At 41.5% G+C, this 231568-nt stretch overlaps 5 protein-coding genes across 15 annotated transcripts; 2 read left to right on the forward strand and 3 right to left on the reverse strand.

Moving 5' to 3' along the window:
- Positions 1–16618: 16618 nt before the first annotated feature.
- Positions 16619–45620, reverse strand: CARF (calcium responsive transcription factor). Of its 7 annotated transcripts, none has more exons than XM_071561693.1 (16): positions 45557–45620; positions 41226–41347; positions 39431–39652; positions 38442–38562; positions 36164–36293; positions 34539–34623; positions 30617–30806; positions 27648–27768; positions 26586–26729; positions 25902–26135; positions 25350–25512; positions 24323–24398; positions 22161–22291; positions 20835–21198; positions 19123–19804; positions 16619–16743 (listed from the first exon to the last, which is right to left on the reverse strand). In XM_071561693.1, exons 2-15 carry the CDS (start codon positions 41334–41336, stop codon positions 19647–19649), a joined length of 2250 nt encoding a protein of 749 aa, XP_071417794.1. In that variant the 5' UTR covers positions 41337–41347; positions 45557–45620; the 3' UTR covers positions 16619–16743; positions 19123–19646. The 7 variants fall into 7 exon arrangements, with proteins under 7 accessions (XP_071417794.1, XP_071417793.1, XP_071417792.1 ...); XM_071561692.1 differs by having other exon boundaries at positions 19136–19804; positions 36164–36338; XM_071561691.1 differs by having other exon boundaries at positions 36164–36338.
- A 64-nt stretch (positions 45621–45684) lies between these two features.
- WDR12 (WD repeat domain 12) lies at positions 45685–53409 on the forward strand. Its single transcript, XM_071562505.1, has 13 exons — positions 45685–45817; positions 45900–45994; positions 46928–47022; positions 47662–47768; positions 48550–48665; positions 49060–49214; positions 49864–49909; positions 50099–50184; positions 50380–50520; positions 50630–50735; positions 51251–51383; positions 52207–52279; positions 52968–53409. The coding sequence occupies exons 1-13, from the start codon at positions 45777–45779 to the stop codon at positions 53043–53045; spliced, it is 1272 nt and encodes a 423-aa protein (XP_071418606.1). The 5' UTR covers positions 45685–45776; the 3' UTR covers positions 53046–53409.
- Positions 53410–74512: 21103 nt separating this feature from the next.
- FAM117B (family with sequence similarity 117 member B) lies at positions 74513–104121 on the reverse strand. Its single transcript, XM_071562007.1, has 8 exons — positions 103386–104121; positions 96143–96291; positions 91535–91627; positions 90995–91108; positions 84770–84913; positions 83531–83756; positions 82628–82748; positions 74513–80426 (listed from the first exon to the last, which is right to left on the reverse strand). The coding sequence occupies exons 1-8, from the start codon at positions 103909–103911 to the stop codon at positions 80108–80110; spliced, it is 1692 nt and encodes a 563-aa protein (XP_071418108.1). The 5' UTR covers positions 103912–104121; the 3' UTR covers positions 74513–80107.
- A 9136-nt stretch (positions 104122–113257) lies between these two features.
- Positions 113258–222770, reverse strand: BMPR2 (bone morphogenetic protein receptor type 2). Of its 5 annotated transcripts, none has more exons than XM_071562890.1 (14): positions 221807–222770; positions 168661–168834; positions 167226–167405; positions 140411–140521; positions 139818–139909; positions 137829–138059; positions 133820–133934; positions 132036–132196; positions 130177–130324; positions 129087–129223; positions 125228–125400; positions 122887–124160; positions 121625–121705; positions 121258–121344 (listed from the first exon to the last, which is right to left on the reverse strand). In XM_071562890.1, exons 1-13 carry the CDS (start codon positions 221880–221882, stop codon positions 121656–121658), a joined length of 2922 nt encoding a protein of 973 aa, XP_071418991.1. In that variant the 5' UTR covers positions 221883–222770; the 3' UTR covers positions 121258–121344; positions 121625–121655. The 5 variants fall into 5 exon arrangements, with proteins under 5 accessions (XP_071418988.1, XP_071418987.1, XP_071418991.1 ...); XM_071562889.1 differs by having other exon boundaries at positions 121261–121347; XM_071562887.1 differs by lacking the exon at positions 121625–121705 and having other exon boundaries at positions 113258–121344.
- Positions 222038–223060, forward strand: LOC139675365 (proline-rich protein HaeIII subfamily 1-like). The gene has a single exon (XM_071562980.1). It carries the CDS (start codon positions 222038–222040, stop codon positions 223058–223060), a length of 1023 nt encoding a protein of 340 aa, XP_071419081.1.
- The last annotated feature ends 8508 nt before the right edge of the window (positions 223061–231568 follow it).

The raw sequence follows: 231568 nt of genomic DNA on the forward strand, positions 1-231568 counted from the left end.
GTTTAATAAGGGCCACTAATGGGGCCGGGGGAGGGGCGCACTAATACTTCTAAACAAACCTCCTTCCCTTCCCCACCCCCGCGCTGTGAGGAGAGCTGCCTTTATGGGCAGTGACAGCCGAGCTGGGAGTTACCATATTGCAGAGTGACCTTCGGGAAAACTTAGTGTGAACCCAGCCGCTTCCAGCCTCATCCCCGCCGAGCCGCTGGGAGCATCGTTTGGGTAGCTGTTCTCTTTATAGCCTCTCCATATTTCCCGGTGCTGGCCAGACCCTTTTGTACATTCCCCCGCCCGACCTCTCTCATGTCATCTTGTGACCCTTCATGGCTGGAGACGACGGCACCGAGTGGCAGTAATAAGGGACGACAGTGCAGATTAAGTTCTCGCAGCAAAACCTGGAGCTGCTGTCCGTTATCCAGCAGCTGTGACTGGGAGATGCTGCTGGGAAGGCAGGACTGGAGCAGCCTCCCCTTCCCACGCTGCTGGAGAAGGCAGGCTGGGATCCAGCATGGGCCAGTGTCTCCCACCTGCTGGCTATGGGCACTTTTCTGGTGATGAAGAGATGGACAGAGGCAAAGGCAAGCATGAACTTCTATCCTGAGATTCTTCAGGGCCCCTTTTGGGAGCATGCAGCCAAAATTGTTCTGAGGGCTCCTAGACTGTTCCCATCTTCAACCACCAGCTGTAAGGGGCCAATTTTTGAGTTTGCAGTATTTACAGGGTCAGATGCATGCAGGTCAGTTAAACAGTGAAATGGGGACAAGAGGTCCTAGGAGGTCTCTGCAAAGGCAGCATTCAAACAATTAACTGTAATGGTACACACAGATATGGATAATGAACCATACAGCCTTTTCCAAGGTGTTGTGGATACAAGGTTGAGAACTGCTAGACTTTTTTAGCCAATGAGGAATCTAAAGAACAATAAAAGGAAATTATTCTCCCTGATTTGGGCTGGTCTTTTACTGAAGCCAAGCCCTGGATACTGTGCAATTCTACCTCACCTTCAAATGGTGTATGCCTAATAGGTGTTTGTCATACAACCAGTCGAACTGCAGAGCAAAGCGGTGCCCCTGTACTGGGTACCTGAACATGTGCAGGGTAGCAGCGTCAGGAATATCACTGCTGAGCCTCGTTTGTCAGGATAAATGATTTTATTCTGCTGATGTAAGGAATGATAAATATCTCTGTACAGGCACCCACCCAGTCCTCTCCACTTAGCCAAATGTCCTGGTGCTAAAGGGTTATCACAAACAGAGGAAGAAAGATATGTGGGAACTCCTCACTGCTTAAAACCACAAGACTGGTTTGAAGAAACAGACTCCATAGAGGATTTCACCCTTGTTTCCTCACAGCTTGGTAGTTTTGAAATTTTCATGATTTTGGCCTTTTCCTTTCAACATTTCACCAGTAACTGCACCTCTTGCAACAAAAGCAGCTTTTTCATAGGTGCTCCTTTGACTCATCTCTGTAGGATCAAAACATCTCAGAACTGTCTTGCAAGTCAAAGAAATACCAATCACCCTTTACACACTGAGAACTGTCATAGTGAAATTAAATAATAGCTGAGGTCATTCTTGCCATGGCAGATCTAGGAAGTGGATACAGTTCTTCCTCCAGAGTCTTACTGCAGTGTACCAAGATCAGCAGTGTTTCTCCTCCCTGTTTTGAAGTGTCTGGAGGATTACACTACTGAAACAGAAAATCTGTCTTATTTTCAGCATTTCACTCCTCATGTTAATCAGGTTTTTTCATATTCTCTTCTTAAAAGTAAAATCATTAAACATCCATAAAGGAATGGATTACTAGGAGCATACAGCCTGGGCTCTGATTGGCATGGGGTTTGCTTTGTAAATCTTTTTAAAAGTCCTCCTTCTTTGCCACCAGCAGATAATACCTTCAGCTTTGTTGAAAATGAAGACAATATTTGAACAAAAACAAAATAGCACCTCAGAAGGGAGAACTGATACCCAAATCAAGGGGAAATGATTGGAAAAGTGAAAACCCCAAAAAGTTGGCTTCTGACTTAGAGGATATTAGATGACAAAAAAGTCACTGCAGTACGTAAAGGACGGGTGGTCAAGACAGATAGAGATTTATCATGAGAAAGGGGAGTTTTGAGACTCTGGATGGAGGAAAGCTCAGTGAGCAGCTTGTGCATGGCAGGCTGAAATGAGATGCTCCTGTAGAATGGAGGAGAGCTTGCAACCTTCTATCTCCCAGTGACAGAGATGGGCTGGTGGGCCTATTTCTTGGACCTTAAGCCAAAATAGTACAGTTGAAGATGAGGCACCAAGTACAAAAGAGATGAAAAGAGAGCAAGTAAAATCTTGGAAGTAAAATTTCAGTCTAAGAGCCATCACCTTCCCTGCAAGTCTCTGTCCAATTTATTCTCCTTCAGGTATAGTTCCTGCAGTGATCAGGGAATGACTACATTGGACCTTACCAAGCCAGTGATATTTCAATGTGCTCTTTGACACCTATAGTTTAATACAGAGATGTTGTTTTTTCCATGGTTTTCCTTTTTTATTATTATTAATTCTGCTAGCACTTGAGGCTAACAGACAATGACTGTAAGTGGATTCCTTACAGGCTGCTCTGCTTCACTCTACTGCTGTTTATCCTGCCATACTTTAAATAAATTGTCTAACTGGGATCTGTTCCGAATCCCACTAAAACAATGAAAAAGCCTGCACTGGCTGTGCAGTTTTGGATTGTGTTTGAACTCATTCAATGTAGATTTCAGTCATTTATTCAATTTCACCTGTGCCTTGAAACCCAGGGAAATAGAACAGCAATAAGGAGGAGTAAAATCTGCATTTCCAGAAAATCTTGTGTGTGTTTGCAAGCAGAAGATATATTGAAATATGGGACAGGAAGCAGCTATTAATCTCTGCAAGTATATCCCAGTTTAGTTCAATGCAACTTCCCTGCTTTGTCTTTGTATTCTTTGGGCTCTTCTTTTTCTACAAAACAGGTCTTGCTCTGCCAGCTTAGCAAAAACCTGTCCCTATAATGCCCTCAGCTGGTGCTTCCTCACTGAGCATCACAGTGACAGATGAGCTACATCTGAAGGAATAAGGATTTGTTGAAATATAATTAAACAGGATACAGGTAGTGCTCACTAGGATTAGAAGTCCACACTTCAAGAACTCTGAATGATGAAATGGCTGTAATGTAAGTTAAAATTTTTTCTGATTATGCAAAGTTATCTTAACTATTATATTTAAACTCACCCATTTCAAGTGTGGCTGCAGTTCAGCCTCAAAAGACCACAGCTTCTCGTGGCTAATGTCCCTATAATGCCCTCAGCTGGTGCTTCCTGCTCCTGCCCTGTGCTTTTCAGTCCTGCAGGCCGTTGTCCTGGCCAACAGGAGCAGTACAGAGAAGTACTCACTCACATAGCAGCCAGGTAGACCAAGGTTCCACAACAACAGGCGGGATATAGGAATTATGAGACATTTTTGCCTGTCCAAGCAGTCCCATTTGGAAAGGTTCAAAGGCAGGAATGGCAGATTAGGATGATGACTTTCTGCCTTTAGTCCTCAGGTATGCCATGGGTTTCCTGAGTGAGGAAGTTAAAAGCAGAGCAGTTCAGATCGCGCAGGTGATGGCTGCTGGAAGCCGTGTTGGTTGCAGACACAGGTCCCCTCTCGCGAGTGCGTGGCTGAGCATCGCTGCCCTCTCCCGGGCAGAGCTGCCCCCGCACAAACACCGAGCTCCGCTTGCTAAAACTCTGCACAGCCAAGTTAGTTTGTTTCGCCTCAGGCATTGTAGGAGGAGGAGGATTGTCCACTTACTGTTGTCTTGACACTTAAAGCAACCTCACTGAGCATCACAGGAGCAGCTGAGCTACTTCTGAAGGAATAAGGATTTGTTGAAATATAATTAAACAGGATACAGGTATTGCTCACTAGGATTAGAAGTCCACACATCAAGAACTCTGAACGATGAAATGGCTGTAATGTAAGTTAAAATTTGCTCTGATTATGCAAAGTTATCTTAACTAATATATTTAAACTCACCCGTTTTAAGTGTGGCTGCAGTTCAGCCTCCAAAGACCGCAGCTTCTCGTGGCTAATGTGCTCTCAACTGCCCGGTTACAATGACAGATCCCTAGTGCAGAAAAACAGGGGGATGGCAGAAGAGTCGGCCAACACATTTCACAATGTTACCTTGTGATTTCAAGTCTCCTCCTGGCTACTTTGGAAATTTCCCTTGGAATACTACTTTGTACATACATATATATACAGACATATATATACACACATCCACAAAGGCTCCCTGTGTTGCAGTTCCTGTGTATTCACAGGGGTATGACAGACAGCTTATTCCCTCAGAGGAAGTTGAGAAATAAATCCAGCCATGACAGAATGGTACTCAAATATAGAAGAAATTGCAGCTACAGCATTTCATTATCTGAGTGTCTCTGAAAGCCATGTGCAATTTCCTAAGCAGATACATTCAGCCCTCCTAATTTTGCCAGTGATGGAAAAAGGTGTATTATAGTCATCAATGGCACTTGACTTCCCATCTGTGTTTCCTCAAGAATTGTACAAGATATGATTCACTTTGACTGCTCTGGCCAGGAGCTCCCTCTAGTATCAAAAAAGATTAACGCAGTTGGTACCTTTGTCATCCCAAAGGAACAGAGAGCAAATGTAAGGAAATACCATGAGGAGGGAAGTCTGACCCTTTTCTTAATTTTGACAAAAGAACCCGAAACAAAATTAAAAACCTCTTGAAGTTAGTTATGTGCACATAGCTAAAGGTGCACTGTCACCTTAAGGACACTGAGGCAAACACCCATGGGACAGGAAAAGGTTGGATTTTATATGTCCTTATCCATCAAACACGGGTATAGACTGTAGAAGTGCACTCTGGTCATTATTATAATTTTAGCCCTTGACAGAAAAGTGTTTGAAACCCAAAACAAGGCCCAATTTTTCATTTTTTTTCCTCTTTAATATTTCTTTTGGCAATTGTCTCTCAATGGACCCTGTAAAGGCAAATGAGTTGCTGGTTTGGGATGGGAAGTAAACTTGCAAATATTTCACAGTCTGAGGTCAAGCCAATTAACTTGGGAAGTTTACAACTTGATGTTAAACTCCTTGTATTGAGCAAAGGAAATTAACGTATGTTCCTGGTTTCTTGAATTTAGGATTATTAAATGCCAGATTCTTCTGTCCTTTCACAGCAAAGATAGTTTTGTGCTGCTGGGAATCACTTCCATCCAAAAATCATTCCCAGAAGGATCAACAGCTTCTGCCTTCTGACAGATGCTAAACATTGCCACCAGTTGCCCCAGCTGCTGCTCACAACAGGCCCCTGAGAGAGCACAGACAGCAGTGCATGTTGGCTTTGGCTGCCCTCTGGCAGAGAAGTGCCCCGGGAGCACAGGTGCTTGGGGCAGGAGATGGGCACCACCTTTGGCAGGACTCGGGGCGGTGGCAGGTCTCCTTGCATGAGGGCTTGCCAGAGCTGCTCATTTTGGTGCAGCTGTGGCCAGAGGGCTCAGAGCAGTTGTCTTAGTTTGAGGGAAACTGAAATGTTTACCAAGACCAGAGAAGAGGATTCCTCCTCAATAACCACATCACCCCTTATTAAATTAAACAAACAAACAAACAAACCCCCCCAAAACTTTAATTAGAAAATGTATATAAAAAGGATAACTGTTCTTAACTACTATATATGTAGATAGATACAACTATAAACAGACCAGAGCAGACTATTCCCCCAGCACCAAAAAAAGACTACCCCCAAAACCTGTAGGTTCCTCCTGGTGCAATTATATTTATGGACAGTGTCAGTGTCACAACTCGGCTGGCTGCGAGGTGAATTCTCAGTCTTTTCCCAGTGAGGCAGAGACAAAGGGGGGGTGTAGGACTCAACGTGGCAAAGGATGGAGCCTTTCCTGTGGGGGAAGAGCAGACTCTCTCTCTCCTTGTCCTTTGTTCAAAAGAAGAAAACGCTGGGAGTTGAGGAGCGGTAGTAATTCCCATAAATCTCCTTGCAGTCCAAGTTGGTCCCCAGGAAGAAAAGGTCTGCAGTGTGTCCTGAAGCAGCTGTGACCCTCTTCTGTCTCCCTCTGAAGCTCAGGGTGCCCAGAGAGGGAGGGGGGAAGGCAAAGAGCAGAGCCAGAAAGAGCTCTCACCAGCTTAGCAAACAGTGGCTTTCCCCAGCAGCTGCTAAAAACGAAGTGAAGACAGCACCTAGGAAAAGCCACTCCCCTTCCCAGGTGCTGCCTCACCTCTGCCCCACCGTTCAGTTGGAATCTAGAGTTGTTAACCACTCCTTTGTTCTCAGTCCTGGCACTTCAATTCCCAAAACATTTGTGTTGGTAGGGTGAGAAAAATTCCCTGAAGGACACCCCTCCCCACCTCCCCTTTCTTTGTTTGAACCTTTGGCAGGACAGTGGTATTTGTGCCCTTGCCCACACATCGCTTCTCTGTGTCGCAGCCCCGTGCCTATGATGGCCACCAGACAAGACTTCTCCCAAGGAGTCCATGCCACTTTTTGTGGAGGCCTCGTGCCCTTTCCGCCGCAGCTGTGTTGGCAGCTAAGGGGGCTCCCTCTGCTGCCATGGGCAGGCAGAGGAGGGTAGCGTTTGCTGAGTTTCTGAACTGTTCCTAAAGGTCATGTCCAGCTGTCATAGATAGGTGAAAGAACAGATTCCTTCTGACCTGGGTCAGGTTGGCCAGGCTGGGGGAGGCCCCAGGGCACATGGCAGTGTGTCACAGTGCCCTTTGTGACAGGATTGGCCACGCCAATGGGATGGAACAGGACAGGGTGTCCAAGGGCCCTTTGTGACACGTTGTGACATAGGTACTGGTGGTGACGTGGCCACACCACAGTGCGCGGAGCACACAACGGGACAGGACAGGATAGAGCGGTGTTGTGTGGAGCCCTCACGCAGCCAACTCCTGCCTTGCTGACCTGAAGCTTTTCCGAGGATTTCCTCTCTTGCAGGTGTCCTCGAGGCAAGGCTGCGGGACGTGGTGACCCGCAGCCTTCCCGAGGTTCCCCCCCCCCTTCAACAGGTGCCTTTGAGGCCACTCTGCATGAGTTGCTGACCCAGAGCCTTTACGAGAAGTGTTCCCTCCTTGTGGCAGGAGCCCTTGGGACCAGACTGCAGGACTTGCTGTCCTGTGGCTCTGCCAGGGCTTCTGCCCTGCTGGCGCCCTCAGCGCCAGACTGTGGGACTTGGCGATCCATAACTTTCTGAGATTTTTCTGTTCAATTTGCCCTTGAGACCAGACTGTGGAGTTGTGGGAAGACACCTCAGCCTGTTCAGGATGAAGAAGGCAAAGGAAGGCCCTGGGGCCGCCCCAGCTCTGCAGCCTGAAAGGGTGGAGCAGTTCCAGCTGTGGCAGGAGGGTGAGTGCTGGAACTGTGCCACAGGGCTGGGAGCTGCAGCCCGCTGGACCTCATTCCACCCCATCCCCTGTGGCCATGCCAAGGGAAAGGAACAGGGAAAGAGGGTCCAGAGCTGATTCCCTTGGTGGCCGTGCTCCATCCTCTGGGCATGGCAGGGAGGGCCCTGAATGTGGAGTGTAGAGATGGGCTGTGGTCTGTGGCCTCTCCCACAGCTCCTCAGCTTTGACCACGCTTGGTCTTTGCCACATCCAGGCCAGGACCGGACACAAGAGCAGGACCGCGCCCCTGGCCTCTTCCACAGAATGGCACAGGTACCTGCAGCCTTCCCCCCTGGGCTGGGCCTGCTGTCACTGCTCAGCCCAGCAGCGCAGTTGGAGCACTCCAGGGCACATTGCTCTCTTCCTTACCCTTCCTTCTCCTGCAGACGTTTAGGAACCTGCCAGGAACTCTGTGTAGAGAGATCATCACCATGCTGTCTAAAGCCATGGCAAAGTCTGACACCATGCCCACTCAGGGCCTGGCTTCTGTTCCCAGTCTGGATTGTTTCGGGGAGAGAGTTGTCTCCAGTCCAGATGAAGTAAGCAGCCTGTGGGCAGGGCTTGAGCACCCCAGGGATCATGTGGCACCTAAAGCTGGGTCTGCTGGGCCCTCTCAGCCTCTGAGGCCAGCACAGTGTGGTGGCAAGGGAAGCACTTCTCAGGGCAAGCCAGGCCAGTTGCTCCCTCTGGCTCCTCTCCAGCTGTCCCCCATGCCTCCTCCAGGTGCCAGCCTTTGTGAAGAACATGCACGAGAGTCTCTCCTCCGACAAGCCTTCAGATGACAGGCTGTTTATTGACATTCTGAGGCTGACTGATATATACCCAGCCGAAGTTGTGTTGACCCTTCTGGGCTGTGCCCCAACGTGTGACAGGTATGGGACCCACCTGCCTTCAGGGCTCACCAGCCATAGAAGAGCCCATCACCCTGGAGAGCCTGTACCGCACAGTCTGCCAGACAGACAGAAAATTCCGACACCATTTCCCAGCCCCGGCATGTCAGCCCCTGATCCTCCTGCCGTGCTCCGTCCCTGCTTCTCAAGGCACTTTGGCCCCTAACACAGAACTCTGGCCCCACAGAGCTGCTGCAGTCATGTGGAAGACCATAGCCTCGTCTGCAATGACACTGGACAGGGCAGTGCCAACACTGCTCTGTGTGATGGAAGACTGGCCACAGCATAACACGTCCACCTCTGATGGGGACAAAATGGATGTCTTTGCCCTGGCTGTGAGTTTCTGGAACTGACCTTTCCTCACCCCCAGGTCACCTCTCCAGCAACAATCCATCCTCCCCCAACAAAGCATCTCCCTGTCTCAGGCACTGGGCTGCAAATGTGGGTTAGAGGCAGGTTCAGGGCAACCAGGGCCAAGTGCTCCCCCTATGTCTCCCTTAGCCTCTCCCTGCCATGCTTGGTCCCGGCCACATGGACATTGGGACACTGAGAGCTGTCTCTGGTGGTTTATCTTTTGCAGGCAACCAGGGTGATTTGGGAGATTCTCCGGCTGCCTTGGTGCCCAGAGCCACTGAAGAAGCATTCTGCCCCCCTCCTTGTGCATCTGCTCTTCCAAGTTTTCATGAGCACAGAGCAGATGCCAGAGGAGGTGGCTACCTTCTGGAGGGCATGCCATGAGCAAGGTCGCCTTCCCAGGAACCCCAGCAGGTCCTCCATGCCAGTCCTTCTGTCCCTACCATGCCTTCACAGCTGGGGCCAGGGCTCAGTATGACTTGGGTTTGCTCTGCACGCAGGTTTGCAATGCAGACTGTGAGGGTGTTGCTCCGCCGTATGCAGTGTCTCAACTTGCTAATGGCAATGGAACGCAAGCGAGGCTGGGACACGCTCCTCAACACTCACACCCACCACTATGCAGTGGGTCTGCTGGCCAGGTGAGACTCTTCTCCCATTGCCCCTGTCATCTCTGCCTTGTGCATGGGGCACCTCACACAGTGCCCATGGGTGAGAGGGCCTTGTCACCAAGGGGTGGCCAAGCAGGCTGCCAAAAGCTGGGAGAGGTGGGTGGACAGGAAGAGCCACCTCCCAAAGCACCTGTGTCCCCTCCCTGGGTGGTGAAGGAAGCAAACTCTGGAGTCAGCCCCAGCAGAGGTTTGCCCATCCAGCACAACGTCTGTGTTGCCTGTTTCCCCCTGCCAGGGAGATGCGCTGTGCCTCAAGGCCCTTGTGTTCCGAGGTTGCACTCTACCTGCTTGGACTGCTCAGCTGGGAGAAACCCCGCTGGGAGCTCCCTGCCATGGCGTTCCTTGTGGAGGTGAGCCTGATGGCGAGCACTGCCTCGCCAAGCTGCCTTCACCTCTCTGCCCTCTCACAGCTGCAGCTGCCTGGGCCGGTGCCTGTGCCCTGTGCTGCTGCCTGGGCCCAGCCCTATGTGGGTCTGGGCTCCTGCTGGCCGGGCACCCATCACTGCTCTGTGCATTTCAGGCCCTGGACTGCCTGGACATGAGTAAATGTGGCAACAGTGTCCTGCAGATCCTTTCAAGGCACCTGCGAAGCGAGTGCCCAAAGAGGTGTCGCCTGGCACTCCGAGGCCTCGTGGTGCTCAGCAAGGATCCCTCAGTGGTGAGAGGGGGCAGCTGCTGAAGCTGTGCTGGCAGTGCGGGGCTGGGCAACACAGTCACTTGGGTGGGCTGGGCTTTGGGAGCTGTGGCAGCTGCTCCCAGCTTCCCTGCCTCCCCCTCCAGCTGCCCGAGTCCTTGGGCACACAGGCTGTTGGCCTCTGGGCCACCCGGCAACATGTGGGTCAGCCATTCCTGAAAACTTGGACACAGAACTCAAAAGGAATATTAAGTCAATTTGCTGATGACACTAAATTGGGAGGAGCTGTTGACTCCCTTGAGGGCAGAGAGGGCCTGCATAGAGACCTTGACAAATTTGAGAGCTGGACAGACACCAGCAGTCAGAGTTTTAACAAGGGCAAGTTCTGGATTCTGCATTTGGAACAGGACAATCCTGTCTGTGTGTATAGGCTGGGGAATGAGAGGCTGGAAAGCATCTGCAGGAAAGGACCTGGGGGTCCTGGTCAACAGCAGTTGAATAGGAGTCAGCAGTGCCCTGGTAGCCAGGAGGGACATCGATGTTCAGGGGAGCATCAGGCAAAACATCACCAGCCAGTCAAGGGAGGGGACTGTCACGTTGTACTCTGCACTGGGGTGGCCTCATGTCAAGTTCTGGGGGCAGCTTTGGGACAGAAACCAGATGTAAAACCCTTTGATATTCTCCAGTGGAGGGTACCAAGATCGTAAAGGAGGGGAAGACATGGGAGGAGTAGTTGAGGGCACTTGACTTGTTCAGCCTGGAGAAGACAAGATTGAGGACAGACCTCACCATGGTCTCCAGCTTCCTCATGAGGGGCAGAGGAGGGGCACCATCGATCTCTGTTTTCTGGAATCAGTGGTAGCCCCCAATGGAATGGCCAGAGCTGAGTCAGGGGAGGTGTAGCTTGGATATGAGGAAAAGGTCCTTCACTCAGAGGGTGCTCGGGACCAGGAACAGGCTCCACAGGGAAGTGCTTACAGCCCCAAGCCTGCCAGAGCTCAAGGAGCATTTGGAAAATGTTCTCAGGCATATGGTGGGATTGTTCCTGTGGGAATGGGGATACTCCTGTGCAGGGCCATCAGTTGTACTCTATGATCCTTTCGGGTCCTTGTGGGTCCCTCCCAGCGTGGGCTACTCTATGAGCCTACGGTTCATGGCTTCACAACAGAGCATTGCGTTCCACACAGGCTGAGGGCATGCGGAGCCTGACAAAAAGCCTCCTGGAGCTACTGAGGGATGCAGATGGAGAGCTGGTTGCCATGGCCCTGTCTGTGTTCATCAATGAAGTCCATGACAGAGACATCCGAATCACCATCTCCACTGCCCTGCAGATGGCTCCAGCACTGCAGCCACTCTTTGACCACGTAAGGCTCTGTGCCCCCCACCACAGGCACTGGGTGCTGCCAGAAAACTGTGCCCTCTGGATTTTCAGGCCTGTGCTCAGGTGGGCCTGGAGCAGCCAGTGCTGAGGTCTTTTCCTCTTTCTTTCCATCAGGACAACATCCAAGTGCAGCTGCTCTCCATTCGCCTATTCCAAAAGGTGATGGAGTTGATAGTGGATGAGGGCAAAAAAGCCCTGAAGACACACGTGATCCACAGTCTGCTCCCACTCTTCTTCCATGGGCATGACAAGAACCGGGCAGTGGCAGAGGTGAGGACTTGTGGGCTCCAGTGTCCCTGTGGGAGGGGGCTGGGCTGCCTCCTGCCCCGGCACCTCCCAGGCTCCAGCCTCCTCCTGGCCTTGCTCCAGGGACACAGGTCCTGTGCCCTGGTTTGGGCTGCATGTGCCACTCTCTGTCGCGCTGCAGGCCTCTTGGGAAGCGCTGCTTTGTGCAGCCACGTTCCTGAGAAGGACGGACCTGGTGAAGACACTGAAGACAAAGGAGCCACAGAGATTTGGCGAGTGCCTGGTAAGGACGGACTCAGAGCCCCAGCCTGGACAAGCCCCCAGTCCCTGATGCCCAGTGTGTGGGGCTGGCACTGTGCCCCTGCCCAGTGCTGCAGCTACCTGTGGGACAGCAGCCTGCACCCCACATGCTGCTGCCTTCCCTGAGGCATGTGGGCTCCTCTGGCCCCAGCCCAGGTGCTGCTGGAGTCCCAGCCCAGCCGGGCTGTGGTGCAGGGCAGCCCCGCGGCTACCTGACACTGTCCAGCCCTCTGCTCCCCGCACAGCCCCAGCAGCTGCTGCCCAGATGGGTGTCAGGGCTGTGCAGGCAGGGGAAGCCAGTGCTGGGTACGGGCAGGGGAGGACAGTGCCGAGCATGGGCAGAGCCTGAGCCAAGCCTTCCCTCTGTGCCCTGGTGCTCTCTCCAGCTGGCAAAGGACAGGAGCCGATCGGCTGAGTCCCTGCGCCAGGCCCTGCTGTACCTGCAGAGCCCACAGGAGCCTCTCCGAGAGGCGGCTCTTAGGTTCATAGGTGAGCCACAAGTGCGGGGTCCCTTCCCTCTCCGGCTGCTGCAGCTCGGCCCCCGTGGAGCCCCGAGTGCCCTGGCGGCTGCTGCCTCTGCCAGCCCAGCCCAGCCCAGCCCTTGAGTGTCCCAATGTGGGAAGGGCCCGGCTCGGCCCTGCGGGGGTAGGAGGGCATATGGCCGGGTTGCAACACCGCTGTGGGGTAGCTGTGCCACCAGGGCCCTGATGGGCTCTGTGTTCACAGCGATCGCAGGCTGGCACATGAAGGGGCTGGAGGAAGAGCCGCAGCTCATCTGCGAGGGTGAGTGAGGGCAGTGGGGTGTCAGCAGGGGCTGGCAGGAGAAGCACAGACCCGGCGGGGGACCTGCAATCCTGCCCCTCCTGCAGAGGGCTCTGCTCCCTGCATGAGTGAGGGCGGTGTGGGCACAGCTGAGGGAGATTTCAGGGGCACAGGGACTTTGTCAGCCGGGACCTTCCGGCTGATCCCACTGGGCCCTGCTCCCTCCTGCTCCCTCCTGCCCTGCAAGAGCTGGGTGGGATGGCCCTGGCAGGAGGGCCTCCTTGGGTCACCACCAATCCCACCTCTGACCTTGCCTCTGTTCCTCTCTGTTCCAGCCCTTCAAACAATGAGAAAAGATGACTGCCCCTCCTACACAAGCGTGGTGGTTCAAGCTATGTTTGACCGAAGAGCAGCACAATTAGGTTCTTCCTGTGGATCAAGACAACCAGCGTCCCCCGAAGAGCACCAGACATCACATGACAGGAGTCCACCTGGAGACCAGAAAAGACCATTTGCAGCTCCAGGAACTGATGCTGGACCCAGCTGAGCCTGCCAACTCAGCTCATCCCTCCACTTCCCCTTCCCTGTGAACCCCTCCCTGTCTCCAGACCACTCCCTCTCTCCCTTCATTCCTCCCTCCTTCCCTTACTCCCTCCAGCACTCGCACCCTGCCCCTTCCCTTTTCCTTCTCTTCCCTTCCCTAACTTCATCCCTCCCCTTCCCCTTCCCCTAATAAACCAATAAAAATATCTGCATCTCTGTGGAAGTGAATGGCACAAAACCTGAGCCCTGGAGCACAGAGGGCCTTTCTTTTGCCCCTTGTGCCGTGAGCAGAGACCGAGAGGGACAACGGCAGTTCAGGATGGAGAGGTGCCTGTCCTGAGGGTGCAGTTCCACAACATTGCGGAGTTAAAGATCTTGCTGGGCACACAGAAGAACAGTAGTAGGACAAAGAGCCTGAATATTGGAATAGCCAACTTCAGTGTGCTCTGAACCCAGCTGGGAAGGATTCCATGGCAAGCATCCACAGAGGGCAAAGAAGCTTGGGATGCTGGCATTTATTCAAATGAAGTGAAGCCAGCACACAGAAAAAGCTTCTCCCCCTCCCAGGTGCTGGGGTTCTGTTTCTCACTTTCACCCCACCATTAAGCTGGAATCTAGAGGCACCAACCAGCAGTCCTGCCTCCATGTGTACATGCTGGCACAGACTGGGCTGGCTGGCCACTGAGGCAGCTGCCTGTACGCTTGCAGGGGGAGCTCCGTGCCAAGCACAGTGGTGTTCCTTCTGGATATGCCAGCGCTGAGGTCTCCCCTAAGCTGACAGATGCCTCCCCCCTTTTGGTGCACAAGTTTCTTTCCTGTGGAATGTTCCACGTTACCCAAGAGTAGTGAGGGAGCTGGAGAAAAAGCTTGGCAAGCTGCTGCCAATCATTTACCAGCAGTCCTGCTTAACTGTAGAAGTGTCAGGTGGCTGGAAAAGAGCAAAGAGAAGGGGCTCCCAGAGAGATACGAGAACAGATTCCTTCTGACCTGGATCAGGTTGCCCAGGCTGGGGGAGGCCTCAGGGCACCTGGCAGTGTGTCTCAGTGCCCTTTGTGACACGATGGGCATCACCTCGTCTCTACTTCGCTGGAAAAAACCTGGGGAACTGAGCTTGCGGCCAGGCGAGCTGCGACACTGGCACCTGCTGTCCATAAATATAATTGCACTGGGAAGGGACTAAGTCCTGTTTTGAGGTTGTTCTCATATGGTGGGGGTAGTTTGTTGTAGTCTGTTTACAGTTATCTATCTATCTAGATAGTAGTTAAGCACAGTTATCTGTTTTCTATACATTTTCCAATTAAAGTTCTTTTAAATTTAAGAAGGGATGAAGTGGTTATTGAGGAGGAGTCCCCTCTTCTGGTCTTGATAGACACCTTGATGTCCTTTAAACTAGGACACCACCACCACCAAAGCAGATAAAGTAGAATCCATGCTGGAGCATCCTCTTCTCAGAATGATACTTTCATGCTCAAACCTGTAAAAATACGGCTGGTATCCTTTTCCAGATGCAAAGTAATGGATTAGACACGTTTCTGAGTTCATTCTCCATTTGAATTTTACTCTAGCAAAGAGGCAAATCAGCAGAACTTGACAGGCCTAACCAGAACACATTCAGAAATGCAACTTCTGATTCAAACACCGTACACTCCTTCCTACACACAGAATGAATTCTTAAAAATTAAAATTAGATGTATTTTGTGTCTTACTAAAAAAAATGAAAGGCAGTAGTCACTTGCAGTGATCAAAGAGAAATCAGTATTTTCCAATATGACTTGAGTCCAGAAGTAAATTTCAGTATTTGATTCAATGTGAGAAAAAATAATTTATTGCCAATTAAAATAGATTAAATCAGTGAGAAACAAATGCAAACTAAAACAGCACCTTCCCTTCATGCTTCCCTCTTCCCTTAGACTCAACTTCACATTTTCAACTCCCAACTTCTCTGCCTCCTCCACCAGCCAAAGCAGCACAGGGCAAAGTGGAACAGAGGGGTTGCAGTCAGTTTGTAACAGCTCCTTTCTGCAGCTCCATCCTCACACTCTTTGCTCCATCATGGGTCCTCTCCACAGGTCAGAGTCCTTCAGCATAAGCCTATTCTGGCATGGCTCCTCTCCATGAACTGCAGTTCCTCCAAAAAATTCTCCACCTGCTCTGGCATGTGATCCTCCATGGTCTGTGGCACCTGAAGCAATTCTTCCCTCTCCTTCTCTGACCTTGGTGTTCAGAGCACTGTTTTTCTCACCTTCTTCCTGACTCCTCTCGGCCATGCCACATTTTGCCCTTGCTTAACCACACTTGCACAGAGGTGCCAGCAGCTCCACCAATGTGCTCAGCTGTGTCCCGTGGTGGGTCCATTGCACAGCTCTCTGGAACCAGCTGTGTCCTGTACAGGGTCACCCACACCTGGGCACCTGCACCCAATACAGAAGCACAAACTACAAGTTGGAGATGAAGAACTTCCTGACCTCCTGTGCTGTCCTTCAAGCTGTGCTCCGCTCCCGGAGTCATTTGTGGTGGCACAGTGGGCCAGACCCAAAGACTAATTTGGATTCAAAACAATATCAGGGGGAGAAGGACAGTTCCTTGCACTGATAACTTGCTGGTACACACGGCTGCTCCCATCAGCACAGCTCTGCAGCTGTGCTGGCCTGTGTGCAGATGCAGAAGAAGAACCTGGGGCAGGTGCTTATGGAGTGATGGGGGCAGCAGAGCTCACTCCAGTATTTCCCTCTCCTTAAGCAAAACATAATGGCATCTTAAATTGCAGTCATGTAAGGAATCTACCTCCAGCACAGTAAGGCAGAGAGGAAATTTATCCCCAAACTGAGGACAGAGCAGTTTTTCTAAATGATAAATTTTTTTTCTATACTGCTTTGGATAGGAGAAACAGGCAACAGGAGAAAGGCAGAAAAATGGAAGAGAGAACATCTAGAACAATTCCCCCACTCCCAAAAAGTGCTAAGTGTGAGTACAGTGGTAGGAGACAAAACCCTCCAATATACGTAGGTCAGCAAGAGATAATTTTATGGCTTGTATTACGTACAAAGTCAGACATGCACTAGCACCTGACATGGAAAACCTGAACACCCACCAAAGTATTGTGAAGACATTGATTTAAAACTGGTAAAGCCCTCGTTCCACAGATCATCTGTTCTCAGGAGAAGCAAGAAGGTCAAGAAGGTTTCCATTTTCTCCATCTCCTTCCATGTACAAAACACTTCAGATGTGGCAACAGCTTTGTCAACAGTCAAGACATGGAGTTGTCAGACCAGTGCACTGGAGAAATAAGCAAACATACACGATTACTCTTCTAGCTTCTATGAGATGTGAGCTAAGAGAATGAACAGTAACAAAATCAAGGATCAAAAAAATGTATATTTAAAAAAAAAGTTTACCATTTACAGGGAGTCATTTCAGCCAGAAGAAATTGCAATCTTCAGCTGTAATTTTGAAAGCTTTCTATCTCCTGCAAGCAGCTTTTTGCAAACTTCCCTTCCTCTTCTGTTCTCTGCTCTCTTGACAGTTATCTGGAGGACCCTCAGAGCAAGAGAGCCTGAGAAAACATCAAAAAAACAGTAAACTAAGAGATAAAAGTGGAAGCCAAGGAGGAAACACCTGCACACTTCATAAAACTGTCATCTGAAATAAACATAAATAATTTCCAATTCTCTCTCCTGTTTAATTTTAGCTTTAAGAGAAATAGCTGTAAGAAAAAGTTAAATTTATGTAATTTAACAACAACTTGATAAAGCAAAACTGAAATTAGATCTAGAAGAGATTTTTAGGCCAATCTTGTGATCAATTTGCAGAAGTAGTGTTAAACTCTAAGTTGGGGGTGGGGAGAAATTGAAATTAGTTGTCCTCCCACTGCTGACCATGTTTCTCAAGATGTTTAAGAAAACATATTGCGTAAGGGTGGCACTTTATAAAGAGCACAAATGCCTGCTTTTATCATTATATTCTTCAGTTGCTTATCCCTCTATCAGCTGTCATTCCTAAATTACAACATGCTTGAGGGTGACTGTCCTAGGTGCTCTCAACTCTCTCTCTCTGTGCACATTGTCCATCAAGTTTTCATATATGGAGACCTTTAGCTTCCTTTAAGCTTGAAAGCAGAATTCCATGAGCCATCCTTCAAAAGATTAATATGAGGAGCTTTGCCTTAGGTAGAAACACAAGTGCAGCTGTTCTTGGGAGCTGGAAGGTTTGTCTCCTGCTCAACAAGTACTGCAGAACACAGGCACAGCCTCAGAATTTGTCCATAGCTCAGACAGAGCTCAGATTAAGACCAAATTCACAGCTGAAGGCTCTGTGTGAGATTTGCCCATTTTTGACACCATTGGTTTCACAAAACCAATGCAAGTTCCATGCACAAAGAAAATTTGCCACATCTGCAACTGATGTGACGTGGATGTTATTAATCAAGCCATGGTTTGCAAATATTGTTATTTACTGACATGCTGTAAAGTGACTAGATAGATTATGGAAATTAAAAAAGTGCCCTCGTCATGGGAGAGGTCCTAAGTATGGAGTCTGGTGTCATGCCTGTTTCCCACTCCACCTCTTCTGTTGTCCAAGTTTCATTCTGTAACCACTGATATTTTTTTTGTTGAAGACACTGAACACAGTGATTTACAGCACAGATGGAATATCACCTACACAGGAAGAAAAGTGCCAGATCTCTCAGGCTCTAAACATGATGGTTTTGAGGTGCAGTTTGGAATGCTTCCTGTTCTGGATATAAATTTTAAAAAAATTGAAAAGGCTCAGGTTATTTTAGGTTATTACAGGGCTTGAAATATACAACATTACTTAGTTTAAGTTAAAGCTTAGTCTGAAAAAACTATACTTCTGAAAGGACTTCGGACAGAAGCTCTCCACTGTTTCTTTATAAAACAAGCTTTCATTTACTTTCAGAAAATGTGCACAGACAATAAAAAGATCAAGAGTTGCCACTGGCCTACAGTTTCAGTATGACATGCAAAGATGGCAATGCATGGATGAGTATTCATTAACATTTTGAAACAGACTCATAAGAACATTGAGACCTGTCCAGATGTTGGGCATCTTGTCAAGCAGGTCAGAGACACAGTAGTATTAATACTTCTGAAAAGGAAGATTTCCTTTTTTCTCTATTGAAAAAGCCTCTTCTCCCCACCAAAGACTGTGGGTCACATAGGAGTCATGTCATCAAAGTGATCCTTCCTCTGTACTCTGTGTTGGTGAGGCCACACCTTGAGTGTTGTGTTCAGTTCTGGGCCCCTCAGTTCAGGAAAGAGATTGAGGGGCTGGAGCGGGTCCAGAGAAGAGCAACAAGGCTGGTGAAGGGACTGGAGCACAAGTGCTGTGGGGAGAGGCTGAGGGAGCTGGGGGTGTTTAGTCTGGAGAAGAGGAGGCTCAGAGGTGACTTCAGCACTGTCTATAACTGCCTGAAGGGAAGTTCTAGCCAGGTGGGGGTTGGTCTCTTCTCCCAGGCACTCAGCAATAGGACAAGGGGGCACGATGGGCTCAAGCTCTGCCAGGGGAAATTTAAGTTGGAGATCAGAAAAATTCTTTGCAGAGAGAGTAATCAGGCATTGGAATGGCCTGCCCAGAGACATGGTGGATTGCCTGGATTTATATTACTTGCTTTGTTTTCTTGGGTTTCTTTGTTAGGAATGTATCCACAAGCACTACAACACAAACAGCAGGAGGTTACATCACATTTATCTGAGCTGACAGCTCTAAGTGCATAAAGCAAAAGGTAGATAAGCTGAAATGGCAGCATGGATCACTTTCCATGAGACAAGACTCCTGCATTTAGTAGTTATGACCAACTGTTAAGACAGCACCACTGCAAAAAGGCTGCATGCAGCAGTGAACCTCATTACAAAAACAGAACATAAGTTCAAAGATGTCAATTCACACCCTTTTCTTCATCATTCAACCTTACCTGGCAACCTCACCTTTCTCCTCTCCTCGATCTTCACACCATTAACATTAGGATCAGGTCAAAGTTGCATTTTCTCAAACATCCTTGTTCTTTATCGCTTTGAAGTTTCGCATACTGGAACTTTGTTTTGTCACAAAACCTTTGCTGTACTGATCCATTTTGCTGTTGGATTCTGTGACCTTGGAGCTGAGACATTCCATGGTCTGTACTGCAGTAACAGTCTGAAGCAGAAAAGGCAAACCCAGCATTGTGATCCACATTCTAAAGCTGAGGAACTAAATTGCGGAAGACCTTCAGAAACACTGACCAGTATTTGCATCCAAATTACTCAAAACGTGACACAGAATTGAGGGTTGGTGTTCCACAGGGCAACTGAGTGACCTGGAACTGGCAGTGAGCCACATCAGTCAAATCAAAACAGCTTCTGTCAGAACTACTCTAATATGTGCTTAGTCTGAATCTCATAATACAATTGAAAAAGAATGGCAGTACTTTGGGAGCACTGGCCTTTACTTCTAAGACATTTAGAGTTCTCCAATTTGAAAAATCTTTCCAGGTTTTGCAGGTGAAGGTGAGGAGCTATGGCAGTCTCTGACTTTATCTGGCTCCACAGACAAGGCTTTTTCCCTTGGTTCTTGTTTCACTTGGCTCACACAGGCAACATCCTCTGTATTTTCTTCAGCTTAAAAACAAAACAAAACAAAAATCAAACCTTGAAGTTCAAACTCCACTAACAATGCTACAGCCACAATTTAAAAGAAAAATACTTCAGGAACTCAAGCTAACAGGTAAGGCATGTATGATTTAACTGCTGTTTAGCTTGACAGCCAGTTACATCACCCACTGTGCTCTAAGACATTGCAAGTGACACGAATTTACTGCAATAAAGCCCTCCTTGAGTAACAGTATTTAAAACATTCTATAATAAAATGTTTGGAGATAGAATATCACTTTCACGCAAAATGTCTTTCCTCTGTCCCACAGAAAAATAAAGCCACTATTTTAATTTTTAGTTTTGGTTGTGAGGTTCTTTTTCACAGAGGACTAGAGAAGTGGAGGTGCTATTGCTGAAAAAAATAACTCTAAAGCACATTGATTTGGAGAATGACTTGGCATGAAAAAAAAATCGCAAAATTCACACTGACTGAACTGCTAAGTTCAAGTATATGGCGTTTCCTCCAAATAAGTTCTGTAGCATTATTACCCCTTCAGTCTAGACTGGTTTTTGACCTGCTCTTCAAGGAATTTATCTCTGGGGTAAGAAAAAAAAAGGCATCTGTCATTTCATAGGCAACTCCTCCACTAACTTAGAAATGACACCAACATTCTTGCAATTTCCACATTTAGACTCACGAGGACAGACTGCAACCTTGAGCAGAAAAAAAGGGACCAAAGAAACAGTGAGTTTAGTCCTTGCAATTATATAATTTTATATTTGACTACATTTCTTTATGAGTAAAAACGTATTGAACAAATAAGTTGGTATTCGGTCAAAGAAACTGACAAGCATCTTTTTACAGCAAAAAAAATTTTTGGGGGGTTCTTTTTGTGATTTTTCTTTGGGTTTTAATACAGTAAAACCTAATCAGAATCAGCTGAAAGAAGTCTATGGTAGAGTTCCCCATTATCAACACAATCTCTCCTTTCAAGACACACCAACAGAATCCACTTATTTTCTATATTTACATTTTATTTAGAAAACTGCAACTTACTAAGTGCTGGATGGTTGTCCCCAGCCTGAACTGGAATAGCCTGTACATCTCCCAGGAAAATCTGATGGATTCCTTCTAGGCTTCTGGAGTCCTCTACGCCTCCAGCTGGTCCCAGCTGGCCCGTGGTGAGCAGACCCTGCTCAGAGCCTGGCGGAGTCCCCAGAGCAGAGGCAGCAGGACTGGGCTGTGTCAGGCCAGCACCTGCTTCCAGACTGTGCCCCTGCCCGAGTGCCAGGGAGTGGCTGGTTACTTCACTCCCTACGGAATCCAGGAGACTTGCAGGGCTGGGAGGGCAATGGTTATTTACAGCAATCAGGGCTGTGGATCCGTTTGTGTTGGTAAATGTTGACTGCAGCTGTAATCCCTGTGAAAGAGAAGGCAGATGTACTAACACACCAGTATTTATAGTAAAAGGAGTTTGCATTTAACAGCACATATTTTGGAAGCAATAGCTTCCAACTTCCTCCACACAATCTCTTCTGAACAGTCAATCCCAGCAACCTCAGGCTCAAGATGTACTTTAAAACAATTAGGACGATGGTCTCCAACAGCATCTAGGAGACTGTTTATGACCACAGAGCTCTAATTTTGGATTGAGGCTCAGTTTCAAATCATTTCCCAGTACTGCCCATTCCAACAGGAAGTGGGTAATCTAAGCTAATCAAACTTCTTTAAAAAACCCAGTGTGATGTGGACCCAGGCTGTCTTCAGGGAGAGAGGGAAACAGCAAGTAGAGCATCTTAGTGCAGACTGTATTTCTAGGGAAAAGATCACACCTTTCAGAGGGTCTCAGGAAGTATGAAGGCAGCTTTTGAAAGCAGTTACGGAGGAAAGTTGAGAGCGCCAGCTCTGAAGGGAAATGAGCTTTAGAAGAAGCTCTTTTAGCATGACATTCTTATCACCACTCTTTAGCCTTTCAGCCTGGATGTTTACAGATCTGGGCTAGGAGCAGTTTTAGGACTTCAACGCATTTTCTTAAGAGGTTGGAGAAGGATTTAAAAAGAATAAATAAGACTGACTTATCTTCCCTCAGTTTTGCAGCATTCTCATTATGAAATGACTGGACCATATAGAAAGTGAATAGGCACTTGTTTGAAGCAGAACCCCACTACCTTCACTTTCTTGGTTGTGCCTTCACAAAACACCCTAACTTCCAAGTGTCAGAAGCTGGCAGTGGGATTCCCTGCACCACAGCCACATGTGACATGCATGAGTTGAGAGGTCTGTGTTACCCAGAGCGTGTTTGGGATTAGCTGAGGGAACTCGCCGTTCCCAGCTCACCTTCAGCACTTCCAGGACAGCATTCTGTAAATGGCTTGACTGTACCTGAAATTGCGCAAATATCTTGGGCTGAAGTGAAGAGAGTGAAGACAACAGCTGAGCTGTTTCTGGTAGCAAGGACTCCCTGCTCTGGTTGGATTCTGCATTGCTGATGGTTGACTCCCCTCCCGAGCTCCCTACAGTGCCAAAGACAGAAAGCAGACAGGATAAATTTCTTCTGCCCATTTAATAAAAGCCTCTCCTGCAAACTGAACAAACCCCTTCAATCTCACTACAGATATACAGAAGACATATATATACATACACACACACACACACACACACAGGTGCTGTTCACTTTGCAGAACTTGGATGCTAAATAAAAAAGACTGGATATGAGAAAAAGACAATACTATAGGAAGATTGTGTGTATCCACACAGAGCTAACACCAGAACAAACAATAAATCTGTTCTTGAGAGCAAAGTAATTGCACCCTACACTGCTTTGAATTTGTAGTTGTAACCAAAGCTGAAACATTTCTACCAAAGCAGCAAACAAATAATTTGACAATATCTACACCCGAGTAAGGGCTCAAAAACAGATGGGGTTGTCTTCCAAAATAAAAATCTACTCAGGAAATTTTCTATGTCTCACTACTCCCTTCCAATCTTTGTGACATTAGCATAACTTCTACGCAATACCATCAAAAGTACATTTATCTGGAGGCCTTTCAGCCTACAGATTACATCAGATCCTCAAAACTCTTATTTAATGCAAGAATGATGGACTTCATTTCCTGATGGCTTGTAATAACTGAGATTCACTTGCATCAATTTCTGCTTGAAAACTTCTCATGGGATCATTTAATTTCCTGTTTGAGCCACCCAGAACATTTTGGTTAAGATTTATACAGACACAAGTATACACTGCTCAGCATTTTATTTTACAGTTTCACTGTTATAACTGTAAAAGAAGAGCTTGCCCTGGGAATGCAGATTAGTCTGGAGAATGAAAAAAAAAAGAGAATGGTCAACTGCAAAATGCTTTCTAATCAGAAAATCCAGAAAAAGTTTCCAGCAATCTGAGGACAGATACTTTTTTCAGCATATATACTGATCTGCAAACTCTTTATTCTTTATCATAACTGACCACAGGATACACTATATAAATCTTGAACATAACTACTTGAGATATTTAGACTCTTTTTAACAACCTATGCATATGTGAATGTTCACATGCAGGAAGAGATAGCAGTTCTTTCCTTAGGTTGTATTCTACAGCAACATGACCAGGAATAAAACTAATAGTTCAGCTCCTAATCTACCCACTACAGAAAGAGCTGTATCCCATGGAGATACAGAGTTCTGCACAAGAAGCTCTGGTATTGCTTGATTTCTTAAATGTAAACTTGTCCCCTCATTTGGGACGAGTTGAAATTAAAAAGAAAATGTATACGAAGAGTGGTCAGCGTTCTTTCCCTTGCTACCAGTTCACAAACATTAATAAGAGCTTATTTTTAGAATGTCAGGCTTCTTTTTTTGCTTAGACTTGTAATACAATTACAAACAAGTGTTTGAAATGTGTACAAACACATACATATAAGGGGAGACAAGATATGTTGCAATTAAGAGTATCTTCTTATATTCACTGAGTTGTTGCACATGTGCAGAAAACTAATCACATCCAATTCTCTGACTTACTGTATAATTCAATATGTCACTGCATGGGTGTTTACACATTTGTTAGGCTACTTTGCCTTAGAAAATTATCTGTGTAGAACAAAGAAACCAAGAATTGGTCTCTTCCCGAACCTTCTGCATCACTCAGTTCATACCAAAGTAGCCCCTGCTGAGCTCTGTCGCAGCTGCTGAGGGCACAACTGTTCTGTGTGTCTCCACAAAACATGGTAAAGGCAATAGTAACATAGGCACGCAAGCTTAAGCACAGTAAGTCTGCTCACAATGCACATTTCTTTTTTCCTAAAAATAAAGACTTCCTTAAAAAAGAGGGATACTGTTCAAGGTGAGTCTACTCCAATTCTCTCCAGACACACATGCAGTCAAATAGTTTAAAAAAGTTACAGTTAAAATAGTTATAGCAAAATAATCCTTCTTAAGTTCAGCTGAGTGACAGAACACGACAGCAACCTCTCTGGAATAAAACTGAACTCTGTGACATAGCTAATAGAACACATTTGAAGACTGCCAGGTTATCCATGCAGTCCTACCATGTGATGGTGGTGAGGCAAACGTAACAGTCACAGTTTCGGTGAGGACGTTCCCACTATCTGTGGTCCATTGCAGCTGAAAGGAAAAAGATCTCAGTTCTCAGAAAGGGTACAAGCTTGTCTACTGCAGGAACACAGGCTCAATGCAGGACTTGTAGGAAAACAGTGTCTAAAGCTACACTTTCCTATTTTCTTAAAACTATGCATTTGGGGAGCTCTTGGTTTACAAAAAACAATATTGTAAAAGATTTTTTAACACACATTGTATCAGGAAGGCTAAAGTCTGCTCATGACAGTTTAAAGACTTTAAAATAGAATATAGTCAAATCATTTGGCTAACTAATAAGAACAGTATTGGGAGAAGGAAAAGACTGATGACATAGCATGATTTAACAGCAGAGTTTGTCAAAGCTGATTTTAAATCAGTGATTTCTTAGCAGTCTCTCTCGTAACTGGGAAAACTGGGATCACTGTGTACCCTTTATTACTCAATTTGTGGAAGAAAACCAAGTAACAACATTTAAGAGTTACTGAGCATTCAGAACTGTTGACTTCAAGCTTACTTCACCTGCTGTGAAGTGCATTTATGAATATTTCCACATTCAAAATGTCATACAAACCCTCACTGAGACTGGACCTGAGACACAATTCCCCCCCATTTTTTCAGACATGGAAACGCAGTAGTAACTTCTTCAAAAAAACAGATGATGACAAAGCCATGAATAAAACTGGCCACATGCCAGTTTTTCTACACCACGTGACTTCCAGTTCATCATCATTATGAAGTGCTAGTATTGTATAATTTGTCAGTCAACTAACAGCAATCTAAAGCTGATGAGATAAATACTAAAGAAGGTCAGAAGGTTTTATTCACAGTTTATCCAATCTTGCTCAGCCAGAGATTCACTGGAAATATTGCTACTGGAAATAGAGAATTTTGGACAAAATACAGCTAAATGGTAAAAATTAAAACCAAGACTTCCAGTATAACTCCAAAAATCAAAAAGATGCACAATGGCTCACATACCGTTGCTGGGATACTTTCTGAATTGTTCATCATCTCTCCATTCCTTAGGGACTTCTGCACTTCATGAATATGGTTCTTGATGTCATTCACAGTGGGGAAGAAGGACAGATTATGTCTTTCTGGCACTTCATCAGGCGTGAATAATTCTCTTTCCACATACTTTCTGTCACATGTTAAAGGACATTCAAATATGCATATTTAAATATATGGTGCTACTTCCCTCTGTCAGAGACACTGCTACGTTCTCCTTCCCCTTGTTGTAATGACAAGACAAAAGCAATCTAGATAACCTTACGAGCCAGTTCTGTGAGCATCTGCTACAGAGTTTGGGATCTAAAATCCCCATTTATTTAAGTAACATTAAAGATTCCAGCAGCTCTTAGTGGCTACCAGCAATGATGTGGACAGAGAAGACAAAGCTGAGAAAAAACATCTCATGCTGTCTGGGAATTATATTTGGCAGAGCATTAGGACTGCCATTTAGTTGCAAACCCTACTAATCAAATACAAAAGTAGCACTACAGACTGAGAGCATTCCAGAGAGTTCTGTACCTCAGTTGCTTCCTCACTGCATAGACCTGCTCTATTCCCTGAGACACCAGTTCTCGGATCTTGTCTGCCACTTGAGGATGAAGCCGAGAAGGAAGAGCACAGTTCTCATCTGTAACAACTTCCTCCTCCTCCTCAGGAGGGGACACAGAAAAATGGGAGGGTGAAGGAGGGAGGCAGGACGTTTCCATTTCATGATACTGGTGGGCTTGCTGAGTTGGTAACTGTACATACCACCTGGCAAGAAGGAAAGAGTTTACACACACAATTCTCAGGCAAAGGCAAAAAATTCAGTGTCTTAGGGGAACCACAAACAAGTCTGACAACCACAACCTAGTTAGAGCGAGGTTAGTTTTTATGCCCCTGAGCTAGAGGATAATATCTTTCACAGCTCAGGGCCTTCTCGGACCTTTCAGTGCAAAATAAACTAGCTCAAACCCCCAAATAAAACACCTGTTTCTATCTGCATGAAAACACCTACTGAAGTTCCACCGCTTGGTGCTTAACACACTGAACAAATTAATATTCTGGAGCCACAGAAATCTTACTGACATTGTGGGATTTTTTTACTATTGATATGAATCAAAAGCCTTAATAGGTGACTCAGTAAAAAATAAAGCAAACCAAGTAAAATATTGCTCTTTTTTGTTTCATTTGTGAAAATACAGAAAAAAGTGGAAGTTTCACCTGAGGATACCACCAGCATCTATCAAGTTCTTCTTCAGAATGTTGAATGCTTTCTCCTGCTCCATTCTTATGATTTTTTTGTCAATTTTAGGGTCAGTAGGAACCCTGTATTCTGGAAACTTTTGAACCTTTTTAATATAGATCCTTCCAAGGGGGAAAGCAGGGGGAATAAAAAATAAAATTCTCCATCAGTACACTTTGTCCTTGGGAGGAGAAAGGTAACCCCCCCACACACACACACTTCATATCAGACATTGGTGTAGAAACAGTTCAAGCAGAGTGATGCAGCACATGAGGAGGCTCTGAAAGAACTGCAAAAATCTTAAGGGCACATCAATAGAGATGGATGTGGACAGACACACTTCTGTTCCGTTCTGGCAGCCATTCTGACAGAGTGATTTTGCTCCTCAGAGAAAACCCCTGTCCCTCAGTAAAGTAAAAGCACAACACCATTTGTGAACAGACTGTGGTTCCCCCAGCTGTGCAGAACTGAGCACATACAAACCCAATTGCAACTGTTCAGGTAAACACACTCTTAGCTCAGTAAAAACTGAACAAGCACCCAGCAGGATGCTCAAGGACAAGGAAAAAACATTTGTGTTGGATAAGGAGAAACTACTCAGTGAATAGAAAGAAGTGTAACTCCTTCAGCACACAGGACATGTGTTAAACTAGGATGATTGACTGATATTAGGGCAATTAAAAGCCTGAAGCAAAAACCAACAAATAATATGACAAAGTTTTAGGACCAGAAACGATCACTAAAGGACATCACAATAACTCATTCATGCTCAGGTAGATAATGATTCCCACTTCTATTTTATAGAGTGATGTACTGCTACTTTGCATCCAGGCAATCTATCCAATCTCAGCCTTATTCAAACAGGAGAGCATTTCCTTCTTCCCTCTAAATGAGTATCAACCTCAGGTTCCCAAGGAGATGAAGCTACGAGCTACAGTGAGAATCAGCAACACCCCAGGACAGAGCTCTGGCACAGCTCAGAGCAGGAACACTTTCTTAGGATGCTGAGTTACTCCTACAGCTTCATAGAAAATCCTTACCTTGCTGGACACGTGGCTTTGTACAGATGGCCAGAGGTGCTTTCCTGCTCACCAGCTTTTTTGGGCTGAAACCCTTTCCTTCTTGGCCCATATTGGCACTCCATTACAATGGCTCTACTTCCTGGAAACAGAAAGCAATATGCTCTATTTATTCAAGCAGTCACTGAATTTATTACAGTAAAATAGTAACTACAGAAGAGATGAGAGTTCTGAAACAGTTATTTCTGTTTGCCATCAGACTCTTCAGAAGGCAGAACATGTATGTGTAGCAAGCAAATACAGTGCAAGTGCTTCTCTTATAGCGTGTAAGAACACAGAGCATTTCCTAAGCATTTCTCAAACCTGTTACACCTCACAACACTCCTGTAATATGCGTGAAGGCAAAATACTACATTCTGCCCTGGTTAACACCAATAATTTACAAATGAGAAGTCCTGCAAATTACCAAAGGAGCATAATGCTGGTAATAAACACAAAAGAAGCAGAATCCCCAAAATACAGGAAAAACTCAAAGCTGGAATCAAAGGTGTGCTGGCTTTGGCTGGGACAGAATTAACTTTCTTCACAGTAGCCAGTATGAGCCCATGTTTTGGGTTTGCACTGAAAACAGTGCTGATACCACAGGGATGTTCAGTTACTGCTGAGTGGGGCTTACACAGAGTCAAGTCCTTTCTGCCTCTCACCCCACCCCACCTGCAAGGAGGCCAAGGGGCTGAGAAACCAGGAGGGGACACAGCCAGGACAGCTGTCTCAAACTGACCAAAGTCATGGGATATGGTGTGGAATATGCCATATGGCCTCATGTTCAGCCTACAGAGCTGGAGCAAGAAGGAGGAAGAGAGGAATGTTCAAAGTCACCATTACAGGTGATGCAGACCTGCTTTCCTGGGGATGGCTGGACACCTGCCTGACAATGGGAAGTTGTGAGTGAATTCCTTGCTTTGCTTGTGTGCACAGCTTTTCCTTAACCTTTAAACTGTCTATCTCAATCCATGAGTTTTCTGACTTCTACCCTCCCAATTCTCTCCCCCATCCCACTGGGGCTCTGTGGGGGTTTCCAGCTGGGGTTAAACCACCACAACAGCTCAGCAGCCATTTCCAGCCCTTTGGCTTAAATCAACACTCAGACCAGTCTGCCCCATAAATTCTTAGTTGCAAACCAGAGCTCTCTTGACTGCCAGATAACACAGTTTCAGTGCAGCAAAACCACACAAAACCAGTCTTAAACAAACACTGCTTTGACCTAAACTTGAAGTAAGTGACTTTTTCCAGTCAGACTTCTAACAAAATGGGTAACAAAGTACTAAAGTGGTCAAGAAAGGAACATCTTCCAAATTTCTTCCACATCATGTTTAGTTATCTTTTATTTATCAGGCAAGGAGCTGCCTATACCACAAGTGACATAACCAAAACCTTTTGAAGTATTACAACAGCAACATAACGTGTTTCCATAAGATACTAAATTATTTATTGCCTTAGGACATGACATTAAAAAAAATGTATACCAAGCATATCTTGTCTCTTTAACATTTTAACATACAAACTTAAAAATTAGATTTCAGGATTGAAAAGACTTCAACAGCTTTAAACTACTCTTTGCTCACATGAATCTCAAAACCAGTTTGATGAGGGCCTTGTTTCACAAAAGCTTCAACTATCCAAAATTCTCACTAAAAACAACAATCAAGATTTTGATGATTAGTGCATGTTTTATACCATGGGGAGCTACTCAGCTTCTCTGTATTTCTCCATAACTGAAGAAGCACAGCACGTAAGTTATCACAGATTTCTTCCACTCTTGCAGAAAGGATAAATTCCTCAATAACAACACTTTGTCCTGAACAGTTTAGAATTCAATATTCTGGCATTTGAACTGCAGTTCAGTAAATCATATTTAGAGCCTCTGTTCTACAGGTGAAAATAGTTTTAATGAATGTTTTTCATACAGGAGTTCTAAACTAAACCTAAATGTACTGGAAAGGCAACACATTAGAAGCAAAAATGTCTGTCTGGGGGTCTGCGCAAAGCAAAATATATTACAATTTAATGATCTTCATTAGCCTATATCTTTAAAGAAAAAAAACTATGTGTTTTTACTCTAAATATTTTACTGTGGAGCAACTTATTTACCAGGCAGATCTTAAAGGAAACTAAAGATGTCTCATACGCATGTTGGGGCAAAAAAGTGTAAGTTGCTTTGACTTTGTTTTCTTTTACTTCACAGTTTATGGCTGAAGCTTTAAAACAGGTGCTAATATTTCACTTTTTCAGTACCTTGCAGAAAAAAAAGACAAAACCCAAACACATAACCTACATTGCTGCCGATCATTTTCATTATGCAACAAACCCCATTTCATATCTGAATTAACTTTTTGTAATTTCACATATGCACTGCATGAGCTAAATATGTAATTACCAACCTGTGAAATCTTCATGTTCATTTAAAAAAAAAACAAAACAAAACAAAAATCTGTCTGCTGAGGTATGTCATTGATGTTTATCTTATTTGGTTGTTTTTAAAAATGCATTTATTTTTAAAAGGTTGCAATTTAAATAGTTTATTGACTTGTCTCCTGTGGAACAAACTCTTCAAAAGATCTTCAAGTTAGGCAAGAATAATTGACCAAGTTCTTACCCTTATGAGCACTTGACCTAATAGAGCAGATGAGACCTCCACCTAAAGACCTCATCACACAATCCCTAATGAAACAGTTCTTAACTAGTTTCTAAAGAACAAAGGGAAATAATAACATCAAAACAAAAAAAAACTCAAAAACTCAAAAACATGGTTCCTGTGGTTTCAGGAAACAAGCTCCTTCAGACTGTGTCACCAAGTGGCCAAGGTACTCCTCTTGTTTATGTGCCTTGACTTCATCAAACTAAGGAACAACATAAAGATTCTTCCTTATGGCCAGTTGGCAGCTAATGTTGAAATTTGGAAAGTAGTTATTAAAATAAAAGTTAGTTACCTGCATTGACAAAGGGGATCCCATCATATGGGACATACTGAGATTTCCACATCAACCGTGTGGCGGGTTTGGCCGGGCTTGGAGACTGGCGTGTCCCCCACACACTTTGTGTTTGCTGCTTGTGTAGCGTTAGAACACTCTCTAATTCTGCCTCGCTCACACAATAGCCGCGGTACGAGTCCCCAATTTTCTGCATGGAAAGGAGGTGAAATAATAGGATTACTCACCCAGCTGACTGCTGAACATTACACAAGAAAACAAAAGCAGTCAGGGACTCTGGCAGGTGAGAACACAGGCCCAGATTTCCAGCGTTTCATGTTTCTTGTCCCCACACCGGTATCCTCACAGGGATTTACTGTAGGATCTAACACCAGAGCAGTCCCCTGTGAGGTCAGGCATTTGTCAGCCATCCAAGACCCTAGGAACACCAAGAACCCCAACACGGTTACAGTTACTCTGCCAACTCTGATTTCCACAGGGCAACCTCGCTCCTGTGGTTTCCCCAGAATGCACAATTCAGTTGCAGTCACTGCCCACACAAACCTGTCTTAGATCAAGTTTTTCACTTGACTGCCACAGAGAATCTCTGAACCACTAACAACTGTCTATGCATTTACTGCAACACACACAGGCTGCACAGAGCTGGAGCAGAACACACCCACTTACACCACCAGTAACCGTCTCACTCAGTGCACTATCTGAATGGAATGTCTCACCTAATGTCCCTCCCAGCCTTCAAGGCACTCTTGGTTCTCAACATTACACAGAAACACATTACACCAGATTTGCCATGTGCAAATGGATGGTTTCAATTAACTCTGCTAAAGACTGGGCAACTCCACAAAAACTACATCTAACTTGACTCAAAGTACTTAACTGGCTACTCAGTGCCATCACAGCTGGTTCACTGCTGGTCTACCAGGGTCAGCCAGCAAGCAGCAAAACTACTGGGACAGAAAAGAACTTCCCATCCAAACTCAGAATGCCATGCTTGCCCCTGTTCACATGCAGCTCAGGGTCAGGCTGGCCGGCCATGTGGAAGTAATACCCAGAGCAGCTTGCCAGGTCAGTCTCACAGTGTATCTGTGGGACAAATACACTGTGAAGGAGTAGCAAAGTCTGATGGATCTCTTTGTCACCTTCAGTAACCGAACAGCCAGATGTTTAAGTAATACTGACAACAAAAGCAGCAACGTGTCTCTTCAAGATCATTATCGCACAGATACTTTAGTGACAACTGCCTCATAGTCATCTAAGAGAAACAGACACAGAGGGGTGTGTGTGCACCGAGTGTGAGTCCCTGAGCCACGAGCTGCCAACACCTGCTCTGCCAGCACTCTGCTCCAGCAACTGCCAAAGCCTGCACAGGCTGCACTCACACAGCTCAGCAGAGCAAGAGAGGTTGGAAATCTTTTATTTACAAGTTATAAATAACATTTCTGTCCAAAACTTGGCCTGAAAACTCCAGGAGAAGCAAAGCAGCCTGAGAAGTACCAGAACTACCTTCTTTACAGAAACCTGAGATGTTACCTTCCACAAAAGGGATTACAGCACCACTCCAAACAGTAAACACAGCTTTTTTATATACATTATCTTACACTTGTCACTATAAATAGGTCATTGACATTATTGTATGGAGATGAGAAGACTGATAAAGCTGTTGTGCCAGAAATGTAGCAATAGTTAGGGTCATGTCTCCTATTCTGGCTTTACTTTTGTAAAAGTTAGATCATTTTCCCTAAATTTCTGGGGGAGTGGAGGAGAAGAAGAAAATCATACAGCACATAAGATGATCCCTGCTCTCTACAGGCTTTGCAAGTAGGGAAAAAATGGACAAATGAGATTATCTGCTTCAGACCAATAAATTAACTTAGCTTTGGATAGTTAACTATTATTACACTTCTTTCAGTATGCTCATACATGCTGGAAATGCATTCTGAACATACCACTGAAAACTAAGTAGGTTATTGAAAAGAGCTGTTTTTAAATTCACTTTTTATTAACAAGGTGATTACCTTGAAATAATCAGATACTCTCCAACCTTTCACTCTGAGGTTCAAGCCAAAAAAAGGAGCAATTCCTTTTCACTCCCCTGGACTCATCTTAGCAAAGGTACATAAAAGCTGACACTACAGTACACATAGCAAAACTCCAGTTTTCTTTGAGGATACCAGAGGAATTCTGCTGTCTGGGTACAGCAAGTGTGAGCTGAACATTTCAAGGCAGTCAGGGAATCGGCACCAAACACAGAGCTCAGTATTAATTTGGGTAACTGTAGGTTTTTACTGCTCTGTGTTTACTTGCAGTACCAACTGCCAAAGGAGGCACTGCCTTTTGGGGTGCAGTGGCTTCACCTGCTGACATCTGTGACAGTCACAGAGACCTCAACACTGTTTGCTTCCATTCTGGGAAGCACCTGGAAAAGTGGAATTGTGAGTTGACATATTTACCAGCACCTCTCCAAATTGGATCTCCAAATTCCAGAAGGACTCTGCAATTCTGTTACCAGTAACAGAACATTTGGCAAGACAGTCACACCTGAATGACAAATGACACTCCAAAATCCCACTGTCTCTAGTCTGTGTCCATGAAAAGGTACACACATCCCTGCCATCTCCAGTGGGTCAGGGAGGATTCATGCACACAGGTAACAGTTCTGCTGGACAGCAGAGGGAAATGTTTTTTCTCAGAACACATTCCAACTGACAATATTTCTATTTCCTTTTCTTTAAAAAATAAGAACTTCTCTGTAAATGGTGCTGTGAATTTTAAACACAGCAGGTGAAATTTTTTGTAATAGACTCATATGGATCAAAGTAGATAATAATACAAGTCCTCCTATAAAATGAAACCAATAATAAATGATTCAGATAAGCCATATGAACGTTAAGACAGGAAAGTATGTGTGACATAATGCTAAAAACACAGTCTAGTGATCTAGTTCTGATCTCTTAACATTTAAGTAGATATAAGAGGGGAGAGTACCATTTGTACGAAAGAAATGGCATATAAAAAGAGGAAGAGATTAATATACTTTAAAATTATTTCTAAGTGGATACAGAAAGAAATGCAGAGACCCTGCAACTGCAATTTCCAGTTTTCAGTGGCCAAGCCACTAGGAAAAAATGCAAATGGTAGAGATATCTAAAGAGTTGAAGCATGCAGAGAACATAAGGTTTCTTTTTAAAAAGTAGTAAGAGAAAGTGAAGCATCTATCAGGAAGAGTCTGGTAGCAGGAGAAAGGGGTAGTTGATCACTCAAGAATCTTCCCTTCTCCCCTCCCTTCCTTTTAAGTCACATATGATACATTCGAGCTGTTGACAGCATCCAGTTATCAGGACAGTTTGCAGATTTTGAACAATATGCAAATAAAGGAAGAGTTCTGTTAGGTCAAAAGCCATCACAGGGAATAAAGACAGAACACTTTTTAACAAAAGAGAAAACAAGCACAGGCAACCTAACCTGCTGGGACAAAAAAAAAAAAGAATACCTAAAATAGAAATTCTAAGTAAAACACTGACATTAAGGTGCTTTAAATCTCAAACTTGACATTACCCAGTCACAAGAACTTTGATTTCTATATGGACACAAATGCACACAAACAGTTGCAGAAGACAGTAAAGTTTGCAGTGCAGTTCAAGAGCAAACTCTAACATAGCACACAATGACTCCTCCCAGCACTGTAAGGCAATGGGTTTTCAGCAGTACATTTTTATCTTCAGGAGCTGTTGATGATCACTTATCGTAACATTCTCAAAATACAAAGGGATTCCATAGCATTTTATGTGTTTAACTGTGTTAGCAGTACCAGTACAAGGAAGCCTGACAACTTGTACAACTATGAATCATTCCTTTCATGGAACAGGATCACTATCTTAGATCCAGATAATGAAACATCAAGTCAGAATTCCTTGTGGCCCACCTCACAGCTCCTGAGACAGCGCGCCCATGCAGGTGCATTTAGTGGCAATGGCTGATGAGGGATGGGAAAAGGATCTTCCACCACCCTGAAAAATAAAACACAATAGAAGTCTATACAGACATTCAGGAAACCAACAATTTCATCTAAACTACAGGTAACATCAAATCAGTGTATTATGTATAACCCAAGAGGATATGATCAAACTATGGATATTTAATCAATGTACCTCAAAAATCTGGGGTTCATCTTCTTCATATTCTATTTCATTGTTAAAGTAATTTACAGTAATTGTTAAGTATTTATTTATTCAAGACCTTCAAACATTCAGTATTGTTACTACTGTTGCTTGACAAGAATAGACAAACTGTGTGAAATAGACCAGCTGATTGTTGATTATCTTGATAATTTTCTTATGCAGACTGATGCTAAAGATTAAAACCAATATCAAACACCTGTTACATGCTGTACATTTTAAAATACTTTAAATTACTGAAAAACAGTTCCAATAACTATTTTAAGTACATACCTAGTTTCTTCATTCCTTAAAATTGTGTGCCAGAAACAATGCTTACTCAATGTTTATTACTTCAAAACAAGTGCATCACCTCCTGTCTATAAAAATATGTCTCCTTTCTAGGATTATTTTTCTGACATTTACAGACGGTGTTCACAACCTCCATTCACAAACTGCTTCTCTTCATTTTGTGTTTCTTGAATACATATAATTTCTGTTGGCGTGAGATTACTCTCATCTTTTCCACATCTTGAATCCTAAAGAGCATAAACCAATGCAAAGCCAGCCTGCAGAACAAACACCTTCCTTCAGAGTTTTTTTGTTGTCATTGGGTTTTGTTGCTCTGTTTGGTTGGTTTGAAGTTTTGTGAGGTTTTTAAAGCAAAAAAGAATTCCAAAGTGTTCAGAAACTAAAATAGTAGGCAACATTTAGCATGGTAAGAGAATCAGGTGGATATCAAGTTAAAAATACCTAAGAACTAATTAACTTTGGAAACTTTGCTAATCAATCTGCCTAAGTGTTTCACTAAAATACACTGTTAGCAGCCACTTTCTCACATTTTATCAAAGGGCACTGAAGAAGTTATCCAGTGAACAAAGACTGGGCTCTCACAGTTAATGCCAACTACTGAAACCTCTACCTAAAAAATACATCTCTACAATCAACTGCTCTTGTGGGAGGATGGTTTATGTAGGTTTTGGGAACACTGATACAAGAAACTTTGCTCCCTCAAACATCAGCTTTCCCTGCAGTTTCTTCACTGGATCACACTCAACTCTCAGTTGGCAGCAGCAGGAACTATTTAAAGTAATTGCAGTAATTTGCACAGTGTTACTTTAAATGCCCACCTATTTCTCCAGTCAGTTTATCTAACTCTTCCTGGAATACAGGGAATAGAATACAGGTACTTTAATTGCTTTTTCCGCTGCTCTGGCACATACAAAGGTGCCTGAAAACACAGTTAGCTGTGTCACTCGCTAACACTAAGGGCTCATAACCTCCATTCCATGCTAATTTTGTGATAACAATTGCAAATACAAAACTGAAAGAAAAAAATGCAGTACTAACAGTGAATCCAAGTGACTGTTCATTCTTTTAACTCCTGACCTACCTGTTGCTTGGGTTTTTTGACACAGTGAGAGATGCCTGTGAATGCAGAATGTAACTGTTTGCACTGTCTGCTATGGCAGCCACCACCACAGTCTGCAGGTTCCCATCACCACACTTCTCTTGCGAAGCGTCTTCACAAAAATAAAACAGTCTGCTGGTTAATAGCTGAACACAGACTGGGGAAACAACAAGTTATGACTAAGCTTTGTGTTGGGAAAAGGAAACCTTTAGACATGTGAAAAAAGTTTTATAGATGATAAAGTAGTTGAACAGTTGTGAGCACACATATGAAGATACATTTGATAAGGTTGCTTGTATTCAAAGACTTTGGTAATCACATTACTGCTAATTAATCCTTCCACAACAAAGCAAATAATCAGAAACAACTTGTAAATTACTCTGCTTTACATTTCCATGAATCCCTATAAGGTTGCACAACTTTTTTGTTCAGCTGCAAATCACACATGGGTTGCTTTTAAAATAAGAAAAAATGAGGTAATGATACTGCTTTGTACTTAGAAAAGGACACTTAAAGAAGAAATTGAATTGGCAATTGAATCTGGCATGCTGTTAGAACAAATGTTTTAGCCTCTCTTGGTAATGGGGAGGAATCCATAAGCCAAAAATTACTGTTAGATTGAAGCTTGTGTGTACAGTTAAACAAAAATATAATGGAAAACTGTGAAAGCAGACATTCTATATTTTGGTGTCAACATAAAAACACAAGGTCTCTTTATATGAGGGATTTTTGCCCTTCATTATGAAAGCTTCTTTCCCCCATCTCGTAACAGAGTGATAAGGTATTGACAGAGTACAGAAGTCACTTCACTAGAAAGCTCCATGAGAAGATTCGTAAGTGTGCACCCAGGTTAACACCACTCTGGCTCCAAGCACTGGTTTCTCTAACACAGACATGCCCTTAAGACACTACAGGCTACCCTAAAGCCTGTGCCATTTCATGCAATACCACCACTGGCAGACAAGAGAAGCTCAAGAGCTGACAGGCCATTCTCCTTCCCCTTTAATCTCCCCAGTAAACCACTGACAAGTCTTCCTAACTGTCTGCTGAAGATTAAATACCTACAAAGTCTTTTACATACTAAGTCTCTAGGAAAAAAACCAACCAAAACCCTACAGGACTGCCGTACAACATGTATGCACATACTATGACACTGAACACAGCGTAGGATGAATGGAAGTACAAAGTTACTGTTCAGCATTGCAACATAGCGCTTACAAAGAGTAACAGCAATTGTTTCACCACTAAAGGCGCACAGACAGCTTTAAAGTAATGTAACAGTGGTGTTACCCCTGCAGGGAGAGGAAGGGAAGGCTGAGCATTAGGGTAGGAACAAGCCTTTCGATGCAAGGGCATAAAACTATATTCCAGCTGTAAGTGAAAAGGGCTGGATCATGACTTGAATCCCAAATCTCCTATCCACCCAGCATCAGGACTCTAGTCTTACCTATGAGCTATCATTCCACAGGAGCACTTAACTAGGGCTCAGATTTTGATAATTTCATAGAGAATGAAAAAAGTTTAAAAAAACCTTTGAACGTTTAAAAAATGTGACTAACTAGTTCTCAGTCTTATTCTGTGAATGCAAACTAGTACACTGCGTTTTGCCATCCCTCAAGGCTTGCAGATAAATAACCAAAGCCTTCAGATTTTAGTATGTCCATTTTCTAGAGAAAATCTTAAAATCTGGACTTCTAGTTGTGCATCTCCCCACATACATGAAATGTGACAATTACCATACTGCAACAGTGAAAGTTGCATCTCATTTTCGTTCCCTGAGAACTGAATTTCTACCAGGCAATTCATTCCTGGCTTCACAGAAGATGCATCATCACCAGCGATCTCTGGAACAGAAGCATTAATGTTCTGGCCTTCCTGCACTACAGGAATTGGCTCCTTCACTCAAAATGAACAGATAGTGACAATTTGGATCTGATAGTACAGCAGTCTGATGGCATAAATATCCATATTAATGCTAAATAAGGCAAGAAACAACTCTGTGCTTGATATCTCAATCTACCCATCACATCTCCTTCAGAAAGGGGGCATAATAGCTCTTCTGCCCTAAGGCTTTTGCCTGACAGAAAATGTGGTTTGTGGGGTGCCAGATGCATAGTCAGAAAGCAGATTCAGTATGTGTTTTGTCTTATAACTGACAAAGGAAAGGAAACACCTGCAAACGAGGTGCTCAAAAGGAGGCCATGCAGAATGGGCTCGGTCACAGGAACTCACAGCCTCAAGGCCCACAGGTTAAACTCACCCTGTGTGCTGGTCGCATCCAGGAGCTGACCTTGAGGAATAATCACTTGGGTCACTCTTGGCTGTGCAGAAGGAATGACATGCAGCACCTGTCCATTTCCTGACTGGCTGGCCACAATCATCTGTAAGGCAATGACACAAAAGGATGAATGGCACTAGTTTATATGGTGACCATGCAGCATGACTGGGTTTGATTATCAGCAGTACAGGAAACATTTTCATTGGAATTAGGGCCAGTAAATTAAACTAATTTCACATGATAAGAAAACCACTTCTTTCTTGTCAGTTTCCTGAAACTGACCTCTATGGGCAGCGTTTCATGCAAAAGGAGATAGAAGCTCCAGGACTTAAAAAAATACAAACTAAATTACCTAGAATTGTGAAAAACTTAACTCCTCATGATGTTTTTTCCATTATTACAAAGGACTTCTTCCCAACAATGTTAGAAAACCTAGAGTAACATAAAATATCATCTTGTTTTTGATTTACTACACTTTAAATGGGTTAAGTCTCTTCAGTGACAGCACAATACATGCCAACCAAGCCCTCTGGGTAAGAGTGTTACCTTTTACAAAATAAGCGTTACAAATTACAAAGCAATGTTTTAATCAAATGACATTCTGGGAAGGTGAAACATAATAGGTGAGCTTATTATTGCTAATGTTCAGGTCCCTCAAGAAAAACCAGGGGGAGACTTATGCAGGGAATATAAATAAAGCAGAAGTGTGAGATCTCATCACACAACAGCATCCAGGCTTGCTAATGGCAAAAGACATAAGTTGTTTAATAAAATTAGTAATGGCTGGAGACAGAATTTGCCTACCTGAGGGAGTACAACTGGAGAATGAACTGAACCACTGCAAAGTTTCATCTGGTTGCTAAAGTCTGAATCAGCTGTTGCTACAACAAACAAGCACCATGTAAGAGAGTTCTCCAAAGAGCTCCTTTGTCTGTGAACACACCACCAGCCTGGTTTTCAGACACACTCACCATGGGTGCACTGGGCCCTCCTGGGGGCTGCAGCTCACAGAGAGGTTGCCTGGCTTGGTCTGCCAGGTGAAACTCCTGTGCAGGGTGAGCCCATGGCTGGGGCAGCAGTGCCGGGACAGCCGAGCTTGGAGACCTGCCCGAGAGGGGGACTGTGATGGGCAGGGCTGCAGGAGAGTGACTCTGGCCAAACTGTGGGTCCTTGGAATCCATGCAGGTTAGGTGCTTTCATAGAGGAAAAACAGTAAAATGCACTTTGAGTAGCAACTTCTATTAGGAAAAAAAAAGAAAGAGAGAGGAACATTTAAAACCAGCGTGCTGCATTGTATTCTCAGAGGGAGCTCTTGTCCTTCTGACCAAGAGGCTGACACGAGCAGTTCTACTGTTGTTTGCCATTTCCAAGCTGAAAAAGTATCCATATTTCTGCTTCCTACAACAACCCTGTCTATTAAAGGCAGGGAAAATCCCTGGCACTCGAAATCTGCTCCCAAAGACCACTCATCACTTTAAAATATCTCAAGTCTACTGAGAAACTGAGAGAACTTAAACCAAAAATGAAACTGCAGAACATTCACCAATTTGATTTGACTTGAAAAGAAATCCTAGATACTGTTCTACTTGGCCTTTAGATATATCCATTTAGTTATGAAGACAAAAATCTCTACACGTTTGTAGCTCTTTACTGCAGAAAAAACACAATCAACACAACCTGCAATTCAAGTCCAAGAATTGTACAGCATCAGGACAAGAATCAGATTTTCAAAATCTCAAAAAAAAAGAGCTTATTCTCATCAAATTTACAGAATCAAAGTCTTGCAGAATATCCCATTTTCATTGCATTTAAGTGCATAGGCACGACTATCTGTCTTGTTGAAACTCAGACAACACAAACATTAAGCATGTAAAAATAATGGAAAATAGGCAGTCCCTGTGTCCAACAACATGTCAGGTTGTCACTTGGCCAATGCAGGAAGGGCTGCAATTTGTTGTATCTCTTGCAGTGACTGCACAAACAACTCTGACATTTCTGATACAAATAGTTACACACTACAAATCAAATAATGGAGAAAAACATTTCTAAATTTTATATAAAAGTCAGATTTGTGCTAAATAACCTTGTAAAAAATTCTGCACATATAAATCTCCTATACTGAAACCGTCTACTGTAAAACACACCAGAAAAGCAGCAAGAAATAAATGACACTCATTGTGTTGCAGACATTGTGCAGAGACAATAAGCACACTACTAAATCACTACCTGAATGATATTTTATGTTTGAAGAACATTCTGCAGAGGAACATTCATGCACAGAAATCTCCCTGAATAGGAATATCTGGCAATATTTGATAATACAAAGCTAAATGAAAGGCTCCCCTTCCCCAATACCTACACACACATCCTGTGTCCCTGGACTCTTATTTGACACATTTGGTCTCTAAGCAATCTGACCTGATTTTCATGTGTTGCCAACCTCTCCTACTCCAAGGTATGTCATCAATTTTTCTTTTTTTGCAGGATTTTGTTAACACAATAAAGCACATATTTCTTCAGCACTATAACAAGATCTATTATTATAATTACTGAAGGTTGACATTACACGTAATATCTGGATAATCATCAGTTCAAAACTGAATGGCACAAGAATCCAAGGAAAGGAACTTCTGTACTTTTAAAAAAGACATAATATATTACTACAAAGGCAAGAAAGGCCCCTTGCATTGACGAAATAGCATACTTGAAATTCATCGGAGAGGATGTAAAGGAAGCATCTACAAGGACAAAGGATTTGCACCTCACCTGGAAAAGCCCATCATTTGTTTCTGATTCTTCTGTGCCATCACAGTTGCCTTTGAACAAATCATTACATCCTTCCACAGCAATGCCATGGTCAGCTCCATTTTCTTCCATTACAAGGTGACCTGGAAAAACACAAAAGTTTATTTCATCCTTCTGCCAAGACATTGCTGCAGGTGTTTTCTTTGCCACTGCAAGCTAACAGCAAAGTCCCCAAGAAATCCTTGCCACTTTATTACTCACTGCGGAACAATTGCAGTGTGTTGCTCCAGAGTGCAGCTGTGCCTTTTATATGAGACAATTTGCACACACAGACACAGAATACACACACCCCCTTCCATCATTTTCATCTAAATATGTCCACAAGCACTGAACTAACAGCCATACACATCTAGAGAACACTTGACATTCAAACACATGCCAGCACTGCACACAAGTACATTAGTCACCTACTTCCATAATCAAAAGACAGGATTAGCAGGATACAACTCTGCCATGCAGACAACTTGAAGTAAATTGCATTTGTTTTAAAGGGTTATAAAACAACATACAAACAAAATAAAATTCCTACTGTTAGTCTACAGCAGTATGCTTTGGGCAGGAAAACCACCAAAACTCAAACAAAATTTGGCATTAATCATGTGATGAAAGACAAAAAGACAGAGCTCCTGGCACTTCAGAGATCCACCTCCTATCACAAAGAAAGTTTCAGGGAGCTCGGCTGCCCACTACAAACCTTCAAACAGAGAATACTGGACAGTGAATTGCCACACCCACAGGATAGTGCTCTCACACACAGAATGCACTCCTTAAAGCAGTGATCAATCCCAACTATTCACAAGCAACAAGACAAAATGACAATTACCTTGGGGTACGTTACAACAGTACACATATATTAGTCTACACACATAATATGCCCAACTGAATAGAAGAAAACTTAATGCCTGCACTTTGGGATGAAGGAGGGGGAAAGGTGTTCAGGATTATTCCCTTCAGTAGTTATTTTAAAGACAGGCTGCATTATATTAGCACATGACGCCCACCAGCTGTATCTTCTTCACCACACTCCATCAGTAAGTACATTCCTCAAGATCATCCTTCTTGGCTGTTATTTCACCCATTTACAGCTTCAGTAAGGAGAATGTAAAAGGCCAGAGAGTAACTTGAACCTGTAACTCTGAAAGTACAAATTTATGCTGCCTTGCAAAAGTATAAAGGACACATGCAAAGTAAATCCACATCTCCCTGGCTTTTGAAGCTGAAAAAAGCATCCTGCTGATACAAACAACACTGAGAAGTTAAGCTGCTCATATGCCCAATATATTAATACTTTAATCTAAAGCAGATTTATTTTTCCATTCAATTTTCAAATGATGACACTCCAGACCAAGTTCCGAATGAAGTTACCTCACGTTTACCAAATATTTTGGAGCTTTGGATCGGAGAACAATTATGAGATGTTTCAGTTACAATGCCTGAAGCATGTTAGCAGGAATTGAAAAAAAAACCCCAGAAAACGAGATTTCACCATCACTCAACCATTTCCTCTCAGTTAGAAGATGTGAAGAAGACATGGCAGGTTTGCTAAAGTAGCACATTTAGTCCTTTGAGATAAACTGAACAAGTTTGTTGCAGAGATACTGATGGCACATACTCTGAGCGTGCTGGAACCCGACAACAGAACACAAGGACAGCTGTACTGGGACACACCAATGAGCTGAGGAGCCCAATATCCTGTATCTAAGAATGGTTAACAGCAAAGCTCAGGGAAAAAATACAGCAGTAGGCTAAATTACAGCAATATTTATCCAGCTTCTTTTTATAAGCAGCCCAGAAATACCTGAAGTTTTATACTTATGTTTATAAAAATTCCCATGGTAGTTTTGCCCTGTGACTTTATCTACTGTTCTAAGCCAGGCAAACCACTGACACACAGACTGTCTGGACAATGAACTTCATGGTTTAACCATCCAGGCTTCATTAACCCGAGTGCTGAGCAATCATAAACAAAGATTATTAATTTTTGTGCTACAGACATACACTTCTACAGGTATGTACAAATACATACATAGTGTCGGTACAGAAAAATCAAAGGTGAGCAATTCAGATCTACATAGACCCTGTGAGACTGAAAGCAGCTAAGGATAATCAAGGCCACAGCTGCTGCAGAGTGGTAAAGGAGAAATCACTCCCCTAGGAGTTCTTAGCAACTCCCCAGAAGTTTCTCATGAGAACTCCTCAGGTTTCCCACAAGACTCCGGGGGTGTACCTGAAAACAGGATGAGTTCACCAAAACACTGGACTTGTGAGATATGGACTATAACCAATTAGGATTTGCAGTTAGATGGTGTGAGGTTCAATTTAGCCAACAGAACATAGTTTTAACCCTGTATAAACTGTGTGCAGTGTGTAATAAATGCCATTTGCTTGATCACATTGGTGTGGTGCATGGTGTCCTTATTCCTCCACATATTTATTGTTTACTTTAACACAGTTCATAGATCTTACAGTCATATAAATATTGCTGATCAATTCTCCAAATTGGACAGTTGAATCATATATATATATAAAAATCATATATATACACACACACACATATGGATGTTTTGTAATTAATGAGTAAATAACATGCAAGTATATATTAATTAATACATGAGTGTGACAGAAATTTCCACTGTAACACCACTGTATCACACACACCAGCAGGCTGAAGGAAAAATGGGAGAGTTTAATGTTAGTGTAAAAAGGGAGCAAGAGCTGTCTCCTCAGAGCACACCCCACACAGACAGCTCTCCATGCCTCAGCTCCACCAGACCACTGCACAGGCTGCTCTCCGAGTCCAGCACTCCAAGTTTCCAACCCAGGGGTTAGTGCATTTTAACGCCACAGGACTAATTCCTTCACCCTGCCTCTGTTTGGGCATTGTTAACCTTGGTTCAACTCCACAAAGAGAGCAAGCAGCCACAGAAACTACCAGCACAGGCAAACACAATAACCATTGTCAGCACTTTATGCAGGATCTTGCTTATACTTTTCGACAGGAAATATATATATCAATCTTTTTTGGGTCTTCCATTAAATGTTTCAGAGATGTCATAAAAAGATTTAAGATAATTGCATAGCTTGCAACAGTTAAACAGGCTCTCTAAAAAAAGTTCCCTCTGAGGCCATTACTCTACAACCATTCACAGTGGCACAAATTCGCAGGGGCACAAATTTCAGTAAAACACACCAGGGAGGAAATCAGGGCACAGTGATACTCTTAAGTAAAGGAGTTACAATTAACTTTATAGTAACTTGCACCAGGTTTGAGATTTAGCTTATCTCTGTCATGGAAGAGCAGGCGGATTCTGTTAATACACAGAATACCTGGGGGCTCCCACTTAAAAGGTTTCTCAAACACTTTTTGTGTAGATAACACCAATAACTGGAAGACACACACCTGTCAATTATGCTGACAATGTTGGACCTTTGAAGTATAGTTAAGAAATGGAGATTTCAGAGTCGCACAAAACAAGAATCAACACCTGTCCACTCCAACAAGTGGAGTCATCACAACCTGAGTCACTATCCAGGGAAAGCCCAGCTATTCACGAAAAGCCAGGAATGACTATCAAAAAGATGGGGGTGGGAGGGGAATTTACGCGTAACCCAAGACCACAGCAGGCCCTCACACACGCAGCCTTCTCCCACAAACTCACTCACGGCTTCTTTTAAAGTCCACCGCGCGCTGGGTTCACTACTTGCAGTGGTCAGGTCACTGTGGGTGCGTCGCTCGACGCGCAGAGAAACACAACCCGAGCCGCTCCGAGCGGAGCCGCCGCTCCAGAGACCCCCGCGCCGCCCGGGGAGCTGCGCCCACCGCCCGCCGGGGACAGAGCGGGGAGAGCGGCGGGGGACAGCGCCGGGAACAGAGCGGGGACAGCGGCGGGGACAGCGCCGGGAACAGCGGCGGGGACAGCGGCGGGGACAGAGCGGGGGACAGCGGCGGAGACAGAGCGGGGGACAGCGGCGGAGACAGAGCGGGGGACAGCGGCGGAGACAGAGCGGGGGACAGCGGGGGAGGACAGCGGCGGCGGGGGACAGCGGCGGGGGACAGCGGCGGGGGACAGCGGCGGGGGACAGCGGCGGGGGACAGCGGCGGGGGACAGCGGCGGGCCGGCAGGGGGGCACAGGAGCCCCGCAGCCCTGCCAGTGCCCCCGGGGCGCGCCCCGGACCTGAGGGGTGCAGAGGAGCCCTGAGGGGCGCAGAGGAGCCCTGAGGGGAGCAGAGGAGCGCAGAGGCCGCCCCAGCCACCCCCCGGCCCGGCTGCCAAGGGGGCGCGTTACCGGACCTGGGCTCAGCTCCCGCCGCCATGCGCGCCGCCGCCCCGCGCACGCGCGCCCTCCCTCCCTCAGCGCGGGGCGGGACGGGGCGGGGCGCGGGCGCGCGCGGCGTGTCGGGAGCGCGCGGGCGCTGCGCGGTCCCGCGGCCGCGTGGGGCGGGGAGAGGGGGAGGCTCGTCACGACACGTGGTCGGCCCCGGCGACAGCGACAGCAGCGGCAGTAGCAGCGATGGCGCAGCTCACGGCGCGGTTCCGCACCGAGAACCGCAGGTGAGGGGCTGCCCCCCGCGGGCTGGGGACGCGCTCGGGGCGCGGGTGACGCGGAGGCGATAACAGCGCGCTGTGTCCGCAGGTTCGCCGTGGAGGATGTGCCCTTCTCCGTGCCCGCGGCCTCCGAGACCACCGACCTCAGCCAGCTCATCAACAAGCTGCTGGCGGCGGCGCACGGTGGGTCCGGGGGGAGGCCCTGCCCGGCCTGGCTGCCCCCACACCCCGCGGCCTTCGGGAGTCCCGCGGGGACCGGGCGGGAGGGCAGGCCCGTGGGATGCTCCAGGGCCGAGATAGTGCCCGCCCGGAGCCACAGGCGAGGCTGCCACATGGGAGCGGAAGCGCTGCCTAAGACTTGGCACAAGAACTAATGAAACCGAAGGGTTGGGTTAATGAAAGCCTTTGAGGAAAGCGCAGCCATTCTGTCAGTGCAGGCTGACATGGGCCTGACTGACTTCAAAGATTTTCTGTGAAAGACACAGAATTGTGTACACAATGTTGTTGAAAAATCCCGTTTTTCATAAGAAACTGGACCAATGGTATCTTACTTTACTTCTTGAGACTTCTGCAAGTTGCTTTTAACCCACGAAATTGCAAACAACCGTGATTAGACAACTAACGCACAGTGCTGCTGACAAAATGCAGGGCCTTTATCAACTATGCCATTACAAAGGGACAAATATGAACCAAAAATTGTTGGGGTTTTCCTGTTGCTGCCACAGATACAGGGCTCTAGCTGGTGTAACAGGGATGTGAACTGGCAGTCTGAGCTCCATACAGAACAGTAAGGAAGCACGACTGGGGGCTCATTACCCATAGGTAGCTACAGAGAAAATATATTAAGAGGCAAAGTTTAACTCCTTGAATGCCAACAGCAAATTTTCCTTCCTCTTAATTGAAATAATCCAATGGGATTCTTGGGCTGCCACTTGTAACTGGGAGAAGAAACCTACTGGTTTGGGGGGAGGTGTGTGTGTTTGATTGATTGATTTTGTTCTTTTTTTAACCTCTTCTTGGTTCCATTCTTCTGTACCAACCACAAAATGATGCTATTCTTGATGGTGTCAAATAAACAATGACAACTAAACATGGATTTTTCCTAATTTATTTTAGAGGATCACAAATATGTGGAATTTGACTTCCTTATCAATGGCCAGTTCTTGCGAATGCCGCTGGTCACACACATGGAAATGGAGAATATCTCCACAGTAAGTCATAATCAATTTCTCCCCTTCTTGGGCATCAGAAGAGACTTGGCCAGTTTACCTCAATCTGCTTTAATCTGTCATCCTGACTAGGTAGATCTCTTTGCTCAGTTTTATTTATTTTCTGACTTGCCCAGGAAAATTCCATATATTTTTAAAACCATTCTGAACTGCAAAATGATTAGAGACTGTGGGACTGAGCAGTGCAAGGAACTTAATTATCCAGTGTGTTGTCCGTAAACAGCCCAGAGGGAAAATTCTTGTCTTATTCAGTTCATCATTAGTATGTTTTTGTCTCTTACACTGGGGGATAATGGGGGAGGTTAATATTCTAGAAAATGTTGTGAAGTGTTTTAGACACCAGTTTTGTATGGGTAAATACAGAAGAAGAGGAATTTGAGAAGAGTGGTTACTTACTTTTGCTTCCAGCTTGCTATTAATAGTAATTTGATAAAAATATGGAAAGCAATATATAATTCACACTTTCTAAAGACTTCACTTCCACTAATTTGACAAAGGACTTGGATACCAAGGTCTTTATAGACTTGTGTATTTGTATATATGTATCACAGTACAGTTAAATTTTTTTTGTGATTGATTAAAAAAAACAAAACTAAGTAAGTGTTTTGTCTGTGAGCTCAGGAAGAAGTGGTGGAAATAGAGTATGTGGAGAAATACATGGCCCCTCAGCCAGAAGAATGCATCCTCCACGACGACTGGATCAGTTCTGTTCAAGCCACTGAAGAATGGTACCACACAGCCAATTTTAAGTTTTGTCTTGTTTATTCCTGTTCCTCCATGGTGTTAAATTGAGTGGTATTCACTCTTTAATAATCTGTTGGGTGGGAGGTTTGCCCCTTCTTGCTCTGTTTCTATTTTTTTTAACCTGGCAAGTCAATCAGCTCCTTGCTTTTGTGAACAGTTCACTTACAGTGATTATAATCTAAGGAGAAAACAGCTAGAGTCACTGAACATGAGATAGTTCTAATACAAACAAACAAAATAAATGCTGTTTACTGTCCTTTCTCTTGGAGGACAGTGAGATTTCCTCATCTCTGTTGCTTAAACCCTTGACTTCCAATGTGGCACTCATTAGCAACAAATAGAACAGTGTACCTTTATGCAGAGCTTTTGTTTAAAAAAAGCCAAACAGCCATAATTGTCTTTTTCTACTGTGTTTTCACATTAATTTTCCAATCAACCAGGTGATGTAATGTTTTGAAAATGCTTTGAGAACCTCTAGTAACATACTATAAACAAATAAAATTTTAAATTATGTAAATATATAAGTTATTTTAAGTTTTACCTGCCAGAACATGCAGTACTCTCACTGCTTTTCTTTTTGGCCTCCCACTTGTAGGCTTTAGCAAAGTTTTGCTCTGTAACAAAAAGATTTTTTTACTTTTTCAAGCTATTTCTTTTTAAACCAGTTATTATGCTAATATTTTTCTAAGTTTCTGGTTGAGGCTTTTTTCATAAAAACAATGTTGATCCTAAAGCCAGTGATGTTTCACATTCTGTGCCCTGCAGGATATTAACTGGCTGCTACGATCAGACTGCGCGAGTCTGGTCTGTGGAAGGAAAACCCATCGTGACAATAGCTGGGCACACAGAAGTAGTGAAGGATGTGGCGTGGGTGAAACAAGGTCAGTATGTGTATTAGGGGAGTAGTAATAGTTTGATTTATTGGGGCAGAAACGTCAGCGTTCTTCCACTGTGAAAGTTTAATTATCTAAATGAGATCATTATTTCAGTCTGTCGGTGATGTTAGAAATGAAGTTGTAGTGTGGGTAAAAGTCCTTTAACAGTAATGAATATAGTTACTTTAACAGGTACCTTTCTATTCACCTTGCAGTCTTCATTAGCAAATACTGCTGTATATATAATTATATTAATTGTACTTGTAGGGTAACATGGTGTAAACTGAAATGAGTATTAATTTCTATCCATCTGTTATTTCTTCTGTGATTAGAATAAGTATAGACTATAAAGACTTTGGAAGGCTGAGCTGGGTGTAAGCATAACTTTTTTCTTCCTTAGACAGTTTATTGTGCCTGTTACTCAGTGCTTCTATGGACCAAACTGTCCTGCTGTGGGAGTGGAATGTGGAGAAAAACAAAGTGAAAGCCCTTCACTGCTGCAGGGGACACGCTGGGAGTGTAGAATCCATAGCTGTGGATTGTACAAAAACCAAAGTGAGTGACTCCAGGAAAGAAACCTTTGGTTTTTGGCATGTTAGCAGCCTGTATCTCAAAAATCATCCTTTTGTCTTAGCATGTTTTTAGGACTCACACATTGATAAGTTCCCAGTCTTGTTATAAATGGAGGTTATTGAGAATTAGGAGTGTTACATCAATGCTAGGTCATAGAATCATTTTGCTTGGAAAACAAGTTGAATGTTTTATTTTAAAGTATATTTTACTTAAAATGCATGTGAATTTTTTTGTTATAATGAACTGTTTTCAAATTTCACCTTATTTTTCACAGTGGTTTTAGTGGGGAAAAAAATTCCAGAATGGTACTTGGAAAAAGCAGGTGGTAAAGAAGTTATTTCCCCTCATGCAGGAATTCAACAGTTTTGAGCAGTCACACCAAGGGTGGAGTAATTGCTCCCAGCTTGACTCAGTATCACATAGGTTAAAGTAAGACTTTTTGGTGTTCCTACAAAGGAAGGAAAAAGAATAGTTTTATTTATGCCAAATATTTTTATGGGGTTTTTTTTGGTGGTTTTTTTGGGAGCCCAGCACTGTTCTTCATGTGTTAACCCAGTGGTTAATTTTTCAAGCAGGTGTGTCTTACAAGGTTTGTCTGGATTAACTTTTAACAAACTTTCTGTTCATGCAGTTCTGCAGTGGATCCTGGGATAAGATGTTAAAGATCTGGTCTGCAGGTAAGATGTAAGCTTGGAAGGCTGTACATCACTAGATTAAGTTACTGGTTTGGTTAATTACACAGTTCCAGATACGGTTATCCACTTGCATGTTTGTAGGCACTGTTAAATATGGGGGTTTCCTTAATTACTGACATGGGGATGGAATTTAAAAACCTCTGGCTCATGTGTGCCTGTCTCATGTCACAGTACCTACAGATGAAGAGGATGAAATGGAAGAGGCAGCCAACAGACCACGGAAGAAGCAGAAAACTGAACAGCTGGGACTAACAAGGGTAAGATGAGCTCCAGGTTTGCCCAGGATTTTTCCTTAGAAGTGTGGCCACACAAAATTTCTCATTGTTACAAAGGACTGTACAGAAACTTCTGCTGATATGTGAGGCTGATCAGACACATGTTTATTTGTTGAAAGAACAGATTTTTTTTGATGATTTTTTTTGATGATCAAATCTGCCACCATTAAATTGCAGACTCCCCTGGCAACCCTCTCTGGTCACACAGAAGCTGTCTCCTCTGTGCTGTGGTCAGATGCTGAAGAAATTTGCAGTGCATCATGGGACCACACCATTAAAATCTGGGATGCTGAGACTGGAGATCTCAAATCTACTCTGGTGAGATCATTATTCTCTGTCTACAGGTTCAGCTGAAGTCCAGCTCAGAAAAAAAGAAGGTGTGCAAAACAGTAGCTCCTCTTAGAATTACGATTTTCTTTTCTGACAGACAGGAAACAAAGTGTTTAATTCTGTCTCCTTCTCACCACTATGTCGACGTCTGGCATCAGGGAGCACTGACAGACATATTAGACTATGGGATCCTCGCACTAAAGGTGAGGTAAAGACATGCATGGCCTCAAAGATGTTGTTCAAAATCAGCACCTTCCCAGTTGGGAGACATCTCACAAACTGTTTTCTGGTCCCTCTGCTTGAAACCAATCTTTAGGGCTTTTATTAAATACAAAGATCTGTTTTCTGTAATCTGATGCAAAACTTCTTTTGATTTCTTATATAGTAGTTTAGAAACCTAACTAAGCTTAGGATTTCCATTTTTTTCTCCTTTAAACTTAATAATGTTCAACTGTGCAGTCACAGGACTGAACAGTTTCAGTTTTTCTGTAAGGTTCACACCTTGTTGGTTGATTGCTGTTGGTTTTTTTTTTAATTCCCCAGAACTTGATTTATATTTTTGTTTGCTTTCTTTTAAGTTCACTTAGATTTTGTAAACTAGAATTACTGGTGGGACAAACACTTAACTTGAACACAAATAAGTTGCTGACTGCTTTTCTCACTGTTTCCAGTTGGCATCTGCTGATGTCTGGGGTTTTTTTCCTCTTTTTATGTCCAGATGGCTCCTTGGTTCTCCTGTCACTGACTTCCCACACAGGCTGGGTGACCTGTGTGAAGTGGTCACCTACCCATGAGCACCAACTGATCTCGGGTTCTCTGGACAACATTGTGAAGCTTTGGGACACAAGGAGGTAAAAGAAACTTGCATTTTGTTGCTGTTCAAAGGCATGTAAGATTACAGGGTGAGTTCCCCTCATGAAATAGCAAAATCAGTCAGAGACATTCATTAGAAACTCTTGTGGCATCTGTGAAAATCCTCTAGGCTCTGGGAGTCAAGCATGGAATGAAAGGGAGAAAAATACTTGCAGTCTGCTGGGGAGTTTATGGCTGAACATCTGAGAGGCTGCCTGGTGTTTCAGCATGGGACTTACCTGGCAGTAACAGCAGCATTTGGTGACATGGAAAAGGCAGCAACCATAACATTGCTATTGAGATGAGGAACAGCAGGGGGGCTGCTCACCACTATTCTGTTTTAAGGATCAAAATACATTCTCTTTCTAAGGGAAGAGCCTAACAGTGTGAAGTTTCACTTGATACGCTTTTCAGACCTTTTGTTCCAAATTTCCAAGCAGTGAAATGGTTTGCATTCAGAAGACAAATGGCTTTTCTGGAAAACACACACAGTTGAGCAGCATCCAGACGTGGAAGAAAGAAACTATATAATAAACTGTTCCTAAAAACTGATTAAATACCAGAATCAAGATAGTTTGCAAGTAGATGAAAAGTGTTGTTCTTTGGAAATGTAGGAGAGGATAATACTAATGTGATCAGCTCTGGAGAAAGCAGAGGAAACATCACAGATGGTAGATATCAGTACTCTCTCAAAGTATTTATAACTGCTTGACCACATCTGTTTAATAGCTTTGTGACAGTATTCTTCCAGGACCGATTCTGTTTTCTATGATTGCTCACTCAACTTCAAACATGTGACTGTAAATACCTGGTTTTTACTAGTTGCAAAGCTCCTCTGTATGACCTGGCTGCTCATGAAGACAAGGTTTTCTGTGTGGACTGGACAGAAGCAGGGGTAAGAATCTGCACAGAAAGTTTCTCAATTTTATATGCATAGGGGTTAGGAAGAGGGCCAAAAGCAGTCATGGACTGTTTTTTCCTTTATGCTTAAAGATAGAAGAGAACAGGAAGTTTGCGTTGTGCTGTGGTTGTAACTGGGTGTTACTGTCACAAGCACTGCAGTGTGTCCCTCCCTCCCGTGCCAAGGAACAGGGTGGGAGCTGAAGCTCTGAGGCATTAACTGAGTGTTATCCTGATACTCCAAACAAGGAGAGACACCAGAACAGCACTGCACCTCATGAAGTGGCAGCATGAAGTGGCAGCTGAGGCATGGCAGTACATGTAGAAGGGGGAAACAATATAATTTTCTATAGCAAACTTTGCTGCTGCTGTAGTAGCACACACATGTTTAAAATTACCAAAAAAACCCCACTTTGCTTATGTTCCAAGATTCTCAGTGTGGCTCCTGTTGTCAGTAAAAGCCAGGAAAAACAGCAGCTTTCCTACAAAAACTTCGCTTCCAATTTTAAGAGAAGGGCAAGAGAAAAAGTTGCTTTTGCACTTTGATTCTGGGTTTCAGTCATGCATTAGCAGTTCATTATTCATTACTTCTTTTTATGTCTTCAAAGAAAAATTGAGTCCTCAACTTTTGTGTACTTATTTGTTTAGTTCTGATATTAATCACAGTTTTCTTCTCTCTTCAGTTGTTACTAAGTGGAGGTGCAGACAACAAACTGTATTGCTACAGATACCCAGCTACAACCTCTGATGTTGGGGCATGAAGATCAACAGACAAGACTTTTTTTTTAAAAAAAGGAGTTTTGCAGCAGTTGCTCTCTGTTAACATCCCTACACAATCAACATCTGAAGAAAGGAGGAGTTTGTTGCTCAGAGAGCTGTTCCTGTTTTGTATTGGTAACCTATATCCATATCTGTCAGAGAAAAATAGCAAAAACCAAATAGGACTTGTGAAACAAAGCAAGGGGCATTTCCTCCCTTTTCGATGGCTTTGAATTAACATCTTTTAAATTACTATTTGTAATAGGAAGTAAACTGTTGCCGATACAGAAAAACTGCTCACTGACTAAATTATTTTTTGATTTACCTGTTTTCCCTTGGAAGAAAAAAATAAAGATTTTATCAATAGTTCCTTGGTTTTGTGCATCATTTCAGGTAAAAATCAGATTTCAGCCCTTCTCCCAACATGGCTGTTGGCAGTTCTTAAGATCAAGTCCTTAATTGATAAATCCAGGCTTTTTTCTAGGATGAAGATTTGCTGTGTTTGCAGTGCAAGTGGCTTGATATAAAGGAACTTGAGAGATGTACTGGCAGATGAAATCTTCCAATTTTTTGTAGCTCATAAATTAGGGCTGTAGATGATAAGAATGTGCCTGCCTTGTGCCACAGTACATGTTGTGTTGCAGTACAACTAATGTGGCAGCTAAAAAGCAACAGATGTATAGAAACAAGTGGAAGATCACATAGAAGGCAGAGGAATAAGTAATTTGTTCCTAGAAAGAAGGGATACAAGAAGTTGCAATAGCTTTTAGGTTGATAGAGGATAAGTACTTTCCAAACATGCCCAATTTCTCTGCTGGTTGTTTTGCTTTTGGTTCAGCATTAAAATGGAAAAGCTGTTGCTGCAGCTTGTTGGATGCCATATATGTGATGTTAAACCAGCACAGAGTTTAACAATGTGGAAACCAAAATCCTTACTAATGTCTTGGCTTTCAGTAAATGTAAGACCTGTACAGAACAACCAAGTCAAACACATAAATTGTAAGGTTAATTTTCTTAAAGAGTGAGAGCTGTGTCCTTCAGTTTTACAATACAGACAAGTAAGGAGTTTTAAGAAATACCAGAATAGTAAAACTGGTGAAATGGCAAGGGTGAAATACTGCAACTAACAGAGTATCAGCAAATGCTGCTTACAAATAATTAGGGCCTTGTCCTCATCTTATTATCCATGTGCATGTTCTTAGTATGTGTTTGTTCTTTCTAAAGCAATATATGCTATTCATACATTAATAGAGCAGCTAATTATATTTTTTAATTCTTTAAACTTCCTTTAAAATATTGCCTTTATTTACCCCACAAACTGGAACTTGGAAATAAGTGCTGTATAGCCATTTTGTTTTGTGACCTTAGCAAAAATTCAAAGCATCTGTTGAGCAGGAACAGGCAGCACTCTCTTGTCCTCACTGTTAGAGATTTATATAATTTCACATGCACACTTGTGGATATGCCAGTCCATTCTGGTATTCAGCCTACTGTTCATAAAAGTTTAAAAAAATCTCTAATCATTTTTTAGTACTAATCCAGAAAAGAGTAATATCCTCCCCAGGTAATCGTTAATACAGTACACCTCACTTTTGGAGGTCTTAACCAAGTAAAGTTTGGAGATGTTTTCAGTGGAAAGCCAGAAAGTGAGGGAAGTTTGGAAACTAGTTAGTTTCATTTCTCATCAAGATTCCCAGTGACAGTTTCATTGAAAGTCTTGAGCTATTTTGTGTATTATGTTTATTATACTCGTTCCAGTTTTTCTTTCAGATCACTTATACCTGTCATGGCTTCTGGAATTACTACGGCATTTTACATGGAGCTGTGGAACATCTCCAGCCAGTTAAGTAGTTGATACAAATCAATGGGCTCCTCTTACATGCATAGGTCTAAAAACTCATAAGTGCATGACAGGTGACCTTAATATGCTTTTCTTGCTTTCTCAGAAAGATTTACAAAATATCAGCTTAGCTTAGAAAGATTAATATTAATTTAGACCTCAGAAAGCCCAGCTGGCATTAGCTGTTTCAAACATTAAATCTATTAGATCTACTACAGTTGTCACCTGTATTAAATACACAAAATGTACCTAGAAAGGTGGTTTTGATGGACCACCGTTAGAAACAGAAGCATTTTACACCCTCTTGTTTGGAAAAGTACTATGGCAGACAAAGAGGCAACTAAATAAACCATATCAACATGAAGGGATACCAGCATAAGTAGGATGTATTTTTTAAATGCATCTGTATTACCACTGTCCATAAATTATCCCAAAACCTACTAAAATAATTTTTAGATTTAGCTCACTGGAAGTTCTAAGGATTATCTGTAATCTTAATTAAAAACTGTTTTAAGAAGACATTTCTCTTCCATGCGCTTCTTTCATTTAAAATAATAACATGAAATTACAATGTCCAGCATGAGTTGATTTTAAAACTGCAAAAGAACTGAGTCAAAAACAAACTTAGTATTTCAGAATCAATGTGCTGATCATGATTCTACTCACCAAAATAGCTTTTTCCTCCCCTAAAAGCCATTTCTGCCTATTCCTAGTGCCCTGCTAGCATAACATGAACAGTAAAGAACTTTTATGTAGTAACTCCTAGTTTTCCTTAAACATAGAAGTGATACCATAAATGAGGGGAATAAAGGCAATGGTCAATTACTGTAACTTGACTAATTTTTTTAATTGATGGGAGGTAGGGGGTAGGTTTGTTTATGAGAGGCTGTGCAATACACACATTTTCATTCTAACCTGAGCCCTGGCATGAACTGTTCACTTTACTAGCACATGTGAGCTGCCTCTAAATACAGTTTTTAAACCCCACTGTGGCTTAAGACAGCCATTAAAAGCATTACCTGCTTGGTCCCTGGTTTAATGTCACACTTGCATTTTCTGTTCACATGTTTGCTTTTTTCCAGCTGGTTCTTTTAACTTGATTCGAGACTTCCATCTCTGCTTCTGGACAGTTGCCACCCCTTTCCCACAGCCAGCCCTGGCAGGGCAGTGCTTTCTCTCTCTTGTTGGCATTTGGTTTACTTTTTAATCTTAGTCTTCTCTCAAGTAGGAGACTGAATTAAAAACAAGGGGAGGGGGAAGGAAACTGCACATGTTCCAGTGACCTAAACAAGTGTGTGGATAGTGCCCTGCACTGTGGAACCACCCACAAGATCAGCACCTTCTCCATGACACGGGAATCCCCACCAGGGAAGGGACATCAGCTCACCCACAGTGAGATCTCCAGCCAGCGCTGCTCTGCCTGCTCCTCTCAACACACAGCCCATAACCTGGGGGTGAGGATTTTCCTCAATGAAAATAAACTCACTGGGGTTCAATTACTTGTGTATAGGCTGAGAGATTTCCAGTATAAACTCAACATACTCCTCTAGCTTTTAGCACACATGCCTCAGGAAATAAATCTAACCACATAAGCTTGTAGTAACTTCTACAATTTAAATCAAAATATTTCACAGAGATTGGAAGGAAAAACTTATGTTTTAATGAGAAATCCTGAGATATGAGGTTTTCTCCTGCATTTTCTGATATTTCTGCAACAGAAAGCACTAAATGGGCACATGCACAGGTTCCCCAAAGGAATGATACATACTTTTGTTACTCTCAAGTGGATTTAAATCTTGTTAATTATCAACTTGTTACTTAAATGTGGATATAACTTGAAGAATTCCAGAATTTTTACAGTATTTCTCATCACTGAATTACTGGAGGGTTATTTCAAAGATTGTGTGATTCTAAACATGTTTCTTTAAAACAAACCAACCAACTCTCCCCCAAACAACAACAAACAAACAAAACCACTAAAGTGGTAGAGGAGATTTAAGCAGATCTGTTCCACAATCTCACTGAAATTTCAGCATGTGCTCTTTTCTCCTGCTGTGGGAAAGGCAAAAGGTTTCATCAGATTTAAACTTCATGTAAACTGGGTCAACACACTTGATTTCAGATTTCTGCTCTCTCAGAATGGGGCTGGTCCTCACACACCCTACGCCAGGGGTAAATGCAGCTTATGGATCACCACTCTGTCATTATTTGTTTTATTGTATCTATCTTCTTGTTTCCTTGTTGGGAAGAAGAAAAAAAAAAAGGTAGTCCCCTGTGGTAGGATTAGCTGTTGCTGAGATTTCCTGAATGTGCTTTAAGAAAGCCTGATGGTGGCAGGTTGTCCCCACTGTACCCATGTGACGGCTCCATGGCTGGGGGACACGGCTTTGGGGAGAGCAGGCCTGAAATCCTGCTCTGACAGAACTACAGCCTGCCCTTGATCCATACACACAGAGCGGCTGTTCCGCTGGTTTGCCCCAACACCAGCACCAGCTTCAACTGCCCTGCAGCTGCATCCTGCTCATCCAGTTCCAGTGAGGGAAGCAGGAGCCCACTGTGAGCTGCACACACTGTTATTGGCTAACAACAAGTTGTAGTACCTCATGTTGTAGTTTATACACCAAAAAAAGCCCAGTCGAGTTTGAATCACCAATTTTGTTTGATGTAAGCGCATTGGCAGAGGTCTGAAATTACAGGCAAAACTTGAGTTGAAATTAATTGTCCGGGAAAACCATCTAAATTGTGCTGTAAATTGCATGAGACAAGTGGCTTTTGAGCTGCCAGTGAGAAGCTGGCTGGGTCTGGGCTAGCAAAGACAGCTGCTCAGTCTGCATGAGTCTGTCAGGCCATCCAGATCAAGACATGGGCTGTATGGAATGCTGAAAATGTAACTCAAACCACAAAAATGTAAATTTCTGTATCAATTACAATATTCAAAACTTCAAAATGTCAATTTGCATGCATTTGCAATTTATTCCATTGGAAAACTAGTAGCCTGTGACCAACAGGGGATCTCAGTATGAGTTCAAAATACCATAAAACTAAATAAACACTGCAACTCTGTGATTGCTACTGAAACTTTCAGCCTATAATGTGTAATTTAAGCAAAGAAATTTCTTTATATGTTTGAAACCATCTCTGAAGCCAAATCAGAATTCATTAAAAAACTGTCTGGAGAAACCTGATATGCCAATTATAGCAAAACATCCCAATAATCTACATTGTTTATCCAAAAGATACAGTTCTTCTTGAATATAGTCTATAAAATTAGAATAGGCAAGTTCTGATCTTCAGTCAGACCACAGCTGCTCTACACTGCTTGTGAAAGACAGCTGAAATCACTTGGAGGAGCTTTCAGGAAATGCTCACTGGATTCATTCCTCTCCTTTAACTCTCCCTCTATCCCAGTTCTTGAAAAACACTCAAGTTTGTTGCACACACTTGCACACACAGAGCTGCCTCCTGGATTTCTGCACACAAGGCTGGTCAAAAAACAAGCAAAGGCAAAACACAGAATGACTTTCTGACAAAATACAGAATAAATATTGGAAATTGAAACAAATCCCCCAAGGAATGATGATGCATATGCAGCAACATCTGAGGCAGAGCTCAGTGCCAAGTTAAAGATAAACCTAAGGATTATAAGCAGGGTCAATATGAACTCATATGCAGAACATGAATATATGGAAACAGCATAATTTTCCCTGCCACTGACAAGCACTAGTTACTTTCAGCAGGGCAGTCTCAGTGACTTGCATCATTTGAGAAGCCCAAAATCTAGTGTTAGTATTACACTATTGTTTTCTGAAGCTGTTCAGCACCAGAGGGGAGGACTTCCTTAAATTATTCTCCACTCTGAGTGGTGTCGCCACACCTGTGCACACACTCCTGCCCAAACGCACCATTTGGTGAGTTTACTGCAGTAACCCAAGTGTTTCCCAGCCCCTGCCAGCCAGGATTCTTTGAGGAGTCTTTGTTATGTGGCACTTATTTGGGGATCAGGAGGATGACAACACCACCCTTTCCTTTTTTGAAGTACTTGCAGCATTGAAGGCTACTGGGTGACAAATCCCTCTAGGTGTGGTTCCAAGCCTGAAGGCACAGTGCTCATCACACAGTGGATGTGGACACACAGAGCCATCTGCTCAAAACCGGGACTGAAAGGTGTGGAGTGGGTGGGTATCAGAGGGAAGTGTCGTTCATGCTATAATGGTTGGTGTTCACAACAAGTATCTGTTTGCTAATGTCCCCTGTTAAAGACAGTAATTTCTTTTCTAATTTAAAGAGCACAAACTTCCATTTCTCTCCCATTCTTTCCCTCTCAGGTTTTGCATCAACTTTAGTCTGAATCTGGGAAGAGTCATGCAAATTTGAAAGGACTTTTTCATCTTAAAAACCAAACCAAAACAAAAACCCCCATAAACAAAAACCTGTCAAAATTTGACAGAATTTCCCGCAGTTCCATCAGGACCTAAATTTGTGTGTTTTTAAGATCACAAGGATCCTTGACTCTCGCATTCTTAATTTCAGATGAGAGATCTTATCTTTCAGCAGATCTTGGATTGGTAGTTTGTTATTTTGATGGACTCTGAGCATAGGATGAGGTGTTGGAATTTGATGGCAGTAGCTTTCTAATACTTGGACTAGGGATCAAGAACAATTCTTGGTGTTACACAAAAGATAGTTTCCATCTTCCACCCACATACAAATAGTCCTCTTGATATATTTAAAAGAATCATAGACTTAACAATTATGTTTTGCCTTTAGGTTTAAAAGTATACAGAGACCCTCAATGGGTAGTCTCTGTTGCTTCTCAGAAAACAGGACTTATCTCCTGAGATAACACTCCTAAAAAATATTTTCTACATCTACACAACCCAAATTCAAACAGGTCCTGGTTTCAGTTGCACTGTTGTAATTCTAGAGCCCTATCAGAATCACTTAACACAGATTCACAGAGGGGCTCACACACAGCCTATCTGACCATAATTCACAAAAATTAGTCCTTATATCTTGATGTAGCTGAAAATTGAGTCAGAACCAGCTTCCAAAAATCAAATAGTCCATATCAGCAAAGTCTTTTCTAAAAGGAAATAAATAAGATTTGTCTTCATAGTAACTAAGCTTTGGACAGAACAGTGAGGGGGAGGAGATGATGGTTTTTCTCCCCTTCTAATCCAATCTATTTAAACAGAGGAATCAAAACAACAGATGTTTAGTATGATACTGGCGCCACAGAATCCAGCATGAACTCACCAAAGATGAGAAGATGAAGGGACTGCAGTTTCCCTGTTTCAGTTTTACCAGTCTCTAGTCCTCTGCAATTTAAATGTGCAAGTCCAGACTGTCAAGTTAAAAAGAAGACATCACTTTTGCAGGAGAGCAGTTTCCAGCCTGTGCACCATCCCACCCTGCACTGTTCTGAATCTCTGCAATATCTATAGTATTGCTTGCTGGATGTGAACAGAGCATTGTGAGGTGGAAAATTTTATCTGAACAGATCAGTCTTGAGAATAATAATACTAGACTACATACCAGAGAATTCTGTTTTAATGAAAATCTCTGCTTTTAAGCTTTTCTCAGCCTGCTGTAGAGTAGTCCAGCAACTGAAAAATATTTTCACTTGGGTTGTCTGAGTTGTATCTTTCATATCTTATCAGACACATTTGAAGGCAATAGTTTTGCTTAGTGGGCTCAACTGCTGCTTTTGCCATTTTCTACCACTTTTCTCTCTTTTTTCTAGTTTATGATACAAGAGTTTGTAGGGCTGCTACTGCAAGAAGTTACAGAGAAACATGAGCTTTGTTCATTTCCCTCTGCAGCAGTATCTTGCCATTTACTCTCATTTTGCCACCCACTCCTTGTTTTATAAGGAAAGTATCTAGTTTCTTATTCCTCACAGGAGTATCAAGATCAAGAAGGAAAAAGTCTTCCTCCCTTCCAATATATCAGGTTTTGACCTTGAGGCTGGCAGACCAGCCAGTACGACCTTGAGGCACACCACGGGGTATGGCAGACACTCTGCGTGCCCAATGCATTGCCACTGTATTTCTCTACCCACACACCTCACTAACCACACTGTGACACCAGGGCCATTACAGCAGGGACTATTTGCCCTTGGCACACCCTTTGGCATTCACATTTACTCCACAAATGTCTCTATTATGTTTTCCCCACCTTCAGAAGAACCACTGCGCACCTGAAGAACAGGGGTAAGTGAGGAGAAAGCACAGCCCTGTTTGCTGAGGTGGCTCCTGCACTAAGAGCAGGCTCTGGGAAGAACATTCCCCACAGTCTCCAAGCACAGTCAGATGTCTGCACTCCTGTAGCTTGAGCCCCACCCGTCTCCAGGGGCTAATCCTGCCTCCATGTGGTCCTAATTACTCCTGACGAAAGGCACAAATAACTTGTACCACCACCACTCTTCTGTGAGTTTTGTCTTGATTGCATTTCATAAACTGAGAGCAGCACTCGGCACTTGCCAGTGGTTGGGTTTGACTCATTTCAAACAAATGTCATGTGCTCATGTGAGCTGAACTCCAGGTTAGTCTGACTGTGACTCTGCCTGCACTGCCTACCCTGCACTGCTGCCCAGTGAAATGCTGTACTGAAACACCTCAGCAGAAATGCCTTGATAACTTCTAAAAAAGAATTTTGTCCAACTTGACTTGCTGCCTCTGATCGTTCTCTTACTGGGAAACGATTCCTGTGAGATAAAAGAATGCTGTTATGTACTACATTTTTTATTTTTGTGTTCATATTGCTTATTTATATGTTATATAATGTACTGTTTTAACTGATTCTGCCCACAAAACAATGATTTCTTTCTAAAGAAGATCTGGTGATAATGTGAGCTCTACATCTCTCTTCCCATCATCCAGGACAGTTGGAGCTGTGTGCCTGCTCCGTGTCTCTCCCACGTCCTCCTCCTGTTCTGACTGAACCACACAACCACCTGAGACAAAGCCCATCCAGAGATACATCAAATCCAAAACTTCAGCCTGATAGACTAAGACTTGGCAAAGCCCTGTGCAGCTCTGAGGAGGAATCTCACTGCTCAAGTGCTCAGGCAACAACAGGCAACAGCACTCGGGCTGTTATTGGACATTCTCAGGCAACAGATTGAAGGTGAGCCCAGTGCAGCTGCTGGGCAGATGGACACACACCTTGCTATCAAAACCAGATCCTTCACCCACTTGTCTACAGTGAGCTGGCAAGAGCAGAGCAGTCATCATTACTGTATGACATTTTAATTCTATTTATATTCAGAATGCTGGGAATTCCAGTTCAAGAAAGTGGGCATCCCCTAAGTTGGGCATTTGCAGTGCTCCAATGCACTGTTGCCCATGGGCATGCCAACAGGTTGCTGTTACTGCTGTAAATCAGGGCTGTATTTATGAAACATGCATCTCTGGTACTGCACTGTGGAGAATAGAATGGCAGAAAAACCACTTTATGCACCATCCTTTAGCTCAGAGTCTGTTATTGTCCAAGAAGGCAATGAGGGGCAGCCTCTGTGTGAATGCTGAAAAACATGAAGGCTGAAGTCTTAATTCTAACTATGCTGTAGTTACAATCAGCCCACTTCTCCCCACTTCTGCTCACTTGGGCTCTTACATATTTTTACTTCTTTTACCTTCACACTGGCCTTTGTTTCACCTTTGGCAGGAACTACCAACATTCTGCCATAAAACTACAATATTTGATGCCCTCTGGAGCAAGTCTGCACAGAATAGAGAAGCAATGCTGTGTATGGAAGACAAATCCCACAAGATGTATCCTGACAACTGCAAACAAAATGGGGAATTCCAAAAAGTGAACATTCACTCACCCATACAAGTACTGTCTGATTAAGGGGAAGTTCTGGCTGCCAACAAGTTCACCAGAATTCAAGTGGATGCAAAGACATGTCATCAGTAGCTCAAGAATGTACTAAGGTATCCATTGTATGTCATGAGTGAGCTCAGAAAACAAAACAAAGCCAAAAGAATTCCTTCCACACCTGGAGAATGAACCCCTATTGTTCCCTGTATTTGTTATTAAATCAGAAGAATATGCTCAGCACCACGCACAAGTCACCATAAGAGGAACCTTGCAACAACTTTTCTACTCATGTAGACACTTGCCTTCCACAAGTCTCTCCTCCATCTTCTGTCTCTGCAGCAGTTGCTCTTTTAAGTGCTTTCTCTGAGCAAACAAAGGGTGAAGGAAAGCTCTGTTTTCTGCCTGGGACACCGTCCTCCAGGTGACAGTGCAAAGTGCACAGCTAAAATTTTGCAAAATAAAATGAATCGAAGTCAAAATTGCACATCTTCTGCTAGGTTACTGTACAAGACAACGTGCATTTCAGTTGGTTTCACTTTGAGGAACAGAAGAGGTTATACTTACTGTTCAGTATTTCTACACTTGCCCAATAGATGGTCAGTTTCTCTGGAACAGACATGATTTCTTTATCATATAAGCACAAAAAAACCTCAGAACAACGGAAATTTGTAGGACTGGGACAAATTCTAAGTTGTCTAAAATTCATAGATCCCCCAATTAGAAACTGCTGCAGGTAGTATATTGCACACTAAGAGTCAAAGACTGATCTCCTTTGCATCTTCCAGTTTTCATAGGTTTAGGTACAGATGAAAGTAAGGGTGGCCAAGTCTGAGTTTGAGAAGCTGAAGGGGCACCTGTAAGGAGGTGAACCTGCCTGAAAGGCAGTCCCTGTCCCTGCTGTCACACTCCCTGTCCCTGCTGTCAGGTATCTGCCAGTGTCCAGCCCCCTCCTGCTCCCCCGCCTTCCCCAGTTCCCACAGCTGTGTGTGCAGCCTGCCATGGCAGGGAAGCACCTGATGCCTCTGTCTGCCTGCTGGAATGACCACTCCCTGCACAGTTTACTCGCCTTTTTCAATGAGAGAGAGCAAATGTAACTTAAGTTTTAAAAAATTTCTTTTCAACTTAAAAAATAAAATCTGAAGAATTCTGCAAAGACATCTGGGAAGCAACATAAAGAAAGGCTGAGCCCTAATTCCTTGTCTTCCTCCAAGCAAGTAAGAGATTCTGTGCTCATTTGCTCTCAAATATTCCAATTATCCCTCTATCCAAAAATCACACGCACAGGTATCTGGACATGAGAAGTGCATGCTCCGTAGTGAGTTTTCCAGGTTTAGAATATGTGAAGCTTTATGAAGAAATTACTTATGTTTTCCAAGATTGAGACACCTCATATACTTTTTTTATTCAAGTTAATTGCATAGGAAGCCAATTGTTTGAGATCCACATACTGCAGAACCAGACAGTTAAACAACAATGCAAAAAGCAGCCAGACTTAAATTTGTTCATTGAATTCTTTGCCTCCCTTAATAACCTTTCTGTGATTCTGCTCATGTCCAACGTCCTTGGGTAGCCTGTGAACTTTCATCTGTGTCATTCTGTTGCAAGAAGGCAAATTTCTTTCAGGAAGACAATTGCTTTCTTACAGATACAAAGTTTCAGAAATTTCTCTCATAGTAAGATAATTGCTTTCTTACAAAGTTTGAGAGAAGTCAAACAGCCATTTAAACAGCTGAAATGCATTCAGCACATTCAAGGCCATTCCCCATGGCCATTTGCCAGTCTATACTGAAGTGCAAAACATTTATTCTCCTTCTCCCTCATTTTTTCCTCTTTTAAACCTTTTTGACCATATTGGATATTAAAATTCCATCTATAAAAGTATTTTTATAGAATTAAGAAAAGAAATCTGATGGAATTAGTACATGGCTGTAGAGCACTGGAACTTAGAAATGGAATCTTCTCGTTAAGTGTGACCAAAATTTTGGCATATCATCATCTTCCTGAGGAAATATAAACAGTCCCAATGTTACAAAGTATAACCAGAATTTCCATAACAGTTTCTAAACACACTATTGAAACTATTTTTACAAGCAGATACTTCAGAGAACATTACCATTACACATCTTGCACTGGAAGAATCAAATGGCAGATATGGAACAACAGATCAATGTGTTCTTTCTTTCTTGAGAAAGATTTTTTTTCCTGGACACTTCAGAAGTCTGCCTAAAGCAACCACACTGAAGAATGTGGAGAGAAGAAAGATGACAATTCCAGAAATATGAGTAAGCAACAAGCACAAGAAATAAACTGCAATCCAGAAGAATCATAAACATTCTATATATGTTCTATTGGAAAGGAAATAGCTGCTTCCCAGAAATTTTTTGGGAAAAAAAAAACAAAATTAAAAAAATACTAATTTCTAATCTTCTCTTTCAACTTGCAGTCTTTCATTTAATTTCTTGTTCACCTTAGTTATACTATCACATCTTATTTCACATTACAACAGATTTAAATTTCAATGTTCCTGCTAGGATTATGTCACATTTGTAAATGATGACATGTTCATTACTTTTATCTATTGAATTTAAAAAAAAAAGTTACACACGTTCACAGTAGTTATCTTTCCTTGATATCAGCATAGAGTTATTTCCACTGAAGCAGTTGGGGTTGGCCAAACACACAACCAGCAGGAGGGAGATACAGGTTCTTCTTCCCCACACAGGAGGCAGATCAAGATTTCAACCTAACCTGCATCACAATCACACTCCAGTGTATTTGCTCTGACCCTGTTCAGATTAACCTCATCAAATAAAATTCTGTCACAACAGAAACTGGAGCAGGTGCGACACAAATGCACAGCAGTTTTCTTTCAGGAAACTTGCAATAAAAGCTCAGCAATCAGCACACTCTCCTTAGCAGACAAAGCCACACCAGGAGCACACTGAGCAGCATCAGTTCATCCTCTCACACACATCACCAGCCACCTGAGCCTTTTCAGGTCCCCTGTGCCTGCACCCATCTCACCCACAGCAAGGGACTTGCTTTCAAGAGTGAATTTCATCCTCGTAAAGAGAAAGAAACATTACCACGTGTGATCAGATTCGTGTCCACACAGGTCAGCGTTTCAACGTTTTGATGCAGAGAGTTCCCTCCTGGGAGTTCCCTCCTCCCACTGAGGAGGCAGAGAAGAGAAGCAGCAGCATCAGGCGCTCTGTACTACCGGAGTCTTTCAGGCCACAGCAGGCCCAGCTGAAGCAGAAGAGGACAGAGCAGCTGCAGCCAAGTGAGAACTCCGCAGAAGGTGTGCCCAGACTGTTCTGTCTATTAAAATGCAGACCAAGCAGATGGAAATACCCATTCAGGGAAAGGAGAAGCAGCTTCATTCTCATGTACTTTCTTTAAATTTTTTTTAGAAAACACTTATTTTACAAGGTGCCTAATCTTTTACCTGGCTAACTGACCTACAAGGAACAGGAAAGTTAAGACCTAAGTTATTAAACACTTGAAAGGCACCTAAGGTACTTTCTCTATAGGCTTGAATGCTACAATTTAAGGTCCAGGACCACAGTGCTGTGTTAAAGAATGATTGCTGGGTATCTTGGGCCACCTCACCCAAAATGCCAAGCAGTTCCTCCCACACAGATGTGCAGGCCCATGGCTGACTGTCTGTCCTCTCTCCAAGGGCAGCTCCAGCTCTGCCTTTGCCTTTCAAGGGACAGTTGCCTATCAGTGCCCCCACACCAGCAATGGGGCAGTGGGGCACAGTTGGCACACAAGAGGAATTGGCTCTGGTCTGGATCCCCATTTGGGAGGAAGGCAAAGAAAACAGTTTTGTTTTTATTCAGATTTCAATAGCAGCTGTCGGAAAGCTGCTCAGCAGTTTGGAATGTCAGCAGCAGTCCCTTTGGAGCTGGATTAGAGGGAGATGGAGGCAGCCAAGAGAACTGAGCAGATAGCTGTGTAACCATGGGGGGAAACTTACTGCATATTCACAAAGAACCATAGTCTGTCACATACAGCTTACTCTCAAATCTTGCAAGCAAGGCCTATACTAAACCTTTCCTTTAGGCTTCTCTAATCTGCTTTCACTAAATACCTGTATAAGATATGTTTTGGTACAACAACTCTAAAAATACATCTGCCAGTCTTACTGGAGGGGAAGCTACAATGTCTGCAAGCCAACAAAAATAACAATTTTTCATTCTACTCAAAGTTCAGGAAAATTATTCATGTTTGCCAAGTAAAAAAACCGACAAAACTGATGGGAACGGAAAATATTTTCATGCTGAAAGAGGATATTACAAACAATGGAGACTCAAAGTCAAATATCTCATTATCCTTTTTAAAGGAACTTTCTGAAATACAACACCCAATTTTTGCAAGAGTGATGTAAACCTTTAAACAATACTACTCCAAAGACTTTGTCATCTAACTTTTATATCATTGTTTCTCTAGAAATACTGATGGAGCTGACCCACCCGATGCATACACATTTGTTTGGGAATTTATTTTGGCCTCCTGGCTTTAATTTTCAGTCCTTCTGGCAGTACTGAAAAAAAAGCTGAAAATCTCAGGCCTACTTTTATTTCAGGAGTTACTCCAGAAGTTCAGAAGACAGAAATTCAATGAAGAAATGACGCGAAGATAAGCAAGTCTGATGATTCTCAGATTTAAGCCCAGAAAATGAGTTAAGAAAAATAATCATGAAAAAAAAAATTGCCTGTAACACCTGTACTCAAAATTACTTTTTGACATTTCCATTATTCTTCAGAAGAGAGGGAAGGTAGAGCAGCTTTTCCATGACAACAACCTAAGGAGATTACCTTAGTGTTAAGGCAAACAGCAACCAGAAGTACCTGCAGAAGGATTGTTATTTTCAGGCCATTTGGCTTGTTCAGCCTGGAGAAGAGGAGCCTGAGGGGAGACCTAATCACAGTCTGCAATTTCCTCATCAGTGGAAAAGGAGAAGCATGCACTGAACTCTTCTCTGTGGGGACCAGTGACAGGACTCAACGAAGCAGCATGAAGTGAGACAGGCAGGTTTAGGTTGGGTATCAGGAAAAGGTTTGTTCCCCAGAGGGTGGTTGGGCACTGGAAGAGGCTCCCCCAGGACTGACAGAGTTCAAGGTGTATTTGGACAATGCTCTCAGGCACACGGTGCAACTCCTGGGGAGGGTCCTGTGCTGGGACAGCAGCTGGACTTCCATGATCCTTGTGTGTCCCTTCCAACTCAGGACATTCTGTGATTCTGTATAAACCATCACCCCCCCTCCTCTACCTGAGATAGTCTGAAAAACCCAACAGTTCTGTACTGAAATGTGGTAACATCGTTAACGTTTGCCACCAAAGGTTCTGCAAGAGGAAAGAAGGAGGGGTGTTCAACCTGCAAGACCACATGGCCCCATCTAAGATGCTACAAACATTTCCAAATGCTTCCCAGGCACAGGAATAACCTCCTGCAGAAGAGAGGGAAAGCCAGCTAATGAAGGCATCAGCCACACCCAGTGTCGGGATGACTCAAACCAACCATGGCTTCAAAAGTTTCAACACAGCTACAGAGAGGAAACACTTCACTCTGCTCTTGGTCCAGTGGCCAACAGGCTTGTTCTGCACCACCTGCAGAATCTGTTGCTCCAAAGCAAGAAAAGATCTCTGAAGTCTCTGGACTTTCAAATGAGAACATGCACTCATTTAAGAAATGCCAATTGAAATCTAGCAGAAACCAAATGAAAACTTCATACTTATAGAAATTAATTTTTCTTCTTGAAAGTAGGTTATGAAACAGTTATCTGAGTAAGTTTACACATAAAGACATTACATCCCACTGTTCTACTTTACACATTGCTAAGTTTGGCAGGAGAACAGGCAACTGGAAAACTGAAGGAACAGAAATAAAATCCTGTTAGGGTTTAGTCACTAGAAAATTGAAAGAAAACAAATAGTCAATTCTCAACATATCCTAATAAAATTCTGGGAATCTGATCCCTCATGAAGTCCTGATTCTTTCAGCATTGAAAAGACCAGTCAGCAAAGTGAAAATACTTTTTAAAGTGTTTGGTTAAGAATTTTATAATCTGAAGCCACACTCTTCAAACACATATTTTAAAATACTCATTTGAGTTGCTTTTTCTAGACTGAAAGAAAATGAGGGTCAGAAATAGGCTTGGATTGAGTAGATTAAACTGAATTTTCTTGTAAAATTTCCCATAAATCCTCTAAAAAAAGTTATTGTAAAATTTAGATGTGATTGTCTCACATGCAACAAATACAGAACTAGTGCTCCTTAAATCTGTATCACTGCTTCACACAAAAGCACAAATAGAAACACCATCTCTAAGTCTCACAATAACAGAAGGTCTTGTAGAGCATGTTTTAAAATGTGAAATATGTAGTGTTCAGCATTGCACTAAAATCAGAAAAGGATAATAGCTGACACAGTTAATAACATCTACTGGGGCATAATTTCCTTAAGCTGCTCAGGGGAAAGACAAAATCCAAACAACTGGAAAAGTGCTAATTCATAATAACTGAGTCACCACACTGTAGTCTGTGTCTTGTACTGAATCCAATAGCTCATATTTTACAGCATCTTTAGTTCATAGTCGACTTCCAATTCATTATTTCCCAAAGTCACCAGCAAAAGTGAGAACAACATCTGAGTTCCCAATGGAAAAATAAACCAACATGTGACCTCCAGCCCTACTGTCCTTTAAGGCTCCCACAAATTCATTTTTCTCTCTTCCAGAGGTCAACCACATTTTGCATTTCCAAGTGAATGCACTGCACTACAGCCTTAGACAGCAGCACTTCAGTCTTGGCACAGGGAGAGAATTTGTTCTGTACTTTGCATACTCTTAAGCCCCACTAGTGCCAGAAAATGTGCCAGGAAGAAAAGGGAAAAAAGTAACATAAACACTCTTATCACACAGTGTTTGACAATGGCTGTACTTGGTCTCACGAAAGGGAACTCATGCTGAGGGATGGAGAAGAGGTTTGAACAGATTGTGTTCTATACTGGATTATGAAATATTTTCTGTGAGAAACACCAACAGTTTCTACTTCATTAAGTCCCTAATTCTAACTCATCTGTAACATACTTTAAGTTGCATTCAACTTGTGAAGCAACTCACTCTCCCACTTCACTGCATGTCCCAATCAGTTCAAGTTAGGCCAGCACTTCAAGTTTTTTGAGACAAGAAAACACAGTTACTCTGTTTGCCTACAGAAATATCCTGAGGTCAATTTAAACATTTCATTCTTTGAAAACATCTTACTGGACTTAACAAAAAACATGAACTTTTTTCTAGCTGTTTAGAATGTGATCAAAACTTTATCAACATGGTTCAGTCATTTTGCAGATCTGCATCTCTTTTCAAATCCAGATGCCACAGGACATTCAGCAGATGAACTGTTTGATGTTTATTTAGCTCTCCTATGGGCAAATATTTACAGTATTTTATTGCAGTGGTCTTCAAAACAGACTAATTTCACTTTACTATTATAAAGTGTTTAAAATCCTGCTAAAACATACACCATCATCTGGCATGACAATGGACATGTAAGTTTCAAGGAGAACAGAATTAAAAGCTCCTACTATGAGTTTTAAGAGAAAATCCATCTCTAACACCTTGGGTTTGGGACATTTTGGAGCTGTTTGAAAGCCTATCACGCTGGTATGGTTCAATGCAGATGTGATTTCTGATGCATCACAGAGGGAAAAAAAGGGGTGGGAAACTAGATCTAGCTAATTATTTTTCATCCCGTGGTCTTCTAAAAATAAAATCCCTGGGGTTACCAGGCAAATACTAGTTCCAGGAAAATACTCCAGGGCATACAAAGAATTCTTTTTAATTGTTTCATCTTCAAGGAAATCACATGCTTACAACTGACACCTCTGAGACAGCAAAACTGTATTTGGGACATAAAAGTGGATATGAGGATGGTATCATTTCCAAACCCTGAGGAAGCCATGACTTCATTTTTCATATAGTCATACAATGGCTTGAGTTGGAAGGGCCCTTAAAGATCATCTGGTTCCAACCGCCCTGACGCCTTTCAATAGACCAGGTTGTGCAGAGCCACATCCAGCCTGGCCTGGAACACCTCGTGGGATGGGACATCGACAGCTTCTCTGGGCACTCTGAAAGCTTTGGAACTGCTCTGCTGGCTGGCTGCAATTTCACAGGACCTTTTCTGGCAACAAAGGTGAGACTGAGCGCAGGTTCTGCACCTTTTCTACTGCAGTTAGAAATACAGATCCAGTACACCAAAAAGGAGGGCACTTGGGAATCTCACAGTTGGAATCTTGATATTGCCAAAGAAACACACACAACACCCGCCCAGGTTAGGCCAGAATGCAGCCCTTTCCTGCATTTGCTGATGAGATTGGTCAATCTCTGCCTCAACTTGCAATTAACTTCTTGCAGCAAAACCAACACAAACCCTCTTTGGGTTCCAGTGAGCCCCAGGCCATGCAGAACTACACTGCAGGACACAGTTCAAACATTTATTTAATTTATGCAGACTTTAGCTGTTTTTGCATTGCTGATCCTGCCATTTCTGACAGCACAGCAGTGGAGTTTGGAAGTTATTTCACCGGGGTCATGGCTCTTAGAAGAGATCCATGGCACCATAGAAGGTGCTATGAAAGGAAAGGACAGACAGCAATGCAGCTGAAGACACATTTGTGAAACTGTGGGTTTTGAACAGCAGCATTTGATGCTGTCCAGAGATTGCAGCTTAAGACCAAAATTAACATGTACAGTGACTTCTGAAGTAAGGGGCCTGCCACTTTCTACTGTGTGGATGGATATTGGTGACTTGGGATGGCAACTGCTACACACCTCAGGAAAACACGGCCATTTATCCCACTCTTACAGCAAGGACAGCCCCTGGCAGTTTTATTTTAAGAAATTTATTGGAACTTAGCAAAGAGATCCCACAAACCTGAAGGTCAACTTTATGGGCTGAAGACATGGCTTACAACTTGAACCAAGTGTCACTACAAAAAGATCATTTTCTGTGCGAGGAAAAGGAATTGTTCCATAGAAGCTGCAGGAACATGCTGCTAAATAACCTCTTAATGGGGATTGAATATTTCCAATTCACAAAAGAGTGAGAATGTTTTTAAAAAAACCAACCCCCCGAAAACAACCCTAGACTGAACTGCTCTATTTAATGAGAAAATAGAAACAAAAACTTCATCTCAAGAGAGAAGTAACTCAATTATCTGACTGCTCAGCTTAGTCTGTGGCTTCCCAGATGATGTTAACTGTTTCCATTGCAGCAAATACAGGTAATTTTGTAAAACTGCAAATGTAAACCAAATTCTACTGTAGCCCTTCCTCTACTCCACACAGCACTTGAATGCCTCTTGCAGCTGAGCTGTGCTTCTATGAATTCTGGATACAGTGAATATTTTGAAGACATGATTTAAATCTTGCAAAAGGCACACAAAACGTTTGAGCCACACCAAAGGATGTTGCCTTTTTGTTAATTCGGCCAGTACAAGATGCTGTAGGTCAAGCTCTGCTGTAACTTGTGATTAACTTCAGATTTGGAAAGATGGAGGGCCAACAGAGCAGATTCTCATCCCCTGCCTGCCTGACACACACAGCCAGAGGAATTCCTGCTGTCACCTGCTGTCAGGAAACACAGAAACCTCCCTCAGAGCCACTTCCATCCCCAGTGAAATTAGTGTTTGCAGAGGAACAGGGTTTCAGTGGGCAGCTACACATCTGTAGCTGGAAAAGGCATCCACAACAAACTGTGTAGCTCCTGAATCAACAGCTTAATCACAGCAGTTACACACCCATGCTTGTAAGTGCAGGAATTAATGAACAGTGTTCTACTTTGCTTGCAGTAATTAGGTTTTAATCTACTACTGAATTTTTCCTTTACTACAAGCAATGTCACCACAATGTGAAATTGCTGTTCATCACAGACAAGTTCCTACATGAGTACAAGCACCAGTTACAGGGCCATGGCCTGGGTTATGCAAAATGGCTCTGCAAACAGACAGCGCAGGAGGAGGAAAATCAGGCTTGTTTGGCAGGAGTAAGGCTTGAAAAAAAGGGCGCATGCAGTGGTGATGAAGCCAGCCTTTTCAAGGGTGGGAGAACATCACCTGAATTTGCTCCTCTGGCATAATTCCAAGTTAAGTCTGCACTGCACAGCACTTAATCAATACATGTCTGGCAGCTGGAAAGTGCCTCTGTTAGTGCTTTATACAGAAAACATAGTATAAGACAGTAGCATTTGAAAAGTTTCAAAGTGTGGGTGGGACAAGCATCTTATACCATTTCCAAACCCTGAGTGAAGAGCCAAGAGGAGGCAAGAAGACAACAAGAGAATATGACAAGAAGCTTTGGCCCACAACTTCTGTACTAATTTGCTATGCAGTCAGACCCAACTATAAGAAAAAACAGAGACAGCTGAAAAATCCTTCTAGCCAGTCTCCTGTCTGGTTATCTCTCACAATTTGAAGAAACAAAACAAGAAGCTGTCTAAGAGCATTTTTATTCACCAGTTAATGAAAACAGTGAATCAAGAATCAGAAGACTGTCTTAGCTTACCCCAGTTACTCTTTCAGTTCTCTTTGTCTTCATAAGATTATCTTCATCAGCTTCTTACTGTGTCTGGCAGTTTACCTGTATGTAACATAAAGCGTGAAGATATTTTAATCACCAGATATATTTACAGTAAAACCATCCTTACATGCACAAACCCATGGAAACTAGCTTTGTATTCAGTGGTGAAGAAACAGTTTGATGGAGAATGTGGTCACAGCCTATTTCATAATCAGGTCCTGTTCACCTGGAGGGAGACAGGCAAACACCCGTAGACAACTGAACAGGTGAAAAGGAGTAAGCTGTGAGAAAGCATCAAATACAGGGAAGCCCCTTGTGCTCTGCTCCAGACTCCAACAGCTGCAGAGTCTGCTTTTACATTTCAGCCAAGCAATTTCTGAGTCAGGCACACATTGCCCCATGGACTCTGGCTGGAAATGACACTGCTGGGAACTCAAATCTGATGTCACATTATCAGCTCATGCTTTTCCACCAATGGAAAAGCACAAGACAGCTCTGCTTTGAGGGGTACACGCTAGTAATCCATCAATTCTTCAAGATTCCTCTTGAGGAATATCTTTTCCAAGGGAAATCACCTCTCCGTTCTGGAATAAAATATAGTTGACAATGATTTTCCAGAAGGGGAATTGCTCCAAGCCTTTTAGACAAATTAGATTTAAATTTAATATAAAGGCTTGCAAGAAACCTGAAGAAACTGTAATTTATCCAGTTCACCACTTCTGGTTTAAGGGAGTTCTGGCTCCAAATCCTGAGTGAAGAGAAACATGTAGAACTTGAGACTACAACAATCTAAGCCTAAGTGCCTTCCCAGTGCATTCCACTGAAAGCAGGATGAACCTACCAGCAAGAATCCAGGGCTTGTTCCTCACGCCTGTTCTCATACCTTCACTCCCAGGGGAACACCTGCTGAATCCTGCTGTTCCCCAAACTCAGGACTTGGGCATCTCCCCCCATAAGTGGAATTGTAGAGTGCTCAGAAACCGACCAAACCCACTGCAGATGAAGACAGGAAAAGGAGTTTTCAAGACTGTTCCGAGGATGCACCAGAGGAATAAGGGTATGGATTAAACAAAGATTTCCACCCTGAGGAATTTCCTCCAAAAGGTCAAAAGTGCATATTTTATTTGAAATAAATGCCTATTACCCTCAGGGTAAATGCTGTCAGAACACAAAAACCCCCTTAGTACTGAAAATAAATCCAAGATTAGCCCATAGCTCAAAGTGACAACTTTTTATTTTAGGCAAAAAACCAAAAAACCAACAAAAAAAGGCCAAAAACATTCCTCTATTGCAGTTTGTAAAGTTTTCACTGTTTTCAGTAGAAACAGTTCACAAGTCAGAACGCAATATCAAATAACATTGTGCAAAATTGTACTGGCATAACTACACATAGCAAAAAGACTAGTGTAAGTCAAGAATTCCATTGAAATTAGTTGAGCTGCTCCAGTTTTACAACAGTGTCTATCACCTTGGAATAGGCCCTTTTTGCAGAATATCCCTGGAATTCCTCTTGCTTAAAAAAATCGCTTTACATGCAACAAGTAACCCATCAATACAACATATGCAAGAACACCCCCACAAGTTATCACAGTGTAACAGAGGAAAACATATCAGCCAGTTTCATACAAAGGCAAATCTAATGGCAGTTTTAAACATCCCTTGACTGCTACCCTCAAAAATTGCACATTTCAATAAATGAAATTATTTAGAATGAAGCCAAGCTGTATTCTTAACTATCAGTACACTGACAATTAGGATGGACAATGTGTTCAGAAGGGGTGTGTTTTCTCTTGTTTTTTAGCTTATTAGATTTTCCAAAGAGTTGTTTCAAAAGAAGCTTGTGTAAGAAATGTTAACTTGCCATGTTATCAGGCCCCTTCTGCTATTCAGACAGACCTGCCAACACTACAGAAGTCCCTGTAGTCAAACACAAATCCCACTGTAGAACTATTAAACACAGACTATTCCTTCTGTATTTACCAATGACATGCAATGAAATCGAGCAAGCAGTAACAGGACTCCACTTACATTTGGAGCATTCAGAAAGAGACTGTTGTGGTTGAGTGGGGGTACAGGACCTGAATTTCACAACACAGTTAACATTCCCTCCCCACCTGACTTGACTTGCAAAGTAACACTTTCAAAACAATGCATCCAGGTCACTCTTTGTATCAACAAAACGCTAAGAGCAGAAATGATTTTCAGAGTTGCTGAACACTCACAAATAACATCAAGAAAATACACAGGTACATCTCGCAATGAGTGGTCATTTTGTTTTCCTGTATATCCATATTTAGAAAAATAATTCCAAAAGAACTCTGTGATTACAATAAAACCAATTGTTCCCCAGTGCTTTTCACCTCCCCAAAGGTTTTCACCTAAGGGAAGGGCATACCTTCTATTGCCTTTTCTAAGAGCAAGCATTTTTGTTTTAATACATATCAGCCTGGTTCAGGTCTAAGCCACAACAACATCTTTTAGCTATGACATCTGATGAAGGACATACACTTAAACTATGGAATTATAGGAGGACACAACAGTCCCGATATCCTCAAGTGTTTGGGTGCTTTGATGTCTTTTTTGCAGGCTGTATTAATCTCATGAGAACAAGTAAGAACAACGCAGGAGCTTTGCTTTGGAGATACGTGTAAGCATGCATCAGTTCTGGAGGAGAACAAGTCTGCAAGTCTGTACACAGGAAAGTAATAAAAGGTTCTCAAAAATACCAACCCTGCCTCAATCCATACAGACAAAAGCAGCAGAGCTGTGCAGACTGTATGTGTGCGTGCACACAATGAGTCAAATGAAAATCAAGACACCCAGGAAGCCACTCTGCAGAAATTATCTCTGTAACTGAAAGTTTCTGGTGACTTCCTATGCATCCTCTGTCACCCCGGCCCAGCTTCAGGGAGAAGCTGTCAGGAATTCAGCAAGAAAACATTCAGCAAGGAAATATGGACATCACTGACACAGTTACTGGGAAGACATCAGTTCGCATTTCCAAGACAGCAGGGAGAGAACAGATAAAACTTCAGCAAGGAATTATTGCTGAACCACTGATTCTATTAAACTCAATAAGCAACAAGGAGTTTGGCCTCAGGCAGAAGAAAGGTTAATGGACTTTGTTTTGCTTCTTCCCAAAAGGCTCAGCTTCAGTGTTTTCCAACAGTCTCAGACTCTGAATTCCAGGAAATTGTATTTTAGAACAAATCAAAAAATAGCCCTGAGACTAAACATACTTTTTAAGAGCTGCTATTGCTTTATGTAAGTCAAACACAGCAATCATTTTCTTCCACAGTATGCAATATTTAATTTTCACCGCCTTTTTATTTCACCTGGGATATCTACCTGACACCAACAATCTCTTCCCAAGACATATGTATTCAAGCATCATCTGCAACCTTTCCAAGAACTCAAATGCTACAGGACTATGGCATCAAGCAAGTAAAGAACAGCTGATGCAGGTCAAACTTCAACACAGTCCTTTTCCCTCATGCCTTGAGTTTTTGACAAAAGGATTACAATAATCACAGCTGTCACCATGGTCTTCATTACAATGAACTCCTTCCTTGTGACTTAAGTAAAATTTACAGCTGGACTAACATCATTTAGGATATCTCAAAATCAACTACCACTATTACTGAACCCTGCCACCAGCCTTAAATGCGGCTGGAAGTGTCAAATACCAAGAAAACAAGAATATTAAGTGTGTCAAGTTGTGCATAAAAATAGACCTTTACTTTTTCTTAAGCTGAGAAGTAGGCAATCAAGGAACTGATTAGGTCTATGCATAGTTTGGATTTTAAGTATGCCAAAACAATTTGAACTTTCAGTAGAACTGTGCTTGAGCCATGCAAGGTCAGCTCCCCAAAAAAGTGGATATCCCATTTTATACATAAAAGAATTTTTTAAAAGCTCCATGCACTCTCAAAGCTATGTGGAAATCGATTTAAATACTTGATCTAACAGCTATGCTATGGCACAAGGCAGCATATAAAAAGTTTAAGGCTCACTTTTGTCTGCACACATGTCAAAGCTGGTCCCAGAACAAGAGCTGTCACATTTTCTTCATACTGAGTCTTTAGTGTGGATTCATAATAAAGTCCAGTTGCCAAGCCATAGCAGAGTTGTCCTGAACATGTTGTCACGAATGCAGTTTATTTTGTTTTTGTGAGTTTTTTTACAAAAAGCAAAACTTCACACATGTCATTTGGTTTTTATCAGAGCAGCTCACTAATTTGTACAGTACATTGTCCAATAACATACAAGGTAAACTACCAAAGAGATACTTGAAGTACTACAACAACAGGTGCAAAGGAAAGTCCTACGGTACAAAAGCCACTGCTATTTGGGAGAGTCACACTGTGATGAAAACAAATATCAAAATGCAGTTTTGGTGAAGTTAGTTAAGTGTCAAGGCTGTAGTAAAGGCTATTTGTTAACTTTAGCCCTTTGGTTCTTAACCATTCAGTTAAGATCTCCTAACAAAGCACTAGGCAGTTTGGCAATGATGGAGAAGTTCGTTACATGCTACTCTTATAGAAATAGAAAACAGACTTAGAAGCACTTCCTGCACCTGAATATGATCTGGATCAGGTTTAAAAACTTACCTAAAGGAGTAAATTTTAGACTTCAAATTGCACTGTAGTGTTTTAGAAGAAACTAATTAATATCCAAAACACCCACAAAAGAAACATCAACTGGCAAAATTACACATATGTGATGCACAAAGCCACTTACTTTAAAACACTGTTCCCTCAAGAACTTCAGATAACTGACCATATCAGTGCAAATCAGAACTGTTACTTCAAAACAATCATTTTTCAAGGAGAAGATAAGGAGTAAGCAAAACTGTTTGTTTACTAATTTAACAGGTGTAATATTTTAATACTTCCTGGTACATTTTTCACTTACTGATTTTTTGCATCATGTTGTAAGAATGGGTTCATTATACTATAAACACAGGATTTTCACATTCTAGTATGTTTTACATTTACTTGCTGAGTAAAGTACATTGCTATCATAGGTACTTACAGAGGATTTAAAAGAACAGCAAATGTTCATTGAAACTGTGATTATTATCTGCACACACATGCAGGGGTGTTTTTTTCTCCCAAGCAAAATATTTCCAAGCAAATTTATCATATTAAGCACTGAATAAAACTGTTATATTTGCAGTGTCATCTTTAAATAGTTGCCATTATGAGGAGACCTGAGTGTGTATCTGATTAGTGGGAGATGTGTTTGTGGAAGCCAGTGAGAGCTGCTCATGTGTAACTGTCCAATATTCAGACCCAGAGACTGCCCACGGTGACAGTTTGAAATTACCAAACCTAACTCTGTAAAAATGGTACAAGGTCAACTTTGTAAGCTGGTCTGACACTGGTATTTAGGTCAATGCAGGTTTTTTGCATATCTATATTGTGTTTACTCAAACCCAAGTAATGAACTCCAGGAACACATGAGAAACCCCACTGAAGTTCCTGAACAGTTCCTGTTTGCAACTGTCTTTCCCCCATTTTCACCTTTTATTGCAATTTTGAAGGAACTGTTAACTGCTGCATTATCAGGACAGACCAAGTATCCAAAAAAAAAATCCTCTGTTTTACATGCCAACCTAAGTTGCTACTCAAAAATGGAGAATGTATCTGCTGCTGTAAACTTCTGCCTAACAGATATCATGCCTGACAAACCATACCTTCAACAGACACACAAACACCACTATGGCAAAAGGGAGGAAACCATGCACAGGTATTTCAGTACTATGTGGCCAGGGTCTATAATACAGTGGTGAGTCATGTCAGAGCAAATTTGTACCAAGAGTGATTAATGATTCAGGCTGACTAACTTCATAAGTAGCCAAGCAAGCCTGTAAGAGCCAAGTATTTTCTGAAAGAAAGAATGCCAAGTAAGAGGACAATATGTTTTCCCTACCTCTGCACAAAAACTCTATGAACAAACAGAACAATACTGGGACAAGTGCTTTAAAATGCAATTTTCCAGCCAATAAACCAACAGTAGTAGGAATTTTGTGAAGGAAGAAGTTTTAAGAATGTGACTTACCAGAAGCACAAATTTGCAATACCAAAAAAATGTACACTATATACTAACTTGTTTTTTTTGCATACTCTTCTGTTTTAAAAATTTCAAACATATTAACTTGTCTTGTTTTGTTTAGGGCTGAGGCTGTTCAGCAAGGTCACATAATTTGAGACTGCTAAAGTAATCCAGCAATCCTTTGGTCCCATCAGCTGTAAACCAGCCAAGTATAAAAGAACCTTCCCTACAAAAGAAAAAAGAAAGAGGGGGGAATCATCACCGGGAAACACCATCTGCTACGAACCAGAAAAGGCAAATCTTTGTTACAAAATACACATTTTCATACAAAAGACATCTTGCAAAACCATCTGATTGTCCCTCCCTCTGCAGATTACAATGGTAAATGGGATCAGCTGGTTGGTCTTGGGATTTTTGCTTTAACGGGAAAAAAGTCAAAGGACACACACCATCACAACAACTGGTCCTTTAAATGGCAAAGGATTATGACAGTCTTTGTTTTCACCAGTGTTTAAAAAAGCAGGAGAGAAGCAGAACCATAGTCTTCATAAGCAGAAAGTGCAACAGCAGATCAGCTGCAGCATCCTCCTGAACTTCCCAATGTGCTACCAAACTGTCAATTATACAAACAGTTTGATTATGGCAGTGCCATAACTTGTTAAAACAATGCAAATAGTGTGATCAGAAAGGTCCAGTCAACTGGTTCCACTTTTTCCCCAGTAGTTGTCCAGAAAAATGTCAAGACAATCCAAACCTATTCTTCAGCTTCCTCGATACACCCCGATGGCTGGAGCAGGGAGCTCTGTGGTATTACTGTACTTGTTCCACGAGAGATCCTGTCTTGATCTGTGTTTGTAGCCAAGGTGGCCATGGAAATGGGCTGTAACAAACCAGGCGTCATGCTGGAGGAGACAGTCAGGCTGTGTGCAGTGCCCTTAAGTGTGAGATCCTGTGTGGGCAGAAGTGGCTTGAGGATGCTGACAAGACAGAAAGCAGAGCCACTTTTCGGAATGAAATTCACTTTGTTCTTGTCAGGGCAATAGAAGGCTGGAATTTCATGCAATGGCTTTGGCCTAGAAATAAAATACACACAATAGTTTTATGGAACTATTCTGCCAATGGCAGAGATATACTGCTGAACACATCATCAGAAACAAACGGAGGTTTCAACTTAAGAGTATTTCAGCTACTCAATAATGCCTTAATGATATTCACACCGTACAGCACAGATAGTACATGTAAACAAGCAGCCTAAATTACAAGGGCAGCCTGTCTCCAAGCCTAAGGAAGGCACCAGCTCCATGTAGCAGATCACAAACCCTGTCCATGTATTAGCACATCCAATATATGATAAAGTTTTCCCAATCACCTTCTCCAGAAACTTTCACAACCCAACCAGTTCTGCCTCCCCATACAGACACTACTTACACAGCAAGCCTTGTGAAGGAAAGCTGGCATAGCAATGTCCCTAACATTGCACATCTCACAGTAGTTCAGATTGTAACGAGATCCTCTTTTCTAGACTTTTAACTGCTCTGTATATTCACATGGCTGTGGCCTGACTTTCTGTAAAATAACCCCATCTTACTTAAAAACAACATGTAGAGAGTAAAATACAGTATTCCTGAAGAGGCATTCATGACCAAGTACCTATAAACTGAGAAGAAAACATGGAACATGCATTTAGATCCTGACTTGCAGTTCTGCCATCTCAGCATAGAACTCAACCAAATCAAAGACATGCTTTATGGAAAGCAGAGCTGGAAGGGAAATTGTGGATAGCACAGGAATGCCTCCTGAGTTCATTTCTTACCCTGTAATGTAAATATGCTTAAACTGGCCAAATTCTACTTTAAGACAGAACTAGGGGAATCTGCTTTAAAGCCTCTCTTCACTGCTGGAATATAGCCTTCAGAAATTTATATTAATTTTTTCTTGTTGCAGCATTGTCCTGTAGCCTATAACCTCCCCCTCCCTTCCATGTGCTTGTAAGACAGCCTTATGCACTTCTGTGTCTGTTATACTAGGCCAAACCAATCTTCAGTACGCCCTTGTAGGAGAGAATTACTTTTCAGAGTAGAGTCTGTTGATGAAATAGGGTCCATTTCCATGTTAGTCAATTCTCCCAAGCGTCCAGAAAATTCAACCTCAACTTAGAAATTTTTTTCCCAAATGAAAATCCTGTATAAGATTTTCAAATAGAAATCATGTTAAATAAAAGGTTGATCTTTAAATAGTTACACTTATGTATTCCAGTTACACGTGGAATACAAGTAACAGATGCGAGACCTTTCTTGTGAGCCTGCAGTGTCTGAGAGTTGCCACAGGCAGGTAAAAACTGCTGCAGAAGTCACAGAAATCTGTTTCACTCTACAGCAGGACAGTCCTACAGCTACACAGCAAGGACTTTCAGAAAGAAATGCCAGTGCAAGTCAAACCACAGTGGGTTATGTTCCTGAAACAAGTGAATACTACCCAATCTGTTGGCAATGAAACTTAAGACACTCAAGAATAGAGACAGGTAACGTAACCCCTCCCACATTGCTATGGGAGAGGCTGTAGAGACCTCTCAAAATTCTTTGCAGAGATCAGGCAAGCTCAAGTATTTTTTAAATTAACACTTATACTAGATGGGGTTGTTGAAATAATATAGGTATAAAAGAACTATAGCCACTATGTACTCCTTGTGTGACAAAATTGAAATTTTTAACTACAGGTTAAGATGCTTGCATACAAGTGACATAAGGGTATAAAAACTCCTCTGAAAATAATAATAAAACATAACCTCCCAGAATATTCCCAAACAACTAAAGTTGGCTTTTTCAGAATAACCCAAAGCACCAAATACTCAGGGTAAAATTCACTGCTCTGTCACTAAATGTTTCACAACTACATTGATTTAGCTAAAAAGAATATGGACTTCAGAGTCTGGATTACTGGATGTGCCTGCCAAGCTGTGACAAATATTAGTTGGTGCACCGGTATTACAGCTAATTAGTACATCTCTCTCCAGCTGATTATCTGAGTTCCTCTCCCACTATCTGCCAGGTAAGAGACAGTCCTCTCAAGTTACCGTTTTTAGAAAAAGTCTCTCAAGATTTTAACACAAAATTCCAGCAGTAAAACACATACACATACGCCAGTAAACAGTCACACAAAACAGAGATCAGGTTGTTATCATGGTTTTAGCAACTAGATTAATAACTTTGATCTCACACAAAAATTAAAGCAATAATTAACTCTGTTATTTCTTATGTAGCAAAGATCAACTCACAAGTTTTCCTCAAAGACTTTCACCTTCTCACAGCCCTCAGGAGGTTCACGCTTGAACATGTAGCTGTTGTTGGGTTTTGGTGAGGTAGCGTATTTTGGCAAAGGAGAATTATTCCCATTCTCTGCAGGAACAGAATTTCTGATTACTTAAATGTGTCACACTATAAAAAAACCACAAGAGCTGTCTTTAAATGCTCCCCAAATTTAAAGCCACTTCATTACCAATGTTACAAAATTAAGAAAACTTCATTTGCCAATAAACTTTCTTATCTCAATCCCTTTCCTCCTTTCTATTTCTTTCATAACATTTTCAGGCTCCTCTGCAATCTCTGATCACTCCTGGACATTTTCAATCTGTAATTGCTAATCCAAGCCTATGGTTCTGTGCCATCACCATTACCTACAAAAACAGGCAAAAGCCATATCCCTTAAAAAACAAAAGAGGTTGTATTGAATTATAAAATTTTTCTAGTATATCTCACAAGATTTCAGATAAAAAGAATAATTAAAAAAGCCTAAACAGTTGAAATTTTATTGTGCATGAATGAAATGCTGGAAGGTTGCCCACTTTGTCCAAGATCACAAAAAAATTACCTGACAAGCAACAGCACTAGCCTACTGTGCTGTCCCACCTGTCACTGTACACTCTTGCTTCTTTACCTTGTTTAAAATACTTGACGAATCTATTCTTTAAAAAACAAAAACTTGTTTGGGAAGCATATTCCTCAGTCACATCTATTCAGCTCTAACTAATGTGTGTGCATGCAGTATTGGGAACAACTTGGAAAAAGCACATCCCTTACAAAATAAAACCCACTCTACCATTTCTCCAGGGAACAAATCCCCCTTTTACTGCGTGGCCACGCACATTCAGCGTTGTCAAACTCTTAAAGTAACACAGTACCTTTATCTCTGGAATCACCAAGAAGATCATCTGCAGAACATGGACTTTCCTCGCTGCTCTCATTGCAGATGGTCAGGAAGGAGGTTGGGGACACGGACTGGGAGCGGCTGCTGTTGTTACTGCCCTTCTCTGCTCCCCCGGGCGTTTGGGTGTCGATGCTCCTCGTGCTGCTGCTCCGCTGAGCCAGTGGGGGCGGCGCGCGGTGCCCGTCCGGAATATCCTGAGGCTGTTGGAAAGGACAGGGATCAGAGGGCCGCTCCTCTGGTTAGCAGTTCGTAAATTCAGCAACGGGGGAAGGGGGGAGGGGGGGGGCGGCGTTTCTCAAAACCATTTGAGGTAGAAAAATTCATTATACACAACTCCAATAAAATAAAACAGAAGTCAGGTTCAGAAACTGAGGACAACAGTTCCCAAGATTTCACATCATCATAGAACAGCTGTGGTTGGAAGGGACCTCTTGGGATTATCTAGTTCAACATTTCTGCTCAAGCAGAGTCAGCTGGAACAGTCTGTCCAGTACTCTGTTCAGTCAAGTTTTTACTATCTCCACAGACAGTAATTCCACAAGTTCTCTGGGCAACCTACTCCAGTTCTGCACATTCTCACTCATTAAAAAAATGTTCTTTAATTTATGCCCACTGCCCATTGCTCCATCACGGGGCACTACTGAGAAGAGAACACCTCCCTCCTCTTCATTCCTGCATGTCAGATATTTATACACATTGATAAGATCCCCCTGAGCTTTCTCCTCTCAAGGCTGACCTTCCAGCTTGCTCAGCCTCGCCTCACATGTGAAAGATGTTCCAGTCCCTTAATCATCTTCATGGTCTGGATTTATAATACTTTATTACTAAATTTACTTTAAAAATCATTAAAATAAAATTAACATAAAAAATGGGCAAGTTATGCTTTATTTGGGATGGGGACAGTTTAGAATGTGCAAAGAAGTTACCACAGAAACCCTCAAAACAGACTTTTTGTCTTTTTCTCTGTTTTACTGATATTTCTTATTAAAAGGTTCACATTCAAGCTTTAACTCATTTCTTCCTTTTGCTTTCCAAGAGACTTTTCAACCAAGCTTGTTAAAGAAAATAAGTATAAATAAATAAATAAGTATAAATAAAATTAATTCCAGAAGAATTTCTTTCAAAAAAATGTGCAAACCAAATCTTATGACTTAAAAATCTCAAAGCAAACCCAAAATAATTACACAGAGCAATCCTGGTGGCAGACACATACCACAAGCTGTTCCTCTTTGTCTCCCGTCTCCTTGATTATTATCTCGATCTCCTGATTCAGTCCTTCCACACTGTTTCGGAATCGTGATCCTGTTGATTTGGTGATAGGTATCACAGGAACAAGAGCACTCTTTGGAATGGGAGCCTGAAGAACCAGACACCATTAGAATGTTTTGTAAATAAATTTAGATTTATTTCCACTCAAAAGCAATCCCTGAAACAGAACATCTGCACCTCTGTACCAGATGCACCTGAAACCATAGCAACTGTTAAAATGGATACCTTAAATGAAGACAGACATCCTGAATTTTTTTTCATATCCAATTTCTAGCAGGAAGAATTATATAACCTAGTCTCAAAATTTCCCTCAACATGGTCTGACTCCAACCTGACATTGCTTTACAAGTGAAAATTTAGCAGTAAACATTTAAATGTAAGTAACTTTGAAGTCTCTTAAGTATTTCCACATTTCTCCTGAGGTGAGCTATACCAGAAAGGCACATCATTCACTGTTGGATTTGCCACTTGTAACTTCATTAAAATTGTATTTTAATAGAAGTCTGTGGTCACCTGCAATAACAGGACACATGTAGAAGACTATTACGCCAGAAATTAAGACCAACATATTAACTATATTAAGTCAAAATAAAAGGTTGACAAATCAACTTGGGAAGACCTGCACATAAAGAATAAAACCCCAAACCCGAACGCTGACACACACTTGCTCCAGAATGAAGATCAGCATTTTAAAAACCCAGTGATTCAAAGCATGTATGAAAACTTTATTCCCACAAAACACGTTACTGAAGTTTCCCAAAACTCCCTCTGGTACACCCCAACTTCTCAGAATTTTCCATCTCTCCATTAGCATTCTCACTCCTGTTAAAAAAACCCATGGTAACAGACCATTAGAGAATTCTGGCCTCCTTAAGCAGGGCTGTACTCCCGATAATGATAATGGAATGCTTCCTGCAAAGTCAGTTCAACTCAAAGAACAGCAGGGCACTTCAGTCACAGGAGAATTCCTGAGAACAGTTCTGGACTCTACAGCCTAGGGTGTTGTGATTGAGAGTATCTCCTCTACTGACAGAAGGACCAGCACTGCTTCATCTTCAAAGTGGTTTGTTTATGGTTTTTCATTTCATTTTTCCTTTAAGAAACAAGACTGCACAGACAGACCCTAAAGCTTTGTGATTTCACATGCACAATCTCAAAAACCACAAAGAGCGTCTGGCAGGAAACCTGCCACAGAAAAACTAATGCAAACAAGAGAATTTTAAGTGCAGATCATAATGCAGACATATTGTCACAATCACAAATCTTTAAGGGAGCAAAAGAAGAAGTACATGGGGTTTGCTTTCCTGAAACATTAGGTTAGCTATAAAAAAAATTTTAAAAAGACTTGCACAAGCAAGCACAAAATCTTCTGTTCAGGAAATGCTCGTCACTCTGTTTATGTCAAAAAAACATAAACATTCTCATATTAGCCAAACTTGAAAGACTTCCAAAAGTCTTGCGTGATGATGAAAAAGAGAAAACCAAAACCACTGGAGAAGAGCACAGAAACCCTGAGAATATAACCCTGCTAATTCTATTTCAAGTAAGACCTTGGATCACCAATCCTGTAATAGAGGTCAATATTCAGTCATAATAAAGGTATATCAGCACAAGTTCAGGCAATAAAGACTGCTTATACACCCAGTTACTCAATGTACACATTCTTAGGACAAACTGAATTGTCAAAAGGTAGAAGGCAAGTGTGCTTCAAGATTTCATCCAATATTAGCAAAACATATGAATTCTCAATCTTTTAAATATGATTGCCTACCACAAAATTTCTTAGACTCATGCTACTATTTGAAGAGCTCAAAGCAGAAAAGCAAAAGCTGCTTCCATGGAGTTCATTGTAGTTCATTACAGCATGTTTCACTTCCAAGAAAAATAACATTCTGTCCATGACTGAGGATGACTTGTTAGCCTGGAGTGCCAGAGGGTGGAATGGGAAGGAGGTATCATGACATGGGAAGAACACTCAGCCTCAAAACAAGAACCTTGTTACTGGAAATCCTGCGCTCAGTCTGCACGGAGCTAGAGCTTAGTTATACTCCCTCGTTATGTGGAAGAGAAAAAAACCCAAGCGTGGAATACCTGGGAAATGGGCCTTTTCCTAGTTACCACTGGTTAGTAGGGAAGGCCGGGATCAAAACTATCACAGCCCTGACACACAGACCAGGCCACCAACCCTCGGCTACTCAGCTGCGTATTTGTGAGCGCACAAACGAGGCAAGGTGCAAACACAGGGTGATGATCACAGAGCTCACATAACAACACCCTGCCAGGGAGCTCTGGTGGGGGACAGTTACAGTCCTGAAACTTACAGATACGGCACAAACTCGTAAGACAGGAAACATGGGTGATGGCAAATCCAAACTGTTCACAGGCATTTCAGCAAAAATGCTCTAAGCTCTTCCAACTTTACAACAAGCAACAAACCTTTAAACAGAATCCAAGGCTTTTTGATGCCTTTAGATGTTAACATCAGACCTTCTCAAAGTTGAATGGATCATGGTAACTCCACTCTAAAAATGAAATGTTCTACCTACGTAAGGTAAGAGTGACACCAAAGAAAGCAGCCCCCAAACACTGCCAGCTGCACACGTTGGTGTCTGTATCAGTGGCTGCAGCATCAGCCAGTTGGTAAGACATGCAGGACTCGTGTTTCCCAGGGAAGTGAAAGGAGATGGGGGGGCTTGATGATTCAGTGTCAAGTAGCAATGTAGTATCAGTCAAGAGCACTGAGAAAAAAAGATTATTTTAGAAAAACTAATCCATTTATTCTTCCATGTAGCTTCAGCTCTGGCCTCAATTCGAGTTTCTCCATTAGACCAACACCGAGAATAAAGAAAGATCCCTTTGCTTTGACTCCTGTTTACAGACTTAGTACCATGCAATTAATTCAAACTGTTCTCAGAAGCATCTTGAGATCACCTGAGGAGGCTCTGACCTTCCTGCAAACCCCTTTTCCTGTCAGGAGAGGCAGAATGGAACATTGAGGACATAATGTAAAAACCACACAAACAAAAAACATTAATTGCTCTGCAAAAGAATGTCGTCAGCAGATCAGCCTTGATCAAGGTCCTCACCAACTATTTCCTGATTCTGAGTAGATGGACAGGAAGAGCTCTCAAGCTTATTCTATAGAGATTATGTGGATTTTTTTCCTCACACAACAATTGCATTAGAAAGATGCACAAGCAACAACCACAGGCTTAGTTGGCAACACCCACTAAAAATTTTTGTAAGATTCATGAATTCTGGCAAAGTTTAAGTTTTTATTAGTAAGGAAGAAAACAGGAAATAAATTCACTGAAATTTCTTCTTTTAATTTTAACTAGAAGAATATGCCATTTTCCAAATGTTAAACAGCATTTACTCAGTCTCTGTGAAGGAACCACTGAAGCAATTTCCTAACACTTTTTTTCACCTTGTCAGGAATCCAACTCTTTGAGCTCAGAAATCTTTGTGACTCTCTAGAGTCAACAAACACAAGTTTCCTTCAAGATAGGAATGTAAAAAAAAATTCTAAATATTCTCATCATCAAAAGCTATTTTCCACATAGTCCTTCCCACAAATCCTGAAGAAACTCTAGTTTAGTGGTTCCCAAAAGAGGAATGGGAAAATCTGAGAACTTTGCCCTCGATGCCTACAGTTGCAGATTCTCACTCTGACTTAGAAAACAGCCACTAAATGCCATTAATCTAAACCCTTCACTTATCTTTTGGAATCCTCCTGTAACTTGCCCCTTCGCAAGTAACTCAACGCAGCAGGCACGAAATTTACAAATTAAAACAATGTTTTGTTTTGTAACACAATCCTGGCAAAGCTGCTTTGCCTCAGTTTATATTTTATAGTTTGTTTCACAAGCCTAAAAACGAATTATCCATTGTGCAATATTTTATCCACACACTTTAAAATTTGGCAGAATGCAAAGGCACCCACACAAGAAGCAAAATAATAAAATAATCATGATGTAAAAAAATAAAGTTATGTACACAATTGGGTGTGGGGTATTTTACAGAGTAACAGCATCACTTGTTCATTTTCAAAATTAAAACCCACTACGAATATCTATGCTCAAGTGACAATAGCATTCAGCATTCAGAAACCCACAGGTTTGTAGAATGCCGAGAAACCCCATCAGGCTGCATGAGATCCTGCAGGTACTAAAGGGCCTACACTGAAAGTCCCTCAGTACACCTTTTGGTTGAAAGGCCTCAAATGTCTTCAAGTTCTACAAATTTGGATAAAACACCTGCATCAAATATGTTGACCTGCCTTTTTTTTTCTGAAACCAACAGTTTGTGACATATTTTTAAGTTGATTTTCATAAACTTTCTCAAAAACCCCTAGAAAGGGATTGGGTCCTTTGTGTTTGTCCATCACTTTGGACTGTTCTGACCTGAGCTACAGCTACACTAAAGATCAGCAGCACACAACACAGCACCCACACTGCAGGAAAGCAGAGCAGGACACAGGGATCTGTGCTACACGGCCTGTTCCAAATTCAATCTGTTCTTCTACCATACAGAAGAGGAGGAAATAGTTTCTCTCTCAAGATTTAAGGAGTTTGAAGAAGTAATGCCTAAATTGTTACATCAAAAATGTAATTCTAAAACAAATGCTAAATACTTCTAATAGCACAGAATTCAAACTACCAACAAACTGAAATCAAGAGGCACTTAAATCCTGCAAATGCATGACTCCTAATTAAGTGACCCACAGCAGGGATAACAAATTAGGAACTAAGACAAAACAAGCTAATGATTTTTCATCCAAAGTAGGAGTTAAGAACAGGGCAGAAGAAATTCAAAACACTCTTCTGTTTTCTTATTTCCAGTCTTGAAGAATAACAGGTTCACTCACACCCCTGACTTTTACGCAGGGGAAGAACCTGGCTGCTAAGGACAGGATGCACGGCTCTCCCTTCTATTTTTGATTTCATTCTCTGTCAGAGTGGCTCAGTACCTGTGGAGCAGCATAAATGCTGATGCCGTAACAGCTTCTCTCTATGGCCTAAAGTATTTCCAGAAGGATGGAATGACAGAAATGAAACAGTTTTTATTAACTGGTGTCAAATGATGGTATTTATTAGAACAATGCTAATGGCATTTCATGAGTAATTGGGAGTATGATTAGATTTTCAGAGAAGCTTCACAAGTGAAGTAGTTTCTCAGTTCACAAGACTGACAGTTTCAGAGTTTCTTTCAACTACAGGGCCTTGCAAGGCCACTGTGAGGAATTCATTCTTTTTGTAACTGTTACAAAATTGTGTGCATCAAATACACATTCATGAGGTATCAGTAAGAAGAAGAAAAACGTTTTCTTCTGAAATAATGACCAAACTTTCCTATTGGTTTTCTTAAAGTTACATAAGCAAAACACACTTGAAAAAGGATCTGTAAAAGGATCTAAAAGCCTGGGTTTTTTTATGTCAGTTATCAACTGAGCTAAAAATATTACATCTCTGTCAAACTGACCTTATTAAAAGTCTTGAGATAAAACTGAAATTGCACACAGAACATGTGGTGGCCCAACCATCACAATTTTTGAAGTGATTACTACTTCCAAGTCTCTAAATGACAGAAAAAAGAAATAAAACTTTACAAAGGCTGAATGAAGTCATGAAGTGTATAAACACTTACATAAATAATCCTATTGAATGGCCTTTTGCCAGGTAACCTCTCTAAATCTCATCACAGTATTAGACAAGTGTTTGTCAAGGCACCAAATGTTCTCAAAAAAAAGCACATATTATAACAGTATATAGTTTTACCAGCAGTTTGCACCACACCATATTCTACATGCAAAGTCATAATTGTTACAGCAATGCATAATAAAAAGATGATCTATGGTTTTAGATTAAACTTGTCTGTCATCCTTTTGTGGAGCCTATAGAATGCATTTTAAAAATCTTGCTTTAAGGAAGGATTTAACTACCTGAAATTATTTGAAAGTGGGAGTTCAAAGCCAGCTCAATACAAAGATACAGAACTCCATTCACTCAGGGAAGTCAAAAGAAAGATCCATTTCATAGAATTCACCTATAGCTACAATATATTTATCAGTCTGTGGTATTTCTAAGTTCTCTTTAAGGCATATCACAACCTCGAAAGGAGTTCAAAACAGAATTAGCTGCCCAACATGCCACAGAGCCCCGGGCCTCACCTGGCTGTGGTTAATGGCTGCGTGGTTGCCGTGGAACGGGGACTGCCTCTCCTTGTCGCGGTGGTGGCGACTGCTGTGTTTGCTCCTCTGCAGCTGCTGCCGCAACTTGGCAATCTGACCAAGGAAAAGTGACATTTCAGCACAAGTACTCAGGTGCTCACGTAGCTTCATCGGTCTGGTCCCTCACTTAGGTAAAAATTCTTTACTACCACAACATTCATAAATACTGCCAGCACTGAATTAGTTCTTCTCACAGCTAATATGTCAGTTACAGTTCAGCTGAGGCCCAGAAGACACTTCTGGAGGTTTAATGAAAGACCTTGAAATGCACAAAGTTTGAAAGTAGCTTGGTCACTGCTTATTTCCTCTGATGAAGAATGTCACCTGCATTGAACACTTTCTTTACCACACATTCAGATTAAAAATTTTAATAGACCTGCATTATTATATTAAATCCTGCCTTCCTGAGAAATCTTGGTATCAGTGCATACCAGCACAAAATTTAATCCAAAGGGTATCTCAAGTAATGGCATTCCTGACCTCCTTGAGTTGTTCATTGCTGCCCCATGATGATGAACGTTTGTGTGAGCTTCTCTTCTTTTCCAAATATTCTTCAGCCCAGGCACTTTCTGTCTGCAGCAAGAAGATTACAGGATTAATTAAAAAAGATAATTATTACTTTCTGGTAGAATATTTTAAGACAAATTTAAAAAGAGAACATTTAAGATTTGCTAGATTCAGAGCTGAAAATGAACAGCAGTCACCAACTAGAAACATTTCTCACAGGTGAAGTCTGAAAAAGTGGAGTGAAACTACATAAATAAAAATCCCAACAACTTTCAGACCTACTCTAATATAGGAATGTGCTAGTTTCCTTTTCAAATTAGTGAGCATAAGGCCGTATTCACAGCCAGATGTACCACAAGTTGCTACAGAATTCTGAAAAACCAGTATGACAGTGCTGAACTAGGGGGGAAAATTACATATTTTATTTCCTGCACAGATGCTGACCTTGTTATTTCTGACACATTAGCAAGGGTAGCTCGGTGTAAACAGTGTGAAAGCCCACACCAGAACAGCTTCAAAACCATGTTCTTGCTCACAAGAACGAGAAAAAGAAAGGCAAGGCATAGAAGCACCACTAGAGCTATTGCAAAGCAGGGAATTCATTTATTAATGCCTCAGAGTGCTCTGAGTTCATAGTTGTCTCAGGCCAAGCAGAAAGCAACACAGATAACACTCAACTGATTTCACTAAACCAACAGAGCCACTAGCATTTAATAAAAAAAAATCTGCAAACATACTGTGGTGAAAGACTTGAGAAATTCAAAGTATCATTAAGATCAACTATATTTAAGGTAAGAAAACGCACAGGCATAATATGTGGTGTTATTATTACACTGCACGCTTTATGGACAGTTTGTATTTCCACCTCACCACACCCAGAAATGTCTTCAAAAGCAGCGAACTGTAAAGGCTCTATAAGGAGACAGACAGTAAAATCTCTCAGGAAGCTCCGTGCAGTCACAAGAAATATACCTAATGAAGCAAGGGGAAGGATATCTGGAAGCAGCTTATACACTCAGACAGCAAATTCCTTGAAATTCAGTTGCCACAAAGCAGTTCTTGGCATACACTGCTGATCTGACCTCATTTCTAGGAGTCACTGCTATCTCACTTACTCCTGTAGAGAGGAACTTGGGTTGCCTCAAAGTCCTCACATGTACAGTGAGCAGTAGTTGTTCTTGCATGTGAGACCAAAAGCTCACCTTACTTACCCCAAGTCCTTTGTGGTATCAATGCCTATTTTGCAGGGAATATGGAGCTGTACCCCACCAGCTCCAGTACAGATATAAGCTTCATATAAATGAAACCTGCACTATCAGTAGTTTTTAATCTTCATCATTCCAAATAAAAAAAATAACCAGGACAAATCTGAATAATGAAGTTAGTAGGCTTTCTTTGAAATTCCTGTTTCAGAGCAAAATCTGAATCAATTACGATCTGTTTTTTTCCAGAAAATCCCTCACTGACCTTCATCATAAAACAGAGTCATTGACAACACGCATTCCGAAGTACCAATCCTTGTCTAGTCAATGCTCAGATATCAATCAGGAGTCTCATCCTATCCTCCTGCTCCTGGAACAGGAAGCTGTAGCCACTGATTCTACCATTCCAACTTAGCACAACCATGGCACTTGCCTACAGGAGTCTAATTAACACTCTAATCAGTCTTTGCCTTTAATTTATATTCAAGACTTTGACTCAAGATTCAAGAGTTACTTAATAAATTATCTGGTTCATTTTACAGCATTAAAGGTTGCTCTGATGCTCATCCTCAAAACAAACAGAAGATATTAAATTATAGGAAACCTGTACATCAAGACAGAAATGTGGTATTATTTTAGCAAGGCTCATCCTACTTATTCTCCATATTTTGTCTATAATATTTACTATCAAGAAGCAGAGACAAAACAACCAGTGGGCAAAGTGGGATTTATATTTCTCTAGGTTCTTAACAAACTGCTACCTGCTTATTAGTTGGTACCATTCACAACATCCTCCCAATCATAGAATTACAAAGAAAAATTAAAGACTAATTACAGATAGTAAGTTATTTATTAAAGATAGCACAACACTTCAGAAAAAAAGCCTTAAGAAGTAAAAGCTTTGCAGTCGAAATGAATTGTTATTTAATAATTTAAAAATATGAAATAATTGTCTAATTTTAACCTGTAAGCCAAACAGGTTTAATTCAAAACAAAAAAGACACAAGATCACCATCACCTGTTTTAGGAGCACTTAAAACAATTTGTGCAGACCCTGGGATGACCAATAATATACTTAGTCATCATCCAACAAACAATTTTCATGTACATAATTCAGTCTGGTTTTACAGACAGGTTTCATCAAAAGAATCAGTTGCAGAGGAAGCCAGATACACAGAGTCCCTGCATGACCTGGGATCTCTCACACAGTTCTCACTATCACCCATGGGCACCTCCAGAAAGGCCTGCAAGCTCAAGTGTGCCACTAATTGCCATCTCTTCCCCGTCTGCTTCCTGGACAGCCCCATTCCCTAGGCCACAACTCCACAGGATCAAGATACTCTGCTTACTCAACTTCAAAATTTTTTATATCTTCATAGATCCAGTTCCTGTTCTCTGAAGTCTTGAAGTCTGAACACCTGCATTTCACGTCAGGTTTTGTGAAATCTGAAAATATACACTGGAACCAAACGAACCCACAAGTGAAACTTCACCCAAATAGGACAACTTCAGAAAAGCTGAACAATATAAATGGAGAGCCAGTATTACCTTGGGAAACTATTGTGAGTCACATTTTAAACTTATCCCTGGCTTGAGAGGCTGCTCCAAAGCACAACAGAAGATTAAAAGCAATAGTATCTCATTGTCACATCTGTATGTCCAAAGATTTTGTTGATCTATGTCTATATCCCTAAATTTTCTATTGGTTTGATGAATCATTTATTAGGAAGTACAAACAGATTATTCTACTTCTCTCAGAAATACACTACCATAAATCACCACTTTGTTTCTGCAGAAACATCCAATGCCCTTTACAATCTTCCCATTGATCTTTTCAAATATATTTCCCCTTGTACATGAAAGCCCCACTCCCTCGGCAGTTGGATGTGTCAGGATTGGATAAAAATGACAAAATAAAAAGCCAGAAAGGATGATATCTGTAAAACACAGAGATTGTATCGAAACCAAGATGAAAGAGATCAACTGAATATAGCAAATACTTTGGTGGGAGTACAGAAATACAATTATTTTAAACAAAGTATTATTGTAAGAAATCAAATACATAATAAATTGTTAAGACACCCATACAGGTTTTCTCTGTACATCACACACCCTCCTTCACCCTCCTCCTCTTCACTTTGCTTACCTTTTTCCGCCCATCTTCCAACCATTTTGCCAATTCAGTTTCATGCACAGAGCAGTTGTTCCTTGGCTGTCCTTTTTCATCAGTTCCTATTTCCACCCTATCCTCACAGGCATATTCCCCTACAAAACACCTGCCTTCTCTGCTGGTCTGTTCTTTGGATTGTGGGCATTTTCACCAAAGGCTGTGGATCTGAAGGAGGGCACACAATAACACCTTAGACCTGCTCTGCTCAGCACCCCCCACATGTCCTTGGAAAAACACTGAAACCTCCATGGCCACATTTTTGTTACTGTTATCAAAACTAACACAAGAATGTCCCACGTGCTGTCAGGGCCTCTTCCAACTGGATCTGGCTTATATTCTCTGGAATTAGTGCAGACACTTTGCTGAAACCATGTTGCAGGAACAGGGATCTCAAATCTGATATGTTTGCCTCTCCTTCACTCTACAAATCAGAGAAACCCACTGCCAGACTGCACCCACAGAGGGAGGAATGGAACAACCTATCCTGAATCCCTCCTGCACACAGGGGGACACCACGTGGCAACAGCTCCTCAAAGGAGGCTGAAACAGCTGCCATGGAACTCCAGTTTCATTCCATAGTTGGTTGGTTCTGTTTTCACAGGTAGCATAGGACTAAACCCTTTAACTTGTGAAATTTGGTTAAGCTGGTGACATTTATTGGAAAATCATGTACTTTTTCAACAACTTTAGAGCTGAGCTAATTTTCAACATCAGTCGTGGTTCATTGAGGCAGTTCTTCAATGCACATAATTCTATCCTTGGTGCACAGAACTCAGGTGAACATTAAGGGCCTTTTATAATCAGAGAATGAAGAGATTGTCATAAAAAAGGCTACAATAACTTTTGTACAGCCACTACAGAAACGTTTTTATTCAGTTTTAAGACAGACGTGTATAAGGAGTCACTAAGTTCCCTGTATAAGTTTAAACTAGATAGTACTTAATCCCAGCACAATCCAGTGCTCTGCACATCATAACAGCAATGAGAATACTGACGTGCAATGCACTGGTGTTGTTCTGAAGCAAGAAGAATATGGAACTATTAAATAATAAAATAACTAACATAGGCAATAGCAAAGGACTCCTGCAATTTGAAAATGAAAAGAAACTTGTAAGCAAGAAAGCAAAAGCGAATGTTTTCAAGGGAAAAGCTGCTTGCATTTAAATCCCATCTCCACATTTAAATACTCCAAAGACAAAAATGTCCTACCTGTGTGGCTTTGTCCCTCATACATGGAGCAGCCTGTCCATGGTTCTCACGAGGCCACTGCCCAGCAAGGTAGGGAGCAGCGAGCGTGTCCAGCGAGGACGTGCGGCGGACAATGCTGGAAGGGCTGGATGAAGGGGGCCTTGATTTGTCTGCGACAACAAGAACACGGGATTACAAAGGGAGTAAGAGAGAGGCTCATTTTAATAGTCTACAGGAAATGACATCAAATTGGAGCTACTACCTTAAGAATATAACAAGATACTTTTAATTTGGAAATTAAGTTTGCTTTTCCAGCCCCTATTCAGTTAAAATAAGCTACGATATCTGTTTTTATTGTTCCTTAAAAACATCCTCGTCACACATGTTGCATTAGTCCTCACATACAACCACTCTCTTAAAGATATAACAGTCATGGGATGCTTAAATGATGAAGGCATAAAGAAATAAGAATAGCTAAGTTTCCTTCATACATAAAGGTTAATGAAAAAACTGTGTTGAACATTCTCAATTTAGTGTTGAGTTTAGAGTTCATCCCACCAGCCCTTTACCCTTCACTTACTTTACTTCAAGGAACATTAGAAACTGGCATGTTTTATTAATCAGTCTACATGATATATGATACATGGTTCAACCCTTAGAGCCAGAAGCCAACTTTGGTAGGGTAATGATTTACATTTTACAAGCTAATCAAGTCATCTCCACCCTTTACATGTTTCTAGGTAACTACATTCCTATTTGCCTGATGCTGTATTTTCTGTAACACCTCATTTTTACTGTTTACACTGCTATCCCTTTTCAGAACAATTTAGATACTAAGAGGAATCCTTACTAAAAAGGCTTAAATATTTAAAAACAACAGGAAGAAACATGACAAGAAAGAATACAAATAAAAATTTGTATCTACCTCATCAGTCAATGATAAGTAAAGTGGCAGTAAAAGACTACACTGCAAGCTATTAAGAATAAAAGAAAGATTCCTCAAAACAGGAATTGAGGTTGTTAAATTTAAGAGACTGAAGCAGGAAAGACCCAGGGTTTAGACCTACATAAATGCTCACATATTTGAAAATGTAAAATGCAAATACTGAGACCACAATAACCTAAGCTTGCTATCAACTCATCCACTCCCCACAGAATTATACTTGAAAGAATTGTGCATTAATCTTACCTATAATGAATATAAAGGCCTAACATACATGGCTAGAACACAACAAACATGGTTCAGAGATCAGATGGAAGCTTTAAAAGGGCACTGGAAAAACTCAGTCATATGCCCTCCTTGACTGTGCCTTAGGATGAATTCTGCACTGAAAGTACCAATAACAGCAATTCCCATTATACATAAACTCATTTATGGGCAAAAGAAATTGTGCCTGATTACTGTCTGACTGTCAGAAAATAAAACCACTGACATCAGAAGTCCAGAACTCCAATTCTAAGCTGTTGCAATCTACTAAAAATACATATGATAAATATTATTAAAACCTGCTAGGTATAGATTTCAGTGGTGTGAGCAGCATCTACATCTAGTGACACTATACACTAAATATCCTTGTGTAATTTCACATTAAAAAGGTGAGAAATATTTCAATTCAATTATAAGGAAGCAATTATTAGCATTATAACCAGACACATTCACACAAAGCAGTCAGGAAACCTCATATGGTTTATTATTTCTACTAGTACCAACACTGACAAAACCTCACTACTGAGCTCACAGCAGATTTGCTCTCAGGGTACAGCAGCAAATCTGCTTTGGAGTTTGCTCTTAAGGCCTCTGTATCAAAGAATTTCTCCACTACCACCAGCACACTGAAGGGTCTGAATGCATCAGAAGATTTCAAAACAATTCCTTTTGTCTGCACTATGGGACAGTGTGGAATGCTAATGCAACGTGTCATTCCTTAAAAATTACACTTGCTTCCAAAGTTATACCAAACGTGTTATTTGTCTTAGAATTAGCTGCCATACTCTCCCTGTTTGTTTTTCTTCTAAGTTATTATTCTTCCTCTTCAAGAATCTTCTCTCTTTTTACCACAGGGAAACAGAAAGGATGTGAAAAAAATGATAAATCAGGAAGTGTACGTAGTCAGCCACATCATCTGCAAAGCAACTGCAGCACAGCCTCAGATCTGGAGAAGCAGGACCTACCATCCTCTCCACCACAAAAAAGTTAATTAAAAAAAGGTGGAAAGACTATTTTGTTGAAGAAATAGAGAGAATGAAAACTGAGGAGCCTGTTTACTATTTAAGTTCAAGGGAAGCTGCTTGTTTCAAGGGACAAAGCTTATAAGTACTCTCTTTTCCTCTGAATTAAAAGAATTCCTTCAAGGAATTCTGTTTTCAAATTACTTATATTTAGATGAGGAAGGACATGTGGATATGTTTCACTCACTCTTCCACCTTCACAGCCTATCTTAATACAAATTGCCAAAGTCTACTACACATCTCACAGTCTCAAACATCTCAATGGGAACGTATACAATGTTTTCATTGCACTTTCCCCTACAATACTCAAGCGAGTGCTCAGCTGCTGTTTTCCCTTGATGTGACCTACATAACAAGAGATCTGCCTCCACAGAGATAACAGTTACAACAGCTGCGGCTGATGAAAAACAATGGAGCTGTTTCATCAAATAGACGCTTCCTAAATACTAGATCTGTTTTAATTGGCCTTATTATCTCTTAAAACCAGTATTTGTGATAAATATCAACCCTCCTGTGCACCCATCACTGGTATAGATCTATTTAGAAAAGGAAGTCTTCCTGCAATCTGGCCTCAAACAAAGCATAGAACCAAACAAAAACAGAACACACACAATACGAAGCAACAGTGCAGGAAAATATCAAGCAAGTGACGTGTGTTCCCCAGCCCCTGCTGTGCCCCTGCCCAGCTGCAGGTGAATGGCACCACACACACCTCTGGAGGCAAAGGAGGTTGAGGCAGCCCAACAGTGAGGCTAAAGAGCAAAACTGAACAAATACAGATGCTTGCCAATAACTGAAACAGGTAGGAAAGAGTGCACTGACTTTGGCAGGGTCTTGGCATACAAGTCCTACAAGTACAATTACAATTGATAAGGGAAATTACAGTGTAAGAACATGGACCTTTAAACTGGACACTTCACAAAAGAAAATTGCTATATATAAAAGAAGGGGGAAAAGAGAATGGCCTTACACATAAGCAAGTCTTGAGATAAAACACTCTGAAAATTCATCTTCCAGTTTTGCCGAAAAAGTTCAGAACTGTTGTTAGAATGACAAAATAATGATTACTGATGAAATGTAACTTGAAGACTGATCTTACTATCCTGTTGACCTCTATTTTTGGGAAAGGAAAATAAAAGCTCCAAAGAAATACCATCTAACAGATACCATGAGAAAACAAGTAGCAGAAAAAGAACACTGGAAAAGTGTAAGACACCACTGAACTCCCCAACATAGTTCCACTTGAAGCTTTTATTATACAAGTGGGCTATCCAAAGAAGTGAGAAGCACTGAGACCCAACCAGCCCCTCTGGCATCAAGGCATTACAGCTGACCTTTCTGTTCTGTTTTGGTCAGGGTTTTCCCTGGAAAGAACATTCATAGGATCTCTCCCGGGCACAGCTGGCAGAGCTGTCACTTCCAAAAACACAGCTGATCTCTGGGACTTCACCTACTTTTCATGTTTCACCAGGAGAACTCAAGAGACTCAAAGCATTAAAACCAGACACACAGCCCAACTGCGTACACTCCCTTTGGAACACAATCCTGGCTATTATCCTCATATAAATGCAAGAGAACTATTCACCAGTAATTCAAAATTGTCCCACTGTAGAAGAATGGCTGAACTAATGCTGTTTTGCAAAACTATGTTCAAGACACTTAATTCTAGAGAATGAAATCATTTTTAATCCCAATAAACTCCCTTGAAGTGTTGGCTACAAGAAACATATAGCATGATGCTGTAAAAATGAATTCACTTTCTTTACACCTACCATTTAAAAACTGCTAAGTAAGCAGAGCAAGCATGTAAAGGTACACAGAACTTTCTGTACTCTTATCCTACACTAATATCTTTCAGAACTACTGCAAAACCTTGGTAATTAAGGTTGACAGGTCTGCAGCTATTACTGTGTCACTCACCAAATTATTAAAATAAAAAAATTCTATAGTGAAATTTAAGAGTGTGGTGGGGTTCCATTTATTCCCCTCTGCCCCAAGGAGTTCCCAGCTGACTTCATATACTGTTGTAATTATTTTCATAATTTCATTTCACACAAGTAGGCTTCAATATCACTTTTCTACAGACTACCCTAAACAATTAAAAGTCAATTCAGTTCCATGTAAAAGTAACCAATTTTTCTCCTTGACTTTAGAATGAGTTTAAATGTCCAATACAGTCAACTGGAATATACCAGAAAGTTGAGCATCCAGTGAAGAAATCTCTCACTACCTCAAGGCAGCTGAAAGTCAACAACTGCTATGGCTCTGGTCTGGAACTTCTTGTTTACACAGCCTAGAACACCACACCATGTTTGGAGTTGAGCAGTTGAACTCCTCTGAGCACATGTATTTTATATAAGAAAACAAGTAATAAGATCCCATTAGACCTTTACTCAGTAAATAAACCAAGACAAAGCCAACAATAAAGACAGGGCACACACATTGCTCTATCTCATTTTGCAACAGTGGGTCAAAACAATGTCCTCTCACTGCAGTGGTTTGCAGAGAGGTGAAGAGGCATGAGTGAAAACTGCACCAAAACTGGAGATGGCAGGACAGACATCACAGTGTAAAAATGAGGCCACACCAGTGATGGGAAGGACAGAGCACATTAATGTCCAATTAGAAGCTGAAGTCCTTGAAATTAGATACTGCAGAAAGGGAAAGTAAAAGATGGAATGTAGCAAGATGTAGGTTCCTGATATGTTTGTGAGGGAGGCAAGTGGCAAAAAAGCATGGAAAATTAGAAATAGTATAATAGAATCTTCTGTTTGCAATTATCCCATAATGAACAGAAAATTCAGTAAAGCATTTTCAACATTTATTTGCAATTCAGTTCAGAAAATAAAGACAAAACCCCTACAACAACAAAAACCACACTCCAAACCCACAAAAGAAGCAAAAGAAGTCACATTTGTAAATTCAAAAGCTGGGATTTCAAGTGTAAAACAGGTTCATGAAAACTACATTCAAAACTATTCAACTGCTTCCCAGAAAAGAAAATCTGAAAAACATGAAATTGAGTCAAAAGTACACAACTCTTATTTAGATACAGCCACTATCTAAGTTCAGAAGAAGCTATAATTTGTCTAACCTCAAGGTTCATTTTAATCTAAAAAACCACGGCTGCAGCTGTAGGAATCAACAAAAGCCACCATCAACTGAAAGCCAGAAACAGAAAACCCCAGGTTATTCTGCAGCAGATTCTGCCTGATCCCCTCAAGCGGCCTGTGTAGCTGCACAACCATTGCCTTGTGAGCAAAAAAAGTTCCACTTCCATGTTCTCAGTTACCACTAAGTTTTCTAATTTAGGTGAAGATGAAATTTAAGTTAACTCAGTCTCTATCACTGAGCACTGGACTATACATTACAAATGTTGAACAATATGAAACAGTTTTAATTTGCATTTGGGGCCAATACAAATACTGCTCAGAAATTTAAACACATGGAAGCAATTAAATGGACACCACTCTCCTGTTTTCAGGAATCTTGTAAAAAGCTAGTGGTGTTAACACAGCAGAGCAATCAAATGACTTGTTTCCTTCTACGTGCTAATTAATTGTAATAAAGAAGCCAACATGGTTTCAGAAGACTTCTACAAAACGACCAAAAGCGAAATTTTCCCACCATTAATAGTCTGACATGTGCTTTTACAAAGAGGTTTTGAACGTGGCTCTCAAGGACAGCCATCCTGTTCCTCATTCTCCAGGCCTGGAATTGCACCCAAGCCAAGAGTTCTGTGAAGTTCACAGGAAGAAGAGAGGATTTTGTGATGTGTATAAAGTCTTTCAGATTACTGACTAACAAGAATCTCAAATGAAGAATACACACATTTCTCAACCCAAAGCCTCAGAATATAACCTTAATAAAATCCTCATTACTCCTATCTGGGAAGTGGAAAATCTAATTCAGAACCTTATCAGTGCTCTCTTACACCGCGGACAGGCAGGCACACACAGTCATCCTGTACCAGCTGGGTATGACTGTCTGATTTGGCAGCACCACTGCCCGAGAGCCAGGATAAGAGGAAAGGAAAAACCCAATGCAGTAGTCTGGTTATAATGGGTATTTTAAGAAAGGGGAAGGAATATGAGGAGAAGTAAGAGTGTTAAGGAGACCATTGGTTCTAGATTTCTGCATATATTGTATATTAGTCAATTTTATTGTCTAGATTATCACAGGCAATTTCATGAAAAAAAAGGAGCTGTAAGCTTTGGTATCTCAAAGTAACAGGTTTTTTCCAGATTTGAAAACGTGAACACAAAGCCTCACTCATGCATTTTGAATAAACTTTTATCCCAAGAAGAAAACAGAATTACATATGTCAGCCTCTGTTATCCTCAACCAGATGCCACATATTGCTTGAATTCCAGCATTTCCAGTAAGAACTATTTAATCATTAAAAAACATTTTGCTACAAAATGTATACCATCCCCACGCTATTTTCTATCTTCGCTATAGCAGAAGCTTGTCATCACTCTGAAGCTCATACATCCTTCTGCAAGGTTCATGTTGAAACTAACTACTAAGAAAGGTACTGAGTACTTTTTTCCAACATTTATGTGTCGTGCCTGCAGCACTAGTTAGTTCTCTGATCTCAAGCTTGCGGCCACTGCTTGGATCAGAACCACACACACCATCTGGCACGAGGTGCCCAGAAACAAGAGATGCGAAAGCTTTAAAAGCCCCCAAACACTAAATGCATTTCGCGCTTGTGCCCAAGCACCGAAAGTACATCCACCCTGTTGAACTCCCCGATTTGCAAACCTGCGGCAGCACTCGCGGTACTCCAGGAGCGGCCACAACCCCCCGCATGGCACGCTTGGCTCTCTCTCCCTCTTCTGAGAGCCAGGACGGAACAGAGCAGCAACAAAAGCAGCGAGCCCTGCCATGCACAGGCGCCCCTCAAGCGCTGCTCCAGCCAGGGAAGGGGCAGGGCGGGCACCAGGTCGGGCACAGCCCCGGCCCTGCCTCTGCCCCGGGGGCACCGCCGGCCCCAGCCCCCCGCGGCTGCCCCGGACCCCCCGGCGCTCACCTTTGCAGACGGGCGAGCTGGGGCTCTTCCTCTCGGGGGAGCTCCTGCCTGGCTCCGGCGACTGCCGCCGGTGGTGGCGGACCCTGCCCTCGGGCAGCGGGGGCACGGGCGAGGAGCAGGGCGAGGGGGCGCAGCCCGGCGGCGGCGGGGGCAGGTGGTGGTGCCGCGGGGGGCTGCCCCGCGACCCGCCATGGCCCCGCGTGGGGCTGCCCCGCGACGAGGCGGCGGCGGCGGCGCTGCCCCCCGCTGTCCCCAGCGCGGCCGTGCCGGGGCCGCCGCGCCCGCCGCTGCCGGGGGGAGCCGCGCGTGGGAGCCCCGCGCCGGGGCCGCCGCCGCTCCTCGTGGGGCTGCCATGTTGCTGCTGCTGCTGCTGCTGCTTGAGCTGGAAGGGCACCGTGGCCCGCATGGGCTGCAGGCGGCTGCTCGCCCCCGCCGCTCCGCCGCCCGCCGCCGCCGGCGCGCCTGCCCCGGCCAGGGCCGTGCTGGGGGTCGGGGACCCGCCGCGCCTCACGCGCTGGTGGGACATTGTCCGTCGGCAGCCGCGGCTCGCGGAAGGCGGCCTGAGGCGCGGAGGGGAGGGACGGCTGCGCGGTGCGGGCCGCTCCTCGCGGGGGTGCAACGCCTCGGGCGGCGGCCGCAGCCCCGTCGCGGTGCCGGTGCCGGTTCCCGCTGCCGTGCCCGAGCCCCGTCCCGAGCCCGAGCCCCGCGCGCGGCTCCCGCAGCCTCCGAGCGCCTCATCAACAATAGTGCCCGGGCCGCGCGCCCCGCCCACCGCGCCCTCCCATTGGGCGCGGCGCCGCTCGGCTCGCGCAGCTACGGCGCTCCCATTGGCTGCGGGGCGCGCGCCCCAGTGGCCGGGCGCGCGCGCGCGCGCGCGGGGGGAGGGGCTGCCGCGGAGGGGCTGCGCGCTGCCCCCGGCACGTGCCGCGGGGGGACATCCCGGGGACACCCCCCAAGGGGACAACACCCCCCCGGGGACACTCACTCACCGGGGACACCCCCCCGGGAACACCCATCGAGACAACCCCCAGGGGACACCGCCCAGGGGACACCCCACGGAGGACACCCCCCACCAGGGTCAACCCCCCAGGGACACCCCCCAGGGGACAACACCCACCGGACCACCTCCGGCAGGGCCCAGCCCGCCCCCAGGCCAGGCTGGACCCCCGTCCCGACAGCCGCCCCCGGCGCAAGGACGTGCCCGGGGGTCCCCGGTAATGCCACCCGGCTCCCCGAGACACCGCGGCCACGTGGAATGCTGGAAGCCGGCAGGGGTGGCGGCTGCGCCTCACTCGTGTCTCGGTCCCGTTTCCAGGGGACCATTATTCCTATTCTGATCCATTATTCCCAGCCGTAGGTGCATTCCAGGAGAGGACGGGGCTCCGCAGTGTTTATCCAATCGCTTTGCCACCCGCTCGGCGTTACTGATGATGGCACCAGAGACGTGGGCAATATCCAGGCAGACTTGACCCCCTTTTCACTTAATTGCTGTGTTTACTCTTTTCCATTAGGTTAGATTAGTTGCATCTTCACCGCAATCTTTTAAAAATACCTGTTAAGCGCTGGCATCCTCTTAACCCGATTTACATCAGAGCAACGAATAGCCTTAGTTCCTGTGTTTGGGTTATTTAAATGCAAGGTAGACACACTTTAGCACCCTAAAGACAAGAAAGAATCAATAATCTTTTTTCTGTCTTTATTGCAAATGCACGTTCTGAGTTGCCAGAACTTACCCAAATTCTTGACCATATTGCTCTACAAGTTCCATGTTGCAATTGAATGCTATTGCTATGATATAAATGGTGGGACAATAAATTACATACTGCTCTCTGTTCTTCAGCTTGGTTGTGCTTGGGTTTGGTTTTTACCCTTTCCTTTCTCCTTTGCTGTTTCTGATTGAAGCCTATTTTGTTTGAAAAACCCCACTTCCTCTTTGAAGAGCTCCATCCTTGGGGCTGACAAGTTCAGCAAACCCGAAAGGTGTTTAAGCCTCCTGTGTGTGCCAGGCCCTTCCCGAGGATGCCTGGACACTGGCCTCTCTAAAGCCTTGAAGGTTAAAGCTCTTGTCAGAGTTCAGAGCTTTCTACAAGAAATCAGACCAGCAAAAGAGAACAGCACAGATGTGTTTCTAGTGATGAGATTGTTATGAAGTAAACTCTTAACACTCTGGATTAATTAAATTTATTTTGAAGATCATTTTGCTACCTCACAGGTGCTGTAAATACCAGTAATACAGCCAGAAGGAGAGCTGGATGGGTCAATCAGAACTGGCTACAAGAGGCTACAGGTGCCCAGTCTTAAGAACTCTTTTGGGCTACCCCTGAAAGTGGCTGCCAAGGGAAGGTAGCAGAAGCCTGGCAGATTACCATCAGTCCTGTTGTATGCCTTTCCTCAACTGTGCAATTTGCTCAAGTTACTTTATAAATTGCACACAGGGCCTCTTCCCAGTCCTTTTCTTGCAGCCATCACAAGCACAGCTGATACAGGTGGCAAAGCATCAAAATTCCAGCTAACCTAATTAATTAAATACCTGGGAGACAGTGCTCTTCTCACCAGAAATGGCTGAAAGGCAAAGAACAGTATAGGCTGTGTACTAATGTCATTGGAGGTGAGGGGATCTCACAATTCCCTCGGTGACTCCATGTATATATTGAAAAAGAGAACATGAGCTTCATAGCTCTCCAAAGGCAAATGCCCAGGAGGTAGAAACCCAGCACCCAGCATGTCTGAAGAAATAAATGGAACCTGTCTGCTGCTTTGTCCTTCAGCAGTTTCTGTGACTCATCTGTGGGGCAACACAGCAAAAGAAGTTTTTGAGAAGTGGAAGAAAATAGTCTGAATCCTTCTGAAAGCCAGTTTTGCCCTAACATAAAGTAAGGTCAAGGGAGCTGCACAGGAGAACAAGCTGTAGGAAATAAATGGCAAGATGAACATCATCAGATCCCAAGGGATGTGATCAGCAAAATAACAGCTATGTCTCCATCAGCTACCAAACTAAACACAGCTGGAGAGAACAGCCCTACCTGGAGCCTCTGGCAGAGCACCAGGGGAGGCTCGAGGTCACCTGTAGGATCTTGGAGTTGTGGACAGAGAGGATCCAGGGCCTGCTATACTCCAACTGAAAAAGCAATGTTGGCAGCACTTGTAGGGGTTGGAGCTGCCTCAGAAGTGACTGGTACTGAGCACAGCTCCTCCTGGCACTCTGACTGCTGGTGTGGGGCTGGATGTCCTCTCTACACTCCATGCAGCATCAGCTGCACGATGGTAAGTGAGTCACACTGATCAACAGGGTTGAATAGAAACCCCCAGTCACCAAGGAATTTTGGAAGTGATCATGAAGTGGCCAGGCAAAGATTTCAGAATATTGTCAGAGGAGAAGGTGACATGTGCTGAAGAAGCTCCACTATAATGAATGAGCAGGAAACAAGAAGCAATGTGAGCAGTTCACTGGTGGAAAGCTGCCATGGAGCCTCCCACAAGCCACAGAAATTGCTGAAGGACAAGGTGAATTGAGTCAGTTTGCAGAGGTGAAAGAATCCAGGTGGCTTTAGACATGACTGAATGAGAAACATCTCTACTGACTCCTGAATGGTGGCAAATGCTCTCCCGGCTGCAGGGGTGGAAGTAGAGCAACTGGCAGTGCAGGGGAAAAACCAGCTGGGCTGCTGAACTCTGGCAACATATTGCTGCTTGTAAAAGTATGTTGGGCCACTGAAAAACATCAAAGCAGGCTGCTAAGATTGAAGTGGCTCAGGTGGATCTGCACTGGCAACCCAAGATTCAGTTATTTAGTCAGGGACTGGCTGAGCACTGGCTGGAAGGTGATGAGCAATTGCATTGTGTATCACTTGTTTTGTATATTCTTCTATTATTATTATTAATCTGTCCTATTAAACTGTATCTCAAACCACAAATTTTACTTCCCCCCACACTGGGGGAGGGCAAGTGAGAGAGCAGCTGTGTAGTGTCACCCTGCCAGCTGCTCAACAGGTTAAACCACAACAGCCGCCCAGAACAGCACACAGTTACCCTAAAACAGGTTAATTTATGCAACATTTGTTTCACTTCTTTGCTGCAATTTTCAATCAAGAGCAGAAGATGCAGTTCTTCCTGCTGTGACAGCACCCACTGCCAGTGCCAGTACACTTGTGCAGCAGACTTTCATCCCTTGGACAATTTATTCTCCCCAGAAATACTAGGAAAAATTATTTCCCAGTACTTGGAAGCAGTGTGCCATAAAGATAATTCCAAGGCATAAAATATTCTGAATGCATTTGTATTCCTGTTACTGTTTCGAAGAGGCCAAAAATGACAGGTATCGATTCGTACTTATTTTCATGATGCATGTTATGGAGCCAAGTCACGACTTTGAACACAGCAGATACCTGTGACAATTATAGTACTTCCCACGTTATTGTCACACTGCAGAAATGACACTGCTCCACACAGTTGCTGCGAGAATAAACGCCAAAGCATTTATGTGCACTGCTCGTCAGCAGTTGTGTTGCTGTACACGCTGCAGACGTGAGAGTTCGACATGTAAAGTCATGTACTCAGACCTAGTCAAACATCGTGTACTCAGTACATTCATTTGTTTAAACTGTAACAAATGTGTTACAACAGGATTTTACTCCTACACCTTATGGAAATAATGGGAAGAGTTACAGCAGGATTGTGAACTTTAAAATAGTTTTGAAACTTCAATTACGAAAAGAAGTTCTCAAAACAAAACTCCAGACCCAAATAACTTGGATCCAGATCCTCCAGACTCTCCCTGTAATTCACACCCCTCAAGCTCTGGGATTTTTTTAGCTGTCACCTTCCTCTCTGCCTGCAGACTTTGCCAAATGATGTCCAGGCCAACTCTGAGCACCACATTTCATATGGTTTCACGTGGCACATTTGTGCTGGGGTTTCTTCAAAGCCATGCCCCCCTTTATTCTGCCTTGGAGGGTCTCAGCACCAACCACAGTCCTGCCAAAATGTGCTGCTTGGCAGTCAGTGCTGGGAGGTTAAACTGAGGTATGGCAGGTGTTCCCTTCCGTGCAAGGTGTGGGCTCTTTCTTGAAACACAGTGTGTGGTAAATGCTGCAGATACCAACAAATCAATCCAAAGGCTGGAGCACACTGAGTGCCCTCCAGGGCAGACTGATCAAACACACAGAGCTGCACAGATAAATCTTCAACCTGCTGCAGGCAGGGACCTAAACAAGTCAGGGAACTGGTCAACTGGTAACTCCAAATGAAAAGCCGGGAAACAAGGGCCAAAAGGGTTTAACTAAACTGACAGGCTCAAATCCCACTGTACAGTTAGTAAAACAACTAATACTTAGGGAGTTTCATTGTATTAGGACTGAAAATGTGTGATAGTACTGCTCACTGCTCATAATAATAGCTATGAAAAGTGTTCTGTTAAAATAATAGTAATAATAGTAAACCTTACAGAAAATGACTGTGCTTCAAACAGCACAAATATGTTATTGTCTTATTCCAAAATAAATAAATGCAAAGCAGCACATGTAGAGGAGTAATCTACTGACTGAAATTGTTTTTTTACCTACAGTTGTTGCAAGCAATATTGAAGGTTGAAAGACTAAAGATTCTGGGAGTATAATTCAAACATTAGATTATGCCCCAGGATATTTCACTGCATTTCTCATCTTTCCCCTGCAGAGTGAGTTTGTTTTGCTTGTTTCTGTGGGTGTTCAACATCAACTGGAGGAAAAAACATTTAAAAAAATAGGACAAATATAATAGAATTTGCTTTACACAAAACCTGTAAGAGCCCAGTTAATATTCCAGAATATCTGGGGGATTTGAGAAGGCAAACAGATTGAAATAAGGTATTAAGATTAAAAAAAAAAACAAAAAACAACAGATGGGACCTTGGACATAAATCAAACTCCATACAATAAGCAAAATGGACTCCTGACACATTTGATGAAGTACAATCTGTAAGAAAAGTTGTCAGAGAAATAAGATCCAGAGGCTTCAGTGCCTCTCTGGCATTAAGATATTACATTTCTGACAAAAAACTCAGCTCCTCAGTGCAACGTTTACCTGCAGCTGAAGAGACATTCCCCCTGCGTGGTCCTGGAACAGTAATTTCCTGTGAGACGTACAAGGTTAATTTCTTTGGAAGCCAGTGCTAAGTTCACCAAGATGTGACATGTTTTCCCACACATACAGACCAGTTTTCTGAGCACGTGTTAAATGTCAGCAGCAACACTAAGCAATAACCTTGTGGTGAGTGTCCAGCTGCTGGAGGAGAGGGGCAGCTGGAACCCCACTTGGTTCAGTGACAGACACTGTTTGCCAGCTGAGGGTGACTGGAACTGTTCCTGGGTTGGGATGAGGGAAGAGAATGAGCAGCAGAAAAGGCCTGTTGTCCACCACATTTCGGAATGATTTTTTTCAGCAACACTGAGAGAAGTGGCCTAGTTCATTTAAACAAGACACAGTATAACCTCTCCTAGGTACCCTACAAGATGCCAAATGATAATTTGCAGATGATTTCTTCTCTTCAACAATAAAACTTTGCTTCCTAAAAGGAACAGTCTCAGTTCATGCCTTATGTAGGCAAATGGGAGCTTCTGCTTGCCTGTGCCTTAAAAGCACATTTCTATCCCTCATGATCACAGGGTGAAGCTCAAACACATTATTTAATTGAATTCTGACTTTTCAGAAGCAAATAATAAATAAAGGTAGCTGGCTTAATAGTGATTTTAAGCCAGCTGTTTCTGAGGCTTGGTTGAGAATTGTTAATAGTCCTGCAAGATAATTCTTGGCTTGGCAACAGAAATACAGGTTCCCAATAAATTCTTTGCACCTCAGGAGAGATCCATCAAGGCCTGTCTCCTGCAGGAAATTCTCTGGTCACCTGTACACACCTTGGCTGCACCAGCACAACTGACATGCAGCAGCAACACCTTCCTCATGGGCTGGAGTCAGACCTACATCTTGCTACAAGGATTTGTGTCAGAGCTCATTTTTTAACTAATCCAGAGACCTGGAGGTGCTAGAAATTACTCTTTACAAGGTACCTGAAGGGCTTAATTATTACCTTTCCAATATGAGGAAAGGGGGAGGGGGAGAAAGAGATTGAGAAAACCAGTGTAATTTCAGTATTACAGCAGACTGGTGGAACACCAGGGACTGCAAAGCACACAGACCAACCGTCAGGAACTAAACCAGGAACAGAGCACAAGATAAGCTCACTTCCCTTGCACCATAAAAGTACATTGTGAAAACCGTATTCTGGTCATTCTGATTAAGAAATCTGGTATCTTGTGGCATGAATTTCTCCAAACAAAGGCTGCAATAAGTGAAAGAGGAAAGCAAAAGAGCCTGTACCAATCCTAGGAGCTGCCTACAGGCCTGTTCCAAGCAGTGGCACTGGTAAAACGAGCTGTACAACCTCTGTACCCTCTTTATCACAATGCCCTACACTATCCTTTCCTGTTAGCACTTGGCAGCAACAACAAAGACATTGGGCCAAAGAAAAATGCTGAGTTCTACTGTGTTGCTGATGCCTGAAAGAAATACCTCTGCCTCTCTCCATGTTTTCTCCTTCCTCAAATCCACCTCGTGCACTTGAGTTGCTGCCCACTGGCTTTTGCCCATTATCTGCCCAAGGCGTACCTGCTCTCTACTGACTGTATGTCCTCATTCTCAAAGGTGCTTGACTGTGATAGAGGCTGCTGGGAAGCTCCTTTCCTTCCCATCAGGAATTGAAATGCACCTGGATCAGGTGTTTCCAACCTTTCCCAGTATTTTTATCCTTAACATTTTTCCAGTGCCCATGTGAGAAATGCCATTTGCTCAGACACTGCATAGTAAATACAGACTTGCTTTCCTTAATCACCTCCCACAGAGCAGCTGTCCCCAGGCAGCCTTATTTGTTGCCTTTGTAAAAGAGGCAGGAGTGATCCCCAAAGCTTTGCTCAGATCACCATTTGTGGATTTCTCACAGACTTCCCCTGGGGTACTCAGAGCTGAAAGAAGATCCCCTGACACAAAAGCAGAATACCCAAGTGTACCATTTAAATTCCAGGAATGAAAACACTTCAGCTCCTCATTGGATGGAGAATGACAACCTTTCAGGCTAACATGAAAAGCTGAATTTATACTGATATAAACATTTTGGTATAGTTGAGTTTTCCTGCCTGTGGAAAATTAACCTTCTTATCCAATAGAATGTGCTTTGGGTCATGGCAGTGAGCAGATGTCTATAATCTCCTGCATGTGGAGAATTTCCATAACATCAGAATTAGCAAGAAGTAAATGGGGAAAAAAACCCTGAATGGAAACAAATGGAAGACTGACATGGCTGTGTTCCACAAAGTACGTTCTGCAGCTGCATCACTGCTCTGGAACAAAGGGGAATATAATTATTGTTGTTTTACTTTCATTTCCCATTAGCAAAGCAAAAGCTGAATAAAAGTGGTTCTTTTATTGCTACAGGAGAGAGCTGGCAGAAGTGAGTGTATGAGGTCACACAGGGAAACCTATGAGGAGACTTTTTCTTAAGCCTGAGTAGCTCATGCACCCACCAGAAAAACACATCAGTAAAATGCAGCAATAGCACTTTGTTACTGCAGGGCTGAGCCAAGGCTTCTCAGATGCCCTGAGGATAAGGCTCAGCCACACCTGCCAGGGTAGGGCAGGACTTGGCTGCTCTCAGTCAGCAAAGAATGGTAATTGCTTTTGAGGATATATCTACTTCTTTTGCTCTGCTGTCCCCTTCTCAGTGTGGCTCCTGCTCTAAGGGGGAACGAGGCTTGCCATGGTCCCTCCCTGTCCCAGCAGTTTCTCAGTTCACTGTGTTGCTGATGCCTGAAATACACATCCCCCCCACTGCACTCCTGGGGCTGAAGTGATTTGCCATACAGGCAGATACTCAACCATACACCACTTGCCTCAGTTTGTTGCTTCCTCCTTACTTACAACAGCAAGAAATGAAGCTCCTCATTCTGTCTCCCTTCTTTCCTCACATTTTGGAGTTAGTTCTCTGGCCACAGAGGTGTAAGACTTGTACCACTTTCTTATTTGCCTGCAAATCACTGTAGATAGAGATAGATAAATTAACAAGAATTAAGTAAGGAGGAGAGACAAAACCAACAAAGCAACTGAGCTGCAGATGGATCCCACCAATGTGGTATTGTAGAAAGTGCCAGTTGGTGGAAATCTGCTGCATCCTTCTACTATCTTAATCCATCTCTTTTAATTCTGTTGGGCAGGATGGCAGCTCTGGGCTGGGAAAGCTCCAGCTTGTAAGAATGCCAGGACATTGTCTCTTCATGGGGAGAAGAAAGTGCAATAGCTTGTGTGAGAAGGATAACGGGTTTCTCTTTTAATTCTTGTCCCACCTGAAGAGGTTGGTGCTTGCAGTGTTCCTCCACATGCCTGAGTGCCACCCAACCAAAACCAAAGGAGAAAAGTGTTGAGTTTAACTGCTCTTCCTCCAATTGTTTTTGTTTGTTTTGGTTTTGCTTTTTCCACATTTAAACGCTTAGCAAGCAGACGAAATGTGACAAGAGGTCATGCAAGGCCTGCCGCTTTGGAAGGCACACAAACTGTGTTCAGTTCCAGTGCAAGCCCCTGGCCTGGCTGAGCAGTGGGAAGGGGCAAAGGAGCGAGCAGAGGCACTGCTTTACTGCAGCAAACCCTCTCGAGGGCACAGGAGCTCCTGGGAATGTGGTACCTTGTGACCTGCCCCCTGCCGTGTCTGGAAGTCCTAGTCAGTCCTCACTAATGAAGCACTTCCTTATCCTCCAACCAACCAACTAAGGTACAAGAGGGTGTTCCTCTCATTCCTGGGAGCATCTTATTACTCCTGACCAACAGCATGAAAAACCCACAAAAGACAGTGCTTTTTGTCATTAATATGATCTTTAATAAATGGAATAATGCACCATTTTACAGCAAGCCTTTTCTTTTAGGCCTAAAGAATAGCCTTTTAAATGTTCTTATCCAATGTCTCTGTATCAATACAATCTCTTTATTTAGGTTTATATATAACAAAACAATTCTTACAAGTATTCATAGAAAACTCTGTAGTGGCTTTAACAATGTCAGCTTTCATAGTGGCATCCACAGATGATTAAAAAACAAAAATTAGCTTTTTATTTCATACTCACACTGTTCCATGAAACACAACTTATACAGCATAGCAAGGGTATTGGGCAGCTTATACAAAAGAAATAACTGAAAGCAATTATTTATAAATTCATACATGACATTTCCTCAGTCGTTTGAGAGGAAAACCAAAAATACCCGTTAACAAAAGGGTTCTGATGAGACTCCATAGTCTAGGATTTCTCCCCCTCTTCCCCCAGAAAAGCTCGCTCAGGAACTAATGCTCTCTTTACAGTCTTTTATAAGGAAAATGGCAGTTTCACATGTCCATATTTCAGCTTCTACAGAAGACCAAACCCTAGAAATCCATCCTTTCCATGTTTATTTTCCTCTTATACTGCATTTGGGGGGTGAAATAAACAACAGCAATGGTAAAATATGATTCCAGCTTATATAAATGTGAATAGAGCACGCATTCCTCTAGAAACAAAAAGCAGACAAGAAACATTACATACAAACTGTTTTAAATACATTTCAACAGAGTGAAAAGAGAGTACAGTCACCAAGCAGGAAATTCAGAAGTGACAAATAAGTCAGCTATACCTTGGACTTGCCTGTTTGTTTTTGTGACTTCTTACAAACTACAGAAACATCAACTATTTTCTGTCCCTCTGAAGAAACAAGACTGAAGTGTAATACTTCATGATACAGTTCTGAAGCACAAAAAAAAAAAAAGTGAATCAAGTGCTCTAGAAATAAACCTCACATATTTTTGCTGTCTTAAAAACAAGTGAGTGGGCTGTAAAAATTGACTTTTGGGAGACCTTGAAACTAGGAAATTATAAAGGCTAATTATTTCTGCTTTAAAATAGTTACCAGGCGAGATGCTGTGCCCCTGATGGGTGTACACTCCTGTGATACATCAGCAGGAGCCTGCAAGGACTGGGAAGAAATCCTTCCTTCCTATGACAGCTACTGCACTGTTGAAGCGTGGTGTGTGCACTGAGTGCAATCAACTGAATGACTTGCAAATTTAAACAGTAGCTGATCAATAGGCTTTTAAAAATATCTGACAATTGCATTGTAAAGTAACATGACTCCAACTACTTCCTGCTTATTATGCACACATGTATATTAAACCACAGTGAAATAAACAGAAATGGCCATAAAAAGTAATTTGTGTTAGCAATGCACCACTAAACCAGACCTGTGTGGAGCCCAGGTACACAGTAAAGGAATTGGTGTAAATCAGAATTTATCTTGAAACCTTCCACTGCCACTGCCCCGATGCAGTTCCACTTCTTGTCAGTGAGCACAGCTGTGCTGTTGACAGCCCAGCCCCACATCTGGAACAGAACCCCACAGGCCCAGCCCCACACCTGAACGGAACCCCACGGACCCAGCCCCACACCTGGCACCCCAAGGGCAGGGCAGCAGGTGCCAGGGCTCGCCCATGCCATCCCATGTCCCTCAGCAGCTCCCCCACGGCTCATCCCCCACAACCCCCAAGGAATATTTAACACCAGCCACAGAACACAGCTCTCCTTTACCCGTTATCAGTGGCAGACTTTGCTCTGACTCCAACGGCACTTGGCTCAGCTGTGAGCCTGTGAGGTGCTGATCCCCTTGGACAGACTTGTGCCCACTCAGACCGGCAGGAGCATCTACATCTGTTATCTGCAGAAATGGAAGTTCTGCCACCAATTTCACTCAGTACAGAAGAAACCTCGAAATGAGAACTATGATTTGTCACTATTTCACATCAAAACTGCACCTACTGGGGGGTGGGTGAGATTAAAAAGGGATGTATTTCTACAGCTGGGGCAGTCCCACGGTGTAATGGAGAGCACTCTGGACTCTGAATCCCAAGCACCTGAGTTTGAGTCTCAGTGGGACCGTCCCCTGGCAGTTCAAGCCTCCCTGCCATCCCATCCCGTCACATCTCGGATGCTCAGCAGGGTCAGCCCCGGTCAGTACCAGGTGCTGTGACAGACCCGAGGACTTCACTGTCACTGTCCAAGCTTGCTCGGCTGTGGCAAATGGACCTGAGGACTTAAACGGTGGGGCCAGTTCAGCACACGCTGTGCCTCACCTAAAACATCCACTGCGCAGGCTGGAAGGGCACGTGGGGAGAGCCCTGCCCAAATCTGTGTTCGCAAAGTCTGGCCATACAGATTTCTACAGCTACAGTTTTATATAACAATATAGAAGCCTTAAATGTAATTGAATTTAATGGGCTAAAACACTATGTGTAAATAGCAACCACACACATAACTACAGCTACTATATAAAAAAGCCTTGTAAAAATTACGTGTTAGGTGTTCTGGGCTATTTTTTGATCTCCAAGAGAGGTACCTTAAATTACTCAGCTTCAAATAAAGCTTGTCACCTGCATCCCCAGGTTGCTCTTTCTCTCATAAATCCATTCCACCTGAACAATCAGTGACAAGGGTGTCATGGGAGATCTTGAACTCCTGGGCTGTATGTCACAGTCTGATCCCAACTTCACTGTGATGCACTAAAGAAAAATTTTTAAATGGCATATGAAAAAAAATTGTATTTGCTACCAGTGCTACCATTTGATGCTGTAACTCATGCACAACATACATATGCATCTAAATACGTAAGGAGTTTACATAAAAATATATATCTGGCTTCACTGCAATATGTATAGTTTTCATTGATGAAAGGCTTAAAGTTGAACAAAAAATAATATGCACATTTTAAAACGTAGGTTAATGTATTTCCCTGTTAAAATAGCTAGTGGGAGACCAGACAGAAAAATTCAAATACTCCAAATTTATGCAACATACTGAACTCCCAGTCTATAATCCAACTTTCATAGACTAATCAATCCAATTTCAATTTACTTTGGTGAGCTGCTACAGATTTTCCAGTTAGACATCAAGTGATGTATATGGTACTGCACTTGGCAATTATTACTGAAACCAGCCTGTCCCAGCAATGGGAACTGCCATCATTTTTATACAAGTAAAAATCACAGCATAATTAATGTCTCCTGTACTGACTAAATATGTGAATTTTAAAATTCTCCCTAATTAGGCTAGAAATGTTCATAGTAACTTTCAATAGCAGAACAACTACGAACTTTTGAATATTTTTCATGAAAGAAAATTATAATCTGAACACAGATGTAGTAATGTTGATTTTTTTTAATATTTCATAAGGAGTATCAGAGAAAAATGTATTGAACCTATACCATATACAATGTACACATAAATATTTTTTAAATAATTTGTTGTTATTGGATTTGGGGCAATAAGCTAATCCATACAATTAAAGAACTTCCTTATTCTCCTGAGGCAGGTAGGATTATAGATTTCTTTTAGAGAAAGTTGACGGGTGGGAGGATATGGACTTTCTAAACACATTTATGGGGTGAGGTTTTTTTGTTGCCTGTTTCCTGAACCTTTCCAGCATCTATCTTGCATTGTTTTGTGCCCAGTGCACTGAACAAAAATCAAAATGTGTTGCCTTTGAAAATTAGGTGGTTTTTATATGAAAACAAGACACAAATGGGCAGCACTAAGAAAGCAAAACACAAATGGAAATGTTGTTTCTTGGAATATTCTAATTATGACAGTATCAGATGATTTTCCTTTAAATCAGGAGCCTCTTTGCTTTAGCTGGACAGTTTAAGTGCACCTTGGAGCTTCAGGGAAGGCCTCGTTAGTACCAACTGTTTAGCACATGAAGCTATGAAGCATTAACAGCAAATTCAGGGCAAGTGTTGCACATAATATGACTTGTAAATATCATTTTAGAAGGAAATACACCTGACCATGAGGCATGTCTGTTCAAATTTTTAGAACTCACATTCTAAAAAAACCCATATTACGTTGGTGACTATATCACAGGAAACAGAACAAGAGACAATGCATTAACCTAAGCAACTCTTTTGGCTTCTACTAGTAAGTCATTTACTACAACCAGTAAGACTTTGGATTTTGTCTTATATATACAAACATCACAAATGTTTGCTCTACAATTTTACTTGAATTATCTGTTATAAATTACTGTAACAAATACTCTACTGTTGCCTATTTAACACAATTCATAGGTATTTACACTATCATTCTATTTTTATTTTGCTATATTTACCTTGTCTGCAATATACATGAGAAACTGATAGAAAATTATCAACTGTTATCATTATCCTTTTTTTTTCATAAAAAACAACCAAATAAAAGCAAAATCAAAACCAACAAGGAAATAAATCAGATTTGTCTCCCTTGTTTATAGTACATTTATCAATCATCCCTGTCCTGGTCTGTAGAATTCTTTCTCTTACATGTATTTTGTTTTGTTAAGGATGATTCCCTGTGGTATGAGATACAATTCATTATCATTGAACTTACAGAGAAAGTATTGGATTATGTGCTGTGACCAAAAAAAAGGGCATTTCTAAATCAAGCATTAAAACCAAACTGCTAATCTGGTCTCATCTATCTGTGCAGAATGACAATATTTTGCTACCAGCTTAAGAGTTTGTTTTGACTGACCTTTAAAAATAAATAGTTTTACTCTACTTAATCTATAAGATATTTTATGATAAAGTACATTTTTCTATCATGTTACAAATTGTATTTATCCATGGTAGATTGCAAAACCAATACTTGCTGCTAATAATAATTCATCCCAGAGGTCCTGCAGCAAATGGTAGAAATACATGACAGGAAAAAAAAGCATTATTTGCTTTAAGAATGTTCAAGGAAAAGTGCAGAACACTTTCATCTGGTATTAAAATTGTTTTGATTGCTTTGATCACAAAAAAGTTGGATTTCTTACAAAGGCTTGGCCTGCAAAAAAAGGCTAGAGAAGACAGGGGCAAGAGGGCATGGGCTTAAGCTCTGCCAGGGGAGGTTTAGGTTGGATATCAGGAAGAAGTTCTTTACAGAGAGAGTGATCAGGCATTGGAATGGCCAGCCCAGGGAGGTGGTGGATTGTCTGACCCTGGAGGTTTTTAAGGTGAAACTGGACGTGGCACTGAGTGCCATGATCTGGTAATCAAAGTGGGGTTGGATTAAGGGTTGGACTTGATGACTTCAGAGGTCTCTTCCAACCCAACTGATTCTATGATTCTAAATCTGCCTTAGCAGAAAGAAGCAGCACTCAGAGAAATAACGTTTCTCTCCCCAGAGTGTTTTGAGTTAGACAAGAGAGTCCTAAATACTCTTTTCAGTCCATATTCTGAAATGCTGATGGATGACACATGCAAAGGAAAATCAAAGTCCCTGGGAAAGGAATGAAGAATCTTCAGCACAGAACAGCACAGCACACCTCAGATGGAGACTCAGAGGGGCCAGAAGAGAAGGAAAACACATTGAGCATCATGAAGAGAATGCCAAACATTCTGATTCAGGTCTTGAAACCCAGCTGAGCAACTGGCAGGTTTTCAACATCTGGGATGTGAGATGGCAGCAGATGGGAAGCTGGAGAGCGAATTAAAAGTCAAACCAGAGGAAGGCTGTATTTTTGAAGAGGGGAAATATAACTGCATTTATACAGGGGGATAACATAATTACGCCTCAGAGACGAGAGGTACCATTTGAAGTGGTGCTTAAAGAACATCAGGAGCCTGAAATGTGCCTCTTGGCTTGTATTTCCACAACTACACTTACTCAAAGTCTGGATTTATAGAGCTATCTCTTGGAGATATCTAGGAGAATCTAAGAAACGTTAAGAAGAAGCATTACAAGAGAAAATCACAGCAATTAAGCACAAACAAGGGATTTTGGGGAACAGCAAGAATCAGATGTAGCAAGGTATGTATTAGGCTGGTTGTATCATCAGATACAGAACAAGGTTGGCAAAGCTTACCTCAGGGGGAAAAAGTAATAAAACAGCAAGGAAACAAATGAGCTTAAAAGCTGTGAGCATCTGTTTCAGTCAGCTGAAAGGAGACAAGCTAAGGGAGGCAACTGTGTGCTGCCAGTATCCTGCCACAGGAGTCTAGCAGACTGACTGAATTGATTTTCTTTCTTTGAACATCATCAGCATTCAGATAAAATGATAAAACTTTACTTGGTACCAAAGACTGATGTGTTACATTTTTTTATCTAAATAGTTTTCACTGAAGTGTTTTCAATCAGAAAGAATATTTCTCAGGTTGAAGGAGGTCCTGACTAATAAACGAGGAAATTAATTTTCTTTCCATAGAGAGTAAAACCAATCATTTCGAAAAAAGGTCTTGACATGGTGAAAAAACAATTTATCTCAATAGATATTACATTCACATTCACTGACAGCTAAAATCAATGTGCATACAAAGTAAAAGAAGGGACTACACAGAGGGGACAAAATCCCCAACTCTCCCCCGCAAACACCCATGAATTTTAAAAGCATGCAATAAATTTTAACACGATGAATGAGGGGCTCTCTAAGAACTCTGAAGGGAGGATGAGTTTCAACTCAACTTGGCAACAGCAGTCAATCAGGATGCACCTACCTGCCTAAGACATTAGGTTGATTTTACCCCAGACTGTCTGTAAGGAGGTAAAACAGGAAAGATTCGTGACTCATCACAAAAGTGTTTTGTGCCAAGTAAGATTTGTGATTTTTTTCTTTGTGTGTAAACAAAACATGTTCACAACCTATTTTCACTGGAACTTTTAAGTATGACAGTTATTAATATTTCTGAATAAAATGTCTTTTTCAATGTACACCATTAGTGATCTAAATACGGTTTTACATAAATACAGGGGTGGAACTGCACACAGAATAAAATGGCAAAAATGGCTGACATTGTTTCCTTACATTTGTTCACCATTTTGTAATTCAGAACTTCACAGTCTGGCATCTACTACTACTACAAAGGAAACACATTTTGATTTGGAAGGATCAAAGGAAAGGTACTGAGTTCAGATTTTTTTTTTGTTCCTTTTTGAAAGCCCTTTCAAGCTGGGGGAAATTCATGCATTGTCACCTCTGAGCACAATGTGTTATAGGCAGCTGCTTCAAGCTGGCTACAATGTGCAAAGTTCACTGTCATGACCGGCTGACTGCTCAACTGTCAAGGAAAAATTAACAAATAAAAAATGGGAACATGTGGCAGTTTCAGAAACACACTTTTCAATAAAGCATACTGTGAACTATAGACTATTGCACATTTCAACATGACACAAGAAAAATAAGAGGTTCAAAAGAGAATACACTTTGTAACATAGAAATATACAGACTAGCTTGTGCACAGAAATCAAAACATGGTTACAAGACACCACTGCAGTCAAACCTGTCTTATAGTCTGCTTATGTTCTTAGTGACCTTAACAAACTGGTCCAAACTGATTATCAGCAATACTTTTTTTTGTTACTTTTTTTAAAAAAATATTTTGAGACCACATTTTTGATACACATATATATATTCCGTGGTCAAAACAGACAGACTTAACTTTAGCGATACTAAATAAAAGTGCAAAAACGTTCAAAAAATAAAACAAAATAAAAAAATATGGAAGCATAAGCTAAAAATTTTCTGCATAGCTGAAATCTATTTAAAGCGAGTCCTTGGTAGGGGTTGCTGACAGGAGGAGAAAGCAGTTTTTTTAAAATGTCTTCTGCATGTTTGTTTCAAATAATGCAAAAAAAAGGTCATTTGTCGGCATTTAAAGTACTTCACAGGCAGTTCACTCCCGCATCCTTGGATACCATGGTGGTGGCGGTGCCTCCCTCCGCCAGGTACACGGCAGTGCTGGATTTGGGCGGTGCTGCCGGGGCGCTGCCGTTGTTGTTGACCTCGCAGGGCAGCGGCTCCGTGGAGATGACCCACGTGGAGGGACGCCACCGCTTCAGCGAGTACGGAGTTTTCACACGTTTCTTGATCTTGTCTCCTGAGCCCGATTTGCCATCCTGTGAGGAGTCACCTACTGAAGGAAAAAAACAAAAAAAACCCCAAACCCCGAACCACCAAACAAAAACAAAACAAAACAAAAAAACAGAGTAGAAAATAGTATTATGAGGAAGGTAAGAGTAGACCAGAGTCCAAGGTTGTTACTTATGTGAAACGAAACAAAATCTTATCACACAGAAGCAACTGCGTGGCAGAGGCATGACAGAGAGATCAAATGCAACAGCCACCACTAAAACAAGGGGTTAGATTCTGTTCTCTGTCAGAAATTACTTCAGTGAAGTAATTTGTGTTACCTGGAACGCACATTGGCATCAAACAGGAGAATCAGCATTTGACATTTGAGGGGCTTTTGCAACCATAGTATCTTATATTACCTGTAATGGGAGGTATAAAAGAACGTTGCTACTACAGGACAGCAAAGGGTAGAATTTTAATAGCGTAATTAAATGTTAGGTCCACTAATTCTACTTCACCTGAAGACAAAATGGTCCGTTCTCTGATGCTAAGTCAGGATTTGAACGTTGGGTCGCAAACCCAACTTTAATCATGGTAAAACTTCAGCATTAAAATTCTGATTGTTAAAAAAACTTTATACAACCCTTTAAGTTAACCTTTGATTAGAGAAAGTGCTGCAATAATATTTTTCTTTACCTCAATGAGATTTCAAATCACATTCACATGTTAAGGCAAAAATTAAGGTTTCCTACTTAAAAGGAAGGCTTAAACATTGCACTGCTGAATATTCAACTACATATTTTGAAAGGTATGTTCTGGTTTGGTTTTAAACCTTTTATTTTCAAAGATGCCTGGCACCTCAGTTTATTTCACTAGTATCACAGCATCTGTCTAAACACAGTCAAGAGATTTGCAAGCACCTTTCAAAGACTACAGTGCCTTTTGGAAATACATATTCTCTTTAAAATGCACTCCAGAAGGCCCTTCCAATGGCTCATACAGGCTCAAAGTCAAACACAAAGGATGTACCTAATTTAACTATTTGATTACATTCTTACTTTAAAAAGGAGAGTTCCATTATAACCTCTTAGATCTTTGGCCATAAAACCCTTAAGGTAGTTATTCCTTCTTTAACTACTTAAGTATATAAGTAGTTATTATAATAAAATATTTTAATCAATGCATCTTAGAGACAGCTACTCTTAAGAAAATGAGGAAAACTAAGGGGAAAAATGCATAATGTGCCCCTGCAGAAAGGAATAGGAAGCTTTTCCATTAATATGATTTGCAGCTGCCAAGGTAGGGGCCTTGCAAGGAATGACAAAAGTTAATCTAGAGTCAGAGTAGGTGGATTAGAAAGGGACAGATTTATTCTGTGTGTGTGGAAGAAAGATAGTGATCTAATGTGTTGGAAATGATGGAGACAGCACTTTATCAAAAAGACTGAAATTGTGCTGACAGAGATTAAATTTATATAGGATTTAATAAGTATGCTTTGAGGAGAGAGAAGAAAAGGAAGTAATTTCTATTCAAGCAGATACACACAGTTATTAAGCAAAGAAGTGTCAAGAGAAACTGGTAAAGTCCTGCAGGCACTTACACTGCATACTACTGCTATCCAAACTATTTGTAGCTGACAGATCCAGCGAATTAGGCCTCTGTGCTCTTCTAGTCTGGGTCTGCCCAGGATTCCTCACTACATTCTGGACACTGACTGCTGCTGCGTCTGGACATGGATTACTGTTGTTGTTATTGGCGTTTGTTCGGCCGTTATCCAGTGGCCGCTCCCTCCTGTCTACAAGGCGGTCCAGGACACCTTCATCGTGGCCAACTTGCTGCTCCCGCCTCAGCAGGGGCTCGTGCTCATCAGGGCTGGAATTGATATTCAGGCGGCTGTCCTCCCCACTGAACTGGTTCTGAAGCATCTCCTGTGCCCTCTGTGCCACCGAGCTGGCTGTCTGGCCGGAGGGCACCGAGCCGTTGGCATACTGGGTTGTGCCAGCATGAGAGTTTATGCCGTGGCCTCTCCCAGCCACTCCGTTCATGGTAACGGTGACAACGTGAGGTTCTGCGGCATTGATAGTGTTCATCTTGGCAACGCCTGTTTCCACCTGCTTCAAGTTTGATTTGTGCTTGCCACCAAATTTTAAGCGTGGCTCCTTTGTAGAATTTTTGGTGTTTAGGGGGAGGCTAGTGGGCCTCTTCGGAAGGTTCTGTTGCTTGGGTAGAGGATAGACCTGAGCAGATGGGACATCTGGAATCAAACATGCTTGACCATTGCCAGCCTGTGTGAAGTCCTGTTGTCCTGTCACCTCTACCGCAAGTTTTATCAGCGGATAAAGCAAGCTGGAACTAGTGCTGCTAAGTGGATCTGGCCCACTAAACTGCTTAAGTGAATGTTCCATCAGATTCTCATCAGAGCTTTCTTTCAGGTTCTTATCCACTTCTTTTGGATCCAATTTATTTGTCTCCAGGTCCTCCTCTGTCAGCTGCAGACACACAGGGGTGGGCCCACCTGGCTGCATGACATTTGCAGTATGCAAGTTTGTCTCATCCGAATAGGGCATTTCAGATATGGTGGTCATGCCAGTGCTAGGAGTGAGGCCAGTTGTGTTGGTGGTGGCAGTATTGGTGGACAGGCTGGTGACACTTGTCTCGGGACTAGGGATGCGAGCTTGTGCTTGTTGCCGCTCGTAGTTAATGGAATTTCTATTCTTTTCGCCCGAAGTCAAGGGTGTAGTGGACATTGAATGTTCAGAAGAAATGTTCTTCACTATGCTGTCAGTGTGGTGGATTGAATCCTCAATGTAGGAAGAGGAGGAGTAATCTGGATATGGCCTTATCTTTGATACGCGTCTATGATGTGATAAATTCCTTTAAGAAAAAACAAGGGATATTAAGATCATACATGTAAAAATCACCTCATATTATAAAGCCTCTCATATAAGAAAGCTGGATGTCTTTCTGTTTCTTTTAATGCACAGACTAAGGAGAGCCACAATACAAATGGAGATATTTCAGTAACTTCCTTATAAAATCCTGGGTAACAGAAAATTGATTTTATTAGGGCAAAATTTTGTCATGGATGTTATCTACTAAGAGAACAGTGATTTTCTTCTATTTGTCCAATATGCTGTTTGTCCAGGTGACTGCTAAGGTACTGGTCTAGATGCAGAGAAGTGACACTGAACGAGGTCAACAAGAACTCAACAGACAAGATCAAGGAAGTGATACTGGGAAAAAGATCCTAAACCATGAAAACTGTACTATTTTAATGATTTAGGTATTCTGTGATTTGAACATAGTTATTTTTCATGACAATAAACACTGCCATATACAGCAACATAATTTTTCTCTCAAATCCAGATCTCTAGCATATACCATTAAGCACTAATGTCAGTTCTGCAGATTCTTGCTCCCTATGGATTATATGCAAGCAGAGAACATGCAGCACTTCTCTCCCTAGGGTCAGAATAACGATGCCTTAAACAACGGCTTGTGGTTCTTTCACTGAAAAACTACAAGTCTGAGACTCTGTAGTTGCCTGAACTCGTACTGACTGCAATTTCAGTTTTTAGCAGTACACTTTAAACAGAAGTTTTATGCATCACTTAGCAAGTGTCCTTAAAGACAATTCACTTTGTCACTCCATACTGTCTCAAGCCTGCTGAGCCAGTTTGCCTAAGCTCAGTTCAAAAGGCACAGTTGTTCATATAAAAAGTGCCTGAATTCCAGGGACACCTAAGGAGATCCTAAGGACACCAGCAACCAGGATCATGCCATAGACAATACCCATATGCACACTAGCTCATGTTACACACCCCCCTCTACAGGTGCAGGAACATTAATCCAGTAGCAAGATGTAGCCCCCCTTCTGAAGCAAGCTGAGCACGGCATTGGGCATCTGCTGCTGACTAAACCCAAACGTGCTCCCTTCTTACCGCTCATTTTGCATGGCAGTTGACATGGGGTTGACTGTTGGACTAACTGACTTATTTCTCTCCCAGATCATCATGAGTTCTGCCATTCTCTCCTCAGCGCACTGTGCTGTTAGTCGAGCTTCAGCATCTTGATCCCAGCAGTCTTCAATTGTTTCTTTAAGTGACCTCACAGCCTGCCAGGAAACAAAATCCCTTTAACTTAAATTATTTTCCCTTTATATTGTGTTTTTAATTTTTTGTTTTATGGCAGCACTTTGCATGCATGAAAACAGTTATAAGCCAGTGGGACAGAAAAACAAGATACACGATTTCATTCAAAGCTAGTTTAACCTAATAATTGCAATATGCATGACTGATATTACAGCACACCTCACACACACACATCAGTTGGAAGACAATTAGTTAGGAAAAGCTACATTCACTGATGTCCATTCAACCTTCATCCAGCCCTCTGATCTATGCATACTCAGCTACCTCTCCTTGCCTTATGAGAGCTGTGTGCTAAAGCATTGCTGATACTCTGCAAGTGCTGTCATTGTTACCCTCACAGTTCTGCTAATGGTCACTGCCTCACTCCCCTGCACTGTATGCAAATAACACGGCCACACTCTTCTCATCATGCTTTTTTTCCTTTGTGCACCTCTGTAACATTCAAAAAGTATCAGTGGGTTTGTGCGCACCATGGGAAGAGATTATTGCTGCACTTGTTTTACAGATGGAGACACAGAAACACACACACACATTCCTGGCATCACACTGTGGGATGAACTGTACAGTCAGGATTATTGCTGAAGACCTCCAAAACATGCTGCCATATGCTCAGAGAACTGGAGAGGAAACAACTGAAACTACAAGCACTGAGCACTTCTGTTTCCACTGCATCTGGAGTACAAAAGCCAGGCAGACACTCACAGGCCTCTGCTGCCAATCTATGGCCCATGGAGAGGATATGGTTTGCCAGAACATCTCACATCTACAGCCCAGCTTTAACCTCTCCAGTGCCAAGGACTGTGCATAATCCCAGCTGGGCACTAAGGCATTCAGTGGGTCCTGCTGACTGCCTGTGTGCCAGAACTGCCTTGTGCCCCTGTGGCAGTGAAAGCCAGGGCTGGCTCTGCACACAAGCCAAGAGCTCCTCACCCACGCAGCGGCTCCTGGCACCGCCTGCACCTGGCAAGTCACTGCTGCTTGGCCGTGCAGCCATGGCTGCACAGGTGGGGACCAGCTCTGCCACAACAAACCTTTCATCTCCCTCCCCACAGCAGATCACAGAGCGGTAAGCAAATACCCTCCCCTCAGCTGAGGGACACGAGTCTAAAAGCACTACAGGGACAAGGATGAGACAGTGTGCTGGATATGTTTACCCTCCCAAAATAAAATGCCTCCAATCCAGTTTTAGGACTGGATTTTGCCACAATTCAGACTAAATAACTAAGTCAGTGGACACTCTAATCTCCTGCCTTGCCTCTTTGCAAGACTTTCCCCTACAGGTTTCACCAGCAGTAAATTCAACCAGCATTAAATTTACTATTGTATCTCCTCTAGCACATAATTTCCTTTTTATGTTTTAAGAATCATGAAAAGAACACAATAATGACTGTATAGATGGCTAACAAAATTGAGCTTCTAAAGCTTCACATTTACCACAATGTGTTTTCTATTAATTTCAGGTTCAAAGGCCAGTGTGCGAAAATGCACTATTTAGAAGTACCAGTGCTCATCAGGGACGAGAAATCTGCATTATTCCATTATTCTCTTAATATCCTCCAGTGCTGACCTTTGAAGTCAAGTTCAGTTCCCACTTTGGCAAGTGAGACAAGAATGCTGTAACACCTCAATGCAGTTTACTCAACAGCCCTTGAGTTATTTTATGCACATCATCTGCTCAGATTGCTGATTTACACCGTGAAAAACAATACTGCTAATCAAGGTCTGTAACATAACACATGTAGTTCAAGAAGCAGACTGAGACTGCAAACGTAACCATAAATACAGCATTCCACATCTTTTGAGTGCCTTAACTACGTTCCTAAAAAATAAAACACTGCTCTTTATTTGTATTCCTCAAATGAAAAGGGCAAACATATTTCTTTAATATATGAATTTGCATGAAAATGTTATAACCCAACATGTCAGCATAGCCTTAAACAATGGAAAAAGTCTTTTTCTCCCATGCATTAGAAACAGGAAGTTAGGCCCTGGGTCCAGGGTGAGGTTATCTGGAGCTTAGTTTTCTACACTACCTTCCCTGGAGTGCTCATTCAGATATTAGCCTAGATTGACATAGAGTGGAAGAAGTGGTTTGATACTCATGGGAGAAGTATAAATTACTTATTCTTCTTTTCTCCTAAAGCAGTGGTGTAGATCAACCCTTAGAGCTGGAGTTAAAAACATCGTTTTGATTTTTTGCAAAAAAATTAGTAACATGAAGAATGTGTTAGGCAGTTTGAATACAGGGATCATAAAATAATGCTGGAGTCTATCAGCTTGTTAGAACATAATTAACATTTAAAACTGTAGTCTGCAAAACAGAACAAATCTTGAACTGTTTTAGTTTTAACTGTCTTCAAAAACAGTGGTCAGGCTTGGTTCTTCCAACACTGCATTTGCCAGTGTGGCTATAGTTAAAACAGTTGTTTGATTTCCCATACACTTTGGGTGTGGATTCCTTTGGTTTATCTCTGTGCCCCTGCCCCCGAGATTGGTTGGCCAAAACTGTGTAATAAAAGAACCTCTCTATGAAACTCTCAACTCAGTTCCAACATGTTTTACTGCAGTGTACCACTGGAGGCTGTGCTCCTTTCTGAAACAGTTTTGTACGTATTTACAAGTATCAGCACAGATGAGGCCTCAGGCTTCTCCTTGTCTGCACAGTAGCTACATACTTATCAACTAGCAAAATCTCTGAAGATTGAAGGGCATAACTTCACTAATGGAATAAACAGAAGTATCTGTTTGAGTCAAATATGTTATTTTCGTACTCTCATTAGCCTATATTAGCTTAAACAAGTTACCATGGATCAGGTGGAACCCTGCAACTGTTTGCCTTTCAATTTGCTTGTCATAAAAGACAAAGAGCCCCCTGGAAGCTAAAGGGATTAGCATTGCCTCACCTGTGCTGCAGATGAAAGCCAGCACAGACTCACCAGAGTTCAGCTGACTTGCTGCAACTTGTTGGCCTGCAGCAGCAAGCAAGACAATAAGCCATTGCTATGCTAATTCAAAACAACAAACATTACTACGTTTATAGTCCTGAAAACAAAAATTGCAGATCAAATGAAGCCATATAAAATTTTTAATGTAGTTTTAATGAAATGATTGCTGGAAGCTTTAGCCTCTCCAAATTCTGAGGACTAGACAAGTTCAGAAAAAGTTTATTGTAATGTTTACAGATTTTAGTTTTGGAAGAGTATATCGACATTTTTGCCAACTATTTTATGGTTTTATTAGTTTATAAGATGTCAAAAGGCAGAAAATGCCTTCATGTTTCTCAACCAGCATACAGAGAACATATGGGCACTTCACGCGTAATAATGCAGATAGTGTCTAACACCTAATATAAGAAGTTATCTTCTGGATATCACACTGCAGCATATAATAATAATAATAATAATAATAATAATAATTATTATTATTATTATTATTATTATTTTTTTTTTTTTTTTTTTCTGAAAAGAACTCTGTTTTTCATGTCAATGACTTTTTAAAAACTGAATTCAATATTTAAGAAGTCCAGACAGAAACAGCTCCCTGTTAAATACTAATAAACATGAACAAAGAAATCAAAAATTGATTTTAAGAAATGAGTACTATCTAAAGCTGGTTAAATCATTGTTTCTTTGAAAATATTCTGTCTCACCAGGCTGTTTTCCTTCCACGCTTCTGGGAATTTTGGTCTTTGCTTCTCTCTAGACACCAAGACTTGCATATCTTCAAAAGTGGGATGGTTTCCGACTTCAGTCTGGAAAGCCATCTGGTACTCTGGCACAGATTCCCCTGTTAGCAAAAGAAAGAAAGGGGAAAAAATCAATCACAGATTAACAGGCAGAGCAAAGACTTTCAGGTGATGAAAGGTACTATCAAAGTTGCTGCCTATCGAGATGTTCCCCACTTTCTCCAAACTCTCACTTCACAAAAAAAGCTGAATGAACTGCAAATGAATTACGTGCTGTTCAGCAACCTTTCAAAGGATAACATCCTCAAACTTTGCTGGTTAAGTGGCACATTCGGAATATCTTGGAGCCTGAGGATGACACCTACTTTCTGTGAAACACCACTGACTGATTATATTCATGTACTTACTTGTGAAGAAGCCCAGCAAGATTAGAAGCCTCTGCACATGAAGTACAGCTGTTTGACTATAGAGAGAATGCTGCATTTTAGATTCATTCTGTGTGCTGTAGCATGGGAAGAATGTGGTGGGTGTGGCACAATCTCACCTCTTAAATTTTCAGTCTACTTCCTTTTGTTTTATGTTACAGGTTTGGAAGATTTCCCTGCATTTTCCATGTCACTCTCATAAATAAAAGTATGACTGACTAAAAGCTACATTAAATCACAGTATTTTTCCATCCATTCTCTCATGAGGAAAGTCTGAAAGAACTGATGGAAGTGCCTGAAGTGTCTAACAACTGGAAGCACGGTCTTTCCCATTAGACTAACTATCCATGTATTTAAACTGGACAATAATAATGCTCAAATCGCACTTACCATGAGGCTTGCAAACTGCTTAACCAGGTAATGACAAGCCTGTGAGCAGGACCCGAGCCTGACCCTCGAACACAGTGCACTGACAACCACCCCCGCCAACACTAGATGGCACCGAATAAAAGCAGAAGCAATCGAGGAACCCAACTCCCTTCTTCCCTTTCAAAAGCTCAGGCTAAGGAGTAGCTTTGGTTGCTGGTAGCCCTACCCACTATTATGCATTTTCCAGTTCTTTTAGTTACCTGGGAAGAGGTCTGTACATCTCATAAAAATCTCCCAGTAGATAAGGCCTAGTGAGTACATGTCTACTTGTTTCAAAGCAGATTCACAGTCCCTCAAGTTCACTGCTCCTTCAAGCACTTCTGGGGCCATATAGCGGATCGTACCGACCTGAGAAAACAGAAAACCACAGCTTCACATCAGGAAGTAAATTTCCAAATTCAATGTATTGTGGAGGTTTATTTTTTAATACCCTATTTTGTTTGGTGCTTTCTACAGTTAAGGAAAATGCAGTCCTCTTCTCATCAATGTGCTCAGCTTCTACACTCGTACCAGCAGCCAAGTCATAGCAAAACCCTTCCCCTACACTGCCACTTTTTTGTGTGTATCAGAGTAAAATAACTTTGTCCCTTACTTAATGTTCTCAGAAATGGTTTTCTTCACCCTGGAATTACTCTGTTAAACACCAAGGTAAATATTCTGAAGAGAAAACTTGTTCTCTTTATTCTTGAACTGTCACCACAGCTCCACCCTACATCTTCCACAGTCAAAGGCTGTTAACAGCCTTAGAAGAGACCTATTCATTTTCACTAAGACATACCTTATACAGATTAGAGCCCTCACTCGCCAGTACCAGAGTGTTTTGTCACAGGACTAATCTATATGCCTACATTTCAAACAGCACTTTCCCTGTTTCTTTGTTCAGTAAGGGGAGATCTAGAAAGAGCACCTGTGCACTACATAGTATCAACTGAGCACTTGCTTTCTAAGTGAAGGTGATTAGCACTGCAAAACGTACTCTTTGAATGAAATGTAGTTGTTATGTCAAAGCACAGACAACAAATACACTGAACCATTAGGGACTTTCATTCTTTGTTTAAAATAGTCTCATTGTATTTCAGTAGCCTGTATTAGATGTCAAGTATATTTATGCTTAAACAAAAAGCAAACAAAGACAACAAAAAAAAACACCCACTCTTCTGAGTCATAACATCATAGAAAGGAAAGCTTAAGAAATCAGTTCCTTCTTGTTGCCTCGAATCCATTATAACCCACTCCTAGCAGATGTTTTCCCAATCTGTTCCTTAAATTTATAAAATGATGCACATTCTATACAGTCTTCCTCAGCGGTCCATTCCAGACCTTGGCTGCCTTCTACAGATTAAAAAGGGTTCTTCGTAACTAACCTGAATTTTCCTTCCTGCAATATCATCCCATTATCTCTCGGCCTACCCACACTGAATGCAAACAGTTTGTTTCTTTCCCTTTGTAGCAGCTGTTTACATGTTTGAAGACCTGTCACTATCTTCCCTTAACAACCCTCATTCTTTCATCTTTTCCCATACAAATTCTTTCAAGAATCCCCTTGACTTGTTCTTTCTCAACTGGTCCATGTCTTTCTACTTGCACTCATTCTAACAGATGCATTCATTTTAAAGTCCAGAAAACTGTAAATGACACCCAGAGAAATGGTTGTAGGATGTAGAATGTGGTACGTCACCATTCTGGAAAAATTAACACCAAAACCACCAAAGAATGTTTGGTCTTCAGTTAACCCTTGCAGCCTAAGACTGAAGGGACTGTACCACATCAACACAAAGAACATGGCAACCAAAGTTACCTTGTGTTCTCATATCTCACACAGCAACTTCAGTCTCCAGGTTTGCTAATCTATTGCCTTTCAAAATGCTGGGTCTGTTTGAGAGTTTTGAGAATAAAACCAGTCTCTTCTTATTGAGGTTTCAGTCACTTCTCACCTACACTACAGCAATTCCCCCTTACATAAATTGTACCACCTTTCAGCAACAGAAATAACTCTTGGTGTTACTTCCATACTAATTTGCTCTCTTTTATACACTGGTTTGTCTTCATTTGTACTTACCTCACTAATGGCTGCATTATCCTCATCACCTGGTCGTACCAGTCTGTTTCCAGTCAACTTCATGGAGAGTCCAAAGTCACTAATGACACACGTTCCATCATTCTTCACCAGTACGTTGCGGCTGTTCAAGTCACGATGGGATATTGCAGGTTTATAATGGTCTATTTGGACATACAGAGGTGCTTGTTACTATTTGAGCAATTCTACTGTTTGGCAAAATGAGAGAACCAGATTACACCTGCTCAGCTATTATAAACAGAGAATCAACCTATCTTTTAGAGAGCTAACATTTTTGCCTCTTTATAATGAGCTTCAGAGTTTGCTGTCTACAGAAAACTGACTGGCATACAGAGTTTCACCATATCTATATAACATATTAGGCTACTGCTATATACAGTTCTAGTGTTTGCCAGTAATCTTCTTTCCAAGGGATATTTCAGCCTTATTTTGGCAGTGGAGACACTGTGTACTTAAGCACAGACCTGCTGCCACAGCCCTCACAGTCATTCCAAATATTCTCTCTCATATCCACATTCCTGTGTCAAATAGGGCACCAATTATTTACGTTATGATTGGAATTAGCATTGGCACCTATTCAGAAGATATGTAGACAATATTATTACAGAGTCTGAACGTGCTTATCTTGTAATGGATCTGATCTTTTCCAAAGAATAATCTCAGTTGTTCCTAGTTTATATGCAATTAATTTTGTAAGTAAAGCACCCAGCACTATAGAATTCATTTTACTGTGAAATTTATTCTACTCCATGAGTTCTTTTCTAGCATTCACAGACTGTGGCTGTCTCTTCTTTATGATGGAAGGCTTACACATTTTCTGGCTGCTAATGGACACGCCTGTCTGCGCATTTTGAAATAATGAAGTTAAGATGATAGCTGCAGTTTCAATGGCACATAGGAATACTGATTTTGGTATTTTCAGCCTTGCACTTTTAGCAGCATCTTCAGTTGTCTCATTCTTTACTGGAGCTGATGCTTAACATTTGAGATATATAGCTTGGAATTTTAATCCAAACCTTAAGGTAGATTTAATGAAACCATCCTTTTATTTACTGCCAAAAAGCTAATGCTTCAGTGCCAGGCCATATTCTGCAGCCTGATACATCACAGATCTCAGAATATCTGATTCATAATCATGGTACTTCAGCTGCTGAAGTGCTGGCTGAGGAATGCAAGCAGATATAGAGACACAAATCAATATACTGCCACATCCAGTACTCTAATAAAACACCAGAAATCCAGAGTATCGTTTGTACACAGCAAAGGCTAGGTCCAAACCCTTAAGACAATAATCAATATTATGATAAATAAAACTTCAGTGGAGTTAGCAGATGTAATTATTTGTCCTTGTGTGTACAGTTCACATATAAACTAAAAATTGCTTTGGTGATTTGTGTCTGAACTGCAGAAACAAACACAACACCCCATCTGTTTGCCCTCTGCTAGACAGCCAGCCAATGCTTCAGGTCTTCAGTAATCTGTTGCCATGATACAGCAGCACTGCACAGCTCTGCCTCCTCCTCTTGCCTCTCTCCGGGGCTCTCCCAGCTCTCCCTCCGTGTTTTCAGAGGAGGATCGCAGACAGAGCCCACAACATGGGGTTGTTCAGAAGAAAAGAACATATCAGAAATTCTGAGCAATTTCTATTTGCATTCATCATTTCCTACTCACCATACTGTCACAGAGGAAAAATTGAAAAGGCAGGAATCTACTACCTGATATAAACAGAGTATCCTGAATCCCTTGGCATTTCCTCCTGGCCTTACCTCCTCGGGGCAGCTCCGTGTGCAGGTACGCCAGGCCCCTGGTTATGGAGTGTGCCAGACGACAGGAGCTCACCCAGTCACTCGTGTGCAGACTCAGGTATTTGCACAAAGAGCCCTGAAAAAACCCAACCAAAAACAAAACAGCAAACATGGATTAAAATAATTGTCCAGTTGAGTAACTCAAAATCCTTAGGAGAGTCAGATCCATTGCTGCTGAAAAGTATAAACCTGCAACTAATTCTGTGTCTACCCACATGTTCTAAACCCCATGACTGGACCAAAGTTGCATTAATTTCTAGTGCTGCCATCTGATTTAACTAAAGTGGAATAGAAACTTTATCTCAAAATAACAGGAATTGTCTTTAGACATAATTATATTAATTATAACAGTCTTGTTGCAGAATAGAAGAAGGGTAACTGCAGACAATAGCCTGGGTTTCTAAATAGTGGGTCTTAGACCATTAGCCCTTACAAAAGAATACTCAACATCTCTCACTAACCCTGCTATAATCTATTCATGTATCAAAATAAAAAAAACCCAAAGGCAATTCAGAATAGGACTGAGTCCACATGCACTAAAGAAACATGAAAAAAATGATGTTGTGTTCCCCTTTTCTTGAAAGAGAAGTTACATGTGTAAAATGGGGGATTTTGTAGTAATTTGTCGTGAAATCCCTGAGAAAACCAGAAGGGAAGTGTCAATGATAGTACTGAGACTGAGATTGCTATCCAAAACAAGAGCCAGACCCTGCCAACTATGACAACTCTGAGCAGTTTTGATGCAGAGTTCCCAGGGACAATATACTCAGTTTAAACAAACTAAATCCTTATTCATGAAGAACAAGTTGTCCAGTTATCTCTGCATGTTTATTATGGCATTTCTCTGACCACAAACTACCCTGGCTTTGCCTATTTAAATCTGTACTCTCAAAGATTCACCAACATGTCACATCTTATCACAGCTGCAATACATGATATTGCAAAATTAGTTCTGTAACATTTGGTTCATAAAAATTTGGTATGTGGTATTTCAATCCATTTGGAGTTGACATTCAGGTATGTGATGCATGCACAGTTCAGATGGAGGCACACAGATACCAGAATTTAAAGTGACCAAAGTATTAGACATTTTTTTAATCCAGTGCTAAAACTAAACCCAAGTTGTTGACACCTCTCAGTAGAATCACAAGAATCTTACACCTATTCAGAATTAGTCTGTGCAGAACAAGGAACCCACAAATAGATGTCCTCCTTGGTGAAAACACAGACCAAATGTCACTCCTACAGGTTTATGCAAGTATTTTCTTTTGTTTAAACTGCTGTTACATGAACTGCAAATAGTTCTGTAATACATAATAAAGCTGTGAATCCACCTAGAAATGAGTTAAAGGAATTTCACCCTCTTTTGCATTGTTTAAAGCTTTTTAATACTGATTAGCCTCCAACTGTCAGCAAATTGGGAGCAGTAACAGATTTTCTTGGCTTAGCAGATTGAGATTCCAGCCCATTCTAACAGAGGCCACAGGACTGTTGTCATGGTGTGAGTGGGAAATACTGTATAAAGATCTCAAACCAGCTTCAAGACCTTTCTGCTGCAGAGCCTGTTAGCCACCAGACCTTTCTGAAGGCAGCTGAGGGCTGTGAGTTTATGCTTTTAGTTAAGTTCAATGTAAATGACAACCAGGAAAAGTTTTAGTCAAGACTTAGAGAGAGAGATATTTGTAATTAAGATTATCATGTCAGAGTCATGAGTTACATCTTTAATTGTGGACATATATTCTGATTCTAACTTTTGATAAAATTCATCGTTTTAACACTCAAAAGATTCTATTCATGTTTTAGAACAATTTTTCTGTTGTCCTAAAAGGACATGAGTGTCTGACTCTTGGGGCAATAACTCTCTGCCTATTACGTATTTCCTACTATGTCATCCCTTGCAACTTCCTTATTCCCCAGCCACACCCCAGAGCACCACCAGAACACGCTGCTGACTGACAGACACACCTGCCTTTCCTTTTATTATAGCTCGCCTGCTTCCTTTGGTCTGAAGGCATGTTTGGATAATAACACAATCTGGCTCAAACCTGTCTGTCCTGCTTTCACCAAGGCAACATTAAGAACAATTTTCTGTGTGAAAATGTTGTGGTTTGTGTGTTCTTATTGCCAAGAAGGTAAGTATTTTGAGGGGGAATGATGTCTTGGATGGGGAATATTTCACCTGCGCATCTTGTAGTGGTTAGTCCTTTTTGAGATCAGATTTATGGCTCCAGTTTTAATGCTGCAACTCCCTTTTGGTAGGGTTGCCACAGCAGGCTTCCTTCTCTGCTGTTAACTCCACATGGAGCACAACATCTGCTCCCTGAATTAAGGATCACACTGTGCATTAATTACACCTGCTGTGCACTTTTTCCAATGACTTCCAAACAACCAGTGGATTGATTTTAGACTAATCTTGCTGTTCTTAATACCATATTGAGAAAGAATCTGATAATATGATGTCATAAGCCTCATCTGTGCATTTAATCAGATGGTTAACAGATCCTGTGTTTATAAGCAACAGGACATAATTTTCAATCAAAGTACATTTCAGCTGAAAATCCTGTCATTCAAGAAAACAGCAAACACAGATCACCTGTGGAAGACAGTTATGCCACGCTCTCCCAGGTGCACAACATTCTCTTGATTTCACCTAACTCAGTTACTGGAAAATGAGCCTGTTCTGCCAGAGCTGATGTGCTTTGGCACTGTCCATCTGGTGTGGGCACAACTGACCTTTCCTATGGTCATTTCTAGTCTCTGCAATCTCTTTCAATGCCTGTCTCTTACAAGCTGACATGACCAAGTGTGCTCTCACTTAGAAGCTTCAGTTAAGATACTCTTTATATATTAGTGCTGTGCTGCCTTAAATTTGTATATTATATATACATATATGTATATATAATAAATAAATACATACCTATATTTAAGTATGTACTTAAAACCATATGCATTTAACTTCCAACACAGACATATACATAGAGCCTACAAACCCCTAAGACAGACCACCATTACTGGCAATTTTCCCCGTTTTGCTCTTTTTTGCTACGCAAATATGCACCTTTTGTCCTACTGTCACCATAACAGATCAGGTGTCAGTCGACACCTTTACACCCCGGAGGAAACACAATAGGATTTTGCTTACTTGAGAGTAAAAATCTCATTAAAAATAATTTAGTGAACAACTACAGTTCTTTCCCATACAAAGGCAAAAAACCCCAAGATAAATTGTGAAACATCATTTTTTTCATTTTCATACATATAAGCCCCATACACATTACACTTCATGATTTACACTGTGTGTACACACACAGAACATTAGGAACTCAAATCAATGAATTTGAGGGTTGTAGGCATTGTTAGCTAAGGAGATTTGAAAATATGGTTCTGGAAAGTAAGGCTGCCTTCTTAAGACTTGTTCTACATCATCAGTATATCACACAGCACAACAAATATGGTATGCCACAGAAAGCTTTAAAGAAGATAGCAGAATAAAAAGGCAACATGATTTATAGTACTACAAACTACTTTGACAAAAATATTGGGTCTATTACATTTCATTGTATAAAACCCACTGTTTACAGCTACTGAGGTCATTAACTACCATAAGAGATATATAATTCTTAATACTACAAAGTTTTAAATTTATTAAATAATTTTTAAGTAAAAGCAACGCTTCAAATTCTGTCCTTGAGTAACAACAGAATTGACTAAAAACACCTGCACCATAACCAAGACCAAATACTACAGCTAAGAATTTGTAACACTATGTTTGGTAGCACTGAGAAATCTTAAACAGCATTCCAGTAAACCACAATAAGGTTCATTAAAATTGTAATTCTTATGGATTATTTTTACATTACTGTGCAAGAAACAGCAATGAAAAGCATTGACAAAAAGATAAGTACATCCTTTTTACGTGGCTATTCTTAGGATTCTAAGCCAAGCCAATTGATTCCTTCGAAGCACTTACATTGGGGTAATACTCCATCACCAATAAATATTCCATACGGCCGTCTGCAGTGAACCTTTCATCCCCCACAATGAAGCGGGCGATGTTCTCATGTTCCATCAGTGGAATCCTGTAGATGTTCCTCTCATTAACAAAGTTCTGACGATTGGCAAAAGAAAAGACTTTCACAGCCACTGGCCGCTCATCCAGGGAGCCTTTATACACTGCCCCGTATCGGCCCCGCCCAATCAGCTGCCAAAGAAGGGAAAGAGTCAGTGCACTAAACAACAGATGAAGAGAAAACCCAAGTATTAACTCCACAAAAATTGTATGCCAACTTTTATACTGACTTATGCTATAAAAATAGTGAAGATAGTCAATATTTTGTAGTGGAAACTATCATAAAAACTATTTTGGACCTGGAAAACTCAGCACAGGCTGACACAGGTCTTGCTAAATTGATCTATGGTCTGAATATCCAGTTAATATATCATAAATAACCTACTCAGTACTTTTACATACAGAATCAATAAAATACATGTGTTTTGTGATGCTAATTCTCTTATTAAACTTTTGCTTACTAAACATTTATAGCTTTCATGTGATCAATTTTATTTCACTCCAGAGACCACAGACAATAAACTACACATTTAGGTTTAGGACAGTTTATAAGATGTACCTTTTAGCTTAGTAATAACAAAATACACATTTGTGGTGCATAATAGATACCAAAAGAGGTAAACAGGTTTTAACAGAAAGGAACAATTAATTCCTGACTACCTGTGAATATTTATTGTAGCCCCCACTATGCTAGACAGTCTTCACAGAATGGCCTTTCCCATCTCCATGGCAACTGAAGAAGAAGGATCAGCAAAAGTAATGTTTCTTAAAATGATAAAAACTCTAACAGGAAAGTTTTCAACAATAAAGTATCATTTAAGGGAGAGACTGGGTTTCTCAGTCCTTCCATGTCAGTGGATTGCAAAGCAGCAGCAAGTCCCTTCCAGGGAATATATTCCACCCACAGAGATGTCAAAAGGCAAGCACAGACTAAGACATTTGTGCTGTAACACCCTGTGAGTGGCTCCTTCAGGGACAAGCAACAGGACAGAGGACCCCAAGCAGGTCTCTCTCCCAGTGAAGTCACTGCTCCCTCCAAGACTGCACATCAGTACAAGTAATTTCATGGGGGGGGGGGGGGTTTGCACACTTCTAGAACACACACTGTTAAACTCTTGTAAACTCTGCCTCAAATGCTTTTTTGTTGGCAGAAGGCACCCGAGGCCCTTTGCTGACTTGTCTGCTGTCACCATTAGCACATGTCTGCAGTCTGCATCTCTAGCTGTGCTTTCTGCTGGGAAAAAGAGGAAAAGTACCACTCTCTGCAGCTGAGTCATTCTACTCATTTATTTCTGGCTAAAAGTTTTTAAAAATTCCATATGTTCTATCAAGCATTCCAACTGGAAGCATAACATTTTGCAGTTTTGTGATGACACATCTAACACCAAGCTGAGTAGAAAGTTCTGGTTGGCCTCTAGTTGCCATGGAGACAGATAGTGCCCCACAGTGAGGAATGACTACAGAAATGCACAGTACTGAAATATACTGCCCCATCTGCAGTGCAGTCTACACTCCAACAATGTCACTAAAGAATTTCAGATGACTACAGTATGATACTGTACTGAGAGCAAGTGGTGTCAAGCAAAAAGATGGATCTCCTGATGCAATGCTGAAATACAGCACATTCTAATTTCCCCCACTACCTCCCAGTGTTTCTCTTTTGTTCTCAAGGTAGAGCATATTCCAGCTAATTCCAACAATATTACTAACAAAATCAGACAAAATGTAACTGCAGTAATCCCTTTTTTCTTTTTATTTCTTCTTTATGCTGTGAATAAAACATTACAGGGGCACTGCTACATTAATTTCTCTAACTATACCTGGAAAATTATATGACCACAAGTGTGATATTGAATAGAAATGAAGGTTAAAACTGAGCTGAACGTTTACCTCCAACAACTTCAGATTATCCAGATCCAGTGAGGGCTCTGATGTTGCTGCCTCCATCATGTTCATACTGTGCAAACCTTGTTTACGGTTTCCTGTGGAAGTGGGTGAGGAGGAAATTAGTTTCCTTTTTTGACATGCTCCAAGTGAAACCAATGCAACTTACCTGGCACTTGGCAAAAACATCTTGTAAGCAAGGATGTACCAAGTAAAAAGGAATCCTGAAAATTCTTCTCCAAGTCAGCAGAAAGAGCAGTGAAGGTGCTGGTAACTCACAAACCACAGATATCTGCTGTACAACTACTTTGATGATTCAAAGTCACTGGCAATAACTATAAAGCATGTCCACAATCTCACTTAAGCTGTTGAGCAGAGGATTTGTGGAAGAAAAATGGGTCCCCAAATGTCAGCTTGGACAAATCATAAATCTGTCTGAACTGTTATGAAAGGGATATCACCATAAGTGTCAGAGAGGAGAAAGGGGAGCATTATGTACAAGCATGTAATAGGACTGGGGAGAACAGAGGGCCTAAGTGTAACTTTGAGAAATAGCCAAAAGGAAAAAACACAAAACCCAAGAGATCCTCAATCCCTACCTGCAAGCATCCTGTACCCAAAGAACAGGGCAGCAACCAACACAGCCAGCACAGACACAGATGCCAGGGCAATAACAATAGTCTCATCTTGACGAAAAGAATGAGAAGAATCTGAAAGCAAACAAGACAAGGACTCTTTAATTGTAAATTTGAAAGATTCAACACTATAAAACATGTAATTGTTATTACAACAATGAGTGGAAAAAATGTACTCTGGGTTGTAAAGCATCGCACTGAACTGTTTTTCCTCTCAAAATCTGGGAATGGCAGAAGAGCTGACCAAACACAGCTGAGAACACATTCATCAACAGCTTTTCCCAGTTTTCCCTTGCCCTGTAAAAAGAGGCACTGACAGCAGAAAGTGAATCTTCTTTTGAGCTGGCAAAGTTCATCCCAGCCATATAAGGCCAGGCTGACGCAGTCCTGCTCTGCTATCTGTGCCTTAATCCAGTTTCCTCCTACGAATCAGGTTTGTAACCTTTACAAGGGCTTTTTGATTGTTTTCCCCAGGATGCAAACCTCAAGAGTTTGCTAATTGTGCTGCAAATCTGATAAATACTCCACGTTTTGCATTCATATACCTACAACATACAGAAATCCACTTATGCAAATATTTTGAAATACTTTGGGGTTTTATGTCAGCACTCAGCTCATTTTTGGCATAATTCTCACTCCTAAATTCACAAAAGGACAGAGGTATCTCCACTGACTGCAGGGGAGTATCAGGAAACCTGAAACAACAGTGAAACACTCAACAAAATTAAATAACTAGTTTTTACTGAGCTTTTTCAAAATACCATTTGATTTATTGTCAATATGTGAGTATCCAGCTTTTTTAGTTCTGGAGGTGTTTTCTTATCCCCTCAGTGGGGACAAAAGACATCATGGAAAGATTTGTTGGCACCTTTAACAGAGAGTTTAATGCTTTCCCCTGTCAGACCCCAGTCTCACTTTTTTCAGGCAATATAAAAATCCAGCCACTTTTATATAAAAATTCACTAGTACAGATACCCCTCTGATGTCAGAATTGCTGGAATGTGGCACTACAAGACCTCATTTACTTTGGCTTCAAAACCAAGTTTGGGAACTATGTTTAAACTTGTCTTATATACTGCAAAAAGTATTCCTTAAAAGACTGTAATGAGACCTAACTATGCTAAAACCACAAAATACAAAATGCACACAAGACTTAAACATTGGGTAACTTTTTAGGTCAGACTGAAATGCAATTTATCCCAGTCTACACTAGCTGAATAGACTGACAAATTCACTCTTCTTGAATTGCATTTAAAAGAAATTAAGCCTGAGGCACTTACTCAAATTCCCATTGTGGACAGACACTAGAGAATTAGATAAGAAGAGAAAGCAAATTTAAAAGACAACAACTTCCATTTTGGTATAACCATAATGGTAGGGGAAAATAATAAAAAGCTGGTAAAACAGAATACCAGAGAGAGCTTCAGCTGTGCGAGAAGTATGTGTAAAATCATCTATCAAAACCAACATGCAACTCGTATCTGCTACACCATTTAAATACAAGGAGTTTGTGATAATCACAACACCATCAAATTTAAATTTGTTCTGCCAAAAGAAATACCATCACTACTGGTTTTGCTTCACTAAGAAAGTAAGTTATTGCCACAGAACACAGTAATGTGGTATAAGAGCCATGACTTCTATTGCAAGGAGATTAAAAGATGCACATTCCAACTGTCATCTACATTATGAATTCAAAGCATACACTTACATATATATTAAACACAACATCATAAAGGAAACTGTTACATCACACAAAGCTTTATGAAACATTACACAAGAAACTGAATAACTGCTGGCAGGGAAATGGTAATTCTGACTTTCCTATTTTTATGAATGGAATTTACATTTTATTGGGTTATCTTTTAAAATATATATTAAATGTGGTGGGGTTTGCATCAGTTCAAGACAGTGCCTGGCACGTACTGAGAAGATGCAGGTTGTGAGAGACCAATCTCTTTGCTATAATCTCAGCTGTATTTTATTCAACCACATGACAAGAGTGCAGCCATTTGCAACCTTCCCATCCAAATAACCAATAACCATTTCCACCACTGTTTGCCAAATGGTAGCTGATGCCTAAGTTTGGTTGCTCTACTTCAGTGTTTTTGTACAATCAAAGGGTTAACAACAGGCTCCATCAGGAGGGCCCTCCTCTATCCTGGAATGGGATTTTGCTGTTCCTCCAATCCCAGCATGGCCCAGGGCAAGGGCATCCAGAGCAACAGGTTCTTTAGCAGCTCTGGCTGCCTCTGCAGCCACCGGGTGACCTCACAGAACCTCCCTGGCCTTCAAGAGGAAAGAATTTTTTTTGAGCAAAGCTGTTGCTTAATGAATCTTAGATTGGCTTATCTTGAACTAATTTTCAATTCTTATAAATATTTTAAAATAATACCGTCGACATTCCAACAGCCAAGTCAGTCCTACAGTGTGAGTTACTACTGTCAGACTGTTGAGCAACATTTATACATGTAAGAATAAATACAAATTTCTTAGTAAGTGTAACTGAACATCTCAATGGAGTGGTAAGATGCAGCTCAAAACAGTGTGAGCAAGTGAAACACCACATATGACAGCCAGTCATTTCCCAGCAAGGACAATTTTACTGTCTTTTGCTTGTAAATCCACATAAAAAGCACAAACCCCCCATAATGACAAAAAGCTCAGACGGCTCCAAAACCCCCACAAAAAGGGTATGACAATAAATTTTGTATGTTGTCAGATTATCAGTCTTTCTTAAATAGAACCAAAAGGCTATCTCACTTATCAACGCAGTTTCAAAACCTTTGAAAGCTTAACAAAACTCTTATTAACTCACTAATTTTATCAATCCATCTCTTTCTTTTCAGTCTTTTACACCATACTTACCTTCAAAAGCCCAGATAAGAAATGCCAGCAAAGCCAAAGGCAGACAGGACCTCTCAAGGCATTTGCAGGGGGTTCCATTTCCTCTCTTACCTACTTATAAGTAATTAATACATATTTTATATGCACAGATGCACAAAAGTCATATTTCTCCTGATATTATCTGAAGATGCATTTTAGCTAAGTCATCAAAAGACACATTGGTGTGGGTCAATAAAAGTAATTACTGCCTTTTAAGCAAGGCACTTTCAAAACAAGGATGTAAAATGTATAGAAGTTTCTTTTTCATGCTTTTTCCCATGAATTTATAGCCCTGGCTGAAACTACCACAAGTCTTTATGATCAGAACATTTGATATGGAAGTTTATTCAATATTACATTTCCTCTCAATAGCTCCAGATGCATCACAGTGCACAATTTTTTCTGAAGTAAGAATTTCTTGGTCTGAAACTGTTAACAACTCCTCCCTCAAATCCGTGGACTCTGCTTTTAAAGTTTCTTTACAGAGACAAAACACCTGCCCTACAACTTCTGTATTTTTTCACCATGTGACTGTATGAACTCACTTTAAATATTCATAAGAACCACTCAGTAATCTCATTTTAGTTTTTGGAATAATTACCAATATTTGCATATTTCTTTAGTGACAAATACAAACTGAATTAAAACAACTTGCCCAGCACTGGCTTCAGATCTCAGAGCAGGAATAGTGATATGTCAGAATTATTCCTAAATGAATGTCTAGCATCAAAATATCAATAGCACAATGAGCAGAATTAGCTGCAGACTCTAGAAAACCAAAAGACTAAGGAGCTGAGTGCTGAGACAAATTCTACCTACACTTTCACACAGAAGAGCCTGCAGAGCTTCCTCGGGTTTATGTCACTGTAACCGAAAGCAAGGTTAGTGCAGTTGCTCATTTCACTGCTCTTTGTAAGTCAGGTTTTTATTTCCAACTTCAACTTCAGCTCCCTGATCTACTCAGTCTGCCACAGGAAAAAATTAAAATCAACAGAAACTGTTGGAAGGGCCAAACTACCTTAAGAGCCAATTTCTTATTCCCACTGGATGGGAAAGCGGAGCAGCACTCCCAGGACTCCCAACTCCAAGGCAGCAGCACGAAGCTGCCATTTAGAAGACACCCAGCACTTCTCTCCTGAAACATTTTGCCAGTAATTCTGATAGTAGTTAGCATTTTACTGAAGTCCACCAATCCCATCACAAAGAAATACCACAGCAAACAGTGTAAGTTTTACTTTTTTTCTTTTTCTCTTTTTTTTTTTTCAAGTAAGAGAGAGAAACAAAGCGTGACTCATTAGCAGAGACAACCTCCTCCTGGCTGGCAAGCAGCTGGTAACCAACCACTCCCAGAAGTGTCCTGACCTCATCATCAATAAAGACCTTATTTTGAGGCTCCAAAACCCCAAATACAACAGCTGCTGTGTATGGAAAGAATTTTGCTAAAGGTACACACAAATAACTGAGAATGTCTTTCAGAGCACACTCTGAAGGGGAATGCTTCTACTTTAGAAGTGAGTCATCAGGCTGAACCCAGCCCTGCTCTGGGGATACTCCCTGCAGCCACTTTGACCACATTGGGCATTTCTCTCTCTTTTCTCAGGCATTACTGCCATAATAGTTTCCAAGCATTTATACAATAAATTTGAAAAATTATGTTTTTTAAGCTTCCATATTGCCACACTTGGAGGTTGTCTCACTGCTGCCCTCCTAACCTTCCCCAGGAACAATAGAGAATGAAGAACACTGACATTGCTAATGTCACCAGGAAGAACAATGTTTTTCCTTCAAATTAACTTTTCCACTACAAACACAAACTTGTAATATGAATTAATGCAAAAGTATTCCAATTTGCACCTATGCTTGAAAAAGCTTCTTTTATTTCTCTGTAATTTAACTTTCAAAAATTAAAGCCTCTTTCGTATGCTTCCTGTTTCCATACTTTAAAATTAGCATTTATCCTGTGATGAAAGAACATTCTGAGAAAATTGAGACAAACCCAGGTAACAAGAGCCAATGGCAAGAGTCTGTAAACATACAGAACTCCTTCCTGGAAGCCAGAGAGGGGATGTGTGATTCTTCCATCTTCCTTTCCCATCAGCAAACACTGTGAAACCTTCAGGCAGCCACCGCTCAGTTCTCTCCACCTTCCACATCCCTTCCCTCTGTGGCCACTCTGGATAAAGCATCGCGTGAGCCACCACCACACCAACACTAACGTGGCACTGGCATCTGTGCTGTGTAGGTAAAACATTCCAGCCTGGACGACCAGCTGTGAGGAATCCCTGCAGAGTTTTCACATTTCCTCCTTCACCATTGGGCACATTGTTGCCCTGATACTGTTACTGAAATTAGAAGGTGTGAGGAGAATGGAAAATGAGAGAGGGAAGGATGGTCTCCTCTTTATAACTGCTCAAAGCTGTCCTGAAAACATCTCTCTGCCACTGCAGCAAAGGTTTTACACTGCAGTGGCCAAAGAGCTCCCTGGGACACTGCAGAGGTCACTGTTGGGATGAGACATCCTAAGACAGCCATGAAAAAAGGCAGGAAGTGTTAACCTAGTTGAAAAACTAGGAATCCCACGGGGAAAAATTTGGTTGTGTAATTAAAGACTGTATCCCAACACAAACACACAAAAGGATATGGCCTTGCAACTGTGCAAGCAATGACATTGTTTCCTTTTAATATTTTAGTGTTTGCATATGAAACCTGAGGCTTCAGAATGTTGTTTCAAAGCTACATATTTACATGGTAGTGATCAAATAATAAAGAACATTTGCACATGAATTTCCACCAGATCTCTATATTGCTATTAAAGCTTTTTATTACATTTTCAGAAATCTGCCTACTCCTCATGTAAATGACTCACAGCTGTGTATCTGTCACAGTGTAGTAAATAATTGTAGAAAATATATGTGTGTATTTAAGTTTAGATAAGCATTGTATAAAAACATTCTAGAGAAGCATGCAATTATCCTACATAATGAAAATCAGTTTTAAAAATAATTACCTATGTTCCCACAGAATTTCTGGTAGCTATGTATCAGAAGGCAAGTAGTCTTATAGCTGATATGTACCAAAGTATTAATATTTATTTAATTTGCCATATCACAGGTAAGTAGCAATGTTAGTCTTGAACAACTAAGGGAAACACCATCCTTTAAACTTCACAGCACAACAGTTAACATCTGATTTTTCAAAACAACTGCAGCTGTATGGACTCTGATCAAAGTCAGTAAAATTACACAGGGACTCAAAGATCTGCCCATACAGATCTGCCCATACAGATCACTTTAAACAGAAGCAGAGTCTTCACGCCATCCTACAACTATTTCTTTGATGTGATAGATTCAATATGTTCATTGCCAATCTGTTACAGAAGTTGCTCTTCCATTAAGGAATCTTAATGATACTGAGGATGAGATCAGAAGGCAGAGGGAAAGCTTATGGTTCAGTCACCAACGCAGCGTGAGATGAAGGCTGCAGTGTGGGGGCAACGTGGCCTTCAGCTGCAGATACTGCAAATGTGCTCTGCAGATCAGACAACAGACCTTTCAAGTATATTTAATTCAACTTGCTTTTGAAGTCACGTTGCACTTCACAGTGGCCCTGCACAACTTTCATGACAGCGGGAAGACCTCCGTACTTTGAAAAAAGATAAAGTTAGCAGCCTCTTCCAAGGGCCCAGAGATCTCAATCACAATCTGTCTGTTTTGCCTACACAAAGCTTATATCAAACATGTCCTAGGAATCCTCCACAAAGTGTAGAATATGCATCCATTACTGCATTCCAGCAGCACATTCCAACCTAACCAAAACACCTTATCAGGTTTTTTTTCTCCTCTTTTCTGGACAGTAATCAACATTTCTTTCCAAACAACTGAGTACTGTCTCATTTCTGATTCACTGTCCTGCAGCAAGAGAGTTCAGTCTTCACCACATTAGAGCAAATGACAAGAAAGCCTCCAACAGAAACACTATACCAAAATTACTCAAACTGTTTTATGTAAATCCCAAATTCATTCAGAGCAGGGAAGAAAACGTGAAAGAAAAAAATAAGCAGATAATTTGTAACAAAAAACTATGTTAGTAGCCTAACATAGAGCATCTAAACAGATACTCAAAGATGACTAAAAAGTATCTACAAAGATACCATGGGCATATGGTATAATGCAAACAAGAATCCATCACACTGCCTTCCACACTCATTTAACTAAGTCCATTTAAACCTACATTTTAGCTAAGCTGGAACTACAAGATTAGAATACCTTAAAATTATTTTCTACAGACCTCTACAATGAAATCCAGCAGGAGCTATTGCCAGTTTTCCATTAAAACCATGCATTGCTAAGAATGATGAAAAGAAAAAAAGCAGCATTTCCTAAACATCTTTTGTCATTGCCGTAAGCTTTATAGGTGCCTGTTCTAAAACAACTGTTATCCTAACTCTGATTTATGAGCCTGTGCGTGAGAAGTAAGGCTGCATCCTTCTGTAAGCACCTGACAAATAATTAATGCAATTAAAATCCATGTGCAAATTTTGCAATAGGAGTATAAAATTGTAAGCATCTGATACGTATCAATGTGACCATCTTCGATATTTAACCAAAGGTAAGGTAAGGAACACTATTTCACATACGGTTTTTGAAGTGAGCAAGAGAACTCCTGTGGGAGAGAACTGACCAACTGGTGCTCATGTAGATGAGAAACACAATGGGAACTGTGTATTTTGTGGGAGATGGCAAAACATTATTTAACAGAATAATCCTGCCAACAAGCAACCCTTGGGCAATTTTTGTTGATAACTGAAAACGGATGTTTGCCCTGGACTTAAAAACAAATCTCTGGTTTTCAGTCTATTGGCTTGGACAAAACTGAAAATTTGCATTTGATTCCAATCATTCCAATATTTGAATAAAAGATTTAAACAGTCACCAATGTTTCCACTTTGCACTTAGCACCATCATATTTGAGTGGTTTTAACTTTTTATATAAAATCGTATATCCTTATTGTCATGAGGTGTCCTTTATGACACATCTTTTCATGATTTTTTCCACATCAGGAAAGCTAAAATTTTAATGCATTTTTCACATAATGGCATCTCTTTGTGGAACCTGGACTGTGGGAAAGCACCAGTCTCTCACGAGACTTGCAGTAACATCACAGCCTGGCAACCATGCACCCCAGATCCCATCTGCCTCCTCAGTGAATGCCTTAAAACACCAAACAGCTTGGGCTGTAAAATTTATTTCCCATAACATGCTCCTGCTCTAGCTGGAAGACAGTCATTTGTGATGGCAGAGTTTCAGTGGGCAGATCTTCCTTCAAAAATCTGCTGCTGGAAAATGCAGTTTGGATTTGAGCTTTGTCTCAAAGAAGAAGGTTCCCTTGCTGTCCCTGCAGCCAGGCAATCCGAAAGGGGGAATCCCTTCCAGCATCTCCATCCTCCTCTGGTGTCCTGGCTGTCCCCACACACCCAGGCTGGAGCCAGGCTGTGGGAATTACATTGGCCTTTTCTGTTATTTGGAATACTGAAGGCTGCACTGACATATGAAACTTCAAAACGAAGCATGAGTGGTGATTTCTTTGGCAGGGAAGTGGGTTATGCAATCCCTGGCTGCTCTTTCTTTGATGACTAGATATGAGAGGTGAATTAGCAGCTTGTCACATTCATACAGAAGGAATGAATGAGTTTATAAAAACTCAGCAGAACTTCTTGTTCTGCCTTTTCTTCCGTGAGTTCAGGCATCATTTCTAACACTGCTGAATAGACCCTTATAATCATGATGTATGTAAAATAAATAGTGATTCAAACACAAAACTAAATTTAGATTAAACTCTCTGAAATTCCATATATACCAATAAATACTTGATTACTAGAGAGATAAAAGAAACACCTGGCTTCTATAGGCAAACTACTTTTGAGTACACCTCAACCTTGCCTTCAAGCTTAATGAAAAGCTAATTTGGGCACTTAAACCACATACTGGGGACCTTTCCATACTGAAATAAAATAGTCAGGAAAAGGTTTTTTTAATAAAAAGGCTGAGAACAACATTTACATTATCCCCTTATATTAATCTTGGACTAATGGAACTCACTGCTTATCAAACCAAATGGTAACACCAGCTTTAACATAATGGCACACTTCCAGTCTCTGCAAAACACTGGATCAAAAAATACACGTGCTGCAATGGAAAAAAATGTGTACTTCGGAAAGCCTCTTTAAAGATATTCCAAGTTCTTTAAATTCAACGGGCTCAATAGCCACATATTTCATGTTTGTAATGTTCCCAGGCACTAAAAATAGAGCCCAAAAAACTACATCAAAACACCGAAACACCTATTTCTGTGTGGGTAAGCAACCAACCAACCCCCCAAACCTTACAGAAAGGGCAGCTCTGGTCCCATGTGTCCACATTTTTCAAGTCTTTGAGAGTGTTCAAGCACAGGAATGCTGTTTACTGCTCCCCTTGCCCCTAAAGAGCCACGTGCCACCTTGCCAGCGATCTCCTCACTGGGAGCCCAGCCCAAGCAGCGTGGGATGTCCAGGCCTGTCTGAGCAGGTTCTTGTTGGGTGCACCCTGGAGGAGAGGTGGGAGCTGCTGTTCCTGGGCACAGGGGCTGATGCTCTCCTGCCACCGCCAGCTCTGCACTCCCCTCCCGTGTGGGCAGCTACACCGAGCGCTGTGTCCTGTCAGTTCTGCTTACACCTCTGCCTGAGGTGCAGGAATGCTTCTTTCCTGTCAACCTTATCAGCAGGCATCAAAGAATGAACTGATCTAATGGCCAAGACTGTATGGAGTGTTTATTCCAAAGTCATTTCCCTAAGCATGCAGTGAAATCTGAATTACAGCACAATTTTAGGCAGCCAAGCTGTTTCAAGCATAAACCCAAGATCAATACAAACTGGGTGAGAATGAGTTCTGACAAAACCTTTCATTACACTTTTGGTTTATGTCCTAGTACTTCAGATCTCATGCCCTAAATCAGCTTAATATTGTAATCCTCAACTGTAATCCTCAAGTGTAGCAAGTATTTTAATACTAAAACTTAACTTTTCCTACTTTCTTTAATTCAAGAACACTTTTTGATACTTCCAATACAACTCAGTATAGTGTACATTCTTGTAGGTACAAGGGTTTGCAATTTTAAATTTGAAAGCCTGTGCTACAGAGCTGTGAGTTAAATGTGTCTGGTATTTCAGAAACATTCAGTCACTAAAAATTGTGTTTGCCTGGCTAATGCTAATTCAGACAATGCCCGTGGTATTTCAAAAGTTCCAGCTCTTCCTATAAAGGTTTAGAAGGAGACAGTCTAATATGAAAGTACATGTCCCATTTTCCCATTAATCCTCCCTCATACTCTCTTATTTTCCCCAATCATCTCTACATGGACATATAATTTCTAACTTCTAACAGATTCTTTTTCTAAGACTTCAGAAATATTTTAAAAGTCTTCTGTAACTTTAAGATAATAATAATCATTATCTTTCTCTACTGCTTAACATTTTACTCGTTGGTTTTACCAGGTATTTCCCAGATAAAATGATTATTAGAAGGAACTGAGTGATGAAGCAGAAAGTGGGAAGTTGGGGCCAGACAGAAATCCCACTCCTATCTCGCTGCAGGGTGCCTGAGGAATGCTGGGGACAGCATCTTCCCTTCTTTTCCTCAGGACCTCAGGCACTCTCATTCAGTCCACATCAGAGTCATTCAGTCTCTCCCTCCCGTTCCCATCACTGAGGACACTCCTGTCCCGTGTGTCCGTGCTGGTGAGCAGAGAAGGGCACCAGAGCAGCTGAACCTCTCCTGCCTCCTGCTGAAATCTGCCTCTCCTCCACAGCTAAAAGGCTTTAGCAAGGGCTGTCTCCCTCTGTCCTGCCCTTGCTTAACTGGAGATTCAGCAGCCCTCCAGGCAGGAAAACCCTCTTGCTCAAAGATACTTCACAGAGAGGAGATGCAGCTATTTGGAGACATCCTCAAGCAGAAGGAAATAAATAAAGGACAGAAAAGGCTGTGGAAACCTGACAGGGCCAACAGAGGGGTGAGGAGGAGGCAGTGGCAGGGCCAGCACTCAGCAGGGCAGAAGCTGAAACAGTGAGTGTGCAGGCCCAGAGAGGGGAAAGGCTTTAACCTCAGGAGGACCCAGACAAATCAATAGTCTCCACGGACACACAGCTTCTGTTTCCAAGGCACCAGCTGGAGTGACCTCCCTCAAGCAGAACACTGCACCTTGTATGAGCGTACACAAGTGCATGCTAGATATGTGTAAATGTAGGGGGTTCTTCCTAAAGGAAAGAAAAAAATTTCCAGAACTTGAAATATAAAACAAAAAGAAACTCAAGATTGTGTTTCTGGCTCTGATACAGAATACAGCCCAATCTTAGATAGGTTACTTTGCCTCTCTGTGCTTTATGTTAGCTAGTTATATAATGGGAAAAACAGTACCTTCCCTAACTTCAAAGGTTATTCTGATTACTTTAAAATAACATGAAGATGAAAAAGGCAATAATGATAAATAGTAATCCTTAGTTTGCACTTATGCAAAATCCTTCTACAGATCTAAGTGCTTGATTTCAGATGCAATACAGACACCGTTTGATGTTGGTTTCTCGCAGCACAAGTGCCAGCTCTGGCATCCCTTGCCTCCCACTCCCAGGTGCCTTTCCAGCCCAGCGCTGCCCTGGCAGCTGTGCCCACAGCCATGGCTCTGCCGAGCAGGGGCTGGGCACGGAGGCCAACGGGGACACCACGGGAAGGGAGGAAGGGCCATAGCTAAGGCAACATCCCTGCCAAAATAAATCTGCATCAATCAAGTACAAAGGCTGGTATGAAAGCTATCAATTCATGTTACAGCTGACTTCACTTGTATAACACGTTCTGTCTGCCCTACAGCAACAAACTTGTTTCAAACCAGGAATAAATATTTCAACACAAATCTGAATAGGTCAGAGGAGACATTTCATAATCCTATGAAACTGACTTGCTAATGATGTTGGAATCTGCATGATTGTTAGATTAATTTCACAGATTGAATAAAACTTTTACATAGTGAATGATATGACTTCGGTAACTCTTCTACTTCATACATACTTCCCACGTAATGAAAATCTTTCATAAATTGATCCCTGAACTTGCCACAGCCCTGAGTATCAGTTTCAGCTGTTTTAATGATGATGTACAATTAAACTGTAAGTCTGAGACTGGTATCTTCACAGGACACTGTATTTACACAGGTACTGTAGAAACTGGAATGCAAAAAGCAACCTTTTAAAACACTGAATACAAAGAAGTCTTCTGTCAATCTGATTTACTTAAATCCTGACTGCACCATGAAATCCTATTAAATGAAAGGCAAAAAACCTCAAGTCTCATTAAACAAGTAGAAAACTTTTTTTGCGAAATAAAAAGAAAATTAAACTTGAAACTGACTCCTTCCTGACAGGTATTTCTGCTTCAACCCATCACAAAATACATGCAGCAGTCATACCCAAGGTTCTCAAATTATTCTTCTGGTTCCCAACTGGACACCATCAAACTGTTTCTACACTTCAGTGAAGACTCTTTTAGTACATGCTTGTTTGGACTCTCAAAATTTAAGGCATCCTCAATCACTATAGGCTCCATCAAAGTGAAAATGCATAACCAGAACAAAACCAAGGATTTATGATTGACAACCAACTTTATGCTTTCAGCCTCAACTACGGTTTAGTGGTTGAGGGTTTTTTTTGCTTGTGTTTCTTGCTTATTCCTTCTAACAATTCACAGCTAATCACATCAGTTATGCCTTTGAGAAGGTACTGTCCTATTACTCTTTTAGGCAAGAGTTCTGTTTCCCAACCTACCCTTTCAAAAAGCAAATCCAAGTGTTCTGTGAGTTCCATGATCTTTACAAATTACGCTCTCCATTTTTCTTCCTAAACTTCCCTTTGCTTAAAGGTCTCAAATCCAGGAGAGATCTGTCAGGAGCCCAGTTCACAATAATATAGCAAGTTGTCAAGTACTTGAGCACATTTCTACCAAACAATCAAAACACAGCTGTATTGCAGCTGGAAACTGGTGGCATTTGCAAGAACCTATTGCTTCTCAGAAAGAGAAGAAACCTCCAGCAGAACAGCACCTGACTGGCAACTGTTTCATTTTATAACCACCTAGAATGAATGGCAAAGCCTGCCTTCCAATCTCATTTCAAGGGTTCTATCATCATGGCAACAGCACTTTGGGGAATAAGACACAGCTACTGACATAACCCATTACAATGATTACAAATACATTAAGGCACTGAAGAAATTCACGTGGTGCTTCTGCTTAGCAGAAACTGTAAATGCCTAAAAAGTGGTAATTTTAATTCTTATAGAGGCTGCTAGAAAAAACTCCCAACTTACCAGTTCACTTAGAATCATAGAATCATAGAACTGATTGGGTTGGAAAAGACCTCCGAGATCATCGAGTCCAACCCTTGGTCCAACTCTAGTCCATTTACTAGATCATGGCACTCAGTGCCACGTCCAATCTGTGTTTAAAAATCTCCAGGGATGGTGAATCCACCCCCTCTCTGGGCAGCCCATTCCAATGCCTGATTACTCACTTATAAATTCACATGTGAAATGTGCAGGCATAAAATGCACATCTTCAATGAACATTTAGATGACATATGATCTCAGTTAAATACTCAGTGCTGTGTTCCCTTTTATTACAGGAAACTCCTGTTCCACAGCAAACATGGCACAGTGACCACACAGCCAGACGACTCCTAAATGTAGGACTGTGCCCACCTCCACCCCCTGCTCCAAGGAGTCTTCTATAGATGATAATGTTACACACTAGCTCAGTGTAACATCAAGTTCAGCAGAGTAGGGAAAACCTGTTCAGACTGATACCTTCAGTGCCTTATTTCACTTGGTCTGCTCTGGAATACCTAGCGAAATTAAGGCTTCACAATTCATGAGCTTTCCCCCATTAGCGATATTTAATTATTATTGTCTTTGTAACAGGTATCTAACACCTCAAGAATATTAAGAAAATTTTCTCCCCACAACAGAGCTTGATGTTTTCAATTTTAATCAAAATAATAAAAATAAAACAAAAAACTGCTAAAAACATCCCCAAAAACATTTAACTGTATAAACCCAGGAAAACTAATGCTAGCACACCTGAGCTATGCAGTGAAATCTTAAATTAGTTTAAAACCTTTTTCTTGATGCACTCTGTCCTACTGCTGTTACTCGCGAAGTACTCTCTTGAGTGCCGGACAGAAGTTGCCCCCTGTTTAAGCCTCCAAAGCTGGGCAGGGAGAGTCCAGCTCTCCTTGGCTCTCCCGGTGTGCCGCAGGAGCGCTGCTGGCAGGAGCTGGGAGGCCTGGGCACAGCACAGGCAGGTGTGTGATGCTTCTGGTTCACAGCCTGTGTTTATTTCACCCCCATACATCTCTAGTTTGCTCGGAAGAGGCTGTGAATGGCTCTGCAGCTGAGCGAGTGTCCAACGGAGGGGTGTGCGCTGCTCTGCTCGCCCCAGCCACGTGTGCCGGGGGCACGTCCCACCTCCACCTGCACAGGAACAACTGCGTGATCCACCTGTTGGCAGTGCTGATAAAGGCAGAGATACTCAAAATGCTCTTCAGAGTCATTAAAAAAACTTTTCAAAAACAGTTTTAAAATATTTTTCTATATGTTCATCTATTACTGATTTCTGTGACTTTCCATGCTTTGTTTTGCAGTAAGTTTTCCCCAAGTTTTCTCTGCTTTCCCACAGCACTGAGGAGCAGCAGTGCCTGGACCTCTGAAGAGGGAAAAAGAACATGGTTCTGTGGCTCAGCCAGCATCATCCATTTTGCCTTACTCACTGTAATTATATTCTCAGAGAATAGAAACGCAGGAAAACAGAGTAGCAGTGAGAACATAACCAGTTTGTATTTGCTGCAGTTTGGATGTCTACCTGTCACGAGTTCACACTGGTGTGAATGTGGATACTTTCTCCATGCCTGTGGGTTATTTTCTCTGTTTTTTCCACTGGGAGGGTGGTTTTGGGTTTTGCTTTTTTTTTTTAAGTTTGTATGTGTGTTGTTTCAGGTTTAGTTTTTTAAACAGTAAAACTTTCTAGGTCAGGGAATACATGTATAAAAATTGTGCTTGTGTTTTATAACACTTGCATTAATTCATTAGGGTTTAAAGTTCTATTTCTGTATCACACATCACTGTGTTTAGAATGAATTAATGCTTTAATAGGAGAAACAGAACTATGACCAACAACAACGATCTCAGTGGCCCCACAGGGATGGTCCAGCTGTCTGGGGCTGGGTATTCCTTCAGACAGACACACCCAGTGTGTGAACAGATCGACAGACAAGGCTCTGAACCATCAGTCAAAGATAAATAGAAATACTTTTGTTTGACACAGGACAAAAATTACTTTCACTGCTACAGCTGCAACACTCCTATTTCCTGTCACAGCACTACAGAAGTGAGGACCCAAGGACACCTCACAGCCTTCCTCTAAGTACATACAGGTTTGCAGTCAATATGAATGTCTGAACAAGGAATTTTTTGCTAGTCTCAGAAAATAATTACAGGCCTGGAAACAGTTTCTAAATGAGCCTCATGCCACCAGTCTAAAGGAAGGCAAAAATCCAGGCCAAAGTCAAAAGCTGTCTAACATCATTCACAGATACTTTACAAACTTTTGGGAAATAATTGGGCTGATGCCACAAAACATACATGCAGTATTTTGTGGGCTCAATGTTTAAAATAAAGCATAAAACTGTAGTGCTTAAACACCAAATCCACCTCACTGGAACCTTCAAAGGAATTTAAAAAAACTGGATTACAAATTCCCCACAATGTGGTATCGATGTCTTAGAAAAAGAAGTCTTTCCTCAGACCTCTCAGAAAATGTCAAATCTATCTTTCTACTCTAAAATAAGAGAAAAAAGCTAAAGCTCAAGTTAAAGAAAAAAAAAGCAGCTAAGGCAATAGAAAGTCTTCACACTTCCCTCTTTCAGTATCTTTCCTTGCCCTTAGAGACTAAATTCCTAACTTCTCCCTTCTAGACATACCTATGTAGCCAATGTTTAGAAGTGTACTATAAAAATAAACTGAAATAAGGTAAAACTCAGTAAGTTAGATTTTAAAACTAATTAATACATTGATTTCTTTCAAATTAACAAATTATTAACATAATAAACATCTTAGTATCCCAAAAATAAAACACTGATAAACAAACCAGACTTTTGTGAAAGAAATGTATGGACTGCCTAAATAATCCTGGTGAAGTCTGGTTTTTAGAAAGATCAATACCTATTCTGACATTCAAAACAGAGAAGCTAAAAAACAAGCACAAAAAATGTGCAGATTTCTAACAGCTGACATGAAAAATCAGATTTCCTGTCACAAAATTCAGTCAGCCCTATGAGAATCAACAAGGGACAGTCTCTGTCACACATGAAAACAGACACAACACTCAGTGTCCCAACTCCTATGCTTATGTATTGGGGACCATGGCAACACCGCACAGTTAATGTTACTTATTAAATACAAAACAGGAAAAGTAATAATGGTGAACGGTACACATCAACAACAGCTATTTCAGTACTAAGAAAGGAACATTTGCAAACCTGTCATGGAGAGAAAACAAAACTGCAATGGGACTGGGAAGAATAACACCACAAAAAATCAAGATAAAATGAAAATACATAAAGAAATACTCAGTACAGGTACACATAAGAAGTTATAGTTCGAGGAACTCTACTCTTTATACTTCATATAAGTCTCCATATAACTTTTTCCTCAAACTCCCCTCTCTCTAATCTGCCATATTAGCAACATGGAGCTTTCTTGGTTATACAACCAACACAAATATGGATACACTTTTGGTATCAGTTTGAATCCCTGTTTGCTTGAAGCATGATTACATTCACAGGAATCTTTACCAAAATTTTAGTGAATATACTGTCATCATCTTCCATCTGGACAGCAACAACAGTTCTTCCACCTTGGAGTGACAGCCTTGGGAACACCTGCAGCTGGTGTATAATCAGGGTAACATGACCAGGAGCACACTGACGTGATGCTTTGCTCTCTGCATTGGTTGCCCTGGGTGCTCTACGAACTCTTTGTTTTTCCAGAACACAGGTTCTGTTAGCCAGAAGGCAAAAAGATCACCTCAGGTGACTTCAGAACAGCCCTGACAGCTCAATTCCTCAGAAACAATGGAGACATCTATAGCCAGGATGACACTTCAGGAGCTAGAGACACAGTTATGAAACTTCACATTCAGAATTCAAGAGTTAGTCTCAAATTTATCATCCAACTGAGGCACTTACCTGCATTTGCCATTCACTTTATTAATAAAAAGGGCATTAGCCCATTTTTGTAAGGGAAGCTCATTTAAAACCCTGAACCCCAGTACCCACCCACAAGCAGGTATTTTGCCTGACACGAAGCAGGGAAATAGACAAACTGTGGCTTCTATCAAGTACAGCTCAGCTCCTAAACCTTTTTATACTCCCAACATAACATGCTCCAACAGCACAGTTGTGAAAGAAATCAAATCACAGAAAGAACAGTCACTTAGTGCATATATACAAAGATAAGCACAGACAGCCCCGACTTTGGGCTGTGACTGCAGTTCCTACAAGCCAGATCTAACCTGGCCTGGTGCTGCCCTGCAGCTTTTGCTCCCTGGCTTGGGGGAATGTGGCTCTCTCAGCTCACAGCCTTCTCTGCACCAGCCTCTGTAGAAGCCACCTGACAGCTAACCTATATAATTCCAGCCTTTAAACGCTTTGTCTAAAAGTAATTCATCACATGTCCTTAGAAACATCTTATCACACTGTTAGAAAACAAATGTTTTATTCACCTACAGCTCCTAAGATTGTGCCAGATTGAAATATCATTAGCATTTTACCTCCAGACAGCATCCTCTCTGAAGATGCACCGTATGCTATTTCATAAAGAAAGCAGCCAGAAATCAATGCTAAGTAATGTATTGGATTTTCTGGATCACAGTATTTTTCAGATAAAGAAAAAAAGTATTAAGAAAGGTTCAATAAGGAACTGTGATTAATGACCAACTGCAAAGAGCCCAGTATATTTTAACTGTCTGTCTGGACTTTCAGTCTCCTCTGAGGAGCCTGGTTCCACTCTGCTGAGCTACAGATGCAGCTCAGGTACACTGCAAAGCAGCTGGGCAATGGGCAGTTCTAAGGGTATGTCAGCTGCCAAGAACCTAAAGCTTTCTTTGTAAATTGTATCTGTTCCAAAATCAAGGGGGTAAAATAAAACCATGATAGAGGATCAGATTTTTGAAAGCAAACTTAGCACACAGGACAGAAACAAGTGAGGCTCACAGGAAGAGTCAAATTGTATAGCCAAACTTTGCAAACCAAGATTTGGGCAGGGCTCTCCCCATGTGCCCTTCCAGCCTGCGCAGTGGATGTTTTAGGTGAGGCACAGCGTGCGCAGAACTGGCCCCATCATTTAAGTTCTGAGGTCCATCTGCCACAGCCGAGCGAGCTTGGACAGTGACAGTGAAGTCCTCAGGACTGTCACAGCACCCGGTACTGACCTGGGCTGACCCTGCTGAGCATCCAAGATCTGATGGGATGGGATGGCAGGGAGGCATTGAACTGCCAGGGGACGGTCCCACTGAGACTCGAACTCAGGACCTTGGGATTCAGAGTCCAGAGTGCTCTCCTTTACACCACGGTACCGCCCATAAGAGTCAAATTAAGGAGGAAGAAAAAGACATAAAAGGTTTTGCATGATCTAAACGCTATTCTGCACCCCTGAGCCGAATGGCACTGAACAGCAAATAACAGTCCCAATATTTCTAAGTGATCTTCTGTTTCACAATTACAAGGGCCAGTCCCACGTCTGCCTCTTACAATGCCAGGAGTCTGTGGACAGACTATTACTGTACTGGCCAGGGGCTGGGAATTTATTAGCAGTAGCTGGCAACACCTAGCAGTGCTTTATAACCAAATCTCACAGAGCTCTTGTTCCTTCTAATCCTAACTCCGTTCATTTCAAAATTGTTAAGGAAAACCAGAGTAGAGTCATGCTAAAACTCAAACATGAGAAATGCTTCTTGGGTAACACTGCAGGACAAAGGGGATTACGAGAAACAGTGCTCTCCACAAGTCCAGCAGCTCCAGCTGCCCAGGGAGCAGGGTACAATGCAGCATTTTGAAGCTAATGCCCTCTGTCAGGAGCTGCAGCCGTGGAGCAGCCTGTGCACAGCCACTCCTGCCATTCCCCCTCGCTGCAAGGAGCCTTTAGCATGACATGACAGGGAAAGCAGGAGATAAACAAAGCCATTGTGGAAATAAACGTTGTTTGGAAAAGCACAGGAAGATACACAAGTAGAACATCCCCAAACCTTAAACAGTGTTTTAATTTTGCATCTCAGCTACTTCAATGTACAGTGTCTTGGCTAATTTTGTCAGTACACTGTGCTGAGTAGAGTTACCTCAAAAAAGTCTTTCAATTGGTGTAGCTTCCACAGTGATGTAGTTTTAAGTCTCTCTTAAGTCTTAAAATCTACAGCACCCAGTCTTAAATTTTTTGGGGGAACAGTTATTAGAAGCCTATTACTATTACACCACCATTAGAAAGGCTGTCAATCCATAATGTCACCCAAAAATGCACAGATATGTCAATCTGCCTTCCAGAGAGCTCCTATCTATTTCTCAGATTATTCTCATTGTTAAATAGCAGTGTAGGGTTTGTTTAGAATCATGAAGTATAAACAGGTATTACATTGCCTATTGCAGCATCTGAATAAAGACATAAAAAGTACAGCACCCTTGTCTGTTCTCCATTTTGTCTTGAGATGGAGCAAAACAATTCCTTTCCACTACTTTTTTTATTTACAGTCCAGTTTTCCACCAATGCATTCAGGAAGAGTATCCTTGTTAGTAGTCTGACCTACTTTTACCTTCAGTCTATAAGGCATTCACAAAAAAGCCCCAACAGGCACTGTCACAAAAGATATCTGCTAATTATGACACTGAATTGATTATATCACAATATAAAAGTCTGACTACTCAACATTCCCAGCAAATGGAAAAACTGTATTTACTATATTTGTATTACCCAAAGATATTTGCAGTTCTTTCAACTCTTAAAAGTGCATAAAGCACAAGCAACTAATTTCCAGTCGAGATGCAAATTAGTGACTCAGGAAACACACATGATACAAGAACAGTGACCACCTATTTACAGATATTAATTAGCTAAAAATGTACATTTCCACTATTACTGAAATTGCCAAAAACAGTGACTGCATTTCAAAAAATTTCTTTCTCTTTTTCATTTTAGACCTTCAAAGTGAATGAAGTAGTTGCTGTGTAGTACTAGATATACACAGGATCCTGTGGAGGTGACAAAGATGGAGATCAGACAATTATACCAAATGAGTGAGGTAGAAATTACGCTCACATCTCCCTGAAAAATAGAGATCTCTAAGGACTCAAGAGGAGTATTTTTAGCGCTGTGGAACAAAGTGCAAATATAGCTCTAGCACTTCACAATCCCACTATATTGTAACATCAAGATAAAGGCAAAATCCCCCCTTGCACCCAAAAAGTGGGGGTTTTTTTAGATTCCAGCAGATTCTTTAAAAGAACTTTGCAATGTTCCTTGTTCTCAGAACTACAGGTCACAACACAGCGCTAATTCCTGCTGGCACAGCCCTGCAGTTACCTGGTACAGCTCTCCTATCAAGTGTGCTCCCAAGGGCAGTTTGACAAAGCAACAGGCAAAGTACTTGTTAAAGGAGGAGGAAAAAAAAGAGGGGTTTAGGGATACATTTATTTTCTAAAAATAGTATTAGAAATGTTTCTTCTTTTTCAAATAAATGTTTGCTCTTTTAACACATTTTCAGCATTTTGTGGGTTTGGTGCATAACAGCAATTTAAAAACATTTCCAAAATACTTCAATGTCAGTGTAAGTAAAACATTCCAATTTCATCTTCCTGATTAAACATTTCTGTAAGAGAAAAAATTTACTCGTACAGTTCTCTGTCTAAGGAGGCTTTGCCTTCACAGCTAATATTTCATATGCAGACTCCAATTTCACATCAAAGCTTTACTTTTAAATTCAGTGAAGATGCAAGTTTAATCTCAGGAGACTATGATGTCTCAGAAGTTAAAACAGTAACTGCTGCTACCAACAATCTTTAAGAGATTCTGCTTTTGATAGATTAATTTCTAAAGGGGAACTGAAGTTACTCGATGAGCATTCCCAGTTACCTTGGGGGACTTGCAGAACATTCCACTGATTCTACTGAAATTAAGGCTTTTGCTTGAATTTCTAAATAACCTTCTAAACCAATTGCTCTAATACTTTGCTTCCTGTAACAACTTTCACTTCTTCTTTTTCTCCCCAACACTAATCCACAATACTATCACCTTTCCCTCAGCTGCAACAACACAAGACAGAGCCCTAATTAGCACAGTTCCCAAAATGTTATCACTATGTATTTGTAGCAATGTGTGCCCCATGTCACAGCCCCCTCCACAGTTATTTCCTGTAACCAAATAAACAGCAAAAAATAAACACGAGGCACTACATTTCAGACAGAAAGGCAACTGAAGGTTCAAGAAAACACACATTTGTCAACAGCTGGCTAAAATCCAAATATTCCATAATTAATTCAGTATATTAAAAATTATTTTTAAAATCCCCTGGTTTTCATTTCCCCCCTCTGTTAGCTGCTCCATATACAAGCTCTTTTAACAGACTCATACATTTACATGTATCTCCTTCAGCAGTTCAGCACCTTCATTTTCTACAGTGCCCTAAAGTAACTTCCTTGAAGGCAGAGTATCATCCTCCTGCATCAAATACTTAGCTGTCACAAAGTAAATTTCTTTTTTTAAGAGATACCAAGACCCTTAGTTACTATTTTAATATTTCTTCTCTGCCTTATAACATAGTGAAGGTACATTTACAACATACAATGCCTTATCTCTTCACTGAGTCTGTAATTTCAAGGGTTCAAGTTTTAACCCTCGTGTGGATCAGTCCCACCTGCATCTTTTAATGCCCAAGATCTGCCACTCTGCAAAGGTTTTTAAATTCCCCTTTACTATGCATCCAAATCACCTGAAAAAAAATTTAGTGCATGTGAGGGAAAATGCTCATTTTACAGAGTGTTTTCTTAGATCAAGCAGATCAGAAATGAAAGACCAGCTTGAATACCAGCTACAAAATATGCTGACCAGGTGCTGCAACCCAGCTGAAGTAAATGGATTTCAACTATAAAGCAGCTGCTGCTGTCCGGAAAGAGCAGTTCAAGACAACAACTGAGAGTGAGCTGGGCTACAACTCTCCAAAATTAGCCTGACATGATCTAATTGAGCTTCAGTGGGAGTTAGATTGGGCCACGTGCCCACAGCAACATGAGTCGAACTGCTGCCTCAAAAACAAGAGTTAAATGAGAACTGTCTTATTACCACCACAATTAACCTGACCCAGCTACTTGTATTAGTAATTAGTTTGGGTTTTTTTAACGGTAGCTTCCGTCCAAGTTTCCACACAATTCCATGAGCACTGAAAGACAGACTTTTTTACGTAGTTATTTTATACATGTAGCAAGAAGGCTGGCAAGGAAAGGCAGGGATGTTGCACCGCAAAGATAAACCCACCTTTCAGTGTTTCAGAATAAAGAAATAACTCCCTTCGCTGTGTGAGGCAGTCTCTTTGTATCTAAATCTCAGTGCTCTAATTTGGTAGAAGTTTCCTAAATCCTCTAAAAGTTGCAGTCACCATTTGCTGTTGTGAGAAGAAAGCCCTATATAATTTTCAACAGTAAGTACCAGTAATGCTCAACTATTGCTGCCAGGGATTTTTACCATCTATCATGCAAATACATCACCTGCCATACAAAAATATATTCTTAACACTCAGTTGCTGTAACATTAATTTATTTGCAACACCAGGAATGCAGCCTTGAGGAATGAAAAATAATTAAAAATTGCTTTGTTGCTTTCATCTTGATGTTATTTTAACGTGACTGTTTCATTACAGCAATATGTCTATGACCAACACGGGAGATATTTAAGTCTTTAGCTACTTAAGTTGTATTTAACTGGCCATTATGAATGATTGAGGAACTAATGAATTTGTCTTCAAAACAGTCTCAGAATTCAGAAAGCATTTTGCAGACATAGGAGGCAGATATTTAGTAAGTCTCAAGCTACATATTTGACAAAGCCAAGGTAAACACACATCTCAAAACACTGACCCAGGAAGCCCTTTCCAGGCAGGGTTAAAAAATATATGAATGTACTGGCTGAAGCTAAGATGGAACATTTCTTTGTCAACTTTCTGTGAAAATGTAAGACGGAAGAATAATGAATCTGTCCATGAGTAATTTAGCAAGGAGGAAGAAAGTATATTTTTCCCCAAAATGCAAGCTTAGATTGAGGATGAGAGGTTGTTTTTGAACCTCTACATTTCAGGAGCTCCAAACTCCACAACCAAATCTTGAGGTTTGAAGTGAACACCCTTCTCCAACTACTGCTTCTCCTGGCATCAGGAAATAGCTGTCTCAGTCCTTGCATTTTTAGTACCTCTAGACTGTGTGTTCCAGACTAGAACCCATCCCACAGCATTTGCAAAATTCTAGCTGGAGGGATTAGCAACCAACAGCTACTCAGATCTGCCTGGATTATCTTTAAGATAGGAGAGAAGAATATTATGACTATTCAGATGTATGACTGTCTTAAATTACCAGCTGCACATTTAGAAGCAGTAAGGATTAAATTTAAGGCTTCCAGAACCTGTTTGTCCTTAATTTTAATTTCTGATAAAAGTTTTGTTACAAACCAGGACAGATTGCTTAAATATATTCCCTGATCAAATATGAACAAAAAAAAAAAAAGCAACCCCCCCCCCCCAAAATAAGTTATTCTTTTCTACCAGATGTGGTTGTGCAATAAATATGTTTTGACATGCTAACAACAACATTGACATTATCTTAAATTACACTTAATTTTTATAATGGCTATATTTTATTACAATGATAATTTGTTATATCTAACATGTATTAAGATCTTAACTTCTGTCTTCTTGCATCAGCTACAGTCCAGCTAGATCCTTCAACACACCATTGTCATACAAAAATTGCAACTAAAAGATTGTATGAAGTAATTGTTTTATTCCTCCATTATTTTTCTGGGTGGATTTAGTTCAATAACCTCACAGTATTCTGCTTTTCCACAGATCCTTCATACAGCTGCAAGGAAACATTTTTTAAAAGGACTCCTACAATTTTCCTTAATAATTAAGCTTTAAATTGACTAAGGTCATCAGCAGAGTTTTCAGGTTCCATTAAACTATAGCTGAATTTCCACTTGTTATTCCGGGAACTTTTTATTCTGGGTGATTTTAGTGAAAAATGGAAGAAAAACACTTACAAATACTAAGTTAACTGTTGGCTGAATTCATCAGGCTCCACATAATTAACTGTACCTCTGCTTTGAAATTTCCAGGATCAGAAGAACTGTTCCAGGAGGCCACATACCTTACTTTGTGCCATTCAAGAACTGCTCAATGTACAACATTTTTAATGCTTTATCAAAAATACAGATGAAATAGTGCTCTTACAGTTCACAGGCTATAGTGAAATAACCTTCTGCAGAAGATTTGCCATATGACTGTGACCTGTTCAATTTTATTATCTAAAAGGTGTGTAATGTAGATTGCCACAGCCTGTGCAGCTCAGCTTATAATGCCCTTAAAGCACTCTGGCAAACTCGAACAGAAAGGTTGCAAAAGTGCCCAAGTGATGTATCCAGTAGCTGATACAATGCTTCCCAAAAATTCCATAAAAACTGAACTTTGCCAAGGCAAGAATGCTGTCCTGAATGTTCAGATGGCAAAATTGAATATTACAGCACCAAAATGGGTTCTGGGAGGAGTTGAGAGGGCTGAGAAAGGGACCATGAAGACTGCAGCAGTTGGAATGGGGGTCAGCAATGTTGCAGGGGTCTGTGTGCCACAGACTCCCCATTTTTGCACCCTCCAGCTCCCCACACCACTCTGTGCCTCCACAGCACTGCCAGGGTGCTGGACACAAAAGGTCAGGAGTAGCCCCAGCCCTGCCAGATGCAGCAACAGCAGAGCTTTACCAATAAAACCCCAGAGTGGCAAATGAGGCCATCCTTGCTGCTCCATCCCTTAACGTAGCCAAAGCAGACAGACAACTGTGCTTGGCAGCAACCTACTTTGCTTATGCTTATGCCTAAAGCCAAATTTGAGTATTATGAAAATGGAAGGTGACACAATAACACAATACAGTTTTGAGTCAGTAGAAATGTGTGTTGGAGCACTCAATTACAGCTGGGTGAATTAAGGACTGTGTTATGAATTGAATTCCAACCCCCCCACACACAAACACTTTGCAGGTCAAGATAGGTCTTTCAGTATTAAAAACTCCATTTAAAAATTATTTTAAGATGTCATCACTCAATAACTGAATCAATTCAGCCTGTAATTTCTACCCTTGAAGAAGCACAAGCACAAGTCATTTTGTAGGAACCTGGTTTTCCTATTTTGGGGGGACAGAAATGGACAAGGAATTATCTTTACACTGTTTTCTCCCTCCTGTCTAATTTCCCTGCACAACACTAACTCCAGTCATATTTGGGGAGCACAATCTGATGACTGTTATGAGAGTCGAGTAAAGTCTGCTCTGCATTGTGCAGGGCTGCGTTGAGACACTGCTTTCAAAAGGTGATTGTCTACTGGTTCTACAAATAGTATTCTCAACCAAAAGGCACCATGTCTTATCAACTTTCTTTACCCATTTATATTGTTTGCACTTTCCCAGAAAAAGGTTTCTTTTTTTGTAGCATACCAAGCCCTCATTATGATCAAACATGCTTACAAATACTCCACCTACAGCCATTTTTGAAACCATCAGTAACTAAAGCACCAGTATCTTCACATTAATGTTAATTCAAATACTCTCATTCCTAAACACAAACCATTCTTTTTGCATTCTACAGCTGTAAATACTATTCAATTAAAGACATCTTCATTTCACAAAACAGTTTCCAATGATAAAGAACTCTCAGCATACAGAATAGTTGTGCCTTCTTTTACACACCTAACTTTATTTAATTTCTCTTTCACAATTCTTATTTAGAAAAGACTATCCAAATGTTTAGGTTAGGTCACTAACAACTTCTTTACCAATTCTTAACTCGTGGAATAACAGTGTATCTGCCAGTTAGGATCTTGCTTCTGTCACAACAGGTTAAGGGGTTGATCCTTTGATTTGAATCCATATGTTATGTTGATTTTATAATAAACTTAACATAAACTTACACTGCTCCAACTAGTATTCTTTGAATATTATATCAAAGTTAATGCCTACCAGAGATATGCAAAAGAAGAAGTCAGATTTCAAAGCACTGTAAGACTGTTGGAGAGGATCTCAACAGTCTGATACAGGACCGGTTCTACCACTCCAAGCTGCCTGTGAACCAGAACTGAACAGACAGGCCAGACTGTCCAGGGGTCCCACAGTGCTGATGAACCCACAGGCCTGTTTTAACAGAACTCACAAATCCTTCCGAACATCCCCACAGGCTTATGAAGTTGGGCACCCAAGTATCAAAACAACCAAGATTACAGAACATTTTGGGAAATGGAACCTGCATTCAGCAGTTGTCTATAGAAAGAATCATGCTGTAAGCATTTAGCCCATTCTTTGTGCAATACATGTGTGATAAACTGTGTAAGTAAAACCTCTGTTCTGTTTGCCATCTCTGTGGCATATAAATACAAAGGTCACAGGCTTCCTGTTCAGCATTATCATGAAAGAAACATCTTTCTCTAAAATATTTAAACCATGAAATGGCATAGAGGGAAACATTTGACTTACTGTAAGGAGTTGTATCAGTTGGGTCAGGAGGTGGAAAATTTTCTGTGAAGTTGACATTACACAAGTCTGCACTGCAGCAGCAGAAGCGGTATGTTCCATTCTGAATCAAGGAAGGGGTGGTTGTCACTATACACTCCTCAAAGTGACACTCCTGTGGGTCTCCTATATGAGACCAGCAACCTGTAGAAAGGGGCAAATTAAAGAATTTTTTTCAAGGAAGCACAAAATTAGTTCTATTAAATGGATAAGCACATCTACAGAAATCCATATGTTAGTTAATTAAACATAAAAAATTGGGGTGAAAACAGTTATAATTTGCATGTCTGACTTCACTACTACTTTTTAAATCAAAACCTGAAGAACTTCTTTTAGAACTTCACAGAGTCAAGAAGAAGAAACATGGGCAGCATGAGAGATGTCCAGCTGTCACCTTAATATGATAAAACTTGAATTCCTGAGCCTTCTAAGCAGAAGCCATTTCCCATTTCTCTGATACCACAGGCCACGTCACCACCCTCTGGTCCACAGTCTACATGAATTGTGACCCAGTCCCCTCCTTAGGCCACCAGACCACATCTATGTAATTTGGTGCTTCTTGCATAATTTTCAAAATTCTGTCCTTCCTCACTGTCAACATCACTGGACTTTTCTACACTTATTTCTTGGTTAATATCAGGCCCTTTCTCCCTGCAGCAACTGTTCCTTCCCAAGTTTGGTCAATGGCAGCTAAATGTCATTTATGTGCAAACATCTGGAAGGGAAAGAGGCAGCAGGGGGGCAGAGGTCAGACTGCCTCCTTCTCAGCAGAGAGCCAGACCAAACATGGAACAACATGGAGTACAACTGTACAGGCTGCTTGTAAATACCAGTTTTCATTCAGCTTTATACTACATTAAATTGCATCCAAGTAACAAAAAGTAGAGTCCCTAAGAATGGAAATCCAAACATGTCCCCAGCAACTGCAGGGCCCTTCACCCCTCCTACCACCACTCCTCCCACAGAACCACAGTGAGTTGCATTACTGATGTGTGACAGTCTGTGCCACAGCTGCAATTTCCTTTGTAAACAAACATCCAATCAATATGAATATACATTCTTTACTTAATGAGACATTTACTGTTAAATTTATCATTACATCAATACACTTAGACAAATTCAAGAAAGCCACCTTGACATCCTAAGCCTCTGGACATCCTAAGTAACAAGAAATTTGAGTGCTTTTTCCTTCAACTGTGCATTGATGTCTTTGGTTTCTTTTAGAAGTCATTTATTTCAAGGAAACTTTCTGTTCACATTTAAACTTGCTAAATGGGAAGTTTACAGTTATGTATTTGTACAAGGTAGTTTTGCAGCTGTGCATCTTTGTATCTGCTGGTCAGACCACAAGAAGTCAAACACAACAAAACTACTGCACTTAAACTGAACCCCAACATACCTTGTTTTACAAGATGTATGTCTCCTTCTCGTGTTTTCTCCCAAAGTCCATAGCAGGTATTGCCTTTCATGCACAGAATTGTGCCATTCTCCTGGGAGATTCGGCTCTCACTGATCCCATGGTCCTGCTGATACGGATCCTTAAATGCACACAGCCGCTCCTCACTCTGGGTGGCTTTAGACAAAGGAAGAAAAATCATTTCTGTCAGTGATTCTATGCATAAAGTATTAAGGATTATTAACGACTTCTGGCAAGACACATTCAAAATCATCCTGAATTATATGTATCCATTCTTTAAACTCCACTCCCACAGAAAGAAATAAAAATGAGGTCTACCCTGAGATTACTATCATACAGAGGACAAAAAATCTCGGCAGATGTCACAAAATGAATGAGCAAATGCTTCAAGTTCATAGGTGCAGAATAAAAATGTCATTGCATGGTTTGCTATCATCTGCATCACTTGTCCCCAAGCATAAATTACAGGGCTGTTTGCTGGTTACTTCAACAACTGCACATGGTACTTAATTGTTTACAGATCCTAAACCCAGATGATCTTTTTCAGACTGCCATCCCACCCAGTGCCTCCTGAATTCAGAGGTATTTCTTCACTCTCTGGCTATTGATTTAACTCTTTTTTTACCCAGCCATTGCACTGACATTTACTGCTTTTTGCTCAGCAGCAGATCAGTTTGGGTTCTTTCACACAACTTCACTAACAGCCAGCAACCAAAATACTAATAGCAGAGTAAAGCCCCTACAATTGATCAACATCTCTGCGAAACTCTGCCTGTAATCAGGAGCAACGCAATGTGTGAAGTCTCCCCGTGAATGTCCAGCAGGAACATCATAAAACATACAAAGACAGTACAAAAATGTGCCCCCCTACCACCTGAAATTTCTTTTTATTAAAACAAAACCAAAACACCCACAAAAAGTATACCGATTTTTATTTCATCAATAAACTTCAAAAAATGTAATGACAACTCATATGTTTTAACTGCCTCTGTCATCTTTCCTTTAGGAAGAGGAAACACATTCAAACAATGAATTCTTCAGAAAGGCATCAAGTTCAAGGTCAGTAAATCCTACATTTGTAGTGAATTGGTTTAGGATATTTTCATTCTTCCCTTACTGATTTTTTTAAATGCATGGAAAGCTAGGGGTGTAACTACAAGGCACTTAAGTATTATTCCAAAGTACAGCCCCGCAAACATCCAATCACAGTAAGAATTTGTGCTATGTATTTCAACAACTAGATTTCATCCACTTCTTCAACTCCCATGAAAGTACTGGTAGCAAAAAGATGCAAGGTGAAGTAGATTGGTCTTTTGGGAAAACAGATTTGAAAGTTATTAAAGGTACTGTAAAAAATATTTCCTCACAGAGGATTAATTTATTTGATCATTCCACAGCACTGGCCCCAAAGAAGCCACTTTCCAGCAAGGCAGACTTAGTGCAGGAGCAGTTTCCCTGTGCAACCAGCGTGGGGGATTGGGCAACAAAAGGAAAAACCACAAGACTCGGACATGTGTGTCTCACTTCTAAGGCTTTTACTATCCATTAAGGAGTCAAAATTCATAATTCTGTTATGCCAAGACAACTGTAAATTGCTGCACCACCCAGAACAGCATTCTGTCAGCGTCTTCCAGTTTATTCTGTGGCTGCAGTAACTAAAATAGCACAACTTAGCTTATTTTTCTAGTGGTGTGGTAGGGCGTGTATGATCAGTTGAGCTGCATGTCGGCTCAGTGGCTGTAAAACGCTCAGCTGAAGGAACAAGACCTTCTTAAGCCACTGTAATTCAATCACCTGTAGCTCCACGTACTCTGGAACCTGGCTCGCAGTCCATGCTGCTCACCCACCTCTCCCTACACAGGTCAGTGTACCCTTAGCAGAGTTTTGCAGTGAATGCATTTATTATGAAGCAGTGACTTGATATTCAGAAACTCAGTTGACTAAATTTTTTATCCCACTTTTTTTATAAAATCTAAATGAGTAGAGCTAGTCAAGTTACTGAGTACAAAAAGGTCACACATTAACAGGCAGCATATGCTGCCTCCAGCAGAACTTGCCAGTTGCACGTAGTGGTTTTATTCTCAGGAACAGCTGAGTATGCCAGGCGTGAAGCATCTGTCCTGCATTCCCTGCTCCGTGACATGGGACTGGCCAGGAAACCAAGTAGGAAAGGACAGCACTCCATGGCCATAAGGGAACTGGAGCTGACTAACTTTTGGAAAATCAAAAGGAGGAAACACCATCAGAGAATTAAAATTTTCAAGACAAAATGGGGCAGAATTATACAGCCTTGTGAAATAGGGCCTATCTGCTCCAAGAGACACTATGAAGGCTTTAAATGCATTGTGTGTGATGGCTGAGTGGGGCTAAGGCCATCCAAGACACTGGGTGTTTACAAAACGCTCAAATTGCTGCCAGATAAGCCCTTTCATAATTTGACTTTACTGTGAAAAACAAACTTAACGGAATTTATGAAACAGACACACAGATCTGGTGTCCTTATGAGAAAAAAAAAGTAATTCCAGGAAAGTTCACTTTCATAATACCTCAGTAGGTTTAAAAGTAAAATAAAAAAATAAAGAAAACCTTTTAACCTCTGGATTAATGGAAATAAAACCCCCCACAAACTAAAACATTTTGGTACTCAGAAATACAGTTACATATATCATGTCTGTGTTCCAGAGACTGAGACAGGTTTAAGTGCTTATTTCTCTGGTCTTTTCATCTTTCTATAAATCTCATAGGATCAAGGTTGAGAGGCAAAAGTATGCAGAAGACACTTGAAAAAAGAAAGATTGTTAATCATCATGCTAGATGCTGTCCAGCCATACACTGCAAAAAATAGGAGTTGCTACCACAAGCTTTTCTGATTTAAAAGATTTGTATTGCCCTACAGGAACACCTGTAGAGGGGAGGAAGGGAAAAGCATGAGAAAATACAACACACAGAGCTAGAAACCTGACTGTCTATCTGTATCAGTTTTGCAGCAAAGTAATAAAAATACAAGTTAACTTGACACATTTTACTGCCAGATGATCTCAGTGGGAAATTTTTCCAACAAAAAATAAAGGTTACTCATCCAACAACTAGAGTTTTCATGCTGATCACTGCACATTCCTGCTTCGATTATAACTTAAGAGTAGCACAGCCCCTGTGGGAGCAGTACCCACTGCAATACTCTGCTGACCTCTGCCCCTTCCCTGATGGCATGGAACATCTGGAGAACAGGGGACATGGAACAAAAGCTACTTTATTTTTCTCTACGGCCTCTGTAGGTTCATTGTTGAAGTTCTAATGCCGAAGAAAATTGGGTAGGGCATTCAGATGTACAGAAACCATCTTGCAGAACAACAGAATAGATGAGCTGCTTTGGTTTCTTTGCATGATTTTGGTACATTCCTGCTCTGGGAATTTGGCAGTAAGGTTTTCTTCTTCCAGGCAGTGGAAACTAGTCAGGTCTAAGAACTTCTAGTGTTGGAATACTTCTAGGTTGGATATTGAAAGCAACCTCTAGCCTAGAGGAATATGCCTTAAACCTTGCCCAAAAGAAGTACTACAAAATACTGCTACAAAAATGACACAAAAGTGCTGGAGTGCCTGCTCTAAAGTTTGCCCCTTCCAACAGAAATCTTACTCTTTGAGGTAAAATACTGTTGTTCATTTGGATTTACACATGTCCCCCATGGGTGACCTTGTATGGCAGTTTTCAATCATCATGGGAGCCAACAGGTACCTGTGCTGCACTCAGGGCTGAAACTCCTCTACCTGTCCCTTGGGAGCTGTGCACCTGCAGTGTCTGAGGGCAGCCACCAACACTCTCTGCAGCAGCTTAGCTGGAAACAATTTCAAAGCTGCTTCCTCCAAAACTTGATGCTTGGAGTTATTGAAAAGCCAGCTGGATACGGCTCTGGACAGATGGCTCTGGGTGATCCGTCCCGAGCAAGGGATTGGACAAGATGACCTCCAGAGATCCCGCTCAACCTCAACCATTCTGCAATTCTTGCAGGTCTGCAGGTACTCAATTTGCAGCAACCAGACAGAAATTATTCCTCAGCTGGGCCACCTACCATTTTTTGCCTCCAAGGCAGGCAAAATGGTAGGGTAAGACTAGAACTACTGGATTCTCTTCTTTGTCTTCAGCTCAAATAGATTCAAACCCAAGGAAATACCTTAATGTTAAGATCTTCATTAAACAAGAACAATTAAAATAAACAGCTGATCCTATGAACACTGAGGCTCCCAAACTGCTCCATTTGATGTATCCAGTCCACTTGCTGCCTGTCAGGAAAAGGAGGGGCAAAGCCCCAGCAGACAAGAGTGCTCACCAGGCATGAGGGACCATGAGCACCTCACTGTGCAGGGCTCCTTTCCTTACAGATTCCACAGACCCAAGATGCACCAGCAGGATATCCTCAAATCAGCAAAATGCAGAAGGCCTTCACAGATCAAGCTATGCAGTGTATCTGCCCAGACATGAAATGCCCCAGCAAACAAACCAGACCAAGACCCAGCACCAAAACGAGTGGCAGCACAGGTCTCACAGGACATCCACTGCATGGCTGCAGGCATCTTTCATAGTCCTGAACTTACTTTTATAAGGGAGATTTCATAGTAAACTCCAATTGTTCAGCACACAGAACTCATTATACATTCAGGTCTTTCCTAATTCACCTTTAACAACAGACCATGAGAGACATGTTCAAACAAACAAATGGCAACCGAACCCCTGCATGACATACACCCCTGGAAAATTTGTACTACAGCAGCTGTAGGAGCAACAGAAAGGCTGACATTGAAAAAGACATAAGTAAAACCCAAACAACAAATCATGAAGGATTTATAATGAAACGCCAATTTTCCATTCGTCTTGAACTCATGTACCAGACAAACTATGTCAAAATAATTCATTAAAAATAATAAAATAAACTCAAGCTTCTGTTCTCTCATTCAGCAGAGGCTTCCAACAAAGACAAGAAGGGAAGGCACCATTCCCAGAAGTTCTACCAAGGGAAAAAACAGTGACAGCACAGCAAGCTCTTCAATTCCCTATCATAAACTAGAAAGAAAAAACCCAAAATGAGTTCCGTTGCTCTCTAGCTCATTTTACACCATCTATACGAAAATGCACTTTTCTATCCAGTTTCAAAACCATTCTAAAAACATAAGTGCATTAGAGTTGAGGATGGGTGCATCTCCTAGCTTTTTCTTTCATCTAAGGAACAGTAAATGTTCTCGGCTTTCCTTCCTCCTGCCATTACTGGCGAGTCTGTCCACCACACACACTGCAACTGACTCAACTTGTGAAAATTTATTGTCATATTCCAAAAGGAGAATGGGAAAACAGATTAGGTTAAATTACTTTCCTGAAATCATAAAGGAACTGGAAATTGTCCGTAGTTTCTCGAGTCCATCCTGTTGTGGCTCACTCCCACTGCACGGCGCTCTGGAGGTGTGGAGTTCATCCCCACGCCACTACACGGCCTCAAGAAGGAAGACCAGGGCTTCAGGGGTTTCCTTCATGGGATATGGCTCATGTTTTCATATGATTTACAATCTTAGCATGAATGAGTTCTACCATAAAAAAAAAATCTGAACATTATCACCAGAGAAATACTATGTAGATGTTTCCAGTATTTTCTCCCCATAACCACGCTGCTGTTTCCAGCTGCTCAGAATCAGAGAACTGATTCACACTGATATGTGAATTCTGAATGTCTGTTCACTAGAAAAACTATAGTAAACACTAGTATGTTTGCTATTTGAATATTTGCCTTTTTCCCCACTAAAGGTATTTCTGAACAGCAAAGATCAAAAGAAAGTTACAAGTGCAAGTACTGTCTGTGCCAGGAATCTTGTGTGAGATTAATATACACTTCATCCAGACTAGGATGAGTTTAAACAAACAAAGATGCTCTTCTTGTTTCTAATATATTAATTCTTTCGCTATCACTTTGTGTTCTAGGAAAACATAATTACTGAAAACAATGAAACAGAAATACCAAAAGTTACAGGAATCCAACTGCAAATCCTTAGAACATGAGTCATGTTTGCATTAATAGCATCGGAAGTCAGTTCCATTAGTACTTAATTGACGCTTCCTGACCCTGCATCTATTCAATGCAGGACACAAAATTTGCATCAAGTGCAAAGGGAGGGCAAAAGGAAGGAAAAAAGACTCAAATGGTACTCGAATGCTAGTCTATGGTCTACTTGTTTGGATTAAAGACAAGTGAGTAAATAAAGCATTTGCCACTTCATGATTAATGCAAAACATTTCGTGACGCAACAGCCACAAGTAGAAGAATCTGAGATAACAGTCAGAAGACAAACTTGCACGCAAGCTGCAAGAACAGGCTTGTGAGCAGCACAAACCACTCACACGGGAACCATGGTGGGAATCACATCCAACTGCCTCCATGGCCATATAGGTAAAGATTTGGAGGGAAAAGGAAAAAGGTTTTCAAGCATTTGTTTGCCTATAGTGGGATTCTTTAAATACAGGTCACCATATGTTCAACTGGGAACCTCAGTAGGCTGCAACAGACTTTTTTTAAAGACAGATTTTTTTCTGTAACTTGTCCTTCCAATTAGTGAGATTTTCATCAGAACAGCCATAGACACAAAACCTGTTTTATTTTGGCCTTGTCAGCTTTCTATGGAGTTCTTTTATTTACACAATATGAGGAAACATCATTGTCCTCGAGGCAGGGTTATGAGATAGCAAGTCTTCATAATGCAACCTATTAAAGGGAAGGTGATGAAAGTATTGTACATCAGGAGGCTCCTTTGAGTATTTCTTTTCAAATACTGAGAGCTAAATTCTGGTGTGATGTACAGAGAAGCAGAATCTTGAAGAAATCATCACTTAGCAAGCACTCTACTGCTGCCTTTTTTTTCATACATTTCTCCTCAGAGGTTTTAATAACAAATATTTCTAAATGTGTACCCACTTACATTAAAATGTATCACAAGTGGATGTCTTTGAAGGCAGCCATGCTACATCGGACAGACCACGCTTAATACCAACTTAGAATGGGAGGAAAAACCCTAAACTACTGGTAATCTTCCATGTATTTACACTTCCCCTACTCTGCTTTGCAGCATGTTTGACCAACTGCACAGCAAGGATATGCATTGATTGGTCAGGAAAAGAAATAAATTGTCTGCCTAAGGATTAGGCATAAGGGCATGAAGGTCTAACCCAACTCAAAATGGCCTGCAGGCTTTCTGAGCAAGGGGTCAGGAGCAGCACAGGGAACGTTTGGTCGGGCAGGCTCCACAGCCTGTTGCTTTACAGCAAACTGCTATGCCAGGAGTCCTCCAGGTGGGCTGCAAAAAGCAACCACTAGATTAATATTTGAAAGACGTGCAGATGAAATAATGGACATTTGCACAAAAGAATACTGTAGAACTTCCAGGAGGGAGGCAGGAAAGTAAAGAAAAATGATTCAGAAATTTGCATCTGTGGTCATACTTTCCCCTTCTCCTAAGAAAAGGAGAGGAAATAAACATCACAACCATTATTTTACAAGACATACTATGTACTTCAAGACACACTGCAAAATATATTTTGACAATAAGGCCTTTACAGTTTACACTCAGTGTTAAAAACTGGAATAATCTGTTCACAGTACTGCATGTCCTTAGCCTTCACTGATGAAAATTATTTTAGTTTTGTCTGCTTTAGCTGTGTAACATCACAGTTTCAAATGCTGGCAATTACACAGAGCCAAGGCTTTGATTGAGAACTGGTGCCAAAACTAAAATGAATGCCAGTGCTGATACCCATTTTGAAGTGATTGACTGCACATGCAGATGACAAAATCACTTATGTTCACTACAAGGTCCTTTGCCCTTAAACACCACGAGACTAGAAAATTCAAGTAGCTTTTTTCTGTGCATAGATATACTTTTATCTTTCCTTCTCCTCAATCTACTGTTCAAGCAAGCAAGCCAGTCTGAAATCTGTTTTCTTTCCTTGCTCCCTTTCTGCACTGTGTTGGCTGCTGATAAATGCTGTGAGCAGCGACGGAGACGCCAGCCTTTTCCTGTTGCATATTCCTCACCAGGACTTGGGGATGGTGGTGTTTCAGCTTTCTCCTGAAGAGCCAGTGCTCTATTAGCACTAAATTAATACTGCAGAACTGGCTGGTGTGGCAGCTGTGTTGTGTCTCGCGGGTGGTGCACGAGGCTCACGCTTTGCTTCCCACCCAGGCACTGCTGTCCTGCCCCACTGTGGCACACGGCCGTGGCCTCCTCTCAGCCCCACCTGGGACCAGCTGACCCTCCTGGCACAGCCCCACTGCCCCCCTGGCCACCAGCACGTGACCCCCTGGCAGCCCATCAGTATTATTTGCCTTTGCCCAGATGCATCCACCAAACCAGGAAATTCATTCATTCGAATTAATGTAAATAGAGAGGTGTGGAGAGGCCAAAAGGTAAATCATCACCCCCAGTTCTTTACTGAAGGACTTGTTCTCCTTTTCCTCAAATTTACTCTCAAAGGAAGTGTTACCTTAGAAGAACTTAGTTTAAGCAAGAGGAGTCACACAGGAGAGAGCCAGGATGGCAGAGATTTATTGCTGGCAGCTGAGAAATTACATAGTTCCCAAACGCTGCCAGATTTCATGAAAAAAATACCTGAGCTTACTGCCCATAAACTGTGTCTCTGCCTTATTCCTACAACTTTCTAAATGTTTCTGAGGACCACCCAAGCACCTCACTGGGCAAACCTCACCCGAACCAAACATCACCACAGATTCAACACTGTATCCATCTAGCAAGAGCACAAGACATGGTGGCAAGAAAGACAGCAGCATCTGTGTTTTGGGTAAAAAGTCAAGGATTTTGAGCAAATTTGAGCAAAGAGAGTTAATACTGTTACTGTATCAGTATCAAGAGGGTGAGGCACTCTTCAGCTGACATGGGAAGAGATTTGAGCTGAATCTGTAATGAGGATATCCCTCATTGACTCAACCAGGGTCAGAGCAGGACAAACTGCAGAATTAAAACCAAATGTCCTGAAGCCTCAATTACAGCCTTAACAAGCTGACCTTTGACTACCTTTTTTTAGGCCACTAATCAGAGCTTCCCCCACCTTACAAGATCACCTCCACAATGTATACATCTCAACATGAAAAAGAATGCACCTCTCTCCATGATTCAGCATTCTCCTTGACACTGTTTTACAGCTCTGCTCAACTGGTACACAGTTAGGACATTTCTTTGTATTGTATAAGACTGTCTAGTTCAGCAGGCTTCTTCTTCCTTCCATCTTTTTCCACTCTACTAAATTTCCATTGATTTTTAACTAGACAGAATTAAAACAAAATGCATGTAAACAAAGAGGCAGAGGAAAATGGTTACCAATCTGCCCAATATGAAATTCCTAAATACATCACCTGCCAGCTCTGGAAAAAAATCCTTCTGGTATTTAAAAAAACCAGCAACAGCATCTTAGTTCAGTGATCATGCAGTACTGACAGCATTTTACCACACAACTTTCCTGTTAAGAAACAGCCAAAGGCTTTATAGCAAAAGACTACAGCAGGATTTTTATTGTAAAAATAGTAAAATGTCATGGCAGTTTAGCATTCTCTTTGTTAAGCTCTAAAATATTCATCTGTGTCATCAGACTTCAACTTAAAGCCAATTAGAAAAACTTCACATTTCACATTATAGCAAAATGCAGTCAGTGTGTCCTATGTGGAAACACAATGGCCCAAGCACATTACAAATTATTCTGAAAAATCTGTCAAGCTCAAATACTGGAAAGCAGAACCAAATTGCCGTCAAACGTAATTTAACCATTAAATATCATGCAAGTGCCAAATAATGGAATATGTTTAACCCTCACTTAAGGGAGATTCTAATCCAAACACATTAGTGGAGTACAAAGTATAAAAACATTTACTCTCAACTCCAAATGCTTTTTTTAAAGTCATCTTAGAGCTTTCACAAAATTAATAAAGTTGAATATGATTTCTGTGAGGAGTCACATGACAGAAAACATCTCTGTGGCTTCAAATTACACTGCCTGGTTTGCACTGTTTTCTTGTCTCAGGATGAGACGATTGCTTATTTTACCCCGTGAGCAAACAGGAATTCCAGTCTTCGCACACAGTTGAGTCAGCTCAGAGAGAATCTACTCACAGACTCACAGTGTAGAGCAAAACAAAATGTTTCAACAACAAGTATTTTGTAAGCCAGCTTTAATGTATACCTTCTACTTTATTTAAGTGTTAGTCCAACTCACACTAAACGTTATTAAGGCCCAGAATTCTGGAAAAGCACAGGGAAGGAAGTAGCTGGCTTTCACTGGCTCGGTGTGATTTTGGACATCCAACTTCTCCAGGTCTCCTGGAAAAATCCCAGACTACATTTCATCTGAAAGCATGAATACAGGATTTAAACAAGCCTAGCATTTTTCAAATTATTTTTTTATATATCTTTCACTTCCTAAATGACTCCATTCAGAGAAAAAGTAAGTTCATGTTACTGTTTAGTAATTATGTCAGAATAGAAATCACCACAGCCTTACTCACACATAATCTTTTCCAGTGGCCAGTGTCTATTCACAGAACTGGAAAAGCCTCAATTCTTTATCTTTGCCCTACACTGGAGTTCAGGGATTTTTTTTCTCTGGGTATGAGTGTCTGGCTTTTGTTTATCTGGGCTGTCAAAGTGAAGTATCTGCATGGAATGACACAGGAAACTCTGCAGGAAAAGCAACAGTAAAGCAGACTAATGATGTCCCCCCAAACTCAGATGTAACAAACTTCCCACAGCAAAATCGCTTATTTCAGGGTCTGCTTTAGATTTAGACCTTTAAAAAAGGTCTGTTGCTGGATAATCCCCCAACACATGTAATGTACTCACCCTTCCAGCTAGCAGGGAGGTCATTTCTACTGAGGATATTACTGAAAACATTTTCTGGAGAACTTTTCAGTAGATTACATTTGGGGAAAGATAGCACCCATAACCCCTGTCTCTCACAGTATATCACAAAAATTCTGACTATAAACATTTTTAGGAAGCTTACACTACTGGCAATATACTGAAAAATTTGAACCCTGGCAAACATTCTTTGACCTGAAGCTACAAGGAAATTAAGCTCCAAAATCATAATCATGGTTTGCCCTCAGAAATATACATTGTTATCTTCTGACTGACTACAGAAGTATAGTCTATTTGGCTTTGAAATCTTGAACTCTGAGGAAAATGACAACAGGAGTAAAAGGCAGAAACTATCTTCCATCCTGACACACTTTATGAGGATATCAAGCCTCTCACCTTCTCGGAATTCCTCAAAGAACATAAATTTAGGTTAAAAAGCATCTCAAGTATTTATCTTCAAGGTATTTAGTCCTATGGCACAGAATATCCCACAAACTGCTGTTATCCTGAACCAGGAGCACGGTGACCATGACAGCTCCTCAGCCCCTTGGGCAGCCAGAGCAAGGTGAGAGCCAACCCATGCACAGCACGGACTGTTATCAAGGACCACAAGAGATTGTGGGCTGCTACAGGAAACTGGAACCTGCCTCAAACACTCCTGCTTTGCATTCCTTAACTTAGGAAAGGTATGGGAAGAATTGTCAGCTAAAGGTATTTATGTAGTTTGTTGAACTGGGCAAAACCAGAAAATATTGACTTTTGCTTCTGTTAGACTTCAAGGTTATCAGCCCATTGAACAGAGGGCACCGTTCATATATTTCGTGATGTTACAGTGCTTTAATTGTTAGAAATTTATGGGCACAGCACTGAAATACTTAAAATCAACTCATACATTTCCTTCATGCATTTATTCTTTTCCATTTAAATCTTGCTTGTACCAACAGATTCATTGGCTAAGAAGTCATATAAGAAAACTGCAAACTTCGCATACTCAGAAAAATCAGTGTCTAGTCAAGACAAGCTCTTCATTAACTTCTGGTTTCTAAACGTGGACAGTAACAAAGGGTATGGTTGGCACATGCAGGCAGGCCCAGATTATTGAACACACTTCTGTTCCAAGGCTTGGTTTCATGTACTGAAGTACAGCACGTCACACCAAGGAAGCAAACTTCTGGGGACAAGGAAACAAAAAAAAATATTTTAAACAGCAGAAGATTGTTTTTAATTATCTTTGTTGATGCTGATGACAGGAAACACGGAAAAGGGCACTCCCAAAACACAGACACTCAAAGAAAAGACTGTAATCAATTTCCTTAACATTGTACATTGCACACCTGAGGATGATGGCCACAGTTACGCTCAAAAGACCATCTGAACTCCTTGCTCTTTCTATGTATACACATATCTCAAGCCCTGGTTGCACAGGTTAAAACACCCCACAAGACACAGCAACAGTGTAAGCAGAAAACATCAGGTTCTCCAGGTCACTGGTGAGCCTCACCCACCAAGCAGCAGCTCCAGGGTGGGCACAGAGCCAGGCTGTGCTGGGGCCTTCCCACACACTGCAGCTCCTGCCACAGATGGGCACGAGATAAGCAGTTCAGGCCACGACGTTTAGAGTTCACACTTTTTCTGCATCAGACCTGCTTTAAGGGCAGGAAACAACCACAAACGGCATCTTGGCATTTGGGACTCCTAAGGAAGGAACAATGCCAAATCTCAAATAAAAATAACAAAAATAACAATGCAGAGGCTTCACAATGGCAGAATTTACCAGTAAAGAGGGTGTTTCCTCTACATTTTCGCATTTTTTGCTCTATACATTTATTACAGGGACACCAAACAAGTATTAATTAGTTCTTGTAGGTGTCTTTAGAAGCAAAACTATGACCAAACACTGTCAGCCACTACTGAGAATGTTGTCATTGATGAGTGGGGACGTGGTTCAGTGGGGAACACACTGGTGCAGGGTTAATGGTTAGACTCGATAACCTTCCAGGTCTTTTCTAACCTCAACAATCCTATGACTCTATGAACTGATAAATTTTTCTCTTTAATTTGAATTAGAAATGATAAAAGGCAATTTAACTTGCAGAAAACATTTAAATAGCAGCTTTAAATAAATTCAGATCAGGTTTATTAACCCATGAATTTATTTCCTAGTAAACTGGCTCTAATTTATGAAAATTAAAGTATAACATCAAAAACCACTCATGTTTGCACATGCATTATTTAGGTTACATTTCTTTATAAAAATACAGTGTTGTACAGAATACTGCATATTTTAAACTAGCCATACACACTTATGAAGTAGGTTTACCATTCTTTTTGACAGATCTACTTGCAGTCTCTCTGTAAATAAGAGATCCTGATCCGAGTCTGAATTACTTGACATGGTGATAAGCCAGATAAGGACAATTTCTGGTAATTAAAATATGACCCTGAGATTAGCTCAGTTGGTTAAAACTTGGTTGTAATAATGCCAAGGTCATGGGTTCAATCCCCTATGTGGGCCATTGACTTAAGAGTTGGACTCAATGATCCTTGTGGGTCCCTTCCAACTCAGAATAGTCTGTGATTCTGTGAATTCCTTCCAATGTTTAAGTTCGAATTTTTTGCTAAACAGTTTTAAGACAGACATGACTTTTTGTTTTCTTTCAACATAAACATAGCTATCAGAAAAGGGAAAAACCCAACAAACACACAACTCATAACCTGAGTATGTGTTTTAGTCTTAAGGCAAGATATAATTTATTCTACAATATTCACTAAACACATTTACAGGATCAGACAGGTTTTCAGGATCTCTGAGACAAACTAATACTGCAATCAAAGGATTAGCAAACCAGCTGCCCATGTGCCATTACAGCTGATTATCATAGACTGCAGACAGCCAGCTCACTTGGAAAGGGCTTTCAGGAATACTGCATTGTTGCCAGAGAGAAGGGTACAGCAGGATGCGGTGATAATAACTCATTATTTTATTTATTATACACCAGCACAGGAACTTGTGCAATATAAATTGTAAGAGGTTTTAGAAAACCCTGCTACAAACTACGTTTACAATAAAACCTGACAAAATGGAGAAGAGGCTCAGAAGACATTGCCATTCAGAGCCAGGGATGCCATGCAGTGAAGGTTTGACTTTTCAACCTCCTCCCCAAATCTTACTAAAAACTAAATGGATTCAAAAATTCATCTTATGATGAATGCTTATACGTGCTAGGATAAAATCATGGAAAGAGAACTGAACAACTTGGAAGTTACAGGTTTTATCTTCAAAATGTTTTCAAATAGCTTTTGAGTTCACACACAGAAAAAATTGCAAAACAAACTTCCAATGGCCTTCAATAAAAAAAAGGTCTTTGTTATTAAATAGTCTTTAAATAGTTTGTTACATCCAAATAATTTTCCCTCCTTAAGGCTATGAGAAAGAATTATTGTTCTTACTGGAGACTGAGCTATTACCAAACAGGAAAGCAGCAGAACTCAGCATATTTAACAAGATACTGAAGTGTTTACAGCATTGCTAACAAAAAAGGGGAAACATCTTTAGTTTTTTACTAACACTTCAGCACCATGTTCTTTCAACATCTTTATGAGTTGCACTACCAGTAATGAGAATTTTTGCATCACTCCAATGTGATACAGCCATAAAGGAAATTCAGAATTTATTATCCATGAAGAAAATTCAGATGTGGATGGAAATTACAGCAGCGATTTGCTCATCTGGTAAAACCACTCCTTTCAGATGACACTGATGCAAACCCAGGACTACTAACCAACTGAGTTTGTCCCTCAGGTAGCTGGTAAAAGAAATGATGTTTGCAGAGTATCTCTCTATCAGAGGTATGGACATTGCACTTTTTTGCTGCATATGGTTTAATTTGACTACCACTCTCTTTATCTTGTTTGGAATCATATATTGAATCCTAAGATTCCTGTACCGGGAGAAAAACAGGATCATCTTGATCACAGTTTCTAGCTATTGATATGGCCTCTGTAGCTCAGGAGAGGAAGCCAAAGTCAGAATTTCACAGCCAGTCAAGAGAGGACAGACTGCCTGGGGTAACTACAGGAGTATAAATATGCACCAGTTATTCAAAGCATGGCTTTCCAGAAAGCTTTTAGACTAAATAGATCATTCCTCCCCTACTTGCTTCTTCTCTAGTTTGTCTTCTTTCCCTCACCTTCTGGGGATTTAAAGGTCTTTGAACATCCTGTGTAGGAGATGAAACAACAGCCATTCAGTTTTTAAATGCTGTCTGAATGAGGCAGAGTAGTTTAAAGAAAAGAAGCTTAGCATAGTTTTATCCTCAGCTTCTGTGTTTACAATATGGTTACTCTTCAAATCTCACTTGCTGTCTCTATCCCGTAGTATTGAAAGGGCAACCTCTCAGGTTTGCAAGCTTCTCTCACTCCTATATAAAGTCTCTTGAAATCCACCTACCTATCCATCCACCTCAGTAAAGACTCCTAAGAGAGTCTACACCTGAGTTCATCCACACCACCTTTGTCTTCTTTAGTTTTAAAAGCTGCATTTTCCATTACACTTTGTTTTTTTCTAAATCACAGTTGCACATCACTGAGGACAATGAGGATGAGAAAACAGGAAATACTTTCATTGATGTGGGGTTTAACATTATCAAGTCACTGTACTACTCAGGAACCAGAAAACACTAACAGAAATTACAGTGCAGTAGATCCTAACAATAGAATCAGCTGGATTTCACAGAGATAGAAAAAAGGAGCTCATGCTCAGCTTCATTAATCCTTTCCCCCTTGTCCCATCCTCTAATTAGTATGCCTAAGTGCTCTCTGAGAACATCAGACCATAAGGATGCACAACACAGGTACCAATCCAAAACTGGAAGAAAACAATGAAAATATTGGCAGATACACAAATATTCTTTCTGTAAAGAGAACAGAACACAAAACAAGAAAACAAAAGTCCAGGCCAGGTTATCTTTTTAGGGTAATAGCAAAGGAAAATGAATAAAGTTCAGCAATGGAAATGTGCAACTGTTACCATCTGACAATAATCCTGTGACCACCAGTGCCAAAGGAAAAGGAGATAGGAGAGTTCGCAGGCTTCAGAAAAACACAGACAAGTACAATGAACTTCAACAATCTCTGGATACACTGTGTATGTATGGCCAGGCTTCGAGAAGAAAGATTTGGGCAGGGCTCTCCCCACGTGCCCTTCCAGCCTGCAGTGGATTTTTTTTTTTGGTGAGGCACAGCGTGTGCAGAACTGGCCCCACCCTTTAAGTCCTGAGGTCCATTTGCCACGGCCGAGCGAGCTTGGACAGTGACAGTGAAGTCCTCAGGACTAGAACCTACAGCCCCCGGTATTCCCAGGAGGTCTCCCATCCAAGTGCTAACCTGGGCTGACCCTGCTGAGCTTCCAAGATCTGATAAGATCGGATGTCAGGGAGGCATTTAACTGTCTTATATACTGAGTAGTTGACTCGTAAAATACCATCATTATAATAGTAGTATTTGGAATTTAAAAGCTACTGAAATGGTGAGTGCAGAATCTGTCCCACAACATTCAAAGTTCCAGGCAGGTTGACCCCAGTGCAGAGTTCATTCTTAGGTTCCCTCTTGTGTCCCCACTGCACCCCTTAAGGGTTTCTGTCTTGTCCTTAATGCTTGACCTCACTGAACTTCCACTTCACCTTTCAAAGTCCTACTGCATTGAGTACCCCACGGATTTTTGCTCAATCTGCTCACCATTTCCTTGCCTGCTCCTCCCCTGATGCATTTGACAGCAGATGCACATTTCTCCCATAAGCACCACTACACCTTTTTTAGGTCACTCTGTATGTACAGCACAGTTCCTGTGAGCAGTGCCAAGTCACAGTCCTCTCTTCATTTCATCCAAGCTTGCGCTGAATTGATTTCTACCGCAATGCAAGTCCATGATGAAGAAATTTGCTCCCCTTTTATAAACCACTAAAAAGTCTCAACAAAACCCCCATAACTAACAGATGCATTAAGCTGACACAATGCATGGCTCCACTGCACCTGTGGCATTCTTCGGCCTCTGACCTGGCCTCAACACTTGGGCATTTTTTCCCTGAGTCATTGTACGGTGTCTTTATTCTGATTATAAATAAACTGAGACAGGATCCAGTTCATGCTTTCCTCCAAGTACATATCAAAAACAATAAAATAAGAAAGATCAAATCTGTCCAGGTTATGGTTGACTGTTATTACAACGTGCTTATCAATGTCCCTCGTCAGGAGAAGCAATTCATTCTCTCATTTCCTGGGATAACATGTAACTCCAGAACCTGACAGGAGGAAGGCAAGCACATCCTAGAGACCTCCCAAGGCTACAGTAAGGCCACAGGCATGAGAATCCACCACTGTGGAAGCCCCTGCTGGTGACCCCAGGTGGGCCTGCTGGCCAAAGCCACAAACTGCACAGTAAGAGCTCAGGCTGATCCACATTCACCCATGGACAGCCACAGCACTGTGGCCAGAGCGATGGCAGCACAGACTTCTCCCAAAGTGGTTTGTTTTACCCACACCAAGTGTTGGCAGTCCCCTCCTTAACCCCATGTGTGCTCTATAACCGAGAGACACCGCATGCTGAGAGCAGAAGTTTTTTTTCTTGGCTCTGTCCTTCTCTCCTGTACATCATAAAACACTGTTCACTTACTATTTTCCATCACATTTGACAGAAAAGTAAAGATCCTCATGGATACTCATTTCTCAAGAGTTCAATGAAAGCATGCTGGGTAGAGGCAAGTGCCACCAGAACCACTCCACTGGAAAGAAAAGGTGCTTGTAAGGCATGAGGGATTTTACAGCTTAAGAAAAGATTACTCAAAAGTGCCTCCTACTTAATCCCAGCACAGCAGCTTTCAGAGGACCTCTGGCAAACACAATGCTCCCAATCTAGACAGAGATTGTTCCATCGCCAGATCTAATCCACATTTCTCACTTCTGTAGCTTTTTAGCATACACATGTAACCATTTACACTTTCCTTAAGCTGTACTGAAGTTGCTAAATTCCAGTCAAGTGCCAAATGGCAGCATGAGGAGTCAGACACTGCGTCAGGGCGGAAGCTGAGCACACTGTTGAGGTGTCTCTGCTCCTCCTCAGCACAGCTGAGCGGCCTCCCCACCAAGACCAGTTGCAACAGAACAGAAGAGGAAATGGAAGAAGTGTCACATACAATGTCTTGCTGTGTTTTCATCTATGCTCAGCCATACGCTGCTCCCAGCAGTGTCTGTTTATAAAGCATGACAAACAATGGAATCCTCTGGGACCGACCCACGCACACTCCCATCACCTTCTGCTGGAGCACACACTGACACTGGTCTTACGCTGCCAGAAGCAGCAGCAAGGACTCTGTCTATTAAAAAACAAAACTTACACATTTCATTTTATACAGTTTTCTTGATATGCATAAATTGATTTAAAAGATTCCACTCCAGACACCATTTAAAGCTAAATGAATCTGAGGCTGACAATTCTTATTTTCTTAAGCTTTACTTTTTATATGTGTTCAAAGAAAATAAGTACTGAAAAACATCACTGCAAGCATCACTATAGCAACTGCAGCTCTTGAAACTTCCTTCATGCAACACACTCAGATTCCAGATGGAGCAAAATGCCATGTCTATCTTGCTTTTCTAAGGAGCCTCTCTCTCCTACAAAGCCTCCAAAGACTAGCAGGGACATCTGTCACAGAAGTTGCACTTGCAAAGACCACACAGACTTGGATAAATTCACCTATTTTTGCAGTTCTGAAAACAAATAAAACAATCAATATCATGACGTCTGCACCCAAATGCCCACGTGAAACGTCACTAGAACAAGAAAAGAGTTATGCAAGGCATTTATTTGAGTCCCTTTACAACCCAAGAGTTGACCTCATTAAAGTTAGAGGCAGTTTTGCCACATATTTCAGCAGAGCCAGAATTCCATCCTTCATGGGAGGTTTCTCTGGTGGCCCAGCTCTCTGACTCACCACACTGCATCCAGAGTATTTAGTGACATTTCCCTACACCTGCTGCCAATCAATTCTGCCTCACTACCCGGATGCAGTGTGTAGAAAAGGCTGTGCATCCTTGAATCAACATCTTGGAAAATAATAACAGCAATATTAATAATAATTTTTTAAAAAGTATTATGGAGATTGCAAACAAATCCAGGGTTGTTTTATCTCTAGGAAGAGACAGAAGTCTGGAGCAAAGGCATCATTGCCTTATATTTTTTATGCAGCCATCCAGGGAGGAGTAACAGGTAAATGTGTATTTTGTTTGCTGGTTCCAGTGTTCTGCATGTAATTCAGTGTTAAGGAAGGAAGAACAACCAAAAGATTGTTCCAGGTGCCACTACAAACTGTAACTGCCATGCTAATAATCAAGTAAAAATTGAAACACCATCAAAATCCATCAGTTCTCTATTGTATTCTCATTGCCAAAAACACATGGGAAAAAAACAACAATGAAAATCCCTTACAGATTCTCTGGTTTGCCCCATATTCTGAAAAATAATTAACAACACATTCATCTGGCTCTTCTCTAATCCTTTTTGAGTTTGTAGAAGACATCTCGCAGTTCCAAGGTAAATACAGTTCTGGTATTTATTGCACCTTCTGGGCCAGACTGAAGCAGCAGGACTGTGGTGCAGATCAGCAGCCCACCCTGCTAACGGCAGGCACAGATGCAGCACTCACAGCAGCACCCACAGCCTTCCTGCAGAGCCAGATCAGCAGCCCACCCTGGTAACGCAGGCACAGACGCAGCACCCACAGCAGCACCCACAGCAGCACCCACAGCAGCACCCACAGCCTTCCTGCAGGCCATGGCTTTCAGACAGCAATATGGTCATGTACCAGTAACATCGTTATGCCCTGGAGACTCAGCTCTTTGTCCTCCAGTTCACATAAATGAAAACAAGAGTCAATACATCAAAGAAAACTGTCTGTAGTTCTTATTGCAAGTTTCTGATATAGCTGACAGATGGCTCTGTTCTTAGGAGTGGAAGAAAAAACATTTCCTAGCAGACCCCAAATATTTGTGCTTCCTTGGCATATCTCTCAAAGAATTCAAGAACAGGAAAATGGGGTCAGTATGAATTCTCTTTCTGAAAGGAAAATAAATAACAGAGGGGAATAGACAGGTCATGAAACTAACTAATATTGTGCAGGCCATATTTGAAAAATACTAGATAGAAAACACATTGGTATTTCCCTTATAGAGCCCAGGGCCATAACACTTAAAATAATCTCAGCTGTCAATTATCTGGAGTCCCTACAAAGTCCTTCTTCTGCAGTGAGGAATTTGGCAGTCACTAGTGGGGAAACTGCAAAGAAAAGATTTAAGTTACCATCACCATTTGACAAATGTGTAAGTAGTAACTGAAATTCTTTTTCTTGAATAATACATTTCATGTTTAAAATCCTAAGTGAGGGAGTGTCTGCAATTTCTCATGGATGTCCTATGTATGATATGAAGTCCCAGGTCTGAGAAAAAGTTCAAGCAGTATCGATATCTAATCTGCAAGCAATGATCATCAACAGCATTAACAACTGGAAATATTTGTTAAATGGTTGTCTAAATTCTGAAATATCTAAAAAAAAAATTTATGTTCTAAGTTATATACATGGAGCTTTAGGTACCAAATGGACACCCAGCCATGTAAATGTGACTTCACATTTCTGGCATGTTATCAAGGCTCAGAAAAATGCCACATGTACTTGTCTGCTTAATGTTAACTAGAGATGATTCTGTTCATAATTATTCAGAAAGCAAAACTTCCATGGAATTACTTCTTTCTAACCGTCTCAGCTGCTTGTAGGTACACAGATGGCATGCAGGACCTATGGCTGTGGAGTTCCTGTGGCACAAAACATGGCTCTAAGAACCTGCAGCATGATGTAGATTGTGTCAAAGAAATCTGCAATCTCCTACACTATCAAACAGATATTTTGAGACAAAGGTGAAAGATAGATGTCATTGTCAAGCTTAGGGCAGGAAAAAAGTCAACAACAAATGCTTCTGTGACAATTTTTAGGTTTGCACTTCACCCATTCTAGCATCACTGAACAAAGAAGCTGCAGTGGTCAGCTATACTTTTCCTTTATACTGTTATCAACAGCTGTCAAACATCTGTACTATTAACATTCTAAGTACTCAAATAAACTTATATTTTTCAAATGAGGTAAAGAATTCAGTTTTTCAGCTTGGTCAGCATTTTTTCCTTTTTTTTTTTTTAACTTTTGATGGTGGTGTTCTAAATACTTGCTGGACTACCATTTCATAGAATCATAGAATCAGTTGGGTTGGAAGAGACCTCTGAGATCATCAAGTCCAACCCTTAATCCAACCTCACTTTGATTACCAGATCATGGCACTGAGTGCCATGTCCAGTCTCACCTTAAAAACCTCCAGGGTCGGAGAATCCACCACCTCCCTGGGCAGGCCATTCCAATGCCTGACCACTCTCTATTTCTTGAAAAGAAAACTTACAGAAAGTAATAGCCAGTATGTGCTGCTCTCTCTGAGGACAGCAGCCCCTAAAATTAAGCCAATATGCCACAAGAAACTGTAATCAACTCGCTCTGTGCTCAGGTATCAACTATTTGTCGATATTTATCAGCTCAGTGTTCATCCTCTCTGGTCTTCTCCACACTCCTCAAATTTAGTAGCAAAAGACGGTACCACTACCCTGACTCACCATCATTTTGTGCAATCCTTACAGTAATTCTAAATCCCTTTGCAAAAGCAAACAGGAATGCTTATCTGCACTGTAAAACAAACGTTGGTTTAAGAGCTCCCTGTAACCACTCAGCATTGCTGCCTCTGCACTGCCCTGCTGCCATGGCACGGCCAGGCTGCTTCCCTCCTCCATCATCAGCCCTGCTAACTAAGGTTTCAGACAATATAGGACTATTCAGATCTCTCTCCCGGCCTGCTGCTTTGTGTCTCTATTAACTGATCTGCAGCTGTACAAACAGCAGTGTTTCACCAGCATTCAGACTCCTTTACTACAATTTATCTTATTCTACAGCACTTCCATAAGCTTAAATAGGCTCAGCATTTGAAAAACAGTAACAAATACCCTCAAGACATACTCCTTGATCTACAAAAAGATACCTACAGGTCTCAAACAGTAAACTGCATGACAGTCTGTCTACTGCTTCTCCACAAAGGGGTTTTGCTGAAATCACAAGTCCTGGGGAGTCTGAGGGGCCATGTGTTAGTTTTATGAATATTCTGACTCATTATCAGGTTCCGTTCTCAAAACAGAAAACAGCACTGTACAAGCTTTGCCAGTACAACCATCAACAAAAGCCACCATTTATTTCTTCAGGTAGAAGAGTTTTCCCCAGCTGTGCTAAGAATGCCATCATCTTCCTAAATAAACTATTAAATTGATGAGGAGACTGTAATTTCTAAAGAAAAGTCTGGAAAGAGTTGTTTTTGCAAATGTGCAGACCAAGCCAGCTAACACAAGCAAACAGTCCCTCTCACAGCTGACAGCCCTGGCTGGCAGCAGATTGTAACTCATTTTCATGCTTCCCCCTGCCACCCCTGCAATCTTTTTGGGTACTTTTGGGTAAAAATACAAAAGAAATACAGAAGAGAGACCAACACACATCCATGTAACACACACATCCAATCCATGGCTAAAAGGAATTCACATTACAATGGCTCCAGCTACACTAAATTGCCTTTGCACAGATATCTCAGGGCACAGTTTTGCATCTTAGTTGTTCAAAACATTCAGCAGGGGAGCACTTACATGAAAAGCTTTTTATATTGGTGCTGCTCAGAGCCGTTGTGTTTTTCAGAAAGCCTTAAATCTTATCCAGATCATAATCATTGGTACAATACAGAAAGAAAAACGTGGCATCAGAGTTGAAAATCCTTCTGTCAGGCAGAACCTATTTTCAGAAAGTGGTCTTTATTCATCTCTTAAAACACAGTTGCCTCAGTTACTGAACACAGCAGAAAAATTACAAATAACCTGAAGTTTCCCCCATAACTGATAAAGAGAATATACTTTTATTATTTTCAAAAAATAGCTTTGGACCTTATAGGAATTATTTCAATCATTTATAGTTTAAGAAAATGGATTTAAACACTTTTTAAAATATACTTCACAGATTGCAAAGAATGAGCCATGTGAAAACTAGATCATGTTTTTCTAAGGTGGTGATGTTTACATCTATAACACACGTTATTTCTTGTCTGATTTTGAGTATGGCACAAGAGTGGTCAATTTACCCAAGAGTACGGGAAGACCTTTGAATGTCTTGTTACAGTTATTGTGCCTCGCTAAGGCAAAGGGAAAAGCCGAGGGACAGGAGGGAACACATTCAATTTTACAACAGCAGAAGTTACAGCCTGGAGTTCATTTCCAAGAACTCAGCTCACCCCTGTAGCACAATAAAACGCAGCAGTTGATGGCTGAAGCAGACCTTTCTCTCCTTCCCTCCTGTTTGAACTGCCTCTCTTTGCTGGGAGGGACAGCGCTGGGGCTCCCCTGCCCTGAATGCCTGGCCCTGGTCCAAGCTGCACTTAATGAGGTCCTGGCAACTCACTGGCACTGCAGAGCCTCCATCAGACAGCCAGGACCGCGGGCAGAGCCGCGCCTGACAGCAGGGCTTTCGCTTCCAAAATAAAGAGACAAACACACATTCGAGAATATCGTATGCCCCAGACTTCATCGGGGCTAATCCCATCTCACTTCAACTTTCCTCCAAGAAAAGCGAGCGCTAATTCCTTATAACAGTTAACAAAGTTTACATATTGTGCTATTCAAGTCAGCTAACATTTGATGCAAAAGAAACCCTGAACTCTTCTAATTTCAATTGTTAGAAATCCAGTTATATATTCAAAGTTTGGGGAGGGAAAAAAAATCAGTAGTAGTCAAGTTCTGATTTTCTTTTCTAAGCATCATTGATAGGGCAAATCACTACAACAGGAACCAAGCTCTAAAAAGCAGAAGGAAATTCATTCTTCTAAAAGTAACAACTAAAGAAACACCACAATAATACATTAGTGACACTACTCACTATAATTTGCCAGAGAATGTAATGCCCACTCATACTTCCACATTTTTTAAATTACAATAATTTTCATGCTTTGTATCCATGCTCTAGATGATCTCCTTTCCTGACTGAACACAAGCTTGGCTTACAAAAAAAAGATTACAGTACAACCTGCCTACACCAAGTTGCTTTGCTTCCAAGCTGATCCACGTTTAGTTTCAAGTAAAAAAAAAAATAAAATTAGCCAGACTATAATGAATTGTGCACAGAAAGTGCTGTTTTCTCTTATCCAATTATGGAGTAGGTTTTCTTGTTTGGGTTAGAAGTTTATTTGGAAAGAAATGTTACTTTTCTGTACAATAATTGGCAAACTTTATTAAAATTATAATTCTATTGAGTTTACCTACTATCATATTACAGGGTATAACCCAAATCCCTGCTAACAAGGCCCAAAATATTTCCTTTCAAAAAGATCACTTGTGCACAGGAGACACCCTGCAAGAAACCACACATTTAGATCCTACTGGCAGCCAAGTTCCAGCTGAAAAGGGCAACTTTTGTAGATTATTAGCAGTGAACAAACAAAGAATCCCACCCTCTCAGGCTCAATGCCAGCACTGTCCAAGCTCAAAATGAACACACAGGGAGTTTAGTCCCTTCACTGCTGATACTGTCCTGTACCATCTGTGTTGAAAGCAGCTCAGCCCAAGGCCTTTGTTTCACACACCTAAAATACATACACACAGTAAACAGACCATATTTAGCAAAGGCATTTACTCTTCAAACCTCACATTAAAAGACGTTCTGTGTATAGTATCTAATGAACACACCAAGTAAATCCTGGGTTAGGACCAGCATTGGCTCTCTCCACCCATGCAAGCCTTGTTGAAACAGAGCAACCCCTCCCAAAGGAAAGGGAGAAGGTTCCTGCTGTTCCATGTATGAGTGAGCAAGGAACTAGGTACAGCAAGAGACTGTACCTAGTAAAATATGTGGGTGGGCTTTAATAAGCATGCAGTGAAGTTGTAATAAGTGCTACAGATAAAGCCTGATGCCTCCACACTGCTGAGGGGCAGAAGGGGGTGCAGGTCTCTCCAGATGACACTTGGCAAGGAGACATTGTTGCCTATGAAAGGCACTTCATAGCATGTTGCTCAACAAGGCACTGCATTTGGATAATTTTGCAAAGGCAAACTATTTAGTTAAATACAGTATTAGCAGTACAAACAGGGTGTGGGAAATCTGAACAGCAAACAAAGGAGGGCAAGAGTAGAGATAGGGATGGTAAAGGGTACAGGAGAAAACATGCTGGAAGACAGCAGAACAGTCCAGCTGCCCACGAGTGGTCAAGCACTGTTTAGGTTGCCATTGCTGTGACAATACATTCCTATGTTCATCACAAATTATGTGTCAATCAGTGCATAAACTACTATCTGCTGAAACATAAAACCATATTTATACCTAAATAATGATTTAGTGTATTAGATAGCATTAATTTAAAAATGAATTAGCAATCCACTGTATGATATTGAAGAAAAGGGTTACATTAATATCACCCTCTTACTTTCTTAATTTGTGACTGAAATATATACAAATGAATGCCTGTGAAATGCAAAAAATAAGGATTTATATGGAAGGATATTTGAGAAGAGACACCAATTCTGCATAATTAACAGCACTGAAGAGATGGAAATGTTTGCTCTTCTTAACAACATCAAGGAACCTGTAATTTAGCAAGCTGCTATCATGAAGAACCTGCTATTCCATTTATCATTTTCTCACCAAACTGGACTAAAATTTCCGTCTGGATTCCATTTAAATCTGTCTTTGTAACGGTGCAGCTGAACACAGCTCCATAATCACACCACTGAATATTTGCTAAGCAGGCTGTATTTTGAGAGAGAAGGAGGAGGTGAAAGACCTTTTCCTTGAGACACACTAAAGTAGCCTTTGAATCAGACTGAGGGACCGAGAGTGAAAAGGCACCAACAATGCCCACATCAGGGTAATGAAGCAGAAAAGCAGCGGGATCAGCAGCAGCAGAGCGCAGGGCTGCGGGGAGACCAGACCTCCCCCACTGCAGGCAGGATGGCCCCGGCGCTCCGAGACAACCCGGCGGAACCCACAGCGCAGGGCGAGCCTCCGCTTCGGGCCACTCACCTGCCACGGGCTCCTCCTGCACTCGGCAACTCTGTCCCTTCGAAAACTGCACTGCTTGTTTGTCTGTACCACCACTGGTTTGCAGCACAAAACCCTCGTGTAATGCTCAGCACGAAGCAGAAAGGGAAAATGCACAGCATTGGCCTTGCAGAGTTCTTATGTATGGGCAAAATGATCAGAAGACCTTTATTTTCAATATGAGACAAAAGGTTTTTCCCAATGACCCCATGCACATAATTTACAAGGATTACCCTGGTGGTTAAAGGGCATTTCAGCAAGCTCAGTGCTCAGGGTATGAAAAGGTTTTCGGCTGTTATATTAGTTTCCCTCCAGCTATTCACTTGGTGCCAGTAACAGAGTACAGTATTTTTGAAATCCTACACTTACATTGCATATGTGTTTTGGATGATTTCCAATACTGACCCGTTTCAGATGTTAGACACACAGACATGGAATATTTTCCAGTACAATCTGCTGGTTTCTAAGCAGGAGCAGCTTAGGACTCTCCAAGTCAGAGATTTCAGTATTTTGTGTAAAAAAAAAAAAAAAGAAAAAGACTACCTAGAAATTTTTCTTCCACAGATACATGAGTATTTCCCCTTTTCATCATCCTGTCCCATCCTGCACGTGTCAACAATCTTGAGAAAGAGACCCACTGTATCCAACTACAACTTTCACAGAGAAGTAACATGACAAAAATGCAAATACAGATGTCAAGAGACTCAAAATTTTAAATGCAATTCAATACCCTTTAATGTCTTTAATCAATATTCTTTTCAGGAATGTAATGGTATGAAACAATTTGAATTAAAAACAACAACAAAACATTTTGCCAGCAACGACCTCCTTCGATCTTGGTGAGACTGACATCTTCCTCTAGAGTTGGAATAGACAGTTACAGTCTTAGCACATGTAAGCTCCTGTTTAAAATGTCCATACCTGACTACCAAAACCAATTTTTCACCAGGTCATTATGAATTATCCAACTGTATAAAAGTCCATTATATAGCACTACTTTATACAAAAGCAATTAAATGCCAAGAAAAATCTGATTTTATGCAAATCCAAGCTGTTAATTATGAACACAAGATAAACGCCTTGGTTTGGCTTAGCATTGAAGACCAGTATTCAGCAGAACATAAACATATCCTTAACTCTGTGCTTAACATGAATGAATTTTTTATTTTCCATTGGATGTCCCAATGATTTTGAACCTGATATTTAGCAACTGATATAGATCATAAGTAGTGATAAAATCAATAGTCTTTATGTCCCTCGGTTTTTTCTCTTATGCTAATATCTCTAAAAATCAGAGAGCTATCTAGCACCAAGCAAGTTTGTATCAGCATCTTATTTTCTTCATAAATGCATGACTCTCTTAATATAGTCTTAATACATTACTTGCACATTCTTCTGTATATAATGCCTACAGCTTATCCAAACAAGATGCAGAACCGCACAGTAACAGCTTGTGTCCATAAGGCAGCTATCACTTTACCAAATAATCCAAAAAGGAGCAACAGATGAAATGGGAGAGGGAAAAAAATAGCAGTCACAATCAGCTCTCCACTAGGAAATAAATTTAAGTTATAAATAGGTTAAGCATAAGCTTATATAAAATTGTACTGGCCGTTTGATTTAAAGAAGTAACTTTTAGAACAGCAACAGTATTACTTTAAAAGACATAAATAGGATTCAGCAGGAGAGTTAGGAAGAGTTTTCTCAGAGCTCTGGGAAGTTTTCTGTTTCAATGTCTTCTACTATCTCTGATCATCTCTCCCACTTTACAAATCTTTCAAGAGCAATCTGTATCTGCAGTATATTTCTTAGCACATAATTACGCACATCATTTGTGTATCTTATTTACATTTGCTTATCATTTCAAGTAACCAAAGGCTCGCAAAACCAAGAAGTTTAAAAAGCCTTTCCCCTCCTGCTGCCAGGGATTAGCATATTTCAGCATTCTAAGGAGGCCCACATGAAACAAAAGAGACGGGCTGGGAAGTACCACAAAGAAATGCTTCTCAAGTAGAAATGGGTTCCTTAAAACAAAACAAAAGAGAAGGGAAAAAAAAAAGAAAAAAACAACACTTACACATTCACACCACTTGCTATTTACCCAGTGACAGAAACAGAGATTAAAAAAAATCATTGCAGAAATTCAAAAGATGGAAACAGAAGTCGGTATATCACACACAACCAGTTCAAAGCTATTCAATTCCTTTTTCCTTGCAGAAAAGGTCTGCCCCGAAGCTCCCTAAAAAGCACAATATAGCCAAGCCTCAAAGCAAGGGTCCTTCTATAAATCAAGTAAACTACCAAAGGGAATAGCCAATGAAAAAAAGACTTATATCTCTCTTTTCAGACAAGAAGGTCCCAAAACATCAACACTTAAGCCCAGATCTTCATTGAGACAATGCAGTTGTAAATTGTTTAATGTGTCTTTTACACATCAGTTGTGAACTACTGGGTCTTTCGTATTCCACAGACCAATTGCGGTGACACAGATTTTTCTCCTCATCAGCTGCTCAATAACTCCAGACAACCCTGTTATTCAGTAATCCAGGAATAATTCTCTCTTTCTCTCCCGGGGCCATTACACTGCTTCTTAACCCAAACTGAAGTAGGATTAGCACCATTTTGCCTTTTCCCCTGCCCTGTGCTTGCTGCTGTTCCTCTTGAGCCAGAGCTGACTGACGCTCATGAAACTGCTCAGTGAAGCAATCCTGAGAGATGATCTGGGGCAAAACCAAACTGGGGGAGCATGGGCAGGTTCGTTTTGAAAAGTCAGCTCTCCCCAGAGCATCCCCGAGGCCCTGGTGCCGGCAGGGACAGCAGGCAAGGCCAGCAGTGCGTCCAGTCAGGTGGAACCCAGGAAAGGAGGTCCCTGGCAGGTCAAGCTTTAGAGGTTCAGACCAACTTCAACTACCACAGAACTGCACCCTGGGCTTCACTGCTTCCTTCAGAAGCAAATCAAACATGTAGCAATTCTACAAATGTAAAGACAACAGTATTTTTGAGCCAATGGTTGTATGACTGAAATAGAAATTTGTACTCATGTACTCACGGAGGAGTGTTAGAAATCATAGTCAATAGTCATTGTTGTTTGACTGTTTGAGTATTCCACTCTGAGAGTCCATCCACGCATCTACAAATTAAAACCAAGAACTTTTTCATGGGGAAATTATTCTTAAAGTAATTGGCTTTTCATAAGCCTTTATGGGAATTTTATAGAAGTTTAAGCTGTAACCTTGTCCTGCATTGAGTAATTAAGAGTACAGAACTGTACAAAGAACAGCAAAATACTAAACCTTTGCAGAGTAAATGCCATGGCACTTCATTCTCTGATCTCTGGAGCTGAAAAGAAACACCATGTATTTTACAGCAACCTATTAACAAGTACTTCTACCACCAGATGAGCAAATTCTACATTTCTTTGTAAAGAAATGAGAAATGGTAAGAATCTGCTACGTTACTGATAACACTTCATGACACAAACCCTTCACTTGGTTAAATTCTTTTGAAGTGCTTTAATACATTTTTGATAGCTCAGTGAATGGACTTATGGGTAGTCAATTTGCATATATTTTGACAGAATATGCAAAGAGGTTCTCTGAAGACCATGTCAAATAAACTACAGAGAAAACATTCATTATTTCGGTAACTCAGAATGATAGATTTCTCTGTCCCAGAGAAATTAGACACCCATACATTCTCTGTATTAAAATTTAATTGGATTATTTACTAGCATGTGATTTCCTTCCTGAAAACCATTTTATACTCATCTCTGGAAAGCCTCTAGAAGCCAAGCAAAAAGTTAAGAATTTACCATAATTACGTGTTTGAAAACAAAAGTTTATGGGGAAAATAAAAAGAAACAAATCCACCCCAAAATACCCCAAATCAGATGCAGACTGTTGGGCAACCATCACTCAGGTTGACGAGAAAACTCAGTGATGGGCCTGCTAGTCACAGGTGCCTGGATGCTCCCAAATCCTGTAACTCACCAGTTCTGGCCTTTTCAGACTTCCTGTTCCCAAGCAGCTTCCTGACTTCACACAGACATTTCCGAGCCATTCCTTAGCACTGAATCTGTTACTTCCTTCTTTGTGCTGACCCCGAGTAACTCCACTCCTAATGACCTGGACAAACACCAGTGGACTTCGGAATTCCAAGTGTTGCCAAAAATCAGACTTGGCTTTCCTTGTACACAAATATCCATGAAATTCAAGACTACTTCTCCAATGCAAACATCTCAGGTCTTCCTCTAAGATAAGGTAAAGGCATGAGAAGAGGGAGCATTTCAAACAGAGCTGATGTATAAAGACAGATTACCAAGCAAAACAACTGCACTGTATTGCAACCAAAATGACCTCAGATTAGTTTTATGAGAATGAACTTTGACAATAATGAAATATAAAAAGGTGTTTGATTACTCAGAACATCTTTTCAATCTCCTTAACATAAATGGTCACTAAAACAGGAAAAGACAAGCAGGCAAATATTTCAGCTTGGAAGGCAGGTCAATCTATCTGCAGGTGAAGGAAATTCAGATTTGAAGATTTGCTGTTACAAGAAAAATACACAGCCGCTGATGCACTTTTTTTCTCCAAGTCTTAAAAATTTGTATCTTATAAACTTAACTAGTTAATCATCTGGATCTTGCATTATTAAGCATTTCTTTTATCTGCTTACACCTTGAAAGCCACCTTGTACAGCACATAAATATTACTTTATTCTACAAAATTCTACAGTAAATTTCACATTTGAAGTGTTGTTAGAACAATGTAATATTTTATGTTGTTACAATCATCTCCTACACAGAAAAATCATGTTTACCAATGGGCATAAATTATGCCTATCAGTCTAAGGCAAGTTTTAAGGGTGAGTTTAGATAACCAGCTATGAAACTTTGCTCCAAGAACTTAAAAAAAGAAATACAGACCATTCTGCAGCAGAGGGAGGTGTCACAGGTTCTACAAATTTACAATGGGATATAGAGAGGATATGGTGTCATTAAGGAACCTGGCTACTCTCATAATCTAAGTGCATTCACAGATACTGTTTCACCACATCAGTCTGGAAAAAGTTCCTGAATAAATACAGTGAGCGGGCAGAGCTAAATTTTCTTCTCACAATAATTGCCAGAAACATTGAAAATTTCCAAGCAGGGTACAAAAGCACTGCACACTCACACTATTTAACAAGAGTTGGAGCTGACCCACAGCAGGAGCCCCACGAGCTGCTGTAACTCACCAGTCTGGCAGAAAACTAGGTCAGTAGCCCTGCAAAAACACCACTTAAATTTCTGCCAGTTAGAGACTTAAAGCTGCTTAATGAGGGGTTCCAGATGAGTACAAGGAATACACAGCTAGGAGCAGGAGAGAAGCTGGAAGAGAGAGATTTCCTAATGGACTGCTGCTGCAGAAGGATGACTAAATTGTCAGCTCCAGGAACTGAAGACTCGTACCGAGCTCCTGAAGCCCCTTGTCCCATTTGTCTCATTCTGGAAAGTAAGCAAAGAATTCTCCGTACCCTTTTGTCTCTCCCTTCCTCAAAGGGCACCCACTGACCCAGCCTCAACTACCATCAATTGCAGACACTTCCAAAAAAGCAATGCTGTGCAACAACCAAATTCTGTATTCACAGTTACATTTTTATATGGCAACTTTAAAAACACAGTAAATACCATCTCCACAGAGAAATTACTTCTGTAAAAAAACCCAGAAGGGCAGCAGCGGGGAGGAAGAAGGCAGAGAGAGAAATGTATTTTGGGATAAAGCTATTTACATAAAAGAAGTGCAGCTAGAATTCTATATTAAACATTTTGGAATAGAATAACTTAGTATCTCATGGGTTACTAATTTTCAAGGTAACAATGAACTTGTTCGACCAATACGAACTGCTCACTAAGCCGAAAATTATATGAATGGTGACACTGTAACACTATTTCCAAATCACAATGCCAGCACTGACCCTGGCAAGCACCATTCTGCATCAACTTAATGACAAGTGAAAACCACACCTTGCTTCTAGCTGCCTGGTTTACATACCAGTCCTGAAGTTTTCACTTGGCCCTGCCTGCTCCAAGACCATCAGTAATGGTGCCTACAACATTTCTCCACCACTGAAATGCAGAACCACCCCAGCCTATGATTATCCACAGCTGAAAGGACCTGAAATATTTTCTAGCTCTGATGCACAACTTGTGTGTGTGTTCAATGAACACTGTTCAGCTGCAGCTGTTAAGAAAGATAGAGATAATCCATACATGAAAGGGTGAGTTACACAGAATTGTTCAAAAATTGACTATTGAGCCTTACCTTAAAATAAGCCATGACAATTCAGAAAAAAACAGTATTATTTCTTACAGTGGTATATATTAGCTCTAAAACCATTTCCTGGGGGATAATGGCTTGCTTCTAATGAATCATAAATCACAGGAAATGGTTAAGAATCAGAAAAACAAGACAGGATATTTATTGCTGTTTATGATCAACATTCAGAGAGGTCTGGAGAGTCTGTCTGCAGGTTTCAGTAGCACTGAGTGTGCATGGGGGGAATCCACCTTCAAAACTCATTTCTCTGTCTCTCAGTCCCACTTTTGAAAATGAACCATACCCATAATCACTGTAAACCCTGTAAAAATAGGCAAGTAAATTACAGTAATGAACACTGTAATGTTGTTACATATTTGATCTTGGAGTTAACTCCAAATACACACTCAAAAACTCTCACAGACTGTTTTAAAGATACACTGCCATAAGCTAAAGCCTGTAAGCACATTACTAGATAATAAATTCAAGTTTGTGTTAACAGTATTTGAAAACAGCAAGAATACATGAGATACTGAAATGGAAGGTCTTCTGAAATTTCACTCAAAATAGTGCTGTTTCTTTCTGCTGGATCCTCCCTTATGTCCACCCAAGGTAATCAGCTGCCTCTGTCCATGTTCTGTTCAAATGAGGGTATTGGACTGAGGAGGGCTCTGGGAGGTCTGTGTAATCCACGCAGGAGAGGCACAACAGAACGTCATCATCTCTTTTCAGTCCGGTTTTTGCTTGGGATGTGGAGGGTGGGAACAGGTTTGGAGGTAGAGAAGGAGGAGTGTAGTTTTGTCGCTGTTGCTTAAAGCAGACTATTTCATACCATACCATACCAAGAGTGGTAGGCACACTCTTGTAAACAAGCCTGATGGGACTGAAGTGACCTGTCTCCCCAGCCTGGCCAAGGACCTGTGAATCCCTTATAAGATCTTGATAAGCAAAGCCATAGTATCTTATTAGAAGATGTCATGACAATCACACATTCTAGTCACCTTATAGACAAAAGCAGAAAGCTCTACAAACATCCAGGGCTGCAGTATCAGATTACAGCAACAAACCCAGCCAGGACTTCAGAAAACCCAATCCTGGCCTTCTGGCTGGCTGCCACAAAATCTTTACTTCATTTAAATTCTGCTCTAATTGTACTCTCTATTGTTTCATTGCTTTAGGGACCTTTCACTTCACAATGAGGGCACCTCTGCCAATCCAGCCTTGCCTCTGTAAATAATTTACTGGTTACATGATTTCATCATAAACAGTGACTGGAACTGCAGCATTGGGGAATTTAAAACATAGGTGACAAAACCTGCTCTTACCAGAATGCCCCCAACAGCCAGAGCCCTTCTTCCCAGTGGGAATGCCTGACAGACTGGAGCAGGTCACTCTTTGCTGCAGGAACCAAGTATGTTTCATCAAGATAAGGATGAAAATTCCCTCCAAGAACGGTAACTACTTCAACACAGCCACAGGAAACTTCAAATGGAGTACACAGAGAGGGTACTCTACACCCATTGCCCCCTGTACCTTTCAGCCAGTCAGTCTCTCATATTCATTTCAAGATTCATTGTGTCTCGTGCCCAGAGAAAAGAGTCTCAATTCAATTAAGAAACATGAAACCTCTTGCTGGCTCCATTAGAGAACTACATTGCCTCATACAGGTCCCAAATGACATGGAAGGTGTAATAAGGTACCTCACCCACACCAGCCAGCTGCTCACCTTCACAAGCCAGACCACCACTTACAGTAAAGGCCTCCAGAGCAACCTTTCATATGTACAACTAGTTGTCAGATCCACAGTTTATGTCACTGGGGTTGTCCCAGAGAGAGGACACAAAAACTTCTCTCCACTGGGACTTGATAGTTTGTTATATGAAAGCCTGACTGTAAAAATCAAAGCATGTGCAGCTCTGAAGAGGTTTTTGCTCTTGTGAATGGATCCATTACAAACACTCACCTAAATACAAGTCCTTCTGCTTACAGGGCAGAAAACAAGCTGGAACAGTCACTAGACTACTGTCCTCCTCAGATGGTGACTTATTTGAGAAGCACCAGGAGTGGGGACAAGCTGCAGAATAGCAGTGATGTGAATTCTCCATCAGATGATAATGGAGTGCTTGACTATCTTCTTCAAAAAAATTTTCTAGGAGTTACAGAGTTCTCCATTTAAACTCCATGAAATTACTGAGTACTGCACTGATGTCTTAAAACTTGTTAATAATGTTACAAAACCAAATTTAAGCAGAAGGAAAGTTTTCATCAAAATTGCAAAATAGTGGAAGACATAATGGTAATTCAGGTCAAATAGGTTATAAATATTTGCATTAACACACTAGGTCTGCTTTGTCGTTGGCTTTTTATCATGATTCAGTTTTGTTAAACTGACCACCACAACAAATATTCCTGCTCTAGTTTATCTTCACTTTATTTCAGCTTAGTATGTTCAGGTACATAACCTGAAATTCAAGTTCTAGGACCTCTTCTAAACTAATTGCACTGTTAGCCACCTTTCCAATATTAGGCAGTTAAGGACAACATTGAGCGGCAGTTGGGTTGACATTATTTATATTTACTTACTTTTAATTTAAATTCAAAGGGGAGGGAATAATTACATTTATTATAACCAAGCCTGGAACTCTGCCTGTAATTAAGGATCTGACACATCTTAGAAGAACTCCATTTTCAGTTGCTTAAGACATTTGCCAAACTATTGGTGAGGTCAGAGATTTTACAGAGCAAGCCTTTTTCTACTATTTTACTTAGAAGTGAAAAACGATTCTGCCTAAGAGTAAGACTAGAAAAAATAGGTTGTGAAGTCCATTTAAAACTCTTTTTTAAGTATTCTGTTGACGACTTCTAAAAGTGGAAGAGGCTGAATTTAAGCTGTGGCAGACAGGCTGCCTCATACCAAGGGTGTGGCTCCTGCTGGTTTGCGGCGAGCTCTTTTTTTCTTGTGGGGAAGTGCAAGGGAACAGAGAGAGGATTGCTCATTTTCTTGACAAAGTACCAAAATTATAGGCCTCTGAAAAACTTCAGAAGACGTTGTTAGTTTGGAAACTCAATTTTTCACAGACCAGCAGCACTGGACATGCTCTCTGGGCTCTCTAGGACATGGGATTGTTGCACATGCAGCTTCCATGGGCAGATAAAATCTGCTGCTTTATGAATGAGCCGGGGTGAGCTTCCCTTCAGCTCCTCCTCCGGCAGCCAAGCGCCTACTCTGGTAAAGCTGGAACTAAAAGCTTCTCAATTCCCTTCTAATTTCTTTGCCCTTGCCAGGGAAGCACACAAAATAGGGGAAAACCAAAATACTAAGAACTCTGCTAGGTGAAAAGCAGTGAAGAGACAGAACACAGGCTAGTGGAGAAAGCAGCAGTGATGCCACTGCTCAGAAAAGAGGCAAAGCAAAGGAGGTCAAAACCAAATGAAAAGACCAAAAGCCAGGAAGAAGATGCAGCTGAAACACAGAAAAGAAAGACTGGAAATGCTTGTGGTCTCCAATAAAGACCAACTCTGCTTTGTAGAAGCAGCTTTTTATTTTTCCCCTTCCCCTGCTCACCCTCTAGGTCCCTTGCATTTATTTTAAGATTCTGGTCACAATGTTGTGCTTAGGAAAAAAATACTATTATAGCAGGAAAGTGTAGGAAATAAACTGCTAGGTTCAAAGCAAGAGATCTTTTTAATAACATCTTGTTTTCAATATATAAAATTTTGGGTTTGAGGTTGTGTTTTTATTTCTTTTTAAATTAATTTCTTCCTATCCTTACTGCAGGAAGCTCTCACCAGGGTATCTGGATAGCAGATTGCCTATTTGTATTCAGCAGTGTTTAGAGAATTACATCGACAAATAAAAATGGTAAGATACCATGTATTTTTAATGACTTGGTTCACTGCAGAATCCTCTGTGTTTGGTACCATACAAGGGAAACAGACCTGAAAGGAGGAACATGTACATATTAAGGCAGAGATAAATCATTAGGCGCAAACTGTGTGCACATGCCGGGCTACCCTCAAAAATCTACTCCTTAGATTTACTAAGAAATCTACAAAGACTTTAAGCAAAGAAAAATTTCTCTGTGTCCAACCTTTTCCAGTGACTAACTTGAATGTTTTTTTCATATGCTTAAAGTGATCTTCATTCCATGGCCCTTGTGAGGAGGATCCATTCTTCACACCAGCCTAGTGCCCAGCTAGTGCTTCAGCCATTCAGTCACGGAGGACAATCAGGAAGGAAAAAAGTTAATCTCCAATTTGTGTGATCAGCGTTCTTGCACCTCACCAAATTTTCTTGTGCTTCCAAGCAGTAAATTATTGTAATAACCTTTTCTGTTACAGATCTCTTATCTTGAAATCTGCACCTAGTTAGCATATTTCTCCCACAGCAAAGAAACTATAGCTCAGTATTTGTGGTCCTTTCATCATGGTTTTAATATGGCAATAGTGTAATGTTTAGCAACTGGAGTATTTTAATTCAGGAATCTAGTAACACTACATCCTCCTTTTTGGAACTTGGAACTTTGGAACCTGGATGCTCAAAGTTCCAACTGTCCGAAGATGACTTAAAATACTGTCTCCTAATTTTAAAGTCACTAATTTTAAGACCATAATCACCTTGAGCTCTCTCTCACATATATAAAAAAGCCTTAAGAAAAATTACACAGCTCACTGTTAGCAAAAGCAATGACTCTTACAAATAGGAAAGGAATGGAAATCAGTTGATTTTAAGAAAAATTAGCCACAATTATGTTAAAGTTTCATCATATATGTCTATCTTAAAAGTCACCAAGCTGCACTGAGAAACTGGCAATATCTGGGTAAATCCATATAATCTGCTTTTATTGATCCACTGGATTCCCTCACACTAAACTTATTACTTGAGATGTGAAAAAATAATTGCTTCAGAAAAGGTTAACAGAAAACACTCCCAGGGTTTCATGTTCATTTTAAAGTCCTCTGAGCTGGGAAGTTTCTTAATATCTACAGGGGAGGCAGCGCTCAGAATAATTCTACATGTACTAAGGCTCAAGTTACCTCTTCTCTCTTCTACACAGGCAGAGCAGGCACTTGGAGAACACTGGACAGAAGAAAGCAAAAAGACACAAAGGAAATAGATAAATATGAAAAAAATGAAATAGAAGTAATGAAATTCCATCAGTGTGCTCAAGCCCCTACACTTTGCTCTTTCTTGCAATAAAAAAACCCAAGTATACTCAGTGTCAAAGGAAAAGGGGAAAAAAGTCACATAGGGAACATTCTAGTTTACTGTTGCTTCTAAGAAAAGCAGTGAAAGCATGTCAGAGTACAGACACTTGGAATGGCTAATTTAGATGCAGTTTAAGATTAGAAATTCACTTTCATCTAAAATAAGGAACACCCACCATGTGCCTACCAAATAAACACTTTTTTGCTGCATCATTAAAATATATTTGAGTAGTTGAGCAACTGTAAAAAACCCTATTTAGTCATCTGTTCAGCTTTCTGAGCTGTTTCTTTAACATCTCAGGCATAGCTCAATCAAACACACAGAGACCATGAGTGGATGATGCAAAACAACAGATATTTGGAATCTGTGTCCTGCTCAGGATAACAGGTTGAAGAAATTGAGTGGTCAGAAATGCTGATAAAAATGCAGTTTAACTAAGTGTAATTCAAACTTCAGTAAAGTAAGAAACAAAACAGTCCCAAATACATTTCATATGACAACGTTTTCTCTTTTGAACTGTATGCATGAAATTGAAACAGAGCAGTTAACAGTGGTGAGAAATTAATAAATGTATTTCTAGACCTCCCAAAAACAAAATTCCCTTTTAAAAGTGGTGCCTTTAATATTTGTATGTTTTTCAATAAAACTGCCGCTTTTCACAACTTTTCTTCACAGAGTACCTTAATTAGTACAATTGCTTTCACAACCAGCTTTCTACTATGACATCTCTCAAAAACCCACCAGTTTGTGCTTGTAATGAAAGGATGGTGAAGTGATGGCAACGCCCTGGGAGCCACAAACCAAATACTTGTTCCTCCCTGATGGTGGCATGTCAAGCGGCAGCTTAACTTCATCTCACCATGGTCCTCCTTCCATCCATTGTCTACATAGTTTTTAAGTGCTGTGATGCTTTTGCTCATTACAATCACAGTTAAGGCCTCAATGCTTTTTTTTCTTATTTTAAACATCTGTACTGCAACAATCAGTGGCGTGCGCAGAGCAAGTTCTCAAAACACAACTGGTGTTTCAGAACAGAACACCCAGGGAATGAGACTTGTCTCCACATCCCAAGAAAGAACAAAATTTATAGCAACTCAGACAATTGTTTAGAGGGGAAAGGCAGCTATTTTTAACTCACTGCTTAGTGGCTGCATTTAAGGGAGGCTCCCATTTCCTTTCTTCATCTTACGCAGCAGCCGTAACTACTATTTCCTTTTCCCTCTGTTGCTTTTCCCAATATCTGGGCTTGCAGCTGGTAACGATGCACTGCCTTCAATACCATCACAGATTCAAAGCAAAAGCCAAATACTGCTTCCAAACCAAAGTCTGCCCTGAAGGGCAGCAGGCAACTTTACCTTTGAGTGCATCTATTTGTGTTCCAACACAGAAATAGCAGGCCTGAATTTCGCAGGGCCCTGAGCATGACCCAGCAGGCCAGGCAGGGCATCCAGGCTGAAGGTGCTGGGGTACAAGTGAGGGCAAAAGGGGATGCAGCTCTCACACACACAGACTGTGATTGTGCTGCTCAAGCACAGCTACTCAGTGTGATCATCTGCACTGGGACAGTTTAACTCAAGCACAGGCATCTGCAGACAGACAGACAGCACTACAGCAACTGCCAGCCCCTGATGGCCAGAAGAAAGTATTTGGTGGATCATTCAGAGCTTGTCTCTAGGAGCACTGTTGCTGAAATCCTAGTTAACTCTGACTTAATTCTGTTTATTTTAAAGTTATGAGAGAGAGGTTTATTATCATATACTAAAACAAGTCTTCTGCAGTCCTTAACTGAACTGGGTAAATGCCACCACGTGCCAGGTATGGAACATGAGAGAGGAACTCTATCTTTTTCCTCAAATGGAGACATTTGAGATGGAGACAGTATTTGTATTCCCATTTGTATACATTTGGTGAATAAAAACCGGAAGGATAGGAAGGGCAGAACAAGGAAAGGCTATTGCAGTTCTAAGCCAACTTCCAAAGCCTGATCTCATCAGTCTTGCACAATACAACTCCAAACACACGGATGAGAATTCAAAATAAATCTAGCAGAACTACAAGGAAAGCTATCTGCTACCACACTAATGACTAGATACAGATCTCCAAGGGAGAACGATGATTTTCTTTTTGAACTGTCACACCCACCCTCCCCTGCCACACAGTAGTTGACAATGCTGAGAATAATTTTGGTTTTCTTCTGCACATAGTGAAAAAATACATTACCAGCTTGTCTTTCAAAAGTCCTGGAACCATTTAATAAAATGCAGTATAGGAGAAACAGTTTGGAAATCTGTAGCATGGAACCTGAGTATTCCCCCAGTACTAGAACAGACCCTCAGACAATTTTGCCTTAACTGTCCTCTCTCCAAATCTTAACCAAAGCTTCATATGATTCTTCTGAAAGCATTATTTAAATATATATCTGAAATCACTTCCTTAATTACTCACTCAAGCTCATGCATGTTTAAAAGAAGTTTAGGAGATGAGCCACCTCTCCTGGGCTATAATGAGCTCAGTGTAGGTAGGCAATGACTGTCCTGTACTGCCTCTAATCTCACCCCACTGCATTTCCCCAGAACAAATTATACATTCACAGAGGATCTGTCAATCCAGACTCTCAGAGTTTGTGTTCTGCAAGACAAAAACAGTAGAGAAATGAAGGATCCCCACTTTTTGAAAGCATACCAAAAGAGTCAGAGAAGCTAAGCATTCCTTTAGGGAAGAATAAACTTCAGTCTTCTGCACTTCCCTTATGTATCCCAGCTGATCTGAGCACTTATCAAAGATCTCTTTTTAGTAACATGATACAGCTCATTTCTTTTCATTAAAGAGAAGAAATGCATAAAACAGCAATGCTGAAATGGAAATAAAAATGTCTTTCTACAATAACTGAAATAAGGGCAATAAATGAAAATTAAGAAGAGAGAATATCAAGAAGCACACATGAAGAACTACCTCTGAACTGGGGAATATAACATCCAAGAGGAAGAAAGAAGCAGGAAGATCTGCAACTGCAAAAGTCTATTCTCTGCAAGAACTTGACATTACCCCTTTTTTTCACCAAATGAGGGAGATATCCTGCAGAGAAAAATACTTTATAAAAAATGTCCCAGTTATGCACAAAGCAGCTGAATTAAGGTCAGCCAGATAGTTGTTATAATGACATTTTGGGGGGTTATACGACTGATTTAATGTTTATTTTTAATGCTCTGCTTTTAGGTAATTCTGGTTTTGCCAGTGAAAACAAAACTACAGAATTGTGCTCATTCTCTGGTAAATACATTTGCATCTTCCCTTCTTTAAATGCTCCACTTGGATCTTAATCTGCAGAATTATCATCTCCTGCTCAAGCAGAACAATAGACAAGGGAGAAGGAATGATGTCCACAAAGCCAGATAACATAAAATATGGAATTACAGTGGTAATTTACTTAAGTTATCCTGCAGCAATTCTCCATGTGCATGCTCACAACGTCTTCCCAAGAGCTATCTTAACACTCACTGCAGGCTGGGAGCATGCACGTAGGCAAGCAAAGCAGTTGGCAAACTGGTTTCCAGCTGAACTCATCCTGTCCCTTTACATCTCTTTGTTCAAGAGTTCTTAACATTCATCCTCAAGCTGTCACTGCTTGTGTCTCCTCTGCTATCAGGGGCATCTGGTATTCACATCATCAAGAAAAATTGAAAATACCTTTCCCCACTGTCCTCAGTAGCTCCCACATTTGTCCCCTCAGAAGTCCTCCCCAGCTAATTCTGGTCATGTCTGTGTAGAGATCAGGCTAATAAATCCAGCAGAACTATTTAAACTGAGCTCAGCTTGTGCTAGACCATGCTGTACCTCTGAATTTTGGTATGTCCTAGAAGTAGACATCATCCCTTTTAATAAAATAAAATAAAATGCAATAGTAAACACCCTTTCCCTTTAAACATTGTTTGAAAAAGTCAAAGCTCACTCTATTACTCTTCAGTTAAAGGGAGATGAGTCTCTAATAGTGTTTCCCAATAATTTCTGCTATAAAAGTGCATTTCAAACTTCCTCCCACCTCAAATAGATAATGAGCTCTTCCTTCAATCAAAAATAATTAACTACACAGCAATTCATTAAACCATTTCTTTCAAAAAACCACCACCCCTGTGAAACCAGAAGGAATCAACACTCTGCAGTTCAGGTCGCATCCTTTCAAGCGAGGACCCTCCACTCCAGGATGTGTATTGCCGGTGACTGCCCTTCCCTGTGCCCACCACGGCGCATTCTTTAGCTGCAAGGTCACTTTTCAGAGGGTGATTAGCCTTCCTTGTTTGCTGCAGGATGAATGATGCTCTCATGCCTGTCTAGACTGAGACCTGATGGAATGCAGTTACCTCTGCACCTCGTATCCCCACACCTCAAGGAAGTGAGGCAAGCCCCAGTGTTATCAATTAAGCACTGAAACTAACTGCTTTATGTAATTGCCACAAAGGAATTTACTATCAGATTCCATCACATACGTCATCCTCTGGGCTATTAAATATTTCAGCTAAATGCAATAACTGTTTGTATGTGGCATTCCTAGATTTTGAACTATTTAGTTGCAGTTGTATGTTGAAAGCACATGTCGGTAACATAAAGGTAAACTCATTACGTGCTTATCCCAACCATCCCAAAAAGAACAAAACCAAGGGTGGGGAAGGATGGGCAAATCTAGGAAAGAATCAAGACACAAATACCTTGTTCTGTAATGACAGTGGTAAACATCCAGCCAGGATGTCTAGTTTTATCTGAAGAAAGGATATTGCACTAGGCTTACCTCTCAGTGTTTCCTGGCAGTCTCACTAAAATGTCTGATCTCCAAAATCTGTGTCAAGTTCAAAGAATTAACTGTAAATTTGAACAAATGAATAAAGTATTCAGAACATGGGAATACTAAAAAGACTGGTGGGATTACAACAGCCTCTGGTATAATAAGCATCTGAAAATAGAATATAACTGCACTGAACTTCATTGTCCCAAAGTGCTTCTGGGTTTAAGCTTAGAGCATGAACACAAAAATATGTGAAAAAGCAACATTGAGAGGCTTATTCCTAGCATCACATCAGCACAGAAGGGCAAAAATTACTTATTTAAATTTCCATTCAAATACAGAACATTCACATAAATTTTCATTTTCCCCTCAGTAATGAGACACAGAAGACAAGCTAGTTGATACAGAGAAAAGTTCAGTCTTCAGAATTATCTTGATTTATCTTTAATTAGAAGACTGTCAGCATCTTTGGGAGTTTATTTTGCATTATATGCATGAACATATTGCAGGAAGTCTGGAAGTGACATATACCAGCATCGTTAAATGTATGTTGAGTCCCGATGTCTGAAAACTATGGATTTCGCTACATTTGAAGATTTGAACTTGGCAGAAAAGATACCATATGCACAACAAATACATGAAACCTGCCACCAAAGAGGAACCATATCTCATATTGCTAGCAGTAAAGCAACATTAAAACATAGGTACTATTTGTAAAACTCCACAGCCATTCAATCACTTAAATTAAGCACTGATTTTTGCAAATATCACCAAAATAGTATTGAAGATTATTCCTAAACAAATACAAGGAGGTAAAATCATAAAGAGAATTGAGATCCTAAACAAATTCTTATTTCAGTTAGTACAAATGTGGCTTGTTCAAGCTGTGTAAAAATAGGCAGTGTGAAGTTTTGCATTATTTGCCACATAAATCCATTCTTTAACAGTTGAAATTTTGGGTTTCATCTGTTTCTTTGCACTCCCAGCACTACAAAAAATGCTGTTGCTGCCATGTTGGTGAGCACTGGCTGCACCCAGTGCAGCTCAGACAACTCTGAGGAACATATTCCAGATTTACTGGCAATTTTGGACGCTTTTTCACTTAGCCAGTGCAAGCTGCTTTCTGAAGCAGGACATAGAGAAGGAATAAGAGCACAGTGCCCATTGCCCTGTGTGCTACACACAATTCACTGTTCTTCATAATCGGTCCCTCAGTTTTTACTGAGAACCTTAATTAACTGTGGAGTTTTTTGACTTTTCCACCTATCTGCCTGTTATTGGATCACCAACTCCGTTTTCTTTACACTATGTTAAAAGCCCATTTTTTATTTTCCTGCATGCCTTACTATGTTCTCAGCTTTTTTGTTACTAACCCTTCTCCCACTATTCCTAAAACAGTCAAGAAAATCAAGTTGTTGGTTGAGATACCACTTTGACAATACCTGCCTCCTTTTGCAGACCTTCCCTTCTTCAAGATGACAGACTTTGTTTTGGTGATGCTTCAAAGTACACATTTGAATAGTTGTTTTCACATCTAACTCCTCCATTCCTCGACAGGACTCAATTCAACATCTCTTTTAGCACATTCCCTCTTAAATGCCTCTAGATTTCCTCAGTGAAGCAACTCCTGATCAGAATATTCTTACAAGTCTCATACATTATGGCACCACTTATTATTCAAGTGTCTGAGGACCTCACTGACTTTTTCCCCCACACATTAGAAAGTGAGAAGAAAATATTCTTGCATTCTCAAAGTGAAACCACAAAGTTGTTTGAGTTGTTGTATGATTATTGTATCACTAATCTTCCGTATTTTACACACACATCCCTTCTCCCTGTTTTTAAAATTCATTTACTGTGCCATGTCATATTTCGACTGTGTATTCCTGTGCCCAAAGGCCATGGATTCAATTTTAAGTAGCGTTATATAGTCTGCATATGGATTAGTAAAATAATAATTAGACCATTTTTTTGTTTTGCACACATTCTATTCCACTATTTCTTAAAATAAGGGAAGCTAAATTTGCTGACAACTTCATTAATGGTACAACTTCTCTGACAGGAAACAATAATAAAAACCACTTTAGCTATTTCTAAGTCTATATGGAGAAATTCAGGAAAAGTATCTACTAGATTTAAAATTCTTAGCTAAAACAATGTGGAACAACTGAGACGAAATAATTGTGTTTTGCTGCAACAGCATTAACTAAAACAGATTAAATTTAACTAAAATTTAATTAGGCCAGATTCATCTTAGCATAACTAAAAGAGAAATTATTTAACAGGTCCTGATAGAATCTGGATGTAATTAATAAGTGGAAAAGTTTACCCATCATATAAAATAAGCCATTTATAAGGACTTCATGGAAATTAAGAACACCCTGCAAACACCAAACTCACCAATATTAAAATATTGGGGTTTAGCAGTGAAATCATACTGGTAAACCTGAATTTGGTAATATAGTGATTACATAAGGATACAGACACAAACACATATATGTATGTATGTATTACAACTTATCTTCACCGTGTCTATGCAATATACACTGGAATTGGGGATTTGCATTTGCTCTATATAAAAAGAGTTTACAGAGATCCAAATACCGCTACAGTGGGAATGAGGAATGATTTATCCTCCTGTTTCCACATCTTTTTTCACTCATTTAGATTCACTGAGTCATTCATCCCTGCCTGCAGAGCCGAGTAAGAATAGCACAGAACGCTGGAACAAGTTCTTCCACTTCTCGGCTACTCAAATGGCAGGAGGAAGCGCAGCGAGACAGGAGTGTGTCCCTTGTCTCCTGCTCCTGGCAGGGCCCGGCCTGCCTGGCTATTTCCAGCCCGGCAGCTGCTCCGGCTGCAGCTCCCTGGCCTGGGCCACTGCAGAGAGAAATAAAGGAAAGGAACTTGGAACATGCAAACAGAGGAACAGACACTATGGTGGCATCCAGACGAACTTCATTACAGAGTTCCTTTTATCCTTCTCTCATTGCAACTGAAATTATTTTAATACAGAAAGCTTGTTCTTGGGCTAAGTGCCTGCTTTGCATATATATGGCAGTGCCACTGTCTAGATAAAAAGAGAGGTGCTACAATTTTCCTACTAAAACCTCAGTTTTCTTCAGCTTACTGTACTGGCTCCACATACCATTTGTGCCTCAGACAGATAAATATAATAAAAATTTATATTTAAGAACTGATAATCATTTAAAAAACCTCTGATTTTCAGCAAAGGTCTGTCTGCAAATATATACAGAGAAACAATTTCTAGTGTTTAGGTTTTAAACACAAAAAGGGACTGACAAAAATTCACAGCATATAGCACATTATCTACAGTGGATAGTATGCCCACACCCAGATTTCTGCAACTTAGAAAGTACGAGGACACAAAGTCTCTCAAGAAAATCAGCTTTACTGACTTCTCCCTGAAGGACAGCACCAGAAGGAAGGACTAATTTTCAAGTAGGTTCAGCAACAAACTAACTACAACAGAACCACTCCATCAGTAACAAAAGCAAGCATTTTTTAGAATCAACATCTAAACATACTGCTGTAAGATCACTTATTTAATACAATCATTACTATAGAAAATACCTTTAATAGTAACAAATCCCATTATTTTTCTGGGTACATTTGTCAAGTCTAACAAAATTTCCAAATAGCAAAGGATTGTGGATTAACTTAAATTCCTAGAAAAATCTAATTAAGGTTCTCTAATACGGATGGTCTAGGAGTTTTGTTCCAAATATCTGCTGCTTTGCTTGCAGAAATAAAATGTTTTATTTTCAACAGAAACCAAACCATTCTGAGGAAGTCTCATAAGGCAAAAGCAAGAGCAGCAGAGCATGTTTAGTCAGTGGTTCTTGTCACTGAACTGCATTAAAGCTTCTCACACCAGGTAAGCCTGACCTTTGTGACTTATGCAGAGGGAAGTGCTCTTCACACCAAGAATGACGAGCTTGAGAGATGACACTGTCAACGCCCAACACTTTGATATTAATTAAGTGCTGCATTCTCTAATCTATAAACTAAGTAGCCCAATTAACATGCATGACCTTCGATCATACTTACAGTCATATCATTACAGAAAAAAAGCCTCTTACCCATATTTTCTTACACCCATCCTTCTTACACTCAAAATAGAAGTATATATAGTAGAACAAGGAGCATAAATGTAGTATCAGCTTTTGGCTAAACATAATAGTAAGAGCTGCTTTGCACTGCCTTGCCCACTTGCTGTTAGCAGTCAGTACAGAAGATCAGAGGTCCCCTGTACCACTGCCTGTGCCATTGTCTGCCAGTTACTCCAGCCCAGAAGGTGACAATATGTGCCTTCCCATTACTCCTGCTTAAACAAATAATAAAACTATTTTTCATGCACTTCACAGATTGAAGCAAGTATAATACAGAGTAAAAACATTCAAAGGGACCACAGGAAAAGCCTAAGTTACACCGCTGTTGAAAAGATCATAAGGAAACTTAATGTGGGGATATCCAAACCACAACCTATACACAGGATAATCAATTAAATCCAGTTTTGAAAATGTGAAAAACAATGCATACCATACAAGTTACTCATACACACTGTAAAGTTCATAAATGGATGACAGTCATTCAGTAAGGTGATTTGGGCATTGTTTTCCAAATTCAGTCAAAAAATTGGCTTCTACACTGTCTCAGAAACACCCATTGCTCCACAAGCAGCAAACTAATTGCCTATAAATGTGACCCTTCTCCCACACTTCTTAGCCAACTTCTATGCTTCCCACCAAAGGGATTCCCCATTCTTCTCCAGATCTCCTACAGCACGTCAGGTGAACAGAAGACAAAATATCCTGTGCTTAGTACTGGCCAGTGTATGCACCAACACACTTGCCAGCACCCTGGCACTGACTGGGCAGCCAGTTTTCAGCAAAGAGAATTGTATGGGCTGAGTTCTGCTCCTCTTTCCCCTTGGGAAACCTCTACCGTGGAATTGTCCCCTCTATTCAGTTTCTGATTTTCATGAAAACAGTAGTAAACTAATCTTTGAGACTGAGCATCTTTCACATATGGTAGAAATTGGCCAGTAGATTCAGAAGTTGGATGTGGAGATGGGAGGGTTCACAAATGTCAGTGACAGCCGCAGTGCCTATTTTTCCTTCCTTCATAATAAACCAAAGAGAAAATACAGAGTACTGAGACACAGAAGGCAGACATATTTAGAGTTCAAAAAAAAACCGCCACAATTTGATGAAAACTCAAGAAGCCAATTGACAAAACTGACACATCCCAATGACTTGGAACAACACACCATCACTACCCAAAAGCTTGTGGCTTCCAAACTTACAAGACTGAGAGAAAGGGAGGAGGGTAAAGGCAGCATCTAAACGACTGGTCTCTCATTCAGTCTCACAAAAGAGAACAGAAATCTTCAAAACTGCTACCTACAATTAACTACACTTTCTTTCTTTCTCCAGCACAAAAGTTTCATTCCACTCATTCTCCAGACAAGTCTGACAGAAGTTTAGACACTATCTCTGTCTGTCTAATACACCTTGGTTCTCATCCCACAGCAAACCAGACTGAATCCTTCATCCTTTCAGATCTCTCCTATCCCAGCCTTTCTTCCTCCTCCTCACACCCCCAAGCCTGACCTCCCCTATCAGATTCCAATCCTGCTGCTCAGCCAAGCTTCCAGCTCTGCAATTAACAGATTAACAGATCAGGAAGACAGCATCAGAAATCGAAATTTTAGAAAGAGCATAATTTTTCAAACACAGTTTTTGGAAACTGCAGTAACTGCATTTTAAAACACTGATGGTCAGCTCAAGGTTTCCATCATAAATTACTGCAGCCAAGCTCAAGGCTTCAACACAGGCACTTTTTGAGACTATTCCCTGGCAATTGTCTATGTATGTACTCCACACTGCATGGTCAGGTGGATTGCCACGTATTAATTAAGGCATATCTTAAACAATCTTGCATTAGAAAAGAGGGGCTAAAACCCCTTACTACTGTTGCATTATGAAAACCATGATAATTAAGCACTGTAACAGGACAGACTACCTAGACAGGCTATGAAATCTCTCTTCACTGGAGATTTTAGAGATGTTAGACAGACATTATTATCTGTACTTACACAACCAGACCACAGAGGAAACAGAGGAAAGTAACTTCCAGCCTTATGTTTCTATAAATGTGCTTCAGAGAAAAAAAAGAAAAAACAAAACAAAACAAAATCACCAAACAAATAAAAAAAGCAACAGCAAAAAAACCATACAAACCACCTCAGAGAAAATCAGTTTGCATACTGAAATGTCAGTATTTTGGAAAACTGTTCTTGTATTTCACTGGTTTTTTAAAATTCAAATTCAAGCAGTGAGCAGCTCCACGAAGTCTACAAGCTTAATAAAATTAATACTTGCAGCCTGTAAGCTATGCACAGATTCCATCCTACCCAACACAAAGCATCATCCAGCCTGTTTTATTCAAGGCATAAACATTTTGTTCCGAATAAAACTTTACACTCAGCTCACAGCCCTGGCTATAAAGTTAGATTCTGCCCAGAAAGTGACAGCACATTTTCATGGCACAGCCAGACTGAGTTCCAAACACAATACAGCTCCATTGCCATGCACTCTGTTGTTAGGAATAAAACATTTCTAAAAAACCCAACGTAACAACTTTCTCAGCTCTCTGGTGAGGAAGGTGGTATCTGGCAAGGAAACAATGTCACTGACTATACAGACTACTGAGAAATACTTAATGGATTATTAAAAAAAGAGGGGGGGACAACGATGCAAAAGTCAATAAATCATTTTTAGAGAAATTTTTAATAAGTGCTAGGAAGTGCCATCAAAAAACCCATTTCAACAAACTCAACCATAATTCTAAGACACACAGTTATGGCTTCCCTGTTTGTCCAGGGTGCGGAGAGGTTTGCCTGCCTTCAGCAGAGATGGACAGGCAGACAATTCAGCCAACCTTTCAGACGTGGTTCCTTTGAGGCTAAAGCTGCTCACACTGCAGTGAGGGATCTGTGTAGTGTATTGGGGCTTGAAATCTGGGCTCACCAAACGAGCACAGCTCCCATTTCCCCACGGCTGTGCCTGCCCTGCACAGGGCAGTGCCCCAGAACTGAAGTTTGCCTGGGAGCTGAAGCAGCTTGGCTGAAGTATCACAGAGGGTCACAGGCTGAATTACCTGATGGAAACAAGGCTCTTCTCACCGAGATGAATGGCTCTGCGCAGACCCCTGGGCTTGCACAGCTACACTGTCTCCTTACACAACCAGGCTGCTAATGAAGACCTAGCCTGGTGTACTGGCTGTGCCTGGACATGTGGTTATCCATCAGGCATTCCAGAGTGCTCCTCAAGCAAACAAGCCTTGTTTCCATCTCCCAGGCTGGTATTTCTGAGATAGCTCCAAGACAAACACAGAAGTAAATTTAATTTTTAGATTATGCCTGAATAAGCCATAAACAATGGGTATAGCTTTAGTAAATATGTAGAAATTGGGGTGCATATACAATTAAAAAACCACTGGTTTATATGCAAGATACACAGAGTCAGTTACTAATTCAAAACACTGAATTAGAAGAACTGAATACCTAAAGGAGGCTTTTCCTCATGTCACACTATTCATATTTCAAACAAATTATGTTGGGATACTAAAGTAATTTTAACTGGTAAGACAGAATTAGATAAAGATGCTTCAGCTCACTCGTTTTAATTAATAATTAAAATGATCATTAAAAAAAGATATTTCAATCTCTATCCAATCCCTTATGCACTTTAATTTTTACAGCCCTGTTGAACCACATAGATACAGATTTATGGAAATATTTCCAAATATAAAAGTACATTCTGTTTGCTTTAATTTTGACTTTATACTTTCCACAAATAATTTACACATTAGGCAATGGAATGCTGTCTACCCTGGACATGCTTAAAGAAGGAAAAGTGGTTTAGTATTGCATATCACAGAACGTAAGCAAGTGAAATGAGGAACGATTATATCTTTAATATCTCGTCCTTATAAACACCCAAACAAAATTCTTTAGCAATACTGGGGAAGAGCTCAAAGGTTCAACAATCACCTCTTCAGGCACAAACCTTCACACATCAGAATCCCCTACAATTTAAAGACATATAAATATGTCTCATAGTATTAAACAAAAGGTTTAGAAATAGTTATTTCAAATCATTTGAGAAATAAAGAACAAAGTGGCACAAACCATTTTTGTCCAATACGACTTTTTAAACCACTGCCTAAGACTTTCATCAGTAAAACGTCCTCACTGTAGCATTTCTCTTTACAAGGACTAATACATGATTTAAATACAGTGTTACCAGAAAACTGTTAATATCTGTATTTTATGGAGGAAGACAGTAATATTTTCCTTCTCATAATCAGCAAGTATTACTGAATCTAGAGGGAGTTTTTATTATATCTTCAGTTACAAAGGTGAAGGAATAACCATGTTCTTTCTTCATGCATATTCCAGATTATGAGTGGAACTCTCATCTCCAGCCCCATCGTGAGAATTCTTTTTTTGTCATCTTTATCTTTTCTCTTTTCTGTCCATGCTAAGCCCAGGTCTTTGTGGACCTCTCCCCCAGATATCTCCCAGATATTCTCCTCCAGACAGAAACTTAAAGACCTATTATGAAAATACTTTGCCTCTGATGTCACGATTGTGCATTTATAAACACTCAATTCGATACACTGCTGAGATATAGTATCCATTCACTAAGCAGAAGTAAGAATTAATAGGGGGTTTCAAAGCTACAAAGGCAGCATTTTCACTCTGATGGGAGTATACAGTTCATACTTTGGGGGAGGGGAAGAGAAGAAAGAGTGTTGGCTCTTTCATGAACATAAAAGGGCAGAATTACACATTAGTGTAGCTTCCCCATGTATAGACATTTTTTCTGAAATGCAATGTAAACTTAAAATCAACCATTAGATTCTTTAACTAAAGCTCAAATCATCCATGTAATTACTCTTTACAGAGGATTATGACCACCGTTTTTTAAAATGGGAATTGTTAAAATTTCACAATTAAGAAATAAATCACAACAGAAAATAGGTTCCTATTCACAAAACAACCAGCCAAGCTGGCATCCTTAATAGCCTTTTAGCAAGGCAAAACCAGAACAGAAATACTGGGAATGCTGTTGCCAGGTCAGAATTGAGGGGAATTGGCAAAACGTGCAGATGGGCTCCTACTGCACCTGCCCAGCCCTTGGCCTTGTACAAATCCCTACTCGCTCCTTCAGGAACCCTTCTCTTTCATCAGGGCACAGAAATACCAACTCACTGAAGTTTCCACAACGGGGAGAAAAAAATCCTACACTCGTTAAAAATACATTTGAAAAAAAAGTTGAGATGCTGGGCCTTTTTGATTAATATGTGCTTTAATACCAAGATTTTTGACCTTCAGGAGTCCCTTCCCCCAGATAAAAAATAAAAACACTCCTCAGAAACTGCCACAAAGAGACGCTACAGACAGCAGTCTAAAATAATAGCAGTCAAAGGTCATGATGATACAGGCAACATCAAGTTTTCATTTAAATATCTTCCTGAAAGAGGCCTCTCAATAAGCAGGAACAAGAAAATCAGGGACTATCCAGTTAGAGTGATAAATAACCTGCATAAACATTTCCAGTATTTTCCTAATAATTACACTAAGTATCTTCAAGGCTGACAAATTTTAAGACCTCACTGAAATATAATATGCAAACTACCATCAGCTTGTTGGGTCACCTTAGCAAGATTCAGCAATTTTTTAATGAAGATTCACTTATGAATTATACACAGCAGATTAAAAAATAACACTAAAAAAATCAGGCACTGCAAATTGGATCCCGATCAGTAAAACGACACAGAAGTCGTAGGACTCTTCCAAAGCGGCTGGAAAACGCATATTGCAAGAACAATTGGTATTCCTGCCTAACAAAGCTGGGTAACACTCTGAAGGCTCCAACATGCTAATCTGTCACCGTGACAGAAATCAAAGGATGTCAGACTAATACACATCCCTCTTCCAGCACCCTACATATTGAACACTGAGCTTTCGAACACAGTGAGAAATAGGACTAGAGTGTCCAAAAACATGACTAAGGATGCTCTTAGCACATCTACTTCCAACTTCTTGTTATTAAAAGAGTACTCTTCAAGATATTTCAGCATTCCTCAACAGTGTTTTGTGTTATTGTTCTGTAATAGCAACTGGCAACAGAAATAGCTACATTTTTTCCTCAGATTTCTCCTCCAAGAAAAAAGAAATACATGTTACAGTAAGCCTGTTATAAAAGTGCAGCACATGTTTAAGGCCCACAGAGGCACCGATGCTGATAAAATTAAAAATGGCTGTGCCTGAAGATCCCACAGCAAAGACAGGCACAGCTCTGTTGCAGATTAAAATATATATTAAAAATTCCTGCATTACCTTACAAAGGGCGAGGTATGCAAAACATAAAGATTATATATATTTCCAAAACTGAACTAAGTTATTAGACAAGAGATGCAGATCTAGGCAAAGCATACTTCTTGAGCGCAGGTCGAGTTCATTTACACAATAAAGCAGCATTTTATTCCCCGAGACACCGAACGTATCGGGGTTTCCAAACTTTTATCAGACTTCGCCGATGAAATAGATGCACACCACTGTAAGGAGACTCAGATGTGCCCGAATACGAGCGGACCCCACCCCCCTCCCGCTGCCAAAATGGCCAGTTGGCTGCACCCCGTGGCTACTCACCAGCCGCAGTGCCGAGCAGCAGAGTGGCACTGGAGAGCAGGAGCACCAGCACAAGGTGCTGCAGTGAGGCTGGCATACCTGGGCAGCCCTCGGTTCGAGCCAGGAGGAGGGGAAAAAAGGGGGGGAAAACCCCCAAAACGAACAACCCGACGAGAGGAAATTCCGCCTGCTTTCACACAGCCTTCCTCAACTCTCTCGGTTTACAATCCCGTCTGGAAGGGCAAATGGCAGATGAGAGGAGCCGTCTTCGCTCTTACTCCATTACAGCCGCCCGCCTTCATGCCTCGGGAGGCGGCAGCGCTCGGCGGACACGGGGGAAGCGCCTGGCTCTGCCTGCCAGCCCCGAGGCATCTCCCCCGCCGGGAGGACGGCGGTAGGCTCCGACCCTGCTGGGCACCGGGCTATTTCCCACGCAGCTTCACGACATCGAAGAAAGAGCCCGGTCGGGAAGGGCACATATCCAGGCGCGCCCAAGCGGTGTCAGTCGGCGCGGCCCCGCGGGCTGCCCGGGGCACGGCGAGCGAGCTACGACCGCACGGCAGCGCCGCGTCCCATGCCGGCCACGGGCTCTGCGCTCCGGCTGCCCCTCCGCGCCGACTCACGCTCCGGGGAAGGCGGCGGCGACACCCGCCGCTCTCACGGCCGCATCCCGGCCCATCTGCCTCCCGAGCCGGGCGGGCCTCTCCGCGCTGCCCCGGCCCCGCCGCAGCACCGACACCACCCCCGGCCGCCCCGGCAAAGGTGGGGCCCGGGGCGGCGCGGCCCCTCCTCGGCGTGCCCGGCTGCGAGCGCACCGGCGAAGGCCCTTCCCCTCCTCCGCCTCCCGCCCCGGGTTCCCACAGCGCCGGGCGGCGCGGCCTCCTCCCTGCGGGCTCCGCTCCGCCGCTCCCGCTGCTGCCGCCGCCTCCCTCCCCCCGCGCCGGGCTCGCCGGAGAGCGGCCGCTCCGCCTCCTTCCCCTGCCCGGGCGGGAGCCGAGCGAGGCCGAAGCTCCGCCGCCGGCCGCGCCCCCTCTCGCCCGCCCGCCCCAACAGCACGGGCAGCTCCAGACACAAAGGGGAGTCGCTGCCGCCGCCGGGCCGAGCGCCCGTCCCGCCGCGCCGCCCCCGCCCGGCCCCGCCCCGCAGCGCGGAGGTGGCTCCAGGTGGGCAGAGCGGGGCCGGCCAGGCGGGGCTCCGCGGGGTGCGGGCACGGCCCGGGCGGCACCGCTGCGGGAAGGGCGGTGGGAGCCACGGGCGGCTCCGGGAGCCGGGTGAGGCCCCGGCCGACCCTCCCGGGAAGGCCGTGGGAAGGCGGCGGCCGGGCCAGCCGGGCACCCTGTCTGTCAGAGCGGCTGTCAGCAGGGAGGCGTGAGCTCGGGAATCGCAAAAGCTGCCTATAATAACGAGAAAAAAATTGTTTAGTAGGCTCTGAGATTGCATCAGCTTTGAACTCCGTGGCCTGCCTGTCACACACCCCGGAGCTTCTGCCTCGTCCTCTCGTTCAAGCCCCCCGTTATCTTTGTCCCCGTGAGCTCCGTGCAGGCACTGGCCGTACCACCCACTGCTCTCCCCAGTGAACCCAGGCAAGTCAGCCACAGAAACGATCAGGCTGGAGAAGCTCTCTGAGATCATCGAGTCCAAGCTGTGACCCAACACCACCATGTCAAACAGAACGTGGCACTGACGTGCCATGATGTCCAGCGTTGCCTCAAACGCCTCCATGGGCAGCCATCTCACCACCTCCCTGGGCAGCCCCTCCAGTATCTAATCATTCTGTCTGTGAAGAACTTTTTATTGATGTCCGACCTAAAGTCCACCCTGTCATACAGTTTCAGCCACCTAACTCTCCCAAGCAAAACTACTCTCTGCTTCTTAAATTAAGGAGATTTTACCATTTCAAAACTAAGATAAAGTCGGCCCACTGAGCTGTTGGTAGGCTTTAATCTTTGCTGTATCGCACAGGACTATAAAGAGATAAATTGAGGCCAGCAGCTGATGGGAGAGCTGTGACTGGAACATGCTGTCTGATGTTCTGGCCTAGCAAGGCTCTTTCAAACAAGTTTTACTGGCTGTAGCATAGAAAAAGGTTCTAAAGAACACCTTGCACACAGAAGGCAAATTCAAAACTGGGCTTCACCAAAGGTTTGATTATGGGAAATACTTCCCCGTGCCAAAATTCCTGCACCAGTTTCAAGAATGGGATACAAGGAATACAAATTAAAATCTTTAATTCCAGACCACAAAATATTAAGTGCTACTACATAAAATTGTGTGGCTGCAAATCAGTTACAATTTTAGTAATAATAAAAGGTTTCTGCATAACTCCATTCCCCTTCACAAGCCATAACAGGTGAAATAGATGTAATCTGATTGTTTCATCATCAAGAAAATTATTAAATAAATTCTAATAGAATTTTGTCACTGTGATGCCAGAGACATAGTTTGACATTCCCGGGCTCAAGATGAATTTATATGGCAGATAGCCATAAAAATGTTTTTTAAAGTTTCCTACAGTATCTTTTCTTCCAGTCTATGCAGATCTAACATGGATATTGGTGAGAGACAATAAAATACAGAATCCCAGATTGTAATTTGTATTGCCACTTTCCAGAATTGTAACCACATGTTAACCACAATATCCTTCCTGTTATTTGAGGAATGTGAACTGTCAAGAAATAACCTTTAGAGGCAAAAAAAAAAAATTAAAAAAAAAAAATCCCCAAACAAAACCAACAGCCTGAACAGTTTTGCCTCCAAGAGAGGTACCCACCTCGCCCCAATATTTTTTGCAGGCCCAAAATCCAGAGCTCTTTTCTGGTTCAGCAAAGATACCAAACTATGCAACACACCTTCTGCCCAGCTGTGCCTACCAATAAAAGAAGCGAGATATACTTTGTTCAGAGAAAACAAGAACCAACTATGTGGTTTGCACAGAACTTTCACTGTTTAGATGGTAAAAGAAAATTAACTGTTTATGACTTGTATGAAAACCTGCTTGGCCTGAAGTAAATGACAGAAGTCTCGCTTGTTTTAATGGTTCTAGTTTTAGCTCATTAATTAATATTAGGAGTTGTTAACCACAAGAAATTGTGCAAAAACATATATTCTGCCTTAAAATACCTGTCTTTTTTCCTCCCCCAAAATAGATTGGGTTTTTGTTCTGTATTTTCCTAAAAGAAGGAACAAGACATGCCATTTTTACTACAATTATTTCCTCTTAGTTTCACAAAACCCCCAAATGAGATGAAGAAAACACCCTTGCAAAGGCCACAGGGCTGTGAATCTGCTTCGCCTGAGCTTATATCAGGTCCTTGGACTAATGTCACAGACTTGCAATCCCAGCAGTTTGAAACAATCTCCCAGCCTTCCCTAACCCATTTTGAATTCTACAGAAGACCTGCAAGGGTCAGGTCTCTGCTGTCCTGGAGTGGCTGTGAATGCCATGAAGAGCCCTGGGCCACGCATCAGTGCCAGGCTGCAGAGTGGGAGCTGCTGCACCCCTGTTTCTCTGGAGCTGGCAGGACTGAGGAGGGGCTGGCCCTGCTTCTCCACATGGCTGTAGAAAGAATCACTGCTGTCTAAGCACAGAAATGTCTTCCTTTTCCCATGGTGGTGAGAGGAAACCAGAGATCTAAACTGTCACACTCAGGCTCACCCATTGTTTTGTGCTTGGACAAGAACATATTTATAATCCTTTCTGTGATATTGTTTTATCTGTAAGCTAGGATTTCACTAGCCTAATATTCAGCAACATCCAGTAAGACCTACAGAAAAGTACTGAGGATAATGAAAACTTTCAGAGCTGCAGCACAGTAAATCTGTGGTGCAGGTTCAGGCAAAGGTAGGAGGGAGGCAAAGGAAAACATGTAGAATTTACCAAGATTTAAAAACCAGTATTCTGACTAAAGCATTGTATTTCCACCAGGAAGAACCTCAACCAATGAAACAACACTGTTGAACTTCAGGAGACAAGACTGTTAAAAAATCGTAGGAGGAAAGACTTTAGAAAGTAGATGCTCTTTTGCAGCTGTGTTTGCTGTTCCCAAGTGAGGCAGAGGCAAGGCTGCCCCAGGAGCACAGTCATGGGGCAGGGACAAGTAGGACAGTGCCAGAGGAGCCGGGGGATGGTGGGTGCGACCTCCCAGCTATATGAGTCAGACACACAGGAGGGGACCTGGTATCTTGCCCTTGGGCGAGGGAGCTCTGGATGGAACAGCCACACGCAGCGCCGGGGCTGCCCTTTGCGTCAGTGGGACACTGAGATGAGCCGTACAGTGATACGCAGCTCAGAAGTGTCCTGCTGTTGGCCATACTGATACAGACACAAACGTGTTGATATCACTTGTAAATTCAACACTGAACATGAGAGAAATTAAACATGTCCTTGTTAGGAGCATCTCCTTTAAACAACACATTTTTATTTTTAAATAACATGGAACATGGGAAACTATTTTCATACTATCAAGAGAGTATTCCAAACAGGGGGAAAAGCAAATGAACAAGGAATGAAGAAAACCAAAGTGAACTACCAAACAGTAGCTTTAGTTCTCTTTCTTTTCAGAAAATCCAGTGTTCAGGCACTTTAAAAAGATTTCTCAGGATACACTCACTGTTATCCAAGAGTTTTTTAGCGCTGACGCAACATAACTGTTATCATCGTTAGGACTCAGGGGACTGTTCTTTTTGACAGGACCTTTCATGAAGTCAACAAATCAGTTTAAAGCAAGACATAAATTATATTTGGCTGCCCATCAGCTTGGCGAGAGTGTTTTCTCAGTGTTGGAGTAAGCGTTGGGGAAAGAATAGAACAGCACTGCATGATATTTAGCTTTTAGGGGATATTTTTTCCTAATTTAAAAACAAAGCATCCCCCTAGCATTGACTCTGATGCATAAACATATGTTAGAACAGCAATCAAGATGTTCAAAGACTTTCCTACAAATAAATGCACCCGTTCTGGATCCCAAGTAGTAGCTTAATAAATAATGGATTTGGTACAGGTCTCCACCACAAATACCTGCCATTCATTGCTAAATTAGGGAACTGGCAGCACGACCATCTCCTCAGTCATGCCTCCTGTAACTGTATGTAGAGAGAGGCATTGTTCCTGGTAGACAGGATCTCAGCCTTCTATAGCTCTCTAGATTATTATTAACATCCTGAATTGCAGCCAGAACGCACTGAAAAGACAATACTGTCTACTTGCAGTCTGCTGAGTTAGCAGCTACAGCTTCAGCCAGTGTAGCCAAACAAGTAATCACACGCAGACGTCATTACCCTCGGAAGTATTCGGTTCCTTATTTTATATAGATTTTCCCATCAGCCTCCAACCCAGGGTCTTGCACACAGGCATTAATGCAGTCCATAAGTCCTCTCGGAGTCAGATGTCAGGTTAGGGAGGGTGGCTGTGGGAAGACCATAGTTACAGGGAAGTGGGTACATGATATGCAGAGAGAAAAATGATGAAACCTCTGGGGACTTGACATGCAATCTGAACCCAAAAGAACCTTTCTCCATTATGGACTTGTTTTCTTGGGAATAGGGAAAGGCACCCTGCCCTTCAGAGCCTTTCTGCAACCTATCAGCAGCACTTGCATCTTGTCTGAATTATCGTGGGTGTCTGCTATTTTTCCAAGGCTTGGTTTCATCTTGGAAAAACAGATTCCACAAAAGAGGGACTGAGGGACACTCAGCCATGACTGAAGTCCCAGAAGTGCCCTTTGTGGGATAAAGTCAGTTCCTTTCTGCTCTTCCTGACAGGCAGGAAAAACACTGTCCATGACAGTCAGTCTGCCCAGCCAAGGTGCAAAAGTGGCAAAACTTCCTGTGGCATCACACACCAGAATGGGCTCTCATGCTCCCAGTTCTACTAAGAGTCTTAAGCAAATGGTAAATTGAACTGCCTGCGTCTGAGGGAATTAATTCCCCCTTTAGTCCAGTTAAATAATCTGTGTCAGACATTACTTTTGGCCTTTAAACTCACAAAAGTCTCTCTGAAGGCAGTTAAAACTTCATTTTTCTTTGTCTCCGAAGCACAGAAAAGAGTACCAACTGTCAAGGTTTTGAAAAAAAAAACCCCACATTTGTGAACATGTACTAGTAAGTGTTTTCAGACCTGGGTTTTTCTAACTCTACCATGTTGCTGCAAGGTGAACCATACTCTGCAATGAAGTCAGGATAGTCTTCAACATCACCATCCTGCATCAGAAGAGAAGTTTGGGGCAGCTTTGTTTATCTTTTCATGGCAAAGTTTTAATCAATTTAATGCAAAAATTAATTACACCACTTTTGTGACAGTCCCCAGAAAGATCTATTTTGATATTTAACTTCTTTTGTGCTGGTCTCATGTTCCCCGATTTTGGTAGAGTGAGTGGTTTCCTATGGAGAGCCCATAATTGCATGATCAAAGGTGTGAGGATCAGGCCTGGAAACATAAGCACATGGGTGTGGGACAGGTAAGTCTTTGGTATACAGGGAGAAGGAGGAAGGTGTACAGTATGGGATAAACAAAGGGACTATTTTGTATCTAGAAGGATTAGCAATGAAATAGTTAATACACATTTTTACATTTCATAATATGTGATATTTCCCTGTGATAATGAACTACCAACAGTGTTAGTAGCAGTTGCAACCTTGTTTTAAAGATAACACTGCTTAGTCTGTGGAAATCTTATCTCCATTTTGGGGGTGGAGGTGAGAGAAACTTTCAATATAGCTCTGAGAAGCACCTCCTACTTTGAATTAAGTCTGAAATCATATGTTAAAGGCCCTTTACAGCTTTCCTGAAATCTCTTGGCTTGCTCATCACAACATAAAATGGGAAATTTGCTGCAGGGTGTTTATCAGTTCAAACCATCACTTATTCATTAAATCCAACAACGGACTTAGCTGTGTTGGAATCATCTTCTGGTCTGCACCAGAGGGGTTTGTCATCACCACAGACCTGCAGGGTTTCATTCCTGGGAGCTCCCTGAGCCTTCTCACATTCACGACAGGCGGCTGGGAACGGAGCTCATGGAATCTCCGACACACTCTCCAGCTCCTGTTACCTTCCTTTTCCCTTCTGGTTTAGGGTTGGGGTTTTTTTTATTTTTCTGTTGTTGGTTGGCATTTTTTTAGTCAGTCACTACACAAGCTAGTTAGCAGTGCAAGCCAGGTTGGTTTTCAAAAGCCACCTTTTCCTGTTTGTTCTTTAATTTCTCATGGACAATTAGTATTAGGCCTAAAAATGTTTATACAATTGATTCAATACTTCTAGCAGGAAGCCAAAAAATGCCCTTTGAGAACAAAATTAAGGCCTGTAATAAAGTCTTGGTAGATCTGCACTCAGTTTGTCATGGTAGAAGTGCAGAGGAAGCAGCCTCTGTGTGTCCTCATTGCTGGCCATCCTTGAACTCCACACCAGTTTTAACAAGTGTCAGGTGTTCATCCAAAGGAGAGAAGGGGTGTCTACAACATGAACTTGTTGCTTGTTACTTTAAATGACAGTGTGGAGGGAACAACTTTTGCTCAGGCTTCTTACAACAGTTCCTCTTTGCAAGAAGAAAGGAGGCATCAAATATGAACCCAATACCAGACCTGTTTCTCTTGCAAAAGCAAAACACAGTGAAAGCAGAGTTAGAATTGAAGCACCTTTGAACTCAGTGTTTGCTGCCACTGCAAGCACAGTGGCAGAGGCCATCCACTCTCAGAGCCACTGATTCCAGAGGAAGGTGCTACTTGGAGTGTGCCTGCCCAGCGTTCCTCTCCTGCACTCAGCAAGCTCCAGAAATGTCACCTGGAGGAAGATAAAAGTAAATTATTACCTTTTACTACACCAAACAGGAAAGTTCTATCCCTTATGCATCTGCCTGTAACATGAGATCTGTTGCCTGAGAATTTTGAAATCTTTTTATCTGTGAAGTGTTCCTTCAGATCAAGAAATGAGTCAGTATCTCTGTACGCCCTGCTTGCCTCTCACAGATCAATCTGGAAACATAAGCCCAACTAACTGTTTCCCCAAAGCATCCACCAGGAATCCTCCCATTGAAGTAATACAGGCCAGACCACCAACTCCAGCCACCAGCACGAAACCTGAGTTGCTTGAGCACACAAGTCACCGAGGGCGGAGTCACTCCCTGCGCTGTCTGTAGGCATTTGAAATTGCAGAGGCCTAGAAGGGTTTAATTCACAAATGAGAACCAAACCTTCAGAGACCATTTCCAGAGCACAGTATGGGCTGTGCAAGCCTTGGGAAGGTGGCTTAGAGGACACAGACAGCCCTTGGACTCTGTGAAACCTCTACCTCTGCTTGCAATTTCAGATTAAAAGACAGAGACATAAATGAGGATGGAGGGACAAGTGTGCAGAGACTCCTACAGGAAAAATTGCCCTTAATCTCTATAGTAAAGTGTTTGTACTTTTCTACAGATGAAAGTTCATCAAAAGCAGAAAGGACCATCTCACAGAAATGCCACAACAGGTGCTTTATGTTTTCTAAGTTTAAAGGCATTTTTCCTTATTTTGGTCCCCCCCATATTTGCCACAAAATAGTTGTGATGTTCTGCATATTGTTTTTTCCTCTCCCTTCCTTTTCCCTGCCCCTTACTAAGTTCAGTAAAATCAGTGACTGAGCAGGGTTTCCCTCTCTAGAATTTTTGCCAGTTCACTTTTGTATTCATTTACTTTTAACCCCAACTTTGGAGAGGTTGCATTTAGCAAAAGGAAAAACCACCATGCCTGTACCTCTACCCTCGAAACCGCTGATGCTCTCACATTCCCAGGAACTGCAGAAGGGTGGAAGGGATGTGAAGTGAGGGCAAACAGTAGCACAGACCCTGAACTAAATGTTGAACAAGAAAGAGGAGGGAAGTTGTAGGCAGGAAAGGGAAGGCGGGGAGGGAAAGGAGGAGTGAAAAAGTTACAAGAGAGGATTATGGTCAAATTTGCATTTACTGATTTAACAAAAAAGGGGGAAGTTAAACTCAGATCTCTAATATATGTGGCCAAACCTCCTGTGGGGTTATCACTTTACTGTGAGGCAGCTATTTGCACAGTAAAAGTTGCTGTGTGACACTGTCCCCCCAGTGCTCTAATCAGTGGTACAGTCAAACAGGAACAGAGCAATAGGAGGAATCCCATGGGATGTGAAGATCGTGTCAAAACTCTGTGATTCTGCCTTAGCAACAAGAAGGTGCTGGTCTGCCTGCCCAGGAGTCCACCCCCGGGGATCTCCATCCCTGCCTTCCAAGGGAAACACCTTGACTCAGAGAAACAATGGTGAACACCTTAGATCCTTCAGACCTCCTGGGATGTGAGGCCATCAGTACAGCCATCTGCATGGAAGGGCTGAAGATCAGCACATGCATCAGGGGGTGTAGGATGAGGAAAGGGCCTCACAGAGGCCAGCATGCAGCTGTGACCTCCTGGCTGTGTCGTTGCACCCCTGAATGGCACACGCCGGGCCAGAGCTCCCTGCCTGCCCCACAGGACAGGGGCAGAGCCAAGTGAAGGGCTGCCAAACACAAAGCCCTGCTTCAAATGTCCCCAAATCAGGATAACCAAATGGCACCCACAACTGCTGCAGGACCAGAGCTGGGCTTCATTCCTCCTCTCCATCCCACAGCTGCCCTGCTCCTTTGACCTGGCCCCAACAGATTCAAGACACAGTGATGGGACAAGGTGCCATCAGCCACATTTTATAGGGACAGACGACTCCCATGGCCAGCCATGCTGACAGGGACACTGACTTGGAAGTTTCCAAATGCTTGCTGACAGGAATAGGTCCCTGAGGCAGGCTGGCAG

Source organism: Pithys albifrons, chromosome 8 (assembly GCF_047495875.1).
Source record: "Pithys albifrons albifrons isolate INPA30051 chromosome 8, PitAlb_v1, whole genome shotgun sequence".
NCBI classification, from domain to species: domain Eukaryota; kingdom Metazoa; phylum Chordata; class Aves; order Passeriformes; family Thamnophilidae; genus Pithys; species Pithys albifrons.

Excerpts from the sequence above, each read along its gene's own strand:
- CARF (XM_071561692.1), bottom strand. The coding sequence starts at position 41,336 with ATGGAAGAAAATGGAGCTGACCATGGCATTGCTGTGGAAGGATGTAAT. Across the intron at positions 39,653-41,225 it reads CAAATGATGGGCTTTTCCAG|CACCTAACCTGCATGGATTC; the intron begins GTGAGGTGCAAA and ends CCTCTATGAAAG. Across the intron at positions 24,399-25,349 it reads CAGAAAGTATCCCAGCAACG|CTGCAATGGACCACAGATAG; the intron begins GTATGTGAGCCA and ends TTTTCCTTTCAG.
- WDR12 (XM_071562505.1), top strand. The coding sequence starts at position 45,777 with ATGGCGCAGCTCACGGCGCGGTTCCGCACCGAGAACCGCAG. Across the intron at positions 45,818-45,899 it reads TTCCGCACCGAGAACCGCAG|GTTCGCCGTGGAGGATGTGC; the intron begins GTGAGGGGCTGC and ends CTGTGTCCGCAG. Across the intron at positions 51,384-52,206 it reads AAGCTTTGGGACACAAGGAG|TTGCAAAGCTCCTCTGTATG; the intron begins GTAAAAGAAACT and ends GGTTTTTACTAG.
- FAM117B (XM_071562007.1), bottom strand. The coding sequence starts at position 103,911 with ATGTCCCACCAGCGCGTGAGGCGCGGCGGGTCCCCGACCCCCAGCACG. Across the intron at positions 96,292-103,385 it reads CAGCTCGCCCGTCTGCAAAG|ACAAATCAAGGCCCCCTTCA; the intron begins GTGAGCGCCGGG and ends TTGTTGTCGCAG. Across the intron at positions 91,109-91,534 it reads GCAATGAACAACTCAAGGAG|ATTGCCAAGTTGCGGCAGCA; the intron begins GTCAGGAATGCC and ends TTCCTTGGTCAG.
- BMPR2 (XM_071562886.1), bottom strand. The coding sequence starts at position 221,882 with ATGCCAGCCTCACTGCAGCACCTTGTGCTGGTGCTCCTGCTCTCCAGT. Across the intron at positions 139,910-140,410 it reads TGGGTACAGGATGCTTGCAG|GAAACCGTAAACAAGGTTTG; the intron begins GTAGGGATTGAG and ends CCACTTCCACAG. Across the intron at positions 125,401-129,086 it reads CGTGGAAGGAAAACAGCCTG|GCTGTGAGGTCACTTAAAGA; the intron begins GTGAGACAGAAT and ends GTTTCCTGGCAG.
- LOC139675365 (XM_071562980.1), top strand. The coding sequence starts at position 222,038 with ATGAGAGGAGCCGTCTTCGCTCTTACTCCATTACAGCCGCCCGCCTTC.